This window comes from Thermobia domestica, chromosome 14 (genome assembly GCF_964235325.1).
Source record: "Thermobia domestica chromosome 14, izTheDome1.hap1.1, whole genome shotgun sequence".
In the NCBI taxonomy this organism is placed as follows: Eukaryota; Metazoa; Arthropoda; class Insecta; order Zygentoma; family Lepismatidae; genus Thermobia; species Thermobia domestica.
This window is the reverse complement of record NC_137467.1, coordinates 93,405,547-93,693,904: the sequence shown is the minus strand read 5'-3', so window position 1 is coordinate 93,693,904 and position 288,358 is coordinate 93,405,547. Positions and strand designations below refer to the sequence as shown.

Here is a 288,358-nt window from a genome sequence, read left to right as displayed (position 1 = left end):
AAAATTCAAGAACAACTGAACCGAAGTGTATGCGAATGAAATGTAGACGTAAAATGAGGATACGGGTTTCGTATTTTCCTAAAAAAAAAGGTTGGGTGGGGCACGAGCCCCTCCAAAACTTTGATCACGAAATATCAAACGTGCTAGTAACACTATGTTAAATGTGTGTAAAGGACATGAAGAATTGCAACGAAACTTTGTGTATGGACAATACGCCAAAAATAAACGAAAACGGGTTTTTATGTTCTGTGGAAAAACGATTTTAGGGGGCAAAAGTCCCCACGCAAAATGTTTAAAGCTGACGCCCGAAAGGCAAGGAGAAGTGAACCGAAGTGAATTAAATTGTGAAACGAGATTGCAAACGTAAAATGAGGATACGGGTATCGAATTTTCTTGAAAAAAATGTTGGGTGGGGCACGGACCCCTGCAAACCTTTGATCACGGAATATGAAAAGTGCTAGTAATACTATGTCAAATGTGTGTAAAGGACATGAAGAATTGCCAGGAAACTTTACGTATAGACAACACGCAAAAAACAAAGGAATACGGTTTTATATTTTCTGCGGAAAAACGGTTTCAGGGAGCAAAAAACCCACCCCAAAATTTTGAAAATTAACCCCCGAAAGATTAAAGAAATGAACCGAAGGGAATGAAATTTTGCACACATATTATAGACATAAAATGTGGGTATACGGGTTTCGTATTTACCTGGAAAAGACGGTTAGGTGGGACACGGGCCCCTCCAAACCTCTGATCACGAAATATCAAAAGCGATAGTAACAGTATATCAAATGTGTGTAAAGGGCATGAAGAATTGCAACGAAACTTTGTGTATCGACAATACGCCAAAAATAAACGAATACGGGTTTTTATGTTCTGTGGAAAAACGATTTTAGGGGCAAAAGTCCCCACGCAAAATTTTTAAAGCTGACGCCCGAAAGGCAAGAAGAAGTGAACCGAAGTGAATTAAATTGCGAACAAAGATTCAGACGTAAAATGAGCATACGGGTTTCGTATTTTCTAAAAAAAAATGTTGGGTGAGACACGGACCCCTGCAAACCTTTGATCACGGAATATGAAAAGTGCTAGTAATACTATGTCAAATACGTGTAAAGGACATGAAGAATTGCCAGGAAACTTTACGTATAGACAACACGCAAAAAACAAAGGAATACGGTTTTATATTTTCTGCGGAAAAACGGTTTCAGGGAGCAAAAAACCCACCCCAAAATTTTGAAAATTAACGCCCGAAAGATTAAAGAAGTGAACCGAAGGGAATGAAATTTTACACACATATTATAGACATAAAATATGGGTATACGGGTTTCGTATTTACCTGGAAAAGACGGTTAGGTGGGACACGGGCACCTTTAAACCTCTGATCACGAAATATCGAAAGCGATAGTAACAGTATATCAAATGTGTGTAAAGGGCATGAAGAATTGCAACGAAACTTTGTGTATCGACAATACGCCAAAAATAAACGAATACGGGTTTTTATGTTCTGTGGAAAAACGATTTTAGGGGCAAAAGTCCCCACGCAAAATTTTTAAAGCTGACGCCCGAAAGACAAGAAGAAGTGAACCGAAGTGAATTAAATTGCGAACAGAGATTCAGACGTAAAATGAGCATACGGGTTTCGTATTTTCTTAAAAAAAATGTTGGGTGAGCCACGGACCCCTCCAAACCTTTGATCACGAAATATGAAATGTGCTAATAATACTATGTGAAATGTGTGTAAAGGACATGAAGAAAGGAAACGAAACTTTATGTAAAGACAATACGTAAAAAGCAAAGGAATACGGTTTTTAATTTTCTGCGGAAAAACGGTTTCAGGGGGCAAAAGAACCCACCCCAAAATTTTGAAAGTTGACGTCCGAAAGATAAAAAGAATTGAACCGAAGTGAATGAAATTTTGCACACATATTGTAGACATAAAATGTTGGTATACGAGTTTTGTATTTACTGGAAAAGACGGTTCGGTGGGGCACGGCCCCCTCCAATCATTTGATCACGAAATATCAAAAGTTCTGGTAAAAATATGTGAGATGTGTGTAACGAGAAGAAGAATTGCAAATAGCTTTCTTTATGGACAATATGCAAAAAATAAACGAATACGGGATTTTATGTTCCGTGGAAAATCGATTTTAGGGGGAAAAAGTACCAACGCAAAATTTTTAAAGCTGACGCACGGAAAGCAAGAAGAATTGAACCGAAGTTAATTAAATTGCGAACAGAGAATCAGACGTAAAATGAGGATACGGGTTTTGTATTTTCCTGATAAAAATGTTGGGTGAAGCACGGACCCTTCCAAACCTTTGATCACGAAATTTGAGAAGTGCAAGTAACACTATGTCAAATGTGTATAAAGAACATGAAAAATCGCAACGAAACTTTGCGTATAGACAATACGCGAATAAAAGGATTACGGCTTTTTTATTTTCTGCGTAAAAACGGTTTCAGGGGGCAAACGAACCCACCCAAACTTTTGAAAATTTACGCCGAAAGATAAGAAGTTAACCAAAGTGAATGAAATTTTTCACACATATTGTAGGCATAAAATGTGCGTATACGGGTACGTATTTACCTGGAAAAAACTGTTAGGTGGTGTATAGACCCCTCCAAACCTTGATCAATTCTGTTTTTATATTCTGTGGAAAAACGATTTTCGGGAGCAAAAGCTCCCACCCAAAATGTTGAAATTTTATGCCTGAAAGGCAAGTTGAAGTGGACCGAAGTGAATGAAATTGTGAAAAGATATTGCAGACATCTAATTAAAGAATACGGGTTTCGTATTTTCCTGGAACAAACGGTTGGGTGGGGCACGGAACCATCCAAACATTTGATCAAGAAATATAAAATGTGCTAGTATCAGTATGTCAGATGTGCGTAAAGGACATGACGAATTGCAACGAAAGTTTGTGTGTGGACAATACGCGAAAAATAGACGAATATGAGTTGTTTTATTTACTGCCAAAATACGGTTTTAGGGGGCAAAAGCTCGCATCGAAAATTTTAAAAGTTGACGCCCGTAAGGCAAATAGAAGTTAACCGAACTGAATGGAATTGTGAACAGACATTGCAGACTTAAAATGAGGGTACGGGTTTCGTATTTTCATAAAAAAAATCGGTTGGGTGGTGCACGGACCCCTCCAAACCTTTGACCACGAAATGTGAAAAATGTTAGTAACACTAGGTCAAATGTGTAAAGGACATGAAGAATTGCAGGGAAATTTTACGTGTTGACAATACGCAAGAAATAAATGAATACGGGTTTTTATTTTCTGCGGAAAAACGGTTTTAGGGGGCAAAACTATCACCCAAAATTTTGAAAGTTTACGCCCGAAAGGCAAGAAGAACCGAAGTGAGTGAAATTATGCACAGATATTTTACACACAAAATAAGTGAATACGAATTTTGTATTTTCCTGAAAAAAATGGTTGGGTGGGGCACGGAGCCCTCCAAACATTTGATCACGAAAACATTGTAAGCGTTAAAGGTGCCTCCCGAAATATTATAAAATACTATATATACTGTTTGTGCTTACAGTTGATCTTCCAAATTTGAAAAATCGGATGGATACACTTGTGAAACACGAAAGGTCTTATTTTACATATCCAATATCTACACAAAATTTCTTTCGCTTCTGTCCACTCCTTCCGCCACCAGACGCCTCGGTCCACCCAAAAGTTTTTTCTTTCCATGAAAATACGAAACACGTATTCCTTCACCTTACCTCTACAATATTTGAGCACAGTTTCATTCACTTCGGTCCACTTGTTTTTGCCCTTTGGGCGTCAATTTTCCAAATTTTGTGTGGAGGCCTTTTCCCCTTTACCATTTTTCCACAGATAATAAAAAACCCATTAGTTTTTTTCGCATATTGTCACTACACAAAATTTCGTTGCAATTCTTCATGTTCTGTAGGCACTTTGGCAAACTGCTGTTAGCACTTTTGATATTTCGTGATCAAAGATTTGGAGGGGTCTGTGCCCCACCTAACCGTTTTTTCAGGAAAATACGAAACCCGTATTCCCTCATTTTATGTCTACAATATCTGTGCACAATTTCATTCACTTGGGTCCACTTGTTATTACCTTTCGGGCGTCAATTCTCAAAATTTTGGGTCTGGTTTATCACCCCCTGAAACAACTTTACCGCAGAAAATAAAAATACACGTATTAGTTTATTTTATGTGTAGTATCTACCTACCAAAATTTTAACAAAATCCGAGTGTTACACTTGGAAAGTGTTACTTGTCAGTCATTGTAGAACGATTTTCCTTGTTTTTCCATCAATAAGAAATTGCATGACAAATAAAGGGTCCAAATGGATGAATCGAGTTACGGGATGAGACTTAGTGCGATATGGAAATACGGAAAATGTTAAGGATATGGAAATATGTATATGTGCAAAGTTATAAGGGCTGAACGCCATAAGAAACGGAGGGGGGTCAAAATTTATGGGAGGAGGGCTATGCTATGTTATTGAAATACATCAAATAAACTATTAAATCATGAAAATAGTGAAAGATAGACAATGCAAACGGTGATAGTTTCTCATATTGACAGAAGAAGAATGGGCAGAGTAGATCGCGAACCTCTAGCGGCACCTTCAAACCCGCCATTTTGAAATATGTGATAATTTTGGAAATGGAAAGGTAGTGATGTGATATATCTTTTAGTGCCAGCATGTTCTCAACAGTCAATTGTGAACTTTAGTGATCGGTATCTGTACTTAGTTGTTAGATTTAGGATAATCTTCATAGTTATTTACGAAAATCTAGGAGACTGATACTCGTATGTTGAAAGTATGGACTATCACGAAAACACATATAAGTTGAACATGTCCAAAGCCAAGAAAACTAACCTCGAAATTGACATCCAAGTTGTATATTATTATATTTCACTGTCGAATAACAAATTTCACTGTTAGTTTTCTTGGTTTGTAGATATGAGTTATTTTTTGTCCATAATACGACTAATAATGCTAAAAGACTCACAAATCAAATTTAGTTCGTACCTTTAGCATTTCTTACAATCAAAGTTCAATTGTAGTTCTTAGCCTTTCAAAATTATGAGCCTCACAGACTCCTTCTTTCTTACAAATATTAGTATCAATAATATAACCTATTGAAAAATTATATTAACGGTAAACCACCGACAAACTGTAAGCAACCCCTGTAAAATGAAATGAAGTATTTCATTTTAACGAACCACGATTATGCTCTTTAAGCTAAGGGAGACAATGATTAAGGCAAGTGAATGTTGATGGAAGATATGATGGAATGAGAATGTGGAAGGAAATTGAAGTATCCCGAGAAAACCCACACAAGATACGATGGTTTCCACCACAAAGTTTCTTGGCTGAGGATCGAACCAGAGGCCCCACGTACCAGAAACAAGTGATTACCACTGAGTCACCGTGTCCTCCCCCAATCCCTAAAAGACGCGGACATCCAGTTAAGAATATTTGACATAAAAAATCGTACTTACCATTTTCTCACAAAGGAAACTCCACGAATCCCACATTCTGACCGTTTGTACTTCTTGTATGTTGGTTTATCACAAACATGACTTAGTATATCGATACATCTGTCAGAATAATAGTGTTTGCTCCAAAGTAGGGGCAGGTGACTTAGTGATAGAGCGCTTACTTCTGGTGAAGGATGGACCTCGTTCGATCCCAGACTTAAAGTTTGTAGTGGATACCATCGTATCCGTGAGATTTCTCGGAATTATCCTGTTTACTCCTACATTCTCATTTCACGAATTATTTCCCAAAAATTAGCTTCCATCTATTACCTCTCTTTATTATTGGATCGGATTTCAGTTTAGCACCCTTTGGGTAGCAAAATTACATGACATATGGAGCTACGGATTAACATGAGATCCGAAATGCTTGCGCTCCCGCCGCGAATCGGAGCCGGGTCTCCTATGCGAAAGTCGCAGACGCTACCCAATATCCATGCGTGATCTCTCTGTCTTCATTAGCCTAGAAGGCATAACATTTAAACTTTATGGACTTCATAAAATTTCAGTTCTTCCTCGATAGCCAATTCTATACTGAGACCAAGTAGATCAATCAAATGTGTCCATCTTCCCTTTTTTATAATTTTAATGATGTTCTTGTAACTTTGACCGTGCTCTAAGATTCCTGTTAGTTGAAATATCGTAGTTAACTTGCCTCGGTCAACGTTTCATAAAATATCCCCACAATTCTTCAATTTCTTTGAGGTGATCTTTGTGCTCCTCCTGTACCATATCGAGTTGTGCATTAATGGAAGCCATGGCTAAAAATAATATACATTTCCTTTCCCCCGACTTCGATCCGACATTTTGTTCTCGAGTTATCGCTGTTTTGGGCATTTTTCCGACTGGTTTTTGGCTGGTCATAGCGCCAAAAGGAAGCATTTGTGCACCCAGGCTGTCTTATCATGGTGTCAGGAATCAGCTCCCAACGCTGTCAGTGTTGTTTTGAAACACGCTCTATATTTCTATCCTGTTTCTGATTAGCTTCTCTTTGCCAATCAATTTCCAGTATTCCGAAAACAAACCAAATTGAACTAAATTCACTAAATCGCCATCCCTTATGCTTTCTTCTTGTATACTACTTGTTATATATTTAGATTGTAGTTGACAGAGATTGCCAATATTGATTGAAATATCTGGTTAAAATGCTAGTATAGGAATTCCCTGTTCAGCACAGAAATTCCCTCCTTGCATCCTACCGCAATTTTAGGCGAGATGGAATTAAGTAAGATGGGAATTCCCATCTCGCCTAAAATGATAGGCATTCTTATCTTGGAGATGTAAGTGGCTGATAAATCGTTAGGGTAAGTGGGATTAGGCTAGATGGGATGGAATCATCTGAAAAGGTAAGAAGACGGTAGGTAGCGGCATGACGTTACGCCGTACCCCATGCCTATCTTTGTCCATTGTAAATGCTTAGGAAGTGGGGTGTAGCCGTACCCAGTTTTTTGGAGGTGGGGATAGGGTCCACCGCGTTCCCACGCAATTTTATCCCTGCTGCTAAGTATTAATTGCTGTGAGGACTAACGAAAAATATTACGTAATAATAATAATAATAATAATAATAATAATAATAATAATAATAATAATAATAATAATAATAATAATAATAATAATAATAACGGATCTGAATGATAAATATATTTTTTCAACTTTTATTACAATTGCTGTCTGTTCCCGTGAATCTGGTTATATTGTTTTTGTAAGGAATAAAGAGGCTTCAAACAACATGATTTGTATAAAAGAAAAATAAGCCTTATCAGTTGTATTACGAACTGACAAATTGACCCTGCGTCTGTTTTTTTTCACACAATGTTACGAGGCACAGAAGCCACCACGCCTGCGGTTTGCTTGCTTTTTTGCCTTAGGCAGCTTCAGTACTAAAGTTAAGACTTTCATTCTGTCAATTTATGTCAGTCAGTCACACAGGTTCTTTGCAACGCTGAATTTTACAAGAAAGGTTTTGTTCATCGGATAGGAAGCAAAGTCCATCGTACGTTGTAATCCCTTCCCCTCTTTTCCACAGTGTGTGAAATTTAACTTGTATACTGTAGTAAATTACAGAAAAGAGAATGCTATTTTTTTAAATGACATTATCGAGTAAGATTGACCAGTATTACAATATATTCAAGATGAAAAATATTCATTTAACAGTCGTCGTACTTAGTTGTCTGCACTGAAATTCCCATAATGTGCTTTCTTCTTTTCTAATATGAGCTCCGAGCTTCTTCGTGGCTAAGTGGTTAGTGTACGCGCCTTTGGCGTGAGAGACCCGGGTTCGATTCCGGTGAGAGCTCATGTAGTTCGGATTTCACGATTAATCAGTAGGTCCCGCCTCATATAGCCTCGCTGCTGAAAGGGACGACAAAATCAACTCAACTCATATTCAGCACCATAGGAGACAGAGTTGGCGTGGGTCAATGAAAACTTGACCCACGACCCACTGACCCACCACCCACTGTGACCCACGACCCACTGACACACCACCCACATGACTCACTCTGACCCACGACCCACCATGGCCCACTACCCACCGTGACCCACTGTGACCCACGACCCACCATGACACACCACCCGCCGTAACCCACTGTGACTCTCCATGACCCACCATCCACGATGACCCACTCTGACCCACCACCCACGGTGACCCACTCTGACCCACCGTGACCCACCACCCACAATGAACCATTGACCTGCTCTGACTCACCAAAATCCATCGTCATCAAGTCTGAACACGATCCACGGCCTCTTCTGAACTGACTAAAGAGTTTACACTTGTAATTAAACAAGACTGTGATATTGTCACTAGAGTTTGAATTTCTAGTCAGTCGCTCAAGCAACACTCTGTTACAATAACAGTCGAACTGACCTTTACGACATAAAATGGTAAAGTGTTTATCAGTGAGGAAATTGAAACAGTTCGAGGTGGGGGGAAATTAGTGTGTGCCTAAAATATACTTGTACTGAGAGAGTATTCTTGCAAGTGTTAATTTCTGAACGCATTCCACAAGAAACTTCTATTCGCAGGAAAATATCCCTGTACAATATGGAAAAGGTTATGGTTTCTCAGTTCGCAGTATTTTTCTCACAAAAGACTTGAAAAATCAGTTGTTCATAGGGTATAAAGGTGCTCGGGTACCCTATGTGAGAGCATTTCCATAAAGTATGCTCATAATTGTAATTTGTGTAATCACTAAAACCCCACGTTAAATTTAAGTTACAAATATGCATAATAGCAATTATTATGAATGTTTATTCACAGTAGTTTACCTAAAGCAAAGAAGAGACTTACTAAAAATTAGGTACAAAGTTGAATAACACAAATAGGCCATTAGTAATACAAGTATACATTTTCCGTAACTCGTAATATTCCACCTTAAAACAAATCTGAAATCTTACTTATTTCCTGTTGGTAACTTTTTGGCGGTAAATCATCCGCAGTGGAATGATGTCCATCCTTGAGCCAAGAAATAACTAGCTCGTCTACATTGAGCATGTCTAGCGGTAGGCCATTAACATCGATCAGCAACAAGTTAGACAATGTTTGACCACTTAGTCTATTTCTAATATCAGTCATCTGTAAATTCATAAGGGAAAATCCCCATTCCCACTCTGTTATGGAAATTGATAACACTTCTACCCGATTTCTGCAACTTCTCATCGACAATCTACTTGTTAGACTTAAGTCTGATAATGATTTTTCTTGATCAGGTTTGAAATACTCAGCAAGAAGTATCATCTTTCTATCACCATACAACATCTTTTCCATATCGACCATGTAAGTTGGCAATGTCGATCCATGTAGAACAGAAACTTCATCTACCACGCCTTTGATAGGGAATCTTGTGAATAAATTATCAATTAAAGCCTGATAAACTGATTATTTCTTATCTGTTTATAAATTTAATTTTTGCAATTACACATGAAGGTTTGATGCCATTACCAAGTTCCCTCCCCCGTCTAGAAAGCGAAAGGGAACGAGGTTCCTGGAAAGTGTTCAGAGGTGAATGGGAATTTCCCTCCTTCTTCCCCTTCAATTACCACACTGCTGTTTGCCATGTGCCAAATTACGAGGAAGTTCAATTAAATTATCATAGTATAATTATTTCCTTTTTGAATTATCAATACTTTTCAGTGGAAAAAAAGATGAAATTTCAAAGTTAAAAATCAAAGTAAGTAGACCAGCGTAAAGGGAAAAAAGTATAAAATTTTCCATACAATTATGCGTACAATCCAAACTCAAAATTTTCGTGTAATTAAGCTTAGAGTACAAATTTTATGCCTATTTTTCAAACAACTTTATGGGTTGATTGTCCTGTACTGTAAGCGCTCTATATAATAAACATAAACCTCAGCAATTATTACAGCAGAAAGCAATGGATATACGAAACCAAGCAATGTGTTTTTTGTTTCTGATTTTTTTTCTTAAATAACATCGATCGTTTTCGATCATTTTTACAAACCAACTCACTACCAATTTTCCATATATAGAAAGTGCCCCCCCCCCCACATAAACGAGAATTTTTAAAAATTATAGGACACATTCTGTTTATTTTCAATAAAGAGTTAATACACTGAATTTCAGCTCCATAAGTTTAACGGCTTGCGAGATACCAATTTTTTTCGCAAAAATTCGGATACTCACTACCTCCTTAGGATATTATTATTGCATTATAATAAAAGCAATATAACATCCCAGTTTGCATTAAGGCCTAACTATATACCAAAAGTAATTTCATTTGACTTTGCAATTTGACCGTGATGATCAGGCACACATAGTTACATTCAATTTTTTTATATAATAATTTATATATTACAGTGATTCAAAAATGTATTTTTCCAGTAGTTAGCTCTAAAAACTCAAAGGTCTCGAAAAGGGACGTACGCAGGGGATGGGTCCTGGGGGTCCTGACCCCCCAAATTTCGACGTTTATGTAAATTTAGCCTAATTTTAGGGTCAATTTTAGGAATTTTGATATAAAATACCCTCATATTGAGTTTGGACACCCCCCGAAATAAATTCCTACGTACGCTACTGGCCTCGAAAGCCAAGTTGTAGTGTAAGTCCTATTGCTATTATTACTATTAAAAATATCAATATCCAAAAGTACCTGAAGTTCTTTTTTCACTTGGTTAGATATACTCACCTCAGGTAAATAGACAGAAAAAAGAGGAAAAGCAAGGGAAATGAAGGTCTTGAAAGTAAAACGGAGACAAATTTACCAGTCTTCAGAAGATACTGTCTACAATGCAGTGAGCAGAGAGGATCGGTAGATCATACTGAGTCGGTGGGTCGCAGTGGGTGGTGGGTCGCAGTGAGTCACGGTGGGTGGTGGGTCGCAGTGGGTCATGGTGTGTGGTGGGTCACAGTGGGTCACGGTGGGTGGTGGGTCACAGTGGATCATGGTGGGTGATGGGTCACAGTGGGTCACATGCTGTTGACCCACGACCCACTGACCCACTCAGAAAACTTGACCCACTTGACTCACCGACCCACTGACCCATTCCATCTCTGAAAGGAGATATAACTCCGAGGGTAATTTTGTCCCTGGAAAACCTCCCAAAATCATCAACGGTACGAAATATGTCTGCAATGCAAGATGTCAATCATTTCCAACTCTATGCTCTGTAACCTAGTTTGCTTTTCATGTTTTCAGTACACTAGACAGACAAAAGGAAGAATAGAGGCTTTCTTCCAGAAAATTGTGTTCGAGGGTGGGGGGTCACACAGGCCCGTATCCATGGGGAGTCTAGGGGTAAGGGCTCACCCTAAATTTTTACTTGAGAATGATTTATGAGCATTAAAGTAGTCAGCCATTAGGATTTTTTTGTTTTAGGATGATACTAGATCCGACTCCTGGTGTAAGCTCAACTTTCAGTCCTGTGTCATTTGCAGGTCTCGTTTCATACAGATTCGTTGAAAAACCTCTAAACATGTGCTATGACTAGTATGCGAACTAAAGTTTTTTTTAGCAAAAAAGAGAAATTTCTTGCTTTAGACTCTGCCCTGTAATCCAGTTTTCCTGGAGGCGAGATAGTATGGTTGGGAACGGCCAATCAGATTCAAGTTCCGAACCCACATTAAAAAGACCTTCCTTTATAACCTTACTGTTGTATAAGGACGAAAAACAAAAATATACTGATAGCTCCAGTAATAGATATTATGGGAAAGAGATTTAAAAAATAGGTGGTTTTGAAATAGAGAAAGGCCAATACCTGAGCTTTATAAGTATTACTAGCATATATTACCCGCTTTACAAAGTTGAAATGAAAATTTCAAAGCACAACTCCGTATTTCATGTGTTTAGTACCCGTGAAATATGCTGTTTTCGTTTTTAATGGCATCGATTTAAACAGCATCGGAAAGACCATTGATCATGTCGGCGACCCCAAAAATCATGGATTCGACACCAATAATGGTCATTTTCGGTCATTTATATGTATATTTCCTCCTCTCCCATTTTTGTACATTTTCCAGGGACAAAATTACCCTCGGAATTATATCTCCTATGGTGCTGAATATGAGTTGAGTTGATTTTGTCGTCCCTTTCAGCAGCGGGGCTATATGAGGCGGGACCTACTGATTAATCGTGAAATCCGAACTACATGAGCTCTCACCGGAATCGAACCCGGGTCTCTCACGCCAAAGGCGCGTACACTAACCACTTAGCCACGAAGAAGCTCGGAGCTCATATTAGAAAAGAAGAAAGCACATTATGGGAATTTCAGTGCAGACAACTAAGTACGACGACTGTTAAATGAATATTTTTCATCTTGAATATATTGTAATACTGGTCAATCTTATTCGATAATGTTATTTAAAAAAAATAGCATTCTCTTTTTTCTAACTTACTACAGTATACAAGTTAAATTTCACACACTGTGGAAAAGAGGGGAAGGGATTACAACGTACGAAGGACTTTGCTTCCTATCCGATGAATAAAATCTTTCTTGTAAAATTCAGCGTTGCAAAGAACCTGTGTGACTGACTGACATAAATTGACAGAATGAAAGTCTTAACTTTAGTACTGAAGCTGCCTGAGGCAAAAAAGCAAGCACACCGCAGGCGTGGTGGCTTCTGTGCCTCGTAACATTGTGTTTAAAAAAACAGACGCAAGGTCAGTTTCTAAGTTCGTAATACAACTGATAAGGCTTATTTATCTTTTATACAAATCATATTGTTGTTTGAAGCCTCTTTATTCCTTACAAAAACAATATAACCAGATTCACGGGAACAGACAGCAATTGTAATAAAAGTTGAAAAAATATATTTATCATTCAGATCCGTTATTATTATTATTATTATTATTATTATTATTATTATTATTATTATTATTATTATTATTATTATTATTATTATTATTATTACGTAATATTTTTCGTTAGTCCTCACAGCAATTAATACTTAGCAGCAGGGGTAAAATTGCGTGGGAACGCGGTGGACCCTATCCCCACCTCCAAAAAACTGGGTACGGCTACACCCCACTTCCTAAGCATTTACAATGGACAAAGATAGGCATGGGGTACGGCGTGACGTCATGCCGCTACCTACCGTCTTCTTACCTTTTCAGATGATTCCATCCCATCTAGCCTAATCCCACTTACCCTAACGATTTATCAGCCACTTACATCTCCAAGATAAGAATGCCTATCATTTTAGGCGAGATGGGAATTCCCATCTTACTTAATTCCATCTCGCCTAAAATTGCGGTAGGATGCAAGGAGGGAATTTCTGTACTGAACAGGGAATTCCTATACTAGCATTTTAACCAGATATTTCAATCAATATTGGCAATCTCTGTCAACTACAATCTAAATATATAACAAGTAGTACACAAGAAGAAAGCATAGGGGGTAGGCGATTTAGTGAATTTAGTTCACTTTTGCTTTGTTTTGGGAATACTGGAAATTGATTGTAATTTTGCTACCCAAGGGATGCTAAACTGAAATCCGATCCAATGATAAAGAGAGATAGTAGATGGAAGCTAATTTTTGGGAAATAATTCGTGAAATGAGAATGTAGGAGAAAACAGGATAATTCCGAGAAATCTCACGGATACGATGGTATCCACTACAAACTTTAAGTCTGGGATCAAACGAGGTCCATCCTGCACCAGAAGTAAGCGCTCTATCACTAAGTCACCTGCCCCTACTTTGGAGCAAACACTATTATTCTGACAGATGTATCGATATACTAAGTCATGTTTGTGACAAACCAACATACAAGAAGTACAAACGGTCAGAATGTGGGATTCGTGGAGTTTCCTTTGTGAGAAAATGATAAGTACGATTTTTTTATGTCAAATATTCTTAACTGGATGTCCGCGTCTTTTAGGGATTGGGGGAGGACACGGTGACTCAGTGGTAAACACTTGTTTCTGGTACGTGGGGCCTCTGGTTCGATCCTCAGCCAAGGAACTTTGTGGTGGAAACCATCGTATCTTGTGTGGGTTTTCTCCGGATACTTCAATTTCCTTCCACATTCTCATTCCATCATATCTTCCATCAACATTCACTTGCCTTAATCATTGTCTCCCTTAGCCTAAAGAGCATAATCGTGGTTCGTTAAATGAAATACTTTATTTCATTTTACAGGGGTTGCTTACAGTTTATCGGTGGTTTACCGTTAATATAATTTTTCAATAGGTTATATTATTGATACTAATATTTGTAAGAAAGAAGGAGTCTGTGAGGCTCATAATTTTGAACGCTAAGAACTACAATTGATCGTTGATTGTGAGAAATGCTAAAGGTACGAACTAAATTTGATTTGTGAGTCTTTTAGCATTATAAGTCGTATTATGGACAAAAAAATAACTCATATCTACAAACCAGGAAAACTAACAGTGAAATTTGTTATTCTACAGTGAAATATAATAATATATAACTTGGATATCAATTTCGAGGTTAGTTTTCTTGGCTTTGGACATGTTCAACTTAAATGTGTTTTCGTGGTAGTCCAAACTTTCAACATACGAGTATCAGTCTCCTAGATTTTCGTATATAACTATGAAGATTATCCTAAATCTAACAACTAAGTACAGATACCGATCAATAAAGTTCACAATTGACTGTTGAGAACATGCTGGACCTAACTGATATATCACATCACTACCTTTCCATTTCCAAAATTATCACATATTTCAAAATGGCGGACTAATACGTGTATTTTTATTTTCTGCGGTAAAGTTGTTTCAGGCGGTGATAAACCTGACCCAAAATTTTGAGAATTGACGCCCGAAAGGTAATAACAAGTGGACCCAAGTGAATGAAATTGTGCACAGATATTGTAGACATAAAATGAGGGAATACGGGTTTCGTATTTTCCTAAAAAAAACGGTTAGGTGGGAGCACAGACCCCTCCAAATCTTTGATCACGAAATATCAAAAGTGCTAATAGCAGTTTGACAAAGTGCCTACAGAACATGAAGAATTGTAACGACATTTTGTGTAGTGACAATATGCGAAAAAAACTAATGCATTTTTTTGCTTTCTGTCAAAAAACGGTAAAGTGGAAAAGGCCTTCACACAAAATTTGAAAAATTGACGCCCAAAAGGCAAAAACAAGTGGACCGAAAGGAATGAAACTGTGCTCAAATATTGTAGAGGTAAGAGGAAGGAATACGTGTTTCATATTTTACTGCAAAGAAAAAACTTTTGGGTGGACCGAGGCGTCTGGTGGCGGAAGGAGTGGACAGAAGCGAAAGAAATTTTGTGTAGATATTGGATATGTAAAATAAGACCTTTCGTGTTTCACAAGTGTATCCATCCGATTTTTCAAATTTGGAAGATCAACAGTAAGCACAAACAGTATATATAGTATTTTATAATATTTCGGGAGGCACCTTTGACTCTTACAATGTTTTCGTGATCAAATGTTTGGAGAGCTCCGTGACCTACCCAACCATCTTTTTTCCAGGAAAATACAAAATTCGTATTCACTTATTTTGTGTTTAAAATATCTGTGCATAATTTCATTCACTTCGGTTCTTCTTGCCTTTCGGGCGTAAACTTTCAAAATTTTGGGTGATAGTTTTGCCCTCTAAAACCATTTTTCCGCAGAAAATAAAAACCCGTATTCATTTATTTCTTGCGTATTGTCAACACGTAAAATTTCCCTGCAATTCTTCATGTCCTTTACACATTTGACCTAGTGTTACTAACATTTTTCATATTTCGTGGTCAAAGGTTTGGAGGGGTCCGTGCACCACACAACCGATTTTTTTTATGAAAATACGAAACCCGTACTCTCATTTTGCATCTGCAATGTCTGTTCACAATTCCATTCAGTTCGATTAACTTCTATTTGCCTTTCGGTCTTCAACTTTTAAAATTTTCGGTGCAAGCTTTTGCCCCCCAAAACCGTATTTCCGCAGTAGTAGTTAGGGGTGGTTACTTCTAGGCCAAAACTCCTAGCTAACACATTTCGTATATATTTTTAGTCAACACAGAATGACCCAAGAAACTGTACTAAGTTGCATACCCCAAAGTGAGATTGAATATGCTTTTATGACATTAAACATCATAAAAACTTACATCTAAAACTACAACTAAATTATTCTACGCATTTACAAATATAATCATATCCATAATTTTCACATCTACTACATCTTCCAAAGCTACAGAAGTCACTTGTACATTCTTTTTTAGTTCGCGTTGCAATTGATTTACATGTTGTGCAATAATATCGAAAATAGTCTAATTTTATTGTTTTGTTTAGGCATTTATTATATAAATGAATTGTTTATATATATTTCATTTTTCTTCTAACTTATAATGTCCCCATGGTAGGGTATTGATCCTATCCTTTAAAACACATCTCTTATCATCCACACAACTTAAAGCTAACTTATTTACTTCTATACTGTACAAATCGTGCTTATAACTTCTAATCAAATTCATCTTCTTATAATATTCTCTTTGGCTAATCAAACAGTCTTTATATTCGTTAAATGTGAGTTCTTTATACACGACACTCTTCTTAACACCTTTAGCTTTCTTACAACACTTTTCTTTATCGAACTTACCTTTAAAGTCTTTATCTGTTAAATCTATTTGAGGTGCTTTTATACTGTACATCTTACTTCTTAAGCCCACAAACTCTTCTATGATTGTACCTTTAATTTCATCCTTCATCTTACCAAGTATTTTCTTATTGATTTGTGGTATCCTATATTTGTTATCTTTAGGGTAATCACTCGTATCGAATTAATCAATGTAATTTTTCATGTCCTTGTACACATCTTCTGTTTGGATATGGTATATATAACTATCGGTATCTGTATAACATACTTCCATTTTGTCTTGATATTTTGGTTTCATCACATTATAATGGAAATCGTACATTAAATATTTTGATAAATCTAGAATTGACATACCAACATAAATCGGTTTGTTAAATTGCACTTTAACCTTGTTCATGTGAACTGCTACTAAATTTTCCGTAAAAACTGTAGTACTCTTATAATTCGGTTTTGCTACAAGTTTCTCGTATTTTTTCTCATCACTTACAAGTTTAATATTAACTCTCTTTCTAATATTCTCCATAGTCTTCCCAAACACGGAATTATTCATGAGCTTATAGAAGTCTTTTTCAAAATCATTTGCTGCTTTCGTTCTCATCTGTGTGTTTAAATCAATATATTTCTTTAACCAATCTGATTGTTCGAACTCTATTACTCGATGTATCTTGTTAAGTTTTAATCCAAGTGAAAGACATTGTTTTAGGTTTCGATAATGAATTACATATTTTTCTTTGTCATATAGGGTTGTTAATAGCTTTGATTGTTTTGAACCAGGCGGACGTATGTTTTGAGGAGCTAATGGGTAGTCTTTGTGATAGTCATGCAATTCTTTAGGATATTCAAGATCAACTTCTAATATGTAACCAGTATCAGAATCATCAGGTATATTTGTGAAATCTATTTCTTCAATCTCATCTTCACTTAACCATCTAAATCCCTTATACGGTAAATATTGACTCATTGCCCATCCATACAAGTTATTGGCATCTAGATACATTAAGTAAGAATCTTCTTTGTTCTTATCATAATCTTCCATATACTTATTGTTTGCTTTTACATACCTTTTTGAGCATTGACTAATTCCACCTCTTATACCTTTCTCTACCATAATACCATATCATAATCCCACAACAATTCTAATTTTATATTTGTCAACTTTAACATTGCATCCCAAGCTAAACCTGGTGCTGTCATATACCAAGCAGGATCAAGATCATAAGCTTTAACACATGTTTCTCTAAAGTTCTCAAACACATCTGCTAACAATAATAAATATGTTTTCAAATATAAATCATGGTATTGTCCGAGATTCTTAATGTTAAATGTTTTCCATACTTTCTTTGCATGTTCATAATCCTCATCACTTATATGTGTGTTCATAAGCTTGTTGAAGAATGCTTCCTTTAGCGGTAATTTTCTTTCTCTAAACCTATCCCAATTGTTAACATAATCATATGGGTAAACACCTTTTCTTATTACAAGTCGAAACTGTTCTTGATTAGAATAAAAGTGTTGGGTATGTATCATTTGTTTGCGTTTCAAGTTCGATGACAATTTGTCTAAACTAGAAGCCATAAATCTAAATGAATCTACAAATTTCAATTTAATAGTTCCAACCGTTTTACTGAATGATATGTATCTTTCTTCATTATTGGGTATTAGATCTATTTCTTCTTTATTACATCCAAGCTCTTTTATAAACAAGTGTGAGTCTTATCCTGTCAAGTTATGTATGATCACTGGTACAAACTTTGATACTTTGACTTTTAAATTGCAGTTATTACATGGAGCTACAAATTTTCCTGTTATATGATCGTGGTGCTTAACTTTATGATTTTCTTTAGTATACTCCTGCTTACAGTAATAACAACATTTAGATTCATTGAACTCTTTTCTCTGACTTTTTGTTAATGGTAATTCGTTATTTTGTTTGTATATGTTCGATATGTGTTTAGCTTCATTTGTTAACAGTCTTATAAATTTCTTAGTAGCGTTCTTACCTCTATACAAAACAGGATTAGTTTTACTTTCATCGCTCTTTACTACATAATAACAAAATCCAGATGGCTTATGTTGTTGATATTTTTTCGTATATGGCTCGTCATCCGGATAACATTCTTTACAACCCATAACTTTATGTAACAAGCATTCAAAATCGGCATAAATCACAAATGGCATTTTCATTATGTATTGGTAGTTTTTAAATTCAACACATTTACCTTCTTCAGGCATTATTATTTTTACTGGCTCATTTAACGAACAATGTTGCTCATGTTTATTTAAAGCGTTTTGAGAGTAAAAGTATAACAAACATCTATCACATAAATATTTTCGAGCTCTCTTTTTAGTTAACTGTGTACATACTAGTCTGCTTAAATCCTTAATCCAACAATAGTGTGTTTTAACTTGGTCTTCATTTTGTTCTTTTACATATAATAAATTGACATGATTTTCTTGCTTGTTTTGTGTGTGATGTAGTATATAGATTGAATAGTCTTTATCATATGCATAAACATTTATAGAAATATCAAGTAATTTTTCAGCTTTTGGAATATCGCTTAGTTTTACAGGAAAATGAATATTTTTTAATTTAGATTCTAAGTTTAACAAAAGCTCATTATTTTTTGGTACTCGCTCAGGATGTGAATTTGTAGGATATAGGGCTCTGTATAATGAATATAAGAAACATTTCTCATCTTCATTCTTTACATTAATTACTGCCTTTTTGTTTTGAATTTGTTTAGGTAATTCTATATATGTTGATCCTCTATATGGTGTATATTTGGCGATTGCTAGTTGTAAAAAGTTAGTGTTTATAAGAGCCCAGCCGGAACCTCTAGCTTGTAACTCATCCATTCTTGTTCTTAATCTTTGTTTCATCTTAGCTATTTCTTCCTTTAGATTACTTGATCGGTATATTTCCTGGTTTTTAGTGTTAAAATAGAAGTTTTGAGTTTCTTCACCTTTCTTATATGTACAACTTATATAAAGATTAGCTTTCAATGAACTATGTTTACTTAAGCCAATTTGTAATCTGTTTAATATAGCTTTAGATGTTGCAGTAATATATTGTTCAAGTGGATCTTGTGGTTTGTAATCTGTTGTAAATCTCCATGTTTCTAATCTTGATTTTAATGCAATGTTCTGACGTTTTACATCGATTGGTTGTGATTCAACTTTGATTCTTGGTTCTTCAAATACTTCTTGTTTAAATGGGAATACATTTTTAATCTGCCTTCTGCTTTGTTCATCATCATATTGTTTAAGAAGGTCTATCAGTTCTGCTTTTCTTAATCGGGAATATGTTCTGATTCCCCTCTCTTTACATTGTCGCCTTAACTCTACTACAGTAAATTTACTATAATTACTCATCTTATTTATTATATAGAAAATCTTCAATTTTTATCTTGACCGGATTATTTCAGTTCATTTTCATTTGTCCTAATACAACGCTTAACATTGTACACCCCTGCCATTGTCTACATATTACGCGTTGTATTAGAACACGGCTTTTATGGGATTAACCCATCAAAGTCACATATACACATATTAAAATTAAATCATTTTTGTAAACTTACTCATCATCATCATCATCATCATCATAATTATCACTACCATATTTATATTCATCATCACTACTCAAATCAGATGTTTTTTGTCGCATTATTAATAATTCTTTTTCCTTCAACAGTATTTGCTTCTCTAGTAGTGTTGCTAAGAGTTTAAGATCATGATGAATTAGTTCAAGTCTATCATGTAATAAATCAAATTCTTTCTCCATATTTGTTATATAGAAAACCAACAAAAATTCGGCCCTGGAAATATATGTTTGAAAGGGGTCCAGTGTTGGTGGCCCCCTTGTTGTAACCTTAATTATCAGATAATAACCTATCATACAAGCGATCAATACTGTTAATCAATTCTTCTTCTGATACTGATGTCCAAAACTCATTGCCTTTACCTTTACGAATATTTAGTTCTTGCTGCATTAGGTTGAATAGCTTAATGCTGTTAGGATCTCTAAACTTTTCGTATATTATTACGTGATTCGGATATTTTTCTTCTACTTCATTAAGAGGCTTATATAGGCTTCTCTTTTGGCATCTGATAGCATAATAAGGGAAAGGATCATTAGGTTTGTTCTTCTTGTATATGATTAGACAATTATCTTTTTAATTATTGTTTGTATATGGTGCTGCAATTTCTTTTAAGCCCTTGTTTTGAATCTTTAATCTCTCCATTGTTTGTTCTATCTCTTCCACTCTTGATTGTAACTCTTCTTGGTCTTCTTGAATCTGTTTAAAATTAGAAACGAAATAATCTTCGATGATTACAGAACATTTTTCGTAAAAGTCATGTGATGTCCAAAAAGCAATAGCTAGGAAAATTCTTTTGTATACATATGTACCAGAAATTAATAAATCTTTCTCGTTTGTACCTTTTGGTTCTACCTTTGGTTTGGAAGCTAATTTTTCATTGTAGTATTCCAATAATTCTTTAGAATCTTTATTATTCAGCCAGTTGTCAAACCTCTTACCACCACTTTGACACATCTTAGTAGCATTGAAGTATCCTGTACTCTTATCTATAATCAACTTGAAATCACCAAAGATACTATACCAATAGTTATCTTTGATCTGTTCATAGCAAATATCATTTAAACTAAGAGAATTATCCATAGTACTCATATTTATTATATAGAAAATCTTTATTTTTTGCCGGAGCATATCTGCTCCAGCTAATTTTTATGTAGAGCAACAGAGCAAAAGTGTTCCATTGCTTTTTTCCATTATGTTGTTAATTTCTAATACTTTCTACAGCCGGAATTCTGGCCCTGGAAATATAGGGTTTTGCAGCTCCCCGGAAAACTGGGAAGCTGGTTTTCTTTGATAATTTCATCGGCCTGAATTCGGTCCCTGGAAATATATGCTATGAATTCTTATGAATTTTCAAAGTAGCCCGAATTCGGTCCACTTATTTTGTTATTGTAAATCTTTGATCACTGTTATTGTTTTGATAATTTCATCTCCTATTATGAGAGTAGATGAAATATACTCTATTAGTTCTTTAGAATCTTTATTATCCCCAGTTACTTCGTAGCCGGCGCCAGATATCCCGCACCGGCTTTGATTTATGTAAGAGACCAACTCTATGCTATGTTTGCTACATTTCCAATCTCTGAACCTTTTACCAGCACTCTGACACAACTTGGTAGCGTTAAAGTATCCAGTGTTCTTATCTATAATCAATTTAAAATCTCCAAACAGACCATACCAATAACTGTCTTTAATCTGTTTGTAGCAAATATCGTTTAAACTAAGAGAATTATTCATAGTACCCATATTTATTTGGTCTAGGAATTAATTCGTGCGGGTGGACAAGAGATGGCGCAACGAACGGAGCGTCCCACAGTTCCGTGTATCCACACATGTGTTGCAAACCCCCGTCATCGCGTATCGTTCGTAGTATAGGGCAGTGGATTAAAGCGTCAACAACACCAGTTTGTAGTTAAGTGAACATGGAGCAATTTGTGCCTGATAAAGTGTTTTTGCGGGGTGTCCTGCTGCATTACTTTAACATGCAGAAAAGTGCGACTGAAAGTCATCGTATTTTGGTGGAAGTGTATGGTGACCATGCTCTAGCTGAGCGAACGTGTCAGAAGTGGTTTGCACGGTTTAGAAGTGGTGATTTCGGCTTGGCAGACCAAGAGCGAGCTGGACAGCAAAAAAAATTCAAGACGAAGAATTGACAGCATTGCTCGAGCAGGATTCGTGTCAAACGCAGGAACAACTTGCAGCAGCATTAGGCGTTGATCAAACAACAGTCTCCAAACGCTTGAAAGCCATGGGAATGATTCAAAAGATGTAACATTGGGTTCCACATGAATTGAAAGACAGAGACGTTGAAAGACAAAAAACCATTTGCGAATTGCTGCTTCAACGACAGAGCAGAAAGGGGTTTCTGCATCGAATTATTACGGGTGATGAGAAGTGGATCCATTACGAGAACCCTAAACGAAAAAAGGCCTGGGTGAAACCAGCTGAACCAGGTCCATCACAACCAAAACGAGATATTCACTGTGCAAAGGTTATGCTGTGCATATGGTGGGATATGAAAGGTGTGGTGTACTATGAGCTGCTGCAACCGGGTGAAACTATGAATGGAGAACGTTATCGACGACAATTAATGCGTTTGAAGCAAGCTCTGGCCAGAACACGACCAGAATGGGAGAACAGACATGATAAACTTATTGTTCAACATGATAACGCTCGCCCACATGTCGCAAAACCGGTCAAAACCTATTTAGAAAATGTCGGATGGGAAGTTTTACCCCACCCGCCGTATTCACCAGACGTTGCTCCTTCGGACTACTACTTGTTCGATTGCATGAACAACGATTTGATTGGACAGCGGTTTACTTCTTCAGAAGATATCGAAACATGGGTCTCTGACTGAATCGTTTCCAAGGATGAGGACTTCTTTCACCACGGAATCCGTACATTGCCTGACAGATGGGCGAAAGTGGTGGTAGCGATGGACAATATTTTTCTTAAGGTATTTATGTATTTTGTGTTTGTACTACAGCTTCAATGTGTGCGTACCAACCGCACGAATTAATTCCTAGACCAAATATTATATTAAAAATGTTGATTTTTAACTTCATTTTCGTTACCAGCTAGTTTTACTGTGTAAGACGAGTTTCTAAAATTGCTAGCATGAGGTTGTATGTTTGAAAGAGGTCCAGTGCTGGTGGCCCCCTTGTTGAAGCATATTTAGTTTCTCGTATTTTTTATACTTAAATGTCTCTTAACTGAATAAACCTGTCAACAAGATCTATATATCACTTAAATCTGTGTTCATATGCGAACCGTGCCAAGTTATTCTATCATCATATCTTTCTTTAGCTCTGTTGTATAAGTTGACAGAGTTTGGATCGTCGACGTTAAGCAGAATACTCATACTTGGATACTCAAGTTTGAGTTGTTTAATCCTACTTTCGTAATTGCATGTTTGTACTCTTCCAACCCAATACTTATATCGTTCTATTCTTTCTTTTTGATCTCGTTCTTCTTCGTCATAGTAAACGAGTATATTCTCAAGTTGTTCTTTAGTAAGGTTTTTCTTGATAATGAATAGCCTATGTATCTTTCCTGGATCTTCTGTATATGGTGCTGCAGCTGTTTTAAGATAATCAACTTTGCTTTCTAGTTTTTGATTGTACAATCGTAATTGCACCATTTGTTGTTCTATCTCTTCTACTCTTGATTGTAACTCTTCTTGATCTTCTCGAATTTGTTTGAAGTCTTGTGTGAAGTAATCTTCGATTATATCATAACACTTATCATAGAAATCATCAGTTAACCAAGTTGCAATATCTAAAAGAATCTTTTTGTAAACATATGTACCTGATATTTCATTATTGGCTTCTGTACCGCCAAGTCTAATCTCATATAATGGCTGATGATGGTTCCCGGTTTTCCGGGAGCCATGCTTTTTCTCATAATATTCAACTCGTCTCTTAGATCGTTTATTTTCTAACCAATGATCAAACCTCTTACCACCACTCTGACACATCTTAGTAGCATTAAAGTATCCTGTATTCTTATCTATAATCAATTTGAAATCACCAAAAATACCATACCAATAATTGTCTTTAATCTGTTCGTAGCAAATATCATTTAGACTAAGTGAACTATCCATAATACTCATATTTATTATATAGAAAACTTTTATTTTTAACTTCATTTTCGTTACCAGCTAGTTTTACTATGTAAGACGAGTTTCTGAAGTGGCCGGAATCCTGGGAACTTCGAAAAAGTAGTCTTCGATAATGTCATAGCACTTGTCATAGAAGTCTTGTGATATCCAAATGGCAATAGCGAGAAATATTTTCTTATGTACATATGTTCCTGAGATAACTGAGATGGATTCTCTGTCACCTCCTTTTACTAGATATGTGGAAAAGCAACTCCCAGGAAGCCGGGAGTTGAATTTTTCCTCATAATACCTCATTAGATCTTTTGATTGTTTATTTTCTAACCAGTGATCAAGCCTCTTACCACCACTCTAACACAACTTAGTAGCATTGAAATAAACGTATGTTCCTGAGACGATTGATGTTGTTTCTTTATCTCCACCTTTTACTAGATACTTAGAGCGACTCCTATGATTAGAGGAGTCGGTCATTTTTTGATCTTCAGAGTAGATTTGAAGACCTGGAAACTACGAGTGTCCAAAATACTGACACATTATTATCGACTGTCATTCCATATTTCTCCTTTACCACCTGCTACTTTTTTGATAATTTCTACAGCTGGAATTCCAGCGCTGGAAATGTATGTTATGAGGGTATCGTTTCGTTACCCCCTTATCTCATTTAAACCAACCTTTTATGGCTATTATTCCATAAAAGACAAACATTTATATTTACACTACAACATTACTCTTATCTATCCAACTATTATGCGAATCATCAAAACCTAACCATTTAACATATACTCTATCACCTTTCTTTCTCAACACCTTTTCTACCAAGTATTCATCTTTGTGTTTCGTCTTTAATAGTTCTGGTTCGTAAAATCTACCTTGCACATTCTCTTCTTCTAAATCTTTAATTCTATATGTAGGCGGATTGGATGGAATAACTTCACTAATAACAAATACTTCTGTTGACCAATTAGGTGTATATCCTTTCTCAAATAACCCTTTCGACTTACTTATATGAACATGATCACCTAACTTGTATTTGGGCTTAACACGCTTATATTCTTTTTGATACACTTTCTCCAATATTGTTTGCTCATTCTTCTTATTAACTTCTACAGGCTTTAAACCAATTGTTCTATGAATTTGATGATTATACTCTCTAACTAGTGTTGGTAATGTATCTATCCATTTATAATTCCCTTGTGTTGTGAACCTTTTCCACATGTTCTGTTTAAGTGTTCGATTAAATCTCTCAACAACAGAAGCTTTCTTACCACTATAGGTTGAGTAATGATTAATCTTATTTTCCTCCATTAACTTCTTAAACTCTTTATTCTAAAACTCTTTACCTTGATCTGTTTGTAAGTTACTAGGTTTTCTCGTTCTTAATATGGATTCGAATGCTTCTGTAACATTCTTTCCACTCTTATCTTTAACAGGAACAGCAAACGCATATTTCGAGAACACATCTATAATCGTTAGCAAATACTTATAACCTTTATTGATTTTGGAAACACCTTTTAATACTCCGTTATCCATTTCTACAAGATCAGCTTGCCAAAGATCATCGATACCTTTTATAACTACACTTAATCTGTCAAAGTTTTTTCTAGATGGTTTGTGAATTTCTTCTATAATGTCTTCTCTAACACCTTTACCTTCTTCTAGTCAATCAGGCTTTTTAACGAATTGAGTTTTAGTAACACCACATACAGAACAAATACCTTTCTTTAGATATCTTCCATTCTTCGTTTGTTCAATTCTAATGGTATCTTTCTCCGTATCTGTCGATTTCTTACACTTAACACAATACATCCTGTTTATTATATAGAAAATCAATAACTATCACTGTTTAATATTATGCTATCAACATTCTCACAATCATCGTCACTATCTTCGTCTTCTCTTTCTACATGCATAAGAAGCAATAGTAATTTACCATGTTTCAGATGAGAATCTTTTGATGGTCTAACTGTCAATTTATCATTTGTATTAAAGTGCAATGGAAAAGTTTCAACTAAAGAATCATTTAAATATATATCTATATAATACGTATTATAAGATGATTCTATATGCATTAACCTACCTTTATAAAGAAATTTGTATGCAATAGATAGATTATGTATTAAAAAGAACGGAGTTTCAACATTTTCTGATATCAATCGACTATGAAGCTCTATAACGTAACTCCGTTTGATGAAGTTAAGCTCTTCTTTCAACATAGCAATATCTTTTCTCACAACTGTATTATCTAACTCTGATGTCATTTTAACCTTACCAAAGATATCCATATTTATTATATAGCAAACGTCTTTAGGAAATCTCTCTTTCTATGTACATTACAACAAACAATATTTGTCCTTCTTCCATAGCAGAATTTTTATTTGGATTAATCGTAATTATATCGTTCTTCTTAAAGTCAAAAGGTATCTCTTTAATCAAAGTATCACCCAAATATATATCTAGAAAGTATTTATCCAAACTTAAGTCCATGTGCATTATTTTCCCATTATAGAGAAATTTGTAACTGTTAGAGAGATTAAATATTCTAAAGATTGGCTCCTTAACGCTTTTAGCTCTTAATCGATATAGTAGAGACATGGTTTCTTTCTGCATAATCAATTTAGTAGTATCCATCCTAATCTTTTGAAAATCTTCTTTCTTTATGTATGTGTGTTGTAACGTTTCTAATGCATCTTCAAATCGTTTTCTATCGTTCTCTAATTGAGCTTCTATTGACCTAAGTTGACTTACGCTAACAACATCATTTAAATTCTCCAACAATTTTAATTTTTCTTCACTAACATCAACATCACCTTTTCTATCTTTAACATTACCAAATATATCCATACTCATTTATTATACAGAAAATGCCCATCCTAATTTTTCAAAACATTTCTTTAACATCTCTATTTGTCTAGGTGAGTGTTTAAAATCAATATCAACATGAACATCATGCTTTTTCAACAGATAGTGCAATACACATTTTAGGTTAATAAACAATGCTATTTCAGGTTACAGCACCCTAAAGACCTCGTGTAAGTTTTCGAAGTCGTTTATTAGTGTTTCTTCCATATGTCGTAAGTTTAATGGTTTTTGATCGGTAAGGTGATAGTGTATTAAATAGACATCATCATAATATTTTGTGTATTTGTTTCTCTTTAGTACTTCTAGAACATCTTTTATTGATATTAAATGTTTTGGCATATCTCCAAATTCATCATTTAACACCTTGAACACCTCTTCGGGAATAATTCTATCCTGTAAACCTTGCAAACGAGATAACTCTATCTTAAATCTTTTTGTAGTATCGTACCATGGTTTTCTCGCACAAGCAGCTCTCATTCCTTCATTAGTATCGTAAACCCAACCACTCTCTACAGAACAATCGTCACAAATGTATCTACTCATACCTTTTGTTAATGACTTACTACCACAATAACTGCATTGTAATGGTCTAGAACTATAATTTGTCAACAACTCCTTTAAGGTAATTATTGGACGTAACTTTTCCAACTCTTCTTCCGTGTACAAAAATTTTGGTATTAGCATTTTCCATAAATCAATAACATTATATACGTTGTTTTTATCTTTTAAGTCTATCTCGCTAACATCCTGAAAATACTGATAAAAATTATATCTATCTAGTGCATCGAGTTCATCCTCATGCTTCTAAGATAATCTAAAAATCTATTGTGAATAGCTTCCATATTTATCTTAAACAAAACTTTTATGGATACAAACCATAAAAGCACTTAATCATTTTTAATCATATACATAACGTCACTAAAAGAATACCCTTGATTTAGAAGATTTAAAACCTTAACACAAAGATGACCACATATAACTGAATTAAAGTCTTGTATTCGTTCGTCATTGTAAAGTAAGTTTTCGATACCAAGATATTGTACCAGTTGTTTAGGAGGAACACCACCATAAGAATCGAACACGTACTTTATGTTGTTATCTTTCCAATAGCATATCCAATGAGTACCAATGTTTTTTGAATTATCAAGGTTAACTACGCCACACTCATGTACATAGGGTTTTTGTGGAAGTTCATCACTCATAAATACACCTCTAAATCGTTTTATCTTTAATCCTTTAGCCAACCTCTCTATATCGAAGTTGGTCAATGGTTTTAGTTTTTTGACTTCTTAGGTTTACCTGCTCCCTGCTTTTCTTCCATAGCCATATTGTGTCTTTTTTGTTCTTCAAGTTCTTGTTTATTCTTCTTAGCATCAAGTACAGTTTTAGTAATCGCTGCTGCACCACCTGCTAATGAGCCAACTGCTCCTAAGGCTGCTAAAAAGGCTGGAATTAAAAAATAAAACCACCCATATGCTCTTTCTTAATCTTTTTCATTTGTGCAGTAGTTAAAGTTAAATTCATTCCTTTACCTTCTTTAATTTTCTTAGATTTATCACTAAAATGTTTCTTTGTTAATACATGATCAATATTTAGATCCTTTAGTTCGTTATAAGGAACACTAAACATACAACCTTTAATAGAACACATCTTCCTATTTATTTAAGAGAAAATCTTAGTTTGTAAAAATATAGTCGTTGTTGCTCCACCAAAATCAATTAAGAAATCATTCTCATCTGTTATCCTTATCTCAAAATTATCAACCTTGTCTTTGGATATAGGGAAAAATAATGGATAAGTAGGCTCGTAAATAATACTATGTTTGAACTCAGCATCTGTTTTAAATGATGCTATGATCCCTGTTTCTCTATGTGTGTATTCTGTATCTTTAACAAACATGCCATCTGCTATATTACAGTGAACATTTATAGTATCAAACGGATGAAACTTTGGCAACTTACTTCCAATATGTGTTTTGTTCTTTTCTAAAACTTCAAAAACATTAAACCCGAGAACAGTGCCTATACTCCCAATTGTAACATCATTACTATCAGTTTCAATTTTAACTCTGTTTCTTAAATGATCTTCTGATAATGTTATGATGATGGATTGAGATTTTAAATATTCATTAAGACTGTTTAAGCTGTATTGTCCTTCTGGTATAAAAACTTGTCTATCACCATATGAGAAACTGTTTTTTTCTGTTGTTATGTTTGGAGTTAGATATGTACTGTAAAACCCAACTAGTCCTATACTTAAATAGTTGCTCCTGTTGTCTAATTCGTAATGGAGTTTCTTCTTTAAAACAGAAGTATCACTCGTTAGCTTAAATACCTTAGCCATTTATTATATAATAAATGAATGAGTTTGATTTACCTAGAGATATTCCAAGAGAGAAAGTAATCAAGTTAATAGAAGATGTCATTCAAAAGTTAGAATACAGTTTAGAGAAGAAAAAGAGAAAACTAGGAATTGTTAGATATGCATACTACACTTTGATCACGTTGTCGGTTATACTTTCTGCAACAACTAAGTTTATTAATATTTACATACCTGTAACAATTTACTCGATATTAACAACGTCTCTTGCAACTGGAAGTGCTATAATAACAGGTTTGTCTTCGAAGTTAAACATAAGCAAAAGAAAAGACGGATATAAAACCATTGTCACTTGTATTAACTCATTTAAAGAACAGTTAGAGATGATAATAACATTGAATGGTGAAATGGATAGCGAATATATAAAAGATACGTTGTTTAAGATCAGAGAACAACTTAAAGATATAAGATAGGCTATGTAAATACAAGTCAAGTCCTTAAGGACAACGTAAGACCTGGAGACTACAAATGGTGTCCGCATTACGGACACTCTTCCAAATGAACAACCTCACACAACTTTCATCAACAGGCATATAGAGATCATGTAAGAACAAAATATCAACGGGTATATAGAGATTTTAAGGGTGAGCAAAACGCTCACCCTACAGTTCATCCTCAAATTGTTTGAAAGGGGTCCAGTGCTGGTGGACCCCAACGTGGGGCGGTGAATTGCCGCTCTTAACTTCTGAAAAATTTTTCTTATCTTCTTCATCTACATGATCTTGGATGGTGTTTCTAGGTTGTGAATACTCTAAGACAAATAAGATCATAAAAGGTGACGATTTTCTCTATAATAAATGAGTAAGAAAACTATTAATTGGGATGTAAAAGAGATAATAAAAGAAACAACAGCTAAGAAAAGAAATGGAGAACTTATACCTGATGATATTCGTTGTCTTATCGTAGGATCGTCGGGGTGTGGTAAAACGTTTTTGCTATTTAACTTCTTATTACAGCCAGGTTGGTTAAACAATAATAACTTCTACATATATTCTAAAAGCATGAATCAGCCAAAGTATGAGCAGTTAAAAGTTCGATTTGAGAAAACAGAACTAAAGTTCAATAAACAAATAGCAACGTTCTTAAGCGGTAATGATTCTATTGTACCTATTGATGAATGTGAAGAATACTCTGTTGTTGTGTTTGACGATTACATTTTAGAGAATCAAGATACTGTTAGAAATTACTTTACAAGAGGTAGGCATAGACATTTAGACTGTTTCTATCTTGCACAAACATATTCAAAAGTACCTAAACAGCTTATAAGAGATAACGTTAACTTCCTATGTATATTCAGACAAGATGATACTAATCTTAAACATGTGTATAATGAGTTTGTTGGAGGAGATATGTCTTATGATAAATTTAAAGAGATATGTTCAAAATTTTGGCAAGAAGATTATGGTTTCATAGTAATTGATATGACAAGGAAGGTAAACAATGGTAAGTATAGGAACAAGATAAAATACTTCTTAAACGTTTGACGTTTTTTTGATGTTTGACGTTCTTTGACGTTTTTTTACGTTTATTGACGTTCTTTGACGTTTATTGACGTTTTTTCACGTTTATTGACGTTCTTTGACGTTTATTGACGTTTTTTCGTTTTCTATACAATAAATGGATGAGAAAAAAATTGATCAGAATATTAAGTTGAAAGAGTTCTTGATAAAGGGCTTCAAATCTTGGAAGAAAGAAAGAGCAGGTATATACGATAAATTTAAGACACAAGAACAGCCTGTAATTGATGCTATTCAAAACTTAGGGAGTGAGATCAAAGAAGTAGCAGAACAAAATAAAAATCTAATAACTGAACTTGTTCCAGTTGCACATATGACGGCTTCAATAGATCCCAGTCTACTAGAAACACCTAAAAAGATAACTTATGATAGTTCTCCAAGTAGTAGTGATACGCCTATAACGGGAGAAATAAAACAAATGAGGAAACAAATTAAAGACAAAGTGGAAGGAGTAGAACCTTTAACAACAGCACAGTCATTTGGTAAGATTGCAACGAAATATTATAGTAAAAGAAATGATACTGTGTTCGGAATAAGAACTGTAGAAGAAGATGGAAAAATAATAAATAAGGTGGGAAATTCTGAAGTTAAAATGAGTGGTGATGATTTGATAATTAAAGGTAAAACTTATAAAGGAACAGAAGGTCTATGGGAATTATTAACAATGAATACTAATAAAACCATTGAAGATTATGATGATGACGATTTTGAACAGTACAAGGAAATAATAATAGAATCAGATGCTGCCTTCCAAAAATATAATCGAGATAAAAAGGTAGCATCTAGTAGAGGTTCAAAGTACATTAATATTATCAAGCCTATTTGGGATAATTATATTAAACCAACTTTACCCCCAACTCCTAAAAAGAACACGACACCTAAAAGGACTGGTGAAGGAATTAAACAATATACAGAGATACCTAAAGAATATGTATGGATGGATGATGTGAGAAAGTTAATTGACCGGCTAATAGTTATAGATGGAGAAGAATAGGCTGGAAATCATAACTTTTACAATGAGAAAGTAGGTATAGTGAGTATGATTAATAATAAGCTTTCACAATTCGTTCCTAATGATCCAAAAGGCATAGGTTATTTGATTAAGATCTTAAATACGTTACCACCACGATTCTGGAATGGTGAGAAGCTTGGAAAAGGACTAATGAATAAGATTTTAAACATGAAGGGAATGCCAGAGTTACATATACCAGGCTTCAGATTTTGTGGGCCTTTTACGAAGCTACAAGAAAGATTAGAAAGAGGTGATGAAGGTATTAACCCATTAGATGAGGCTTGTAAAGAACACGATATATACTACAGAGACAATAAAGATACAGAGTCGAGACATATTGCAGATAAGGAACTAGAAACTAAAGCATGGAAAAGAGCATTTAGTAGTGACGCATCAATTGGTGAACGATTAGCTGCTTTTGGGGTTGGTACTGCTATGAATGCTAAGGTTAAGTTGGGATGGGGATTATAAGTTTTTGATTGTTAATATGCCCTTCACATGTGAAGGACCAATGATTCTTTTATGGGCATATCCCATAAAAGCGTTGTTTAAAGATTTTCTTTATAATAAATGGATAGTGTTGAGAGTTACGAGTTACAGAGTTTTAAAGCTAACACAAGAACATTTAATAATTTGAATGAAGCTAACAAAGATATTGAGTTTGATTTCCATGTGGGTGATGGGTTCGTACATCTACACAAAGCAGATTGTCATACGACTTTTGAAGTTGTTGGTGCATCAGTTGGAGGAACATTTGGTGCAAATGATACTATAAAACTTGTAGATAACTTCTTCCCATTCTTCTTTTCTCAAAATGAGGTTAGAAAGCATGGAGTTGTTATAGATAAGATTGAACTACCAGGAATAACATCTACAGCTGTTGGAACATTAAAGATTTCCAAGCCAGAAGTGGAATATTTAAACCAAGCAGGATTTGAAACAGATGATAAACTTGGTCTGAGAAAGGACTTTAGTGTTTTGTATCCATTAAGATTAATTCCAGGCTTTTTAAGTGATAAAAAAGAGGTTATGTGGAAAGGCGGATTGAGAATAACATTTACAAAAGCTAACAACAATAACGATGTTTTGTACAAATGGACTGGATCAGGAGCAGCTCCGCATGATGGAAAAATAACAATCAAAAGTATGGAGATAAGAATACCTATTGTTGAATATGAAACTAATTATGAAAACAAGTTAAAGTTGAATATTCTTAAAGAACCCAAAATCATGTTTTCATTCCATAATTATCAATGTGTTCAGAAGACTGTTGTAGGTTCTTTCTTGGAGTTTGATGTTACTACTCAATTTAATTCTAGACAATTTGATATGCCTGATTTCGTAGTTGTAATGTTCCAAACTGATAGAAGTGGTAAACAAACAGCAGATGCAAGTAAGTTTGATCATTGTAAGGTAAAGAATATCTATCTTAAGAATGGGAGGAATGAGGTACTTCCAAAAGAATCAGGAAACTTAGATATTGCTAACAAGGATTATTTTAAGATGTATGAAGATTATACTGCGTTTAAGAGAATAACATGTGGCAACACCGAAATGTACTATGACCCTAAAGAGTTTATAGATAACAGACAAATGTATGTGATTAATTGTAGTAAGAGGAAGAAGGTATCGGTAAATGAGAGAACAAACATAAAGATTGTTGTAGACTTTGCAGAAGCTGTGGCCGCTAATACTATAGGTTATGCGATTTTAATTGGACAAAAGAACTTTACATATGGTCCCAAGAATGAGAAAGTAGTAGAAGAGTTTTAGATAGTTAACAAAATATCAACGGACATATAGAGATTTTAAGGGTGAGCGTTTTGCTCACCTTACGGTTCAAGAATCTAAGGGCCACCAGCGCTGGCCCTTTATCAGTTAGCCATAGGCGACCATGTAAGAGAAAAATATCAAAAACAGTATTCGACTTTAAAGGGTATCGAAAAGATACCCTTGCATCCTCAAACTGTTTTCATTAACGATTGTTTTATGGAAGTTTTTCCATAAAACGAAATTGATAAAAATGATTAAATATTTTTTGGTGAAAATAAAAATTGAAAAGTGTTCATTGATTTTCTATATAATAAATACGATGGCAAAACACGTTGATTTTTTAAACAAGCTTGGAAGTCTTGAACAAAAACAGGTTATTGGATTAAGAGAATTAGAATTAAATACAGAATATAAGATTGTGAAAATGGAAAAGATTAAAACTAAGTTTGGAAAGAGCATTTTGGTCGAGTGTGAGAAGTTCAAGGTTTTTCTTCCACCTAGATTTACAAAACACTTAACAGATAAAATGATTGATGAGATCGTTAAAGATAGAATAAAAATCAAATACACTGGTCTAAAAAATAACTATCCAACTGTTGAGTTCTGTATGTAAATCCAAAAAATGAACAAAAATGAACAAAAATATGTCGTCAGAAGTAAAAAATGGAGTGGTTAGAAATGGATCCGCAAAAGAAGTTCATTCTTACTAATAATTCCAATGTAATTGTGAAAAATGTACAAACCGAAGTTCAAGTAGTTTTTGATATTAACGGCTGTCTATTCAGCTTGAATTATGATCAGTGGACAGAGTTTAAGAAGTCAATGTTTCCTATAGAGAACGAGGTTAACAGAAGATTCCATTATCAATATCCGAACTTGTAATTTTAAGTATGTTTTAAGTGTATAAGTGTTTTTATAGTATCAACACTATAAAAGCTAAGGCCTTTGAATATACAGAACAAAATACCATTTGAATTTTAAAGATACATGTATAAATAAGGGATTTATTTGAGTTTTTTATAAATAAATCCTTAGAGTTATGCAATTTATAAGACATTCAATAGATAGGAAATTTATTTGTCTATTGATTGCCGTTTGAATTTTGAAAGTCGGTTAATATTTGACCAAGTTACATCAAGTTCAAAATTTCGGGAATTTTTACGGGTTTATTTTTGAGTTTTCGGGAAAATGTTATTCTTTTAAAAAGTCTTAGAATTTTATTCAACTTATGGTAATATTTTTTGTTTTTCGATTTGTTGAAATCTTGTAGAGATATTGAAAAAGGGAAACATATCCTGTATGTTATGCATCCATCTATGCATTATAAAAAATTGGTTATGTTATTAGTATTCATTTACCGTTTGAATTTTTGAAATCGGTTAATTAGGGACCGAGGTAATAAATAATAACGTTATTTGGGGGTAAAGCTGTCAGTGTTGCCAACTCATTTTTAACAATTATCATATTTATTAGTAATGGGGTGAATTCATCCCTATATGTTTTAAAGCGATATCTTGAAAAATTAAAATCCTGGAACGTTCCGAAAAAAAATATTGAGTTGGAGACACTGCATGGTAAAAAGATCTAGTGAGAACAGCATGTACAATTTGTGAGTTGTGAATTTCTTTCTTTTATTTGAGGAAATCATGTTGAGAAAATTATTTTGAGCTATATGTAAGTCATTCTCTCTCTTTCTTGTTGAAGGTGGAAGGATATAATGACGTGTATCAACTAACATCATAGTTATTACGTAGTCCCATCCCGTGGGATTATGTCATAGTTATTGCGTAGTCCCATCTCGTGGGATTATGTCATAGTTATTGCGTAGTCCCATGCGGTGGGATTACGCCATAACAGCGCCATCTAGTATCTACTGCAACTAGAAGTTCTGTTGGCGTGAGGAGGCTAATGTGTATATATGTATGTTGATGTGAGGAGAGGAAGGAAAGAGAGAGGTTGCATGCTCTTTGCTTCTCTGAACTGAAACTGGTTTGTAAGCTGTATGCGCGTCTGGTGTAGCCAGCGAATCAACATACTTAATTTTAACTTATCATCATTCAGCTATCTGTGAACCGATTTCGATCAAACAAAAACTATTTTGTCAATCAAAAACAGCGCTATAAGTTATAAGTTTTAGATGTAAGTTTTTATGATTTTAAATGTCATAAAAGCATATTCAATCGCACTTTGGGGTATGCAACTTAGTACAGTTTCTTGGGTCATTCTGTGTTGACTAAAAATATATACGAAATGTGTTAGCTAGGAGTTTTGGCCCAGACGTAACCACCCCTAACTACTCGCAGTACATAAAACAACTCATATTCGTCTATTTTTCGCGTATTGTCCATACACAAACTTTCGTTGCAATTCGTCACGTCCTTTACGCACATCTGACATACTGATACTAGCACTTTTGATATTACTTCATCAAAGGTTTGGATGGTTCCGTGTCCCACCCAACCGTTTGTTCCAGGAAAATACGAAACCCGTATTCCTTAATTAGATGTCTGCAATATCTTTTCGCAATTTCATTCACTTCGGTCCACTTCAACTTGCCTTTCAGGCATAAAATTTCAACATTTTGGGTGGGAGATTTTGCTCCCGAAAATCGTTTTTCCACAGAATAAAAACAGAATTGATCAAGGTTTGGAGGGGTCTGTGCACCACCTAACAGTTTTTTCCAGGTAAATACGAACCCGTTTACGCACATTTTATGTCTACAATATATGTGCAAAATTTCACTAACTTTGGTTCACTTCTTATCTTTCGGGCGTTAATTTTCAAAAGTTTGGGTGGGTTCTTTTGCCCCCTGAGACCGTTTTTCCGCAGAAAATAAAAAATCGTATTCCTTTATTTTTTGCGTGTTGTCTATACGTAAAGTTTCCTGGCAATTCTTCATGTCCTTTACACACATTTGACATAGTATTACTAGCACTTTTCATATTAGGTGACCAAAGGTTTGCAGGGGTCCGTGCCCCACCCAACATTTTCTTCAAGAAAATTCGATACCTGTATCCTCATTTTACGTCTGCAATCTCGTTTCACAATTTCATTCATTTTAGTTCACTTCTCCTTGCCTTTCGGGCGTCAGCTTTAAACATTTTGCGTGGGGACTTTTGCCCCCTGAAACCGTTTTTCCACAGAACATAAAAACCCGTATTCGTTTATTTTTGACGTATTGTCCATACACAAAGTTTCGTTGCAATTCTTCATGTCCTTTACACGCATTTAACATGCGTGTTACTAGCACGTTTCATATTTCGTGTTTAAAGGTTTTGAGGGGCTCGTGCCCCACCCAACCTTTTTTAAGGAAAATACGAAATCCGTATCCTCATTTACGTCTATAATTCATTCGCATGCACTTCGGTTCAGTTGTTCTTGAATTTTCCGTTGTCAACTTTCAAAATATTTAGTGAGGCTTTTATATTAAAACTTCACATTATGTAACTTTTTTTATGAGATTATTTTTGGTTGTGGGGGAGGAGAGAAATGCTTTTGTGTGATATGATTCTTGCCATTGATCTTGTTTGAACTGCTTAAGTAAGATCATGTTGTAACTTTTGATGTCATCGAACTCCGTCACGATATTAAAATTGTCATTTTCAATAATTCGTTTTATTCTGTTATTTGCAGTTTGCCACACTGATATATTTGTTACAAAATTGAGGTTTGGTCCAACGCCTTTTCGAATTCGCAACCAACCGAAGCGCCGAGCTTTTTGGGTTGCCTGCTATTGCAGGAAAAGGAGAATTGCAGGTGGTAATGCACTTTTGGAGTCGTGTATACATGATTGTGACCTACAGAAGAATAAATAAAACCGTTTATCTTTGATGTGTTTTCGCAAGGGCGTCTTTTGTAAAGATTGCACTGTACTTATCATGGATTATTTGCCAACAGCAACTGTAAAAATTTAGTATATAAAAATGTACCTTTATATATAAAATGTTGTTCCGAAGGGCGCACCGGGACATGTCCCGGTGTCCCGGTGGGCCAGCACGGGCCTGGTTCCAACTGAAATTCGATTTCCATGTGCATTGTGATATATAATCAAGGGAGAATGGGAACTTAATAGGAAATAATGGCATTATTGGTCTTTCGAATTCATCCCAGTTAATACAGGCAATATCTCAAGAAAAACAGCATTTATGCGTTGGTGCGCGGACAGGCTCTTTATCGACAACCATCATTTCTCTTATCATTCGAATGCTGAGTCTGTGATCTGAGGCGAGTTAGGAAGACGAAACTCGATAAAAAAATATTTATTAGAAATAAGTGGCCATGTAGAAAGAATTTTTCATGGTGACGTGATTTAAGTAAGTGCTCTCGGGCTATCAGCCAGGTGAAGGTATTGACATTCGACGTTTTGAATCCATACATCATATTGATCTTCATTACAATTCCTGAAGATGAATACGATGTCTGCATTCGAAACGTCAGATGTTCTTCGCTTTGCTGATAGCCGGAGAAGACTTACTAAAAACAAGTAGTCATGAGTCCCAACATTTTCAGAAATTTAGATCCAAAAAAGAGCAATTTGTATAATATTTTTACCAAGTTCGTGTGTATCTATTTTATAGGGGTTGTCCTGTTTTGTTCCATTTTTCCTATTACACCATTATCATCCACCACATTATGACGTTCCCTTAGCCTCAGACTATAACTGTACTAAGTTAATCTCAAAGGAAAAATAAAATAATTATAATATTTTTACAATATATAAACATTATATGTAAAGTTGTATGTCTCATTATTCCAGGAAAGCGACTGAACTGTTTTAAATGAACACTGTTAGCACTTGGGTAGAGAATAGCTTTATCATACTCTCAAAGTATGCTATGCATAAATTGGAAAGTTTATAGAACGTCCATATCCGTCTGTCCTTCTGTTGACAGCTGTCAGAGCAAAGAGCAAGAGTTGTCAAAAAGTATGTTTTCTTTTTAATCGATTAAACGTTTCAGGGATATGCTCTCTGTTTAGTCTCTATTCAAACTGAAAGTTGTAGAAATAAATCGTTTTTGGTCTTAATAGAAGGAGTTAATAGAAGCGAAAATATGTTTTTTTTTTTTTTTTTTAGAGCCTTTCAACCTGAGACATTTTTCACCTGCTTTACTCTACCAAAAAAGAAGTAGTTAAACCTTACTTGTATATTCGCTTTCAATATTAATTTCTATGAAGCAAAATATTATGAACCATCGAGAAGTGGTCTTTCGGAGTTTATTAAGCATCTCAAGGGAGAAAAGTACTTTGATTTTTATCCCTGAATGTCAAATGGAAATGTTGGAAAGCTACATTTTCCAGCTTCAGCACTAATGACAGTTGTGCAGAATGGTAATACATGGAGAGAAGCAGTTTTCTAATGCGGAGTTAATATCTTATGACTAGATGTAATCGAACTTCATTGCAACTAAAATGCTTAAAAACACTTCTACTTTCCGTCTTAATATAGATCACCACAGAGTAAAAATGGTAAAATATAATGAGCAATTGCTTTCCGATGCCCCAAGGATAAGTTTTATCTTCATCTCTATCCCTCTCTTCAAACCGGAAGTGATGGAAATCTATCATTTGTGATCATGGCAGTAATCAACGGTAATAAGTAAAAGCAGGTTTATCATTGTATTCAGTACAGCAAGAATCATTTCTATCTCTGACTTTACTTGTCTGGTGCAACTGGATATTGTTAAAATCAAATATTACTCCCAATTTTAATATTATTTTCTACGGAGCAAAAGTGAAAATATTTATAGGAATTCAATATCCTGAGAACAGATTCAATATTAGATTTAATCTTCTACTGAAACCGGAAGTAATGAAAAGTAGTAGAACTTCCGGTTACAATATTAATTTCTGTATAGTAATTGTTATAAGAAACTGTTTTTTATGTGGATTCAGCGTTAGATGAACAAGTTCTATCTGTCACAGGATACCTGTATTGCAGCAATTTGTTCCAACATTTAATTTGCATAATTTGAAAGTCTACCATAGTTCCATACCTATTTGCTTTCATGTTTCTTCCTTTAAAATGCATATCTTAAAAAGGCAATCAAGAAAGCTCTGTTGCCTTTTGTGAAGGTCTCAGTTCAATTGGCCCTCACACCGTAAGTTGAATGCTAATGCAGATAAGGCGAACGTCAGTTGCTGGTATGGGTATATTCAACATACTAGCTGGTTGTGGCAGTTTAGTTACACCGTGAACGTGTGTAAGGATAGAATGAATAATGAATCTCCACAGAGAATCATAAGAACGTGTATATTGTACAGGTTCAAACTGGGGTCAAATGTCGATGCAGCGGGGCAGAAGATACGCCAAACCTTTGGCGAAGGTGTCGCGATTACGCGGATAGTGCAGTGGTGGCTTAACAAGTTTAAGGACGGTGAGGAAACACTGGAAGACACACTACCAACTCATGTACAAAATGATGATTTTCAGACAGTAAGTAAGGCGGACAATGGCCAGACGTGTGAGGAACTGGGACTACAATTCAATGTGAGTGGAGAAATCGTTCGGCAGCACCTCCATCAACTTGGAAAGCACTACAAGATGGGCCAGAAAGCAACGCTAGCAGTCACCTATGTTTCTTTGCTGTCTCTTCCAAAAAAAGCCGAAACCAATACTGCACTAGAAGAAGGTCCTCTGTGTGTTTGGTGGACTGCTCGCGGCATCGTGCATCGAGAACTGCTACCAGCTCTTCAGCGCATAAATGCAACTGTGTACTGTCAGCAGTTGAGACATGTTCAAGAAAACCTCAAAACTCTGGAGCCAGCATTTCTGAATCGCAAAGGGATCCTCCTGTTACAGAACAACGCTAAACCTCACCTGGCTAGGATGACCTGGGACTCCATTCGACGCGATGATTGGGAAACACTATTGAATCCGCCATACTCCACGGACATTACACCATCCGATTATCACATATTCCATTCCTTGGACAATCACCTTAGAAAACGCCAGTTCAAATCCCTAGTAGAGATGTCAAATAAACCTGGTACCTTCTTCGCTTCACGACCCACCAAGTTTTACCTCGATGGAATCCATAGCCTTTCAGAACGTAGGCAGAGGGTCGCCGATGCTGATGGGGTCTAATTTTGATATTCCAGGTACGTCTTAGGTGACATATCGATGTTCGAAGGTAGCGAGTGAAAAAGCGTCAGCACTTTCTTGGTTACCTTTGTAAAAAGGGATAGGTGAACAAAATATAAATATGTCAAAAATATACTGTGTATGTCAAAAGCCACTCAAGTTAAGCAGATGAAATTCGGTATATAAATTACTTATTGAGTATACGTTGACACGAGTCCCAGTGCTTCCGAAAATGTTCATCATTTTCTTTAATTTTGAATTTTGTAATCATAGAAGAGCTCCACGAAACTAAGTGATTAGAGTACATGCCTTTGGCGTGGGAAACCCGGGTTCGATTCCTGGAGGGAGCTTATGTAGTTCAGAGCTCACACAATGTAAACACAAGCTCTAGGTTCACGTCTCCTTTGACCTAGCTGCTGAAAGGAACTCTAAACTGAAAACCTATCAATCAATTCATAAAACATCATAACTTAGAAAATTATCAAATCATTAATAATGAATTTCTGACTTGGGTCGATCTGAGATTTTATGATTTCACTGTGATTTATATGCTTGACACAAGGATGACTAAATGCTCAAATTCATCATTTAAGTATTTTCGAGAAACATAATCTTTATTCCAAGAACAGACATATTAAATCGATCATCATGTGTATTCAACTACATATTAAAAATTAAATCGATCTTGTCTACATCATTATAAAGGATAATACGGCTAAGCTGTGTTAAATCATTTTTTGATTAATGTCCCTCAATATGTTTCCTTTTATTTCCAATGGAGTACACTACGAGGAGAAAGAGGCTTCTAATTCATGACAGAACTAGACTACCTTAGAGCTACACAAGTCAGAAACATGCAACTTGGAATAAATATTTCTCATTAAAATAATTGGGTGTATTCTAGCGTTTTGGAAAATTCCACTCTTAAGGAAAGAAAGGGACAATTTCTACAACTGTTTTATTCACATTTAAATCAACATTGTCTGTCTCATCAGCATGGAAAATCTGTAAACCATTTTAAATTATTTTTTGAACGTAATAAGCACTATCCTCTAGCTGAGGTCTTACCATGTAACTTTTGTTAATATGTGGGATTTAAATTTATCCAAATAAAAATCTTACCAGACCAAAAATGTAAATAATAATAATAATAATAATAATAATAATAATAATAATAATAATAATAATAATAATAATAATAATAATGTGAATTATTATCGCTAGACTCTTTTACCATCAATTCTATGGTATTATCAAAAATAGAAGTGTGTGTATGAGGTAGTCTGCCAACATCTTCGTCTTTGTATGGAAGTATCCACTTTAAACCTGTCCATCAATTAATTGTAGTTCCTCTTTTTTTTTAATCAATTTTAGTTTTTATCTTATGTTCTATCTTCCTTCGCATCCCTCTCAATAGAATTTCTTTTCCAAAGTGTTTCAATACATAAGTTCGCATAAGGGAAGCACAGCCATTCCTGACGTAACGTGCATCATTAAAATTGTAGTGGAAAAGTCCAGATAGAAACAGTTGAAATATTTAAATCTAGAGCTACTAAAAGTTGTATACAATCGTGTAATTCTACCCAAGGAAACCATATTCTAATCAATGTGGTACTTTCTGGATCTTGGAGGTCAGAAGCAACTAGTATGTATGAGAGTGGATTCCTTTTTTAGGAAAACATGTCCATAGGACAATTGTGACCTGAGTCGTCAACGATAAGAAGACTGGCACCTCTGTTTTAAAGACTTTCCATAAGTACTTTCAATATTGTTTTCTCTTTCTTTCGTTTTAGTTCAATCTTTGCTAGTCCAGGCGCTAGCACGTTATTACATTTTTACAGATTACAATGGATTACATTGTTTCAGATTTGACTCTCGGTGGGTCGCATGTGGTCGTTGATATTTCGCTGCAGGACTATTGTGTTTTTCAGATGTAAAGCATCACGGGCAGTAGCCAATGCTGTGCGATATTCCGCGCGGTGTTGCCGGATTTCGGACTCCCCTTTCCCTTCTCGCTCTTCCCCTAGTTGAGATTATTACACATACATTGGCAACATTAATCACAATGTAAATATACTATTCCAGCAAACTCAAAGATTTTGGCTGTGTATCCTAGAAGTATATATAGCAACTGAATAACCTACCTATTAACTTATTCCAGTGGAACTGCTAAACGTTCGTCTTCAACACTACTTTCACTGTCGTCTATGTCAATTAATATTTTGTCATTGTCTGAATCTGACTCTTGTAAATTTATTATTATTAGTTCCAAAAAATGTAAACACAAAAAATAATTCTTCGAGCTTCACTTCGTAGCACCTTAAAAAAAATCCGCACTTGTACTCTGTTTCCTTAAAGACATTGTTAACTATAATTTTGGAGAACAAATGAACTACTACGAAAGAAAGCAACCTACACACTGATGAATTCTGTTTATGCTAGAAGAGAAGTTGCGTTCCTACACACACAACTAGCTCCCTTGCTTCCATGTCTGTTCCTATAATAACATTTGGTTGAGAATTTATACTTGATGTAGGTCTCACAACAACAATCCATCTGATTCGTAAGCAACACGATATGGTCGAGTTTGTTTTGGGTTACAATAATTTATGACACCACTCAGACGCCTGGTGCTTTTGCATCCCTGCTAGAGGAGTAAAGAAGGAGTACGTAATTGGCCACACATACGTAAGGTATTGAAACGAAGAAAAAAAAATCATACTGCGTTTCTTCTGTCGAATAAGGAAGAATCTTGCATGAAGGCAATTTCAAAACAATAGGGCCTTGACTTTCCAAACTATTTCCAGCCCCTAAATGAGGTTCGTCTGGTATATGTATCGTAAACTAATTTAATAGTTAATGCAAATTAGGAACGTTTATAATAAAATACGATTTAAAAAAAAAAGAAAACATCATCAATACAATTTCTGTACCTAATTACAAGGACGCTGATTTCTCTGTAATTTTTTTTTGGGGGGGGGGAATTCAGATGCAGAAAGCATATATGATAATTTTAAGACAAATTGCATTCAAATTATGCCTAATATTGCAAATTTACAAATAAAATGAGGGGGCCCTGGCTCCCTCAGTCCCCCCAGGATCGGCGCCCTTGCCTAATTAAAACAACTAACATTAATTATATGCTTTATATTCTCATTTCTCTAACTGGACGCTCACCGTGTGATCTCACTACTATATTATTGCATAATAATATCTGAGTTGATATTTTTTCGAGTTTTTTTCCCTTTAGTATTTTAACCTACATAAACACAAAGTCGGAAAAACAGACTGCTAGAAACAGCATTTGTTTTCTTATGAATAGCTTATTGATTTATCTCTTACAATCCGGTTTTCAACTTCAGTACTGTCAAGATCCGTCTTTTGTTAAGGTAGCATCGAGAAAACAAAATATGTGTATAGTATACATGGTGAGTTAAAATGCTTTCATATTCTGAAAGAGGTCATTTGTTCTGTTTTTAATGTGAGAAAAGCTTTCCTCCCCCTGAAAGCAATGTTCCCCTAGAACAACCTGTTGGTTACACCCCTGAATATCCTTTAATAAAAGGTGAGTTTTATTTCCAAATCGAAGAAAAATCCACTGGAAATTAGACGGGACTCAACGCTCGTTTTACTAATTGTTTTATATGGAAACCTTTCAAAGCGTGTATCATGACAACCAGTTGTCATAAAAAGATGTAGTTTTCACGTATGTGTTTCTAATTCTTTTCTCTACTTCGTAAAGTGAGCAGTTAATGTGCTAATACAATATTTCTAATAAGCGCCTCTGCTATTGTCAAGATTCGCAGTAGCGCGAGAAGTCAGCGTGCAGAACTGCTTGTCGCAAATTGTCAACACCGGTCAAAGCCAATTGGACGCCGCGTGAAGCCAACTCAAGGCCATGCCGCTTATCATTTGAAATCTGCTATAGATCTCATGCAACCTTAATGCTAGATAGGGACGCTAAACTTCAACAAAAAGTAAAGTCCCTTTTCCTTTCTTTAACCTCTCTATTACTTTCGCATTTTATCCAAGTGGTTTTATCTACCTTTCATGTACAACACACACTTCACAATCTTTCTTTATGGTTTATTATTATTATTATTTCAAGATGGCGCCGTCTGAAGATGCACGTGGATTGTGGGACAAGCCATTTTTTGGCAAACAATTAGTACTAGCGCGTAGTTTATGTGCAAAAAGTTTTTACATGAAAAAATGCCTAAAAGTGAGGGCAGGAGGGGGCAATTGTCCCCCCAACAGTTTGAGGAATATATATACTTTAATCGATTGTCTACTAATATAGGTCTACTACGTAGTACAAAATGTAAAAGTCTTATGTCGCTGGTGCTCTTGTTCCGCTCAAGCGAAATCTGAAATGACGCCCCTGGTTGTTATTTGGGAAGGCCAGACGGATACGGATCAGGATATCTGGTTCCTGGATCCAGATCCGATATTTCGAAGTTCGGATTCGGACTCCTGTTTTGAATGTTTTAGGCCTTAGATTCAGACCCAGAACTAAAATATTCGTATGAATAAAATAAACCGTTGCAGATCGATCTATTAGCTTAAAGAATATGATTATTAGATCGCGTTGTCCTGTGTTCGTTATTCATGGTAATTATCCGTTGTTTCTGTTGTATGTCTGCTCTTAACTGACAATAAACTTAATGAAATATGAGAAGCGCCTTAAGCCTATACAAGTAACGAACTAACGTAAATGACAATGTTTAAAGGAACATCCTACGATCCGTTCAAGAAAGTACTAATTAAAATCATTATAGGAAAATGTATTCTTGAACGTGGGTCGGTGAGAAAATAATATCACGTTTATATTTTTAAATACTGAATAGGTTTTAAATTAAAATTTGAAAGCTGTATTTAATTCCATCATTTCGTGGATGTCTCGTCTCGTTTCGGGTGTAACTATTCATTGACAATTTTCTCATTTTTTTATGTGTATTAAATTACATAAGAGTTTTCATGAACCGTGAGTAATAATTAAATATTAGTTTGTCGGCGTTGTGCACTCCTTGGGTTGGCCACTCTTGTTTGCTGACGTATTGCTTTATGTTATGCGACTTACGTCATGTCAAGAAAATGTTTACTAACCTTAGAAGAAATACACAGTAGGTACTTTTCCGTTTCAATCAAACTACGTGGGTCGTACGTAATCGTAACTTTGTATTGGTAGCAATGGTAATGCAAAGCTGATCTGTACTTAATCGTCATTTGCTTATCTTGTGCTGCAGTGTGGTTTTTCATTTGACTGTCTAGATTAACAACAGGAACGCTAAATTGAACTGTATTCGACGGCATTTTATTTTACGTTGTGGTGATGTGTAGTTGTGTTCTACGATAGAGGTAATCCAGGAGGGACGAGAGTGCTAGTTGGAAATACTTTCAAAGTGAAAAATCAAATGGAACTGCCACCTGCAAATATTGCAGAATTGAAATACGAAATAAAGGAAGTAACAGCACATTGTGGAAACACATAAAAGGACGACATCCAACAATAATAAAGGAACCTGAAGAGTTCCTCTCCGTAGATGAGAACGAGGTACAGATTGAAGAAGAAACGACATATGATAAAAGAACAAGGTAAGTTAGGTGTTTTTAGTTAATCTAATCTAGATTTTGTAGTTAATCTAAACTAATCTAATCTAATAAAAATAAGGTAAAGAGTTTGTTTGTGTGTCTATGTACTGCCTAGGGACTAGATGAGTGGACTGAGATTTACCAAATTTTGGTCACAGGTACCTTGGCCCAAGCCCCAGACAAAGATGAAGCGCTTTTTTAAAAATTCGAACTAGGAGGGTCTCAGTGGGGTGTTTACCGGGACATGTAAAAGTAGTAGAAAATGACCAATGTTAGTGTCAAATTCATTGCTTTTGCGATCGCTGAGATCAATGGTGAAACTCCGATCGCGTTAACTTCCAAATTCACCCCCTTCAGCTGTGGGCCAGGGGTCGCCGAGGGGGATACTGAACTATGCAAAAATAATCCAAAATTACCTATATTTGTGTTAAGTCCACAGTTTTCGCTGTCGCTGAGATCAATGGTGGCACCTCCATTAGCGATGACTTTCAAATTCAACCGCCATTGTACGCGGGCCGGGGGTCACTGGCGGGGAGAAGAGTTACCGAGACATGTCAAAATAATCGAAAATGACCGATATTAGTGTCAAATCCATAGTTTTCGGGGTTGCTGAAATCAATGGTGAAACTTCCGATCGCACTTACTTTCAAATTCAGTCTCAATTGGGTGGGGACACTGGCCATTAGGAGTTGGTTATCGGGGCATGTAAAATTTATCGAAAATGACCGATATTAGTGTCAAATCCTTTGTTTCCGGAGTCGTTGAACTGAATGTTGAAACTCAAGATCGTGTTTAATTTCAAATTTAGCTCAAATCAGCTAAGGGCCGGGAGCCAAAATAGGGGGGCCACCGAGGCATATAAAAATTATCGAAAATTATCAATATTAGTGTCAAATCCGTTGTTTTCGGGGTCGCTGAGATGAACTATGACACTCTTAATGCTGTTTGCGTACAAATTCATCCAATGAGGGTTCAGGGGTGAAAAACAAGTAGGCCCTATATAGGGAAGAGTTTCCGATATCGAACCGAGTTCTAAATCGCACCACCCCTAGTTTAAAAAGAACCGTAGTACTAACAAACTATCTGGTAGTTAAATTAAGTACTTAAGCATATTTCCATAATTACAGAGTAAAGTGACGACGTTCAGTAAGTTATGTATGTCTGCAGTTGCAGTACAATATAATTGGAGTATTCCTTACTAATTTTCGGGGTATTTTACAGTAGACTCGGGATTAAGGTAAGAGAAAAAGCTTAGTTTTCAATAAGTAGTAACAAACAAAATACCATTAATATTATAGTAACAAACAAGTTATTCTTTGTTAATTTGTGCGGTATGTAACGAATATTTTTTTAATGGTGTAGTTTCCCAAATCGCAGTACTACCGTGTGTCCAAAATCCCAGCAGTGCGATTTTGACTCTCGTGATGAATTGCTTTTCCTGGTTTCTTTCTCATTACAATCCACACAGGGTGGGCACATGGCAATATGGAAAATAGTCTCCGGAGTCTATGAATCGTGCTTTGAAAACATATATATAGAAAATAAAGTGACGCTGCCCAGCCCAATAGCAGAAGGAAATAGAACTACCAACATGCAACCACAAGGAACAGAAGTACTCTCATCAAGTCCCTACAAAAAACATATTGAAGAATAATGGCAAATGCAAAAAAGAGTAGCCAAACGTGTGGAGAAACCTAATCTTTCTTAACCGTCAGCTAAGTCTGTATGTGCTTCAGGAAACCTTAACACCAAAATCGAACAGGTTTCCGGTCTGGTACGACAACGAACTTCGTAAACTTCTTAAAAACAAAAAGCTTGCCTGGACTCTATGGAAATCACATCCGAGTGACTACACATACAAAAACTTTGCTAGAATTAGAAGTCTTGCCAAGAAGGTACAGCGGCGTAAGTATTTTGAATACATGGACTCAATTGGTGATTTTACTGTTAGCAACCCTAAAGTCTTTTGGTCTGTAATTAAATCTAGAACAAAATCTCTGGGCATACCGGCAACAGTTCAAGATGAAAATACTGAAGCGAGTGATGATCAAAGACCCGACCTCTTCAATAACTACTTCCGCAAAACATTTACTTCCCTTCCCTCTACAACCCCTCTCCACCCCATCTGTTCGGACACCTTATCCATTCTCTCTACCACCCCGGGCGAAGTTCTGGCTCTCTTGCTATCGTTATCTCCACATAGATCACTTGGACCTGATAAAATTAGTCCTCTCTTTCTCAACAAAACTGCTTCAGTTATTGCGGTTCCTTTATCTATCTTATTCAATAGATGCTTCAAGGAAGGGTATTATCCCACCAGTTGGAAACTAGCTCACGTGACCCCAATATATAAATCAGGACTTAAAGATCATGTATCCTCCTATAGGCCAATATCTCTTCTTTCTGTAATATCAATTATCTGCGAAAAAATAATCAAAGACAGGCTACTTAAATTCACCTCACCTTACATCCATAGTTCTCAGCACGGCTTTCTACCGAAAAGCTCAAGTCTCTCAAACTTAAGTACTCTTCTTTCCTGTGCAATCAAATGTATGAATAACAATACTCAATTAGATGTTATCTACTTTGATCTCTCGAAGACCTTTGATTCTGTCAGTCACATTCATCTTCTTCATAAACTCTCCAGTAGATTTAATGTACATGGCAAATTTCCCTCTCTAATCACAAGCTACTTGAAGGACCGTAAACAGAGAGTTGTTCTTTCAGGGGCGACTTCTAACCCCCAACCCGTGATCTCAGGGGTGCCTCAGGGGAGTGTGCTTGGGCCTCTGCTGTTTGTCCTGTATATGGATGATCTCTACACGCACTTATCTGCTCAACCTAGTGGCCTTCTGCTTTTTGCTGACGATTGTAAGTTATACAGAGAAATATCGTGTCTCCATGACACAATTGCTCTACAGGAAGACATAAATTACCTTACAGGTTGGTGTGAAATGTGGCACTTGAAACTCAACAGTAAGAAATGTGACAGTATTACTATTACTTTGAAAAAGTCTCCAGTTCCCTCCACATACCATATCAACGATTCCCCTATCACACATTCTGCTAGCCATAACGATCTTGGTGTCATCTTTGATTCAAAACTCACCTTCTCTGACCACATCTCCTCAATACTAAAGAATTCAATGCGCATGTTGGGACTTCTTTATCGATTCACCGAACTACGCACTGTTTCTTCATTAGCAACTTTTTATAAGACTTTAATAGCGCCCAAGATCGAATACTGCTCTCCCATATGGGCCATGGCAGCACCTACACATCTCTCCAGACTTGATTCTGTTCTCAATTTCTTCATCGCTATAGTCCGTTTTCGTGTTCCTGCACTTCGAATATTATCTAAGAAGGAGCTCTTGCGACATCTTAATATTCAGACTCCTGAAATACGCAGAATTATCTCTGACCTGAAATATCTACATAAAATAGTTAATGGAAGCTTAAGATCGGAAATATTACTTCAGGAACTATCCTTACGTGTCCCTTCCCGCATCACCCGGAATACCCACTTATTCCATCTTGCCCGTCCTAGGTTGGCTGTTATACAGAGGTCTCTTTTTTATAGAATACCAAACTGTTATAATCAAGTAACAACTGATGTAGACATTTTTTCGAGCTACCCAGTGTTTGAAAGAGCAATTAAACGAGCTTTGACGGAATAGTTTTACTCTTACACTCTTTTTTTCTATGTTGTTGTTATTGTTTTTTTCTTTTGTTAGCATGTCCCTGTGTAGAATGGCAAAGTTATGCTGTATCTGGGAATTTGTTCAATAAATAAAATAAATAAATAAAATAAATTGTATTCGAAAAGTAGATACATAAAAATCATGATGCTCCGAGCTACATATTTGCAGTGTTTCAAATGTAGCTTCTGAAGTCAATGAACAAGGCTCGTTTTGTGTCCTTAGTCAACAAAATTTAGTCGAAGATATGGTACAGAGTATTTTGTGTAAAGTCTGGATACATGAGACTTGTGCGGGTGTTTCAGGAGATGAACATGCATTCCAATGTGATTTTTGTGCACATAAGGTGTAGCTGTCTGTTTTCCATAAATATAGATACTTTACGTTTAATAGGATTATGAACAACATTGCTCATTGGATCAACAATATGGGTATTTTCCTGTAATGATATGTTCTTCCTCGTATTAAAAACACTGAGATAAAAGAATGTGATATATCATAAAAATACTAATTTGTTTTACTTGTAGGGTGCATTTCCACTTAGCTTATTTCTAATGTATTTCTGTGCTCGGTTATTTATATTGCAGTTTTTTTCTCTTTAAAGATGTATTATACCTCATCTTAATATAACATAAATAAAATAATGCGATAATCCATGGAGATGATAATTTGTTTTACCAATATGCATTACTGTAAAATTTGCATATATTCAAAAGGCGGTGCGAGTTTGGCTCCACATAGTGCGATTTGGGAAACCTGTTCCGTAAATCGTACCAATCGCAGGCTTCTAAAATATCATAGTGATAATGATAAGATATCGTTACGAAATCACTGTAAAAGAATGTGAAAACTATAAAGTTCAATATGATGAAAAAATCATTTTAAATTTCTTTAAGTTTCGAATTAAAACCATTTATGTAAAAAAAAAAAAAATGGTGCGATTTTGGCTACTCTCCCCTATAAAAATAAACGTAGATATGTTCCAGCATAACTCTGGAACATCTGAAGCAAATTCAACCAAACTTGGTATACATATTTGCTGTCGCTGGTATATATAAAGAGGAAAAAATACTGTGGGGTAAGATTTTTGTGTCATTCCTAGGGGGTCACAGAGGGGGATGATATGTAAAAATAATCGAAAATGACCAATATTAGTGTCAAATACATAGTTTTCGGGGTCGCTGAAATGGATGGAGAGCCTCCGAATACTGTTCTCTTACAAACTCGGCTCTCATCAACATGGGTCAGAGGGTAAGCTGGAAAATAAAATATCCAAAATGATCAATATTAGTGTCGAATCCATAGTTTTCGGGGTCGCTGAGATGAATAGAGACCCTCTTATATTGTTGTTTACCTACAAATTCACATCATATCAGCAAGAGGATTCTGAGGAATGAAAAATAATTATGTATAAAAGTTAATATATAGCCCGGCATAAACCTTGTGAATTTTAAGCCGTGTCCTCCATTTCACAAACCACAATGCAAGCTGTGTGATGTTGTGTAGTAACTTTGTTCCTGGATTAGGATAAAGCAATTTCTTCAAAGATACATTCTTATAATATAGTTTTATAAATTGGTAAAAACGAAATTGTTTTTCAGTATGTTAATTTCTCGTTAATATTTCAGGTTAAGATTGTGCATAAAAGGAAGGGAAATCCAACAATGTTGCACTTACACGCCATTGGCTTTCGCATTCATTTTATCTGCTGTTCTGGCATAAACTTGTGACATGTCGGAGGTATGCACTATGAGGTCTTTCAAAGATCACAACCCCGAGGAACGGAATGAGAAAAGAAGCGGACAAAGGCCTATAACTTATAGCTCGTCCAGAGTTAAGTCTGTACTGTGGTTGCTTATGGGCTTTTACTTCTGCGTACTTACCCCCTTAAACAGAACATATTTCACTACAGTAGTTTATCTTAAGGAATGTTAAATATTTACCGACGATACAAAAATAATTTTCGTAGCTTCTCTTTTCCTTATAAAGTATTTAATTAGTTTTAATGGCTAGTTTAAAAAAAACACTCGAAGGGGGAAGACACGATAAGCGTAACGGCTGTTAGAGCATTACCGGTACATTTTCAAGTGACTAAAGCTGTCTGCTCAAAGATACCGTTGCCAAATGATGAGAAACTTCACCATAGTGTCAACCTACATTCGTGCGCTCATTAATATTGTCACTTTCACTGATTTCAAGTTCAAAAAAAGGTAGCCAGAAAGGAATAAAATTACGACCAGAAGAATTGAATGTAATCTTTCTTATTTTAAGAAAAAGTAAAATTTTAATTCCATCTCCTTTTCTTTTTATTTTTTTCTATCCCAACCAAAGAAAAATATTTTAATCAAAAAAGGAAAGAGAGCGGAAAAGTTGTTGCAGCTTAACGCGAGATTCAAGCAACTTTTTTCCTCACCGGGAATCGAACCCAGGACCAGCGATTACCAGGCAGCGAGCGTAATTACTCATCCACGGGGGCACTCTGAATAAAAAGACAGTAATAATTTCAGGGGATGGTATGCGGGATGTTTTCTCAAGTACTTCAGTTTTATTATTATTATTATTATTATTATTATTATTATTATTATTATTATTATTATTATTATTATTATTATTATTATTATTATTATTTAACCAAGCTACAGCCATAATCCATATCTTTCCAAAACTATTAACTTATTTGTATTAAATATAAACGTTAAGTGTAAAACTTCTCAGACCAAACACTGATTCATGACGTATTTCTCGGAACATCTGAGTTCGATTATTAATTATATAGACCTATGTATTCCTCGTCGGGAAGGAAATTTCAGTGAGAATTTCTGCAGGACGCATTTCATATTTCTTTTATCTTTCGTGCATTGAAATTTCTTTGGGAGTTCATAACTGACTGTGACTTCTGTTGGGTTTCATAATAGCATTGGTTTCAGAATCTATACCAGGAAATAGGGAGACAGTTTGGTGCGGTGGGTGGGGCCAACAGCTTACCTACTGTATCATCTATTGTCGCGCTAGATGACTCATGTCAGATTCCAGACGAAATTCTTCTCTGTGGTGTTTTTGCTATTGTGCAGTGTGTGGCGGAGTGTGGTCTCTGAACATTCGGCATTTTCTTGATTGTGTTCATTTACTTACTGTGCTGCTCTGAGAACAAAATCGCGCGTGTCTGTGTGTGCATAGGTGCGTGGGTGTGTGTTAATATATCAAAGTGGATGAAATTACAGTCAGCACCTCTTTTAAGCGTAAAAGTGGTCAAGTGTTGAAGAGCAAAGAAAGGGCTATTGTTATGAACGTGTTTAATCATTTAAAGCAGAAAAAAACCGGGTATAATTATAGGTTGGGTCGCGAGTGAAACAGCTGAAGCCACGAAAACTTCCAAGACAACTGTTTTCAAAATTCGAAGCGAGTTATCACGTGGACCTTTAGTAACACCGAACAAGAAGCGATTAAGAAAGAAAATTGCAAAGAACAGTCGATTTGTAAAATATAATGAATTTGTTAGGAGTGCGATCAGACAAAAGGTCCATGAGTTCTTCTTTAGAAATTTGCCACCAACGCTCAATTCCGTTCTCAAACAGGTAAATTCAGATCCCGATTTGCCGAACTTTAAAAGATCCATGTTCCACGTACTTCTAAAAAAGCTTGAATTTGTTTATGAGAAAAAACAGAGTGAGGCCATGCTTATATAGGGAGAGGATATTGTGCCGTTGCGCCACAAATATCTACGGCAAATAAGAAAATTTTGAAATCAAAATAGAAACATAGTATACATGGACGAATCGTGGGTAAATATTGGGATAGGCGTGGATAAAGAGTGGAAAGACAAAACAATTAAAACAGCAAGACGAGATTTTCTGTATGGACTTTTTTGCGGACTTAAACATCCAACAGGTCGTGGGCCGCAATATGACTTGGGTTTCATAGCTGGGGCAAAATTGGTTTTCTTGCGTAAGAAAAATACGGCTGACGCTCTTGATGAAATGGATGGAGATTTGTTTGAGGAATACTTCCGGAATCAGTTACTCACAAATCTTCCTCCAGGGTTAGTTATCGTAATGGACAATGCATCCTATCTTAGTAGCCGTAAGGAGCCACTGCCAACCAAATGTTGGAAGAAAGACGACATGCGGCAGTGGTTAACCTTATATAATATTGAGTATGATGAGGATATGTTAAAGAAAGATTTGATGGATCTAATAAGCATTCATCGTCCTAAATACGAAAAATTTAAGACTGACGAATGGGCTAAAGAATTAGGACACACTGTTCTCCGATTACCCCCTTATCACTGTGGAACTCGTGTGGTCTCAAGTAAAACACTACGCTGGAACAAATAATACAACATTCAAAGTTAAAGACGTTGAAAATTTAATTCATAAAGCATTGCAGCGTGTAGCAACAGAAAATTGGCAGAACTAGGGGAGGGCGGGGCTAGTAGTGACAGGAGCAAGTAGTGACAAAGCAGATATATTCTCTTCTGTGGGGTGGCAACGATGAGTTTGGTTTGGTGCGCAATAATCGAGGTGAAGTTGGAAGCAAGACACCGTTCCACGTTGATACTACAGTAAATTTAATGTTTTTAGTGCACAAAAGTAAAATTTAGGGAATGCTTTGGAACAGTGTCAGTTGAAGCTTATGGTGAGGTAAGTAAAAATAGTTATTATATCTTTAGGCAATAGTGTTTCCTACATTAGTTCATATGATGTGTTGGAAGCAACACGTTGTTGTTTTAGTCCATCACACTGTGAAACAAAGAAAGGGTGGAATGGGGCTAGTTGTGATAAGTGACATGGGGCATGTGTGACATTGTCACAACTTACCCCACCTGTGAACTTATGATCGATTTTTGTTTCATTTTCAGACCTGGTTCGTAATTATAAACGGAAAACAAAGAGAGCTAAATCAACTGTAGATGACTATGAAAAAGCTGCGAAGGAAGTGGTATCAGGTGCATGCAGATTATGTAAAGCACAAGAAGTCTTCCGTGTAAATAGAATGTCCCTTCTTAGATATATAAAGAAGAATAACACCGAAATAATGCTGTCACTATGTGATACTTATATTTTTCTCAGAATCTGAAAACAAGGTTGTACGATTATGCACTGTCAGCTTCCAAGATATTTAAGGATTGGTCCTCGTGAACTAAGAAGTTTAGACAAGAGAAAATCATTAGAATTAAAGTAAGGGTTTAAAAGACTGTTTGAAACTATGAGCAGTGGAGAAGAACAAGGCAGAAGAAATCTTGTATTAGATAACTCCGAGTCTTCTGAAGATGATGACTGTTTTTGCTTAGAGTATTTTAAACCTTTCAGCAAATCAGTACATGGAGGTGAATGGGTTCAATGCTTGAATTGTAAAAAGTGGGATCATGTGAACTGCACAAATAACGATCTCTATTATGTTTGCCTTAATTGCCAGTCTGATGCTTCAATTAAGATTAAGTTTTCATTGGCCTAGCTCAGTTCACCTAAAATCAGCCTTACATTCGGAGTTTTTGAAAGATAAGTTTTCATAATAATATGTCCTTGAGTTATTATTTTTAAAGCTTATGTTATCCACACAATCATTATAAATTCTGCATTTTAACTTGTATACTAAATTGTAGTTGGATTTAGTTTTTCTTTTAAAAGTCAATATTCAATCTTTGAAGAATAGTCAGTTTACACTGTTACATCCACTTTTTTTAGGTGTTCTTTGGAAAGTATTCATTGGGTTTACATTGTTATTTGGAACAAACAGATTTTCTTTCAATAAATAGTATATTACAGTGGTAGGTACTAATGTCAATGTTTTATAAATGTAGTCACTACTTGCCCCATGTGTGTCACTATCTGCCCCATAGAGGGGGCATATTGTGTCAAATGATATGGTTGTGTATGAAAATAATTTATTGTAAAACGATTATGTTAATCCCGAGAGTTTTATGTTTAGCGGATGCCGGAAGATCTAAGATTTAGTAAGCAAGTGTAACTATTTTAGAAATAAATTTTGTTAAGAAGTTAGAAGGTTGTAAGTAAAAATTGTCACAACTACGTCAGGCATGTGATAAACATCGAAAGTGACATGTGGAAAGCAGATGAGCTGCAAGATGATGTTGAGCCGTTGATTATTCATTTGGGTGGAAATTCCTCTGAAGAAGATTCGTCACAAATCTTCGATGATGATGATGATGATATGGAAGGAATTGATTCTCTGGAGTGCGATTGATTCAATGTGGTAAGTTGTTTATTATTATTATTATTATTATTATTATTATTATTATTATTATTATTATTATTATTATTCCCTGGTTCGATCCCAGCTCGCGCCGTGCGGACTTTGTGGAGGACAAACATCCTGCTAGTGGGTTTTCTCGGGGTTCTCCCGTTTCCTCCCACTTTCTTCATTCCACCATTTCACTCATTTCTCATGATCACCGTCTCCTTTAGCCTAACCGGCATAAACGTGGGACGTTAAACTTAAAGATTTCATTTATTATTATTATTATTATTATTATTATTATTATTATTATTATTATTATTATTATTATTATTATTATTATTATTATTATTATTTATTAATCGTTGTGGTGTGGATTTCCTTTTTTACTACGTGAGTTGGCAACATCAGTCGGCAGTATAATAGAAGCGCGATCTGTTCTGCATTTGTTTTTAATGCTCAACTTGGTATCGCTGTTCCCATAAGACCAATAGTCCAGTCTTAAGTCTGGATAAGCTATAGATACCAGCCCGGCACTGCCTAGCGTGAATATGGAGAGTAAGGGAACACTTTAGTTCGGATGACTAGTCTAGACCTTCTCAACCGAGCTTTCCTAGCGCGAATCGAACCCGGCAACGCAAAAAGCCAAAAGCGAGACCGTTGGGGGACTTCATTAAGCGGGATCACAGTCTTCTCTTGTTACTACAGTTTTTCCTACTATCGTATCAAACGACACAATAAAAAGGTGAAATAACACTATTTGGCGGATTCCCCTATTCGTGCATCGGAATCACTTTTATTATGGTGGAAACAGAATCTTCATCGTTTCTCTAGCCTTTCAAAACTTGCGAGAAAATATGTTATTGTTCCTGCAACATCAGCCCCCGCCGAAATAGTATTTTCAACTGCTGGTATGATTGTAACCGCTACGAGAAGTTGATTTACATCTGGCGATGTTGATAAATTAATCTTCTTAAACAAAAATGTAAAAAAGTGATTTTATGCCGTTTTCAAGTAGTGTAGGCTATTTTCTGTTGAGTGAATTGTACCGATTACAATTCGTCACAATAACTATTGTACATTTTTTTAGGCATTTTGTCGTGCTATATGAAATTCTTTTCTGTTTAGGTAAAGAAACTCTTTGAAATAACAAAATGAAAATGAAATAGAAGTCAAATCTGCAGGTGCCTCGTTTATTTCGTTATCATTTGCTTTTATTAAAAAAAAATGTGTCTGTGTGTGTTTTCCAGTATGGGATATACAGTAAATTTCTGTTTCATTAGCAGTCGTTTTGTTACCTTGTTGTACGAGGGCTATCCAGAAAGTAGATTACGTTTTCGTGTGTGTCCGCTAGGGGCGGGACTAGCGCGGCCATCTTGGGGTCAGAGCGTTGCGCAGCTCAGTCGGCATCTAGCCGTGCTAGTGAGAGGTTCGTGCTGTGCTCCGTTAAGATACTGTGACGGTTTGAAATGTCTGCGTTAATTGAAAATCCCGCGAGCTGCGAGGTGCGTGCAGTAATAAGGTTTCTGACAGCAAAAAACTGTAAACCGATAGAAATCTATCGGCAGCTGTGTGAAGTGTATGGGGACAACATTATCACTGAAGGTGGAGTGCGACAGTGGGTCATAAGATTTAAAAATGACCGAACCAATGTTCACGACGAAGATCGAAGTGGGAGACCCAGCAAAGTGACTGCCGAACTTGTCGAAAAAGTCGATGTTAAAGTCCGTGAAAATCGAAAGTTCACAATAACGGAACTTTCTTTGAGTTTTCCACAAATTTCGCGAAGTTTGTTGCACGAAATCATCAGCGAAAAGCTTGGTTACCACAAGTTTTGTGCAAGATGGATTCCAAAAATCTTGACAGAGGACCACAAAAATCAGCGAATGGCTGCAGCGTTGCACTTTTTGGACGCCTACAATAAGGATGGTGACTCTTTACTCGATCGCATCGTTACTGGTGACGAAACATGGGTGAAACACGTGAACTGTGAAACGAAATTGCAATCAATGCAGTGGGGGCACACAGGTTCTCCCCAAAAACCCAAGAAATGCATGCAAACAATGTCGGCAAGGAAGATGATGGCGACTGTTTTTTGGGACAGAAAAGGTGTGATTTTGGTGGACTTCCTGGAAAGAGGCACTACAATAAACGCTCAAAGGTATTGCCAAACTCTGCAAAACCTCAGAAGAGCAATTCAAAACAAGCGCAGAGGAATGTTGAGCTCTAAGATCTTGTTGATTCACGACAACGCCCGGCCCCACACGGCAAATGTCACGCGTGAAGTTCTTGAATCTTTTCAGTGGGAGTTGTTTCCTCATCCGCCGTACAGTCCCGACCTGGCACCGAGCGACTTCCACCTATTCCCAGCAATGAAGAAGTGGCTGGCTATGCAGCGTTTTGATGACGACGAACAGCTGCAAGAAGAGGTAACGAAGTGGTTGGAGTCGCAGGCGGCCGAATTTTTCGACGAAGGAATTTCCAAGCTCGTACATCGCTACGATAAATGCCTTAATTTGAATGGTGACTATGTCGAAAAGTAGTATTTGTGTGTGGCTTTCATCTGTATATAATAAAATTTGTTTCCTATACTTTGTTGATTTTTTATTCCAAAACGTAATCTACTTTCTGGATAGCCCTCGTATATACAAATGGTGGGGCAGATTTGATTTGATTATACTTTGTATGCTAACATTTCTTTGTCATCGCGATGTTTTTATAACGACATCAACTGTATGGAAATAATTCTCATTATTCTTTTGGGGTAAATTTTTATTATATGTAAGTGTTAAATTTGTTGTAGATCAAGTACACTATGTAATTTACAAAATATTTTATTTGGAAGAAGTACATTCCATAGTAACTGTGTTTCACTACACTTTCGATTTCACGGAGTTTCTTCTTTTCCACAGTTGTGTGTTAATAATTTCTTTTGATTTGTTTTTGTACCTTTCGCTGTAAAACCTGAAGTCTAATCTTCACCACCTATATTTACTTTACTTCGTCTGTCTAAATTTTTAGAATGTATTATTTAGTGCATTATCTTACTTTTTTATGTGTAGAAAGAATGGTTCATTAATATCATCATCAAATTACTATAAAAAAAAATCTTGTCTTTAGTTAATACATTTGAGGGGGTCAAAGTGGTGGTGTAAGCTGTTAAAAAGAACCGAAAAAACAGAACACAGAGAACACACTTGCTGTTTCTTACGGCAAGAAAAAACAAGTTTGGTGGGAGCAGTGTATCCCATGATCGTTGGTCAACTTTACTTGAAAGCTGTTTTAGAACTGACAGATGTTAGCATTTTAATGAGATCCTGTAATACACATTTGTTTGTTAGACCATTGTTGCACTGACGTGTCTTTGTATATGAGAAAGAGAGAAAAATTTATTTAACAAAATGCGGATTTTTGCACTTAATGACAAACTGTTTAGTAGTAAATGGGTCTCTATTAGCTAGTTTCATTGTATAATCAACATGATTACACTTTTTATACGTAGTCTGAAACAAGGACGTCATTTCAGGTTTCACTTCGGGGAGGGGGAAGACCCTTTACTGACATAAGTATTTTCACTTTTTAATTACTAGCTATATTTCTATACTATTAGTTAAAATAATGTATTTATGCCCGGCACTCGAAGATGGCAATTGCCTCCTTCAATCCCCCTAAATGACGCCCGTAGTGTGGAATGTAAATAAAATCAACCTTCCCTTTTGCTTTAGTCGCTTGGTTTTGTAAACTTTGCTTAAGTCTAATTTAATTTTGTAGCTAAAATAGGCTATGTTTTTCTTTTCATTTCTGTTCTTTAGCTCTATACATATTGGCTTTGTTCTGTCTCAATAACAAAACTTTACGCTATATTTCCATGAATGCTCATGATAAACACAATTAGCTATAACGCAACTGAAAGCAACCGGTTTTTATCTTCAGTGCATTTGCGATTGGTAACCTTTGCAGTTAAAGACATTGCCCTTGCAAAATCAACCTGCAGCATTTCAGTTACTTTAATTCTTTTCTTACCTGTTTCAGCAGGAATATACACATTGTGGTCACTTTTTATTTCCTTTTAGCCCGAGATCTCTATCACATTGAGAACTCTAATGTTGAGAATACTTGGGTTCAAACTAAGAATAGGATTAAAATTTCAGGAAGAGAAAAATTGGACCACGCGGAAATACGTAGGAACTAATCATGGTTCTACCAGGAATACACCAAACTAACAGAGAAGGGAAAATGAGCAAAATTGCGTTAGGGACAAAATCCGAAGGATATAACTACACTAAATGTCGTTGACATCAGACGGTAAACTTCCAAAATGTTTAGAAGAGAGAAACGCGATTTTTTGAAAGCTTAAATTAATGAACTTTGTGATAATAGTAAAAGAAAAATTAGAGACATGTTCAAGGGTATCAACGGATTTAAGAAATGGTATCAACCTCGCGCGCATATATTAAAGAGAGGCGACGGAACAATTCTTACTGATACAGATAGCACCTTGAATAGATGAAAAGATTTCTTTGACGATTTGCTTAACACGCAGCCAAAAACTAATGTTCATGGGAAAAGGGAAATGCACAGCAGAACCATAAATTTCAGAGCCTAGCCGAACTGAAATTAAAATTGCTATAAAGAAATTAAAGATACACAAATCTCCGGGTGTAGACGAAATTCTGGATGAGTTAATTTTAGCCAGAGAGGAAGTTGTGGAACAAAATAAAGAAACTCGTTCTCCTTATCTGGAGCAATGAGGAAGAGTGGAAAAAATGAATCATTGTTCCAATTTACAAGAAAGATGACAAAGCGGATTCTAATAATTTTCTAGGCATTTGTTTTGTGTAAACATCCTATAAAATCCTCACAAACGTTTTATTAGCAAGATTAATTCCATATGCGGACGAAATTATTGGAGATTATCAGTGTGGATTTAGATGAAATCAATCAACTATGGATCAGATATTTACCATATAGCAAATACTCGAACAGTAATGGGAATACATAAATTATTATTTATTTTAGAAAGGCATACGATTATATTAGGATGTTATAAACGACATTCTTGCAGAATTTGAAATAACGAAAAAAAGCTAGTTAGATTAATTAAGATGTGTATAAATAAATCCCAAAATAAAGTTTGAGTAGGAAAATCCTTGTCCACGAGCTTCCTCGCGGAGAATGGCCTGAAACAAGGAGATGCGTTGTCGACATTATTATCCAACATTATTCTGGAGTACGCTATAAGGAATATCAAAGATAGCAACCAGGGACTAGAGCTGAATAGTATTCACCAAGTTATAGCATATGCTGATGTAAATCTAATAAGAGATGATATGAGAAAAGTAGAAAGAGATGCAAACATTATTACATGCTTGAAGGTTTAGAAGTAAATGCAGAAAAAAAAACTAAATATATTGAAGTTTACTGGGATCGTAATACTGCAAATTATGAGTATGTCAAAGCATTAACTAAAATTTGCGATAAAGTGGATACTTTCAAGCTTCTAGGATCAATATTAACAGACCAAAATCATATCAACGAATAAATCAAATGTCGACTGAAAGCAGGGAATTTGTGTTATTATTCAGTTCAAAATCTTTTGTCGTCGCGAATTCAGTCGAGGAAGTTGGAACTCAAAATATATAGAACGATAATCATGCCTGTTGTTCTGTATTGTTGCGAAACAGTCGTTTACTTTAATGGATGAACACAAACTGAAAGTATTTGAGAATGAAGTCCTGAGACGAATATTCGGACTCAAGGGGAAATTGGGATGGTCTGAACTTCATAACGAGGAACTACATAATTTATACCCTTTACCAAACATTCTTAGAATCATCAAGTCTAGGAGGCTCAAGTGGGCAGGTCATGTAGCGAGAATGAAAGAAAGCAGGAACGCTTTCAAAGTTTTAACTGGAAATTAAATCGAAAAACGTCCATTAGGAAGACCTAGACGCAGATGAAAGAACAATATTAAGATGAATCTCGCAAAAATAGGAATAAGAAGTAGAAACTGGATTCAGTTCAGTAAGAAGTCATTGGAGGGATTTTATAAACGTGGCATTCAACCTCCGGGTTCTATATGTCATAGTTAATTAGTTATTTTACGGTAAAGAGAATATTTTGTGAAATATAATGGAAATTCAGAAGATTCATGTTTTGTCTGTATTTAGGTAGATAAAATAGAGCACAACTGATACGTATGCACAGAAAACATAGCCTAACGATACAAGTAGTTGATGTAGAAGTTATCCCAAAAATTCCTTCAAATTATATGCATTTCATATGTCAACGGAATAAAAAAAATCACTGGTAGTGATTACTCTTTGGAAAAGTCGAAATTCGCTGAGTTAAATTCTAACTCTTTTAGCCCCTGCTCTTCGATTTCGAATATGTTGGTATTCCCCTTGTTTACCTTCCTTTTAATATTCCCGCGCAAACAGCAGCTTACGTGTGTCTTCACTTCTCTCATTTTCATACCTTCATTCTCACCATCGTGATTAATCCAATTGGGTAGAAAAGCGTGTTTAACTAACCAAACACATCACCATCAGAACGTTGAACATGTATTTCAGATTTTGACCATTTCCGATTTTGAAAACGCTCCTATTTACACTATAATTCATTACTCGACACTTTGTATATCACGTCGTCATTAACAAATCGTATATAATATCTTTCATTAAGTAATAAATTAAAACTTGTTGTGACTCTTATTGAAAATTTTGGATTGCGAAAAGAGCGGGCAAGAACGTTTTTAACAAATGTATTTTTTTTGAAAACCGACAACAATATTGAATTAATAGGGCGCCAATTCTTTTAGAGGGCGCCGCATCGTTTACTCTTTTCGGACACCTCTTCTTCTTGCCCGTTCGGTGTCCCTTGCTATCTGCGCCCGGCGCGACTGCCCCGCTCACCGCTCCCCTAATTATCTTTCTGTAAGTAGCCACAAAAAATTAGAACCCTTTAAAATAAAAATTTTTAAAAAGTCAACAAAGTGTACATTTGAATAAGATGTATACTACGTTTGCGCATGGACGGTTCCAGGACAGACCCCTAGAGGGGGCAGATGGAGTCTTAGTTGACGGCTGCGGATGCTAGTAGTAAAAAAGTACTTCTAAATATGTGTTCTAAATATGTCACGAATTACTACTAAAGTACACTGTAATTGGTGCCGCTAGGGTACGGATGAACGAATCTTCGTTCTTCCCCTGGATGTCCCTATGTTTTTGCTTGAATGATAAAGTTCCTTATAAACCTATTCAGACTTAATAGTGGTGGATTACAAATTATAAAGATACGTGTTAATGCCCAAGTCTGCATATCGTATTTTGTATACACATACAGCTACATTAATACATTAATTTTGATACATTTATTGACATTTAGAACTCTATTACTACTGCAATTCTTAATACTAGCTGGGGTGGTACGGTCACAGGGGAACGTATTTTTAAAGAAAGAAAAAAATGGTAATCGAGAGCAAGAAAAGGAGTTGCTCTTTAAGTTGATTTGATCTATATTTTATGGGCTGTTCTATTAGCTATGGCCTAGCCCATCACGACTAGGAAATGGCGTTATTCAGTTGAAGACGATTGCCGTAAGTGGGGAATCTTCAATTTGATAATTTAGCCAAATGTGAAATAAAAAATAAATGAATTTTGGAATTTTTGCTTCATATGTATGTTTTAGGATTAACTAACTCATATCGGACTTCCGAAGAGAAACATCAAAACAATTTAATGACTGTGTCTATAGCGACAACTCCCAGTCACGAGCCCTCTTCACTTTTATTAGAAAGAGGAAAAGAAAGAGTGAGAAAGAAGAGAAGAAGGTAGGAGAAAGGAGGAAAAGAAGAAGAAGAAAAGGAGAAAGGAAGAAGGAACTAGAGATAAAGGATTACTGTATAATTTTGGAAATATGGTAAAGGAACTTGAAAAGTTATTAAAAAGGTGATTCATATTCGAATGTTATTACTTGAAGATCATTTCTGAAATGATCCGGAAGAGACACATGTTTCCTCATACTACCCCGACCTGGATTCAGGCAACTGCGCAAGTGGAAGTTCCCTAACCCAGCCCAGGTGACGAGAAGTTTTAATTTAATGCTTGCCTCTTATTTCCAAAAGTTAAATAGTCTTTATCCAGAATCTGGTATTTCCATGGTAGAGATCAAACACACATTTGAATTAGCCAAGGGAAAGAAAAAAGCAACAGTGATGCACTTATTTTTCACAAATAGATGTTTTGAGATTCCTGAAAAGGCTATCGTTATTCAGGCTTATCCTGTTATTTTGGCTTTCCTCCCAGAGCCGATTTAGACTAATTTAGAATTAGTTATCTTTCATGACCTCCGTCACTCCGTCATACAGCAATATATATAACATGCTATTACACACTTATAAACACTATCGTCATAAATCGAGATTAAATGCTACTACTTAAGACTAAATCATCACTCATTCACGCATACACACATACACACAGGACAATGTATAGGTGAACTAGTTTGAAAGAAACCATCATCTAACTACAATTTGTGGACATTTATTACATCTGTTGAAAAGTTAAACACATAATGTTATGAACATGCAACTAAGTATACATATAAATATATCATTCCACGTATAATATTGAATTACCGCTATGTAGATACGTATATTTGTTAATAACAGATAGACAAAATATAATTACTTAAATGTTGATAAAATAAGATGTAAATCCTTCTACACTATTACATTTAAAAAAAAACTTAAAATGGTGGTTACAATGAGTCTGTATCTCATATAAAACAAGAACTAAAAGAAAACAAATCCAACGAGTCCTCGCTCGTACTTTCAGATGGTATGTGAAGTTACACGTGTTATCAAAGCACCTTTTAATGTCCGTGCCTTTAACTTAATTTTATTTAAATGTTCACACATGAGATCATGTTTATGAATTATAATTGACACATATTCGGTCTGTAGAAATATTTATCTATACTTTTTCCCATTTTCAGGATTAAGAGAACAAAGTTTTGAATCTAATATCACGGTGACTACGTCACTTATCTGGTCATTACAATTTATTTTTCCATTCACTGACTATCTTTAAACCACTATCACCTTGTTTCACAAGGTGTACACATTTGTCGTTATATTTGCACAATGTATAGAGAAATGAGAATTTTCCAGGTTCAAAGAGATTTTTCTTTTGTATCGAGAGCACGATTAATGAGGTTGAAATATGTTCATACTTGAGGATTCATATATGAGGGATGGAATTGAAAGGTAATTTCACAGAAGGATTTCAGGTTTACGAACTCGAGGGTAGATTTAATAATACATTAGAGTTACGATGAACTGCCTTAATTCCATGCTACATGCAGTTAGGATAATGACAGAAGATGTTAACAGTTACATATATTACTTAATACTATCACAATACTTGAAGGAAATTATCTAACTTGCAGCGGTATTTTAAAACTTACATTTTACTTCGTCGGATATTTTGAAACTATGGCAAAGAACAACCGTTCGGGTAAGGTACCAAGACCCTTTACACATATTTATCTACTCAATTAAACATGATGCATTTCACTTTAATATTATATGTATACTCAATTCGCATTCATATCTCAACATACATATACTAAATCATCATTTGATCTTCAAATCAATAACCCACACTACTAAACTTTTCCAGGTTGCAACACTTCATACAAGAAAATCCGACTATATCACAAATCTAACTAATTGATCGCACATAATGATACAATTTATATTCTCAAACATTCTGTTTAAAATAGTGGACATTTAGTGTGCGACGAAAGCACGTAAACACAGAATATGTATAAATATATGACTCTACTACTTTTGGGCCCAAACAACTACGAAAAAAATCACATTAATGGTTACCAATGGAAACGAAAGTAGAAATGACTGATAGTCTAACGGACAACACCGAACGGATAATGATAAAAGAAACAAAAGCAAATTTCATCATATACTGAACTATCGCTCGCCATCGCAGTGGGTCGAAATGTGATGGAAAACGATCCGGTCCCTTAATATTCAGTATGAACGAATACCTCCACAAATCGTGTCTCGCGACATCTCAGTTGGTAATTCAGGTTCAAAAGATATATGTTAATCTGTTTATATTTGTCAAGTTTAAAACGGGAGAAGGAAAGTCGAAAAACTAAAAAAAATATTCGTGAAGAAGAGAATAGAGGGATAGATAGAGAAGGGAAAGAAAAAAGCGGCGCGCCAAAGGAATAAGCTAGGACCATAAAACTACAAAGATAACTGGTCGAATTTAGGCATATGACAATCCACTGCCAAATCTACTTTCATATGTGCCGAAACAGGTGGCTTTCTAAACATGTAGCCTAAGATAAATATCTCCAAGACCACGAGCTAGTCTGTATCCTTAGCGAGATTTCCACAGACTGTGGCTTTATGGAAATCTCACTTTGCGCCGGGTACGGCCGAGTCCTAGAAGACTCCGGCCCTACCGGATGTTCAGTGTGGTCTCTAATTTAGAATTTCTATATAAAAAGATTATCCGACCACTCAAAAACTGAGATTTCCTAGTAAAGTATGGAAACTAGAATAAAGTCTATAAAGTAGCAGAAATCCTAACAGGGATTTGCCAAAATTTAAAAAAAAATAAATAAAATGAATTTTGTACTAGTAAGTTGTTTGCCAAATTTTTAGTAGTCGCTACCAGTCCGCAAGGACGCTAACTTTGAGCCATGAACTAATTTTGAAACGCTATATCTACTAGAAGTAGGAGAAATGAAACTTCATGAACATTGGGGATTTTGGACGCTCTGGTACGGTATGACGCGAATCTACTGTAATAAATTTTCTATATTGTTAGATCCTATCCACTTGGTCACCTCTGCGAACAGGATTGAACTTGGCTTAATCATGTGACGTCGAAAAAAATCAAAGTTGCAGAGTAGTATCACAAATGTAAACTGAACAGATATATTTAAACTGTACCAATTCTGCAAACAGCTGTTATGTTCTGTGATTAATTGGAACTATCCGGAATTATTTGCTATATGACCACTATTCGCATCGTCAGACTGGATGATCAGTTAGTATGTCCGATTACTATTAAATCTTGAGCCACGAAGTCAAAATACAATCCACCATTTTCAGATGACACATTCTCCTCACACAATATTCTGACGTAATGATTAATGTACTAATATCTTACCTTGTGGAAAAAAATACAACTGGGCACATATACGCACGGGTGTCCTATTATATATTCACACTCACTACAATGTACACATATTATCACTACCTTTATTCATTTATATAGTTATTAATTCTTCTATAACGTCGATTTATTTTCAGACACCCTATACTCTACAATTGCGCCCAAGACTGTTCGAAGCAGTCTCATTATATATATTAAAATCAACAAACTACTATAGTCCACTAATCAATACGTGCGAATTAGTATGAACAGATACTAGATTCTTTCAGTATAGACTACAATATATTTCACTTTACCGCTTCATTTTAGTTTTATTTACAATGAGAATTCATCACTGACTATCCACTTAACTCAAGGCAGTTATATTTTGAAAGTGACAACAATGCGATCGTTCACAGAATGCAACGAGGAGAGAGAATTTGAAACCGCAGCCTGACAACAGAATAATGCCATATAGACGAACTTCAATTTAAGGGAAAACGCAAAGTTTAGTATTATTAATAATTCGCGTACTGGACTATATAAATGATTGTGCTTTTCAAGAAAGTTAATATATAATGTAATTCATCTAAATACCTTTTCATATGGACGAGAACTAATATTTAGGCATCAATAATTACAACAGAAGGGTAATTTTCGTGTTGACCAGATCGTTAAGTCTCAGAGTAACAAAAACCTAGCGGTGAATAGTTCTCATCCTGACACAAGATGGCATTAGTATTACGAAAACAAACTTTGCACTATTAAATACTCTTTGTACTCTGTTATCGTTAGCCATAAGCAATATAATATATAGTGAGAGTACGGTATTAGCTATAAATTTTTATTATGAATCAATGTACTTATTACGACGGATCAGAAGAGACGGGGTAAGTTTACATGCACAAGCACATCACGACTACTAAACACATACTAAATTACATATATCAAACATCAACTAAGAAAGTTACACGTGCTAACAAATGTCACTAAACATATTAATCCATATTATCACACAAATTCACTATATGCAAACTGAACAAATCACTGATTTCACCATTCTAAACCGACTGTATAAACTGGGAAAAGGAAGCTGAATAACCATGGCCCAATGGCCCTTCTATCAACTGCATCACAGTTTCCAGTTACTATTAATGAAAAAGAAAGATAGGTCCCTTTCCTGATGGGAAACGAACCCTCAAGAAAAATCATTCAACCCATTTCCGTTGGAGCTTTGGTCAATTTAGGAGTAAATGAGAGTTCCTGTGCTAACTTACACTGACTTTATAGTAATAAATTCAACCACACAGAAGCCTACGCCTACCGGCATGTTAATAAAAAACACATATGCTACATACATCAATATATACACTACCCAGATATATAGATGGACAGGTCACCGCAACCCTAATATGACATGTGAGCCTTTGTACGGTGAAGGAAAATTTCAAAAGGGAGGGACTAATCTTCAAACTTAGTTCGGAAAGATCGATGAGTCCTGCCCATAACTAGCTATGCTGATCAACATGGTGTCTGCTAAGCTGTAGTTAGTATTTCACAGATTTTCTAACTGTTTTAGCTGAAAATTCCACTGAATTTATGCTCTCACTAACGTCCCCACTATTTATGCATTAATTGGAATTAATTTTACCTGTTTTTTCCTGGTTTATTCTGCTAAAAATTTAAATTTTACAGACTAGGTACCAAAGCAGTTCGTCCCACGCCGTTCACATCACAAAGGATGAGGAAGGGGCACGCTGGAATACTACGGTGGAATTCAGAGAAAAGAATTTTGGCGGCGGAAAATAAAACGATTAGAAAATAGCAAAAACTAGATGAAGCCGGATTTTGGGTGAATATGGGCATCTCAGAGGGACGAAGGGAGTCTAAATTATTCTGACAAACATCAGATTGGTGGATAATTTTAAGAATTTCTGCCCAATTGCTGACCTATATTTTTGTATCTCATTAGGATGTATAATTTCAATAATCATCTATCTATTCAATAATCATCATATGTATAATTTCATTATAATATTTCGAGTTTATAATGATATATATGTATATATTACTAGCCAAAAGTATTGCATCACCCATGGAAATGCTGTAAATGGACAACAATGTGTACCTATTTTCATGCATATATGGTGTAATGTTATACATAAATCATCAATAAATCATGATCAATACTAAGTTAAAAATGAGGCAAGACCTTATACGCACTGCAAAAACAAAAGTTCTTGATAACCAGGCGGATAATATTTTTTAGCTGGTGTAAATATTTACATGAATATTTGTTTGCATGCAGCATAAAATGTCATTGTAAGTAACAAACCATTAGGAATTGTGCTTAATTTTCTTTTCCTTTCCCTTTTAGGGATCAGTGGTCATCAAGAAAAGTGGCCAGCTAAAATATACTAAATGAGTGACTGTTTGTTCGACACACATGAACAGTGTGGCTAAAGTTCGTGAACTTAGTAAAGAACAACGTGCTGTGATTGTGGAATTGCATACGTTAAAGTATTCTACGCTACAGATCGTTGAAAGAATGAAAATAGATCAATCTACAGTTGTTCGCACTATTCAACGTTTCAACGAAACTCAGTCAAATGCTAATCGTCGACAATCTGGAACACCACGAGTAACTTCAAAGAATGAAGATCAGTTTATTGTGGTCACAAGCCAACGTCAGCGAACACTTACTGCCCCAGAAATTCGAGAACAAGTGAATGGCACCCGAGAAACAGCCATATCTGTTACAACAGTGAAACGCCGACTTCGAGAACACGGTTTAAGGAGATGCATTGCAACACAAAAATCACTTCTGAGTAAACAAAACAAACGTAAACGATTGCAATGGGTTCAAAACTATAAGAATTGGTCATTACAGCAGTGGTATAAAGTGCTATTTAGTGACGAAAGTAAATTCGAAATGTTTGGAACGAAACGCAGAAAGTTTGTTCGTCGACTTCCTGGAGAACGCATGCTTGAACAATGCATTAATCCAACTGTAAAATATGGTGGTAGGTCTGTCATGGCATGGGGTTGTTTTGGGGGTGAAAAGGTTAGTGATTTAGTGAAAATTGAGAGTACAATGAAAAAAGAAGATTATCACCGCATCCTGCAGAAACACGCTCTACCTAGTGGGAAAAAGCTTGTCGGTCAGAGATTTATTTTCCAAAAAGACAATGACCCCAAACACACATCGCAACTGTGTAAGTCGTATTTAGAAAAGAAAGGAAGGCAAAACGAATTGGTCAACATGCGATGGCCACCGCAAAGCCCGGACTTAAATCCGATAGAGTTATTGTGGGATGAGTTAGACAGAAACGTTCGAAAACGTCGACCAGTTAATAAAACACAGTTGTGAGTACATTTACAAACATGTTGGAATGAACTTAAATCCGAAAAACTACATAACTTACTGGCGAGGATGCCTAGGTTGTGCGCTGCTGTATTGAAAGCTAAGGGAGGATATTTTGATGAATCCAAAATTTGAATTATATATATATATATATATATTACATTCTGACTCTTTTGTTTAGATTTTGTGTTATCCTCTGTCGTTTTGGTTCGCTAATACAAATTTGTTCTATTTGTGTTCATAATTATGTGCATTCATTTCATTTTCTACTGATATCGGTGATGATGCAATACTTTTGGCCGGTAGTATATATATATATATGTATATATATATATATATATATATATATATACAGGGTGGGCCATTTTAATCAATCCACGGAAATATCTGAAAAATGAGAAAACATAAAAGAAATGTTTGAAGTACACGTTATATATTGCAAAGGGGGAAAAACAATTCCGCTAAAAGTACCCGTCCCCGCCCCCCGTAAATGGGGGTAACGGGGAGTAACTTTGAAATGTCAAATGAGAACATTGGTCGAGTAATACCTCGTTCGAAAGGTCTTGGAAAACTAAGTAAAGCTGTAGCAGAAAATGTTTCATAAGTAGCACCAGTTTTAAAATGGCCGCCATGATATGGTTCGGAAACTCCAGTACCCGTAGTATAAAAACCATGGAAGATAAATGAATGGAACAAAATTGAAATACGTAAATATCATAGTGCATATCAAATGATGTGATCCCTGTGATCCCAGTGGCCTTCCTGAAGGGTCTTAGGGCCTAACTTCAAAATTTCAAATCGTAACGTGAGTAGAGTGGTACCTCGTTCGATAAATCTTGCAAAATCAAACATTTTGCAGGAGAAAACGATTGAGGTGAAATGGCAGTGTTCTCAAAACGCCGCCGAAACATAGTACCCGTGTCAGAGAAAAGGTTTATTACCGGAACTTACAAACGTGTGAATTTGCTGATCTCCGTCGCCACAGAAACTTTTATGCAATGCGTGCTGGTTATTCGGAAAGCATTTCGGGGATATACGTACACACCGTTTCGTCCCTCAAGCTCACAATATGACATGAGTGCTAATAGTTAATCAAAATGTAAATGTGGCCATCCGCATTAACTCAGTGCACCAATTCTCTATCCATGAAGTCTGCCTTCCAAACAGCATTTGTAGGTCAAGCGTACGCCCGAACCGTTGTCCGGTCGGACATTGAAATTTTGAAGTTAGCCCACAATACCCCTTCAGGGAGGCCACTGGGATCACAGGGATCACATCATTTGATATGCACTATGATATTTACGTATTTCAATTTTGTTCCATTCATTTACCTTCCATGGTTTTTATACTACGGGTACTGGAGTTTCCGAACTATATCATGGCGGCCATTTTGAAACTGGTGCTCCATGTGAAGCATATTTTGGCACAGCTTTACTTAGTTTTCCAAGACCTTTCGAACGAGGTATTACTCGACCCATGTTCCCATTTGACATTTCAAAGTTACCCCCCGTTACCCCCATTTACGGGGGGCGGAGAGGGGTACTTTTGGCGGAATTGTTTTTCCCTTTTAGCAATATATAACGTGTACTTCAAACATTTCTTGTATGCTTTTTCATTTTTCAGATATTTCCGTGGATTGATTAAAATGGCCCACCCTGTATATATATATATATATATATATATATATATATATATATATATTATTCCCCTATATATAATTGTTCCGAAGCTCTCACATTAATTTTGGTTTGAGTAAAGAACAGATAAATTTTCTACATGCACCGAAAATGATATATTGAAAAATCTACAGTACATTCCAAAAATACTGGGTCTCTGCGAACAAAAATTTCATTATTTTAATTATAATGGCACATTACACAGTGACCATAGTAACTCACACAGGATTAGGAAAGGAAGCAGCCTGAGCCGAATGAAGAAGCCTGGGCTTGCAACTGAGGTTTCATCTCAGCATTTGACTAGTGTTATAGAAAACAAAGGAAAACAAGGGGCTTTAAGAAACATTTATTACCTTCTCGATCGAGTATTTCCACCAGAATCGAATGTGACTGTGAGATTACTCTCACCAAAGTCAACACTATTTGTGAATCAAATTTGGAGTAATTGTGACATATTAAGACACAAGACCAAATATCGATAAAATGAAGAGAACGTAAGGCTGTTACATGATCACATGCCACAAGTGTCTAAAAATCTTATTTTAAGCATAGGATTGAAAATCACTTTGTCAATGATTTCGGAAACTTTTCTGATTCGGAACATCCGAATTTTCTGACACGGATTTTCGGATCCGGATCCAATATCTCGATTTTTCGCATTCGGATTCAATGTCCGGATTTTTGGATCTGGATTCAAAATACAAAATTTCGGATCCGGATCCAGTGTCCGGATATCGGGACCCAAGTGGATCCGTATCCAGAAAGATCCGAATCTGGCCACCTTAGTTGTTACCAAAAACCCGGAGCGTAATATCCAAACAAGATAGACGGAAAGAAACCGCATGCGTAAGTCAGGTCTCCCTAACAGAAATCGTTCCTATTTCATAAGAGGAAAAATGAACACTGATAAGCTGATGGTCAATAAGAAATCCTCTCGTGTGGCTGCTTTGTTCGTAACACGGCTTGACCCAACTGTTTCTTGTAATTGACGTTGGAAAATGCTTAAAACTAAAAACCAAACATAACAGTTACTCTCCATTTTATGAAAGTTTACAAGAAAATGAGTTTGATATTGTATATAATGCAAATGTGTGGCCAAATGGTGTATTATTTACTAGGTTTATGGGTCGTCTAAAACCTGAAATAGTTGTAGAAGAAAGTGAAAATGAATTGAAAGAAAAGGAAAAAAATCAAGTAAATAAGTTTGTCTTTATTAATAGCTTAATGTAAAATATGAATAACTTGCATTTATTCTAACAAAACGTGAATGTTATGAATAATACGAACAGTCTTTCACGGACGAAGTGAGTTGTGAAGATTACGATATTTATTGTATTACAGAAATGTGTTTAAAGGAAACAAATGTACATTTCATACAATTATATAATAATGATAATATTATTAGGAAAGATAGGGACCTGGCACTAGAAAAGAAATTTAATAAAGGTGGGTGATGACGTTAATAAACAATAAATACTCGTATATAATGATACAAGTTCCTGACGATAGGCTTGATGTAATAGTATTTACCCAGAGCCTGATATTAGAGTATCCTGTACTAGTATTTGTGAATACTATTGTAACCTATTTCGAGGATTTGTAAATAAACCGGTAGTTGAAGTCGATTCCGGACTCTCCATTATTCAACCTAGCTCTACCTACAATAAATAAGAGACATAATTTTACAATATAAATGCGTATCGTACGGGTAAGGGGCGTTCAAATATCTTTCATAAACCTATTCTCTTCATGTGAAGAACGAACATTTCAGATTGTCACGATGTAGGGGATGTTTTTGCCACTTATGTACGGCGCGACACTACCAAAAACTGTTACAAATTTGTACCAGGTTTCATAAAATAAGTATCGCTGCTCAGAAAACTCTGGAGACGTAACCACTTGACAGAATGCAACCAAATTTAGTAGGAGCATATTTGGGAACATGCAGAAGCGATTGGTGTAGAAAACAAAATTAGTTCCAATTTTCGCCACCAGAGGTAATTGTGGCGCTGAATAACGCCATGTAAGTGCAGCGTGGAAGAAAAACGACACTTGTGATGCAAAATGATAAGAAAGACTGTAATTACCTCTCAAGGCGCTTACTCACGCCTGCATGTATTTCAGTGACACGGGTTTGAGAGCCACTGTGTGCAAGAAGTGAATTGATGGTGATCCGACGCTTGCTTCTTTTTTCTTCCCACACTCTTTGCGTTGTGTTCAAAGGATCCCGGGTTCGAGTTCCGGTGAAGACACACATAAGTCAGATCTCACGTTTCCCTCTAGGTCCCATCATTAGACTCCATCATCATTTCATACGGTACTAGTCTTCATGCATTTTCCTTGCTCAATGACCTGCACATCATCATCATCACTCATAAGACATCGCTACACCACGGGGTTATTAATTGGAGCACAAATCAACGCCACGCATTGCACGGGGGCATAATTTCGGCCTTTCTTTCATTGAATATCATTTGTCTTCCATTCCTTACTCACAGTACTTAACACTGAACAGAAACACAATAGCCTCTGGAAGCGAGATTTGACACTAATCTTCTACTGGAATTTTGGAGGGAGTTTGCATTTTAGGGACCACAGAAAAGACTAACATTTAACTTCGTTTTTGTAAGATGTCGAAGAATTTTAAAGAGACGCTTCAGTTCAAGAGGCCTCTTCCCCATAAATCCGTCACTGACCACGGGGTATTAATAACATTGGTAATCAATGCCACGACACCCACAAAAAGGGTAATTACAGCCTTTCTTATCATTTAGCATCACTAGTGTCATTTTTCTTCCACGCTGCACTTACTTGGTGTTGTACAGTGCCACAATTACCTCTGGTAGCAAAAATTGGAATGAATTTTGTTTTCTACACCAATCGCTTCTGCATGTTTCCAAATGTATTCCTACCAGGTTTGGTTGCATTTTCCCAAGTGGTTACGTACCCAGAGATCTCTGAACAGCGATACTTATTTTATGATAACCTGGTATGTTATTGTTTTGTTATGTGTATAGTGTAATGAAGATGTTTAGAACATGTGATTTTATCAGAGTTGGAGTTATAGACCCTCCCCATCCTCTTAGAAATGGTTCGGATGGGGAAATGTTTCCTATACATGCTAATACCTTTTTGGCTACTCCTTATTTGTCTCTTCCTTCCAGCTGACAAGCTTTGAATAAAAAATTGTATTTAGCCTCAAGCGATGAACGCCCTCATTAGCTCGCTGATGTCAAATTGACAGAGTTAGCATCCCACTAAATAGGAATTTCTGGGGAAAATAAGTCTCGGAAGTAAACTTACCAGAATGCGTTACCAATATCTACTTCTTTTATCACATAGCTCGCTGAAACTCTTAGAGTCTGGAGTTATGAATATTGAAGTAAAAAGTTGTTTCATAAAAAGTAGGTTTATTACAAAAAGAAACTTAGGGAAATTTAAAAAGATATAGAAAAGACTTATATAGTGTATATTATAAGTCGTTGGTTACAAAAAAGTCTTAAAATGAAAGAAACAACGCATAAACTAACACTAAAAATATATGTGCCATGTTCTGCTAGAGTAATGATTCCCAAATTGCAGAATGAAGAGTGTAAGTTAATAAATGTAAGTAAATAAAAAGAGAGAAGTTAAAAAGAAGCCCAGACGGAAGTAAATTATTGGGCAGATATAATTTGCCCAACTCTCTTCAAACCAAAGAAGTCTATGTACCGTCTGTCAGAAAACTAAATAAAGATTTGTTTTGTTTTTTAGTCTGGCATTCCTACGCTTTATCCATGAAGAATATGAGAATTAAATCAATCAAATATGTAGTAAGGGTAAGGAGAAAAGTCTAATCTGAATAAGACATGTGAATACGAATAGTGCATAGTGCAAATAAAGGACGACATCGAATAGAAAGCCCGAAAAAGCTGCTAAAGGGAGAAGAAAGAATACAAATTGTCGAAGTGGGAACATAAAATATAAACATATATGCCGATAACTAAACGTTTACTAACCAGTGATCTTGATGGAGTGGTTAACGTGTTGAATTACAAATGCAAAGGACGCCAGTTTGAATCTACTCCAAAAAGATCCTTTTTTTCTTTTTTTTTTTTTTTGTTAATATTGCGTACAGCTCATAAAAGATGGTAAAAGAGATCGTCTTACCCGTTTAATATGTTAGGAGAAAACGAGATAAAAATTTCTGTGTCATTTATTAGAGAAGTGAAACCATGAAAACAAGGAAGTAGGTATATCTAATCAGGGGTATGTATCAGCGGGCGGTGATCGTAAAAACGAAATTTTCCCGAATTTCGAACATGTGAATCTCTACAATAGGCAAATTTCTTCGGAAATTTCTTTCTCTCTCTCTCTCTCTGTCTATTTATCTATCTATCTATACCTTTTTTGTGAATGCCATAACCGCTGTAACTTTCAGCGGATTGAGACCAAACTCGGCACAAACATTAATAGTTGAAATATCTAGAACGAGTTCCTTAGCCATAATAATCAGATGAAAATGCTCAAAATGGCTGCCCTTCAAAGTCTTAAAAAGTTTTTTAAAAAAACAAACTTTCGCGCATAAATAGGTATTCACAATGTTTGAGTGACTTTTCCTCTTTTACTGAAATATTTGTGTGCAGGGACTTATCCTCTTTCACTGCAATATTGGATCCGATTAATCACCTAAAGAAGATTCACGCCCTTTCGCTACGGTCAGGCTTTATTTGGGATGAACTGGATATTTTCTTATCGGAACAAGATAATTGTTAGTGATGATATGAAATTACATATTAAAAGTGAAGTAACTTGTGAAACGTTTTATTTGAAAAAAAAAATAGTATAATAAATATGCTTTTCCCTAACACAGAGAACTGTAAATCATGTATTTTGAGCTAGAGAGCGTAAATGGCGAGGAGTGTTATTTGATTTGCTTTTAAGTAACACACTGCATTGCAAAGAGGTAGGCAACATTAGTGGGTGGTAAGTAAAATAATAATAATACTAGTAATTATATATATATATATATATATATATATATATATATATATATATATATATATATATATATATATGAAAAGTTGTTGTTTGTGGCAACGTAATATCTTCCTCAATTCTTCATCGAACGTAATGATTGTAACGCCATATCTCCCTTACAGGTAAAATATCAATAATTTATATAGAGAAAACGGGAAATGGTAGAGGGATGGAAGCAACGTTGGACAGTATGCACTCATAGAACTCATAGAGATGTGTAGTAATACAACAACTTAGGTTAAATTGATAATTCGTTCTGTATCCTGTAATAGATTGTATGTTATGCATCACAACTTTACGGGAGAGCAGAGAAATACTTACTAACCCTATCCTATAGAAAGCTTTACTAACCCGATCATATAGACACAAATGGATGTAACTGTGAGTACTACAACTTGGATTTAACGAAAACTGTTTAGACATTCAGTGGTTTGCAGGGTTGTATATTCACTAAAAGATAAGACACAATACAATTTTTCATACCTCAGCTTCCAGTAGCTAGATACATGCAATTTCCGGTTAGATAAGGAAACTGCTGTCGGATTTTAATACATGGCGTATTGCAGGATACAAAATGCATTGCATTACTTGTTTGTTTATAGACAGCTACTAGTTTAGTGTTCTGAAAGGTTGTGTGTATATTAGGGATGGCCAATTGCGGAATTTTTACTTTCCGGACTCCTGAAAGTAAAACCGGACAAATTCTGGAATTCGGAAAAATTCGATTTTGTAAAAATTCCGGAATTCGGAAAATCCGGAATTTAGAAATTTCTGATTTCGTAGACATTCCGGAATTCGAAGAAATCCGGAATTTTTCCGAAATCGGGAAAGTGAAATTTCCGCTTCCGGAGAATGAATTTCTACGTGTATGATTTTTGTATCTCTTCTCTAGATGAAGAACTTTGAGCAAAGAAAATTGATCATTCACCTTCCGCGCAACCATTATTTTATGCAAAAATGATTTTACCTGGTGTAGAATCGAGCCGAGGTTTTCTAGTTGGAAGCCCAGTATAATACCCAGTAGTGGTTTTAGAAGGTAGGCACGGGCGTACCCAAAAATTTAGAAAAAAAATTAAACGCTAAAAGAGACGATAAAGAGTAAATATGGTTTCCACTATTTATATTAATGGTAGATATTTATTTAACAAATAACATCAACCACTCCTGTAAAATTAATTTCCTCCTGTCATTAATGAATCAAATGTGTATATATGTATCCATAAGTGAGGGAGCGGGCCTACCCAAAATTAAAATCCGCTCCTGATGATACCGATACCCCACAGATTACTCTCTCGTAAATTTGTTTTCAACAAATGGTGTAGTGATTCTTTCTAAGACTAATAATTCGAACGGCACTGATAATCCCCGTATATGTTGTTTGTCCTTTCCCAATCAACATTCGTAAATAATCTCCTTGATACATTTGTGTGATTCCACCCTCTTAAGGATTTCTAGTTTGGTAAGAGAAGTAACTCTTCAATTATTCACGACCGCTTTGTAAATAATCTTTGAGTTGAAAAGGACTTGAACCTATGTTGATTAGCTGTATTACTCAGAAGTCCAGCATGTTACTCTTACACTATCTTCCCACAGGAAATCATAAACCAAATATTACTAAGTTCAGCCCTGATGTTTGGAGCGAACCGGTAATATTCTTCCTGTAATGGTATTTGCACCAAAGTGCATGCCGAAACACATTTATTCGATGACCTGGAGACAAATCGGTGCCCACTATTAAACTAAATAACATGTAATGCAGGAAAATTACAGAAATATTAACATATTATTCAGTAATTTTGCCGTGCATGTTCAAAAGTATGATAATAATAATAATAATAATAATAATAATAATAATAATAATAATAATAATAATAAATGTTAAACTTCACTGTAAAATTTTAACTTTAACGAACTACTTACGTCTTCGTAAGAGGGGACATTGGCTCGAGTCCGTTAGGGACTATTGAACACAGTGGTTCTTAACATAGTTTGGCCACAACTGTAAGTCCTGTCGTTAGTTCAGCTGTTTGTTTTAGTGTTTCGTAGCAATTATTATTGTTAATCTTTAGTACTGATAATACGTTTTGTTTTTGCGTATTGCTTTCATTCTTGTCTTCCAGAAGAATATCCGAACAAATACCATCATAATTAATCTTATTTTGAATGTAAACGCCATTCGCAATTAGTAAAGAACAAAAACGTAAAAAAATGGAAGTGGTGGAGTTCGAACTCATACTCATGGTCATTAAGAATACAATAACCACATGCCTTAAATCTCTTGACTACGATTTCTACGCTGAGTAAAATATAACATTTTTAATTTCTATACTGCTCCCATTTTATCAAGTTTATATGGATGTTTTTCTTTCCTTATTACAAAGAAGTTGAAGATCTAGAAATAATTTTGATACTTTTCGATCATTCGCAAAAATTCAAGTAAACACTGTGTGCATTCTTTACCATAATGTGAATATAGGTGCATGTCTTCCTTCGTCGTTGTTTCTTTATGTCTTTCTTAACATTTATTTATCATGTCTTTGTTTCTGTTTCTTCTCTCTCTATTCATCTTTATCTCTTACTGATTACTTCTCTCTTTCACTCATCTTCTCCCTTTTTGAACCTGTGATGCGTCAGATCTAAACCGGGCCTCTTTGCAAAACGTATTGACCAGCCTAACTTAAACACAACCCTCCCAGTACTCAACGTAGAAATCGTAGTCGAGAGGTTTAAGGTATGTAGTGATTATATTTTCAATGACCATGAATATGGGTTCGAATCCCTCCACTTCCATTTATTTTTATTTTTTGCAGCTACGTCGGAAGGTTCAATTTTTATTCTTTACTAATTGAAAATGGCGTTTACATTCAATATAAGAGGAAATATGATGGCATTTGTCGAAATGAAGACAAGAATAAAAGCAATACGCAAAGACAAAAAGTATTACCAATACTAAACATTACCAATAAAAATTGCTACGAAAGACTAAATACGATCTCTATTACAATCCCTCATGAGCTGCATGCATTATTAACAAACATTTTAAAAATCCTCTTGCAGGGGATTCGAACTGACGTCCTTTGCAATTGTAATATAGCACCCTAACCACTACACCAAGATCATTGTTTGATAAAGGTTTAGTTGTTGGCGTATTTGTTCGTATTTGTATTTTATGTACCCACTTTGACAATTTTTACTATTTTTTCTCCGTTTAGGAGCTGTTTCTGGCTTTCTCTTTTGGTGTCGTCCTTTATTTACACTATGCACTATTCGTATTCACAGCTTCGTACCTACAATGTACATTTACTTTCCTGACAGACAGTACCTAAAGGATAACTGATAAAAATTCTAATCCAAGAAATGGTTTGCTTGGTTGCTACTGCGGCTACGCACTTGTTTCGTACGTCCTAGTCGCTGAAGAATCCACCACATTTTGAGATAATATGTAGGATTTACATAATTTTGTTCGTCGTACGCATTAATCTTGGAGGAGCCATAAGAAGAGAAGGGGAGATAAGAACTGGATTGCACTATATGCTGTCAGCACCGCTGTGTGGAACAGTGACTTAGCTAGCATCACGGTAAGAAAAATATTTCAATATACATTTTATTCAGGTTTCTTTTATTTTTTGTTATATTTTTTTTTATTTTTCTTGCTCTCTACTACTACGCAAGCAAATTTCACGGTTCAGTCAATGATGCCTGTTGGCATGGTAGTATCAAAAGTGACTAAATGTCTGTTTAATTAGCCCCTTTCAATTTCAATCCCTCTCTTCCTCTACGTTCAGCCAGAGCGTAGGTATGAGGCAATTTATGGTATTTATATATAGATATATATTCATAAATTAATAAAACTTGAGTAAATATTATCCCGTCTTTACTCAATATGCTGCTTATGTTTATAGAGCCTTTCACACAGTATGAAATGAATACTCAAATTACCCTCCCTCGACTCTATGATTTAAACATTAAAATATCATAGATTTCATAACTTTTCTTTTACTTTCATGATACTTCAAGCATATTTCTTTGGTGCACAGTCAGACGGCTTAAATCACATTTTGACCGTTTGCTTGACCAGAGAACTATCTTTCGTTTGGAACTATGGTCGTGTGTCTGGATACAATGACCAACGCGCCTTAAGCCACATTTCATAATTTTTATGTATGTTTCAATGTCTAATGTCGACGAATTTTCAAGTTTGTCTTGACCCTGAGAAAGCTTTCTTTTTTATTTTATTTTTTACTTAAACCCTTTTGACTCTGCACCAAATATATCAAAAGCATCAAATATCTGCCGCATTCAAAGTCAAATAAACCTCTGGCCAATGATGGAACGGGTCACTAACTCCGCAAACTATAGTACGACCCAGAAACAGTTAGACCAATAACTTACCAGACTTGGTAACTCGAACAGATCCGACACTCGATCTAACCTTGAGCGACACGTGACCTGGCATGACCCGAGAATACCTGCGATCCGGACAGACCCAGTACGACCTGAAGACTACGATCGTCATATACTGAGAAAAATCCATAATCCGGACAGTGGTATATTGTACAAATGTACGGGATCCACATATTTACTACGTAAATTTGTATGGAACCTATGATATTCATGTGCTACATACCTGACCCCTTTTCTCGCTTAGATATTACATCCTGCCGCTGCAAGATGTCGGGCATCTAACAGTCTTCCGTATATTACATATGTATACGTATGTTACATATGTCAGCAATATATTAAATATGTCCATCTGTATATGAGATCCTATACAATTCTTTCTTTCATACGGAAAGTCCGTATAGATGGAACACTTATACAGAAAATATAAAACATCCCTTTTTTAGTTATAGATTGGTTGCAGGATGTTATATACAGGGTGTTTCAAAATAACACCGACAAAGTTTGGGAGGTAATTCCTGACACCAAGATGAGACAAAAAGTATAGACCAACTTCGGTGCACAAATGTTTCTTTCTTTCTTTTTCTTATTCTTTTTCTTTTTTTTTTAGTTATAGGCTTTCGAAATCATGAAAATTGAACTTTAAAGATCCATAGCTCCAATACTATGAGACCTACCGTAGTCGGGTGAAGACTTCACTTAGGAACTAGTATGTACCCTATCCAAATATCCATGTTTAAGATCCGGTACCCTGCAGTACTTCCGCAAATATTTTTTATAGAGATAGTTGGTGAATACTTCAAATTATATGCCCGTGGCCAAACTCCCTCTATAAAAACTGTTGCGGAAGTATCGTAGGATTTTGAAACATGGATTTTTCGATAGAGTACGTATTAGTTCTTGAGTGAAGTCTTGACCCGACTTCGGCAAGTCCCATAGTATTGGAGCTATGGACCTTTAAAGTTCAATTTTTTATGATTTCAGCAGCCTATAACTCCGAAAGGGGGCATTTGTGCACCCAAGTTGGTCTATACTTTTTGTCTTATCTTGGTGTCAGGAATCACCTCCCAAATGTTGTCGGTGTTGTTTTGAAACACCCTGTATAGTGGTACTTTAAATTAAAAACATCAGGATTTACTTATGTAACATACGTTTTTGCGTACTTTTTTTTCTGTTTACACATAAAAAGACGCTTGTAGTGTAGCTGTAACAAACACAATTCTCTCCTCTCTCTCACTCTGTCTACTCACTAAATCTATAATTTCCTCTCTTATATTGTGTGCATCTATATACGTCAAAGCATTGAATTGAAGGACAACTGCAAGGTTTAACTGAGTATAAAAATGTGAAAATTACAAAAAGAAAGGCTACGTGTTTTTCTTATAAGAGTTCATCAAAATTTAATCGAGCAATCCCGAGAAACTTGTGTTGAATATAAGAGATACCGTTGTGTTTCAGCATGGGGCAACAAATAAACATGAAATTGTTTCTGAAATACTCAAGATATAGCACCTTAAGTAAGAAATGTCACCGAGAATCAAGCAAATGAAAATTCGAGCTCGAATAGTTTATATTATTAATCCACCGCAAATTCTGTAGAATTGACATTTCAGGTGACTCTGTCAACGGATCTGTATGAGAACCGAAACCCAGACTCAGGTGACCCAGACAAAAGTCTTGATCCGAGTGACACAAGTGGCCGGTGTCTTATATGATCCATTCCATCACTGTTACATACGAGTACATTAAAAATAAAATTTTATACTTGAGATATTCTATCCTACCAATTCCCTTGTTCTGGGATTTTGACTCAAAGACTGTCATTTTTAAGAGTTGTTTGTATCATAGCTCCTAACGATATGATGACATCCAAGCAATCTTCTAAATAGTAAATTGACGAGCAAACTTTTTCTTTTCAACTTGAAACTGGATGTTCAACACTCAAATTTCATAGGCTATGTATGATATTATTATGTCACTTGGATAAAACGAAATGAAATGAAATTTTTCTTTTTAACCTCCTACGATTAGGGTAAGGAGGACTATGATAAAGCAAGTGAATTATGATGAAAGAATTGGTCGAATGAGAATGTGGGAGGAAACGTAAGTTCTGCGATAATATCCTCGGACGGGATTATCCTTGTCACAACGATAATAAAGGAATGAAGTTATTAAGTTGATCAAGATCCAAATACTTCAGTAAACATTACGCTTGCTTTCGCCTTAGAAACAGCTTTATTATTAGTCACTGGAAAACGAGTATTGAAACTCTAGTAAGTTTAATAAATATGTTTATTAATAAATTGTACCCTTTTATATATAAAACGATTAAAAATTTTATATTAATTTTAAGTAGCCTTCGCTTTATTGTTAAAGGCTTTATTTGGAAAATAATATAGCAACAATTTAATTATTTTGCAGCTTTATAAAATTAAATATAGATATACCGTGTACTTTATATCCTATTGTTGTTAGCTGTATAGCAGTCATTGCTGGGCTTCAATGCTAAGTAACGTCTTAACTTTAACTTCACATTAATTGAGAAATAAGGTAGCATTTTTAAAAACGTATCTGGTTTATTATGGATGTCTAAATTTCCCTTAATTCGAATCATAAGAAAATTTAATACGTCAAAACATGTGCTGTAAAGCTAAGGATCTCCAGCCAGAACAGAGATAATTTTTGTTTTGCGAAATCTTTAAAGTTAAGGATCTGACAGCTGGCTCGATTAATTTACAAGTACCAGAAGCAATAAAATCTGAAGCTTAAGAGCCGTTTGAAGCTATAATCTTTATGTTTGATCTCTATAATAGGTGTAAACTCCAGAACAGATTCAACACATCTTTTAGTGAAGGATGTTCACGCAACGGACAATAATGTCGCAGATGGAAGGGATTTCTGCTTCAGTTCAAGTTATCTGTGCCCTATAGGCTCTATTTTGATTTGGAATGCAGTTTCACGGTTTATGTTGAAATATGGACGTATTTCTCAGCACCTTTGCTGAGGAGGAAAGACAACAGAGAGAAGTTTTTTTTTTTAATCATAATTACCCTACACATGATTTGGCCTTAGTCTCCTTAGCTCCCCTAGGAGATGAAATTGTTAAAGCATTTTCCATTGGCAATATTTTGGCTTCCGTCTCCTCGGTTTATCCAGGAAGATGAAAATCTTAGTGCAAATGGTGGTCATTGCGGCAGTCACGGAGGTCGGAGGTGGTGGGGGCTGTTGCCGCATTTCATTTTAATTTTCGAAATCATTCTTCACTCGATCAGTTCCAAGAAAATGCCATCGAAGAGAACAAGTGCCCCATGAACGCTCAATATTTCACATATTGTATATTATTTCTATCCACATCTCCACGTTACATCCACATTGGATAAATCTCCAGTTCCTATTGTGGACATTGAAGAGGCCAGAGTGGTGAAAGGAGCTGATATCCTAACTTTGGATATTTCACATGAAATAGCAGTTGAGAGAATTACTTTCAATTATGATCCAGCCATAGATTGTCGTGGAAAAAAGCTGCAACTGTCTCGTCGATTGACGATGGATGAATTTATCATTTGGTTTATTTGTACTTTTCTACTAATTGTTTTCTGTTAGTCTTTATATTATTTGTTTCAATATTACCTGTATTGATTTATATTTATTTCGATATCCGTTATAATAAACGCAACTCTATCTTATTTATTTTCTTCTTTGCAAAAATAAATACAACTTGTCTTTATAAGAGAAGATCCAGCTAAGAATCAGAAATTAAATAAATATGAAAAAGAGAGGTTACTGGAGTAAATTGCGTTAAGTGAAGCAAGAATTTGTGGGAAAATTTCTGTAAATATAATTTTCAAAAGTTAAGATAATTAATGTTAAGAGTATATCTTAGGGAATTCCCCTCAGATGTAGATTTCCAACCGAAAGAGTATATATAGGTTGTAAGTTGTATATGTTTTCTGGTTTTATTTCTTAATATTCTCAACTGTCGTGGCTAAACTGGATCACCCATTTCTAAAATCTTAAAACTCTCTTGAAACTTAACATGATTTATAGTATAACAACTATAAATTGATAAGGTGATTGTATGTATATACATAACGAACAATATATATCAACTGTTAAAGATACACAAGTATTACATAGTATATTTTAATAATAAATATGGTTTCAATGTTGTTATACTACACCCTTTGTGGACTTCTCACGAAGTGTAAGGATTCTGATAATTTTCAGATACTTTAAAAAAATTGAGGCATAAATTTTCAACATAAATGTACCAAACGAGACGGGACTAGAGAAGATTTGTTATAATCGAAACGAGACGGAACGAATTCTTCCCGAATCTATACGAGATGAGAGTTCTACAAAAATTTAAGAGCCGAACCGATGCAACCTTAATTCTCGTCTCCTTCGCATCATAGGCAACATTAATTATCACCTATTTCAATATCATATTACTGTCATCCTTAGCCTCGATAAACAATCATGGGTTGTTAAATTAATTTGAATTTGATTAAGGTTTAGCGATCCTTTTAGCAGCGAATCTATGAGATGCGCAACTACAATTTAACATGAACTAGATGAGCTCCAACATGGATCTCTCGCCTGCACTTTCTACATAACCAAGAGGTAGCTGACTAAGCTAATATATGCTGCCATCTTGGATTCCAAATTTTTATTATGAATGATAGGTGGATAGTGTGATATTTGACATTGGGCTAGAATTTTCTCAGGATATCTTATATGCAATCCGATTGTATGTAATTTAAGTTTGTAAAAAGTTATTGGTAATTGAGAATTACGTTTACCTATTAGACAATGTTCTACGTATATATGTTGTCCATGCTTAACAATGCACGTTTGTTGACGCTTCTCCCAATTGCCGTGGACACGAAGCAGGGTACCTGTCGAAATTTGCGTACAGGCAGCAGCGATACGTTGTTAGGCGGCTAGATGACGAAGATTACGAATTTTCACAACATAAACTATACCCTTCACATATCCCTAAAGGTAGAAATCAAGGGACGTTAGCTCTGGTGACCGATAAGACCATTCAACTGGCCATCTTGAGGGAATTGTTCATCTAAGTAGTGACGCACCACGATGCAGTAATGGGAGGAAGCGTCATCGTGTTGAAAAAACTGGGGAAATGTACCATTTTCAAATATCGCAGCTGGCAGTATGAGTTCCTGTAACAGCGTGAGGTATCGTTTCGCAGTTGCAGTTCCTGGAACGAGAAACGCTTATTCGTGTTCACCTGTCCACGTCATAATCTGACCTTGAGTAGCTTAAAGAAGTAATTTGATGTTTTTGTCGATTTATCCCTTCGCAAGAAGTTTCATCTCCCATTTACTTCATTTTTTTCTTCATTTGTTCCCAGCGGATACTCTCTGAAATATGCTGTAATTCTTTTTGTGCAGATAAAAATGCAAGAATGTTAGATAATATGTTAGTATATGTCAAGTGATGTTATGAACAAAATTAAAGAGTTATATTAAAGAGATATTCCCAATCAACTTTTTCCAAAGTTTTCTTCTTTAATAGCTAAGGCTGTCAAAAAATTATTTCATACGACTTTTATTTTTAAGTACTGCTGAACAGATCGATGAGGGATAGTAATAGATGAGATTTTGTCTACATACAACTGAGTGGAGTTTCCCAATTTCCGCTAGAAAATTACCTCATTAGAGGCATCGACTATGATTCCTGTTCTATTGTGTCCTATTATTCAGATTTTCTGTCTCCGCAGTTGAACCAAAAAGCAGGAAATAATTATGCCTCTCAAAATTCTTTAAGAAATAGAGATTATACGGCTTAAACAATACTTCAATGGTGTCATGTTGATTGAGTTTTTCTTACTTTTCTGTACTACCACGTGGCGTTCATCGTGTTTGTACTTTTGTACGTGTATATTGCGTCTTGTACATCAGTCAATTAGCGTACATCAGTCAGTCTGTGGAGTGACATGAACAAACAATATCAGCCCATCTTTTTAAATTTCAGTAGGTTGTTGTATTTATCAGCATACTTCTAAATGTCATTATACTTTTAATGACTCTGCTGGAATTAGTGTTATGCATGAGGGTATATATTAGATTTTCTCGTGTTGCCTCGATTCTCGAAATGTATTTTTTTTTTTTTTTTTTTTGTAAACTTACGTCTTGACTTTTGGAAGCAGTGCTGGTAAAATTTTGGACTTAACGTTAGCAATAGGAAACTAAAACGCTGTGTTGAATAATTAGCATTGATTAAAAAAGATGCATATTTCACAAGTCCTTCAATCAGTGTTAACAACCATCAAACATAATAGCATTACCACATCAGAAGTACTAGTAACTGGTTTAACACGGAAAAATTTCGATACACATATGAAATTTTAAGATACAGGTATAAATAATGTAATAGAAATAAAGTAGAAACAATTATCAACTATTACACAGAATCATTCCGTTAAAAATTAATTCATGTAATTTCCCTTACTTTCTAACTCCGAAATAATGTCCTTAAAAAATAATGCAATACCACACAAATAGTTTAAGCAGTTTAATGGTTAAATAGTTCAAATTAAACCATTAAATCGTGTTTCGACATACAAGACAAGACTTGATTAACTTCTGGCTTTTATTGTTTGTTATCTATTGAATATTGAGAATATGGTATGTTTTCAGATGGTATTGAATTATGTAGGAAATTAGGGTACAGTGGAAGTAATATGCTTTCTTTATGCTGAGAATACTCTACTTATCCAGCGTACATTTACCAAAGAATGTGGGCTGTATACGTTAACATACTGTATGTGTATCGGCCAAAACAGTGAAGAAATAGGGCCGACATTTACGTGCTAGACGAAACAGAAATTGAAAGACGACTAAGACAGACAAGGGAGTTGACTAATCGCATTCCTGGTGTAACAATGATTAATTTACAATCTAATTCACGAGGACGTGAAGAATGTCCTTTACAGTATACTGTGGTTCCATTGTTCAGTCACACAACACCACGCTGTACATGGAATAAGAGTCAGTAGGAAAACAATGTTCATGGCCGAATGTCCCGCCACTACTATGTCTCATACATACTGGGGTCTATAGTCTGTTTACTCAAAAGGAGTGCAGTTCAGCAAATATCTTTGAAGTTCCCATGCTAAGTTTTACAACAGTATTCCTTCCTCCCTCCAACCCTCTTTTGATCGCATTTGCGGGGTTGCAATGTCTTAACACTCACGGTGCCTGTTCTCTCTTCCCAATACTATGACTTAATATGAATCAGATGTTATCCAATGTAAGAACAAGGAAGCTAATCTTGGAAACCATGGTACGAGAAACTGGTTTGAAACTGTGGCAACTAAGATTTCAGATGGAGTTAATAAGCAACTGTTCGAAATGAGGGTTCTGGTTAGCCATTTAGTTATCGAAGGTGGTTTCCACAAGATTCTGCGGACAATGACTTATTTATGACACGAGCCACCATACGTAGAAGGCAGCATCCTTTATATAGGAACTGCACTTCAGTTAAAGAAACAAACTATACACAGCACATGAAATAACTATCTGACGTAACACTTGTGTTAGGACATTTTAAATTATTTTTTTGGTTTCATCTTATATTACTGAATATAGTATAGGCCTACATAAATCTCGAGAATAATTGCCTCCTCCTTATCAATTTATATTAATTAATATGCACAGATACATATAATGAAGCAATTGTTACCTATTTATCCTGCAAATATTATAGTGATATTTCTTATTTTGCCCGAAACAACTTCAATCTGTCCTTCATTACACATAGCTAATGAAAAGAAAAGGAACCACCTCATTCATGCTTTTCTGATATAGTGTTTCACAAAACTATGTTAGGAAATTAACTAACTGATTTTACCTAAGATCCACTCACTACATCATCTCTAATTTCTTAGGACGGGTGAGCAAGTAGAAAGCCAGAGAAGTTTTTTAAAGGCAGCTATTTTTTGCATAGTGTGAAAATACATAATAGCTTTATATTACTTGATCTACAACTATTTCTCTGAGATAGGAGGCGTAGCCAACATGGACACTTGCTCCTCTTTAGTGTAGACATTGCTATGATCATAACACTAACAAGAGAAATCGAAGGTAGTACTGGTAGCATGGTCGTGAAATCCACCTCTCTTGTATAGATGAAATGACGAAGAACGGCATGTACTGTGAGAATTGATTTTACATGGTGATCTTTGCTAATGTCATCTATATCGATTTCAAGCACCGGTCATTGTTTGGGAGAAACGTTAATAGTAAGTCATTGCCTTCATAACCTCGGTGCCGCATGACATAAAACACAAAATTTTAGCTCAAGCCCAGGACACTAGATTGTGCGGCGTAGGGCGCGAACTGACCTCCCATTTATGCTTCCAGACATTTGAGGGAACCCACTTCAATATACATCTTTCCTATTTAATATGATCTGATATTAACAAGAATGAACAAATAAAGGATGGAATACGTTTATTACTTAAAAAAATCTTAAATGAAAATATGATCTGAGACCACTTCAGTAAAATGTCTACCATTAGGACCTTCAAAAATAAATACACTTTTTAAGATTTTTAATTGTGTCAAATATTGTCCCCTCGATTTAAGTTGTAAAATTCATAATGGAGTTGGTACAGCATACCATTTCCAAAATAATTGAAAATAATTTAAAGTGCTTCTGCTACCCATTATCTGAACAAACATCTCCTTAAGATGAAGCATAGATGTAATTTAGGGACTCATTCCATAGCAGTTTGCATCAACGCAACCCAAAATTTGCATTTATTTAATTATTTAGAGAGACTAATACTACAGGCGAAGATACTCATACAGTATTCAAAAAAAACACATAAAGATACAACAGTAGAATAAACAGAGAAGCGATAAGTTTAATGACTGGTTAATCATCAATTTCGTCACTTAAAGAAGTTACTACCTTCTTAAATTTGATGAAGAATATAGTGAATATATCAATATTTAGATCAACCACACAAAGTTTGTTGTTAAAGGCACACATGCTCCAAATTGCATAGTTAACTTTTCATTATATATAATGTTCTACAGTGAAATAAGCTTTTGGAAGTCTTCTGACGTTGGGAAGTTTAAATTTGAAAAGTTCAAGTAATAGCGACACTTCGATTAGGTTGTTTAAAAATTTATATAAAGGGCAGAGTGACCAAGCTTTTATTCTGTTGTCGAAGGATACATTGTTCAGTTGGTTAATTAAAAATTGATACGTTTCAAATTTACGATATATGCCTGTTTCCTTGAAACCTAAGTACCTTGCAAATTTTGACTGTATCATTTCTATTTTGCGGTTATAATTTTTGCTTGCAGGGTTTCAGATTTCGGCAACGTATTCTAGTTTCGGTGTAACGATTGCGTTATATATCGTATTTAACGTGTCTTGTTTCTTGAAATCCCTTCCAATTCTTATTGTATACCCCAGGTTCCGCTAAGCTTTGCTCACAATTTTTTAATGTGGTTGAAAAATATTAGTTATTGTCAAAAGTAACCCGAGGTCTTTAGACTTTTCAATCCTTTTAATATTGATGTTACCAATGCAATAGTTGCATATTAGGTGTGCATATTAGGCGAGTATAACATTATAAATACTTCATTTACATTAAAGCACAATAGATCATTGAGTTAACACCATATGATTATATCATTTTGTAGAGATAAAAATCATTGACATTACTAATGGATCTTCCGAATTTTAGGTCATCTGATTAAAGTAGACTGATCTTTGCAGGCAATTGGGAATATCAATTAAAATTAAAAATAAATCAAAATCAAATTCATTAATCAAAATTAAAAATGGGCCATGGTTTGAACCCTGAGGTTACGACAGTCCGCATTGCAGTTCTAACTAGCGTTTGTTTTATTTACGGTGCGTTGTGATACGCAAATTTTGAAGAATACTGTTACGGAATGTGATCTTGATCCATACACTAGTAAAACGTCAAACTGGGCTCATTGAAGTAACAAAATATGTATTAAGGTTTAAAATTCCTTTAGGGCAGAATTTTTATATTTCGTACTTTCCTAGGGGACTAACTTCATATTTGTGTACTGGGGCCTATAAAGTATAGAACATACATCACGGAATTTTTGTTATCTGTTACAATTATTCAATATATTTCGGTATATGCTACTCAATTATTTGTAAGAAAGTCTTTTTTTTTTTTTTTTTTTTTTTTTTTACTAAAGGGTCCGCGATCGATGATTTGAGATCTTTGCTCTCTAGATTTTATCTAATACAAATTATTACTGCCACATATGGCTTTTTCGGGTAAAAATTTCTTCATTGTATCCGGAAGTGTACTGCGGGAAGGACTTCCCACGGTGGTATTGTTTCTTTTTATACTGTTTAATGGAAATTAAAACCGACGTTGATATTGATAGAAATCTAAAGTGAATTTGTCTACTAGCAAGTCACCAGTTATATATTATAGTTATATATTTTGTCCGTCGTATAACTGGAAGTGACATATAAGTTAATATATAATATATAGAAAATCGTGGTATCTTGCTGTAACTAGTACATGTGAGCTGCATTAACCAGAGGAGTTCTTGGGGGGAACAGGTAACAAAGCAGCATTAGCGTAAGTATAGATTTATTCTTGATTTTTCAATTGTCACTTTTCCGTATCTGTATTTAATATCTTCCTGAACGCATTCTTGAAAAGTAATTTTTAATACCCTTTCTTGGCTTTAGATTTTTGCAACTTCAAAGTGTAATATATCTAGCTCAGGTTAGTGGGGGGTCAAAAGTAAACGTCTCAAGTCAAGAGTTTTGACTGTATGTGATAGTATAAGTTTGATAATATTCTAATTTTTTTCTCGGTCTACTTTGGATACTTTGTATACATATCCATAATCGTGTTCTATAAATAATTAAAAACTAACTAAAACTAACTCTATGACTTATGGAACCCCGAGGTTCAATGCCGCGTTCAAAAAAGCTCTCCACTGACTTCTATCCTTAACTAACTGCATCCAGTTTCTACTTTGTACTCCTATCTCTGTGAGTGGTGTATATGTAGGTTCTGCAGACAACTTTCCCCCTACCAATATTTTTTGACCAGCACACAGGAAAGCACAAAGCATTTACAGAAGGGTCCAGCTATCTATACATAGCGCAAAGTATTTAGAGAAGGAATTACACCTGGTTACAAAAAAAATCACTAAATCTAGTTACAAAATTACAAAAATCACTAAATCTAGTTAGAAAATTACAAAAATCACTAAATCTAGTTACAAAATTACAAATAATCACTAAATCTAGTTAAAAAATTACAAAAATCACTAAATCTAGTTACAAAATTACAAAAAATCACTAAATCTAGTTACAAAATTAGAAAAAAACCACTAAATCTAGTTACAAAAGCATTTACAGAAGGAATCAAATTAATTAGAACTTTATAGCATTTAACTATAAAGAACTTACATCTAAAAACTTACATCTAAAACTACACTACACTACACTATACATAATTACATTTTTACTTTATCTTACAATGCCCCCAAGCTAGTGTATTTACCCCATCCCGTAATATGTATCTTTTATCGTCGGAAGAATCTAATGCTAGCTTATTAACTGTTATAGTATATAGGTCATGCTTATCACTTCTAATGAGGTTTATGTTTTTATATGTTTTTGCATTTTTAAATAAACTTTCTTTATAATCATTAAACTGCAACTCCTTTGATATTACAGCTTTAGTTACTCCTTTAGCCTTTTTCTTTTCTTTATTTTCTACTTTAAGAGCATACATCTTAGCTCTTAACCCAATAAACTCCGTCATTATTTTACCCTTATTCTCATCTTTCATCTTACCTATTACTTTTTTGTTTATTAGTGGTAGTCCATATATGTTATTTTTCTCGTATTCACTCGTATCAAATTGATCAATTATTTTTGCTATGTCTTTGTAAAAGTCTTCAGTCTCAATCTCATATTTAAAGCTATCAGTATCCATGTAACATAAATCTATATTGTTTCCATATTTCGGCTTCATAGTGTTAAAGTGAAAATCATACATTAATAGTTTCGATAGTTCTAATACGCTCATACCAACATATATTGGTTTATTAAATGTCAATCGCTCTTTTTTCATATGTATAGCACACAAATTCTCTGTAAATATTATTCTGTAATCAAAATTAGGTTTTGCAATTAATTTTTCTACTCTTTCAGGATCACATTCTAATTGTATGGGCTGTCTCTTTCGAATATTTTCCATTGTTTTTCCGAATACCGAGTTATTCATGAGCTTATAAAAATCTTTTTCAAACTCATTTTTAGCTTGCGTTCTCATATTTGTATTTAAATCAATGTATTTCTTTAACCAGTCTGATTGCATGAATTCTAGTACTCTACGCACTTTCTTTAATTTCATTCCAAGTGACATATATAGTTTTAAGTTTCTATAGTGAATAACATATCTTTCTTTGTTATAAAGTGTCGTTAATAATTTTGATTGTTTAGATTCTGGTGGACACATATTTTCTGGAGCTAATGGTAAATCAGAATGTTTGTTGTGTAAATACTTTGGATATTCTAAATCTACTTCTAATATGTAGCCAGTTTCTGAGTCATCTGGAATATTCATTATATCTATGTAAGATTTAACCCACTTAAAATCTTTATAAGGCATGTATTGACTCATCGCCCATCCATATAAGTTATTTGCGTCTAGATATGTTAGGTATATTGAACACTCATCTTTATTATAATCTTGCATATATTTGTTGTTAGATTTTACATATCTTTTACTACATTGTGAGATTCCTCTTCGTATATCCTTTTCTAGCATTAGTATTTTATCATAATCAGTTAACATTTCTAAGTTAATTTTAGTCATCTTTAACATTGCATCCCACGATAAGCCAGGTGCTGTATAATACCATGCAGGATCTAATCCACATGCCTTTGAACACACATCTCTAAAGTTTTCAAATATATCTGTTAATTGAAGAACATTTGTTTTGTCATAATGTTCAGTATAGTCCCACATTAACTTCAGATCGAATTCTTTACAAACTCGTACATGATGCTTATGGCGTTCAGGACTCATTTTTTCTCCTGTTAATCTGTTTGTAAATTTGTCTATAGATAATGGAACAGGTTCTTGTAATTTTTCAAATAAATCAACATCATCATATGGATAATCACCTTTAGTAATAACTAGATCAAGTTTATCCATCGGGAAAAACTTTAATGTTTCTCGAAATTGTTCTGGTTTTAAATTACTAGCTAACTCTGCTAAACTCTTTGACATAAATCTAAATATATCAAAAAATCTTAAATTTATTCCATTTTTTGGTCCTGCTCTGATATATTTTTCATATGTTATGTACCTTTCTTCATTATTTGCGATTAGTTTGATTTTCTGTGTATCATAAGCTAACTCTCTAATGAACAAATGCGTATCATAGCCAGTTAAGTTGTGAAGAAATACTGGAACAAAGTTATGATTTTTATAGTTTAAATTGCAATAACTGTGAGCTGCACCTCTAAACTTTTCAGTTAAATGATCATGATCTCTTACTTTTGCTTTATTTTTATTTATCTTATACAAACACTTTTTTAAGTCATACTTCCATTCTTTTATTTTTTCACTCATATCATCTTTATCCTTGTAGAACTGTATTTTCTTCTCTAATATATCTATTTTTTCTCAACGGCTGGTGGTAAGTCATTCAAGTTTTTCTCACATATATGACAAGTATCCAAACTGTTATAAGCTTCTATTTCTTCCTCGGTAAGCGGGTTCATATTAACTATTCTTTTATATATTTTCATAATTTCTATTGCTTCTTTTTGTAAAATTTCAATGAATACTTTTGCAGCATCTGGACCTATATAACTAACAGGGGCTTTATAATCTCCATTTGAATATTTGACATAGTAACAAAGACTCATTGGCTCATGCTTTTGATATTTTACTGTTTTACTACAATTATGCTCTATTTTTAACTTACATAACATACATTCAAAGTCAGCAATTATCACAAATGGAACTCTTAATGATCGATTATAGTTTTTAAATTCTATTTGATTGTCGTATGGTATTGGAAGTTCTATTCTAACAGGCTCATGCTCTTTGCAATATAGCTCATGGTTTTGTAACTGTTTCTTATTTCGAAAGTGTCTCGTTAAACATCTGTCGCAGAAGTATAGTTTTTCCTCATGTTTTGTTACCTGATTTCTTATTAATCGTGATAGGTTTTTTATCCAGCAAAAATGATTATTATTTTGATCATCTTTCACATATAATAAATTAACATGTTTTTCTTGCTTTGTTTTTGTTATTTGAAGTGGGTATACAGTACAGTTCTTGTCATAGCTGTAAACATTGATGGAAATATTACTGCTTCTTTCAAATTTTCGAATATCTTTTAATTGTACAGGAAATTCAATGTTATCACAATACTTCTTTTGCAACTTATTAACAAGCTGTTTATAATGCGAAGGTCTTTGATACTGAGAACATCTATCTATAGGTTTTAAGTAACTTGCAGTACCGTATAAGAAACATTTATTGTCTTTATTTTTAATATTAATCACTGCTTTCTTATCTTTAATTGGTTTAGGAAGTTCAATATAGGAAGAAGCTCTTAATGGTACATACTTGTTTAATCTGATTTGTAAATATTTAATTTGGTGTAATGTTCATCCTGAGCCTTTAACTTCAAATTCTTCCATTTCTCTACGAAGCTTTGGCGTGGGAGACCCGGGTTCGATTCCCGGCGGGAGCTCATGTGGTTCGGATTCCACGTTAATCAGTAGGTCCACGTCTCATATAGCCTCGCTGCTGAAAGGGACGCTAAACTAAAATCAATCAATCAATCAATCTCTACGAAGCTTTTGTTTGGCATGAGATATATATTCATTTAATTCAGTTGATTATAATATTCTCTCATTTGATGTTTTGAAATTGTGTTCTAGTATTTCTTTATCTTTAATATAGTCACAAATGAAAACAAGGTTTACTTTAACTGGGTGAAATTTTAATTCTTCTTTAATTTTGTTAAAAGCAACTCTCCTACTTGTATCTAAAAATTATTGTATTTATAACCACCTATGTTTTCAACTTTAATAGTTTGTAAACGCTTCTTTAATGCTGTTTCTTCTAATTCTACTTTAGAGATATACGTGTTGGTTTTGATTCTTCAATCACAGCATCTTCAAATGAAAATATCCTTTTTAATTGTTTACTTTTTACTTTCGATTCTTGTTCTAGCTTTGTATTTTGAAAAATGTCTTTATTGTTTTCCTTGTTTAGTCTTCTTATAAGTTGATCTTTTCTTAACATTCTATAATTTTGTATATTTAATTTCTTTGTTTCTTGTTTAAGCTGTGCTACATTCAAGTCACTATAGTTATCTACATTGTAGAATGGTAATTGTATAAGATTGTGATGTTCAATAAGTTTGTCAATAAGTTCTGCTTTACTTAATTGAGAATATCTTTTGATTCCCTCATCTTTACATTGTCGTCTAAACTATATGACAGTAAATCTATTATAATTACTCATTTTATTTATTATATAGAAAATCTTACTATTACTCTTCAATTTTTTATCTTCACCAGATTATTTCTAATCATTTTCATACTATTTTTACTTTCATATGTCCTAATACAGCACTTAACATTGTACACTCCTGCCATTGTCTACATATATTACGCGTTGTATTACAACATGGATTTCATGGGAATAACCCATCAAAGTTGCATATACACATTTTAAAACTGAATCATTTTTGTAAACTTACTCATCATCATAATCACCACTATAATATTCGTATTCATCACTACTCAAATCAGGTGTTATTGTTGTGTTATTAATAATTCTTTTTTCCTTTAACAGTATTTGCTTCTCTATTAACAGTGCTTGCCTCTCTAGTAGTGCTGCTAGGAGTTTAAGATCTTCGTGAATCAGTTTATGTCTATCATGTAATAAATCAAAATGTTTCTCCATATTTATTATATAGAAAATCAAAAATGAAATAAATTTTAAAAAATCTAAGAATAAAAACGAACAGGTGAATATGACTAGTGCTAAGGAAATATTATCTTACAAACCTATATTTGATTGTATATGTAAACATTTAGATATTAGTGGGTATAATGATGAAGACAAAATAAATTTTAGCTTGTCCATAGGTATGTTAGATCATTTGTTCAAGAAAGCTATTAAAGAAAAGAACTCGTTTCTTATACAAAACATTCACTATGCAAACGTTATGAACTTGTCCGATGAGATGTTAAATTCACTGACTGATGAACAATGGCTATCTATAGGTTATGATGATTATGAGGAGGAATATAACTATGATCACATTACAGAAGACTTCATACGTAAATATCATGAGAAAGTTAATTTGAGTGAAATATGTTCATGGAAAAAGTTATCAGAAGAGTTTATAAGAGAATTGGCTGATAAAGTTGATTGGGAGATTATTTCAGAAAGCCAAGACTTATCAGAAGACTTTATAAGAAAATTTGCAGATAGAGTTCATTGGAGAGAAGTATCGTTTAATCAAAACCTATCTGAAGAATTTATTAATGAGTTTATAGACAAAGTTGATTTTGATGCTATATCTTATGGAAGCAAACTCTCTGAAGCCTTTATACGAAAACATGCAGGTAAACTTTCTTGGTGGCGATTATGTGGGACCCAGCAATTATCAGAAAACCTTATAAGAGATTACGCTAACAAAGTAGATTGGACAATGATTTCAATGTTTCAAAATTTAACAGAAGGATTTATTGCAGAGTTCAAAGATAGTGTTCATTGGCATAACATTTTAATTTATCAAGACCTCTCTGTAGAGTTTATATATTTATTTAGACAGTTCGTAGATTGGAGAGTTTTAATAAGAAGATACCATAATAATTCCGATTTATGTGGTATTTTGAATTTAGCATTCGATGTTACAACAGATGGTTTGTTTAATGCTTAACTAATTACCTTTTATGGCTATTATACCATAAAAGTTGTAGCGCTAATTATCAGAAATAGCCAAATTCTTTAACCAAATCTTCTTCTGATAGGGATGTCCAAAACTCATTACCCTTACCTTTACGAATATTTAAACACAAACTTATTGTTAATTGTCTCTTATACTTAAAAACAAATGAATAACAAACTCATCATCTTCTTCTCATTTTTCTTATAATTTCTTATAACTTCTTATAATTTCTTTAGGTCTACATGACAACCATGCGAAATAACACAATCATACTTTTCTTTTACTTTATTTAGAAGGTTAATCGAGTTTGGGTCTTTGGTTTTAGACAATATAGTCATGTCTGGATATTTTTCTTGGAGGCATTGTAATCTTGTCTTTATATTACACTCTTGAATTCTTCCAACCCAATACCTGTAACTCTCATAGCTTTGCACTTGTTCTCTTTTGTCTTTTTCGTACTTTTCTAATATCTTTTGTAGTTGAATAGGGGAAAGATTCTTTTTAATAATAACTAGTTTGGTACTTTTCCTGGATCTTTTGTATGTTCTGTAGCTATTGATTTTAATTTAGTTATTTCTTGTTCTTCATTTTGAATTATCAATCTCTCCATTGTTTGTTCTCTCTCTTCTACTCTTCTTTGCAACTCTTCTTGGTCTTCTTGAATTTGTTTAAAACTAGAAACGAAATAGTCTTCGATAAAATCATAGCATTTGTCATAGAAGTATTGTGATATCCATAAAGCAATAGCGAGAAATATCTTTTTATACATATATGTTCCTGAGATTAGATTGTTTATTTCGTTACCAGCAAGTTTTACTGTGTAAGATGAGTTTCTGAAGTGCCCGGAATCCTGGGAACTTCCAAGTTTGTTGTAGTAATCTAATAACTTTTTTGAGTGTTTATTTTCTAACCAGTGATCAATCCTTTTACCACCTCTTTAACACAACTTAGTAGCATTGAAGTAGCCTGTACTATTATCTATAATCAGTTTAAAATCACCAAAAATACCATACCAATAATTACACTGTTCAACAAATTTTGATCGAAAGTATGTAAAATCTTTGAAATTGCGATTTTTACATTCATTTAAGCATAATATGAAAGGAAATGATAATAGAAGAATTTTCTTAGCTCAGGTTGTGAAAAACCGTCCTTGTACAACAGTAGCTGTATATATACAAATGTATTAATATTTATAGAACATTTAAGCAAAATCCTTGTAAAAACCTACATTTCACTTTTTTTTTATCTATTTCACTGTGATGTGATAAGCTGGGAGTTAAGAAGTACCCTAACCTATAGCTTTCTATACCCTTGTACTTCCTTTTTCAAAATTGCGCAGATACCAGTTTCACAGCGATACAGAAAATTAAGTAACCGTAGTCAAGTTAAACATTAACAATTCCGTAATAAAAATCAGTATTAACATCAAAACATGAAAAATATGTACAAATACCTTTTTGTGCAAGAACTACACTGCAATGTAGACAAAAGTTTCAAGTGATCCCTTGACAGGATTATGTTTATTTTATTTTGAGCGTCTTCGCTTGTCTTGCCTTTTGTAGATTACATCTGGAGCATTCCTTGCAATAGTCCAACAGTAGTCGGCCAATATGTTAGAACTCCACTTTCCCTCATATCTCTTTTCCATGGCTGCAATATCTAGATGGAAACACTCACCATGTTCGTCACTTACTGCTCCACAATCTTCGGGAAAGAAGTCTAGATGTGAATGAAGAAAGTGGAGTTTCAGAGACATATTGCAACCAAGATTTTCGTAGCACAATAACAACTTTGCTACCAGTTGTTTGTAATTTGTTGCTCGGTGTCTTCCCAAGAACTGTGAACAAACACTCTTCAAGCTTTCCCACGCAGCTTTCTCCTCACCTTGGAGAATTTCGTCGAACTTGTGATCTTTGAATAGTTGCCTAATCTGTGGCCCTATGAAAACACCCTCTTTAACTTTGGCATCACTTAATCAGGGAATTGTCCTCTTAGGTACTTATAGGTCTCAACCTCTTGGTTCATGCTCTTAACAAAACTTTTCATAAGACTTAATTTAATATGTAGAGTGAGAAGCAAAATTCGGTTACGATCTACCAGTGGTTCATGCTGCACATTTTTCACTCCCGGCTGAAGAGTTTCTCTGGTACTCCAATCACTTTTGCGGTAATGAGATCCACGATCTCTACTGTCCCATTCACATATAAAGCAACAATACTTTGTATACCCTAACTGCATACCTAGCAACAGTGCTATCACTTTAAGGTCACCACAAATGAGCCACTGAAAATTGTAATATTTAATGGCTTGAAGTAAACGTTTCAAGTTTTCATAAGATTCCTTCATATGAACTGCGTAACCTACAGAAATTGAAGGAAGTTCATTTCCAATATGTAAAAGCACTCCCTTTAAACTCACCTTGGACGAATCTATAAAGAGCCTCCACTCCGTAGGTTCGTAATTAATTTTAAGTGCCCTCGTGAGACCATTTACATCTGTACATGCCACAAGTGTGTCTTCCATAGTAAAAAATGAAGTGAACATCTCCCTTTTCCGATACACTGAAATATTTCTTTTTCCTGCAATAAATTCCATTGCTTTAAGCGTGACGCTAAAATTTCGGCTTTGCTTTTCGAGAGGTCCAAGTCTCTGATTAGATCACTTAGTTCCTCTTGAGTAAGTCTATGTGGTTCACATGGAGGTTCTTCTACAACAAACGTAGGGTCCTTCGAAGTACTTGATTCAGGACCTTCAACTTCTTGATCATCATCAGAAAAAAGATCGTATTCTTTAGATGGGTAAGGAACAGGTAATCCTTCTCCATGTGGAACAGAGCGCATTGCAGAAGGAATGTTAGGATAGATCAAGGCCCGCTTCTTCTTCGTGGAAATTCCCTTCTTGACGGAAGGAACCATACAAAAATAAAAATCTCTGATGTGGTCGCTTGGCTCCCTCCAAATCATGGGCACTGCAAAAGGCATTGAGCGCCCCTTCCCATTAATCCAATTTCTTAGATTGCTGGCACAAGTGTTACTGTTTTATCTCTTAAAAAAATTCTCTTATATGTATATATTGTGTATTTCTCTTATTTATGAAGGGTTGAATGTTATTATAATATTATTTCAATATTACTTGAGTATGAATATTAATTTTGTATATGTACTTGAATGAAAGGTGATGAAGGATCTGTTAACAGATTTTATTGTGATAAACAATTAACAAAGTTACAATCTGCATTTAGCTATTTCAGAGCAGTTATAGAAATGTAAATTAGTGCTTTTAGCATAGGCAGATATATTTAACAAAGTACACAATGATTAATGGGAGCCAAAGAACTAAACAAACATGTAATTGAGGCAAGTACATAAATGTGAACTGAAATAAGTTGATCATTGCCTCGATAGCTAGGTCCTGTCAAAAGGAGACCTACCCACAATCTGAATAGCATTGTCATCGTAACTTAACCAGGTAGGAAAGGAAAAGACAACTTACAAGCCTGGAGAGTGTGCTGCCATGATGAATCGAAGCCTCTTCAAAACTTAAAGTAGAATCTTCTGGTGTTCCAAAGACGAAAGGAAGGGAAGAGAATAATTTGTTAACTGAAGTGAGGCTTTTTATATCATTCTGGCAGGACACTTTCACTTTTACTTGCAAGTTGTTTACAGTGTTTGTTCAAGGTTGTTTTAATCCTTGTTTAAGCTAATATCTTCATGGAATATTGCTATTACTCTAATATCTATATTTTTTAATCATACTCAATTCTATTTTGTATTAAACAATACACAGCCCTTCTTACTTGAAGCTTGTTCTTAGTCATAGTCGTAAGAACATGACTCAAAAAAGAACAGCTTTATATTTTAATCATACTTAATTTTTTTTAAAATTAAAACAAGCAAGAAGTTAAATTGAAATGGCTGTGAAAATGCAAAACTAAAACTGTTGCTAATTTGCAAATTTGCCTATAGGACTTACAAAGTGAAATGGTTGCAAAGTAAATTATAATATATATATATATATATATATATATATATATATATATATATATATAAGCAATGGCAACCAATATTTGAGTATGTATGTAAGAAATACGTATAAGTAAAAGAAATATAAAATAATAACATAAATTGAGTAATGAATAACATAAAATATTTGAGAAGCAATTAGTTCGTAATATGTGAAAAATACCAGTACAATGTTGTTGTTTGTATTTAAGGAAGAAGCTAAGAATGCGTTATTTAAATACGAAAGATGAATACTGTAATGCAGCTGTGAATGTCGGATTTGTAGTATATTAATTTTCTGAAACATCTAAAGCTGTGAATGCTGTACAAACTTCTGGATGATGTGAAGAGAGTCTTATCCGTGTGGCTGATGCTCTCTGGATGGACGTCGATGAGCGATGACGTGAAGTGAGACAAAACCATGGGCAGGAGCGTACTGATTCTCATGGTCGCGACTCCATAGAATCACGCTGACTGCGTATCAGGCAGGGGCGACGTAAAGTGGAGCATCCTTGATGAGAGGCCAGCTCTTCGTGGGATGACTGCACTGAACATCATGTCAGACGACGGAAACCCTGGCTGCGAACCGATGTCATAAGATGTTAACACTACCGCTGGTCATCTGCAAGTCTGTTATGGGCACTAGTAACCAAAACAGTGATGCTGGAGAGCGAGGATGAGGATGTAACGAAAGATGAATATCGGAAGTTTGCAGGATAATCCGGAAGATATCATCTGGATGTTGCTGCTGATGAGAAGTGCTGGAGTGTTGAAGACTGGACGCTGGGTGTTATCATTGGATGCTGGATGGAACAGCAGTTGATCATTGATGTGCAGAAGCAGGCTAGGCAAGACCATGAATCGACTGGGTGTAGCATTCCCAAAGGAAAAAAGCGGTGGAGGGGAATGGTCAAACCACCGCGGCGAATATGCAGAATTGCTACGGCAGCTGCTCTGGACGACAGATGGTGAAGCTGGAGCCAAATCCAAGCTATACGACGGCTGCTCGTATAGAAAACCTCTGGGGTGGCACCTCTTGTACTGCTGGGTGGACGTCTCCAGGGATGCGGAACTTGTCAGGCTGCTGCAAACTGCATCCGGTGATATCAGCTACTCTGTAAGAATGGAGCCTGATGCTGGAAATGGGTGTCTGTTCTGGAAGGGAACAGATACTGTTGTAAACATTTGCTTCAGGACAGCAAGGTCAATCCTGAGATCGGATTGAAAGAACGCCTGGGATGGTCATCTGGGTCGGGCTGGCTGCATTAAAATCATCTTCTTTGTTCTTGGACTACGGCAGGATGGGTAGCATGTTTTTGTAAAAGACATCTTCTTCTAAAAGGCCTCTTCTTCTAAGAAAGCTTCTTCTTCTTTGGAAGGCATCTTCTTACCGGCTTCTCTTCTTAATGGTAAGTGATGAACTGGTACTGGACAGATGCTGGACTGGCTGGCATCTCTTGGAAGCTGGATGGCATCTTGGGAAACTGGATGGCATCTTCTTACTGGCTTCTTCTTCTGAACAAGGCATCTGTGGTTGTTGTCTCTCTCTGGCCAATGGTTGATGGCTTAGGACAGGGTGGGGTAATGGGTGATAAAACAAAATATTAGTCTTAGGTAACGGGTAATTTTAGGTTCAACATAAAATTAATTATGTTGGGTGGGAATGACTATTTAATTTCACACCAAATTACTTTTTTTTAATTTTGAATTTTAGAATTTTGCAATTATGCTTATTACTCATATTTTGGAAACTAATTAAATGTTATTTCTAAAATAAGTGCTGAGATTAGTGTTATTGAGAAAGCACTAATATGAACTAACATATTTTACTAAAAAACATCATTATCCTGAGTAATCGTGGGTGTAGAAGGAACCTCAGGTGAGGAGAAAGAATGTATAGGATATGTCATTATTTTGTATAATTTGAATACTGTATTTGTTGGTAGAACAGGAACTTTAATGGTGACATAAATAGCGATTGGTGTAACTTTACATGTTACCGGAGCTAACTTATAAGCTAAGTCAGGAGTAAAAGATGGATTAACTTGCATATTTTTAGAAGATAATTTTGAATTTAGAGATCTGAGATCCGCAGTTAAAGTATTGTAATGTACTAAAGTAGATTGCAAATAATTTTGACTACCTGCTGTATAAATATCCCTATATAAATCAGATTCAAGTAAGAGATGTAATTTTGAGAGTAATAATTGGTCTAAGTGAAAGAAAATTTGAATGAACGAATGTATGATTTGGTTATTATTCAAAACCTGTGTTGTAAGATTATGTTCATGTTGTAGTAGGATATTAAATGCCAATTGAACATCCTGAAATGATTGTTTAGTTTGAGATGCCAAACGAGAAAGCATATTGCTTACATTAGTTAATTGAGAATGAACTAAATAATTATTCGATTCTAAGTTAGCTATATGTTGCCATATCTGATGTTCATTTGTTTTAACGCTATCTATGTCATCCTGAAGAGCTACACCACCTAGCCGTTGTAAAAATGAGCCTACGAATGGTAATAAGTTTCGCGGATTACGATAGCTAATAGGCACAAATCCAAAACGAGAGGTGTAAGTTGCCATTTGCAGATCTATTGTGAAGTTATTGGCTGCCTGAATAATTGATGTAATTAAGTCACAATATTGAACGGTCCCGGTATTGGCACAAGAAACATTAAAGTATTCGAAATCCAAAGGGTTCAGTTGTATTGAATATATCAACGGTGCGAAGGATGAATAAAGTATGGCATTAGGAACACGCGTAAATTCCGCCCCTATTTGCAATTGGACACCCTGTGGATCAATAGCAAAAGAAAGGAGAAAGGAATTGCAAGCCATCAATATAAAACTAAAATATAAAAATTAATTTTATAAGTGAGATTAAAGATGAATGGTGTGCGTTTTAATGATTTACTACTATATTCATGCCTGAATGGCTCCTAAATAATAAGTATTTTATAAGAAGGAACGCGCTTCTGTTATATCATAGCCAATAAATATGAAAGAGAAAAACAAAACTGTCCTTAGTTGCGGCCATATGAGATTAATGATAAATGAGACTGATTTCATAATTTGCGAAACGATAGTTTAAAAAACGCTAGTTAAAGCAAATGTTCAAAATACTGAAAGTATGATCATAATATAAACCAAGTTTGTAATTTTTCAAAGTAAGTTCTAAAGTGATAAAGAGCAAGTGAACTTGAAGGATTTTAAAGCCTTACCAACGAAATAGAGACATGTTGAGGACCTATGGATGTCAGTGAAAGACTTGATACAAAGGCTGGGTTATTTAAGATTTTATACAAAGTGAAAGGAAATGTTTTGCATTAAAGTTTCCTTGAATTTTGTTATTTAAAATAGAAAATAAGCAACTTGTAACAAATATGAAATGTTATTGAAAATAAATTTCCTTATTTTGAAGTTATTTGCAAGCCGGAAAGAAAGTTTGAATTTTGACACTTGTAAGAAAATATTTTGAAGTCAGAAATTAAATAACATGTTTTGTAAGAAGGAAAATGTCCAAAATATGTTGTGACTACAAGGATTTTTTTTTTTTGAAAGTGAAAGTTACGAAAATAGTCTTGTTGGTAATGTAAATAGAGTATGAAAAGTGAGAGTGAAGTCAACATGCCGGTACGAAAGTGTTGTAGACTTCATTGTTTTGCAGAGAGGAGTTATAAATATTTATCTGGTAACAATTTTGAAAGTGAAAGTACTGTAACCATGTTTACGGAAAGAGAATGAAAATATCAACAAATGACTATTATTGAAGGGCAAGAATTTAGAAAATAGATTGTTATGAAAACTTTTAGATAATATGTATACGGAAAGTGCTGTAATAGCAAGAGTGAAGGTCTTATTTACTTGCTCATGCCTTATTTAAATTTGAAAGTAGTACTTGAAATTTTGAAAATAGTCAGTCAAAACAGAATGAGAAATGAGATCATGAAACAAGTGAGAATGAAATGCATTTTTTTATTAGTATTGTTATGGAAATGAGTAATGACATAAACAATAATCTAAACTTACTAAACATATTGAAGTGGAGACATGCATGTGTACGCTAAATACAATTGCTAGCATGAAGGCTGCTGTTATGCAGTAATTGAGTATGGAATTCAGAAGCATTGATGATGCTTAATTGAATAGATTATATGAAAGAGCTAAATCGCTTATGTTTAGTTTATGTATTGGGTGTAAGATCGCTGTGTTTTAGTATCTAGAGAGCGATTAATGACCCTAAATTTAATTAGTGAATTAGTAGTGCATTATTTCGCCTAGTAAACACATAGGACTTGATTGGAAATAGTTTAGTCTTAATCTCAATGAGCGCTCTATAAAGGGATAAGACTAAGTTGCATAATACACTATGTAATATAGAATGAATAAGAAGAGGTTATATTCAGGACCTCTTTAGTTTATTTTTGGAGAAGTTGTATCTACCCAGATTGTTCCAATACAACCTATAGGAGTTACGAATCTAAAATGGTACAAAAGTCTATTATTGTGATTTGCAGAGTAAGGGAGATTTGAACCAGAAACCTCTAAGTTTCTATGCTAATATTTTTTTTAAATCTGAAACCTAGTGTTCTTATAAACTGTCTCGGTCTAAAAAAGAGAGGATCGGTCTCTTGGAAATTATTGGCCGATTTATGTTACCCCATTACTATGTTAGACGTTAAATTTCTAAGAAGACTAGAGCAATATACTATGTATATATAAGCTGAAAACTGTAATAAAGGTAGGTTTGCCTGTTAGTAAAGTGGAATGCAACGGTGCTATGAACTGAAATATATGTGAAAGCCTAAAAGAAGCACCAAGCACATAGCTAAGTTAGCATATGTAGGACATAACGGAAAGGATAGCAACTATCTGTGCTGAGAGCTATTTTCTACAAAATGCTTAAGTTAAAATTGTAAAACTGATGCCTGCTAACGCTAAGTGTATTATGAGTAAAGCATAACAAATAGACTTAACACTTATTGGCATGAAATTAATTTAGGAGTTTGTTAGGATGACAAGGCTATACATATGATTGTCTTCGCCTAGAAGGAACAATGTTTTATCTCTTAAAAATATAAGGTATATGTATATAGTGTATTTCTCTTATTTATGAAAGGTTGAATGTTATTATAATATTATTTCAATATTACTTGAATATGAATATTAATTTTGTATATGTACCTGAATGAAAGGTGATGAAGGATCTGTTAACAGATTTTATTATGATAAACAATTAACAAAGTTACAATCTGCATTTAGCTATTTCAGAGCAGTTATAGAAATGTAAATTAGTGCTATTAGCATAGGCAGATATATTTAACAAAGTACACAATGATTAATGGGAGCCAAAGAACTAAACAAACATGTAATTGAGGCAAGTACATAAATGTGAACTGAAATAAGTTGATCATTGCCTCGATAGCTAGGTCCTGTCAAAAGGAGACCTACCCACAATCTGAATAGCATTGTCATCGTAACTTAATCAGGTAGGAAAGGAAAAGACAACTTACAAGCCTGGAGAGTGTGCTGCCATGATGAATCGAAGCCTCTTCGAAACTTAAAGTAGAATCTTCTGGTGTTCCAAAGACGAAAGGAATGGAAGAGAATAATTTGTTAACTGAAGTGAGGCTTTTTATATCATTCTGGCAGGATACTTTCACTTTTACTTGCAAGTTGTTTACAGTGTTTGTTCAAGGTTGTTTTAATCCTTGTTTAAGCTAATATCTTCATGGAATATTGCTATTACTCTAATATCTATATTTTTTTAATCATACTCAATTCTATTTTGTATTAAACAATACATTATACACAATGTGGGGTGCCCAATATTTATCTTGGTCTCCAATTTTACAACCAAAGTAATATTGATAGGCTTTTCTTATTAGTGGTGTTATAGTCTGCTTTTGTGAGGAAAATGTCACTTCCTCACACACGTAGCAGAAGCTATCCGCACTGTTTATACAATTTCGCGGTATTTTTGTTTATTGAAATCCTCAAAATGTCACTTGAAATAGTTCCGACAACTATTTAAAAATATACATTCAAAATACCAGTATTTTTGCGTACTTGTAGTTGTATTTTTATGTCCTGCACTACACAAACGTCACACCCAAAACGCTGATAACTGCACTAAACCTGTCTTTTCTAACAATAGCAGAACACTACTGAGATAAGGAACACAATGAAACCAAGCGTTCATATAGTTTCTCCAATGTTGCCGGATCAGTGTAACATTTTACCCCAAACGAAGCGAATATATTTATTTTTAAAGCGTTATTATTAGACATGCCTGTAAAACGAAAAGTAGAGCTAATATTCGAAAATAACTTTCAAATTCGTGATCAGCACCACAAAATCAATAAGAATTAGCTGATTTTGTTCAATTTACGTTTTCGTTGTTGAACAGTGTTATCTTTAATCTCTTCGTAGCAAATATCGTTTAAACTAAGAGAACTATCCATAGTACTCATATTTATTATATAGAAAATCATGATTTTTTAAATTTTATTTCGTTACCACCTAGTTTTACTGTAAACAATGAGTTTCTGAAGCGGTCGGAATCCTGACCATTATGCTTTTTTATAATAATTGATTCGTCTTTTAGATCTTATATTGTCTAACTAATGTTTAAATTCTTTTAGAGCGACTCCTAGAATTCCGGGAGTCGGTTTTCTCATCATAGTACCTTATTAGTTCTTTTGTTGCTTTATTTTCTAACCAGTGATCAAACCTTTTTCCACCACTTGCACATAACTTTGACGATTCAGCCCCGCCATTTTGTCGAGTTTAAATTGTTCTTGTGATTTCAAACCATCCGTTTTGGACGGTTGGGATCGTTTTTGTACTTTCAACCCTTCTACTTTGCAGAAATTTTAGAATAAAAAAACACTGATCAAGCTATAAGAGAACACGTCGACCTCAAAATAAGAGAAAGTTTAAAGAGATTTCATCCGTGGTTTTAACGGGTAAAAATTTAAACATCCATTGGGAGTAACGTTTCGTTACCCCTTTGTTGTTTGGGGAGTAACGTTTCGTTACCCCTTTGTTGTTGAAGAGTAACGGTTCGCTTTCCTTATCTCATTAAAACTACCCTTTATGGTTATTATTCCATAAAAGACAACATTTATATTTATATCCAATCTACTTTGTTAGCGTAATCTCTTATAAGGTTTTCTGATAATTGCTGGGTCCCACATAATCGCCACCAAGAAAGTTTACCTGCATGTTTTCGTATAAAGGCTTCAGAGAGTTTGCTTCCATAAGATATAGCATCAAAATCAACTTTGTCTATAAACTCATTAATAAATTCTTCAGATAGGTTTTGATTAAACGATACTTCTCTCCAATGAACTCTATCTGCAAATTCTCTTATAAAGTCTTCTGATAAGTCTTGGCTTTCTGAAATAATCTCCCAATCAACTTTATCAGCCAATTCTCTTATAAACTCTTCTGATAACTTTTTCCATGAACATATTTCACTCAAATTAACTTTCTCATGATATTTACGTATGAAGTCTTCTGTAATGTGATCATAGTTATATTCCTCCTCATAATCATCATAACCTATGGATAGCCATTGTTCATCAGTCAGTGAATTTAACATCTCATCGGACAAGTTCATAACGTTTGCATAGTGAATGTTTTGTATAAGAAACGAGTTCTTTTCTTTAATAGCTTTCTTGAACAAATGATCTAACATACCTATGGACAAGCTAAAATTTATTTTGTCTTCATCATTATACCCACTAATATCTAAATGTTTACATATACAATCAAATATAGGTTTGTAAGATAATATTTCCTTAGCACTAGTCATATTCACCTGTTCGTTTTTATTCTTAGATTTTTTAAAATTTATTTCATTTTTGATTTTCTATATAATAAATATGGAGAAACATTTTGATTTATTACATGATAGACTTAAACTGATTCACGAAGATCCTAAACTTTTAGCAGCACTACTAGAGAGGCAAGCACTGTTAATAGAGAAGCAAATACTGTTAAAGGAAAAAGAATTATTAATAACACAACAAAAACACCTGATTTGAGTAGTGATGAATACCAACATTATAGTGATGATTATAGTGATGAGTAAGTTTACAAAAATGATTCAGTTTTAAAATGTGTATATGCAACTTTGATGGGTTATTCCCATGAAAACCATGTTGTAATACAACGCGTAATATATGTAGACAATGGCAGGAGTGTACAATGTTAAGTGCTGTATTAGGACATATGAAAGAAAAAATAGTATGAAAATGATTAGAAATAATCTGGGAAGATAAAAAATTGAAGAGTAATAGTAAGATTTTTTATATAATAAATAAGATGAGTAATTATAATAGATTTACTGTAATAGAGTTAAGACGACAATGTAAAGAGAAGGGAATCAAAAGATATTCCCAATTAAGAAAAGCAGAACTTATTGACAAACTTATTGAACATGGCAATCTTATACAATTACCATTCTACAATGTAGATAACTATAGTGACTTGAATGTAGCACAGCTTAAATAAGAAACAAAGAAATTAAATATACAAAATTATAGAACGTTAAGAAAAGATTAACTTATAAGATGACTAAACAAGAAAAACAATAAAGACATTTTTCAAAATACAAAGCTAGAACAACAAGAATCGAAAGTAAAAAGTAAACAATTAAAAAGGATATTTTCATTTGAAGATGCTGTGATTTAGAATCAAAACCAACACGTATACCTATAAAAGTAGAATTAGAAGAAACAGCATTAAAGAAGCCTTTACAAACTATTAAAGTTGAAAACATAGGTGGTTATAAACATCCAGTAAAATTTTTAGATACAAGTGGGAGAGTTGCTATTAACAAAATCAAAGAAGAATTAAAATTTCACCCAGTTAAAGTAAACCTTGTCTTCATTTGTGACTATATTAAAGATAAAGAAATACAAGAACACAATTTCAAAATATCAAATGAGAGAATATTATAATCAACTGAATTAAATGAATATATATCTCATGCCAAACAAAACCTTCGTAGAGAAATGGAAGAATTTGAAGGTAAAGGATCAGGATAGACATTACACCAATTTAAATATTTACAAATGAGATTAACCACTTAACGGTTTTACCCGAATTATTACGTTCAACGGTAATATGTACATCTGGATTATCCCGAGTTATTACGCTGAAACTATATTTTCCGTTCGAATCTGTATTTAAGCGAAATGTTTCGCTGTGAGAAGAAAAGGTGCAGGCAGCAAATCTTAACAAGCAAATTAACCGTCTTTTGTTTTGGTTTATTGACTTTTAAAATAGATCGTATTAGCACGCTTTTATGATATATATAAAATATGAAATAAAAAAATATGACCTTTTCGGGACGTTTCTCTAAAATAAATTCGACCGCTAAGCGGTTAAACAAGTATGTACCATTAAGAGCTTCTTCCTATATTGAACTTCCTAAACCAATTAAAGATAGGAAGGCAGTGATTAATATTAAAAATAAAGACAATAAATGTTTCTTATACGCTATTGCAAGTTACTTAAAACCTATAGATATATGTTCTCAGTATCAAAGACCTTCGCATTATAAACAGCTTGTTAATAAGTTGCAAAAGAAGTATTGTGATAACATTGAATTTCCTGTATAATTAAAAGATATTCGAAAATTTGCAAGAAGTAATATTTCCATCAATGTTTACAGCTATGACAAGAACTATAATGTATACCCACTTCAAATAACAAAAACAAAGCAAGAAAAACATGTTAATTTATTATATGTGAAAGATGATCAAAATAATAATCATTTTTGCTGGATAAAAAATCTATCACGATTAATAAGAAATCAGGTAACAAAACATGAGGAAAAACTATACTTCTGCGACAGATGTTTAACGAGATACTTTCGAAATGAGAAACAGTTACAAAACCATGAGCTATATTGCAAATAGCATGAGCCTGTTAGAATAGAACTTCCAATACCATACGACAATCAAATAGAATTTAAAAACTATAATCGATCATTAAGAGTTCCATTTGTGATAATTGCTGACTTTGAATGTATGTTATGTAAGTTAAAAATAGAGCATAATTGCAGTAAAACAGTGAAATATCAAAAGCATGAGCCAATGAGTCTTTCTTACTATGTCAAATATTCAAATTGAGATTATAACGCTCCTGTTAGTTATATAGGTCCAGATGCTGCAAAAGTATTCATTGAAATTTTACAAAAAGAAGCAATAGAAATTATGAAAATATATAAAGGGATAGTTAATATGAACCCGCTTACCGAGGAAGAAATAGAAGCTTATAACATTTCGGATACTTGTCATATATGAGAAAAACTTGAATGACTTACCACCAGCCGTTGAGAAAAAATAGATATATTAGAGAAGAAAATACAGTTCTACAAGGATAAGATGATATGAGTGAAAAAATAAAAGAATGGAAGTATGACTTAAAAAAGTGTTTGTATAAGATAAATAAAAATAAAGCAAAAGTAAGAGATCATGATCATTTAAGTGGAAAGTTTAGAGGTGCAGCTCACAGTTATTGCAATTTAAACTATAAAAATCCTAACTTTGTTCCAGTATTTCTTCACAACTTAACTGGCTATGATACGCATTTGTTCATTAGAGAGTTAGCTTATGATACACAGAAAATTAAACTGATCGCATATAATGAAGAAAGATACATAACATTTGAAAAATATATAAAAGAAAGACCAAAAAAGATGGAATAAATTTAAGATTTGTTGATTCATTTAGATTTATATCAAAGAGTTTAGCAGAGTTAGCTAGTAATTTAAACCCAGAACAATTTCGAGAAACATTAAAGTTTTTCCCGATGGATAAACTTGATCTAGTTATTACTAAAGGTGATTATCCATATGATGATGTTGATTTATTTGAAAAATTACAAGAACCTGTTCCATTATCTATATACACATTTACAAACAGAGAACAAATGAGAAAACAGGAGAAAAAATGAGTCCTGAACGCCATAAGCATCATGTACGAGTTTGTAAAGAATTCGATCTGAAGTTAATGTGGGACTATACTGAACATTATGACAAAACAAATGTTCTTCAATTAACAGATATATTTGAAAACTTTAGAAATGTGTGTTTAAAGGCATATGGATTAGATCCTGCATGGTATTATACAGCACCTGGCTTATCGTGGGATGCAATGTTAAAGATGACTAAAATTAACTTAGAAATGTTAACTGATTATGATAAAATACTAATGCTAGAAAAGGGTATACGAGGAGGAATCTCACAATGTAGTAAAAGATATGTAAAATCTAACAACAAATATATGCAAGATTATAATAAAGATGAGTGTTCAATATACCTAACATATCTAGACGCAAATAACTTATATGGATGGGCGATGAGTTAATACATGACTTATAAAGATTTTAAGTGGGTTAAACCTTACATAGATATAATGAATATTCCAGATGACTCAGAAACTGGCTACATATTAGAAGTAGATTTAGAATATCCAAAGTATTTACACAACAAACATTCTGATTTACCATTAGCTCCAGAAAATATGTGTCCACCAGAATCTAAACAATCAAAATTATTAACGACACTTTATAACAAAGAAAGATATGTTATTCACTATAGAAACTTAAAACTATATATGTCACTTGGAATGAAATTAAAGAAAGTGCATAGAGTACTAGAATTCAAGCAATCAGACTGGTTAAAGAAATACATTGATTTAAATACAAATATGAGAACGCAAGCTAAAAATGAGTTTGAAAAAGATTTTTATAAGCTCATGAATAACTCGGTATTCGGAAAAACAATGGAAAATATTCGAAAGAGACAGCCCATACAATTAGAATGTGATCCTGAAAGAGTAGAAAAATTAATTGCAAAACCTAATTTTGATTACAGAATAATATTTACAGAGAATTTGTGTGCTATACATATGAAAAAAGAGCGATTGACATTTAATAAACCAATATATGTTGGTATGAGCGTATTAAAACTATCGAAACTATTAATGTATGATTTTCACTTTAACACTATGAAGCCGAAATATGGAAACAATATAGATTTATGTTACATGGATACTGATAGCTTTAAATATGAGATTGAGACTGAAGACTTTTACAAAGACATAGCAAAAATAATTGATCAATTTGATACGAGTGAATACGAGAAAAATAACATATGGACTACCACTAATAAACAAAAAAGTAATAGGTAAGATGAAAGATGAGAATAAGGGTAAAATAATGACGGAGTTTATTGGGTTAAGAGCTAAGATGTATGCTCTTAAAGTAGAAAATAAAGAAAAGAAAAAGGCTAAAGGAGTAACTAAAGCTGTAATATCAAAGGAGTTGCAGTTTAATGATTATAAAGAAAGTTTATTTAAAAATGCAAAAACATATAAAAACATAAACCTCATTAGAAGTTATAAGCATGACCTATATACTATAACAGTTAATAAGCTAGCATTAGATTCTTCCAACGATAAAAGATATATATTACGGGATGGGGTAAATACACTAGCTTGGGGGCATTGTAAGATAAAGTAAAAATGTAATTATGTATAGTGTAGTGTAGTGTAGTTTTAGATGTAAGTTTTTAGATGTAAGTTCTTTATAGTTAAATGCTATAAAGTTCTAATTAATTTGATTCCTTCTGTAAATGCTTTTGTAACTAGATTTAGTGATTTTTTAATTTTGTAACTAGATTTAGTGATTTTTTGTAATTTTGTAACTAGATTTAGTGATTTTTTGTAATTTTGTAACTAGATTTAGTGATTTTTGTAATTTTGTAACTAGATTTAGTGATTTTTGTAATTTTGTAACTAGATTTAGTGATTTTTTTGTAACCAGGTTTAATTTTTTCTCTAAATACTTTGCGCTATGTGTAGTTAGCTGGAACCTTCTGTAAATGCTTTGTGCTTTTCTGTGTGCTGGTCAAAAAATATTGGTAGGGGGAAAGTTGTCTGCAGAACCTACATATGTATACTACTTCTGCGAGATCCATCTGCATATTGTCTTCCCGTCTGCGCGTAGGTCTTCCTAATGGTCGTTTCCTGATTGGTCTTCCAGTCAAGGCTTTGAAAGGGTTTCTATTTTCTTCCATCCTTGCTACATGACCTGCCTCCTAAGCCTCCTAGACTTGATTACCCTAACAATGTTTGGTAAACGTATAGATTATGTAGTTCTTCGTTATGAATTTTCCCCCATTCCCCATTCCTGTTCCCCTTGTGTCCGAATATTCGTCTCAGGATCTTGTTCTCAAAATAAACCACCATGTTTCGCAACCATATAGAACAACATGCTTGATTATCGTTTTATATATTTTAAGCTTCAAATTCCTCGACAGAGTTCGCGACGACAAGAGATTTTGTACTGAATAATAACATGAATTCCCTGCTTTAAGTAGACATTTAATTTCTTCGTGAATATGATTTTCGTCTGTTAATATTGATCTTAGATATTTGAAAGTATCCACTTTATCAAAAGAATTATTTAATATTTTAACGCATCTATAATTTGCTGTATTACGGTCCCGACGCACTTCCATGTATTTAGTTTTCTCTGCATTTACTTCTAAACCCATGTTCCTGCAAGCATTTAATAAGATCTCTGCATTTCTTTCTATTGTTCTCCTGTCATCTCCTATTAAATTTACATCATCAGCATATGCCATAACCTATAAATAATTATTCATATTAATTACCAACCGTTGTTTATATTGATTTTTTTTCCTCCTAAATTGTTAACTTTATAATTATTTTGTTAGATAGATTATATTTATTGGCTATTTGACAACTGAAAATCACATTTTACAGTTATTTAATTATAATGGTAATAAGCAATTCCCTATTAAACAGATACTGTTTTCTTTCTTTTTTATTTTCATGGCGTTTCTTTCTTTATATAGCAAACATTATTAAAGATAGAAAACCTCTGTCAGTTTGCTATCAGGGGAACTTCTTTATTAAGATTTTTCCACCTCCAATGTATTTAATGACCTGGATACGATCATGGAACCCTAAAGTTACATTACAGGCCCAAATACTAATGTTCTAAGTTACGGTCTGTGTGAACCTAATTTAAGGAAGAATCCGAACCACTATGATGAGTTTTAATTTCATAGCTCTCTCAGTAGAAATTGAATTCGGCACCTCGCGCACGAGCGGCACATGTAGTAACTACTGTATCAATGGGAAGAGCACAACTATTTGTAGAAGTATTACTTAAATGTTTCTATCGTATGTTAAACTGTAAGATGACGTTTAAAACTTGAACTTATATAACACATCGTTCACCCGGAAATAAACCACGGATGTCGTTAGTAATATCATCTCGACTTCGTTTTTCGAAAGAACTAACCTTCAAATGACACGTGTCTGATTTTCACGTCAATCGGACCATAAACAGCAAAGCTGCTGTGGTAAAAGTGACGCTACTTATGCATTTGTGGAACAAATGGACAAAAACGAATTTCGTGTGTTGATAAAACATTGCTATTTAATGGGAAGAAAATACCATGCAAACTCAGCAATGGATTGAAAAATGTTATCCAAACTCTGCTTCGTTAAAAACAAGCATTTGCCGGTGGTATGCTAATTTTAAGCGTGGTCGCACGGATACAAATGATGCGGAACACTCGGATAGGCCAAATGAAGCAGTCACTCCGGAAAATGTGAAAGAAGTTTGTAAAATCGTGCTGGATGACCGCAAAGTGAAAGTTTGTGAGATTGCTGAGATGGTAAACATATCAACTGTAAGTGCGGGTACGATTTTACACGAAAAGTTGGGCATAAAAAAAAATCTTTTCCAAGTGTGTGAACCGTTTGCTCACAATGGAACAAAAGCAACAACGAGTCGGCGATTCAAAGAGCTTTTTGTCAGTGTTTACTCGCAATAAACATTATTTCTTCCGTTGGTATGTGATAATCGACGAAACATGGATCCACCATTTCACTCCGAAGTTGAAGCGGCAGTTAGCTGAGTGGTGTGCAGCCGGTGAAAGCCGTCCGAAGCTTCCAGAAAGGTAATAGTCAGCTGGCAGTCATGATGTCAGTTTTTTGGGATACGCAAGGTATAATTTACATCAACTACCTTGAAATGGGAAAATTTATCAATAGATATTATTCCATTGAGTTATTGATACTTTTGAAGGACGAAATCGCAAAAAAAAACACACACAAAAAAAACGACCGCACATGAAGAAGAAAAAAGTCTTTCATCAAGACAATGCACAGTGCCACAAGTCAATGAAAACAATGGTTAAATTGAACGCTTCAATCTGCTTCCCCACCCACCACACTTTCCAGATCTAGCCCCCAGCGAGTACTGGCTGTTTGCTGATCTCAAAAAGATGCTTCAGGGGAAAAGATTTGGCTAGAATGAGGAAGTCATTGCTGCAACTGAAGCTTATTTTGAGGACAAGGTCAAATCGTTTTACAAGCATGGCATCGAAAAGTTAGAAAAGCGTTGGAATGATTGTATAGCTCTTGAAGGTGATTATGTTGATGAATAAAAGTGAATTTTGCGAAACAAATGTTGTTTTCTTAGTTAGTCCCGGGACTTGTTTGAACGATGTGTTAAGTATTCGGTATCTAATTTTATATAATGAGGCGGTTTTGAGTGTGTTTGGGAATACTCAGGTATGTGCTTAAAAACTTTCAAAATGGTTTATTCACGTTCTTTTTTCTACAATGAAGAAATACAAGGGCCGTCCAGAAAATAAAGAACGACTTTCCACCACTCCAATCGCGTGCAGGGCATCTAGCTCCTTCCTTAACCTCAGTATGAGAACAGTCTCAATGCTGATGTCACACACTTGTTTTCTGCAGCTATTCAAAATGGTGGCACTAATAGAAAATTCCGCCATATGTGAAGTACGGAATGTCATTCATTTTCTGAACTCACAGAAAATTTAGCCTATTGCAATGTATAGACAAATAAAAAATGTTTATGGTAATAGTGCAATGAACGAGTCATCAACGAAGAAATGGTGCATTATATTTAATCAAGAAAGAACCAGTGTTCATGGTGAAGTTCGTAGTGTGGGCCATCACTTGTTAAGGCTTCCCACTACAGTCCTGAATTGGCACCAAGTGATTTTCACTTATTTCAGAAACTTAAGGATTTTTCTTTGTGTGTGTGTGGAAAAAGTTCCCGAACGATGAGGAACTCAAGCAAGCAGTGACAGCTTTGCTCAAATCTTTGGCAGCAGATGAGCTTAACATCGGTATTGAAAAACTGGCCCCACGTTATAACAAGTGCTTTTGTGTGTGTGTGTGTGACAACTATGGCGATTACATAGAAAAGTACAGTAAGGTCATGTGACTTTGTAAATAAAGTTTTGTTCTGATATTTTTGTTTCTATTTAACCATGGCAAAACGTTCTTTATTTTCTGGACGACTGTCGTATGTAAATAAAAATAAATAGAACTATAACTCACTATAGATTAGTCATTGATATTTTTTCTTTCTTAAATTACAAAGCAAGTTTACACATTTTAATGCTGGAGAAAATAAAGAAAACAAAACTTTTGCACCGTTCCTTCCTAATAAAAAGGTACCATAAACCATACTTTGAAAGAAAAGTATGAAGAAGTTTGTCATAGAAATATGTCTCCAAAGAATACGTCACATTCTACTAGTCGACAGTAAAGAACTTGTAAAACTACTCACTATTTTAGGTTATAATGTTTTAGATGACTAAAATATTTCGTTGTTATGATTTTCTTTTTTAGAAATAGTTTATGTGACACTACTAGAACTCTGTGTGTCACTAACACTAATAGACAGAAATTGCTATAGTAGCCTCACTCTAAAGACAGCCACTTGCACAAAGGGAAGCCGTCCTTGTGTGCGGTTTCTTTTCATACTGTCCTGTTTTTTTTTTTCGTTGAAAACTGACTGATGGGCAATAAACTGAACCCAAACTATTGCCAAATTTTTGTCAATGATCCTTTTTCTTTGGCACAACCTCACCCATACACACTGTTAGACATATGGATGCAAAAGAGAGGGAGAGAGGAAAGAGGGAGAGGGAAAAGAGGGCAATACGTACGGTAACGTTTAGCTTTTTCTTTTTCCAAAAGGACCACCAACTTTATGACGGCTTCTTTGTGCTAAATTCAAAGTCTCCTACTGGCTATCGTCTGGGCGCGCATTTTATACTTACAATGTAACGTTTTACATGCATAGTGAATAAGTAAATAAACAATCTGTTTCAACAGACAATATCAATTGTTGTATTATTGGTAAGAAATGGCATACTCTTCAACGCCATAAGAATCGATTTCCTCGATTTTCTCAGAAACTGCACATGAGAATTTGCCTTCAATTATTTCATGACTTTCAGTTCGATGGGATCTATTTGTTGATATACGAGCGTGATTCTGAAAGTAATGCCTCCAAGACGACAACTTTATTTTTGTTTAACGGATAGTACCGATACAGGTATCAGTGGAAAGCTTGCGATGTCAGCTACAAATGGTGGCATCACTTTTCAACATCATCCGCATTACAGGCAACACGCTTGTGCCAACGTGAAACAAGGTTTTTCATGCCATCGGCTAAGAATTGTGGTGGTTGTTCACCATTGCCCAACTACTGCTTCAACCTCCACGTCACATCTGTAACGTTGGCCCTTAAGGTAATCCTTAAGTTTGGGGAAGAACGCTGGGGACAAGATCCGCAGGGCGCGAGATCTGCAGGCAGGATGAGGCAGAATGTCAGCAACACATTGCCAGCAGATGGGACAACTTTGACATTTTTGACGGAGGAGAGAACGTGTGGCGGTATTACATCGACTGACGCTTGGATTCTGGGCCGTAATGGTGTATACACGACTCGTCGCCGGCAATAAATGTTGCTGGTCGCACAACCTTCCGCAGTCAGAAATTCAATGACAGCCCTCTGTTTCAATCGGACATCACCACTGGATATCATGAATTGCTCCATTACTCTGCAACGAGAAGGGATAGGAAGCTGAAACAAGTGGTATTCTATAGCTTAAGCACCAGTGCATTAATGGTAAATAGCTGAGAATGTTTGCAGTACTATTGGCCAAGTACCGGTAGTGGGATTGGAGGTGTTACTTTCTGGATAACCCTCGTATATGTCTTATCTTTAGATAATATTATGCTTAAACAGAAATTAATGTTTAAAAATTAATAAATTATCAGCTAAGTTTCATTAATAATCATATTATGTATCGCCATGTTTCTAATATTACAATCAAAAATTTCCGAAATAAGTTGATAATCATCGTTCAACTTGGACTTTTAGGTTTGAAAATACAAAAATCGGCTTTGTCAGAAACTTGGTGATTATTTACACCGTCTCTATTATTTTATTCAAGTCAATGAAAGTGATTCATTGATACAATCTCTTCTCCTAGGACTTTTTTTTTTTTTAGCTAATGCTGATAACATTACATCAAAAGAAAATTATAAGTAATTTTTTCCTTCTTTCAAAATGAGAGGGACTTCCACGGTGGGTCCACCGGATCCAGAGTCTCTCCCAAAACTTGCAAACTCAATTTACGTTCGTGCACTTTCTCAATATAACTATACTTGCTTAACAGGAAAATGATGTAGCATGAAAATTTGATCTTACATCATCTGTATTCTTTTCTTATAAGAGCAATCTAGTTTAATTATTTTTCCCTGAAAATATAGCTGGAAGTATTTCACAATTACATATCGTATTTCCAGTTGCAAAACAATATAAAGGTAAAAGCAAGTTTTGTCGCTTTTTACCCACCACCTTCGAACGTCGATATGTCACCTAAGATGTACCTGGAAGATCAAAGTCCACTACAAAGTTCACTTGGTACAAGATGAGATCGAAACAAGGATCCCATATACCAGAGGTGAACGCTCTACCACTGAGCCATCGCTGCATCGTGAAGACTGAGACCTTCTGATTTTTAGATAACGTCTATTTAGAAAAAAAAATGATTGTACAAATTTACTTCCAATATTGATTATTGATTTTAAACGGGTACATTGTGATTATGGAACCAATCATGGCTAATGCTTTTAATTTCTGAGTATGGAAAAGAATGGATTTGTTTGTTTATTGAACTTCAGCTACTCGTTTCAGTACAGGGGTTATATGGGACGTAGACTTAAAGTTTAAGATGAAATCAGACCCACGAAAATGCGTTCAATGATCTCTCACCAGAAATCGAACCCAGTATACTCGCTTCAAAGATGCGATTGACAGCCATCTATTTTAAACAGAATTATTCCAGGCATGACGTTTGTCACTGCCTCTCTTAGAAATCTTGTGAACTCTTTGCTACTTAAACTATAACTACAGGAACATGAACACAGAAACTTTGATGACAGAAATACGTCCATGTTCTACAAAGGACTCTTCATATCATGATCGTCACACTAATACAGAGCATAAAATTTAAGGACTGAGTCCAACGGCTAAATCAATGAATTTTTCCACTACTTCAGACTGCCAAACAAAGTAAACGCTTATAGTGAAACAAAACTGTATGGTCGCCAATTGTAACCAGAAATTTCGCGCCTTGGCCTAATAATTCAGATTACTCGAGTACCACGTGTTCTAATACTAGATTAGATGATGGGCTGAAAAGAAAAAGGTGTTGGGTCAAAAAACAAAAATGTTGAGAATGTAACAGAAAGAGTAGGAGTGTAATTTATAATACGGAAAGTAAACATGAAATGAAAATCAAACATATTTGGATATTATTTAAGAAAAAATGTATTCTAATTATAACGATACAAAGTATGTTGAAAGGAAGAAGAAAGAGAGAGAGACAGAGAGAGAGAGAGATAGAGAGAGAGAGAGGAAGGTAAATAATATAACTAATGAAAGAAACTGTAACCGATAAATACTAAGTCAAGGCAAAGAATACAAAGAAAATTGGTAGATTAAGGACATTAAAGCACAGAGGCATCTCAATTTGTAAGAAGTAATCTCCAGTTATAATAAAAATACTTACGTGAATAGTAATGGTAATGGTAATGATTATATACTTTAGCTGAAATGCTTAGAGCAAATACTTCAAAATCCTCCACGAGGTGGCAGCAGTCTCCAAGTCGGTATCAGAGAATATCTCTTGCTACTACTAGATGTCAGGCATTACCATTGATTCCACAAACTTCAGTAACTGCTCTCTGTCTTCTTATTCAATCTCATCCTACCTCTTGGGATAGCATGACTATGTTTAAAATAGATTCAATTATATGTACTATTAAATTAAAGAGTGGAAATAACTCACTCAACAACACCGAAGTCATACTTCTTAAATTTGAAACGAGAAATATGGACAGAAAATTCATTTAGTCATGATGAAAACAAGTGCCCTGGAAATACTTTAAATTTTGTATTCTTTATTATTATTATTATTATTATTATTATTATTATTATTATTATTATTATTATTATTATTATTATTATTATTATTATTATTATTTTGATTTTATTATTTATTTTCTCTATTATATTTTCTTTTATTTCTGCCAATAATAGAGTAACTTATACATGCTTATACCTAAGAAAATTAAACCCGGCATAAAAAATTTCTATTAAACATAACATAACTGAATACTTGTATGGCGTTTTTAAAAATTTCACACCTAACCAGAAAAAGGAGAGAGGAAATTTATATACTACTCAAACTTTCTACTATTTATTCAGAAAATGTGTAAAAATTCGATTAAATTGGAGATGTGGAATGCAATATTTAAATTCTTACTTAAAAATAAGAAAAAAAAAAGTCTTTCAATATTTACGAAAATTCCACTCCTAGTGGGTAAAAATTGGTAAATTTCTATAATATTAAGCTTTCTCACTATTTATTCAAGAATATACACAAAGTAAAAAATCACTTAAATTGTAAATCTGAAATTCAGTATGTATACTCTAAAATGCAAATAAAATAATACGTATTTCAGCAGTTTCGAAATTTCCGCTCCTAAAGGAGAAATGTGGACAATCCTTAGTTTTATATGTATGATATACGTATGAAAGAGTAAAATGACTCACCAATCAACACTGAAGCTATGATACTATGTACAGAAACGTGCAGGGTGTAACTTGTGGGGGGGGGAAGAGGCACTGCCCCCAAGGAAAGGTCCCCAACTTTCGAGGAGGCCCACTTTAAGACAAAATTTTCTTACTCCATATACGATACGAACACGAAATTATAAATGAAGCATCAAACAGGTTCACTACATTACATAAACAAAGCAGAACACAAAAGGTAAATAAAACAAAAATGGGTCGTATTCCCATTTCAGTAAAAAAAAAATATATATATATATTGTTCCCTTAATTAATTTATCATGTATGGAACGGGCCCAGGAATGTAACTAACTGCCCCGCAGACCTTGCCATGTGCGAGAGCTCACAGGCCCTGGGGGCCCATAAAGAGTAAGGGAAAGATGGAAAGAGGGGGCCCAAGAATTAGGAAAGCAACTTTCTCAGGGAGCCCAAATACGCGTATTAATGCTTCTCCCTCAGAAAAATCTAAGTTACGGCGCTGGAAACGTGAGATTTGTACTAAAAACTCCTATTGTATGGGAAGAAGGATTTAGAAAGAACTTTTTTGACTTCGTACCTTAAGAGGGTGATCTAAGGGATTGTAAATATTTTGCGAAGAGTAGAGTATCTCAGAAATATATAAAGCTAGGAAAATGAAAATCAGCGTATAATATCCTGGTGATTGGAGTAAATATCTGGATGTGAGTTTCAGTACTTTCGAAAATTTCGCTGTTAAAGGAGGAAAGAGAGTCAACTTATATATTATTCATAGTTTTGTTTCTTCATTTAAAAACAAAACCTGAATATTAGCTTAAGTTGAATTGGCACTTAAGCTTCTAATTAAAACTATGAGCATATGTTGCAACGTTGCCGAAAATGACACTCCCAAAGAGGTTAAGGAGCGATTTCTATAAATAGTAAAATTTACATGAAACAACTCAAGAGAGTATACTGTTTGAAACAAGGAAAGAATTATTAAAATTGGTGAACATACACACAACACACGGTTTAATTAAAAATTTCCTCCTTTATTGAAGTTGGTTATAGTTAATCAAAATTTTTGAAATCTTGTTCATGGGTAATTCTGAAATAGCTCATTATGTTAGTAAAAACCCCATCAAACTACGACCAACAGGTTTCGAAATGAGGTGCATTTATCATACGTCTCTCATCAAACGTTGTAGGAATTATTTGAATATATTTACACAATTAATGATTGATCAAAATCTTTGATATAATTAATACGTAAGAACCTTTCTTGGGAAATGCTTATTAGATAAGTGAAAACCGTATCGAAATATGTTCAACGGTTCTCAATATACAACAATTATAAACATCCTTCATATACATATGCAGGTAAAACTAAGAATCTCTTTTCTATAACATAAGTTTAACATCAGAATGCGTCTTTTGTTATGTTGAAATGCGTTATGTTATGTTGATGTTACGATTTTATCTGATTACAAGAGAGAATTTCGCTTATTTCTCACGTCAGTACCTCCAGTGCTGAAAAACTCTACTAAGTTATTCTAGGTTTTTTTTTTGGTATTTTAGTTGTTTTTAACCAACAAAAGATGAATTCTGATGTCAAACTTATGTTATAGAAAAGAGATTCTTAGTTTTAGTTGCATATGTATATGAAGAATGTTTGTAAGTGTTGTATATTGAGAACCGTTGGACATATTTCGATACGGTATCACTTATCTAATAAGCATTTCCCAAGAAATGTTCTTACGTATTAATTATAATTCAGTTTTAATTTCCACGAAATTTAAAAATCCTCGTGATTTTGCGATATCCGTATCTGCTTCTTTCAAAGTTGAAGTAGAATCAGTGATATCCTAAGCAGATAGCCATAGTGTATATGAGAAGTCGATAACCTACGGCAGTGATACCTGATACACATAACAATTTTCCATGACATATGGAGCAATCTACAAAAATAGGAGTTTCGAAATACTATCGTTCAATCTTTTAAAAAGAAATGGGTATTAATACTGGGTAATATTCAATGAATTCTATACTAATATACTTCTAAACAAAACGAGAAACTCTTACATTGGTGGACAATCTTGTTTCTAGCCTCCTGGCAAAATCTGAAATGACGCTGCAGGTTATGTTCATTAGACATATATAAGGAGTGTTCAGAAATTAACGACCACGGATTTAGATATCTTGTAGGATACCTCAAGAGGGGCGAAAAGCTTCGAATTAAAACCTTTCTGAAGGCAAAATGCTAAAGACAAAAAGACTTCGTCTTTAAGTCATAAACACTCAGAAAGACGGAAAATAAATTATTAAAGGCACATAACATTATAGGAATGAAATATTCATCTTGAAAAATAATGTGCCACTTTTGCCATAAAAAGCATGAAATCAATTGTCCTACGGTGCGGAAACCGTTTCAGAGAAAGTTGGTGAATATAGGTGATTATATCGGTCCTGGTCCCATGAGCACAGTAGTGATGTCGGAAATCTGGTCCGGTCCCTGAGGCCTTATGAGATCCCGAAATTTGGACATGAGTCCATTCCATTCGCTACCAAATATAGAATTTTTAGACACAGGTGGTGGTGTTGGGAAGACCTGGGTCTTCGGAGCGCGGCGATAATATCAGAAATCAGACCCCGGCCGGAGACCCCAGAAATGGAGTCCTGAAATTTTGGGCTTGGATTCCACCAACTATTGCGCTTGGATTCATCAATTAAACATGAAACTCTTGGACGCGGATTGCTGTGTTGGTTAGGTCCGAATTCGCAGAGCACAGGGTAATGTCAAAAATCGAGCCTAGGAACGTTGCTCCAGAAATGGGATTCCGAAGTTTTTTGACACGGTGCCGTTCTAATTGCCTATTGAGCATGGAGTTGTTGGGCGCAGGTGGTGAAGTTGGGAAGATCTTGGTCCCTTAAGCACAGCAGTGATATTAGGAAACGGGTCCGGGCCCGGACCACCAAATATGTGGTCCCGAAGTTTCGGACTCTGATTCCTTTCATTTGCCTATTGAATTGGAATTGTTGAGCGCTGATAGTAGCGTTGAAATGATATGATTCCCCTGAGCATAGCGATGACATCACAATTCATGCTTATATATGTATGCGAGTGTGTGTGTTTATATATATATATATATATATATATATATATATATATATATATATATATATATATATATATATATATATATATATATATATATCCAGACAGCAATTCGAAAGATATGAATTCTATCAAATGTTTGTTACTACGGCTGTTAATGTGCAAAATCAGGCTATTTCGTTTTCCTGTGCAAGTTGGGAATAGTAGGTGATTTGCTGATTTGTGGGAACAATTGCGCATGACTGATACAAAACTTTGTTTTTGTCTGAACCCAATCAACAGTTCTCTCTCATTTATCCCTGACCCTTCACTTTGTCGGTGTAGGTATCAAGGAAACATCTTTCGAAACAATTTATTTTAGAGTTTGTTTCAACATTGTCCAAAACAACTGTTGCTATCTGATTTAGCGAGTTCTTCATTTTTCATGGAACAAGTCCTTTTCTATGTGTTCATTGTGTTACTGTTCCAGAGTCAACAAAAAAGGTTCACGCTAAATATCTCGGATGCCGTACAAAGAAGAAAGGAAGAGTGCGATACGATCCGTACCAGCCGAGTCTTCGCACACCAACCTTCAGGAATCAGGACCTGACGATAGTCTTTGGAATAAAATATGAAATACCTCAACGAATGTCGTGTTAATATCGCGGTTACCCATCTTTATTATGTATATGCCCAGGTATAACTCCAACGCCTTTTTTAATGATTCTTCTTTCGGTTGAAACAGTACACTTCTATGGTGGTAGTAGGTAAATTTCATTAGGATCTAATAAAAGCATTTGGAGATAGAGCAAAAAACTCATCAACGGTTGACAATGTTATAATATAATGTTCTAACATAATTGTTTACATGTGCATTATAATTTTCAATGGATAGATGAATTTTTTAATTAAAAAATATTTGTTCCTACATATTTCGTAGATCTATCAAGTTTATATGACGTTAGTGTCCTATCCTAACCCAAAGATTCTCCACTCCAAACATTCTTTATCCTACCTTTACTTTAGTTACCTATCTTAACTACTGGTATAGCAAAAAAAGTACAAAAATTAAACAAGTAAAATAAAAAATAACTGACTTCATAAAAAGTACTTGAATGCAAAACATAAAAATCTTAAAAAGAATATGAACCGATTTTATAGACCTCTGAAAAATCACAAAGTTATTTATTATTATTATTAGCATTTATAAAGAATTTTCAAGTCTTCCCTAACCCAAACAAATTTATGCTTCATAAAAATATCATTGAAATTGCTTCATATTGGCCATTAATCCATTGGCATAGTACATCAATTTGTTATAAATAATAATAATAAATTATTTTCTAATTTTTAGATTTCTTAAAGTCGGTTAAGATATATATATATATATATCAGGGGCGGATCCAGGACCGACTTCTGAGGGGCGGTGGGTTGTCATACTGCTACTTTTAAGGGCTCGAAACTTTGGGATGGGTTTTATTTATGTATATAAAATAAGAAAGTTTCCTCTTCTGGGGGGTCGATCGCCCCGATCGCCCACTCTGGATCCGCCCCTTATATATATATCGAGATCGTTTATCTTTTATATTGTGTGAGTTTGACTAGAAATGAAATGTGATCTGAAATGGCGAACATAGTGTTAGTTAAATCGTAAATTTGAGATTCTTGAATTTCGTTAATTTCATGTTGAAAGAATTGCCCAAACGGAATAAAAACTTAATAGTTGTATTTACAACCATCATTTTACCCACTTATACAAACTTCGGTGTGGAAATTCGTGCCCTTTTAACTTGATCACTTTCTACAATTCGTTTGTCACTGAAGTATTGAAGTAAAAGATTTTTTTTAAATAATCAAACCATAACAAATGTTCATGTACATGTTTATGGTTAGTATAGTTTACCGGTGACTGTCATTTTTAGTTAACTTAAGTTGTGACTGGTCAGTATTTAGCGTAAAAACACCTGCGGTTTTTTAGCCGATGGTCAATTCAAACTTTCAATTTTAACTTTTGTTGCTTATTTAGTTATGATACGGACTTCGGCTAGATTAAAGGATCACTGATCGAAAGATATTTTGAAAAACAGTAAGTTAGTATCTAATAATATTCATGTGTGCTGATCATTCATCGTCACTTGTGATGTTTTTGACAAAATCTTACGATTTCTAAGTTTCATGCCATTACGACCTTTCGTGCTCAAGGAAGACTATTAATGGGGTCATTTTTCATGTTAACGACCAAATTGGGACCTAAGCAGAGCTGGCCCATCAGATGGCCTCAGTTTTTGTGAATTGTACAAGGGACTCTAAAGTGAATAAGAAGTGCCATCCATTGCAAACTTTTGAACTTACGTTAAGGACACAGAGCGAATGCGCTTGTTAAAAACTTCAGCTATTTTGTTTGCTTCCCTTATTTGTATAGAAAAAAATATTTAAAAATTATTTTTACCAAAGAGATTAATTTCTTTATACCGAAAGTGACGACTTTTTATCTTCCATGTGTTCAATTGAATGGTAAGGGGAAAAATAAGGAATGTCACAAAACTACATTTTCCAAAAAATGACTTTTTAATATTGAAAACCACGTACAAAATAAATGCGAATGAATTACATGAATGATCACTTAATAAACTTAAAGGTTATTGTTCATTCGTTATTGTACGCAGTGAGATAGAACCAAGAGCCACCAACAGATAAGCCAAAACACTGGCTAAAGCACACACATGGACATTCTTTGTTTTTTCTCCTTACCCTTGAATTTAAGTCGATCGTCACTTGAAAATGATAAATTGCATGCACCTTTGGCTATAAAATAATTACTTTCGATGCTAAACTAAATTTAATTTTTTTCTGAAAATGAAACAAAATATGCATTTTGCATATAGGACAATAAGAACATACGATCTAATTGAGAGATTATATTTTAGCCTTATCAGTATAAAAAATAAGTTGAAATAAATACAAATTTCACTGTTTGTATTATCTATTCCCTACCAGGTTTTATTTGTATAGAAAATAGGTACAGAGTAACTTGATTCATTTAATTTGTTTTATTTATAATCTTTAGATAAGTTATAGTATTCAAGAAGAGTATGTTTATACTTTGGCAAACTCGATATATAATAATATGTGCTTCACATATAGAAATAATACTTGCGTTCAATATATTCTGATAAAATTAGAATTTTAAAATATGATGCGGTTAATTCAGTTGGGACTGTATACTTCTTGAGATTGCCGGAGATGCTGATAATACTTGTAAATCAACGTTAAAGAATAGTGCAGTTAGAGCGTTGCTGCTGATGGTGCTGAACCTCCGGAAGGGTTCTCCGATGACATGATCTATTTTGATCTTCAGCCATTCTACTGTCAACAGACTTTGCAGACTTTGTTTTGACGACAGGAACACGTTCTGTACTCTCTTTTTCAGTAGGAAATGTATGGCCGCTGGCTGGATTTACAAGATGAACGCTAGGAGTAGCGTAAGCTGTTACTGTAATTGGGGCAACAGGCACAAATGCAGCTTCGTTTGCTGGTATTAAACTTAGCTCCGGAGATGACTGTAAGATGTGAAAGGCTCTCGGAGATGCCTCAATCAGAATGGGGCTTCCACTTACCATAATCTCCGTAGATTTTGACGATGTTTTACTTACTTTCTTACTGGCTTTGGAAGATGGAGGAATGAAATCTGCCCTTCGCCAGATAGCTTGGGAGAGGTTCGGACATGCTTTCTGGAATAAAGACGGAAGTTCTATTAATAACTTTGATACACATGAATCTCTACCAATTGTCATGTGTTACAGAATACTAACAAAATTGAGTTTAGTTTTATAAAATAAATTAATAGTTTACTCAAGACATTTTATGATAAATTATATGGGTTTCAGAAGATAACTTTCATTACGCTCGCATTAAATATAAAATACGCGGTTCTAAGATAAAATCATTACTTCAGTAGTTTAACAGACACAGGCAGGCTCTACAGGCTAAGCAAAATATGATAACATAACCACATTATCCGGTTCGCACCGGTTACCCGAACCGGTTGCTAAAATTTCTCAGGTTCGCAGAACCGTCTCTTCACATCTTGATTCAGTTCCTGCAAATAATAATAATAATTCTGTACTAGTAATTTTTGTCTGAAAATCAGTATACAAAACATCAATTTACAGATGTTACATGAAGGTACACTTTAAAAAATGAGGTGTTGAAAGAACACAAAACGACTACCACTTTAGCATGTTATTTGTGTGTTAATTCAGCGGCAAGCATTTATTTTTTATTTTTTTTTTTACGTTTACCCGCTTAAAGGGTTGCGCCCTTTCTTCGGGGAGAGGTCGGATGGTATAGGAGCATCAATTTTAATATGAGAGGGTCTAGGTGTTGTTTAGTCATCTTTATTTAACATTTTATTCAGTTTACTCATAGGGATGGGCATCAATTAAGCGAGGGCAATTTTCATGTGCCATGGATGCTAAGGAAGATCGTCTGGCTGACATATAGTCGTAGTCGTTCCTTAACTTCGGTGCCTGAAATGAAGAGAAAATACCAAAACACAGTTGCGGTGATTCAGGTTCATCAGGAGCTATAAAACATACGGTGCAATCACAGAACTAGACGGTAGGCAAGACAGGAGGAGTGGTAGATGTCATGAGGGTGAAGTGCTATGACGCCACAACACATGGGTATTGTTAGTAAGACGAATGCTGTTAGCTTCTGTTCCTGGGGCGACTCAGGAACTAATGAAGACAAAGGCAGCCCTGTTAGTGGTTGATTTACTGTGCATGAGATGGATAGATGAGCGTTGAAACTGTGCCAGGATGATAAATGTCGAAAACTTCCGGATCGACGTTCTCGCGGCCGATGTTCAAATGATACAGGGTCATCAGATGTTGTAAAGGTGTCGGATAATAAACAGCAGGGGTATCAAAGTCTCTATCATAGCGGAGAATGTTCAGGAATACTGGATGAGCAGTTTCAATGCGTTTCGTAATGTATTTTAAGCGGAGAATCTCAAGATGGGATAAGAGCGGTGGAAAATGAATACGGTCGTAGAGTAGACGGGTTGGGTGAGGGAGCTGGATACAAAAGACTAAACGAAATGCATGGCGTTCGAGTATTGCTAGCTTTCGATAGTACTTCGTAGGAGCTGGCAACCAAGCTGTGTGACCATAGGTTAAGACCGGACACATGAGAACTTTGTAAGTGTTTAGGAGGAGATTTGAATGTAGACCCCACGTGGTACCAACTAGTCGTTTCAGTAAGTTAAGTCTGTTTTTGGCTTTCTCGATGACGGTGAGAAGGTGCGGTGTCCAAGTAAGCTTGGAATCGAACACAATGCCTAGATACTTAAGAGTGTTATGGATGGTGACTGGTGAGTTATCAACATGAAGTGGTAATAAATGAGGATTTCGGTGTACTCGAGATCGACGACCAGATGGTAAGAAAACGATAGCTTGCGTTTTAGTAGCATTGATTGGCAAACGCCAAACGTTGCACCAGTCAACAAATGTGTCAATTGCCTGTTGAAGGTGTTGTTGGATACCAGCAATTGTCCGTCCGACAGCGAGAAATGCAGTATCGTCAGCGAATTGGAAAAGTTGTATACCAGGAGTGGTTGGTAAGTCGGAGACATATAGTAAATACAACAGAGAAGAGAGAGAAGATCCCTGAGGAACGCCAGAATTAAGGAATATTGGAAATGACAGAGCATCATTGATCGATATGAAAGCAAATCGGGCTGTGAGAAAGGAGTGTATAGTTCGTATGTAAGAGAGAGGAAGTTGGAAAGAGTATAACTTGTATATAAGACCCTGGTGCCAAACTTTATCGAATGCCTTGTCAAGATCAAATGTAACCAGACATGATGGATGACCCTGGTTGAATTGATTGTATATAGAGGTGCTGAGACGTAGCAGGGTGTCCAGAATGCTGAAATTGGGGCGAAATCCAGCTTGATGTAATGGTAGAAGAGAGTTAGTCTGTAAGTGATCGACGCACTAAGATACGTTCAAATATTTTGCTGAACGTGGACGTCAGTTGTATAGGTCGATAAGAGGTAACGTCAGAGGGTGATTTATTAGGTTTGGGAAAGAGTAATATTTTGAGTACTTCCAAGTGATGAGGAAAAAACCAGTACGGAGTATAAATGTATAAATAAAGCTTAGGATGGTGAAGACAACAGGAGGAGCGTTTTTAATCAGAGTATAGGTAAGCCCATCGAAGCCTGGTGCTGTATTTCGTTTCTTAAGGAGAGTAGACTGGATGTCTGGCGGTTGGATGGGACTGTGAGTGCATTATTTAGTTCCAGATCGTGACTATGATGTGGTTGCAAATGTGTTAAGTTAGGATCAGATAACCGATCGATTTCTGTAAGTAAACGTTGTGGAGTATGCCAGCCAGGTAAGGGAGTAAAGATATTTTGGAAGTGTGCGGCATAGGTATTGGCCTTGTCTTGATCAGAAGAGAGTGCGGGGCCGCGGTGGCTCAGTGGTAGAGCGTTCACTTCTGGTGTTTGGGGTCTCGGGTTCGATCCCAGCCCCCGCCAAGTGAACTTTGTGGTGGACAAAGACCGTGTGCGTGGGTTTTATCGGGGTTATCCCGTTTCCTCCCACTTTATTCATTCCACCATTTCATTCATTACTCATCATCACCTTCTCCTTTAGCCTAACCGGCATAACCGTGGGACGTAAAACTCAAAGATTTCATTTCATTATTTCAGAAGAGAGTGCTTGCTGGTTTACAACTAGTGGGTATGATGTCCTTTGGAATTTGCCAACGAGTTGATTGAACTGTCGCCAATATTACGTAGGATGGGATGTTTCGTTGAGTTTATTACAAGTTCTGGTCCAGTGAAGGCGTTTGTATGCGATTATGTAGTTATGAGTGATGCGAAGATATTGTCTATGAAGGTGAAGTGCTTCTAAATTACGGCTGCAGATGTATTCTCTGTAGGCACGTCGAACTGCAGTTATGAGAGAAAGGTATCGTGGAGGAAGTTTCGGTTTGTGCGGGGAAATGTATGCGGTTGGAATGTGTTGATCAGCGGCCGTATGTAAGGTCTGAGTGAGATGCTGCACGGCAGTGTCTAGGTCATGTTGTGATGTTAGCTCTAAAGTATCAGAAAGTACTGATGTGATGGTCGCTTGGTACGCTGGCCAGTTGGCCTGATGATACATATAAACTTTTCTCTTCGGTATGGTATGCTGTGAAGAAGTGTTGGTAGCAAGAGACAGCTTGATAGGAACGTGATCGCTCCCCAAGGAATCCAAAACGTCAATATTGATGTGAGAGTTGAGTGTTGTAGAGGATATAACGATATCAGGTGTGGTATTGCTAGATGGGCGAGTTTGCCGAGGAAGTACATGGAAGTGGCCGGTCGTATTAAGCGTGAGGAAATTCAAAAATCGTTGTTGTTCGTGTTGAGGCCGGCTGTAAAAATTGATGTCTCCCATGATAATGAATTTACGATAGGTGTCAGAGAGGTATTGAAAAAACTGATATGGTATATCCTGTCTCGGCCTGACATAGATGGTTGCAAAAGCTATAGTATGATTCCTGAGATATAAGAGAACAGCATTGTATTCGGGCAACTGGAAAGCAGGAGGTACGATAATAGACCGACGGGAAATGCGAGATTGCAAGCTAATAGCGGTACCTCCATGGAGCTGAGCGCCGTTCGGTCCATCATGTCTGTGGAGAACGTATTTAGGAATATAGCAGGGTATATAGGGAGCCAGGAACTTTTCGTTGAGAGCAAAAGCGGTGATGTTTTCCTCCAGAAGAAGTTGTTGAAACAGTACTTGATGCGTAAGAAGAGATCTTATGTTCAAAAATAAGAAATTGTAAGCCATAATGATGTGAAGCAGAAGTATGGAAATAGCACTGATACTACGGAACATGTTCAAACAGCCGTTTCAATGGGTTGAATTTGAAAATGAACGTTGGATCTGCTATATGTGGCGTGTAATGTGAGATTGTGTAGAAATTTAGCGGACTGAATGATTTGGTTGAGGACGTGCTGGCGCTGAAATGGCAGGATGTTCTGTAAAGTAAGAGTTAGGAATCGTAAAAGGTCTTCTATTGTGACAGAATGTGTCAGCGAGTTTGCAGGTGGGGTGCTGTCATCAGAAGTTGTGAAAGGTGCTACTAATTCTGGCTTATCAGGTGCAGGTGTGAGCTTTGCACGACATCGGTGACTGTATGTAGGGTGCTTTTCAGGGCAAGTGGTGCATTGAGGAGGTGCGCTTGAATTGGGACAATTTCGGGTCAGATGATTGCCACTACAGTACCCACATTTGACGGTGTTTGTACAATTTTGGGTGTAATGATCGTTGTAAGTTTGGAATTTCTCGCATCGTATTGGAAGAGGTGGAGGCGTGCGAGAAGGCTCTACCTTGTAGCGGCGGCGATATATATAAGCATCGTTAGCCAAAAGATGATCAATTATTTGCTGCTGGTCGGTCAAAACACGCACAAGGTAGGTAGGGCCATTGTTGTTACGAATTCTAATACATTTTTTGATTTCCAGGCCCTCGAATCGCAGCTCATCAAAGATCTCATCGTCAGTGAGTTCAGGTTCAATGCCTCGGATAACTACTGATAGAAGTGGTGGACGACGAGGTGGCGGAGGTGTTTTCCGTTGGCTCGGATTGAGAGGTGACAACACAGCCTGCGGCCCAAAAATTTCGTAGGTAGCTTTGTTTCTAACATGAATATGAAAGTTAGGGTTAGGAGTTTTCAATATGATTCCATCCCTAGTAGGAATGATTTGGTGGACATCAGCGCGCGGAACATATTTATTGATTTGCATGAAGACGGCGCGTGCAGTCCAGTACTTGGTATCGAAGTTCTTTAGGATGAAATTATACATGGTTTCTCTGGTAGCTGGCAAAGTAGGAGAGGATGGCGCATTAGTCCAGTCCATCTCGGTGTTTCTCGCAGTCACTGAGGCATTGGAACATTCTCCATCAGAGCTATATTGTCTTGGTTTCTTAGCGTCTGATTCCTTGGAGTGCCTAATTGGAGATCGTGAGCGAGATCGAGGCTCTGTGGCTCTCACTTGAGGAAACAATACGTCCTCGCGGAGATGTCGGTCAGTGCAAGCACTGGCCCTCCACAACAATAGATGAAGAAACGATTAGATGAGGATGATGATGGCCACGGGCTCCCACTTGAGTCAGCAATACGGACTGCAAGGGGATTTCGATTGTCTGGAGCAGAACAATCCTCCCTGAATGAACAAAAACACAATTAGATGCTTGCAGAGCGTTAAGAATCGTTCTCAGACCTATAAATCGATGATTCGATTCTGAATTCTGAGTTGAGTTCGAGCGGCAAGCACATCGCCTTCCGGGCGTATCACAAATAACTCTTTACTACCTGGGAGAATTTTCATTGGTATTTATCGTTTAATATAAGCAAGGCTTTGCGGAGTATATTTGACACTTATTCCAAGTAACGAATAATGTTCTATGTTTTCTGTAATCGGTCACAATAATATTGTTGTAAACCTGTGAATCGTCTGACAAGAGCTACATAGGCAACAGTTCTGTCATCTTCTGTTCATACGTGCTAAGACACAAGAAAAAAAGATAAAGAAAACAGATGGAAGTACTGCTCTGTGTAACTGTTGTCAGATGATTCAAAGGTTAACAACAATATTATTGTGGCTGATTACAGAAAACATAGAATGTGTTTAGTTACTTGCCACAAATGTGAAATATATTTCGTAAAGCTTTGCTCGTACCAGCCAATAAAAAGCAATACAAATACTCACAGCCAGTAACAAGGTATTTTTGATATGCTCTAAGGCGATGTGCTTGGTGTTGACAGACTCTCGATCGATATCTCATTCGACCCTATCAGCTGTGACGTACCAGACGTCAGTACATGTGTTTTTTATTTCTTCCTGTTCCTCATCTCGGATTCTTTCTCTTGCATTACATCTGAGCGCTGACCGTCAGACTGAGCAAGCCAAGGGCGTCATGTGCTACGAGTTTGGCAAGTGAATTTATCTAACCTTGACGGCTATCCGAACGGGTCGTCTCACCTTTGCATCATCTCATCTCATCTCATCTCATCATTTGATCAGGGATTTCCCACACACCATTACGGCTTCGTGCCGCAGGTCTCGTGTTGCTCATGACGGAATCTGGCAAAGCTTTTGGGCCACCTCTAGAATGCAGACACGGAGGTTTACCACCTGTTTTCGCAACTCCTGCTAGCTCCACGAAAGTGGAGGCAGAGAGAGCACTGCGAAAGACTCCGCCGAGCCTCAGAGCGCTCAACTACCTCAACAGTGTCTAATGCCTCAAGCAGACAACGATCTAGATCTCCACTTAGCCCAGCTATGCCAGTAAAGCACAATCTCCTCCTGCTAAGAAACAACATACGACCAATGAATCCGATGCATCCGACATGGACGCTGAATATTCCACATCATCACGCCGAGCATCAACTACCAATATCTCACCAAATCCACAGTCCTCTGTTCATTGCTTCCTATTACAGAAATATGATTCTAAGTACTCTAATGAAAAGTTCATTATTCTCCAACTTAGGAAATATTTACCCGCCTTCCACTCCAGGAAGTTGTAAAAACGCGAAACGGTTACATATTGAAGTCCACTGAGACAGATTTCCTCACGACATTACGCAATAAGGACACCACCTCCACCTAGGCGACTTCCAATGCTCTCTATCGTGATTCGAGGCGTTGATCCTACGTACTTCGACGAGGAAATCCAAGAGGAACTGCAGTATGAACATTAACAAAGCAACCCGTATTCGCAATAACACTGGCCCAACCTACATGGTTAGAGTTCTCACTTCAAGTCAGGACTCTTCTCACTCAAGGCGCCCTCATATACAAGCGACGACAAAGGGTCGAACCTTCTCGTTCACCTGCACCATTACCACTTCGTTGTGAGCGGTGCTAAACCTATAACAGCCACGCAACTGCTAACTGTAAAAATGCCTCTGTCTGTGGTTACTGTTCTGGCCCACATCATATGCGCCTTTGTCCTAACATGGAACTCCTGCCTAAATGTCCCACCTGTCAAGATAGACACCCCGCCTACAGCTATAAATGCAAAAGCAAACCTAAGCCTGATGAAACACATTCAGAATTAGTTGCCCCTCTCCGTACACAGTTTGCATCCACCAACACTGAGAAACATGTTAATAATCCAGTCACGGTAGGCAAACTCTTAGAATTTCTTACCCTTGCACTCCAGAATATACATCCTTTCAATCGTCAACACGTTCTTCACCAGCTTACACTTGCAGCCAAATTTACCTTCAACGTCTCTCTATATGCTACCTATTCAAATAACTATGTTCATTTTCATACTGTACGACATGAAACAACTGTTTAACCTGTGTGTCATCATGGATCTGTCATTCTTATTCCTAAATATCCGATCTCTTCCTAAAAACAAAGTTCTTTTCCAGACGCTTTTACTTGAATAACATATTACAGCCTTCCTTCTCAACGAAACTTTCCTGACTAAGTCTGTCTCCTGCCGCATTCCTAACTATACTTTACTCCGTCATGATAATCCACTATCGGCATTGCGAGCTAAGGGCGGAGCTGCTATATGCTTCCGACACACCATCCCATCAGACACCAACAATGTCCCGTTTTACATTTACCAGAGCATGTCATTACCATTCTATACTTTAAAAACATCACACTCACTCTGGCTACGCTCTACATCAGACCAGGCAATGAAATTCCTCTTGATTTCTTCTCACATATCTCCACTACCTATTGCCTCTGTATAATACTTGCAGACATCAACTTACATAGTCGCTCCGCTCAAGACCGCACTCGTTTTAGAGATTACATCACGACTCATACTACAGGAGTTCTTCTTGATCTTCCAGCTGTCACTCGACCAATATCGAACACCACATAGGACATTGCAATTACTTCTAATACGCTCAGCACACCTTGCACTATCACCGTCCTTGATTTACTTGGTACCGATCATGCCCCAATTAAACTGACATATCATACAGGTCTTGCTCATCAATAGCACCAACTGCCAGCCCGTCTCTCACCCCGCTACGATAAAGCCGACTGGCCCAGTTCTTATCACTCCACCGCTATTGCATCTTACGAAGCGCCCACTACTTAAGACGAACTCACTGTTCAAGTTGACCATATTGCCTCTGCTATTCAACAAGCCTATGCTCTTTACATACCACAAACAGAATCCATACCATACCGTCCAAAATTACCACCACAGTATCTTCCTCTGATTCGTCATTAACGACAAGCTTATCGTGATTACCTCTGTACACGAAACCCAGATGCGCTTCATCACCATCATCAGCTACAGAGACCTGTTCAAAATTATCTCATAGCATATCGCCAAAGGCAGTGGGTAAAAATCTGCAACCACCTTGCTGGTACCACTCATCCCACAGTGTATTGGAAGAGATTTAACGTTATGTGTGATAAGTTTTCGAAAACCACGTATCCTCTTCTTGTCGATGGCAAACCGTTACACTCTGATTTGGACAAAGCAAACGCTTTTGCTGAACACCTTCAAGGTATATTTACACCTCCTGTATAAGTTCATATTTCCAGTTCTCATCCTGTTATTAGCATAAATACAGACTTACACCACTTTCAGCCAGACGCCAATCATATTCTTCCACCGCACGTTCTAAATGTCCCCATTCAGTCAGAAGAAATCACAGCTGTGGTCCAGCGTAAGAGAAACACTGCCCCAGGCTTCGATATCATAACTTACCGGCATAGCAAAGAAAGCCCTCTTGCATTACTTCATCTTCTAGCACTTATCTTTACGTTCATTTTTCTCAGTGGTTTCTACCCTACTGACTGGAAAGTTTCAAAATGCCTGATGTTTCCGAAGCCTAACAATCCAATCCAACTAACGTCCACATTCAGCAAAATCTTTGAAAGGATCATCGTTAAACGATTACATCCATATTTAAACGATATACATCTCATTCCTACCCATCAAGCTGGTTTTCGCCCTGGTTACTCTATTAATGACCAGTTGCTCCTTCTCACGACGCTCATCACCAAGCATTATAATCTGATTCAACCATCTTGTTTTCTTCTGTTTGATCCGGAAAAAGCATTTCATAAAGTGTGGCATTTAGCGCTCATTTACAAACTAGTCAGACTACCGCTTCCTATAACTTATTTACGATTTATCATTTTCTTGTTTGCCATCTTACTTACGTTGCCATAAATTCTGAGCTTTCACATCCCATTTTTTTTGCTCTCTGGCGTCCCACAGGGATCTGCTTTATCGCCTCTGTTATATCTACTTTTTGTTGCTGACTTTCCAGATCTACCACAAACCGTCCATCTGTTTCAATACGCCGACGATACGGCATTTCTTGCTCTTTGCCGCACCATTTTGCAAATCAATATCGCACTTCAGGAAGCTATCAATCGTTTTACACACTGGTGCCAAACATGGAACTTAACAATTAATGCCGGTACAACGCAAGCCATAGTTTTCATCCCGCCTCGCAAACGCACAAAAGTACATCGCAATCCATCACTTCTTGCATTACAAGTCAATAATGTACCACTGCATCCTAGCAAAACTGTCCCTTATCTTGGCCTCATTTTCGACCATCATCTCACTTGCACACCTCACCTCAACTCTGTTAAAACTAAGGCTTATAATAGACTAAATCTACTGAAGAGACTAACCGGAACTACTTGGGATCTCTTTTCCCGGCTTGTTCTCAATACGTATAAAGTTTTCCTTCGTCCAGTACTTACTTACGGTTTTCCAGCCTGGATGTCCGCACCACCATCCTATTATACCAACCTTGCAGTTCTTGAGCGCCATGCTTTTCGTATTGCTCATCGTATTTCATTACCTAGTCCCACCCGTGATCTATACTCTCTCATTACATTTCCTAGTCTTAAATTTCACTTAGGAACTTAACGCAGTAACTTTCTCACTGATCGCTATTCCTGTCACCATCCCCTCCTTCTCGACACTATGCACTATCTTTCATTTCACCCGTGCCGACCTCATTATTACTATACACCTTTGCACCTTCTTTTCAAGCTCTACTGTTACACATTACCCCCTAATCATCTTGACCTGGAACTCCTGGATGACTATCGTATTCATGCTCATCTATCTCACATATTTCCTTCATATAATGTGCAGTGATCTTCCTTTGTGACCAAGAGGGCTCCTCCAGTATTCACCAACCTAACGTCGCCCTTAGGCAGAAGATAACAGCAATTGTTCATTTAACTTTTCCCTCGTGTTGTGACGTGCTTGCACCTCATTTCATCCTTGCCCATCTCATCTATCAATACTTATAACTACCATACTCCACCGTCTTTGTTATGTATCTAGTATTATAAGTTTTTTTTCATTTCTTTTGATAATTTCCTTATTGTATCTTCAATGGTTTCTTTTCTTACTGTTATATGTTTATATTATTACCTTTTCATCCACCTGTCTGTATGGTTATGATCGCAAAGATCATTATGTCCGTACATAATCATTTGTATATTATGCGTTCAATAAATGATGCAATAAAATAACATATCTGTAGAAACTGTAACCTATACATCCCTTAGATCCTCTTCCAATATCCTTCTTCCACTCTTTGTCTTAATATCCCATTCCTAAAAGAGGGCGTACCCCTCTAAGAGGTTGCTAGCTGCCGAGCTAGCATTGAAAAAAACTTGGTGTTGAAGATCATCACCATGCAAGATTTTTCCGACGATAGCTCACCCATGTTGACATTCCTTATCTCTTACCATTATAGCACTATCTCCCACAACACTAAAAGGGCTTCCCCATGTTTCACATCAATCTTGAGTCGCCCCAAGACAGAAGACTAACCAGCATTCTGCTCACTAACTTACTTTGTTGTGTTGTGTTGTGATGTATATGCACTGCATTCATTACCATGAGCATGAAAATCTTCCCTTACAATGCGCTTATATTCATTAGCACTTTTGTATCCTCATATTTTGACTATTCATTTATTTTGTTGCTTTCTCTGCACCTTTTATTTATTTTACGCACTTTATCTCTTATACTATTTATGTATTAGTTTAGATATTATTACTGTTCATAAATGTTATTTTTTGTTTCAAATATTTTCGATTATATTAATGTACGTATATGTGTTTGAAACATTTTGCTTTTTGTATATTGTTACTCATAAAAATTTTCCTTTAACAGCTCACTACCCAACTAAAATGCTATCAAAAATAATTGATGCTCCCACATCCCAGGCCAAGAGAGAACGAAACCCTCTAGTGGCAGTTTTTCTTATTCCCACATGTTGAATGACAATAAAGATTTCAAACAAACCTGTCTCTCTACCCAAAAAAAAGTGTTGAATTGACACACAAATAACACGCTAAAGTGGTAGTCATTTTGTCTTGTTTCAACACCTCATTTTTTGCTGTGTAGTCACTATTGTTAGTATCATTTTAATAAATAATAATAATAATAATAATAATAATAATAATAATAATAATAATAATAATAATAATAATAATAGGGTCAATCAATACAGAGTAATCGAAATAAAAGAAAAATTGCCGCTCGACTTTTTTTTAAAAAAAGCTAATTTTTTCATGAATGTTTATCCTATATTAGGGTACTTCAAAACCACAATTTTTTTTTACATTACATGCCATTTTGCGTTTTTCTGATTTTAGGCGTTTACGTTGTTTCGGATATCGCAGCATGTATTTGTCCTAACAAATTGAAAATTGCCGGACGTCTCCAACTCGTGCAGAGCTAAAACTTTGATCTCTTAACATTTTTGCGTAAAACCATTTGAAGGGGGTGAAATCAGGGCCTACAATAGCAATATTTTTGGACATTGAAAACATGTTTGGGAAGAGGAAACAACTGATGTAAAGGTCTAAATTTGTGTGTGCATGCAGTTCGGGGACATAAGTTAATACACAAAAATTTACAGATCTGTAGCTGCTCCCAAAGGTCTGGAAAAAAAATCGTAAAATTGGGGAATTATGCCAATTTAGCATATTTCCAATGGGCCTGGATAGAAAAATCTGAAATTTTGCGAATAGTTAGTTCTTTAGTACACCATAACACACAACAAAGCGCGTTTTGTGTTTTTGAGCAGAAGAGAATCAAAGTATTGAGTAATGACGTCATACTCTAATAGGTGTTTTGTTCATAAAATCTTTTTTGCACATTCAAAACATGTTTGGGAAGAGGAAATAACTTACGTAGAGGCCTGAATTTGCGAGCACAAGTAGTCCGGGGTCATAAGTTAATACACAAAACCTTACAGGCTTGTAGTTGCTCCCAAAAACCTGAAAAAATCGTAAATTTGGGGAATTATGTCAATTTAGCATATTTCACTGTCCAATACCTCCAATGTGCCTGGATAGAAAAATCTTATATTTTGGGAGTAACTAGTCCTTTAGTATACCATAATACACAATAAACCACGTTTTGTGTTTTTGAGCAGAAGGGAGTCAAAATATTAAGTAATGACGTCATACTGTAGGATGTGTTTTGTTCATAAAATCTACTGGAAATTTGTTGTTCTGAAGTAAAATAAGTAGGATGAATGGTTAGTCCAGTCATGGCTCTCAAGCTCGTTTCTTTCCTCTAGTTGTAACACTGTTTTATTAGACCCACAGCAGCATTGGTGAAGAATGCCCCTATTAGCAGAAAGCGAGGAAAGTCAAAATGCACTCTTGACAAAAAAGAAAAAAAAGTCCGTAAGTATTCCTTGCTCTTGCTGCGTCAATGATACACAATCACGTTTATTCTTGTTTTCAGTGTCACCTCATGCAGGAGACTGTTGTTCTTTCTTTTGATCTACATTCTTAAGTCAGTGACTACTTACTCGCTGTAAACAATGGCAAATTTCCAGTAGATTTAATGAACAAAACATCTCCTAGAGTATGACGTCATTACTTAATACTTTGACCCCCTTCTGCTCAAAAACACAAAACGTGGTTTGTTATGTGTTATGGTATACTAAAGGACTAATTACTCCCAAAATATCAGACTTTTCTATCCAAACACATTGGAGATATTGGACAATGAAATAGGCTAAATTGTCATAATTCCGCAAGTTTACGACTTTTTCCCAGACATTTGGGAGCAGTTACAAGTCTATAAATTTTTGTATTAACTTATGACCCCGAACTATGTGCACTCACAAATTCAGACCTCTACGTAAGTTATTTCCTCTTCCTAAACATGTTTTGAATGTCCAGAAAAGATTTTATGAACAAAACACCTACTAGAGTATGACGTCATTACTCAATACTTTGTATCCCTTCTGCTTAAAAACACAAAACGCGCTTTGTTGTGTGTTATGGCATACTAAAGAACTAACTATTCCCAAAATTTCAGATTTTTCTATCCAGGCCCATTGGAGATATTGGACAATGAAATATGCTAAATTGGCATAATTCCCCAACTTTACGATTTTTTCCAGGTCTTTGGGAGCAACTACAGATCTGTAAATTTTTGTGTATTAACTTATGTCCCCGGACTACATGCACACACAAATTCAGACCTCTACGTAAGTCGTTTCCTCTTCCCAAACATGTTTTCAATGTCCAAAAATGTTGCTACTGCAGACCCTGATTTCACCCGCTTCATGTGGTTTTAGGCAAAAATGTTAAATGATCAAAGTTTTAGCGAGATATTCAAAACAACATAAAGGCCTAAAATCGAAAAAAAGCAAAATGGCGCCAGCCCCTGTGTCGCCATGGGATGTTGTAAATAATAATTAATTGTGGTTTTGAAGTACCTTGATATTGGATAGACATTCATGAAAAATTAGATGTTTTGGAGATGGTCGAGTGACACATACTTGATCACTTAGAATGGATTGACTCAATAATAACAATACGATACTTATATGCTAATAATATTAATAATAAATTAATTAATCACAGAGCCAGTTGTTAAATGAGTTGAATGACACTACTCTAAATTACTAAACCATAATCAAACAGAATTTGTAAAATGTACTGAAAGGTAGAATCCTAAGAAAGTACATGGACGTGTCATTATTTTTCAAAGTTACACAGAATCTAACAATTATGAGAAAGTCATTCCCATTTGTGGACAATCGGGACTCAGGTAAAGTACACAGAAAGTTAACGTTTAATTTACACTTGACAGAGAGGTTTAACTTGATTTGTTATATCTTTGCAATTTATTACGTACAGATTTGGAGATCAACACAAGATGATTATACAGTGCCTCACATTAAGCATGTAAAGGAGTAACTTTGGCTTTACAGAGCTTATAGATGAACATCTTTGCATCAATTATCTAATTGTTGGTCTAAGAAAGTCTAAATTTGGATGTTCGAAAATTGGACGGATTAAAATTGACTTGCAGTGGTGTAAATATTTTTTCCACAAATTATCACAAAATCATATCTAGATTATTAGTAATTCAATTAACTGAAAACCTAAGACAGAGCTTCATTTAACTCCTAACAAATGGCATTGGATATTTTACTGAAAATCAACTAGCTGAGATTTGTTCCCGAATTTATTAAAGTATATTTTCTGTTAGTTTCTGGAAAAAGAATACTTTCTCCAGTGTAACTTTAACCCGTCTTACATATTTCATTTCATCAAATATTATTTAAAATTATCTATCATTACAATGCTACAGTACAGTTAATATACGTCTAGGACCTCATTTCTTATACTATAAATAATCAGGGTTCCTCATAACGGATAAGTGTCAATTTACACGCAGAAGTGAATATATGTGTAATGACGCCATAGTTGTAGAGATATTCCTTGAGGGAGGTTATGTATTTCGAATCTCAAGTTGACCTTTAAGTCAAAGTTTCATACAGCCTACGTACTGATAGGTGCGTTAAGCTGGAAACTTAGAAATTAATCAGGAAAAAATCATATATTTTCTTTTTTATCTTACTTCTACTCTAAAACGTACTGAATGAAGTTACACTTTGGTGAAAGACCAAGATTTCACTCGAACAAATGAAAATTAGTTTCATTGTAAAGTTATATGTCTTCCAATATAATATACATACTTCTGATTCAGAGAATATGAGCAATAGTAGGAAATAGTAAATATGAAAGATTGTCAACGTACTCATTGCTGAATATTGAAAAATTTAATTATCACATATATACAATATTGCGCTCTGTAATAATATTCTATTTTGACAGGTTCTACTTACACTGTAACTCTTACGGAAATTATTGGATTAATTAACTTGCATTCCTCTTACGGGTTCAGATAATAATAACTCAAAATCTGTGTACGCGTGTATTATTTGTGAGTATTGTATATCGTATGTAATATGTGTATGGTGCAGAGTTTTAAAAAATGTCTTTATGTGCTTTGAGATGATGAAGATTGAAAACTGTTAATGTAAGAGGTATAGTGGTGTGATTTTAGTGATCTGTTCAGCAGCGAGGCAATGGGAAACGTGTACCTACAGTTTAACGTGGGATAAAAACCACATGAGCTCCCGCCGGTGATCTCCCACGCCAAAGTCGCGTTCGCTAACTGCTTAGCAACGAGGATGCTCTAGGAGGTATAGTTTGGTTCAATCTGTCTACTGGAAGATATTTTAAATAAAAATCAATATCTGATTATTACTTTTAACGTCGAAAAGGTTATTACATATTATAAAATGTTATTAGGTTGATTACATTGAGTCCATGAGGTATTTTCAAGTTGTGCATCAAATGTTCCGTCTTAGAGTACACATGAATGTTTCTAACTCCCAGGTGGACAACATCGTGTCCGCGGGTTTTCTCGGGGTGCTCTTGTTTCCTCCCACGCTCTCATTCCACCAATTATTCCATCATCATTCAATTGCCTTAATTATTCGCAGTGGCGTATTTACGATTTTATTTTGGGGGGCTTTGCTAACTTTCGGTGGGGCTTTGCCTGAAAATGTGAAAATTCTGCAAGATATTTCATTTACTATAATAAGAAATATTTCGGGGGGGCTTAAGCCGGGAAGCCCCCCTAAATACGCCACTGATCATTCGTCTCCTTGATCGTGGGATGCTAAACCGAAAGTTTTTCTATTAACTTTTCGAATCTAGAAATTTCCCTTAGTATAAGTATTATATTATATGAGCACGGGATTTCGAGAATATCATTGCGACGACAGTGTAGTGTAAACATTGACAATTTTCACTTCTGTTTACTATATTTACTGAAAAAGGGTATAGGATTAAATAACTTAAAGTAGTATATTTTAATTAGTGCTAAAATTCATATATTGTTATATCTGAATTTTGTGTATTCGCATAATGTTATGCACATTTACTATTTTCATAGTTGTCATCCTCACGCTTGTACGCTTCTATTTCAATGAATATATTTTCGAATACACTAGCTTCTGTAATAATAAAACAATACGAATACAACAGAACCGTTACATTAAAGTCAAATTGATTTAAATCTCTTTTTTATAAATTAACATTATGCGTATTTAAAACAACGAATTCTATATAAGAAGTTGAGCTCCTTTGTGGCTAAGCGGTTAGCGTACGCGCCTTTGGCGCGAGAGACCCGGTGGGAGCTCATGTGGTTCGGATTCCACGTTAATCAGTAGGTCCACGTCTCATATAGCCTCGCTGCTGAACGGGACGTAAAACTCAAAATCAACTCAAGTCAACTCTATATAAGAAGTTCAGTATTTAGTTAAAGCTCAATAATTTACCATAATTTTAATAAGAGTTAACACAGTTTTCACTTTAGTATTGTAAATTAACTATATTAACATACCTCTGGCCCAAGCATTTTATTCTTGGTAACTGTGTATTCCTTTATAATAAAAGCCAACGGCAGAGGGGAATTTGATACAACAGACTTCTTCTCTCCTTGGATTTTCAGAGTTAGGCGAACGTTGTCAGCCAGAATCACATCGCAAATAACGAACAAATGTTTCACTTCTGCAATTCCTGTCATAAAATATTTTGTAGAGCATTATAATGCTTCACTTACAAATAAGAAAATGTTAGTCATTTTTATTTCAGTAACTTAAAGAAAAATTTTAAGTACTATAGAGGCCTATAAAAGCTCATAAAAGTTAAAAAGTTTGAAATAAAGTTTCCTAATTTTTACGAAAGCAAGACATACTAATCAACAAGTGTGTAAATACCATAATAGTGTTTTAAAAATGAAAATAAATCTTTTCGAAATTTTAAATGTATTTACAGCTATCAGAATATTCTTGGTATCGTTCTTGGAGAAATATGTCCTGAAAATAGAATTTATCTTATAAGTTTTATTTCAGATTACTCAACATAATTACAAGAACTAGTTGTTGATACTACATTCTCTCTCTCTCTCTCTTAAGTAATCAGAAACATCAGTTCTCTTTATTAAAATATTAGTTACACATATACAGGGTGACTGGTAATTCGATGCATTTCTTGCAAAGGGATATTCTACAAGTACTTTGGAACAGATTCACCTGTATGAACCGAGGATCGCAAATCAATAGTTTCTAAGTAATTTGCGCATATGCGATTTGTTTAAAATTGGCCGGCTAACGAGAGATACGTTAGAAAGTTTCACCCTGACACACTTCCACATATCGCAGAGCGCTGAAATTGTATATGTGTAGTCCTACGTACCAATATATGTTATGTGATAAGATACAGCTTGTAGCTCTGCACCATTGCTGTGTTATAGGTCCTAACGTAATGTAAAATGTAGTGGTCCAAAATCCATTACTTTCCTCCAGAAAGCACCGTGGCAACATCGCAGAAGTACTTGTCCCTAAGAAATGAATGCATGATTGGGAAGAGGTGGAATAAAGATGGTGTGCGGCCACGAGAAAATGCGAACAACGACGAATTTCATACCCATGGTCGTGCATCTGTCTTGCCAACATTCGCGGGTGCGTTGTTTTCTAGGAGGCGGACACCTTTTGTCAGCATGCAACACTCTGGGATTTCACAGAATCCCGCAACGCATGCAGCATTGAGGCATAGTATATGCTGATAATTGCGGTACCCTTTACCTGAAAAACAAGTATTAATATCCCATGGTGATCACAAATAAACGTGATCATCACTTTGGTCGTTCAGAGTTGAACACAAACTTCCTTCGGTGGTGTTGGTACGCTGTCATTGGTTTGACAGGTTTCCCCTGGTTTTTTCCACTCCCACCAGGCGAAGGCCCGTATGGTACCTTCTAGAAGGCCAAGGTCATTCCTTCCCAAATCCTAGACCCACCGAAAAGACCGATGTGACCCTGAAATTGGGAGGTCCGAAGCCTTCCTTGAGATATTCCCTTGCATAAATAAATAAATAAATAAATAAAAGAAATAGCGATCGGATACAACGACGTACTACCACCAAAAGAAGACCAAGTTCAACTCTGAGCCACCAAAGTGACGATCACGTTTATTTGGGATCAACATGGGTTGTTACTTCTTCCTTTCCAGGCAAAGCATACCACAATTACCAGGATAAACTTTGCCTCACTACTGCGTGCGTTGCGAGATTCTGTCAAATCCCAGAGTGTAGCATGCTGACAAAAAATGTCCGCCTCCTGGGAAGCAACGCACCCGTTCACTGCTCGAGTGTTGGCCAGAAGGATGCACGACCATGGGTATGAAATTCGTCATAGTTCGCGTTTTCTCTTGGCGGGTCACCATCTTCTTTCCACCTCTTCCCAATCATGCATTCGTTTCCTAGGGGCAAGTAATTCTGCGATGTTATCACGCTGCTTTGTGAGGTGAAGTAATGGATTTTGGACTATTACACCTTACTTCACGTTCGAACTTATAACACAACAACGGTGCAGAGTTTCGATCTGTACATTACCACATGACCTGCATACGTATATAGGATTACGCATGTAAAATCTCAGCGCTTTACAATATGTGGAAGTTAGTCAAGGTAAAACTTTCTCGCGCACCTGTCATTAGCTGACAAATTTAAAAGAAATTTTACATGTGCAAATTACTCATACTCTACTGATTTGCGACCCCTAGTTCTTATATGTGAAAATGTTCCAAAGTACTTGTAGAATATCCCCTTGCAAGGAATGTATTGAATTACTAGTAACTCTGTATATTATAGTTTTGACTTACAACGAAATACTCTGTCATGAGAAGAAATTTTTGGCGTTCTTATGTTTCTAAATTCAAACCGCAGAACGAAAACATAAGTATGTATTTATAGACCATCTTGGCATATGGTTCGCCTTAGAAAGACGCACGATTTCCCATATCATCTGTTTCTTTTTTAATTCCTTTTGTCTTTGATCTCTTTTTAACATTGATTGGTGAGTTCAATTAACAGATTGTTTCAAAGTCAAAGATTCATTAACATTTACATTTAAAAAATCGTAATTAGGCAGTAAGGAAGAAGCAATTCTAAGTATTTATGGGCTTCGTTTTGCATATACTTTCTAATTTTGTTTAAGTTCTCAACTCAACAGTCATCAGATCTAGTAACACAATCACCAAACTAAAAAGAAATGCTACTCAATAGTGTACAAATTGATGGGAAGATGTCAGGAATTCCCCGTCTTGACAATAAGTTATCTTTTCGAATGACCATCAGGATAAGAAAGAGAGGAGTATCTTCTATTTCGTGTAGCCAAACAAAAGAAGCACTTTCATTTGAGTAAAATCAAACATTTCACTACTGAATCTTTTCCTGGTTGTTAGAATCATACACTTCTGTTTCCTGAAATACATACTATTCATGTGGAAAAAACATTCTTTTTGCCAGAAGCAACCTACCAAGACTACGTTACACTTTGGTAAAGTTGAAATGGACAAATTATTGCGTGACGGAGAGAATACTGAATTGTTGTCTTCTAAACTGCTTTGTGAATAAATAACACGGAAATGTTATTGGTTGTTACGTTTTTTAATTTTTGTATTTTATACTTACTCTCAAATGCACGGTAGGCCCAAATATAAGAGAACGGAAAGCTTAAGTCGAAGAGGGCAAAATATCCATAAGGTAAAGAGTTTAAAGGCATCGATAATCGTTCTCTAACTGTAAGACTAACATACGGTTCAGTATTAACGATTTAAAGAATGACGTATGGGAGGTGAAGCCCTTATAACCGTCACCAGGTTATAGAATTATTTTTTGTGGACGCTCTGTACATTTCGTAAAGACAGTGATTATTTTTTCGATTTATACCTTATTCTGGGACGCATATAAGTTCTTTCTTCAGTGGGAATTGCTTCTTTCCCACGCAATCGAACAAAGAAGTCTTTCATCGCTTTTTCATATATATATATATTTAAAACATTGCTTTGTGGTGAGAACATTTCAGTAAGCGACGAACCTTTTCAGTGTTTCTCCCTGACTTATTAATATGCACAGTATATATTTTACAGTTATTTGGAACTGAATTAAATGCTTTCTTTAATCGTTTATGGAAATATTGCAGTAGATTGGAGCAGATCAGAGTGGACCAGGTGGCTGAGCGTCAGATCGTCGCCAGCCACATCGCTTTACCAGTTCGTTATCTAAACGTTCCCACAGTCTAGTTATCGCAATATCTCCTGCGTCGTGGCCAGTTGACTAACATTAACGTCAACTCTTTTTTATATTCTATTTGCATGTACAAACAGGTGATTTAACCAGAGTGCTTTTAACAGTGAACTGCCAACATTGATTAGTGCACCAATGCAGCTCGTATCTCGAACCTCTAAGTTCGGGGAGTGTTACTCCACGTTTCGAAGCAGTAACCACACACGTTGTGTCGAGCATCAAGTATAATATTGCGCTAAGGGGCACAAGCTATCAGTCGGTGAAGGACGTTTCCTTACGGCTAGTTCCAATCAACAAGTCCCAGGTTCATATACCTTGTGCGTAAAGTTATAAACGCGCCCTCCAACATTAGCATTCCTCTTTGGAGACAGTAATTTTGTTGAAGACTTGTGTCGACTCTTCAGGACTGTTTGGAGCAGCAACCATATTACTACGTGGGATTATCCCGGCAACTTTTTCCCCCAAGTGGATCAATGGTGTGAGAAAAGCATTTTTAGTGAAAAACCCGATTATAATCTTCCGTATATATAGGGCTACACTATAGTGAAAAAGTAAAGTGTGATTTTATTAATGGAAATAATTGTACATATTCAGTGTTAAGTGTTGTAATCGTTTCTCTTGTTTATTTTTCTTTTTAATAGTATTCTAATAAATAAGTATAGTGTCATATAACCCAGTATGTTTTCGTTATGTGTATGAGTGATGTTCGTGTGCGTTATGGTCTGGATGACCGTCTAATCGTCCGTGGGGTTTTCGAGACGAGACATCCGAACCTTTCGGCACCCAATGCTCATCTCATCATTGAGACCGATTAGCAATTTGGGAACAATTTTGTAATCCCTTCTTGGAGAGGTCCTTCAACGTCCTACCCAGGTAAGTCCAGGTCTCAAAGGAATAATCATTGGCAGGACCACGGAGGACAACGGCGAACAGCGACACGACTCTCGGCGATTACACCCTCAAGAGGACTTCACAAGGATATAAACTGCGCTAGCTTCATTACTGAAACCCAAAGATTGAGTATTCGGGGGCTTAGCCCCCAATAATACTATGGAACTAGTCAATAACAGAATCTGGTTTAATTTAAATCTACTTCCTGGATTAGTTAAGTTCGGAGCAAGCAATTTAATCTTATATTAAATTTATCTTACCCATGTTTTGGTAAGTGAAGTTTCATTTATCGTTGTTGATTAGATATTGGTCAGTTTTCTTAACCATAGCTTAGATTCCGTAAACGTAGTTTTGGTATCTTCTATGAAGTTTAGCTTAGGTTCGTTTAGAAGAGATCACCAAAGTGCAGTTTAGGTTAATTTAGCTTTGACAATTGTAGTTTAAGTTGGTTTCAATTACTTTTTAAGACCACAGCTACATATAATCAGAAATACTGTATATAGTGGTTCTATTTCTGCATTCATAAAACAAATCTCAACCATAATTGGTTTATATATAGTTTGTTTCTCTATGGTTACACGTACCTACTCCCTAAAGAATCGGGGCTGCGCTGGTTCAATGGTAGGGCGTTTACCTCTGGTACATAGGGTCCTAGGTTCGATTCTATCTTGCGCCAAGGAACTTTGTGGTGGACAAATACCATGTGCGTGGATTTATCGGGATTCTCCCATTTCTTCCCACTTTCTTTATTCCATCATTTCATTTATACCTCATCATCACCGTCTCCTTTAGCCTAGCCGACATAACCGAGGGACGTAAAACTTTAAAAAAAATTCATTTCATTTCTCCGAGGTAATGATAAGTAACTTCCCAACAGTGACCATCGTGATGTGTTGCTAATTATTCTACTCTGCTTTGTTACGAACCTTGATATAGCTGAACACTAAACATTATTTTTCATCCTTATTACTCACTACACTTTAGTATCCATGTACTGTTTGTTTTGTAGTGAGTCTTACACTTTCATTTGGTGTAATTTTGCTAATTTCTCCTTAAATGTTATATTTATTTCCTGCCATTTGCAGAATTCAATCAGATATTACTAATGAATAAGACATTTCTTCAAAATTTGGGAAACTTTAATTCAATAGTATTTCGAACAACGATTTAGGTTACATGTTATAATAATTCTAATTCTACAACGTACCCGGTAAAACTTGAAAAAGCTGAAATTTTGCCTCATCTGGATAAATTTCCCTGATGAACCTCTGGAAACCGCTAGCGGTGAATCTGATCAATTTGTCAGCATTTCGAGCACAGAACTGAAAAACAATAAATAAATACATATTTATGTTTTGACAAGAATTCGTCTATTTACATTATAATAGTTTATTCTATAAAAATTATCAGTATGTCACAAAAATCTCATAGAAACTGTACAAAAGTATGCCAAAAGGAAATAAACTTCGAAAATTTAAACAATCGTGGTTAAAACAAAGACAACTATGTGAATTATAAAATTTGAAGGGCACAAAGTAGAAAGAATGTTTAGTAGTAGGTAGTAGTAGTGTAACGATAAATATGTACTTACGCTTCGCTGCAAAAATATGTTTCGAGCTATCTAAAAAATACAGTAAAAGTTAGCAGCAACTAAGTTTTCTTATCATATTGTGCAGATGCATTGAGAAAAATCCGTTATCCGGACAGCGGTGTATTGTACAAATATACGGAATCTTTGTATTGATACTTAGATACTGCTCTTTTCCCACTTAGATATTACATCATGCCACTGCAGGGTGTCTGATATCTAAAAATCTTCCGAATACTACATACTTATACGTATGTTCCATACTCACATGTTATATACATCCGCCTCTATGTGAAATTCTGACTGCCTAGAGTAATTCGGGGGGAGGGGGGGAGTGAACATAGTAAGGATGAATGTGAAAAAATCTTCTACAGAAATGGTAGCACAGCTGATTGACATTTGTGTACGAATAGGACAGACTTTTTGCATTCTGGAAATAAAGTATGGTTCATATCGTGTCTGAAGTAACGTGCGCAGGAACAAATGAATCATACAAGGTAAATTATTCACTTCACCCCACACGTGGGGGTGAAGTGAATATACATATGGGGTGAAGTGGTTAGAAGAAGTGTCCTTGACATAATATAAATAACAAAATATAAGCTGCTAAATAATGAGTATACAGCTAACGAGGAACTCCTATATGATGTATAGGTACATAAGATATTGTTGTAGGAATGCTTAAGAAGCAAATAAACATACCAACCTGAGATCCTGTCCAAAGTACCATCTCGGGAGCATTGAGTTGTTTAACCTTACAAGATAGGGCACAATATTTGAGTATGCAATATGTCTTGAACCCAGGTTTCTTCTATACGGGACTGTGATTCGGAAGACAGGTAAGAAATAGTTAGATGTAAATATGTTCTTTGATCCATATTTTATGCATGGAATGATTAAAGCAGGACTATTCACATCATCCTAAAATATGTTAGTCACTTCACCCCACCTCATTGTCTTTTTTCCAAAACATGTTTTGTATCTTTATGTTCGCAACATATTGAGGCATATCTATATAAATGCGTACCTAATATTCACCTCATTCTACTGTGGAAGTGTTGCGTACAACACAATTACTTCAGGAAAGAATTGCCCTAGGTTCTTACTTTTTTAATATTACAATAGCAACAAAAAAGGCTACAAATCTACTCACCTTCCCTGCTGTCCATTCTCGCTGCATTCAATAGTTCGCTTCTTTCCTTTGAATACTACATTCTTCATCAGCCCCAGTCTCAATACTGAACATACAGGGACTTTGGAAGGTCAGAGCCGACCATGCTTTGTTGCCACATATCATTAACCTTAACTGTATTCACTTCACCCCTATGGTCACTTCTCCCCGAATTACTCTATATACAGTTCTTTCTTTCGGACAGAAAATTCGTTTATTCGAAACACTTATACAGAGACTACGTATAAAACACATTTTCAGTTAAGCTTACACGTTTCTTGCAGCTGGATTGTATGTTCAGTCCGAAAACTAGTTTATTTAAGCATGTAACCTATATTTTATTTTCATCGCATACGTTTCTTTCCTCAGTGTAAAAATATGCAAGTTAATGCACGTTTGTCATTACAAGGTTACACTATCTATGAGATTTATTCAATTACTTAGCAGGTAAGTAATTATTTTTTAAAAAGTTTAAAACAAAGGACAGGAATTCAAGTGTTTTTTGTAATGTGTGTATGTGAAATATTTATAAAACTACAGTTACATCAACTTTTGATGAAACTAGATAATATAGTTTGATTTTCAGGACGCGAATATACTGATATTTTCACAAGTATCAACGGATCTAGTTCTTTCACATTCATATTGGTAAGGTTGAGTACTCAGTCTATTTTATCTTGGAAAATTATACTAATTTTATGCATAAATTATAGGAAAGCCTCTTTTATGCATGATAGAAGTAATATGTTCAACAGTTCCAAGTATTAGTTACTAGCATCAATTACCCGCTTCGCTGGGTTAAATTAAGAAAAAAAAATTGTAATATGTTTCCTTAGTCAGTCACTTTTTACTGTGGGGGCGCGGTGGCTCAGTGGTAGAGCGTTCACCTCTGGTGCTTGGGGTCCCGGGTTCGATCCCATCCCCCGCCAAGTGAACTTTGTGGTGGACAAACACCGTGCTCGTGGGTTTTCTCGGGGTTCTCCCGTTTCCTCCCACATTCTTCATTCCACCATTTCACTCATCTCTCATAATCACCGTCCCCTTTAGCCTAACCGGCATAACCGTGGGACGTAAAACTTAAATATTTCATTTCATTTCATTTTCACTTTTTACTGTTACTAAAGAGCTCCTTGATATTGGTCATTTTGATTATATATATATATATATATATCTATCTCTCTCTCTCTCTCTCTCTCTCTCTATATATATATATATATATATATATATATATATATATATATATATATGCCTTTCACATTTTTTGCGGAGCTGAATTTGGATTTAAATGGCATCAGAAGTGTCACTATTCATCTCAGCGACCTCAAAAATTATAGTTTCGACACTAATATCGATCAATTTCGAACATTTGTAAATCCCTTTCCCCCTCTTCCTCATCTAAGTTACATCGTCAAAGTGATATGACAAAAATCATGTCATGTTCGAACTTCATTTAGGTTGAAAATTTGATCGAGATCGGTCCGGTGGTTCAAGAGCTATTAAGTTTTATTTATTTTTATACATCTCTCCCTCCATCCTAAGTTATATAGTCAAAGTGAATAGATAAATACGAACGTAGGCCAGAACTCGTCTATGTTGAAAATTTGATCGAGATCGGTCAGATGGTTCAAGACTGAAGTCACATAGAAAGTCACATCATTTTTATTTTTTCAGATATATATCTCCGCCTCCCCTCCTTCTCCCCTTCGTTGTACCGTCAAAGTTAAATGATAAAAATTATCCCAAGTCCGGACGTCATCTATGTTGATCGAGATCGGTTTATGTGGTTCAAGACTTATTTTTATTTATTTTTATATATCTGTCCCCTCCCCTAAGTTCTCTCGTCAAAGTGATATGATAAAAACCACCCCAGATCCAAACTTTATCTATAATGAAAATTTGATTAAAGTCGGTCCTGTGGTTAAAGCGTGATGAAGTCACAAAGACAGTCACTTTTATTTTAATTCTTTTTACATATATATCTCTCTTGTCCTCCTCCCCTAGGTTGCACCGTAAAAGTGAAATAAGGAAAACATCCCAGCCCCGAACTTTATCTATGTGAAAAGTTTGATTAAGATCGGTCTCGTGGTTCAAGACTTATTAAGTTTTATTTATTTTTATAGATTTCTCCCCTCTCCTACCCCTCCTCTACGTTTTACCGTTAAAGTGATATGATAAAATCCACTTCATATGTGAACCTCAACTATGTTGATTTTTTTTAAAAGATCAATCGGGTGGTTTAAATGTGATGAAGTCACAAAAAAGTTACTTTTATTTTTACTTTTTTTTAAAACATATATCTCCCCGTCCCCACCGTTGCACCATAAAAGTGAAATAACATCCCAGGCGCGAACCTTATCTATGTTGAAAGTTTGATCAAGATCGGTCTGGTAATTCAAGAGTTAATTAGATTTATTTATTTTTATAGATTTATCCCCTCCCCTCCCCTTCTCCTAAGTTCTACAATTAAAGTGATATGATAAAAATCACCTCATGTCTGAATACGTACGGCAAGATACCCCCCCCCCCCAACTTTAGAAAATTGAAACAATGACTGGGTCATTCGTTTGTACTACGTTTGTACCGTCTGTACCGAAAATATTTTCGTTTGTACCACTTTCCTTATAGGGTTACTTGAGAGGTCAACTGGGGAGGCTATCTTGGCGCCAAGATAGCCCCTCCCCCCCCCCCCGTATCACAGCACAAAAAATTGAAATACACCATTCGAAAGCAAATCGTTTGTACCGAAAAAGAGCTTTGTTTGTACGCTGATAGTTTTCGAGAAACAGGGGATGACATTTGTGATGGGGTGTTATCTTGGCGCCAAGATAGCCCCCCGTATCACAGCACAAAAATTTGAAATACACCATTCAAAAGCAAATCCTTTGTACCGTTTGTATCGAAAAAAGTTTTGTTTGTACCTTGATAGTTTTCGAGAAACAGAGAATGACATTTGGGATGGGGGGCTTTCTTGGCGCCAAGATAACCCCCACGTATCACATCACAAAAAATTGAAATACACCATTCGAAAGCAAATCGTTTGTACCGTTTGTACCGAAAAATGTTTTGTTTGTACACTGATAGTTTTCGAGAAACAGAAGACGACATTTGGGGGCCGGGTATCTTGTACGCAAGATAGGCCCCGTAATGTGTACTTTTTCCATGCCCAATAATAAGTATTATGTGTTTATTCATGTGAATTTGTGTGTATTTAGAACTCTGGTTGTATATACATATCCAAATAAATAAAAAGAAATTGTTGGGAATAACTCAACGTTAAAATTGAATCGGCGAGTGGGAAAACAGTGTGAGCTCAAAATAAGCCATTTTGAGGTAAAGGCAAAAATAACACTAAAGATGTAGAACTACAAGTTGTAATGAAGAGCAGTACAATTTGCAAGACCTCGCACGTTATAGCAGAATGCTATAATGTCGACTGTACATTTGTGGCATTAACAAACGAATGTACTTTCTTCAAATATCACAAAATGCGTTTTGTGGACTAGTGGTGTTTTTCCACTCACATATTCCATTAAATTTTCCTTATTTCTACCCTTATCTGTAAATAATTAAAGTAAAAAGAATAACAAAGTGTGTACAAATTCAGAAAGAAACTTTATTTACAGAAATAATGTTAAACAATCAAAAATAGAAAATCAAATGTTTACTCACCCAAACTGCGTCCTTCCACGTTTCAGCTTTACACCAACTGAAGAAATTAACTGTTTGTATTTGTCACATTAATGCCTCGAGAAGCTTGCCGCTTTCATACACAATAGCGGAAAGCAAGTAGGCCGTTGCTGAATAATAGGTATTTACTTAAGGAAAAGGGCACAAATAGAGAAAATTTAATTGAATCAGTGAATTGAAAAACACTACTAGTCCACAAACGCATTTTGAGATATTTGAAGAAAGAACTTTCGTTTGTTAATGCAACAAATGTACAGTCGACATTATAGCATTCTGCTATAACATGCGAGGTGTTCTAAATTGTACTGCTCTTCATTACAACTTGTATGATCTGTCAGGAAAGTAAATGTACACCTATTTTTCGAGTCTGGCATTCCTGCGCTCCATCCGTGGAGAGTATGAGAATTAAATCAATCAAATGTTTACTGAGGGGCAAAAAGAAAAGCTTAATCTGAATAAGACATTGCAGAGGGGCACAAGCTGTGAATACGAATAGTGCATTGTGTAAATAAAGGACGACACCGAAAGAGAAAGCCAGAAACAGCTGTTAAACTTACAAAAAAAGAGTAAAAATTGTCGAAGTGGGAACATAAAACACAAATACAACAAATACGCCGACAACTAGACGGTCACCGTGCCATGATCTTGGTGTAGTGGTTAAGGTGCTGGTTTACAAATGCAACGGACGCAAGTTCGAGTCCTCGGCAAGGACATTTTTAAAAATTTTTGTTAATAATACATACAACTCATGAGAGATGGTAAAAGAGGTCGTATTTAGTTTTTCGTAGCAATTATTATTGGTAATGTTTAGTACTGATAATACTTTTTGTCTTTGCGTATTGCTTTTGTTCTTGTCTTCATTTCGAAAGAGAAGAATATCCGAACAAATGCCACCAAAATTCCTCATATTTTGAATGTAAACGCCATTTGCAATTAGTAAAGAATAAAAATTGAACGTTCCGAAATAGCTGGAAAAAGTAAAAGGAAAAACATGGAAGTCGACCATACTCATGGTTACTAAAAATACAATTTCTACATGCCTTACACCTCCCGACCACGTTTCTACGTTAGCAATTAAGAGGCTTGTGTTTAGGTTAGGCTCGTCAATACGTTTTGCAAAGGGGCCCGGTTTAGCTCTGACGCACCACAGGTGCGAGAAGGGAGAAAAACACTTTTTCTCTCTCCCTCTGTGTGTCTATTTATCTATCTATTTGTATATATATAACGCTATTTGTGAATGCCATAACCACCCTAATTTTCAGCCGATTGAGACGAAACTTGGCACAAACATTAATTGTTGAAATATCTTGATGAGTTCGTTAACCAGAATTATCAGATGAAAATGTTCAAAATGGTGGTCCTTCAAACTCTTAAAAAGTTCCAAGGGAACCAAATTTCGCCCATAAATAGGTATTCAGAAAGTTTGAATAAATTTTCCTCTTTTACTGAAATATTTGTGTGCATAAACTTATTGAAATATTGGACCCGATTAATCGCCTAAAGAAGGTTCACGCCCTTCCGCTACGGTCAGTTTTTTTTTTTTTTAGGAGGGGGTTATCTTCTTATTGGAACAAGATGATTGTTACTGATGATATGAAATTACACATTGAAAGTGAAGAAACTTGTGTAACGTGTTATTTGAAAGAATAATATAATAAATGTGCATTCCTCTAACACAGAGAACTCATGTATTTCGAGTTCGGGAGCCTGAATGGCGAGGAGTGTTATTTGATTTGCTTTTTAGTAACACATTGCATTGCAAATAAAGGTAGGTAACATTAGTGGTAAGTAAAACAACAACGACAACAATAATAATAATAATAATAATAATAATAATAATAATAATAATAATAATAATAATAATAATAATAATAATAATAATAATAATAGGTGTTGTTTGTGGCAAGGCAATATCTTCCTCAGTTCTTCTTCAAACGTAATGATTGTAACGCCATATCTCCCTTACAAACAAAATATTAGCAATTTATATCGAGAGAACGGGAAACTGTAGAGCGATGGGACCAACGTTGGACAGTATGCACTCATAGTACTCAGAAAAGTAAGCGATTTCAATGCAAAATGAACGAAGAGTCATTGTCATGGGTACTCATGGGGCCACGGCAGAGCCCTCTTTAGGCAAAATGTCGATAGCTTATATCGAGAAAACAGAAGGTGATACTGGGATGGGACCAACGTTGGACACCGTAGACCCATAAGGCGCATCGAAAAAATTAGGGAGGCGGGCGCCAGCCAGCCTTACTTATTTCCACATAATAATATAAAATTATATTGTCGAAATACACACACGAGTTAGCTACTAATATTTCATATTATTATTATTATTATTATTATTATTATTATTATTATTATTATTATTATTATTATTATTATTATTATTATTATTATTATTATTATTATTATCATCTACAGCGTCTTTTCATTACGTGAGCATGTTTGACATGAAACCAAAGAGAAAATCCATCCTGTAGCGAAGAGAAACAATAATTTCTCTCAAATGGATAAAATATCAAGCCGAGATTGATTCGAACTCGCATGGACGGCGCGAAAAGCCAGTGCTTTGTCCACTATTTTTTTAACTGACTCACCGAACGCGTTTCAGTAACTTACTTATTGCTAATTTTACTTGCTTCACTCGTTTAACTTGCTTTTTCTAATAACTTATAACGACAGGGACACGAACACAGAAACATCGAGAACAGTTAAAAATGATAGATGCTCTCCCGCCGAGAATCGAATCCGAGACTCCATACACCCAAGGCTCACGTGCTAGCCTCTAGACCACCGGCGATAGCAACGCTCACTTCCTGTGTCGTTAGGGATTACGACCACTGTCTTGCCAGCTATCACTTCTGTGGGTTGTATACTATGATCACATGTTTCTTCTTTGCTGGAAAAGTAAAACCTACATTATATGTAATACATGAGGTATTTAGACCTACATGCTCTTCATATAATGTAATAAAAGGGTCATGGTGTCGGATTTTAATACATGACGTATTGCAGTATACAATATGCTTTGCATTACTTGTTTGTTTGTAGACAGCTACTAGCTTAGTGTTCTGAAAGGTTGTGTATAAACTAGGGATAGCCCGTTCCGGAATTATTAGTTTTCGGACTCCCGAAAGTAAAGCCGGACAAATTCCGGAATTCGGAAAATTCCAATTTTGTAATAATTTCGGAATTCGGAAAAATCCGGAATTTAGAAATTTCTGATTTCGTTAACATTCCGGAATTCGGAAAATCCGGATTTTTTCGAAAGTCGGAGTTTTTCTCAATTCCGGAATTTTCTAAATTCCGGATTCTTTCCGAGTTCCGAAATTCTTCTGAATTCCGGAGTATAACTGAATTCCATAATTTTGCGAAAGTTCCGCTTCCGAAAAATGAATTTATTTTGGTTAATATGAATCGTGGCGGAAATAAGTCTTTGACCAGGTAATGGCGACTGCTTTGAAAGAAATGGGGAGTATGAGAATTCAATCTGTCATATTTGTAGTTTCGTGTGGAGAAAGAACGAACTTGTGAACCAGTGGTTTAAGAAAAACTCAAGTTATTAATATAAACTTTGCCGACTTCATAAAAGAAATACGAAAGACATTTTGAATCGAAAAATATAACATACAAGTTTGCAAGCGGAGACAAAGAAACCTAACGTAACCAGACTAAAGACGGATCGTTTACCGCGTAGCGATCGCGGTTCAGTGGTCAAGGTGCTTCTGCGAATGCACGTTGCATTTTTTTTCTTACTTTAGAATTTTTGATGGCGATTGATCAGCGATAACATACGTTTTAATATATTCAGATATTTGAATACTCGGATGTTTCAATACTTGAACTATCAAATCTTCAGGAATAATAATAGTAATAATAATAATTATTATTATCTCGTAGAAGATTAAAAGCTAGAAGCTAAATTATCGCTCAGGTCATACCATTACAAGGAGAAACGTGACATTTGGAAAGAATATTTCGGTTTGGTTTAATGTTGCTCACGAGAGGAGGAGTTTCTCATCTCGTTTCTAAAACAAATAAAATAACATGAGAATTAACATTTTACATTCGAGACGGGTCAGGGCTAAATCAAAATTTTCGTCTGTCTTTCTCGATTCTCGAAATAGTGTATGTCCATTCTTTAAGTAACAATTGCTCTGTAGACTGAATCTCATAAGCTATTTCGTTACATTGTACTTCAGAGCTCATTGAATTATGCTCTGTGTAGGTATTTTTGTAGCAAAGCTTTTATATTTACCTCTGCATATTCTAAAAATTAGTTTATTATATGCCTTACTGTCGCGTGATATTCAGTTATATTTATTACAGTTATTTTCCTCAAAACATACTTTCTACATGAAACTTCAATAAAAGGTTCTAGTTTAAAATGTTGGTAGTTGCAGAGGTGTGTCTTGAAGGTACGGAACCCTTTCCCCGAAATCTCTACTTTTAAGTAAGTTTTGCCAAATTTCAGGGCAAGTTTAAAACTATTATTATTATTATTATTATTATTATTATTATTATTATTATTATTATTATTATTATTATTATTGTTGTTTTACTTACCACTAATGTTGCCTACCTTTATTTGCAATGCTATGTGTTACTAAAAAGCAAATCAAATAACACTCCTCGCCATTCAGGCTCCCGAACTCGAAATACATGAGTTCTCTGTGTTAGAGGAATGCACATTTATTATATTATTCTTTCAAATAACACGTTACACAAGTTTCTTCACTTTCAATGTGTAATTTCATATCATCACTAACAATCATCTTGTTCCGATAGGAAAATAACCCCCTCCTGCAAAAAAAAAAAAAAACTGACCGTAGCGAAAGGGCGTGAACCTTCTTTAGGCGATTAATCGGGTCCAATATTTCAATAAGTTTAGGCACACAAATATTTCAGTAAAAGAGGAAAATTTATTCAAACTTTCTGAATACCTATTTATGGGCGAAATTTGGTTCCCTTGGAACTTTTTAAGAGCTTGAAGGGCCACCATTTTGAACATTTTCATCTGATTATTCTGGTTAACGAACTCATCAAGATATTTCAACAATTAATGTTTGTGCCAAGTTTCGTCTCAATCGGCTGAAAATTAGGGTGGTTATGGCATTCACAAATAGCGTTATATATATACAAATAGATAGATAAGTAGACACACAGAGGGAGAGAGAAAAAGTGTTTTTCTCCCTTCTTGCACCTGTGGTGCGTCAGAGCTAAACCGGGCCCCTTTGCAAAACGTATTGACGAGCCTAACCTAAACACAAACCTCTTACTTGCTAACGTAGAAACGTGGTCGGGAGGTGTAAGGCATGTAGAAATTGTATTTTTAATAACCATGAGTATGGTCCACTTCCATGTTTTTCTTTTTACTTTTTGCAGCTACGTCGGAACGTTCAATTTTTATTCTTCACTAATTGCAAATGGCGTTTACATTCAAAATATGAGGAATTTTGGTGGCATTTGTTCGGATATTCTTCCCTTTGGAAATGAAGAAAAGAATAAAAGCAATACGCAAAGACAAAAAGTATTATCAGTACTAAACATTACCAATAATAATTGCTACGAAAAACTAAATACGACCTCTTTTACCATCTCTCATGAGTTGTATGTATTATTAACAAAAATTTTTAAAAATGTCCTTGCCGAGGATTCGAACTTGCATCCTTTGCATTTGTAAACCAGCACCTTAACCACTACACCAAGATCATGGCATGGTGACCGTCTAGTTGTCGGCGTATTTGTTGTATTTGTGTTTTATGTTCCCACTTCGACAATTTTTACTCTTTTTTTGTAAGTTTAACAGCTGTTTCTGGCTTTCTCTTTCGGTGTTGTCCTTTATTTACACAATGCACTATTCGTATTCACAGCTTGTGCCCCTCTGCAATGTCTTATTCAGATTAAGCTTTTCTTTTTGCCCCTCAGTAAACATTTGATTGATTTAATTCTCATACTCTCCACGGATGGAGCGCAGGAATGCCAGACTCGAAAAATAGGTGTACATTTACTTTCCTGACAGATCATACTTGTTCTCCATCTTTAGTGTTATTTTTGCCTCTACTTCAAACTGGCTTATTTTGGACTCACACTGTTTTCCCACTCGCCGATTCAATTCTAACATTGAGTTATTTTCAATTTTTTTTTATTTGGATATGCACAACCAGAATTCTAAATACACACAAATTCATATGAATAAACACATAATACTTATTAATGGGCATGTAAAAAGTACACATTACGGGGCCTATCTTGCTTACAAGATAGCCCCCAATTGTCATCCCCTCTTTCTGGAAAACTATCAGGGTACAAACAAAACCTTTTTCGGTACAAACGGTACAAACGATTTCCTTTCGAATAATGTATTTCAATTTTTGTGCTGTTATACGGGGAAGCTATCTTGGACCAAGATAGCCCCCCATCCCAAGATAGCCAAGATCCCCAAGATAGCCAAGATACCTTAAGAGTCTAATAATTTTCTAAACAAGGAATTTCTAAAGAATGAGCTACTTTCTTATTCTCATATCTGAATTCACAAATTACTAGTTTTAGATAATGCAGTTAAAGTACTGTTTGTTGAATAGTATATTCACAATGAACAATGGTTTAACTAAAGCTAACATGTTCGATGCTAGTTCATTTCTTGTTTTAGTTCTTTTTCATCTCCAGATCTGACAACATTAGTCCTCTGTTGAGTTTGCGTTTTTGCAGCATCACTGACTGTGTTGTGTTTAACTTAATGTCTAAGCCTGATAGTTGTACGGAGCTGTGTAAAGGTAAAAGTCGGAAATTTAATTGTGTTACTATGTTACCTATATTAATAATGAGTAATTGGATTACAATAAAAAAATTCCAAAATCCATGGCTTCCAGATAACGAATGTAGCAAAGAAGTGAGGAAGTGACAGTGAGAAAACATTGTGTAAACCTTGTAACGTGTATTTCAGAGGAAAGAGAACTGACTTCAGCAAGCATGTCTCCTTGGAAATCAAAAAGGTTGCTCATATTATACTATCACCGTCTGCCCAGTTCATTCCACACTGCAGTTCTACTGTTTTTGACGTAATATGGAGTTTGCTCTAACACACATATCACTGTCAACAGTATGAAACTGCAGTCTTCGACTGGCCATTGTCAACCTAGATATATTACGTATATCCAACTTCAAGTGTTTCTATTAAATCGATAAGAATGGTATAAATATTTAGCTGCAAAATACTTCATTCTTATGTAACTTCCTCCGTGTTGACTCTGCAATTATTATTAGGGTGACCAGATTCTGACAAGCGAAAAGTAGGGCACAAATATAATAGTAGAGTATATGATAGTTTACTGCGTCGGTAATACGCATCTCCTTATTTCATTTAATTTTAACCTTAAGTTAATCATTATTTTTTTGTTAAAAAGAAAAATACTGAACAAAAGTATTGAAGGAATTCAAAACAACTCCAAATGCTTTGATGAGTGACAAAATGGTTCATGTTTATGAATGTAAAGTAAAACTTCGTGTAGGACAAAGGACTTGTATTAAAAATCGACTTTCGGAGCATGGGATTATTTTAAGGAATGAGGGAAAGGATAGACGGGCACGACGGAACTTCTACTTAACTTAGCATCACTGTCGTAAGTTGAAAAACAAACCTTTCCTACCTAACCGATTTCTCAACAAGCCCTTCTTAGTAAACACAATGTATTGCAAAAAAAGGGTCGTTGATTGTTCTCCATCCCTAATCGTTTGAGGAGTGTTAAAAAAAACAGCATTTCAGCATTCAGGAAAAGATTGTCTGTGATTCAAAATGTTGTGAATAAACAAGAAAACATTAAAATATTGCAAATAAGTTAAATCAGGACAATTCGCAGGACATTTCTTTAAAAGGAAGAACATTTCTCGATTTCCTAGACGTCTTCGCAACACGCAGGACAGCTCTTTGAAAAACAGTGCTGTCCTGCGAAAATCAGTACCTCTGGCCACCCTAATTATTATTTAAATAATTATGTTTTGTGACCAGAGTATTCACCTCTTTATTAAAAATAAAGTAAAAAACAAAATACTTTATTTTTAATAAAGAAGTGCATACTCTGGTCAGACAAATATTAATTATTTCATTCTTATGTTTGGGATGCAAATAGTTCAAATCCGCTACTTTCGGAGCACAGCTTAGCTACGTTTTAATCTTTAGATCTGGCAACACTGCACAGTGTTTTCTAAAGTAGATTAAATTTATGTGTGCAGCAGCAAAAGTGTTGACGGGAGACTGATCCTAAATTTTTAAACTGTTAAGTAAAGGGTCCAAATGGATGAATCGAGGTGCAGGATGAGACATAGTGAGCCTGATAGAGGATGTGAAAATATGTGTATGTGGAAAGTTATAGAGGCTGAGCTTCATAAGAAACAGAGGGGGAGGAGCCAAGGTTGATGGGAAAAGGGCTATACTATGTTATAGCAATACATCCAATAAACTGTTCAATCGTGAAAATAGTGAAACATAGACAACTCAAATCTTGGTAGTTTCACATCTTTGCAAAAGGAGAATGGACAGAGTAGATCACGAATCTCGGCCGCCATCTTGAAATCCGCCATTTTAAGAACTGTGATATTTTTTGAAGTGGTAAAGTAGTCATGTGATATATCAATTAGGGCCAACAAGTTCTCAAAAAGTCAATTATGAACTTCAGTGATCGTTGTCTGTACTTATTTGGAAGATTTAGTAGCATCTGTATATTTATTTACCAAAATTTAGAAGACTGATGCTGAAAGTTGAAAGTTTGGATTATCACGAAAATACATTTAAAAGAAACATATCTACAAACCGAGAAAATTAACAGTGAAATTGGATATCCATATTATTTTTAATTATTATTTATGACATTACTTCCAGTTTGCTTCATATAGTGCTGAAGATAACTGTTCCGATCTGGAAGAACCGCTTCCGCTTTTGATCGAAAACAATGTGGAGTTCATGTGTTAAAATGACATATTTACTAATATAACTATCACCACTTGCTATACTTTTTCCAGTCAACTTTCCTTGTCAATCTTCCTACGCAATAGCAACTTGGGACGTGCATAGCATGGATGGAAAGTGGACTACTGCAGTATCAGTCTCCTAGATTTTCGTAAATAATTATAAAGATGATGCTAAATCTTCCAAATAAGTGCAAATAACGATTACTAAAGTTCATAATTGACTTTTTGAGAACTTGCTGGTCCTAATTAATATATCACATGACTACCTTTCCATTTTAATATATATATCGGGGCCATGGATAAACGTCTATTTTTCCTGGAAGAGGAAAGACTTTCCTCTACCCCCTGTGGCTTAGCAACCGCAAACTGTGCTAGAGGTCGCGAAGGAGCCAATGCTGCCAGATTACTAAACTGAATGAACTTGTTTTTCTCTGTTTGAAGGTTTCCATTCCAGATTGTCAAATGGAAAGAGCAGAAGTAAAAACTTCTTTTTTAGTTCAACCTAGACCCAACTTGCATTATGTCAGTACTCGAAAGTTTTCGATAAAGTGATATGTTTATTTATTGCCCATAAAAGATCTGTAGGGAAAATGAACTAACGAAGAATCTTATTTTTTAAAAATGGATTCTATTTTCTACAGGATGACATTAAAAAAGACAAAGTATGGAAAGGGAAAAAAAATATGCACTTAAAAGATATATATTTATTCTGAATTTCTGCAAGAGCCTAACCTTTGGCGCTATAGTTTACGACTTAAAGCAGGTGGTAGAGTGATTTTCCTTTTTTTTTCCTTTATAGTTTTCCGATTTTTGCAAACCATAATAAAATGAATCATATATTTGTAAATTTAAGCATGAATTTTTTGAAGTATATATATATATATATATATATATATATATATATATATATATATATATATATATATATATATATATATATATATGAAAGAAAAGAAAGACAGTATGTCTTATGTCTTCATGCACGATTGAGTAACAACCCAAAAAGAAGTAAAACTTTTTTTCTTTTGTATTGTTTTGAAAATTAAAGAAACGAAGAGAAGGAAGTGAAAATCTTAAAATGTTTTCTCAGAAATTTTAATTCCTTATAGAACGCTTCAATTTATTGTTAATGACCACCAATGTTTTTCAGCAGTTGTCAGTTCGTAAGTTTGACTTCTCTACTTTCCCTCGACATTTTGTTCGAAGAGATGGTAGTATGCTGGTGGTGTCTACGTATTTTCTCGCTGATTAGAAGTGTCTAATTTCTTTCGGCGGTCCCAGATGATAAGCAACCTGGTCCTTCTGGCCAGATAAGTCTAAGTAACAAATAGAAGAATCGTGTACTTGGAAGTAAAGCTAAACAGAGGAATCAAAGCATGAAAGTTTCAGGGGACTGAAGGTGGTCGAAGGGGGCTCAATCCCTATCTACTCCTAGCTAGGGTCTGGTTTCGATATGAACATTGATTAAGAAATCCGGGCGATATTATCTTTTTAATTAATGCTAATTATTCAACACTTATCCCCATAAAGCATTTAATTTTCTTAGTACTAACAAGGAAAGTACTTGGGCTCGAAATGGGGGAATACGCACAAAACGGATAGCATGTGTAATGTTAGCACCCCGGTAGCAAACACTGATGTTCGTTTTTCTGCAAGATGTTGTAAACGTCCACAAGAGCAGGGCAAAGTAGAGCACGTGCCATAATTACAGGGCGTCTATAGTGTCTGGGCCTGGGCTATTTTCTGCAGAAAAGGGTTGGGTGAATGGAAAAAAAGGCGAACACGTATCTCATTATTTTAGAGGCACACATTTTGAGTGAAAAAAATTGTGTCCCAGGTTCACTTGAAAGGTCTCAGACAGGGTCCAACCAAAATCTTCAAATGGTAAGGGGGGTCAAGTAGTTTATCATTGGAAAGGTATTGTGAAAAGAAAAAAAGATGAAGCAAGTCCCGAGTCTCTACCCTCACCCTGTACAAAATGATAGACAGTCATAATGTCAACACAGTTGCCATGAAAGAATCTGACAACCATTTTGCATAGGGTGCTCATACAGACTTGTGACTTGTTGCATATTGTTTCTTTTCGTAATACTTTTCAAATGATATACTACTTCACCCACCTTACCATTTTCAAATTGTGAGATGGACCCTCCCTGGGACCCTACGGGGGCCCCTGGGGCAATACGTTTTTATTCAACATGTGTGCTCCCAAAAATAAGGGATACGTGTGAGCCGATGTTTCCATCCACTCAAAGGTTTCGGCAAAAATGGCCCAGGGTCAGAATTTATAGACGTCCTGTTAACATAGCACGTGCTCTTGCGATTGTTTACACCAGTTTGCAAAAAGACAGACATTACTGTTTGCTTCAGAAGTGCTAACATTACACAAGCTTTCATATTTGTGCGTATTTGACCGTCAAGGAAAGTAGGTGAGCTCGACCGAAAAAATACACATAGAAATAAGGGTATGAATAGCGTTAGTACCCCTAAAGCGATAGGTGATGTCAGTTTGTCTGGAAGGTGGTGCAAATTTGTACCAATAGATGGCGCTACACAGTGGTAGAGAAAGCCCACCTCATGCCTACCACGACACTACTTTAAACAGTGAAGCTGGAAACACTAGTTCTTCGCATGAGGAAAGGTTGAATATGCGGTGAGACGTCAAATGGCGTGGAGAGTAGCGATCAATCCAATGAATGTACGATTGGTTGAGTCAAAGTTCAACGCAAGGTATACGTCATGAAGAAGGAATTGGTCTGGAAGGTGAAATATTTGCAAGATTTCTAGATTTCACTTTTTATTAAACAATTCACGAGTTGATACGTTTCTACTATGGTTAGAGGTCTGCGCGGATACAAAATATGGCATCCGCATCCGTACAGCATCCGCAGCATCTCTATCCGCATCCGCAACATTCTATCCGCACCCGCATCCGCATCCGCAGATAATGAGGTAGCAAATATATACAACTTACATATTCTATAATACTCGTAGTTTTCTGAATCAAACGAAACAATATATTATATCAGTTTCCTCGTGATCAAATACCAACTACGATAAATAAAATGCAATATAAACCGTGCAGATACAAATTAAAAATTAATGAACGATTTATAAACTTACCCAAGATCATCAAATGCAGATATCGGACCAAAATAGTGCCACGTAGGTAATATCCCATCAATCGACTAATTTTAGAGCACGTCACTAACTTTTTAAACTTCATTATTACTCATAAAAAAAGGGACATTTGTTCTAAACACAAAGGCGAAATAGAAATAATCGTTCTTAAGAAATAAAAATTAATCACACGACCGCAAACACATCCACATATCCCGAGCTGACACTAGCACCAGTAATTGCACTAAATTTAAAAAATAAGTGACGAAACTAACAACGCAATACAATGCATGCTCCTTCGTGGGTAAGCAGTTAACGTACGCACGTTTGGCGTCGGAGACCCGGGTTCAATTCCCGGCGGGAGCTCATGTGGTTCGGATTCCACGTTAATCAGTAGGTCCACGTCTCATATAGCCTCGCTGCTGAACGGGACGTTAAACTCAAAATCAACTCAAGCTTTCACGACAACGCTTTTACTGAAACTAGAAGTGAAAATAACTTCGAATATAAATAGGAAGTCTATACCGTTAATTTCGGGAAGAGGCAATAGAGGAAGTTTAGAATTTACTGCTTTTCTTTGCAGCCCCCACTCATTATTTGACACATTTAGGGTAGGTGAAACAACGCACTGGTTGTTCTTTCATTACCAGAGGCCCAGACCATGCATACATATACACATACACACAAGAAGAAAGAGAGGGAGAGAAACAATTGCTGTTATAAAACTCCAATCCCTTGGAATGTTCATTGAGGTTCGTGGCACCTCTCCGAAGAGAGAAATCTGTGAGGTCGCAAATGTGCATTGAGTATCTGCTGTACTTCAAAGAAAACAGTGAAGAAGATTTTTTCTTTTTTTTTAAGAGAGGGAGAGAGAAAGATGAGCGTATGATGTTATTTGTTTACTATTTCGGTGACCTATACGCTTCTCCAGTTTGTCACAAAGGCAAAGATAATTCTCCTGACCAGTTTTCAGTTTATGAAAGGAAATGCGGTGTTTTAAATTAGGCTTTTTGGTTCCTGATCTCTCAGGCTAGAAAAACTGTATTTGAAGACATTGCTTCCTCTTCAAGGCGAATGGTCTGAAAATTTTCAGCTTTATCAGAGGGGCTTAGCCTGCAATTATTTTTCTTTTTTACAGCAAATAGCGGTACTTGAGGAGTAGCGATGGGGCCTGTCGTTTCTTTCTGTTTAGGTCAGAGATGTCAATCACCTACAAAACGGCTGCTAAAAATATTGAAAACAGCAATAAAGGACAACTCTCTCGTGTCATTTTTTGTCCTTTTGCTGTCACTGAGTCACAAGCTTCAAACACACTTGTATTTTGATTTTAGTATTTTTCAACTGGTTTTAAAACTTTTAATTTAAAATGAACGTTTCTAGTGCTCTTTCCACCATTAGCAGAAAATTCACAGCATTTTTTTAGGCAGAAAAAATGTAGGAAACATTATCCGCAACTTTATCCGCTATCCGCACAGAAAAGAGATATATATCCGCATCCGCGCAGACCTCTGACTATGGTTTTCTCAATGGCTTTCTCCAAAAAGAAAAAACATATGGTGTTCAGACATTTTCAAGAAAACATGTGACAACCTTGTCCCTCAGCACGTGTAAGAAACACTTTTGTGGTCATGCTTGCTGAAGGGGCTGTTTCTTACGAAGGGTATGGGTAAGGGTCGCTTATCGGTGGTGCGACTTTATATATATATATATATATATATATATATATATATATTTGAAAATGACGGATTTCAAGAGGCGGAGATTCGTGATCTACTCTGTCCATCTATCTTTTGCCAATATGTGAAACTACCACGATTTGCGTTGTCTATCTTTCACTATTTTTACGATTGAACAGTTTATTTCATGTATTGTTATAACATAGTATAGCCTTTCTCCCACCAACTTTGACCCCCTCTCCCTCCGTTTCTTATGGTGCTCAGCCGCTATGACTTTGTACACACACATATTTTTACATCCTCTGTCAGGCACACTATGTCCCATCCTGCAACTCGATACATCCATTTGGACCCTTTACTTGTGAGTGGGATTGAAGGAATGTCATAAACGTTAAGTTTATTATAGTTTCGTCCACAGTTAACAGCATTTATACTTTAATTTTCCATAATAAACATATTTCCTGTTCTTTCATGTTGGAATATGCTCATTTCACGACTAGCATGGATGGGCACAATGGGAGAAAGGAAAACAGTATGTTAGCGAGAGACTATTGAAAAAATTGGTTGGTATCTGACATGGTAAGCATTCTTAAAAACTATGCTGACCTCATATAAAACAAAAATATGGAACTATTTAATATCTCGATAGCTCTTGTATTCTATGCATAATAAACACTTAAAACCACCTACTACATAATATGATCTTTGGTATTCATATTGTTTAAGAAGACGAAAGAGAGAGCTCTCTAATGCACGACAAGTCCACCCAGTGACGGTTTCAAAGGGGTTTCTTTAAGTGGAATTTTATTAAGTAAGAAGTGAAAGTACTACTGTGAAAATACTGGTATTCGAGGTTAGCCACGATAGAACAAGTGCCTCTGAGGGGTATTTCGTACCTCCAAGAGAGCTTTTGCCCCGAGCCACTCTTTAAAATCATCACTGGGCCCGCCTGTATTGATGATCTTGCAGGTCTTAACGTAACCCCACTGGCAAGTATTATTATTATCAGAACATTTTTCAATGGCAAATAAAGTAAAAAGATGAATGGATAAAGGGGGCTTTAAGAGGTAGAGACGTATATTGTGTGTCTCGTTCAATAAAAAAGTACTCATTCAGGTTCGTTCATTAGTTCAAAATATTGTGCACCACGGAAAAAAGCAAACAAAATAGCAGTGGTTAAAATTGAATGAAAGTTTTCGAAGTGTAGGCATTGAGAATATAGAGACTTCAACTGCACACTATTGAAACAATGAAGAATTACCCAATATTTGAATAGACTCTTTATAAAATCTGAAAATAATTTTAAAGAAAAGGTATTACATATCGTGTTGTTTGAGAAAATATTGCTTCACTGGTAATGTAATAAAACTAGGGATAGAAAGAAATGAGAGACAAAAATAGTGATAAGTACTGTGAAAGTGACCCATGCAGACAAAATAACGAGATAAACCGAAAATTTCCTAATGAAGATGAGACATAAATTTCAAAATTCGTTGCAAATGTCCTGCAGCACATTTTCACTATATCCACTTCATTTCGCATATATATTGTTGATTCTATCTAGCTGACATTTGTGAGTGCAATTATTGCAAAGAAAACTATTAATATAAAACAATGTTTAAGAATGAAATGTTTATTCATGTAAACTGTTTTTCTCTGGCAGTATGCAATAGGGTGGAGCGAAAAAAAAAACAGATTTTCGAGTATCGAATTCTAATAGGACTCAAAAGTTGTGTTTGCGTGCTAATTAATGAAAAAGTAACGAAAAATTCACACTTGGATCTTCAGTTCGCGCAAATGGTCTATAGTTTGAAAAAAAAAATGACAAAAACACCAACATTTATCTTTACGCAAGGAATATACAGATTACTTTTTCTCATTTCTATAGCGTCTAAGTACTTTATTTTAGTTGTGTGAGGTCATGTTTGTTAGTAATTCGTTAATATGAATGATTTTATACATATTATTTTAATAATGATTTTGCAGCTCTTCGCCAATTTCTCAACTTTTTTTTCTTGAAATGATCCAGAACTCACCACGAGGAGTTCGCCGCAATTTGAGTTCTACTCACACCCTATCCTACGATCAATTCTCCTATCAATTAGGAAGTGCTAAATTACGTTGATTCAGTCAAGGACGTTGTGTTAAATTCATTTTTTTCAAAATAAAATTTTGGCATTGTAAGTGTTGAGAGCAAAATTGCTCTAATGTAACCATCTCTGTTTTCTTGTCCGCACAGTTTTCCTGCAGTTGGGTTGGGTGAGAGTGGAACTCTAATTGCAGCCATTTCCTCGTGGTAAGTTTTGGGTTATTTCAGGAAAAAAACGTTTAAAAATTGCCGAAGAGCTGCAAAATCATTATGAAAATAAAATTATAAAATAAATTACATTAACGAATTAATAACAAACGTGATCTCAAACAACTAAAATAAAGTACTTAGACGCTATAGAATTTTTTAGAAAAAGTAATCTGTATATTTCTTGCATAAAGTTAAATTTTGGTATTTTTGTCAATTTTTCAAACTTTAGGCCGTTTGCGCGCACCGAAGATCCAAAGTGTGAATTTTGCGTTATTTTTCCGTTAATAATTCTTCATTCATTTTTCTTCCTTTATTTTCAGGATTACATCATCACTGAATTTCTCCACTAGAGATTATCTTTCATTTAGCAGCATCCAATTCGAGCTCAGCGTTGTAAATGAAACATTTTAAAAAATATAAACGGCAAAGGCGGGAATCGAACCCGGGTCAGCAGACGAGAAAACTCCACTCTAATCAATCATCTAAAGTGTTACTGCTTCTGGCTCGCCTAAATAGTCTTTTCTGTACGCTCAAAACAGTAGCTTGTTAATAGTCAGATTGATTGGCTAAACATAGAAATATGTAATTGACTCGGAGAGCATTATATCACTGTATTCACTAAATTATCAACATTACAGATTTTTTAAAAACAAAATAAAAACTCCTTTATTTTGAATCAAATACGGCGCGTGTATTATACTCGTAAACAAACTAAATACAAATCAGTTGCTGCGTAGTAATCGTGGTTAAGTGGGGAAGGTGCTCGACCACTAATCTGAAGGTAGTCGAATCGACGAACGACCAGTACTTTTTTTTTTTTTTTAGAATTTTTTAGAATTTTTTAGAATTTTTTAGAATTTTTGGTGACGATTGATCGGCAATGACACACGTTTTATTTTCTTCTGATATTTGAATACTCGGATGTTTCAATACCTGAACTATCAAATCTTCAGGAATAATAATAATTATTATTATTATTATCTCATAGAAGATTAAAAGTTAGGAGCTTATTATCGCTCGGGGCATAACATTACAACCAGAAATGTAACCTTTGACAAGAATATTTCGGTTTTGTTTAGTGTTGCTCACAAGAAGAGGAATTTCTCTTCTCGTTTCTGAAACAAAATAAACAAAATTGAGACGATAGTTAACAGTTTACATTGAAGACGAGACAAGACTAGCTCAAATTATCGTCGCGCTTTGAAGATGGAAATCGAGACGAGACGGAAAGTATCGTAAATATTCCTCTTTTTATCTCGATTCTCGAAATAGTGTATGTTCATCCTTTAAGTAAAAATTGCTTTGTAGACTGAATGTTATCCGCTATTTTGTTACTTTGTGTTCCGGAGCTCATTGATTTTCTTATGGCCTTTGTAAGTATTTTTGTAGCAAAGCCTTTATAATTATTTCTGCATATCATAAAAGTTAGTTTATTATATGTCTTACTGTTCAGTGATTCAGTAATTTTTATTACAGTTATTTTCCCCAAGACGTACAGTAGAATACTTTCTACATAAATAATAATAATAATAATAATAATAATAATAATAATAATAATAATAATAATAATATATTTTATTGTACTTAACACCGAAAGGCGATTACAAAGTACAAAATTTTATATACAATCATCAAAGGATGAGCAACATCAAACATACATATAACTAGTATTTAAACATGAAAATTACAATAAATATACCCTTTTTTCCTTCTTCAGGTTATAACATACAAAAACATATCTACAATTTATCAATTAACAAAACACTTTCGCTTGAAAGTCTTAAATTTATACTGAAATATATCTAAACCCATAATCCCAATTCTATTACCCGCATCGCATAATTTATACAGTGGAGAATTTTTGTTAGTACGGTACTTATTCTATTATGAGGCATGTAAAAAGTATTTCTTTCTCTTAGATTTTGTCGAGGAATATAAAAAGGTAATCTACCTAATAAAAACATATTATCTCCCTATTGTCAATCAATTTTTTAAGATATAACACTATTTGTATAAACCTCCTTTTTTCTAGTGACAACAATTTAATTTTTTTAAGAAGAACTTCGTAAGAAATATATTGTGTTTGTATACCAAATATTTTATAGGCCCGCTCATAATAATTTGTTTTGAACTTTCTCAATTTGTTGTTTTTGACACTGATAAAAAGGATCCCAAACTATAGATGCATATTCTAATTTTGATCATACAAATGAGTTATATAACGATAATATAGTTCTAGTATTTTTAAAATAATGACTTGATCTTTTTATAAAACCGAGCATTTTAAAAGCTTCATTAGTTATTATATTTATATGGTGTTTGAATTTCAATTCATGTCAAACCATACCCCTAGATCTCTTATAATTTCCATGAAACTTCAATGGAACGGTTTGATTTAAAATTTTGGTAGTTGTAGAGGTGTGTTCTGGAAGTCCAGGCACCCACCCGAAATCGCGACTTATCAGTAAGTTTTACCTAATTTTAAGGCAACTTTAAAAATTTTATTATTATTATTATTATTATTATTATTATTATTATTATTATTATTATTATTATTATTATTATTATTATTATTATTATTATTATTATAACTGAAAATTTAACACCTCAATATTACGTCTTATTGCAATGTAAATAAGCATACAGAAGTTGATAGGAAAAGAAAAATAAAGGATAACAGATGGTGATAGAGAAAGGATAAGAGCGATTAGTGTTTGAAAGGAAACGAGAGGGGAGAAAGAAAGTGTCAGCTCCTGGACAACATTAATATCGAAACATCGGATGCCTAAACAAAAATTAAGTAGGATTTGTTTTCACCACGTTACATAGTAACACGCTTTCTTGGGATAAAAGACTTCGGATTATGTATGGGTTATATTGATATTTTAATTGAGTTTGTTGAGTTGATTTCAGTTTAGCGTCCCTTTCAGCAGCGAGGCTATATGAGACGTGGACCTGCTGATTAACGTGGAATCCGAACCACATGAGCTCCCGCCTAGAATCGAACCCGGGTCTCCCAATTGATATTTTAACAAACTATACATACTAATATAAAAAAGAATAGTTCCTATTTACAAATTTTGGTTGAACGGATATATGGAACGTGTTGGAAACGGCGAACGAAATTATTATTATTTCTAGCTGTAGACGTAATAGTGAAAGACGTTCGGAAACAATATCGTTTCAGACACATTTATGACTCATACTAGGCCCTAAGCATGACCTAGTATGAGTCTCCTAAAGTCGTATTCATGAATTTCTTGCTAAACGCGTTACGTTTTCCACCACAGTACGAATCAAGTTTGTAGACAGACATGTGACGTCATTTTGCTAGTATTTTCCCCTGTGAAGAAAGCCGTCTCCACTCTAACTTGTAAGACCGAAAGAAATGAGTATTTTTCATTTTATTACACATCAGAAGCATGAATATTATAGTTCATAAAAACAACTTACCACAGTGAGAGTCGAACCCGGGACCACTGAATCACGAAGTGGATGATCGGGCCACTACGCTAAGACTGCTCCATTAATAAAAACTCTGAAAGCACTCATTTATGGAGGAAATTGCACACGTTTACAATAACAACGAAACACACTGATTTCTGTCATGATAAAATACGATATTCGAGAGACTTGAAATTTAAATTAAAACGCAAAAGTATACATATAGTGCCTCAAACCACTTTCTTTTCTGATTCACCGAAAGTATCTCCATCACTTGTTTTTATTATACTGTACTTAGTAATGCTCGTTTTAAGCTATTTCCAGTAATTTTGAACGACAGAAATACGAACACAGATACATCGAGGACATATACAATTTCAAAGGATCTCCCACCGGGAAATGAACACTGAACTATCTGAGGCAGTGATGGCGTGGGTCAATGAAAACTTTATTCACCACCCACAATGACCTTCCACCAACCGTGACCCACTCTGACCCACTACCCACTATGTCCCACTCGGACTCACCACCCACAATGACTCACTTGGACCTACTACCCAAAATGTCCCACTCTGACCCACTACCCACCGACCCGCTCCGACCCACCACCTACCAAAACACATCGTTATCAACTCTGAAATATGATACATAACCTTCCTCTACTGACTAAAGAGTTTATACTTGTAATAATAAAACCAGGTTGTGAAATTCTAACTAATCTGAATTTGAATTTTTAAGGTCACTCGCTCAAGCACCGGTCTGTTGCAATAACGGTGGATCTGGCCTTTACGATATAAAATGGTAAGGTGTTTGTCATGGGCCAAATTTCGATGAATTTCAATTACATTATCATGGTATAATTATTTCCTTGTTGAATTATCGATACTTTTCAGTGGAAAAACACATGAAATTTGAAAGTCCTAAATCAATGTAAGTAGAAAACGTACTGTCCAAACTTACAATTTCCGTGTAATTAAACGCAATTACAAATTTTGTCTATTTTTCTCACTATTTTATTGCTTGATTGCTTGATTTTCTCACTATTTTATTGCTAGCTTATGTTTATTATATGGAGCGCGTGTTCTAAGCGCTCCATATAATAAACATAAGCTTCAGCAATTATTGTAATAGAAAGCGCATGGTGATCATTTTCAATTAATTTTACAAACCAACCCACTATCAACTTTGCATATATAGGAAGTGCCCCCCCCCCTCATAAAGAAGAATTTTTAAAAAATGCTATTAGTCGTTGTGTTCAATTTCAATAGAGAGTTAATATACTGAATTTCAGCTCCGTAAGTTTAACGGCTTGTAAGACACTCATTCTTTTGCGCAAAAATTCGGATTCCCACTACCCTCTTCAGATATTATTATAATGAAAGTGATATGATAACACCTCGTTTTAATTGAGGCCTAACTATATACCAAAAGTTATTTCATTTGACTTTGCAATTTGGCCGTGATGATCAAGCACACATAGTTACCTCCATTTTTAATATAATATATATATTATAGTGATTCAAAAATGTATTGTTTCCAGTAGTTAGCTCCTCTAAAAGCTCACAGGCTGTGTGTCTTGAAAGCCGAGTAGTAGTATAAGTCCTATAGCTACTATTGCAATTACAAATGTCAATGTCCAAAAATGCCTGAAGTTCTTTCTTCACTTACATAGAGAAGGCACACTTTGATAAGTGAACTTCGGGGCCATTTTTTGCGAGTTGGTAGTGAACATTTCAAGAATTAATATTGCAAACTGGGGGAGCGCAATGGTAAAAGGTAACGGAGAAAAACCGTCTTAAAGTTTTCTACTCGATGCATATATTGTACGACGCACAAACAAACCAAGTGTCGGCGTGGCACAGTGAGGAAAATCTTTGACTCATGAGTAAAGAGTTCCGGCTTCTTGTTCGAGTCGAACTTCTTCTTTTTGCTTCAACCAATAAAGTAGTCATTTGTAACTATAAGTAAAATATTAATTCACTATATGTTTAAAATGAATAAAACAATAGAAAATTTCAAATCACTTATAAAATCTTTTAATGTTCCATGTTAACTACGGTAGGAACAAAATTTAATCTATTCCATAAATATTATTATTACTGCAGTCGTTGTGCAAAAATGTTCTTGACGCTTCGTGTCTACATCTATAGACAGGTGCGAATTACAAGGGAAATGAGGAGGACATCTCCTTTGGTTATAGCAACACCCAGTATTAGCAAAGGGGATTTCCCCCTCAACTCCTTTGTAATTCGCAAACTGTCAACAGATGTACACACGAAGCGTCAAGAACATTTATTACACAACGACTATCGTAACCAGTAGCGTACTTAATCTGGGCGCTTCTGGGCTTAAGCCCCCCCCCCGAAATGTTATTTACTATATTAAATTAAATGAAATATCTTGGAGAATTTTCACATTTCCAGGACTAAAGTTGGCAAAAACCCCTCCGAAATAAAATCGTAAATACGCCACTGGTCGTAACCATAATATAACTCGTAATATCAATATATTTACGGAATAGATTAAATTTTGTTTGCTAGTTAACATGTAACATTGAAAGATTTTACAAGTGATTTGAAAATTTCTATTGTTTCATTCATTATAAACATACGGTGAATTAATATTTTACTTATAGTTGCAAATGTCTATTTTATTGGTTGAAGCAGAAAAAAAGATGTATGACTCGAACAGGAATCGAACCCGGGATACTTTCCACAATACTAACAGATTTTACTCACTCTGCCACACCGTCACCTGGTAAATTCGCACATCGTACGATATATGTGGCGATAGAAAACTTTCAGACAGTTTTTCTCCGTTATTTTTGGCCATTGCGCTCTCCCAGTTGGTAATATTAACTCTTTAAATGTGCACTACCACCTCGCAAAAAATGGGCTCGAAGTTCACTTACCAAATTCTGCCATATTCATCTCAGATAAGTAAACAGAAACAAATTGAAAAGGAAGGGTAATGGAGGCCTTGAAAGAAAAACGTAAACAAATTCACCAGTGTTCAGAAGCATATTTTTAAGGACACTCGACCCTAGCAATAGGAGCTAAATACGCGGTTCTGATTAGTTGAAGTTATCCGTTTCTCGCCACCTACCATAAATATAGCAGAAATGAACTACCTACTGCTGTCGGTCTTCGAGGCTGACACTGCTAGCACAACTGGTTAGTAATTATAATTACTTTTGGTGTGGGTTCAAACCCGCCTCAGAGAAACTTTTTTAATTCTCATATTTTATTTTTTATTAGGTTTTCATAACACGATTTCCATTAAAATATGATAAACAATACTCAAAAAAAGTGATTTACTTACGTTGCGCCTGCAGTTTTAACTACACGAATCCATAGTATAGGTAGTAATAGTAGTAGTAGTAACAATGGGTCAAAAGCCCCGCAGGGCTTGTTTTGTTCCAGCTTGACTACCATGATATCAATTTAACCTCAGCTGCTTCTTCAATTTTCTTCTTTAATTCCAACAAAGTGACAATTTTCTTCTATTACTATAATACACAATACATACACTAGAAGGTTTGGACAATCGCAAACTGCAACCAATCAGAAACGTGTATTTAGTTCCTATGGCTAGGGTAGAGAGTGAAATAAAAATATACTGCTCAGAAGATACTGTCTACAATGCAGTAAGTGGAGTGGGTCGCTGGATCGCAGTGGGTCATGGTGGGTCGCACCGGGCCATGGTGGGTGATGTGTCGCAGTAGTTCACATGCTGTTGACCTTTGACCCACTGATCCACTCAGAAAACTCGACTCACTTGACCCACCGACCCACTCCAACTCTGATGAGGGCGAGGTACTTGGTTCGTTCCCAAGGCAAGTAAGCTTGAAGTGGACAACATCGTGCATTTGGGTTTTCTTGGGACACTCCAATTTACCCCCATTTTCTCCTTCCACTAATTTTCTCCCTTAACCTAACAGGCATAATCGTGGAACATTAAACGCAAAGATCACGAAATATCAAAAGTGCTAGTGTCAGAAGTGCCTAAAAGACATGATGAGATGCAACGAAACTTTGTATGGGGACAATATGCAAAAAATAAACGAAGTTATTTTGATTTTCTGTGGAAAAATGGTTTTAGTGGACAAAAGCTCCCACCCAAAATTTTGAAAATTAACGCCCGAAAATCAAAACGTGGACCGAAGCGAACGAAATTGTGCACAGGTATTTAGACCCAAAATGAGGAAATATGTGTTTCATATTTTCCTGGAAAAAAGGTTGGGTGGGCACGGATTCCGAAAGCCTTTGATCATGAAATATCAAAATTGCTAATAACAGTATGTCAGAAGTGCCTAAAGGTCATGAAAAGTTGCAACGAAACTTTGTGTAGGGACAATTCGCAAAAGGGAAGAATTTTTTTTTTTTCATTTTCTGCGGAAAAACTGTTTTAGAGTGCAAAAACCCCTACCCAAAATTGTGAAAGTTGACGCCCTAAAGGCAAGAAGTAGTGGACTGAAGTGAATGTAATTTTTGCACAGATATTATATACATTAAATGAGGCAATATGTGTTTCGTATTTTCCTTAAAAAAAGAAACTTCCAAACTTTTGATTACGAATTATCTAAAGTGCTAATAAGTATACGTCAGAAGTGCCTAAAGAAATGGAGAATTGGAACGAAACTTTTGTAGGGACAATACGCAAAAGATAAGCAAACATGTGTTTTTAGGTTGTGCGGAAAAACGGTGTTGGGGCCAAGGCCTCTTCCGCAAGAAGTAAATATTATCGTAGAAGTACGGGAAGGAGTGGATCGAAGCGATTGAAATTGTGTGTAGATATTGTGTATGTAAAATAAGACAATTCGTGTTTCCCAATTGTCTTCATGTAATCTATTTCGTAAATATATTGATATCACGAGTTATATTATAGTTACCACAGTCGTTGTGTAAAAATATTTTTGACGCTTCGTGCCTACATCTTGAAAGTGTGAAACTTACAAGGGGTATGAGAATGAAATCCTATTTGGTAATATTGGATGTTACTATAACCAAAGGAGATTACCCTTCATTCTCCTTCTATTAAGCGGCGAAAGTCTGTCTCCAATATTGGAGGGAGGACGGGTAAGACCGTTCCCATATTTTTTTAAAGCGATGTTCAAAATATTTGATTTTGGAAAACAATACTGTGGAGGATCAAGGGAGCAGAGTTGTCTTCAACATTGTGAGGCGGGAATATTGGGGCTTTATCCTGGGAAAGCATCAATTTCATCACATTTTCCTTTGTGGCTATCGGACACAATTCATCACATTTCTCCCCCAAAACACATTTCAAATCGGATTATTGGGGGCACAATCCCTGAGGTCCAAGATTGGAGAGGACATGTCCTCCTCAACCCCGTGCCATTTGTGCCAGTGGTTGTAATATATACACACTGTCAAGAGATGTAGACACCAAACATAAGTACATATTTTAGACAACGACTGTGGTAACCATAATATAACTCGTGATATCAATAAATTTACGAAATAGATTTCATTTTGTTGCCAGTTACCATAAAATATTGAAATATTTTACAACTGATTTGAATATTTCTATTGTTTTAATTCATTATAAACATATGAAGAATTAACATTTTACTTGTAGCTAGAAGTGGCTACTTTATTTGTGAGGCAAATAGCAAAAAAATGACACCAGCGAAAATCGAACCTATAACAATTGGAACGTGAAACACAAATGCTTCTCACTTCTCCACGCCGTCACTTAATAAATTTGCGCAACGTACGACATATGCGGCGAATCGAAATCTTTAAGACGCTTTTTCTATGCTGTATAGACCATTGTGCTCTCCCAGTTTGTAATACGAACACTTTAAATGTTCACAATCACCTTGCAAAATATGGCTCCAATATTAATTTACCAAAGTCTGCTTTCTCCTTCTAAGTGAAAAAGAACTTCAAGCATTTGTTGATATTGATATTTGTTAATGCAATAATAGCAAGATACGGAGATAATTTCGGTGAATCAGGAAACAAAGTAGTCTGAGACACTATCCGCCTTATGCAGAGTCGTTTTGACATATGATTAGCGTCATACTAAAGGTCTGACTACTGCAGGAAACATATGTTAGTTGAACGCTTTAGTATGGCACTAATCACGCTTCAGAACGACTCTGCATAAGGCCCAATATGTCTATTTTTGTGTTTTAATTTAAATTTGAAGTCTCTCGACTATAGCATTTTATCATGACAGAAATCAATCTATTTCGTCGTTATCGTAAACGTGTGCAATTTGCTTCACAAACAGTCTTTTGGACTCTTACTTAACACAGAAGTCGTAGCGTAGTGGTGTGAGCATTCCTTTCGTAATTCAGGGGTCCAGAGTTCGATTCTCGCTGCGGTAAGTTGCTTTTATGAACTACAATATTCACACATCTGATGTGTAATAAAATGAAAAATACCCAATTTCTTACGATCTTAAAAGGTAGAGTGGAGACGGCTTTCTTCACAGGGAAAATACTAGCAAAATGACGTCACATGTCTGTCTACAATTATGAAAGCTTTGCTACAAAAATACTTACAAAGACCATAATAAATTCAATGAGCTCCGAAATACAAAGTAACAAAATAGCGTATAAGATTCAGTCTACAAAGCAATCCTTACTTAAAGAATCAGCATACACTACTTCGAGAATCGAGATGAAACGAGAAATATTTACGATACTTTTCGTCTCGTCTCGATTTCCATCTTCAAAGCGAGACGATAATTTGAGTTAGTCTTGTCTCGTCTTCAATGTAAACTGTTAACTATCGTCTCAATTTCGTTTATTTTGTTTCAGAAACGAGAAGAGAAATTCCTCTTTTTGTGAGCAACACTAAACAAAACCGAAATATTTTTGTCAAAGGTTACATTTCTGGTTGTAATGTTATGCCCCAGGCGATAATAAGCTCCTAACTTTTAATCTTCTATGATATAATAATAATAATAATAATAATAATAATAATAATAATAATAATAATAATAATAATAATAATAATAATAATAAATTTATTATCATTATTATTACTATTATTATTATTTCTGAAGATTTGATAATTCAAGTATTGAAACATCCGACTATTCAAATATCAGAAGAAAATAAAACGTGTGTCATCGCCGATCAATCGTCACCAAAAATTCTAAAGTAAGAAAAATGTACTGGTCGTTCGTGGATCCGATCTGATTCGACTACCTTCAGATTAGTGGTCGAGCGCCTTGCCTACTTACCCACGATAACTACACAGCAATTGATTTGTCTTTAGTTTGTTACGAGTATAATACACGCGCCGTACTTGATTCAACATAAAGGAATTTTTATTTTTATTTTTAAAAATCTCTAATGTTGATAATTTAGTGAATACAGTGATATAATGTTCTCCGAGTCAATTACATATTCTTATGTTTTGCCAATCAATCTGACTATTAGAGTAAGGCCGCGCTAAGAAGAGCTCTGACAACTCTCACGTGCGATCAAGCGCGGTTGCCACGTTTATCTTCTGTAACAATACAATATAACAAGGGGCACATTTTGTGGGAAAAGAATCACCTATGTATTACAACAAAAATATTATTTAACATTATGCCTGACGAAAGTATTAGCCAAAAGAAACAAACAAATTAGTTTGCGTTAGGATAGTTTACAAAATCATAAAGAAAACAGCCGTTACTTCTAAACACATAGGGCCTTATGCAGAATCGTTTTGACGTATGATTAGCGTCATACAAAAGGCCTGACTACTGCATGAAAACATATGTTAGTCGAACTCTCTAGTATGACATCGAGCTTCTCCGTAGCTAAGCGGTTAGCGTACGCCTTTGGCATGGGAGAGCCCGGTTCGTTTCCCGGCGGGAGCTCATGTGGTTCGGTTTTCACGTTAATCAGTAGGTCCACGTCTCATATAGCATCGCTGCTGAAAGAGACGCTAAACTCAAAATTAACTCAACTCTTTAGTATGACACTAAACACGCGTCAGAACGACTCTGCGTAAGACCCATAATGTTATATCTTTAAAAAAAAATTGAAAACTACTTACGTTAGAGAATGGCTTTCAATTGCAGACAATTTAATTCCGATTTACTGTAGAAATCCTACGTTTTTTTCCTAGGGTGGATAAAGTTTCCGTCGGTTCAGCGAGTTCTTTCGGGCACTTCTCTTTTGTGATTGTTTTCACAGTTGTAGGGCTAATGTATAAAGCTGAATCTACTCTTTCAATCACTTAATTCAATGGCAATAAAGGAAATTTTTCGAAATATTTCCTAAGATTAAACACAAATTCCCGTGCCTGACTTGTCAAGGGCACTCCCCTTTCCGCACTTCTTACTCACTTCAGACATTGTGTTCATAAACACAAACACACCATATACATACACTAAATTTATATTTTAAGTCTATGTGAATAATACGAATACAAACTATGTTTCACTGATGAATGAAAATAACAACGATTACACCTCAATATTTACACCAATGCACTGAGATGATAGCACAAAAAAAAAAAAAAATCAAAACTACCTGACAACACAAAAACTTTTACAGTAATGAGTAGGTATAAATGCGACAACACTGTTCTGTTACCATGGAAACAACCTAGTGTTTCCAAATGTATTTTTGTGGGCCTAAACCTATCCTCCCCTTCACATATTGGTGAAAAATGTCTTCTACGAAAAGACAAACATAGCTGAATCTTGTTCGTTACTTTCCAACTACTCAATTTCTAAAGCAGTCCTTATAAAAAGCTCATTATAACAGTCTCTGTAATATATAGACTATGTACATGTTTTTCGATGTCAACAAATTTCCTACAAAGACCATTAGAAATTCTGCTAATTTCAGCCTGACATTCCAAATCACGGTTTATTGCCCTTGAACTTTCGAAGAGCCGTACAGACTCGCTACCCTCTTTGCTTTCAATTCCACGAAAACCTACTCCCTGCGGCGACAGAGAGGTGGACCGGTTGTTGTTCCATGTAACCCCACTTCTATTTACATAGCAAACTTGTCAAAAGGACAGAGTTGTGTCAAGTGGAAAAAGAAAAAGAATCATTATTGTGGCAATAACGTTAGGCCTAGTGGAACTACGTTGAGCTGGAATGTTGAGGAGTAAAGTGAAGTACAATTACTTTTTAAATACCGGTATCTAATTTGTAAATATTTCAACTTATAATCTGATTCAATCAGTAATAAAGTAATTCGATTCCTTCATCGTTCTATCAAGTGGTCGCTTTGATTCTTCTTGCTATGCCAGTTCGCAACACTGTCGTCAACTTACACAATGTTAGATCTGTCAGAGCTCAAGTTACGATGGCCTTAGAATAACAAGCTACTATTTTGAGCGTACAGAAAAGACTATTTAGGCGAGCCAGAAGCAGTAACGCTTTAGATAAGTGGTTAGAGTTGTAGTTTTTTAATCTGTCCACCCGGGTTCGATTCCCGCCTCCGCTGTTTACAGTTTTTTAAATGTTTCATTTTCAAGGCTGAGCTCGAGTTGGATGCTGCTAAATGAAAGATAATCTCCAGTGGAGAAATTCAGTGATGATATAATCCTGAAAATAAAGGAAGAATGAATGGAGAAAACGAGTTACAGAGTTAATTCTGTTTATGGTTCTATATTTGATATTAACCTTTAGTTTCGTGCATTTTAAGTTTTGTTTATTGACACTATATTCTCCCTCTTGCTCTTTGTGTCTCCATGTGTAAAATTTCACAAATATTGTGTAAATCATGAACCCTTAGTTATATTTGCAAGTTAACGAGAAATATGCCTACCTTAATACGGATAAGTTCTCCAACTCGTTTGAGTGTTCTTTCCCGCAAATGATCCATCCATACTTTTAATTGATTTGCAGGTAGGACTACTGTTAATAGTTTTAAAACTCAGCGCAAAAGTTTGAGTTAGTTAAACAAAAACCTACCATATGTGGCGCATAATATATCCTTATATTATTTAATACACGGATATGTATAGTTATTTGAACTAAGTGAACGTGTTTATATAATCCTCGTTTGAGTTATTTATAAGATTAACTAAGTACCCCGACTGTTATCTTCTCATCAGCGCCACTGATATCCGTATATTTTTTCAACTGGCTGTGTATAGTTTTACGTGTGTATCATACAAACAGGAAGTACTGTGAGTACAAGTATCCAAAGGATCCCTTTTATCATTTCGTCAGCCAACGTTTCGCTCCACTTCTGCACGGAAACACTCTTTAAGATTTGTGATTTTAATAGTTGGGTGCAACTTCACGCTACTGTGCTAGCTACTACCAGTCGCTATTAATCTTGTAGCGGGCGTCAGTTGGGTTACCTATCTCACGGATTTTGTACCTCAAAAATTTATATGGCCCGCTGTACCATTAAATTGCGTATTACATATATATATATATATATATATATATATATATATATATATATATATATATATATATATATATATATATATATATGTGTGTGTGTGTGTGTGTGTGTATGTTTGTAGATAGATAGATAGATATAGATATAGATATAGATATAGATATAGATATAGATATAGATATAGATATAGATATAGATATAGATATAGATATAGATATAGATATAGATATAGATATATATGCATGCAACAAATGCCTACACAAAGACACTAAGGAACAAAGAAGTTCGCTATCAATAAATCAGATTTCTCAGAAACAGAAATAAAGATAAGATAGTAAATAGAAAAGTGAAATCAAGACGCAAAAGTATTTGAAAATTTATATTCAAGTATCTATACAAGTCAACTACGAATCTTTTGTTTAGGCCATGGGTACAATTCGAACTATCCCCTCCTCCTACCAATTTTACAATTTACGATTGAACTTCTCATGGGAAATGTGCTCTAACAAAAGACGACATAGGAACTGTACCGTAACGAAAATGATAGTTACACTACTGTTCTATTGTTTCTTTGTATTCTAATGAGAAAAGTATTAAAACTTTGGCAGAAACTTTTTAAGATAGATATCGACGCCCGTTCTATTTTTTTTTTTTTTTTTACTTGCCGATATGTTGAGAAAAAAATTTTGTAAACTATGATTTGCGTCTAAAATCAGTTTTTTTTTTTTTTAGTGAGTGAAGCAACTTATCGCGTCACACTCTCGAGTTTGTGGTGAATCACAAGTAAAAAAAATGAATCTCCGACCACGGTGAATCAACAAATCGTGTAAATATGGACATTTTGCAAGTAGTTTCAGTTGTGGGGACACTAAAACGTCGTGGAACGGATTTTCAACAAATAAATAATCTTTGGTTCAATTGGTCATGCGATTTGTTGTGTGGTGAGTGTGGATAAGGAAGTTGTAAATATTTCAAATTATGAACATTTTATTGAAGTTTAAACTTATAATCATGTACTGTGTAGTATGTCTGTATAGGGTTTTCGAGTTTTTCTTATCCTGGTTTTCAAATACAAATTTCATCGTATAGTCTCTAATATTACTATTTTTGTATGTTTTAGATGTTTTCATATTATTATTATTATTATTATTATTATTATTATTATTATTATTATTATTATTATTATTATTATTACCCTGAAAGGTATGCAACGTTTTAAACTATTATGAACCTGAGGTACAGCGTACCAACAGCTTCATTGTTTGAAAAAATTGCTGATCTGAAGCTAACATCTGATATTCACATATTATCTAGAAGTTCGGTTATCCTTTAAATGTTCTGTGAAACTCTGAAAAATGAAATGAAATCTTTGAGTTTTACGTCCCGCGGTTACGGCAAAGGAGACGGTGATGATGAGTAATGAATGAAATGGCGGAATGAAGAAAGTGGGAGGAAACGGGAGAAAACCGAGAAAACCCACGCACACGATGTTTGTTCACCACAAAGTTCACTTGGTGGGGGCTGGGATCGAATCCGGGACCCCAAGCACCAGAGGTGAACGCTCTACCACTGAGCCACCGCGGCCTGTATGTGAAACTCTGAGGTTCACTAACAACAACATATAGTATTACAGTAAATCAGCATAGAATGATGATGTTACGACATTGTGTGGTGGAGAAAGTAAATTTCATAGTTATTTCTACTTTGTTATTCATTTCATATATGGTCTAATTAATCTATTGCCAGAGGGATTTGCGGTGTTGGTAAATGTTAGCGGATGCAGTTAGATACCCTCAAAAAGACGATGTACATAATTACAATCTCCAAATCAGTTACCAGGCTCTAGTGTTGAGCATACAACGTGGATATGCTGTAGTCTAATACTGCCAGCGGACTAGATGTCTGTTGTCCTGTTGTGAGTTCACATTGCGCCTGCAGTGCCCTTAGTTGCTGCATACGGTTTTATTTTATCCATTACTTGGTAGAGAAATTCCATTTCCATAGGACCTGTTAGAACACAATCGTTTTCGAAGGCTGAACGTAATAAACGACTTCTAGTGCTTGTCATTTATGTTTGTCTGTGATACGAAATACGGAGTGATGGAAGTGCATGTCCACTGCTGATTGTCGTATTATTATGTGAATGGTATTCTATGATTATCTGTATTATTGGACATAAGCATTTCTGACATTTACAATAGTTGCTAACTTTGACTTTGTTGTAGCCTTTAAATGTATTGTTTCTATTGTTACCAATGCAACAAGAGTTGACTACGAGTAGATAGCAACTATATTGTGAATGATATACAGTTCATATAGAATTTACTCTGATGGACATATGTAAAACATCAAAAACATAGCGGCTTGTCCCGCTTATTCTACATTGCGTCCTTTGATGAATATGCAGAATATGGAACTTATCCACATGTTTTCACATACTTTGTTTATGTTCCACTACCTGAGTGATGGATAAACGCCCATTTATAATACTATTCGAGCTCTGAAATAATTGAATCACACTTTCAGAAAAGGTCACAACAACAATTTTACTATTTTTTGTTACGACCTTTTTGCAAGGTATGGTTCGATTGCACTGGTGAACACACTCATCTATCAACCCGCTTAAGTTGTAATCATTAACACGTCATATCATGTACATCAAATTCTATGACTTAGGATTCAATCTCTTTTTTCCTTCTTAGTGTTATAATGTTCACAGAGAGTAATGTATATAGAAGATGACACTGGTTAGTCGACAAAAGTTAATATCACATTTTCACAAACTGAAATTAATGCATAATAGTCTTGAAAATGAATGAACCCCATCAGGATCCTGCCGCCTACAGTCGACAATTTGTCCATACCGACCAGATGCCGCGGTCGGATTGCCGGCGCCGGACACCGGCGTCTTTCCGCGCGATTTTTGACCACGACGAGCAAAAACAGAGTCGTTCACCAAAAGAAAACAAAGACAGTTAGAAGGTAATTTGTTGCTTTAAAATACGAATTGGGGCTTATACTTTCCTCGTATAAAGCTTCCTCGAAACAGTCGGCAGACAGTCGGACGACGACTGTCAAAAGACAGTGCTGTAATTTCTTGAAAAATGACGTCGGTAAGACGTCGGCGAAAGTTTCAATATCGCGTACCAGCGGCAACGAGTCGAATTTCGGAAAATGAATAGAGCTTTCATCTTCTTTAATGATGAATTAAACATTGAAACGGTCCGAAGGTTTTTCTTGTGGCTGGACACTAATTCCATTAAATATGTCTTGTGAAAATGGAGTCGGCAGAAAGTCGGCTACAGCGGACGGACCGACCGCTACAAAGATGCTGGGACAGGCGCCGAGCCACCTTTACCGATGAAAAGCCTGTTTGGAGAAATCGTTGTCTGGTCGCGCTGTCTGTATGTTCGGCTTGCGCTCTTCATTTGTCACATGGTGATGCAGTGTGGATGGACTGCTTCAAATAAAGTTTGTTGATTCTTATAGTCAAGTGAAGGTGAGTTTACAAGTGGAAAAAATATGTTTGTGTGATAAAAATGTTTATTCATTGGCAAATGTACCAAGTTGCTGGTCAAGCAAATATGAAGAAAACATGGTGTGTAAATGCCCCTGGTGAGGAAGACGACGAATAAACTAAATATTAACCACCTAATAGTATTCCACGTGAAACCTGCGGATTCGTGGCCTGGAAGAGCTATAAACATGTGGTGAGTTAATTTAATATTATGCATATACATTTCAAATTGTCATAAATTTTTATGTTGTGTTGCATATGCTAATTGTTGCTGCGCATGAAAAAGATTTGGTTATAGTATGTTCCCGCGCACTGACGTCTCTGGCATGTAAAATTTGGGTGGGAGATCGAAGAAAGTGATTTAAATGGTACTACCTAGCCCAACCTGTTTATTAACTTCGATTCTATTTGTTACCTTTCTGCTTACCTTCACGGGCCCCCCAAGGTTATCAAGAATTCCGTTACAATCGTAGGGGCCGCGTTAGCTCAGTGGTAGATCGTTCACCTCTGGAGCTTGGGGTCCCAGGTTCGATTCCAGTTCCTGCCAAATGAACTTTTTTGTGGAAAAACACCGTGTGGGGGGTTCCTCGTGGTTCTTCCGTTTCCTCCCACTTTCTTCATTCCACCACTTCATTCATTACTCATCATCACCGTTTCATTTAGTATCACCGGTATAATCGTGGGATGTAAAAGTCAGTGGCGTAGCAGCTGCCCCCGCAACCCCCGCAGTGCGGGGGGGCCCCGAGGTATAGGGGCCCCCGAAGTCTTGCGATGAATAAAGATTTAAAGAAGTAGAACCTCAACATTACTTCTATCGGCTTTACAACTAGGGCCCCTTCTCTATACTTTGCAGGGGGGCCCGCAAAAGTGTGCTACGCCACTGGTAAAAGTCAAAGGTTTCATTTCATTTCATTTTTCGATAGCAATCGTTTCACAGCTTGAATATTATATTCCAAATAAATATGTTATTATTTATATGATACTCTGTCGTTAGTAAATAAAATAAATTTAAAAAATACTGAATATTTTGTACTTCAAAATAGTGGGGAACACGGGTATCCCTCGTCCCCCCGCCAGAGACGCCCGTGTTCTCGCACAATAGAACGTTGGTTTACTATCAAATAAACGCTCTCAGCTACGCCCGAACAAGACACGCAATAAGAATAAGTGGGTAAGACTACGACCCAAGGTACTAGATTTGGGTTAATTGCTGTGTCGCCGGACCAATTTAGGAAATTTACCGGGTCAATTGGAGAATTTGTTTAAGTTTGTGATTAAGAATGAGTGAAAGTAAGGTAATGGGAATAGTAAAAGTTAAGAAAGTGGTTGTTTTCGATGTAAGCTTCACTGTATGTGGAGGCGGATAACTATTTTGCGGACTATACACCTATTACGATATAGTGTCGCGAAAGTCAGAGTGGAAATGGTGCGCGTATGTCAACGGAATGACATATCATGTGTGAGTTGTATAGAACTATTAAAAAATAGGGGCGAGGTGGCTCAATGGTAGAGCTCTCACCTCCGGTGTTTGGGGTCCCTGGTTCGATCCCCTCTTGCGCCGTGTGGACTTTGTGGTGGACAAACACCGTGCTCGTGGGTTTTCTCGGGGTTCTCCCGTTTCTTCCCACTTTCTTCATTTCACTATTTCGTTCATTTCTCATCATCACCGTCTCCTTTAGCCTAACGGGCATATTCGTGGGACGTAAAACTTAAAGAATTCATTTCATTTTTTATTTTAAAAAAACGAGCGACAGATAAGAAACTGTAGTGCACAATTTTCTTCTTGAAATTGCAAAAGTTTACAAGCCTTAGTTTTGAAGGTAAGTGGTTTCTAACTCGACGGCAATGTATTTCTGAACAGTGCACGAAAGCTGTATTTTGTTTACAACTGAAGCGTTACTAATTTGAAACCATAACAAGTGGTATTGAAATATGTACGATTACCAAAGCTCACAGGTTTTGACTACCCTCGCTTACGCGTATACCCACCGTCACTGATGCACTTGCTCCCTTCGAATATCCCCCCTCGCGCTACCACGCGGGCCAACCAGCACCAGGGGCGGATCCAGGTGGCGATCGGGGCGATCAGTCCCGAAAAAGAGGAAACTTTCTTATTTTATTTATAAATAAAACCTATTCCAGAGTTTAGAGTTCTTAAAAGTATCTCTAAGTGGTAGTATTAGAACCCACCGCGCCCAGAAGTCCGTCCTGGATCCGCCCCTGACCAGCACAGGTTGGTTTGTGTTTTTTGCACTGTAGCTTTTATGCCCCTAACTTAATGTAACGTAACGTAATCTAATCCAACCAAATATAACCGATTGGAGTACGTTTGGGTACATTTTTTATCGATTTTCAAATTGGTCAGACTGCGATACATCAGTAATTCCCTAAATTTAGGTTAGGTTAGTTTGGATAATTTTTAGATTAAGAGCTCTGGCTTACTGCTAGAGGTGATAACTAATTTTGTCTTTTTGTGAATAGTTGCATAATAGAGTTAAAAGTGACCCGCAACGTTTTATTATGGAAAAAAAAACTTACTAAAGCGAGGCGGTATACAGGCTGCACCCCTATAATACAATCAAAAGAACGCTGTTTCCAAGCAGAAATCCGTACTGCAGGGGAAAAACGTCAGTGCGGTAATTGGTAGGCCCGGCTTGAATCTCTCCGCCACCACATACCTTTTATTACAATATTTTTATTTATAATTTTTACTTCATTCATTTTTATTTAAATTTCATTTTCCAGTCTGAGTGTGACCCTTGTACTTTAAAAAAATTAAAAAATCATTGACGTTTAAAATCCTTTTTCAAATAGTTGATGGGAAAACGACAGCCTGAAAAGTCCGTATTCCGACGGATTGCTGCGGCTTTTTTTCACTCGAAGAAAGCGTTTGCAACGAGCAAATTTTGAATGCATAGAACAGTGTTGTTCCTAGTAGTCTTGATAGTGAAAAATGTACTTTCAGGGGGAAAATGTACTGACTGTTAAAAGTTTTTCACGTTAGGGCCACAGACGTGATAATTTAAATGTTCTTAACGAGAATTATTAGCTGCTTATTTGTTATTTTTAGGTCGCTTTCAAGCATTTGTAAGTCATTCCCAGATACTTTCTATATGGCACTTAAATCGTACTGAGAATTGTAGAAATGTATTGCGTATCTACCGAGTGCAACATTACTGGTGGGAATCCGCCTTGATTTTCATTGCATTGCTATGCACCTTATGTGCTGTTTGCCGACTGCTCGGAAAGGCTACTTTCCAGCGGCAGCGGCGGCGCATTTTATGCACCTCTCCAGCTGTTTGCCGACTGCTCGAAAGGACCTCTTTTCGATGTCAGCTTCCCGATTCTCCCACAGGCGGCATTCGACCTCTTGCCGCGGTCAAAAAGTAGCTCTTTGCCGACTGGAAATCAACCCTTCAGGAAGGCAAAAGTTTCACCATCTTTTACAGTAGCTTTGCATAAGTCTGCCCCGTGCTATGATTTCTCGGCAAAAGCACAATTGCTAGTTCAGAAAGTATATAATACTTGCATGTCCCATTCAATTTCTTCTTTTGTAGCTTAGAGTGCTGCAAACAAGCAAAAAGGAAGCAATTTTATCCTGGGGCACACAAAAATTGCCAGTATTACACTTCAAGAACTTGCAAGGATGCTCCTTGTCGAGAAATCATAGCATGGGGAAAGACTTAGGCAAGACTAATGTAAAAGGTGATGAAAATTTTGCCTTCCTGTAGGGTTGATTTCCAGTCGGCGAAGGGCCACTTTTTGATGGCGGCAAGATGTCGGATTCCGCCTGTGGGAGAATCGGGAAGCCAACATCGAAAATAGGTTCTTTTGAGCACTCGGCAAACTGCCAGAAAGTAGCCTTTCAGAGCAGTCGGCAAACAGCCGGAAATGAGCTTTAAATGCGCCGGCGCCGCTGTCGAAAAGAGGCCTTGCCGAGTAGTCGGCAAACAGCCGTATAGGCCCAGAAAAGACGCCGTCAAATGGGGTTGGCAGAGGGTCGGAAAGAGGCCTTTTCGACTGTTTTGCCGACTCTGGCGGTCAGCAACAGTCGGCAAAGAGTATTTTTTTTTTTTTTTACGATTTTTGACCTCTTTTCGCCTCGGCAAAAGGTCGGCAACTTTAAACAAGTAGATCGTCGTGCCACCGCGGACGGGTGCCGGGTGCCTGCCACAGTCGACAGCGGCAATCTCTCTTGCCTACCGCGACTTCCTGATGAGGAACGATATTTATTGTTGTAGCAAGTATGGTGAACTATTTTTCTCGTTCTTGGATGACATCGTATGATCAAATTAATATCTGACGTCCTTCTGTTAAGGCTGGAAAGTAAAAGCTGGTCCAAATGTTTACTATTAAAAAATGTAAACATTAATTTAGTATAAAGTAGATTATGCATATATCTCTACTGTACAGAGTTATAATATGTAAAATGTTACCATTTTGCAATGACTCAAATAATTCTTTTAGTTTAAAACATCTCATTTTCTTGAAGAAATTTTGGAAATTGCACCAACTACATTGGAATTTGGAGAAAAAGTATTAATTTCTATCAGTGACATACACGGAATTTTGTCAAAAAAAAAAAAAAAAAAATGGAGTTCAAGATTTGAATCCATATCATTTCAGGACTAGGCACGGTTTCGTTTAATTTTATGGAGGTTAATGTTTATTTTATTTGGAAATACTTGTATATTGTTTAAGTAGGTGATTACAATACGGAAACTCTGCTTTGTGTGTGCAACTGATTTTAATAGTCGATAATATTATTTTAAATCATTGTGCATATATTTGAATATGAATATGAAATGAAATCTTTAAGTTTTACGTCCCACGGTTATGCCGGTTAGGCTAAAGGAGACGGTGATGATGAGAGATGAGTGAAATGGTGGAATGAAGAAAGTGGGAGGAAACGGGAGAACCCCGAGAAAATCTACGAGCACGGTGTTTGTCCACCACAAAGTCCACACAGTGCGAGCTGGGAGTATTTGCATATGTGTTTGTAATTATCTTTACAACTGTTTATTAAAGTAGTTCAAAGTTTGATGACATATTTATAAACGCGAGGTGTAATATGAGGCAAATACGAAAAATAATACTTTCAGGACTATTGTTCAGGTTTCTCGTGTTTGCATCCAAGACAAGGATATACATACTTAACTTAGTGATTTCGGAATCAAATCTACTTGAGAGCAGTTGTGAATTTACTTTATTTCGCTTTGCGCTGAATATGTAAAACTATTTAACATGGAAAAACCATGTAGATAGTTGTTACAAGGTGACGATTAATTAACTATATGAAATAAAACCGTCATAATTTCTGAACGGTTCTCGTGATGACGTCCAAACTGCGTGACTGAGCACAGGACATGATGGGAAATTCGTATGCGCATGCGCACGCAACGTGTTGATGTTGATGATCATTTGCAAGCGAAAATGTCACGGTACAGCGTGCAGGAGCGTATAGCACTTTTGATGGCTTATTATGCGAGCAATATAAGGTCCGATTGCGGCGCAAAGGAAGTTTTTCGCAATTTTCAGAGAACAGGTAATGTTTGTGAGGACAATGTTGGCAATGTCGGTCGACAAAGAAGTGTGAAAACGGTTGAAAACATCGTCAAGACACGCACTGTGTTTGAAACCAGCCCTCGGACATCGATCAGATGAGCTGCACAACAGGTGGGAATCAACCGGGAGACACTGCGACAAATTGTTGTTGAAGACCTGCATCTCTTCCCATACAAAATTCAAACCCATCTGCCATTAAGCCCAGTCATGATGGAACAACGGTTAGTTTTCGCCAACACTATTTTCCAGAGAATTGATGACCAGGAATTTTATGTAAATATGGTTTGGTTTAGCGATGAAGCCCACTTTCATTTGGATGGGTTCGTCAATAATCAAAATTGGCGCATTTGGGGACTGAGAATCCACATTTCGCAATGAAAAAGTCTATCCACACTGAACGTGTGACGGTGTGGTGTGCATTGTCCAGCCATGGAATAATCAGTACGATATTCCTTGACGGCACGGTGACTACTGCACGATATGTGACGGTTTTGTGAAATGATTTCATGTCCATTATCCTAAGTGACCCTCATTTCGACAAAATGTGGTTAATGCAAGACGGAGCTCGACCTCATCAGACCATGATAGTGTTTGATGTCCTGGAGAAGTATTTTGGGGACCGCATTGTGACTCTGGGGTACTGAGAGGCCACTGAAAGGGGATGGGCTTGGCTACCATATTCCCCGGATCCTGACCCATGTGACTCAATTTTGTGGGGCTGTGTTAAGGACAGCTGTACAGCAATAACCTCAATACCATTGGCGAGCTGGAAACTGCCATTCATCGACAGCATCAATGTTCCTATACTTCAGTGGGTCATGCAGAATTTTGGTATTCGTCTGCGTCACATCATCGCCAGAGATGGCAGACATATCGAACATGCCATAACCTAAATCTGAATGTTTGTAGTGCCGTTTACATGTGTAATAGTTTGTGTTCTAAGTAGTTTGTCACTATTTTCGGGCTTATTTCATATTGTTCTTGTCATCCTGTAATATATCATTGCGTCCGAATTAGGAGTAACAAATTTGTTTTGCATATAAAATCATTAACCATTGTACAACAACAAAAGCAAACATCAGATTTTTCTTTAGAAAATATTATGTGTAACGCGAATCCAATAAACCTTCAGTGTGAAAAATGTGTTTGGACTGAAAATCGAACTCATTTCTCTGGCTTATCTTACTAGTACACTGATTGAATTCAGCTACCATTTCAGTCGCAATTTTTTGCGTCAAATGTTCACCAATAATACATTTTATTGTAAATAAAACTACTATAAAGAAATTGTAATATTGTATATTTTGTTAATAAAACTACCTAGAATACTTTGGTCGCTTTAGTGCACCACACTTTGTTAGTTGCAACTTAACAATCAGACATTAATATTCCTTAATATTCTGAACATTATCCTCAGAATTTAAATTAAATGGGAGTAACTACATCTCTGAAAATGTTTTAGTACTAATAATCAAATTACAGGTAAATTAGTAAATTTGGCTTTGCTACGTAAAGTTAAAAATAGAATGTATTCTTTCAATGGTAAGAAAAACTTGTGATAAGAATTCTGTAATAATTCATACAAATAATATTTTTCGCTCTGTTGCATGTTTTAGGTAGCTGCTCAGATGATATATACCACATTACCACATGCTCTATATAGTACAGTAACCCGCTAATTTTTTTCATCTTGACGTAGAAATATCCGCTGTAAAAGCATCCAATACCCACAGTCCTATTATAATTGCTTTTGTAAATTGGTTTAAAATGACACTTCCCTTATTAGTTTCAAATATCTAAACGATGCCACCTGTTCCTAAGAGTTTCTTATTAGTTTTAAACATACCTAAGCAATTTAAAAGAAAGATAACTGCACAGTTGTAAGATAGAACAACTTACTGTGTACTTAGATGGTAAAGAGCAATGCCCGCCTTTTAGTTCGCTAAATCCATCGTCGTTAAACGGAGACACAGACGACGCCGTCAGGTCTTCTGATTTTCCAAGCTCAGACAAATTGCCAATAAGGTACATTTTGTACTTCTTGTCAAACACAGGCTGAAAAAAAAAGTTAGTAAAGAAAACTGGTTAATTTAAATTAGACTGCTTTACGAATTAAATTGAATACAAATCCTTTCATGATTACATGCACGTATTAAATCATAACTCCCCTATACTAATTACGTGTTGGTAATTTTGGCATAATGCACAAATATAGACGCACTCCACTTAAGTCAAACTCATTATCTCAAGTGGGACAACTAGTTATTTGTATACAATAGTGCGGGAGGTAAAACAAGAAAGTCATCTTCACAATTATCTATTTGAAAGTAAGTAAATACATAAAATCTTACATTATACTGTAATTATTTAAATAACAACAAAGGGAGTTCCGATAGTACATTAATACATATTGTTCTTTTCCCGAGCCCAACACCTGGCATCTTTCTCCTGCAAACAAATTTTAAATCTCTGGAGGCAGCAATTTGGGGACAGAGATCAAATGAATGTATGTTAACCTGGATTTAGCTGATGATTTGTTGCTTATTGTAAGTGATAAAAGTTCTTCACAAGCTAAAATAAATTTACTTTCGTTATTTTCTCCGTTTAAACCGCGAGTCACAGGGAAATCAATCAGAGCTGCGAGTTTGATATATCTATCGTACGTACAAAAATCCCTGTAATTGTCACTAATTAATGAAAAAGATAATAGAAGTATTCAAGACACAGATAAGAAGCTGCAGGCAGTAATTCGTTCTCAGTATTCTTGTAACATTAAAGAAAAAGATCTTCGTTCATTTATCTATTTATTTATTTAATCTTATTTTACATAGCAAAGTTAAGGCTAATCACGCCTTGACTCCCACTTGACCATGCAAACATCAGGATTATTATGATAATATCAAGTATTTGTAGAATAATAATTCAAAAGACATACATTAAATTGACAACAAAAATTATACTCGCAATCACCTACAATCATTTTAGTGCTGTTGCGAATTAAAATAAAAAAGTAAGCAACGTAATCTATTCCAGTCAGCTTAACCGAATATCGTAAGACAATTGGTGAGCAACCTGAATTACGACGTATTAATTCCAGTCCAGAAAGCCAGGAATAATGAGACATGGGTGACAATAAATTGACCATACATCATCCGATTGAACAAGCCCCATCTGGTAGTAATAGTTATTAATGAGTAGTGAGTAGGACTAGTTATTAATGAGTAGTGGGTAGGACTAGTTATTGATGAGTAGTGAGTAGGACTAGTTATTAATGAGTAGGGAGTAATATTTATTAATAGTTATTAATGAGTAGTGAGTAATAGTTATTACTAATACTAGTCAACAGGGAAAATGTAACTGGAATGAAATAAATTTTTGTTAACTATATTGACCACGCTGATAAGGAAAACGACAACCAAAAACTGGAATTAGCTCTCGTTTCCAAGTTAAAGGGGGTGGTGCATTGAATTATAATTAGTATATTTTATCAGGATTCATTGTCAATTCCTTCCTATATAGACTTCGAAATTCCGCTGATGGCAGACAAAGTTTTCTGTAAGCAATAATAGCTGTGTGTATTTTGTCGCTACTTTTAACCCGGTCTCGTAGCAACGAGGGGGTAAGGGGAAGAAGAAGGGAGGAGTGGTGCATGTTTCATTTAAGCGTGGTTTCATTCTGTTACAAGCTGATCCTTGGTTCGATCCCAGCTCGCTCCCAGTGAGTTTTGTGAGGGACAAACACCATGTGCGTAGGTTTTCTCAGGGTTCTTCCCTTTCCTGACACTTTCTTCATTCCACCATTTTCACTCATATCCCATCATCACCGTCCCTTTAAGCCTAGCCGGCATAATCGTGGGATGTAAAACTTAGATTTCATTTCATCTTCTTATACAAGTGTTTTTATCTGTTCGTGTGCTGGAAGAATGTTACTGAAGTGTAGTTAGTGTATGTGATCGTTGTAATTCCCTTCATTCAACATGCCTTGCAAATGCGTAAACAGTACTGACAATTTTTGTTATATTTGCGGACAGGCTACATTGAAATCGCGAAGGAGGACAATAATGCCATGTATTAGGAAGGCGGACATACTGTACTTGTAACACGATTGGATCGTGTTGAGTTCGGTTCCAGTTCGGGGCAGCCGTTCTAATGGCCTGCAGGGTCTAATTCTTGTTCGAGCTAACCGCTTTTGTGACTGGCAGAGTCTGATCCTTACCTGATCCCATTCGGGATAACCAAGTCTTATAACTCTGCTGGAAACAACTCCCGTTCAATACAGCTTACCTGTGGTGGATATTAGTAATTGGCATGAAGAAGGCATTCGCAATAAAAATGATAATACTACAATAGAGAGTGCGCAAACCTCCAAGTTGGATCGCGAACCAAAATACTATTTCATTGAGGTTGCGACTACGAGCACCCACCGTCATTACCACGCCCGCTGGTGATAGCGGAATGAGTACAAGTTACTAAACATAACATCCACCATTTTGGGTAGTGATTGTGCAGAGATGCTGTAAAGATAATTGCACATAAAGAAATAGATTGTATGTAAATTTTATTCAATTAACACAAGTTATGTATAATACTTACTTTTATGACATTACAACTTTTTGTTAGTGATTTTCATTTAACATGTACCAAAATACCATGAGCCCAAAATTTTATTAATGTAGAATTTATGCGATGAAATTATTATATATTTTTATTTTTTTTTTCTTTAAGAAAATGACGCACTACGAATGCCGGCTGAAATTTACATTACACGATGCACTAGCATTAAACACACGCTATTTTCGTATCACACTTGACTACACTATAAGTTGATGGATTTGGGGGGGGGGGGAATCATGTAGCTATTCTTCAAAAAAAAAGAAGGATTCCTTGGTGCTTCTTGTTGATCGTCGAACAGTTATTATTTAGGTTCCATGATAGTTATTACTCTTTAGTTGTGAGTGCAATTCGTCCTTTTACCTGTGTTGGTTCCTTACTCATCCCTCGTGGATTTCATACATTCACATATTATACGCTATTTTAGCACGCAAACGTTGATTTTTATGTTAATTTTATGTTTATCATTTGCGTAGGTTTATCTTGTTTTTTCCATAGTCGAATTTACAAAATCGTGATCGATTGCGAAGAAAAACTTAGATATTATTCACAGCCGCCACAAAATAGAGCAATCTAGACCACCATAACTGCTTAGCACACCTTCGCGGCTTTTTTACCTCAGCGTCAGTATGTTTGCGCCGAGCACACCAGAAAAGATTTTACAAATGTTCATAGTAAATATTCTTTATCAGAAATACGCATATTAAAGGGCGTAAAATAAGTTCACCATTAAAACAAAATAATTGAAATGTTGAAAACAATAAAAATAAGTCTAGATGATGTTTGAATTCGACGAACTATGTTTTGCATCATTTTAACCAGATTACACCTCCTTTGTTCAGTGAACAGGAAGCACGAGTCATCACTCACAGGATTGCCAACTTACAAAAAGATAAAACTAGAGCACAATTTGCGTCGACGAACAGAACATGGAGCCTCATTCCAATTCAGCCAAGAGAAACTGGGAAATTTAAAATGGAATGGGAGTGAGGGGGGCCACACGCTCACAAATGGCGTGCGCCACGGACGATGATCTTCTTTGAAGATTATCAGAACCCTGGGACCTTGGGTTTCCTCTTCTTAGAGTTATTTTTCCGGTTATTATTCCTCTTCTTTCTTCCATTATTAACATTTGATCCATTATGGTTCATTAACACTTTACACAAACGTAGATGGGCTTTTTATTTTATGGGCTATATACTTTAAATGGGCTCTCCTTTTGTATGTGTAACTATAAGATTACATTTGTTTTCATAATACAATATTTCAATATAAGTTGAATAATATTGATTATCTATTATATTTTCATTTTATATTATATCCTATTCATATTCTATTTATTAACATCAAACCAATATATTTCTTACATTTTTTTTCTCATTTTTTTTTTTTTTTTTTTTTTGTAAGTATCTGACTCGTGTTTTTACATCTTACACTAAATATTCTTATCGTACTAAACACATGAAATTTTCAATATTTTGAGAAAAATGACACATGAAATGCAAAAATAACCTTTTTCATCAATATATGCTTCCTTATAACTAATTCTCAAAATAACTCCTAATAATGTAATATTTCCATTCTTCAAACCTTTAAAATACAACATTTAAACAGCACTATTAATTAGTTAGTTAACTTCAAACACAATGCAATAATACAGTAACACGAATATATGAAATGAAATCTTTCATTCGTAAACAAATTTTTAAAACATATTACATATTAAGAACTTTATTTCACACAATATTGAGTAATATACGTTTTGTCGAGATTTAATAAAATTTATCGGCGCCTTAAAGATTCACAGCTAAATTTTTACAACGTAATAATTCAGTTATGACTCTCTCTGATCACTCGACGGGATCTGCCTGGCTAAATTTCGAAGGAACCTACCCACAATGAATAATCTGTTCTGCCACCCCGAGAAGAGGCCGAATTAAAGAATACAAGGTTAAAAACTTAAAATAATAAAGAATGGGATTTACCAAAATAGCTTACTCCGAGCATTAAAAACATGTTACATTACCCAATACACATAAAGGGGGGGGGACCTCATCTCCATGACTTGGCATATTTCTTTGCTGGTTTTTCCATTGCTTTGGAAAAGAAATATCAACGGCCATCTGGAAGTCGCATAGCGGGTCACAGATGCCTGCATATATCATATGAAACGACTTTTTTTTTTTTTTTTTTACATTCCTTGTACTTGTTCATTTAGTGTCACATAAGGATTCTGTAGATTTACTAACGCAAATTCCAATACATCAGATGAACACAAATTTTTACAGTACAGAAAATTCAAATACTTATCAATACCCAACAATTTCTCCAAGATTTTATGTATTCGTTGGTTATTACTTCTGGATTGAACACTTTGAGATAAACATACTGGTGTTGTAGTTAATGCATTGCAAAGAACAGTTTCAACACTGCTTTCTAGATCTGAATTCTTAAATTCGCTTGAAATTACATCATGGTATTTCTCAGAACTATGTTTTACTGCGAGATTTAACCAAATTTTACGAGTTTGTTTCGTAGGTTTCCACACCTTAAGTCTATCCACTGAATGTGAACCAATTGATTTACCAGTTAAAGGATCTAACAATTTACCAATCTTCTCAATTTCTAATTTTCATACGGTTCAAAAGGAAATATTTAATTTTGTATTCATCTTTTTTTTTTTTTTTTTTTTTTGTAATATTCAAGAATCTTAAACATTGCTACGGTCAAATTTTCAAAATGTACACCATCCCGTTTTTCTCGCAAGCATGTTTTTATCCAATTCCTACTCTTGGTTTTTCAAGTACAACAAGAATTTTGAATTTTATTCCAAAACGTTTAATAAACACATTTTCGTAATTGCCTGTGTGTTTTTTGCAACAAATATTTACTTTAATAATCACTGGCTTTCCATACGCGTGTGATTTTTCACTGTCAGTAGCAACAACAAATCGTATATTGACAGAAATTTTGACTTTCGACTTACCACATTGCTTCACTAACATGCAATTTTCACATATTTCGTAATTATGTTTACTGCACTTATTTTCTTTCAAAATTTTGTTACGGGAAATTCTCTGCCCAATTTTGTATGAAATATTGAATTTGCTTTTATGATCAACCCAGTTGTTCATTTTCCCTGTGTGCTTACGCGTAGGTGCTGTTACTGAATGCTCGTGCCACCTAGCACAAGTTCGTTGGACTAACCTAACTTTTGCCTTTTTCTCGCGTTTGTTTTGAATTTTCGACGCCTGGCTACGACACGGTTTTTTCACCTGATTTCTACATGTTTCTCGGACACCATCATGATTTTTAACAACTAACTTCTGCATATTTTTTCCTTTCGCATTGACTTTTGGCTTTTTGAACAACTTACAAGATTTACTAGATTTCAACTTTTCATTTCGCTTTTCACTTACATTTTCTGATTGTGCTTTCTCTGAAGTGACTACATTGCTTTTTTCACTAAAATTAGCTACCATGGAGTTACCTTTGCGCTGACATTGGGTTTTCTTAAAATTCCTACGGACAAATTTTGACATTCTTTCAAAAGATCGCAATATTCTGTGCATGCCTTTTATTTTTAGTTTCAATTTACACAACTTTCGTTTCTTATCGGACGTGTGCTTACTACGCTGTGACCAATATTTGTACTTTCTAACGGTTTTGCTCAAAATGTACTGCAACTTACTAAAATTATTTCGACAACTTTCAACTTGTTTGTGCCATGATATTCCACTAACATTATTCTCATTGATGTTACTAGTGCCTGAACTGATTTCATCATTCATTACACATATTTGGGTGCATAGAAAACAATAAAACCTTATGCGCTTGAAATTTACAACATACATATTTATCACCACCAAGTGAGAACTGTTACCACTGTTTTCCTTCTTGTCAATCTGAACCCTAACTATGTTCACGAAGTACGAACATATGTCATTACTTGGAATACATGCAAACTTATCTGTTTGTGACGTGCTTTGGACGCATCCTAGCTCCATTAAATTCAACATATGACTAATGAGTAAAGAGCGCATTCTCTTGCCTCCATTCATTAATATTACTACATTAGTACAATTACACGCACAAAACCTATCAGTGCATTTTCCTCCGTAACATGTCAAATATTTTATGTTCAACGCATCTACTTTCTGTTTAAACTTCGAACGAACACTAGGCCTACATGACGTAACAGTTTGGCTAACTAAACCTTTACATTTGTATGATACTGGCTGACTACTTTTTTCTATACCATTGCAAGCGCTAACAAAAACTAACTCATTTACTGCCTTTTGGCACCCTTGTTCTACATCTGCACAACTAGCCTTTTCAATTGGAGCTTCAACTGATTCAATTTTTTCAAGTGCTTGGACCCCCTTTTCTTCACTTTTACCCCAGATTTCTTTCTTTACAACTTCTATTTGTGCCTGGAGTTTATCGTTAACGTGCTTTACAGTTGTTTCATTAACTTCCACATATTTACTTCCCAAAGATTTACCAAAATTATCTATTGTGCTTTCTAAAGATTTCCATACGTTACCTTGTTTACCGACTTTTCCTATTTTGTTTTCTAAAGATTCATTTATTTCAACTATTTTTCCTTCCAAAGATTTATTAACTTTTTCAACTTTATTTTCTAAAGATTCACGTAAATTTTGTATTTCGCCTTTAATGGCGTCCAACAACTTGGCATTGCTTTCATCCATTTTGTACCATACATAAAATTTCTAAATACGAGTCAGATACTTTATACCTTTACGTTTCTACACATAAATCACTACTTTTTACATGTACGGTGAAGGAGTTCTGTTCCTGTTTCGGAGCGCCATTTTTGTAACACGAATGGATCGTGTTGAGTTCGGTTCCAGTTCGGGGCAGCCGTTCTAATGGCCTGCAGGGTCTAATTCTTGTTCGAGCTAACCGCTTTTGTGACTGGCAGAGTCTGATCCTTACCTGATCCCATTCGGGATAACCAAGTCTTATAACTCTGCTGGAAACAACTCCCGTTCAATACAGCTTACCTGTGGTGGATATTAGTAATTGGCATGAAGAAGGCATTCGCAATAAAAATGATAATACTACAATAGAGAGTGCGCAAACCTCCAAGTTGGATCGCGAACCAAAATACTATTTCATTGAGGTTGCGACTACGAGCACCCACCGTCATTACCACGCCCGCTGGTGATAGCGGAATGAGTACAAGTTACTAAACATAACATCCACCATTTTGGGTAGTGATTGTGCAGAGATGCTGTAAAGATAATTGCACATAAAGAAATAGATTGTATGTAAATTTTATTCAATTAACACAAGTTATGTATAATACTTACTTTTATGACATTACAACTTTTTGTTAGTGATTTTCATTTAACATGTACCAAAATACCATGAGCCCAAAATTTTATTAATGTAGAATTTATGCGATGAAATTATTATATATTTTTATTTTTTTTTTCTTTAAGAAAATGACGCACTACGAATGCCGGCTGAAATTTACATTACACGATGCACTAGCATTAAACACACGCTATTTTCGTATCACACTTGACTACACTATAAGTTGATGGATTTGGGGGGGGGGGAAATGATGTAGCTATTCTTCAAAAAAAAGAACGATTCCTTGGTGCTTCTTGTTGATCGTCGAACAGTTATTATTTAGGTTCCATGATAGTTATTACTCTTTAGTTGTGAGTGCAATTCGTCCTTTTACCTGTGTTGGTTCCTTACTCATCCCTCGTCGATTTCATACATTCACATATTATACGCTATTTTAGCACGCAAACGTTGATTTTTATGTTAATTTTATGTTTATCATTTGCGTAGGTTTATCTTGTTTTTTCCATAGTCGAATTTACAAAATCGTGATCGATTGCGAAGAAAAACTTAGATATTATTCACAGCCGCCACAAAATAGAGCAATCTAGACCACCATAACTGCTTAGCACACCTTCGCGGCTTTTTTACCTCAGCGTCAGTATGTTTGCGCCGAGCACACCAGAAAAGATTTTACAAATGTTCATAGTAAATATTCTTTATCAGAAATACGCATATTAAAGGGCGTAAAATAAGTTCACCATTAAAACAAAATAATTGAAATGTTGAAAACAATAAAAATAAGTCTAGATGATGTTTGAATTCGACGAACTATGTTTTGCATCATTTTAACCAGATTACGCCTCCTTTGTTCAGTGAACAGGAAGCACGAGTCATCACTCACAGGATTGCCAACTTACAAAAAGATAAAACTAGAGCACAATTTGCGTCGACGAACAGAACATGGAGCCTCATTCCAATTCAGCCAAGAGAAACTGGGAAATTTAAAATGGAATGGGAGTGAGGGGGGCCACACGCTCACATACTTTGGCTGTGAAATCGAGGACCAGGACAAGCCCTGAGCTCCTCAGGTATGTTGCATATCTTGTGTCTCGAATCTTCATTCGTCGTTGAATCGTAGAAGATTTTTCATGGGCTTGGCTATACCCACGATCTGGGGAGAACCATCAAACAATGTGAATGATTACTCCTTTTGTATAACTTTATTAACACATGGTATTTTCAAGAAGAAAAGATCTTCCCTGACATATCTTGACAACTGTGGTGCTGTAAACGTCAAGCACGGGGAACGCTTCCAGCAGCAAATTTCGGACATGGAAATTAGATACCAGGGAAAGTGGAGTCATCAATGTTAGCCGATTACTGCTGGACACTACTTAGGGAATCACCAGCAGAAAACTACAAACGCCATTCAAAGTGGTTGCGGCTTCAGTGGCCTTCCTCCGAGAGAGAACAACAAGGTAAATACATACATAAGCCTATATACAGCAATAACCTAAAGTTATCGTAACTTCAAAACGAGAGCTAATCTTGCATTTTCATCAACATTTGCATTATCAGCACACCCGAAAACATAAAGATTGGCTGTTTTCATGCCAGTTACAGAAAAAAAAGTAAAATTTGTTGGCTAGTGTAAGTAGTGAGTAATAGTCATTAATAGCAATTAGTGAGTAATGAGTAATAGTAATTAATGAGTAGGACAAGCAAGTGTAATCTAATAGGCCTACCTATCTTGTAACTGTAAGTAATTGCATAAGTATTTCAATGATGTCAACTAAAGACAACTGAAAATAATGGATGCGTGGTCAGTTCTAAGGCAATATTTTTGTTCTGCACAGACCTGTAGGATATATTTTATGGATGGTATAAAATGCCACATAATGCATCATACATATAGGGGCTGGACAAAAGAATCTAAAAACACTTCATACAGGACACGTAAGTTTGGTTGGCCTTCCACTGTACAACACGTGTTGAGGTTGCCGATCTTTTTTTTTTTTTTTGCTTTCAATGTGTCATGTGGACCTTCCTCTTCCGTCAGCAGTAACCAGTTCACCTGTGAGTGACGTGGTGTGAAAGTGGTGCGGTAAAATGGGCGACCTGACAGGCTTCCAAAGAGGCATGATCGTTGGTGCCTGTCTGAATGGAGCTTCAGTGGCAACAGTGGCGAGCATTGTGGGGGTATCGAAAGACACTATGTCCAATGTCACGAGGGCATACACAATTCATGGGCAAACGACGTCTGCAAATCACAACAGTGGTCGAAAGACAATCCTGTCAGACCGGAGGGCATTAAAACGGATTGTAGCAGCTAATAAGAAGACCACTGCAATGAAAATTACGTCTGAACTCAATTCCGGCCTACAGAACCCGGTTTCATCGAAAACAGTGCGACGGGAACTTCATAAAATGAAAATTAATGGCAGGACCGCTATCGTCAAACCCCTGGTCACAACAGTAAATGCGAAGAGGCGTGTCCAGTAGTGCAAGGACCACAAGGTGTGGACTCATGAACAGTGGAAACACGTAATGTGGTCAGATGAATTGACCTTCACCTTGTTTCCAACAACCGGTAGTTTTTACGTATGGAGAACACCGTCCCAGGCCTATGATACAGACTGTCTGCTCCCAACTGTAAAGCATGGGGGTGGTTCTGTTACAGTGTGGGCAGTGATATAATGGTTTTCTGCAGGTCTCATCATAGCCCTGCATGGAATGATGAATGCTAAGGCTTATGAGGCCATTTTGGGGACCGGGTTCTACCCATGGCTCAAATATTGTTCCCTGATGCTGATGGCATCTACCAAGATGATTTGGCACCCTGTCACGCTGCAAAAACGGTGAAATCATGGTTTGAGGAGCATGACCAGGGGCTATCACATCTCCCCTGGGTCCCACAATCACCAGATCTGAACATTATTGAGCCACTGTGGTCTGAGTTAGAAAGGCGTGTTCGGTCTCATTACCCTCCACCAGTATCCCTTACGGACCTGGAGCATGTTTTGGAGGTTCATTGGTACAAAATTTCACACACCACACCACGATTCAGGAGCTGTATACGTCCATTCTACGTCGGAGCCAAGCTCTTTGGACGCAAAAGGAGGCCCCATACCATACTAGGTATGATTTTCAAGCTTTTGCAAACGTTTTAGATTTTTTTGTGCACCCCCGTATATGCATATGCTGCTCGAAAAAATCCTCTGACCTGGCCACCACTTGTGAAAACCACACGCCATAATAATGCAATCGCAATTAAGTATATATTTTACATATATGTCTTCATTCCGATTTGTCGTCGGATTTTTCGAGTCATCCCTTATATATATATATGAGTATAGTGTCCCCTTTAATGAGTTTCTATCTACGCTACTGATTCAATGTAATGGTATGGTTTACAGTTTCACCCATTATGACATTTTAGTTGTAGGAGATGTCAATCATTTTCAATTGAATTCATGTCTAGGGATTGTTTAAGATATAGCAGTTTAAAATAATTTTGTCTATTCCAGCAAGCAGTTAGTTTTCCCTCATGACATGTTGCCATATCAACCATCTGCATTCCTTACCGAGAGAGTTCGTCTGTTCCAAAGGGCTTAGCAATTTGTCTTGCAATATTCCCATGTATTTTGCTGCATTGATATGTCTTTACGAAAAAAACTTAGATAACTACGACCATCTTTCCTAATTGCACGCTTCATTATTATTCCTTTTATTAATTTGGAAAATCATTTTAGTCGAACTATAACTATTTTTTAAATGGATACTAAAGTAGTTAGAGTTGTAAATATTGAAGTATTCATTCCATATTCTAAACCATTTTTCTCTTTCTTTAAAGTTTAGTAAGTGTCACTGTATTGCGAGCAGTGATTATAATTAGAAATAATGTAAGTAAAAGCCTAATAGTCACCGCAAGAAAGAAATCACATCACTAGGAAGTACTTTCGGAGAACATCGTTTCCACCGTTTTCATCGTCAACCTAGGCACACTTCGAAAAGGATTTATACAGGAAAGAAATTATGGATAGGTAAAAATGCTGAACAAGAATTTTAAAAATATGCGAAGTAAAAAATCTTCTTGTCTCTAGAAATAGACATATATCAATAGTAATCCATTTGTCACTGTTCACTGTTGTTTACTGTTTTTCTTTTTTCATTACTTCCCAGACGGTGGTAATGAGTAGCAAAAGTACTGCTCCAGACGGCACCCACATCGGTCAACAACAATGCCGAAAAAGAGAAATGAATTGGTGTCCCTCTAGTCCCACGTATTTCGGCAAAAATTAAGAAGGCATTGCATAAATATAACATTAAGGTCTCCGAAGTTCCTCGCAAATCTATAGAATTTTTTTTTTTACAAATTTTAAATAATCTTTTTACTGATCCCCAATATATATTTTTTTACTGATCTATCGGGTTAAATGTCAATGTGATCAAACATATATAGATCAAACAAAAAGAAATATTTGTACCAGAATCGCTGAGCACATTCACATGTTCCAAATCTCGTAACTTACAACAGTTATCTGGATTGGCATCACATCTCAAAGAAAATAAGCACAACATTACTAATTCATGTTTGATCGAAGAAACAAAAACAACAACTGAACCGAAAATTAAAGAAGCTTATTACATTCATAAGGAGAAACCGGCACTAAATTCAGATAAAGGTGACATAAATGCCATTTGGAGCAGTGTTTTCGCTACTCACTTTTGCCGTCTAGAAGGTAATGGAGAAAGGAAAACAGTAAGCAACAGTAAACAGTGACAAGTGAATTACTATAAGTGTACAAGTTTGTAAACAGAACGCTGCAGCGTAGCTGTTGCGCACCTAATCCTACATTTCCCCACTCCCTTCTCCGCGACAATGATGTTTTGCAGTGTTGCAATCTGCAGGGAGCGGAATGGTCTGAGGATTTTCTACGACATTTGAGTGTAAATGCTGTATATTGACTGTTTTAAATTGTTAATGCATTTTAATATTTTCTCTTTGAATATTAAAAGAATTAAGTACGATTAGGGGAAATAATTAAGTATTTCTTACCAACGTAATATATGAATTAAAACCGTTGGAAAAGTTCGAAATTAATTTTAATGAAAAATAAATAAACGATAGAACAGAACTCACCTTCTAAATGTTTTCCATTTCTCCTTCAGTTTCACTCTCCCACTCATCTGAGTCTGTATCGGCCGATGAATCTGAGTCTGAATCGGTTTCACCAAATCTAATTATCAGTTCATCTACACGCTCATCCATAAGTCCGTCTCTTTCAAAGTAAGAATCTTCAATTTTTTTCACATGTTCACAACATTTTACCCATTTCTGTGGTGAATATTCATTAAATAACTTTCCCAGTAATTCTTTCTTTGCATCCAGTGAATCGGAAATGCATTGTCTCGCTTTGGTCTTGATTTCCCCCCACACAAGTTCAATAGGATTTAAGTCTGCGTGGTAAGGTGGAAGTCTTATTATAGTGTGCCCCGCGTTTATAAATTTCTTGTCAATCGCGTATTGTTTCACATAAGGTACACTTTGAATTCTTAAGAACAGTTGTCTTTTGTTCATTCTCCACAATGTTTTTACTCTATTCTCCGCTTCAATTTCGGTTTCGTTTATAGGTTTGTCTGTCGTTGATAGCCACTGTATCATGTCGCTTTTAAGTGAAGACATAGTTGGTCCAGGAGCGTCATTTCAGACTTCGCTTGAGGGGGGCAAGAGCACCACCGACATGAGACTTTCACGTTTTATACTAGTATATTAGTAGACAATCTATTAAAGTATATGTATTCCTCAAACTCTTGGGGGGGGGCAATTGCCCCCTCCTGCCCTCCCCAAATGACGCCCCTGAGTTGGTCTTTTATTGATTTGAACATTGTGATAACTGGCATTATCAACGACAACAACGCTGTTTTCGGAAAGATTAGGAAGTAGTTTTTCATCGATCCATTTTGAAAAATTTCTACTGTTCATGTCATCATGATAATCTCCACTTTTTTGCTTAGATTTGAACATTAATAAAGCATTATCAACAAACCCAAATTCCCCTCCTGCATGGACAATAATAAGACGTGGCCCTTTTCCAACAGTTTCTGTTACACCTATTTCACTCTCACTTTGCCAACACGCCGGTACTGAATGTGATGCGTGAATGTAGGTTTCATCAACATATACAATTGGCCTACCTTGTTTTCTGTATTCACGCAGGTCCCTTAAATATCGTGCACGCCACTCAGCAATGTTCGGATTTTCAATCAAAATCTTTCTCCTTGACTGACATTTTCTCCACCTAAACCCTATAGACCTTAAAAGACACCTTAAATACTCACTGCTACAATCTAATATGCCGTCCTCTCTTATAGCTTTAGTTAGTTTTCGTAATGTTGGAACTACTTTCTTTACTGTGTAAAATTCATGAATTTTTCGCCTAATTGCACCTTTAGCAAAATCATCTGTTTGTATTCGCTTTTTCCTTGGATTCTTTTTACCTGTCGGTGTAGAGAAATTCAGCTCACCTTTCGCCAGCGACTGTTTTCCTTCTTTTAAAACTTGAGAAACCATCCATTTAGATACTCCCGTGGCGGCGCTTGTGGATTCGACAACATTATACTTAAGTTTATATAACTCTTTTTGATTTTGCAAATACGTTGCAACATTGAAAACAATTTCTCTGGCTTGCCCTCTAAGAGGTTTTCCAGAGCACATTGTGGATTTGGACGGACCCGACATGATTTGATTTTCACAGTCAATAATCACGTAATGCGCCTCACACACTCACTACTGCTCAAAAACGCAAACACATGAAAGAAAGACACTACTTCAAAAACAGAGAAACACCTCCGAGAACAACAACTTCTTCGACACGAATCAATCGGGTAGATGGGTGCCACACAAATGTCAGCAGTTTTAACAGATCACTGATTCCTCGCCTGAACTTCGATAATGTGCTTTTCTTTACGCTGACCTTTCTCAACCCTTAAGTGTGGTCATTGAACCGAAGCACACATTTTGTCTTTGACAGGGCGGAGCACCCTTGATCTATTTAGGAGCTGGATTTTTTTTTCTGTCACAATGCCGCCCAATGTATTACCAACTGGTCCATTTCTGTTTCAAAGATATAGACTATTCGGCAATGACATCCTGAAGGCAGGTCGCGGAAGGATTGTTGGGGGAGAAATGAAGAGTTCGTTACTTTTGTATTTTGTGTATATGGTGAGATTATGGAAAGAATGCCGCCGTCTTTAGTCGCATTGCCGCACCGTATTGTCGCAAATTATTGGTTTAATAAATTGGAAAAATTCTCTTGCCGGTTGTACCAATGAAAAAATAATAACAAAAAGAGAAATTTTCCCTTCAGAAGGCGTGAAGGGATCGCCTCGTTGGAAAGCGTCACTGCTTACAGTGTATCCATGAGGTAGTCTGCACGGGCCCGGCCCGTGAATTAATAATATGAGGCTCGACCAGTGTTCGGCCGCATTTCATTATTCTTTTGTTTTGTATTTTGCAACACTGGATAATTTATAGTGCTTTATAAGTGTCAACGTGGCGTGTGTGACTGCATAGTGTGTAGTTGCTTATGTATAGCAATTAGTGTATTTAGTTGTTTGTTTACAATATAATAAATAGTATATTGTGCAACGAACTTTGTGTTCAAAATAATACAGTCCACGAACATTAAAGTGGTCCTCCGGGCCGGATTTTGTTCCAGTTGTGCATGTGCGTGGTTTGCGAACTTGTGGCGCAGTATCTTCATTTTGTAGTGCATTGTCAAAGTGGTGCAGAATTATAACAATGGAAGAACTCATAGGTAAGAAAACTGTCTTGAAACGTGAAGTGACAAGGTTAATACATAAAGTGAACGAGAATAAAGACAAGCCTAACTTCAGTATCAAGCTGTACACTGAACGTGCTACGCAATTACATGGCGATTGCACAGAGCTCATTACAAAGTTCATTTCTGTGGGTGGTGAAAGTGGGTTTGCAACATATGACGGAGAATTTAATGAAGTGCAAAATAAGTTGGACTCTGTCTTAGAAATTTTGTACAATATGCAGTCACCTAATACTGAACAGGTAAATACATCTAATAAACAGTGCACAGATGTAAAGTTGCCAGACTTAGAACTTCCTACATTTTGTGGTAGAGTGCAAGATTGGCTATCGTTTCGTGACTTATTTGTTGCTGCTGTTCATAATAACAATCGGTTAGGAAATGCTCAAAGGTTGCAGTATTTGAAGACAGCTGTATCAGGAGAACCTGCTGTATTGTTGCAATCTATTTCCATATCTGATGATAACTATAAAGTAGCATGGGAGTTACTTAAATCAAGATATGAAGACGTGAGGGAGCTAGCAAATCATATTTTGAGCAAGTTGATTACTCAACCAGCTGTGAAGAATGAGTCATCAGGTGAGTTACGAAGATTGGTTGACAATAGTGTTCAGTGTGTGTGTGAACTTAAATCCTTGGGCCTTCCAGTGGAACATTGGGATGTGATTTTAATTTACCATGTGGGTGAGAAGCTAGATAAGAACACCAGAAAACAATGGGAGCTTTCATTGAAGAAAAACGAACAACCAACTTTCGACCAGCTGAAAGAGTTCATATTACAACGTGCCAAAGCGTTAGCTGCAGTGAGTGCAAGGTCACCAGCAGACACGTCTGCTTTAAAAACAAACAAAAAAGGCAACACGTTAGTGCATCATTCAAGTCCAATTGTGTCGTGTATCATGTGTAAAAATAACCACAAGCTATATAAGTGTCAAAAGTTCATAAATATGTCAGTGAATGATAGGCATAGTTTTGTGAAAAAGAATTCGCTTTGTTTCAATTGTTTGACCTTAAATGGTTCCGTAAATAAGTGTAATGTGAAGCAGGGTTGCCACACTTGCAACAAAAAACATCATACTTTATTGCATTTTGAAAAGAAGGATAAAGTAGATCAAGTAAATTGTTCTCATTCTATAAATCAAAAACTAATTCCTCAGGTGTTGTTGTCCACCGCTGTCATAAATATCAAAGATAATGCAAATAAGTTGATACAATTTCGTGCACTTATCGACTGTGGTAGTGAATTATCGTTTGTAACTGAACGTTGCGTCCAGAAATTACGCATAAACAAAGAGAAAATAAACATGAGCATATCAGGTGTTACTGGTTCTAACGTTGGAAATTCTCATGCAATAGTTGATTTGTGTTTTCAGTCATTGTACAGTAATAATAATATTCATACTAAAGCAATAGTAGTCCCAAGAATCACAAGTAACTTACCCAGAGTAACTATTACAAATATAGGTAATTGGGAAATTGTGAAACAAGTAAACTTAGCTGATCCACAGTTTAATAAAAGCGGCCCTATTGATGTGTTATTAGGTGCTGATGTTTTCCCATTATTGTTGCTCAGTGGGAGACACGTAGGTACGAATGGAGCTCCGTCTGCCATTGAAACGGTGTTAGGTTGGGTATTGTGTGGTCAGATTAACTTAACGAATAATACATCAAGTGTTCAGTCATATTTTGTTTCTGTTGATCTCAATAAAACATTGCAAAGATTCTGGGAAGTAGAGGAGTTGCCAACTGTACAACATTTATCCGTTGAAGAGCAAAAATGTGAGCAGTATTTTGCTGAAACTTACAAACGTGATGTTGATGGTAAATACATTGTAAAATTGCCTTTTAAAGAAAATGTTGAGCCTCTAGGGGTATCACGGGACACAGCAGTAAAGCGATTATGCCAGATGGAACGTAAGTCACAGAAAGATCCTGATTTATGTAAACAATATTGTGATTTCATGAAGGAGTACTTAGACTTAGGTCACATGGAAAAAATTCCTGATGTAGAACTTGATAAGCTTGTATCTGAATCTTATTATCTGCCGCATCATTGTGTCTTAAATGAAAGTAGTTCTACCACTAAATTGCGGGTTGTATTTGATGGTAGTGCTAAAACTAGCAGTGGAGTATCTCTCAATGACAACTTAATGGTAGGTCCAAAATTACAAGATGATATTATCCCATTAATATTAAGGTTCAGAACTCATCCAATTGCATTGTGTGCTGATATAGCAAAAATGTACAGACAAGTTAAGGTAGATCAAACTGATTCTGATTACCAGAGAATAGTGTGGAGAGAAACAGTTGACCAACCTATTACTGATTTTAGATTGTTAACTGTTACTTATGGAACCAGTTCGGCTACATATCTGGCTGTAAAGTGTTTGCAACAGTTAGCTGTAGATGAAGGTCATTGTTATCCCAGAGCTGCAGAATTAGTCATGAATGATTTCTTTGTTGACAATTTAGTTTCAGGTGCAGCTGATAGTAGTGAGGCAATGGTATTGTACTCAGAATTAACAGCATTATTACAAAAAGGTGGATTCGAATTAAGAAAATGGTCTACTAACGACATGAATGTGCTAAATAGTATACCTTCTCACTTAAGAGAAACTCAGTCGTTAATTTGTTTTAATGAAGATGAGAATGTAAAAGCTTTAGGTATACAGTGGAATCCATCAAGTGATTCATTTTCATTTTCTATTGTTGTTCCCACTTCTAAGTCAGTAATGACAAAACGAATGTTACTAGCTGATATTGCAAAATTGTATGATCCGCTTGGTTGGTTATCTCCAGTATCCATTGTTGCAAAATTGTTGCTACAATCATTATGGAAATTAAAAATTGAATGGGATGACGTACTTCCGAATGATATTGCTCGCTCGTGGGAAGCATATTGTCAAGAATTGCCATTGTTGAGACAGATTAAGATCAAAAGGTGTATTTCTTCTGAAAATATTGTGAAATATGATCTAATTGGGTTCTCAGATGCTAGTGAAAAGGCGTATGCTGCAGTAGCATATGTACGTTGTATAGATACATCTGGAAATGTGCAAGTATACCTAATTGCTGCAAAGACCAAAGTTGCCCCTATAAAGCAAATATCAATACCTAGGTTAGAATTGTGTGCTGCAGTATTGTTATGTAGATTAGTCAATACGGTCATTAAGGCAATGTTAATCAAGTTTGAACAGGTTGTCTGTTACACAGATTCTACAATTGTGTTAGCATGGCTTTCTTCATGTCCGAGTAAATGGAAAACATTTGTGGCTAACCGGGTATCTGAGATCCAACAATCAATTTTTATTAAATGGGCGCACACATCGAGCAAAGACAACCCAGCTGATTGTAGTTCTCGAGGTTTGAATCCGTCACAATTAGAGTCTTATTCACTATGGTGGAATGGGCCAAAGTGGTTGATGGAATCAGAGTTACCTATTGTAAATATTAATTGCAGAAATCTAGATTCTGTTCAATGTGAGCGAAAGTCTTCAACTGTTAACATGCACATTAAGGTTGACTGTACAATAGCAGATAAATTTTCATCATTATCTAGGTTAGTTCGTGTTACTGCTTGGTGTAAAAGATTTATTAGGAATAGCAAAAGTAAACAGGAGTTAAGATGTAGTGGACCATTAACTACAAAGGAGTTGTCAAATGCATTAATGCATTGGATAAAACAAGCTCAAGAATCAGAATATCCACTTGAGATAAAATACTTACGTATGAAAAAACCTTTGCCTTATAATAGCAAACTATTGTGTTTAAATCCATTTCTTGATGAAAATGATGTCATGAGAGTTGGAGGTCGCTTGCAAAATGCTAGTGTAACATATGATTTCAAATATCCTATCTTACTTCCAAAACATGCTAGAATTACAGAACTTCTTGTAAAATCTGAACATATAAAGCATCTTCATGCAGGTTCACAGTTACTTTTATCTGTTTTGCAACAAAGGTTTTGGATTATTGGTGGTCGTGACTTTGTAAGGAAAATTGTAAAATGTTGTGTAACATGTCACAAACAGTCAGGTGTAACAGCCTCTCAATTAATGGGTCAACTTCCTGTTGGTAGAGTAACACCAACTCGTCCATTTTTGCATTGCGGTTTAGATTATGCTGGTCCACTAATGTTAAAAAATATGAAAAGTCGAAATTCAAAATTGTTCAAAGGTTATGTAGCACTCTTCATTTGTTTCAGTGTCAAAGCAATCCATTTAGAATTGGTAAGTGATGCTTCAACAGAGTCATTTATTGCAGCTTTAAAACGTTTTATAGCTAGAAGAGGAAAACCTACTGATATTTACAGTGATTGTGGTTCAAATTTCATAGGTGCAAACAGAGAATTAAAATCCTTACTGAAACTTGTAACGAATGGTGATTCAAAAGAGTCTGTATGTAATTACCTCTGTATGCAATCTATAAATTGGCATTTTAATCCACCATCCTCACCTCACTTTGGAGGCATATGGGAAGCTGGTGTAAAGTCTGTCAAGTACCACTTGAGACGTGTAGTTGGTAACACTGTACTCACATTTGAAGAAATGTATACAGTTTTGTGTCAGATTGAAGCATGTTTAAATTCTAGACCATTAACTGCTCTATCTTCTGATCCTAATGACTATCAGGTATTAACTCCTGGTCATTTTTTAATTCACGATGCATTAGTAGCAATACCTGAACCAAATTTGTGTGAATTAAAAATCAATCATTTGTCACGCTGGCAATTAACTCAAAGATTGGTCCAACATTTTTGGAACCGTTGGCAAACAGAATATTTGTCTCGGCTGCAACAAAGGCAAAAGTGGTGGTGTAAACGTGCTAATATCAAGATCAATGATTTAGTATTAGTGAAGGAACATAAGACATCTCCTCAACATTGGAATTTAGCAAGAGTAGTTGCTGTTCATCCTGGTGTAGATAATATTGTTAGAACTGTTACTATTAAAACTAGCAAAGGTATTTTCAAACGACCAATTGTAAAACTTTCTCCTCTTCCATTTAATGAAGAATAATATGTAGAATGTGTAGTGTAGAGTAATGTGTAGAATTATATGTAGTGTTGAAATGATATTTCAAGGTGGGCGGTATGTTCGGCCGCATTTCATTATTCTTTTGTTTTGTATTTGGCAACACTGGATAATTTATAGTGCTTTATAAGTGTCAACGTGGCGTGTGTGACTGCATAGTGTGTAGTTGCTTATGTATAGCAATTAGTGTATTTAGTTGTTTGTTTACAATATAATAAATAGTGCAACGAACTTTGTGTTCAAAATAATACAGTCCACGAACAACCAGAGAGAGATATGTTTTAGCATTTGGGCCCGATCCCATGTGATAATCAAATGAGCCCGAAATAAGCCCGAATTACAAAAACTTAACAATTAGGGCAAAATTGTATTTTTTATTTGCAACAATTACATGTTTAATTTTGCAGTTTAAAAGCTTTCATGATTCAGAGACAACAAGGAAATAAAGGTTATCCTTGACATTTATATGAATTCTATTTTTAAAAAAGTCATTATATAAATTCTCATATAATAGGCCCTATAAACTGACATTGTCTTGAAGAAAAAACCAAGACAGGTTGTTCCCAACGCTCTGGTTCCTTTACAGGTAATTCAGTGTAAGAAGCAGTATTTTCCCTCAGACCAGGTAAGCATACTTATTTCTGTTACTTTTAGTTTCTTTTTTTTCTCTCTCTCTATTACACAACTTTTCTCACAATTGCACAGTGATTTTTAAGTGTGGGCGTCTCAAGTTATAAATTTAGGTGTGCGTTAAAAGTTCTCCAGAAAATATCGTTGTATTATGCCCGAAAAGGTCCCGAGAAATATGATTGTTTATTTACAAATTTACGGGCCAAGCCCGGCCCTAGGCCTGAGCTCGTGCAGACCTCTACCATGAGGTTGCTTACCTACTAAAAAAAAGTAAGATTCGGACTTTAAACATTCCCAATTATGACAGAGCTACAAGGGGCGTAGTGACTCAGTGGTAGAGCGTTCACCTTTGGTGCGTGGGGTCCCTGGTTCGATCCCAGTTCGCGCCAAGTGGGCTTTGTGGTAGACAAACACCGTGTGCGTGGGTTTTTCGGGGTTCTCCTGTTTACTCTCACTTTCTTCATTCCACCATTTCACTCATTCCTCATCACACCGTCCCCCTTAGCCTCGATGCATAATCGTGGGATGTTAAACTGAATATTTCACTCCATTTTATTATTACAGAGCTATGGTTAGAAGGAAACATCTTTATATAGGCCTATACAGAATGATGATTATGATGACGTGTTCTGCCTGAAGGCAGGTCTTTGACCTGCAGCAGCTCCCTGTGAAAAGTTAACCCATGGTGGTTTGCTATTGCCTTCCATGAGATGAAAATGACGTCCTAAAGACGAGGTCTACAGTTTAAAGTGAGATCCGAACCACTCGTATCCCCATCGAACCTGGGATGCCTTGATTACAAGACGACGAGCTTACACATTTATCCACCGTGAACACCCTGCTTTATAGAATAATAAACTTAAATTTATATTTTTACTGAATTGATTAGTGATGCGCACGACACAAATTTTGAAGTTGTCTCGACTCGAAACTATTTTGTAAAAGTGATATCTCGTCTCGAAAAATGTATGTTTCTATTGCAAGAATTTTGTATCGTCTCGAATCTTTTCGTAAAAATTATGTCTCGTCTCGTCTCGATCGTATACCTAGGGTGATGATTAAATCAAATATTTTAATTGTAACTGTGCCAAATATTTTGATAAGCACTTCTGGAAGAGGAACTAGCTGAAATAAAAGAAATCGTTGAACAAAGTTTTCTCTACTAGTTATCATTGTTATAGTTTTTTTTTTTTTTTTTTGCACAAGTATCTTCAGCCTTGGAAGGAGAATAATTATTCATTCTTACTGAGAAGGATGGGGGCGCAAAATGTTAAATATTATAACACTTGAGACATAGTTTGTACTAACAATAGACTGAAAGCAGCTTATTTGTTGTCTTATATTGACAAAAATACTTTTGTCAACTCGTCTCATTGAAGTAAGACAGAAATATTTCCCTTCCAGAAAGATGCGCCCCCGTTCTGTATTCGCCCCTGGTTCAGTATCGTAATGTTCTAGTAGGCTCGGCTGTCAGGTCAGTCTTTAATGTGGCATCTAGAAAATTAAGTCATTCGCCTTTTGGTTTCTCTTCGTTATAAAGCTTAATAACGAAACATACGTGAATATACTACCGTAGAATACGAAGAGCTACCACCGCAACGCATTTTCGAAAGCGGGATTAAATGAAATGGACCACTGATATGAGAATTACGAGTCGGTACTCTAACGCTGCATGGTAATATTTATTTTAGCAGGTGATATTTGTTGTAACATAAGTTTACTGAGTTAGTATCACTGGAACTTTCAAAGCCAGACCAGTGGATGGAAGAGTAGTGGGGAGGATGGCGGAATACGAAGTGCTCCGTAGCGATCTGCGCATCTTGGTTTGAAACTTGTCGAGTTATATTAACGTATGTTTATTTCTAGTGACAAGAAGATCTTTACTTCGCATATTTTTAAAATTCTTTTTAAACATTTTTACCTATCCATAATTTCTTTCCAATTGTTTAAATCCTTTTCGAAGTGTGCCTAGGCTGAAGATGAAGACGATGTTCTTCGAAAGTACTTCCTAGTCATGAGGTTTGTTTCTTATGGTGACTATTAGCCTTTTACTTACATTAAGTAAGAATCAAAATAAGAGTAGAAATGGGAGAGAAAATTGTAACTAGAAATAGAGTTTCGAAAAGCTTAACTAAAGTTTAAATCGTTATGAATATTGAAAGTGTAATATTGGTTTCAGGTTAAACGATTGAGGATAATCAATATGAAGATAAAATAGTTCATGCTACTTAAGTAAAAATTAAAACAAAAAGACAATGTATAACACAGGATGAAATTTGACGTTTAAACAATGAGGGCAAATTTTATTGAAAAGGAGGGGAAGTAGTTGAATTATTGATAGTAGAATAAGTCTCCTAAATTAAGAAATAGATATAGTGTTATAAATAGAGATTTGAAATGCATAAAGGAAACAGAAACAGAAATAGGATTTGCAACAGCAGTGTTCAGAAAAAAGTACTTTTAACCCTGTCGAGAGAGGGTCATTTTTGGCGCTTTCGTAGATTTTCAGTTAATGAATTATAACTCAAAGACTAATTGGTATGGTTGAGACCTCGTTTTTTAGATGAAGGATGTGGCAATTTTATGCTGTAAATTTGATTGCAGTGTTGTCTACTGGAGGGAAATTATGAAGGGAAACCAGATTTTTAGGAATTTTTGGAGCTGGCAACACTGTACAACATGGGTTGAAGTCACTTCAAAATAATTTCTGGTGTGTCAACAACGTACAACGCAAACGTGAAGTCTTTGGCTGCCATACAAAAACAGAAAGAAAAATTCTCTTATCGTACACACGAAATTTGTACACTTTTTCAGCCTCAGAAGCAAAAATCAACAGTCATGCAGATGCTGCAGCTTTCCTAGTTGTCCTATTGAGAAACTTTCTATGATGCGTTGTGTTAGCCAAACGCAAAGCTTTCATATACTGGTACGTTTGTTCCAATGTAACCAACAAGAGGGAAATTATAGAGGCAAAAGTTTGATATTTTCCAAATTTTTCACCTAAAATAAGGAATTAATATTTTCTGTGGCTGGAAACAATGTTACCAGGTAAGCTCAAACTATCTTAAAAACAAACTCTGGAACACCACTATTTATCCTAGAAGTATCATGACTATATTTAATAAACCATGTATGTCATTTAAAAAATCTCATTCTACCTAACAAAAAACTCACAATTGTCTTTTTCCACTTAGAGAACACGGTCTAGTATAAACCTCAACTGTACTTCCCTTAATTATCCTCTTGAAACTTTTCACGGTGCACATTTGTAGGGCAAAGACGGGGCTTTCAGCTACTGCTACGTTTGTCCCGATGTAGCCAACAAGACGCAAATGTAGCCAATAAAAGGGAAAAAAGGTTTTTCCTAATTTTTTCTCCAAAATAGAGAACTAAAATTTTATACGGCTGGAAAGACTGCTACTAGAAAGACTCAAACTATCTTATAGTAAACTTTTGTACACCACTAATATATCCTAGAAGTATCATGTCGATATCTAAGAAACGAAGCTTGTAATTTAAAGAAAAAATAGTTTATGGTAAAGAGATAAGTAAACAAAAATCATGGTTTAGAAACTAATTTCTAATTTTTCGTGCGCCCCTAATTACATACTTGTAACGATCTGTGCTTCCTTTTTTTTAGTAAAAACTGATGTTCGACTCGCATAAGTTGACTTGTGTTCGTACGTATAGGAACGGATTTATAAACATCAATTTTGAAAAAACGAAAATTTTGATTTTCCTAGTTGGCAACACTGATTGTGAGCTCTTCAAATTGGTCTAGAAATTAGTTATTCATATGGGATATATACCTGACAAGTCCTAAGTACATCTCTCTAAAATGAAGAAAGTAATACTAAAAAACTAAAGAAAGAGAATTAGAATTTCGAAAATTCTCGAAGTTTTGACTTTGGGATCAAATTTGAGATTGAAATTCGACACTCAGGGAAAAATACAATCAAGTTAAACTATGGTCTAACTGTATTTGACACAGAAAAATCATCCCGCTATCTTAATTAATGTTCCCATAGGAGAGGATTAAGAAAGTGGCCTTACCGTTGGAGCCATTTGGCCACCCGGTCTCGAAATGGTTAAACTGGCTTAATCGAGTAAAGAGTACGAAAAAAGTGTATGATATTTAAAAAGACTCAGATATCCTACTGTGAAGTAACTGTGTATTAGATGTGACGTGACCATGAGATAATTGTGTAAACTCCAACTTACTTTGCTAAGTTCAATTATTTTATTAAATTACATTATTAACGAAAGAATCATGGACTTTGGAAAATTCATCGGAAAAAAACTTTGATCAAGATTGTACATTCTTAGGCAACTTTTGTAAACATATATTTGTTAATTGTTACTTTTGAAATTCTCAATAAACGCGTCTAGTTCCTTCTTTCCTTTCCGCATTCCTTTCCACTAACTGACATATCCTGGTTCACTCAACATCAGGCTCATCGTTTTTTGATTAAACAAAACCGTGGAGGACACATCAACAAAGGGTATTCACCACGAAGTTGAGGAAGGTACAGGATCATCGGAGACAAGCAGATCCCACCATTGGAGGACGACCGACTCCATGTCTAAAGAATACCATTCTGCCGGTTCATTGCCGCAGACATGTTTTGAGTTTGTCAGTTGAGACTAGTGGAATGAAGGTGTAAGAGGACATCCTAAAGACGCATTATCGCAGAGAGAGTTCGACGCCCCTAGCAGTCCAGCAGGATTGAGTTCCAGGTGTTGGCTGTTACCGGAACATCCAGGTTCCTCCAGGACAAACCCTTCATTGTTACAGATGACCAGGACGACGCCAGCCTCGTTGTAATTATCAGGCTAGTGCTCTTCCTTTATTTCTTAACTATATCCTTTCTCTCTCTCACCTCTTTCCCACAACTAGTCATTTTTCAAATTAGAAACATTTTAATTTTATTTAAATTCAACCACAATTTTACAGTTAAGTACCGTGTTGTGCATCAGTTTCATCCCCATTTGGTTGCATTCATTTAATAAGTATTTTGAGCTACAACTGATGTCACAGCACCGGCACATTACCTTAATATTCCTATGTAAATTATGATACACATACGATTTCGAATACCGTTTCACAGTTTCAAGTAGAATGGGATAAAAATTATTGAAATGTTCCTTTTGAAAATTCGTCGCCGGGAATGAGGTGCAACCTAAAAGTAAGTTATCTAAGTGCCTCGAGGTTTCATGAGTTGTCTGAGTGGGTCACAGTCATACATTAGTGAAGGAAGAACATCTAGCCATAAGGTAGTGCGAACGAACTTATGTAAAGTCAGAAGTGAGAGAACTGTCGTACAGAAAATACCCGTGAGCGCATAGTTTCCCTCCGGATATGAGGTACGCATGGTAATCAGGTTTATCCATTCTAAGAACCTCGGTGTGAGAGATCCAAAATTAAGTTGTGTGAAGTACAAGAGCCGGATGTCATGACTAGAAGTATGGTCAAAAGATGGAACAGACAATTTAATTCTGTTAATTTAACAATTTCAGGCTGAAGTAATGTGCACAACAAGCACCATAGTGACCAACAATGCTAGTTGAGGGCAACCTGTCGGTCACAGAAGACCGCGCACAACGCTTTTCGGGAAGACAATGTTTGTTTGTATTTGGTATTCACGGGTGTTCCTCGCATTTGCGAACTTTGACTCCCGCGCGATTCTTGCACTACGCTGTTACTTCATTCGTACAGCCATGTCTACGATACCACAGTTTTCTCACCCATGGCTCCACACAACTGCGGTTAAGCGCGTCCCGCTCTCACCACTCGTACCATCTTGTGGGAGTTAGGAATCTTATTTTCTGGATTTGGTTGATGGATAGGAATTTGGTGTCTCTTTCAACATCGATGCTATGTGAGACGTGAACCTTCTGTACAGGGTGTAACACGAATCCAGTAATATGTTCCAATTAAAGGACCTGAATTGCATAACATCCCAAGTCCACTCTCTTTCTTCGTATTTTTCGTTTTTGGTTTTTCATGTTAGCATCAAGGTTTAAAGGCTATTCACTTGAATAATACGTAAATCCAAATCAAAATATTTTTATAAACAAAATACAAAAAAAAAAAAATCAGCTAAACAGAATAGCTTATTAAGTATAATCTTTTTGTCTTCCTTCTAGAATCACAAAAGTACTCCGGCGGACTTGGGATGTTCTGCAATTCAGGTCTTCAATTTTTAAGGCTCTCCTACCGAGAATAAAACGAAAATCACATGTATCAAATATGTGCACGCTAGACTCAAGATCAGCGGGAAACGCTGATTAGAAATGTGTTTCACTATAAATAGGCATCAATTATACAGGTAGATAGTAAATATCAAAATATAAATAGTTGAATCTACTGTTCTGAACGGGTCGGGTCGGGTCGGGTTGAAGTCCGACCCGACCCGTGACCCGAATTGACTGACCCGACCCGAGTGACCCGACCCGTGATCCGATCCGATTGACCTGACCCGACAACAAAACCCGAGCTGACCCGATTGACCCGACCCGACAACCCGACCCGAGTAGCCTGACCCGACAACCCGACCCGAGCTGATCCGAGTGATCCGACCCGACAACCCGACTTGTTTGAGAGCACTGTGGTCACGACACTGGGTGAACGCCAAAATGCACTCCCATAGGGAATTAAACCCGGACCACGTGTACCGAAGTCTTACACGTTAACCACTAGCTAGATCAAGCGGGGGACTTGTATATGCATCTTAATGAATATTTGGCATTTTTGAGGTTTGTTTATTTTTTTTATAACTGATACCAATGTCCGACGTGGGAGATATTTATTTATTTATTTGGTCTAGGAATTAATTCGTGCGGTTGGTACGCACACATTGAAGCTGTAGTACAAACACAAAATACATAAATACCTTAAGAAAAATATTGTCCATCGCTAGCTACCACTTTCGCCCATCTGTCAGGCAATGTACGGATTCCGTGGCGAAAGAAGTCCTCATCCTTGGAAGCGATCCAGTCAGAGACCCATGTTTCGATATCTTCTGAAGAAGTAAACCGCTGTCCAATCAAATCGTTGTTCATGCAATCGAACAAGTAGTAGTCCGAAGGAGCAACGTCTGGTAAATACGGCGGGTGGGGTAAAACTTCCCATCCGACATTTTCTAAATAGGTTTTGACCGGTTTTGCGACATGTGGGCGAGCGTTATCATGTTGAACAATAAGTTTATCATGTCTGTTCTCCCATTCTGGTCGTGTTCTGGCCAGAGCTTGCTTCAAACGCATTAATTGTCGTCGATAACGTTCTCCATTCATAGTTTCACCCGGTTGCAGCAGCTCATAGTACACCACACCTTTCATATCCCACCATATGCACAGCATAACCTTTGCACAGTGAATATCTCGTTTTGGTTGTGATGGACCTGGTTCACCTGGTTTCACCCAGGCCTTTTTTCGTTTAGGGTTCTCGTAATGGATCCACTTCTCATCACCCGTAATAATTCGATGCAGAAACCCCTTTCTGCTCTAGTCGTTGAAGCAGCAATTCGCAAATGGTTTTTCGTCTTTCAACGTCTCTGTCTTTCAATTCATGTGGAACCCAATGTGACATCTTTTGAATCATTCCCATGGCTTTCAAGCGTTTGGAGACTGTTGTTTGATCAACGCCTAATGCTGCTGCAAGTTGTTCCTGCGTTTGACACGAATCCTGCTCGAGCAATGCTGTCAATTCTTCGTCTTGAAATTTTTTTGGCTGTCCAGCTCGCTCTTGGTCTGCCAAGCCGAAATCACCACTTCTAAACCGTGCAAACCACTTCTGGCACGTTCGCTCAGCTAGAGCATGGTCACCATACACTTCCACCAAAATACGATGACTTTCAGTCGCACTTTTCTGCATGTTAAAGTAGTGCAGCAGGACACCCCGCAAAAACACTTTATCAGGCACAAATTGCGCCATGTTCACTTAACTACAAACTGGTGTTGTTGACGCTTTAATCCACTGCCCTATACTACGAACGATACGCGATGACAGGGGTTTGCAACACATGTGTGGATACACGGAACTGTGGGACGCTCCGTTCGTTGCGCCATCTCTTGTCCACCCGCACGAATTAATTCCTAGACCAAATATTTATTTATTGCTTTAGTTCTGTGTGACGAAATTTTTATTCAAGGTCAGTGTTCTCACCTACTCGGACGGCAGGGGGTCTTCTCGGAAGGCAGTAGCAAGAGTCTCTTGGCGGAGACAAAAGGAAATCGTTTAACTACAATGATAAGGTTTGAGGAAACGGGAGAACACCTGCGATTTTTTCCAACCCTTCAACTTTCATTCCAAAATAGGTTCTTATGATTCCGAGATCCGCGCCACTTTGATTTTTATTTCTCGGTAATTAAAACGTATTTTACAGTATATATAGTTGCAAGTAAGAAGATACATAATGTGGATTTTGTAATTTAAAATTTAAAAATACAGTATGATAATTAATTATAAAGTACTAATTTTATTTCATCACTTTCAGCCCAACAAATGAAATTCAAACAATTCGGGAAATCGTTTAACTACAATGATAAGGGTTGAGGAAACGGGAGAACACCTGTGATTTTTCCAACCGTTCAACTTTCATTCCTAAACAGATTCTTATGAGTTCGTTGTGAGACGCGGTGTAGTGCACCTCGTGTGTGAGCTCCGCTGTAACTAGGTTATACGTTCGCCTTGACGGCCTTTGTGTTTGATACAATTTCAGTAGTGTGTCTGTCAGTGTACCTAACCCGGATTTCTGCATAGTTTTGTTTAGTGAATCTTAGTTGTTGTGTCCCTCTACGATAGTTTTGTACCACTTACAATGAATGCTTTACGTAAAAATACAGTTCGAATTGCATTTGACAAGATGACGCGTACTATCAGGCCCAGTGTAGCCAGGATACAGGCTTGGTTAACTAACGAATTGCAATTACATATTCAGGACATTGCAGCGATTCAACTTCATAATGAGGATTATAGTTTGTACATCAAGTTTAAATGTCAATATCACGTGGTCACCTTTTTTCGTTAGCACCCGGAAACCATGAATTTTGAGCATGAAAATGGCACAATAAGTCAAGTACAGTTGTCCAGTGCAAGTATACAATATACCCGTGTACGCATATTGGATCTCCTCATGGAAATCACTAATGATGAACTTAGTGCAGTGCTTCGCCCCTATGGACAAGTGATACATGTCACGGAGGAAATGTGGTCCAGTACGTTACCATTTCCAGTTTATAATGGTAATAGACTCGTTCAAATGATTTTAGGGAAACATATTCCCTCTAAAATTGTGGTTCGTGGGTGTCGTGCTAGTATCATGTATCAAGGTCAACCTGCTTTATTTGTCTGGCCCCGAACCACGTCACAAGTGCGTGTCCACGGAAAGTTAAACTCCAGGTGATATCTACTTCAGCTCCCACTGCAATTAAGATGACTGAACTTTTCAGTGGTAAGATGCCGACAACTCCTAGTTATTGCCCTTCTTCACCCGATTTACAGTTGCCAACGGTTTCTACTGCCCAACCAATGGTCCTAGAGAGCACCCCCTCCCCTTCGGCTCCTAATTTACAGGATGAGAGGAATTTTCCCCAGTTGCCCCTCAAAACTGAATCTCTTCAGTCAACTGTATCCGAGAAGCAGAGTAAAGAGGGCAGTGCCCCTCATGCTACCTCCAAGATGATTCCCACTACTGCAACGACCCTGTCATCTGACCCTCGCCCGACTGTAAACAGCCTGAAATGTCTATTAACCAAGAAGCACATGTGACTCCCCCTGTTGTAGTAGAGCCTCGGTTACAGCCAGTGCAAAGCGCAAACGTGTCAAAAAAAGGAAAACAAAAGTATCTACTGAACGGAATGACGTAACAAGTGCTTTATCCGTGTGGCCTTCTAGTGCAGTGTCTTCCCTCACTCCAGCAAATGGTGAAAACAATGTTAGCCAGTGAATTCGTAAACAAACCATGTTCCAAGTGTTTATATCGTTCTGCGATCTTACACGTTTCAGACACGAGACCAAGAACACACCGCACAGCTCTTCTCTCTCTCCCCCCCTTTGTTTTCAAGGTTGATCGTTTCACGGTCTGGTCGTAATTTTGACTCTAAAGTAAGATTTACGTAATAGTGCCTGCGATACGAAAGCTTTATTTACATTGTCTTCTATTATATGCTGTTATATAGGTTGTTTACAAATGTACCGTCTGTTAAGAAACGTACCAGAGAGGTTATTTCCTTTCTTTTTGTTTCTGCTGTTCCTGTGCGCTATATCCGGGTCAATGCAAGAAGTTCGTAAGCCAAATGTTCGATCATATATTACCTTAAATTTGAATGGAATTCAAAGTGATGCTAATCGCAATCTTTTACGAAGCTTTATCAACCAAACATCGACTGACTTTATTTTATTACAAGAAGTGGCGTTTGCAGAATTTGATTTTTTACCCCAATATATTGCATATGTCAATATAGGACCAGCGCACCGGGGTAGAGCAATATTATGAAAACGAGGTATAGAGGTCTCAAATGTTATTCATTTGCCGTCTGGTAGGGGTATTAGCATTACTTGTGACAATATTACAATCATTAATATTTATTCGTATTCTGGCACTAATAATCGAATAGCACGGGAACAGTTTTACTCTACTGAAATCTTACCATTATTTCCGAATGTTCCGAATAACATAATACTTGCAGGCGATTTTAATGCTGTCTCTAGAGCAATTGATACCACGGGAAGGTTTATTCCATCACCTGCCCTACAGCAGCTAGTTTCATCAATACCTTTCAAGGACGTCTGGGTCCACCACCGGCGAGATATCCAATTCACTTTTAAAAATTCTACTATGAGCAGTCGATTGGACCGGGTTTTGGCAACCACTAATCTAGTATCCTCCATCACTGATATTCATTTGAAAATAGTTCCGTTCAGTGATCATGCCGCTGTAATCTGGACATGTAAATTTGCGCTAGGTGTTTCTACAACCTATGGAAAAACAGCTTGGAAATTGAATACTCAATTACTTACTGACGCCGACACGAAATGTTTGTTTAGAACTAAATAGACGTACTGGCTCCGCCAACGTCACTACTACCCAACACTAAATGACTGGTGGGTCAAATATGTGAAGCCTAAAATAAGAAGTTTTTTTTTCAAATGGCAAGGAGCTGAAAAGAAACGAGACCAGCGTGACACTCTAGCGTATCTTTACAGAGCGCTGCATGAACTTTGGATCCTGCCCAGTTCTCCGCAAAATATGATTGCAATTCACAAAACGAAGGCATGGATAAAACAACTCATGCTAATGATGTACGCAAATATGTTCATACCCTGCCAGACGGAGACTGTCTGCCCGATGAACACATTACATTTTATCACTATATGGCGAAACATAAACGTCGTGTTGGGAAGGTGATTGACACCCTGAATCATAATAATACCAAACTTACGGCCCTCCCTGACATTCAAAAAGTTTTCTTTGACCATTATACAACGTTATATGCTACCACTACGGACCCTTCCCAAGGGTATCACGATTATTTAAATTTGTTGCTCCCACAATTATCAGCGGCTGATAATCAGACATTAACTGCACCACTAACAGAAGCGGAAATACTTCACACGCTTAAGCAATGTAATCCTACCTCATGTCCCGGGAGTGACGGTTTGCCGTATGCACTCTATCAACAGTATTGGGATATCATAGGCGTGGATATGGTAACATTATATAATGAACTCTATGCTACTTCGCACTTCCTTCAAAATGATGGTCATGTGATCTTTATTCCTAAGTCTTCTGATGCCAACACTGTCACACAATATAGGCCAATCACCTTGCTCAACACCGATCTCAAATTGTTTAGTAAAGTTCTAGTGCGACGCCTCAAATCAATATTTCAAGACAAAATTAGTCCATTTCAGGCTGCTCTCAATCCACATAAGAATGTTTATTATGCGCTGACCGAGATTCGGGATGTTGTAGGTTATTTTACGTTTAATAGAAAACCGGCTTGCCTGATATCCCTTGATTTTCAAAATGCATTTGATCGATTATCTCATGCCTTTCTGTTTGCAGTGCTACGAGCGTATAATTTTCCGGAAGTTTTCCTTAACTTTCTCACTCACATTTATAGCACAGCCACGGCTAAGCTTCAAATAAATGGTTTTTCTACTGCTCCCATTCCATTACAGAAAGGAGTTCGTCAGGGTTGCCCGATTTCCATGTTTTTGTTTGGCCTAGCACTAGAACCTTTATTATATAAGTTAGCTGCATATATACAACCTGATCTGAATGACCTGCAAAATATATCGGTTACTGCCTTCGCAGACGATGTTAGCCTTAGCTGTACCACTCTACAACAATTTCACTATATTATTGACCAATTACAACAATTTAGTGCTCTTAGTGGCGAACTGCTTAATTTACAAAAAACGAAAGTGTTGCCCTTTCATTCTTGGACTATGGAAGGCATACCCCTACCATTTGCCAACATTGAACTGGTTACGAAAGTGAAAATCCTGGGCATAACGTTTTCTAATTCAGACAGTTTACAGTATGAACATATTTGGGATCCTCTCATTCAAAAATTACGAATGCTCAGTCTAAATCACAAATTGCGCAACTTAAACCTAATCCAACGTATTTGGTACATCAATAGTTATTTATGTGCTAAATTGTGGTACTCCGCTCATATATAGCTATCCCATTAGTGATTTGTATGTTCGTAAGATAAATTCCCTGATTGGTTGGTTCTGTGGGCAGGGCATTATTTTCGTGTCAAGGGTGACACTGTTACCCTACCCCTTGACTGTGGAAGCTTGAACATAATATCAGTCAGAGCTAAATGTACTGCATTCTTTCTAGCTAATAATTATAAACAATTTCAAGTTACTGACCAAATCACCCACCAATGGATTTCTTGTTGGATCTCTTCCCTCCCTGCACCTAATCCTCCTAATATGATGTCGCTCAAACAGGCCCCGGTGTATATTCAGCACTGCGTGCAAGGTTGGTCCTATGTTCCTATCTCTGATCCTACCAACTACTCCCATATCCGCTTTCTATCCACACACTTCCACGCACCTCTTTGCAATAATATCGTTCCGCGTATCCAAATGAAATTTCCAACAAAAAATTGGTCCAGAATTTGGTTCAATATTCATAACACCACGTTGACATCAGCGGTCGTGAGTGTCTGGTATACGATAGTAAATGAGCTCGTACCTACTCATGTTAAGTTAAAACGTATTAGTGTACTCCCTACGGATATGTGTCAACACTGTAATCAGGAAGACACGCTAGAACACAGATTGACGTTGTGTCTTCACTCTTCTTCTATCTGGGCTAAATTACAACGCCTGTTAAGTGTGATTTGCCGAGAACCTGCACATAAGTTTGATCATAATTATGCCTTGTTCCCAGACTATAAGTTTTTTCCAATCACGAAAAACAATAGCGTCACATGGTTAATTGGTCAAACGATTTTTTATCTTATGGACACATATCCGTATGGAAATGAATATGCATATGTGATGTTTCTTAAAACTGCTTGTAAACAATTTTCTGTGAATGTAGCTCACAAATATTTTTCAAATTATTTACGTATACTATGTACTGAATATCTGTCCTAAGCTGTTTTAGCTTCATGTAACTCTTCTGCAAATGGCAAATAAAAAAAAATACAATGATAACGCCTGCGGGGTTTGAGGAAACGGGAGAACACCTGCGATTTTTTCCAACCCTTCAACTTTAATTCCAAAATAGGTTCTTATGATTCCAAGACCCGCGCCACTCTCGGTAATTAAAACGTATTTTACAGTATATATAGTTGCAAGTAAGAAGATACATAACATGAATTTTGTGATTTAAAATTTAAAAATACAGTATGATAATTAATTATAAAGTACTAATTTTATTTCATCACTTTCAGCCCAACAAATGAAATTCAAACAATTCGCTCCCTGGGTCTTGGTCATCAATACTGCGTCTTATTCTTTGTCTTGCACAGGCAAATATTGGTCCTGCATTTCGTAGTCTTGGTAGTCTTACATGCTATACAAGATCCAAGAATGCTCGCCTCATCGGTACAAATGAAGACCAAGTGTGATTTTGATAATGGTCTTTCGTACTATACGGAAAGCAAGAAAATATGCTGATCACTACTTTGTGATCACCAAAACAAGGGCAAGACCAAGATTACTATGCACTTCGTATTGCATATCCAATCTTTATCTTATTCTTGTATCAATGTTCTTGGGCTTGGTGAAATAACATGAAATATTCAATTTAAGATCCCTCGATTCTGCACCGAGGCTAAGGGATATGGTGACCTTGAGAAATGAATGAAATGGTGGAATGAAGAAAGTGGGAGGAAACAGGAGAACCTCTAGAAAACCCACTACACTGGTTTCTCCACCACAAAGCACACTTAGCACAAGCTGGGATCGAACCATGGACACCATGCACCAGAGATGAATTCTCTACCACTGAGCCACCGCGGCCCTGCTTGGGCTTGGTCGTCCATATCCAATCTTTTTTTTTTTTTTTTTGGCCTTGCTTAAACAACTTCTAGTCTTGTTCTAAATCCAGACTTCATATTGGCGTAGATATTAATATTACAGTCGTTTGGTAAAATCAATCTTCCACATTTAAAAATTAAAGTACACACAAGTACAAAAATAATCATTTACCATAAAAACATTAGCTGCAAGTGTTCAAAATTGATTTATGGTTTCTATAAAATCAATTGAAAATTGCTATTTTTAATTAGGCAGCTAGTGAAAAACAGCAGCTTTCGACTCCAGCCGAGTTTAAGCTCAACCTAAACTCAGTTGACCAAAGTGAACTGACCCGACTGACCCGACCCGACAACCCGACTCGAGGTGACCCGATTGACCCGACCCGAGCTGACCCGATTGACCCGACCCGACAACCCACCCCGAGCTGACCCGACCCGACCCGAGTAGCCTGACCCGACCCGACCCGTAACCCGACTCGAGCTGACCCGACCCGTTTGAGAGCACTACTTGAATCTCATATTATATTGATCATTTTACGAATATTGATGATAAAATCAAAGTGCGAAAACGTAATAATTTTTAAACGGCAATTGAGGAGGTAACCTCTATATGAAGGTGATGGGATTATCGAGTTTGTCCAGAAGCTTCTAATTTTGACGCTAGTGAAGTGCTAGTCAGTCTGGAATAATTATGATGTAGATGATTTTGTTTTAATAATTTGAATAAAAAGTTTCAAAGGCATAAAATTGTAAGAAATGAGCTGGAAAATTACAAGATACAGGCCAAACAACCGCATCTAATTTTATACTGTCTCGTTTATAATATAAATAAAGTAAATATAAATAAAGTTTATAATAAAAGGATGAATTTTGCCACCCTGCTCTAAATTTAAGTTTATATAATTCTTTTGTATTCGATTTGAAGCCATGTAATATACAGTAATGTTCTACAGCATAGCAATTGGTGCTTTTTACATTATTTTAAAAATTACCTTTATATTATATTGTACTATATATAAACAATATATTGGATTATACAAAATATGTAATATTTACCGTTGACTTTTGAGTAAACACATTGAACATTCTAAACATATTGGCATCGATCAGAGATGGAACAATAATTAATGGCTCCGCAAACAGTTCAGTATATACTTTATCTTTAATTGCATCCCAGGCTTGATCTGGCTCCGAAGCGGTCAGCTGATCAAGAAGTTTATCAGATGACTTATCAGAGGATTTTTCCTGTGCCCAACTTGTCTTAGCCATGGTAATGTTTAGTAATTTTGTAACCTGTAAATAGAAGATGATTATATTATTATTATTATTATTATTATTATTATTATTATTATTATTATTATTATTATTATTATTATTATTATTATTATTATTATTATTATTATCATTTTCAATAAAAACTATTTGTGAAATAATTATTGAAAAATCTGGAAATCACAAGAGGATCCGATATAGTAGTAGCTTGAATGTTTTTATCTGTTGGCAAAAATTTAAATTAGTGAAACATATATACAACGTCTACGAGAGAAACCTTTCTGACTCGAACGGACAGAAGCTGAGAAAATTCTACCTCCAAACTGCTCCTAATGTGTCATTGTACCAGTTAACGAAACGAATACTTCTAAATGTTTTGAATAAAAACGAGAGATTACAGTTAGAAAAATAAATGCTTTGTTAGCTTATTTGTTAACGGATATTTTTAAAGTATATTTTGGCCACTGCAAAATCGGGGTGCAAAAGATATGTAGACTTTTAACAGAGATCTTAGTCTGGATTTTATTCTATAATCTGTTTCACATAACCTGATAGGAAAACAAGTTTTTACCCCCACCACGCTCAGTACAGGTGAATGTTGGTGTTTAGGGATGCGCACGAGACAAGATTTGTGTCTGTCTCGTCTCGAAAATATGCTGTAAAAGTGGTGTCTCGACTCGAAAAATGTATATTTTACTATTGGAAGAGCCGTGTCTCGACTCGAATTTTGTCAGGAAAATCCTGTCTCGACTCGTCTCGTGCGTATCCCTATTGGTGTTACGTCTTCCACGATCAGTTCCTGCACACAGAAGTATAGAATGTATCTAGATACGTCTAAATAATAAATTACAACTTTCATAATAACACTACGTATGTTAAAACACATAATTACATTTAGCTGTATTAGTGATGTAAGGAACACATGTGTTATTATAATAGAAATTTTATTAAACAGTTGTGTTGTTTATTTTCTTTCTTTTTTGCATGTCGGGGTTGTGACATAATATTGGAATGGCAAGGGATGACAGGGTTGGTAATTGAATGGTATTTAGTTATTTATACAATAATTTCATAATAATATAAAATCGAAAACCAAGTACAATATAGGCCTATATGAGTAAATTATCAAAGCGTTAAGATGGTAACAATAGAAACATAATAATAAAAAAAACACTTCTCGTTTGTCGTTTCCTCTCTTATAAACAGATGTCTTTACATTAAAAAGAACAAGAAGAAATAGAACTATATATATACACACTGATAATAGTGACCAATAATAATGTTTGTTTGCTTAGTCTTTCTTAAAGAAAAGAGAAAAAATGACTTTTTATTGTCTTAGAAAGATTATCGGACTCTATTAATAGGAATAATCATTTGCAGTAATTAACTTGCAAGAGAGAGACGGTTATGGCGTGCAGGATAATCTAATGTTGTAACAAGAAAAATGAAATGAAATCTTTAAGTTTTACGTTCCACGGTTATGCCAAGTAGGCTAAAGGAAACGGTGACGATGGGACATGGAAAAATGATGGAATTAAGAAAGTAGAAGGAAACGGCAGAACCCCGAGAAAACCCATGCATGCGGTGTTGGCAGACCAAAGTTCACTTGGCGCGAGCTGGAATTTAACCAAGGACCCCATGCCCCAAAGGTGAACGCTCTACCACTGAGTCACCGTGGGCCGCTGTTGTAACAAAAGTTCATTATTGTATAAGAAAGAAAGAGTAATGATAAACACGAGTTCGTTAGTTATGCAAAAATAACGAACTTTGACTGAAAGAGCTTAAAGGCTCATCGTACCAGAAGCAAACTTTTCCATTAGATTTTAACCTGCGTAAAGTCAATGTACCATGTTTGTTATCAAACATCCTTCAAAGATGCTGCTTTACATTGTCCGGAAGACTTCTCTTTCGCTCATCTAATAGTCTCTTTATCCTAAGCTTTTTGATTGGACTTGATAACTTAGTGCGTATTTCTCATATGAGCAACGTGTCATGCTTATCTTATACGTATTAAATTTACTATTTCTATAATACTCGGTGACCTGTAGTCGTTGTGAAATAAAAGCTTGTATACAGTTATAATTCACCTGAATGTTTGCCTCTTTCGGTCCAAATATTTTTATTAACATTTTGTTTTCGAAACTCCGCAGTTCTATTCTTGTATTCGTGTTAGGGAACAGCTTCCACATTGGGGCCGCGGTGGCTCAGTGGTAGAGCGTTCATCTCTGGTGCATGGGGTCCCTCGTTCGATCCCAGTTCGCGCCATGTGAAGTTCTTGGTGGAAAAACTTCGTGTGTGTCGGTTTCCTCGGAGTTCTCCCGTTTCTTTCCACTTTCTTCATTCCACCATTTCATTCATTTCTCATCATCACCATCTCCTTTAGCCTAGCCGGCATAACCGCGAGACGTAAAACAAATATTTCATTTCATTTCAACTTCCACATTCATACAAAATTGGGGAATTGAGTTCTTATCGATTTTAATGTTTTCGATATTTGTTAAGACAATGAAATGTTTTATAGTAGGATAAACTTTGGTACAGAAATAATATGCAATACTTTTCTTCAAGACAAAAATTAAAAACTGTAATTGTTTGTTACTCGGAGTTGATGGCTAAAAGGAACAGTAGTGCTTTCTCAACATCAGGTGCGAGCGAATGGACGTACGAATTTAGAGTTTACACGATTATGTTTATTACAAAAGCTTCCCTTTCTGTGAAGGCCAACGACTTGCTTTCCCCTTCTGTAGTATAAAGTGATGTGAGGTAGGGGAGTTTCCTATCAGGTTGCCTGAAACGGACTTTAGTTGGCTGGGCCTGCAGTGGCTCAGCGGTAGAGCGTCCACCTCGTATGTGGAGTCTCTTGTTCAATCCCAGATCACGCTAAACGGACTTTGTGGTGAGTAAACATCATGTACACGGGTTTCCTCGGGGTTATCCCGTTTTCTTCCGTTTTCTACATTCCCCATTTCATTCATTTCTCATCATCACTGTCCCCTTTAGCATGCTCGGTAAAATTGTGGTACGTAGAACTGAAAGATTTAAGTTAATTTAATTTCAAGGTTTCTAGTAGACATTAGCTAAGATTATAGTACTTTTGAATGGTCCCGCGTAGCATAGTCGCTAACGCCCTCGCCTTCGATGCAAGCAGTCCCGGGTTCGATTTCCGTGGGAGCACTCGGTCGAAAAAGTGTGAAACGCTTTCTCAGGACAACCACCCTGAATGAGGTTTTCCTCCATTCACACCAGGCAAATACCTGTGTGCTACCTAACTTGCAGGTTCCAGGCCGCTTCCTTCTTTCCCCAATCCTTTCTTGCGTCCCTTTCCCCTGATAGTGTGCTCGTTGAGGGACGTCATCCCTTAAACGTGACGGGGAAAATGGACATAAATGCCGAAAGCCAAGAAATCTACCTAGGCCCACCTACCTACAATGTCCTACTTTTGACAGTAATTTGCTGTAAAGTAGTTTTGTAACAATGATAAATGCTGGTGGTACATCAGCACGCTGTCGTTGGTTTGACTATGTTTTCCCTGGTTTTCTTCACACTCACCAGGCGAAGAGTGGGATAGTACTTTCTAGAAGTCAGGGCCAGTTTTTCCTAAATCCTAGACCTACCTAAAAGAAAGATATGATCCCGGAGTTGCATTTTTATTTTGTAGAAAGCTTATAACATTACGTTATCATTGTAGCAGTTGGTGCGGCAATGGTCGCAATTTTGATTTGAGTTATTAAAGCGATGTATTCAATTGCTATCTATTTATTTATTTTTGCAGGGGAATGACTCAAGGGAAGGGTTATGATCTTCAACTCCGTCTTTTAGATAGGTATAAGATTTGGGAAGGAACTGTCCCTGGCTTCTAGAAGTTACCATCCCGGTCTTCGCCTGGTGGAAGTGAAGAAAGCTAGGGGGAAATCTAGTCAAACCAACGACAGCGTGCTGACGTACCACCACCAAAGGAAGTCCTTGTTCAACTCAGAGCGACCAAAGTGACCATCACCTTTTTTTGGGATCAGCATGGTGTAGTACTACTTGCTTTCGAGACAAACGGTACCACAATTACCAGGATATACAGTGCTTCACTGCTGCGTGCGTTGCGGGATTCTGTGAAATCCCAGAGCGTGACATGCTGGCAAAAGGTGTCCGCCTCCTGGAAAACAACACTCGTTCACTGCTCGAATGAGATGGCCAGATAGATGCACGACCCTAGATATAAAATTCGTTATAGTTCGTGTTTTCTCTTCACAGCACAAAATCTTCATTCCACCTCTTTCCAATCTAGCAGTCATTTCCTAGAGACATGTGTTTCTGCGATGTTGCCACGCTTTTTTCTGAGGTGCAGTAATGTATTTTGGAGCACTACACTTTACTTCATGTTCGGACCTATAACACAGTAACGGTGCTGAGTTACGAGCCGTGCGTTACCATATGATCTACATAGGTATGTAGGATTACACATGGAAAATATCATTGCTCTAGGGTATGCGGAAGTGAGTCAGGGTAAAACTTTCTCTCGCACCTTTCGTTAAAAGGTTAATTTCAAAGAAATCACATATGTGCAAATTATTCAGTAACTATTGATTTACAACCCCCAGTTCACGTAGGTGAAAATGTTCCAAAGTACTTGTAGAATATTCCCTTCCAAGGAATGCATCGAATTACCAGTCATCTTTTATATGACAGAGAAGATAGTAGATGGATAGATATAATTCACTTAGGAAACAAACCATACACGGTAAATAGAAGAGTTTTTAGGTTTAGGACGCAACGCCGATTTTCCATCTTGGGTTCGAACTAAGAACTGTTTCTAGTATATTCTATAGCGCCACGTTCAAACAAAACGGACTTGAAGGAGGGGAAAACATATGACAGAATATACAGTAGTGTATTTTTGTTAGTGATATTTGGTGCATGTAGCTTCCTTCTTTCGCTCTTGGTTAGGTCACACGTATGTATGTATGCTAGTGTTTATATTTGGGAATAACAAACGGTATATTTTAAGAAACGGTTCTAGAGAACCGGTGCGAACCGACTGAATAGCACCACTGGATGCAATCGTCAAGTATCTGTCGAGTAAGAAATGTGGTTGCATTATGAGCAAAGCTAGTACAAAATAATACTGCACTATAATGGTATGCAATAGTTTCTCTCTAAGTAAATATAAATTGTTGAGAATTACTATTAATATTACTGAAGATTTGCAAATTCAATGCTGCATCTGAAATCGCTAAAGGGTTCTGACCAAGGAGCAGCAAAGAAGGCGACGTGAAGTATGCAGGGTTCATGAAGGAGGCGCCAGGTAATCAAGTTTGGGAACTACTGTCATAGATGAATCACCAAATTCGTCAATATCTCTTAGCCCGGTACGAGAGTGAGAATGAGGCTTTTCTCCAGCGCGTTTTTACAGGGGATTTATTATGAGTGCATCATTTTGACCCTAAGAACAAGAGACAATCGTTGAAGTACCTTTATAATATATCACCTCGCCCCAATAAATTCAATGTGGTCTAATCTGCGACGGAGAAAATCATTGTGACAATTGTTTTATTATTATTATTATTATTTTGAAGGTGTTGGGCTCACTTCTGACTTCGTGGAATAGGGAACTCTCAACGCTATGTAGAAACGTTGGAAAAACTCCGCGCATGATTGCTGTGTATCCAATTCTGCAGAGTTTGGACCCAATTTTGCAGCACGATAACGCTCGACCGATACGAGTCGCGAAACAAAAGTGGGATTGCATAGTCTAAAGCTTAAGGAGATTCTACTGCACCCACCGTACAGCCACGATCTTGCAACTTCCGACTTTTACATCTCAAAGATGAAGAAGCACTTAAGGGATATTACTTTTGTTTCGAAGACAAGGTAAAAGCTGCTATTCAATTTTGGTATCGAGAACAACCCCTGCTTTGTTCTCCGCGGGTTTGCTCGAATAGTAATGAGTTGAGTAGATGCATGGAATGAAATGCACACTATATTAAAAAGTGTATAGCACATTACATAGAGGACAAATGTACCTATTAGGTACAAAAAGAAGTTTAAATATCGGTATGTAAATGAAAAGGATTCAACTAGACTAGACGAGTTACCTGTTTCCAACACTTTGCTTCTCGTTCATTAGAAATCCAAGACTTCCAATCTTCCTACAATCAATTTCCCCGTACAGTAATAGGATAGGTAATTATATTTCAGTTCGACTAGTTCGTCTTTTTTAATTCTTACTTTGCTGATTCCAATAGTGCCCCAGTTTATCTTCCATGGCACTCTTCCAACTCCTAAAATATTGTTTCTTATAAAAGAGATCTCTCGTTATGAGTAGCAATGATCAGTTTTAAACAGCAACTTGTCCGAATAATTGTGGGTATTCTGAACATCCTCTGCGTGCACGTGATTCTCAATGTTGCCTTGCCTAGTTAGAGTTCGACTTCCTGAGAATGAAGGCCTTAGAAAATTTACGTTTGTATCTCAAAATTACGTTCATTGTCCGGGTAAACACTCCTCTCCCAAAGATTCTTGTAGATCCACCAGGAGCGTCATTTCAGATTTTCCTTGGGGGGGGGGGAGCAAGACCGCTTGATTTAAGTAAAATTTCTCGTTTTTCACTGATTTTCCATTATTCTTTTGATAAAGTCTATATAAATCTCAAACTCAGGGGGCGGGGGCAATTGCCCCTCCCTGACCCCCTAAATGACGCCTCTGGTAGCGATTAGGCAGCTCATATCTATCCTAAGATTGTAGTGAAAAGATACTGAGGATTACATTGAAAGCGATTCAGAAACTAAATTATGCATAACAAATACAAATATAGGCATTCATACTCCAAAGTTTAAAGCTTTAAATGTTGATAATATATCTTCAGTATTTCAGAATTTGGGATATGCACTCAATTTCGTATTCTTTCAGGACACGCTTCAATTTAATATTTGTTTCTTATTTTAACGTTCAACAATTATGCATCGATACTGAAGGAGAGGGTGATGATGAGATCAATTACAATGGGAGAACGACGAAAGTAAGAGGAAATGGGAGAACACCGAGAAAACCTGCAAATATGGTGTTTGTTCACCACTGTTCTACCATTAAATATGCCGGGTTCGATTTTTTATATGTATCATATTATAGTAATGTTTATTTTCCAAAAATATGCTGTTCAAAGGGGATTAAAATCCCGATACTACTTCTTGCCTACGCTACTTGGTACGGTGATTCTTTTATACGGTTGAGGCTATAATTAAAGATATTAAAAGTATCGAAAGCAAAAACTATTATTATATACTAGTTTGTTTATTAATTGTTTAAGTTTAGCGTCCATTATCAGCACAAAGGCTATACATTATGTATAAGACTTGGATCTACAGTTTATGGTGGAATTCAAAGCACCATAGTTGAAGATCCGGGTTCGATTCTTGGTGGGAGCTCATGTGGTTCGGATTCCACGTTAATCAATAGGTCCACGTCTCATATAGCCTCGCTGCTGAACGGGACGTTAAATTCAAAATCAACTCAACTGAACTCAAATCACCATAATGTGTTTAAAAACTCTTCCAACTGCAATCGATCTCGGAAGACCGTGCTCCAAAGGCGAACGCTAACAGCGGCTAAGACTCGACAAGCGGGGAAAGCCGTTAAATATTTATAATAGTACAGAAGTAAGGTTTATAATGCTGTTTTCCTTTTCAGATTTTTAATGCCCTGGGATCCATTGACTGTACTCTACTGTAGTTACTGAAAGGGGAACACGGTGGCCTAGTGGTATAGCTCTTACCTATGGTGTGTGGAGTCCCTGGTTCAGATCCCGGTGATGTAAGTTGGTGACGGATAATATCGTGTTCATGGGCTGTCCTGGTGTACCCCCGTTTACTTCCACAGTATCACTCAACCAGTTCTTCCCTCATCATTCACTTGCTTTATTCATCGTTTCTCTTGCCTGCAGGGCATAGGCCTAATAGTGCTTAAGTTAAATTGAAAGATTTCGAGTTACTGAAATGTGTCAAATAACTTGATGAATCAAATATCCATACTGCAGAAGTTTGAAACCAAATATGTCGATAGCTTGTAGTTTTCATTATAGTTCCTGATTGTCTTTATCTTTTTGTTTTTAATGTTTCCTACTTCATCCGTTTGTGTTTCGTTAAAAATTTGAAACAATATCTAGTGGATAGCACGTACTCGTTTGGTTCACGTAGTCCCAGGTTAGAATCCCGGCGGGAGAGCGCAAGAAATTGATTTTACCATTATTCACTTTCATTTATAATCCGTGTCCTTTAGCCTAAAGGCATATCCATGTCACGTTGAAGTGAAAAGGAAAACGATTTGTCTAAACATAAACATTTACTTTTTTGAAGTAACACCTTTTTTTCCGAAGTGTGTCTATAGATCTAAACTTAAATTGAAATTTACATCGATTATTAAGAAACTGAATATAGAAGGAGTACACCAGCAAGTTTAGGATGTGACTAGAACTAAAGGTTCTATTTGAAATATTAAATCAACATATTTCCGTTTCCTCAAACAGGGTTTTCACGAAAACCGAAATTAAGATTTCTTGAATGCTCTTAATGATTCATTGCATTATTAATGTTATCTTGTTTCTTTTTTATGAATAAACAATGATGATAATTTAGAAAACATCTTTAAGTAATCATTGATGCAGATGTTCGTCTTTCCCATTTCCCTGTACATTTGCATGAATAATCATTTGGGTTCAGGTGTTAGATGTCATAATTTATATGGACTACTAAGACATGTTAGAGATTAGTAATGAAGGCTTCCTTTTGGTCAGTGAGCTATCATTACTAATACCAGGCATATTACAGTACTCAATCACTTAAATTGAGGGTATTACAGACTGTGATTTCATGTTCAACCTAGAAGAGAAATTTCACTTAAGCTTAGAAGCCGAATATGCAGTATATATATATATATATATATATATATATATATATATATATATATATATATATATATATATATATATATATATATATATATATCGCAAAATATTGCATCTTTCGAATAACATGTACGTGATACTAAACTATAATTTGGCTCCATTACTTAAACAAATCATATCGTAGATACAACTGTTTCCTATAAAATGTTTTAAGTTTTACAAGCTAATTTACTCTGTCATACTTGTGAAGCTATTAAGAGTCTTCATCCCGGCGAAATTAAAATACCCCTAATTTTACAGTAATTATGTGATATCTTCAAACAGATAAAAGATAATTGAAATATGGAACAAGAGCGGCCTAGACAATATTATTTTGTGTGAGGTACCGTTATCCCAAGTCATCTACTGGCTTTCCGTTTTCAGCTGTTTAGAAACGCGAAAATAAATGCCGATTTTCAAAATGGCTCGAAATCGAAAGCAGATAAGTGAGTCGTGTAAACGGTTTCTCATGTAAAATAATATTGTCTAGGACGCTCTTGTTTCACATTTCGATTATCTTTTATCTATTTGAAGAGATCACATAATTACTGTAAAATTAGCGGTATTTTAATTTCGCCGGGATGAAGACTCTTAACCAATTTTCCTGTTTGCTGTAAAAAGCCATATCAGAAAGAAAGTAAAAGTAAACTTTAAACAAAAAAAAAAAAAAAAGAATAATTGTGTAAATAGTTTAAGGTTACCAAATTTCTAGATTTTACACAGTACAACAAACACCACCATTTCATACCTAATTTGCGGGTTGAGGGGACTGGGAAGATATTCTGATATTAATAGGTTGCCACGTTTTTCATTTGTGTATTATTATATTATTGATTAAAATATAAATAAACATCAAACTTAGTGATGGAAATTAAGTAGTACATTCATAACAACTGGTCTTCATTGAACAATAAGATCCAAGATAATACCTGTACCTTGGACGTTGGATACATATCAAAAACTATCTTCCTCAACCTCGAATAATAATCGTGGGACGTTAAGCTTAATTAAAGTAAGTTTTCTCGGAAACAAAATGTAAGATTTTCTTTTTCTTTTTAAGGTTTGAAAAAGTTAATTTTACAAAGCTCACTGTAGTTGGTATCCTTGCTCCGACATAAGCAGTGATAGTACTACTTTCAGTCTGGGAAGCGAACTGTCGTATTAGCAAATGTTGAAACAAGGTAATTTTTTTTCCTACACATACCCATCTTCGCAGAAATCTCTGTTCTCCAGTAAAGAACCACGGCGTTTCGAAGCTGTCCCTCCCAAATTCCGCAACTCTCACTCGGAGAAAGTACTACATTGTATGAACCACCTAGCCACTGAAGTATCAATGGTGAGGACAGAGGAAGCAATGGCCCTCTCCAAACTAAAGCCCTTTTTTTAACTCAACATTAATTCATTTATATATCTGAAATGTATTACATGTTGAAAATTTATGTATTTATTCTTTTTTTCTAATAATGCGTGCGCCACTTTACTTTGCTTTTATGTGAAACTTGTATTTCATATATTGAGCCTACTTTCATCGTCCAGGAGGCGAGCCAACCCTCCCAAATGACTCTTCTACATACGCCAGTGCACCTAGCAAAAATTAGTAGATGCTTTTCGGATAATTGTAGTGGGTACACTTTACTTCCAAAGAAACAGCAAAGCAACATGTTTGCAAAACACTTTTAAATCAGTCCAACCCTTAGTGTTTCCGTAAACATACCAACTATAGGGTGTAATGTTCTCAAAAATACAGGGTGTCCGGAATGGGACTGACGGCTTTTAAAAGTGTTGAGGATCCAGCCTTGGGTTCGACTCCCGTTGGACCTGCATCGAAGGAAAACTTTATTTTTTTTAATTACATCTATGTAGTCTCAAGGCTCTTAGAGCATATTGTATAATTTTCTTTTCTCTATCATTAAACTTGGCACATGAAGCAAACGTCCTATGAGTCCTCACCTTTCCTTTTAATTTTCCGCTTATGCTTTATTTTGCCCTTCATTGACGAACATGTTGAAAACTGAGTTCTGTCTGCCGTCTTTTTGCTTCCATGATCAGCAACGAGGAAGACAACATCTTACTTATGTATGTATCTTCCGTGTTTTCTTCAAGAGTAAGAGGTTTTCTGTTTTCTGCCAAAACATCGAGTTTTTGCCGGGTTCGATTTTAACTACTGAGGATCTTGAGGACATCGCTACGGAAGAGGGCATCTGCACCGTTGACATCAAATGTGACGTCAGGTCGATGTTTAAGACTGGGAGGCGTCTAGGTGGACGTCTTTGACCATATTTGGAATATCATGCAACGAGAAGGTGGAACCCGGAAAAACGCAACTTGAACAAAACTGGGGAGCCAAGGCTTCTCGTGGAGGAAGGAGCCCAGACCGTCGTGGAGGTGACAACTACGAGATTTGTCTCTCTGGACATTTGAGTGGAACATGGATTATTTTCAACAGCTAAGGTAATGTACCTTTCCGGCAAAGCAGAACTTCTACACCAAACAGCATAAGCGCATCCCTTACCATTGTTACCTTTTGCTCTACCATCCCCTTTCTAAAGTTTGCTATTTTAAAATTAACTGTTAGAGTTTTATTTCAAAATTGAAATATAACTAGTTAAGGTAAAATTGAGTTATTGACTAACGTAATAGTATTACAGATTAGCATGGAGATTCTCTATTATGAAAAGTATTTATTACTGCTTGACACTAATTGCTAGAATTTCATGCACCATTCCAACATTCACCCCGTGGTAATATTAGTATAATTGCCACAAAATCCAGCGAGACATGCCAGAAATTCAGTCACGTTTCAAAAGTGTATAGATTTAATATGATCAGAGATACAGAAGAAAAAAGACATGCATTTTAAAAGAGAACTCAAAAAGTTTATTTGGTTTTACTTACAAGTCATTCTAACTCAGTGTAACTTCACGTGAGCTCAATTTGTAACTTTTACAATAGCTAGCCTGAACTCAATCTCTCTCCACGTATTCTGTAACATCTGCGGTGTTACTGAGGCAATCGTATTCCTAATACGGTTCTTCAGTTAATCATGGTTACTCATCTTTTTACCAGAATACACAAAGTCTTTGACGTACCCCCATACGAAGAAGCCCAGGAGGGTAACTTTTTGTCTCTGCAAGCCACCACACTCATTGCGCTTTTTCGACTGCCGACGTCATTTTTGTTTATCGACAATACTAGCGCCGTCACTGGTGCTTGTTCAAGTATGAAAATTTGCTGAACAAAACTTTTTGTGTTTTCCTTCAATATGAATGTTTTTTCTTCTGTATCTCTGACCATATTAAAACTAAACACTTTTAAAAACCGTCAGTCCCATTCTGGACAACCTGTATATTTGAGCGTAACTTCAAAAGTATTGAATTAATTTTTCTGCAAAATCAAAAAATAAAATACAACAGAGAAAGTTATTTAATTTTCTAAAATATTAAAATATTACTAATTGTTCTGCATAGAACAGTGAATGATTCAAAGGCATTACTGCTTAGGGTGAAACTTTTTTACAGGGTTTAGAATAGTTTTGACCAGTGTTTATTTTCTTGTAGCATGTGACGATTTGTAGTACCGGGACCTTTCTTTAAATTGTTTTTTAAAAAATGGGGTCGCGGTGGCTCAGTTGTAGAGCGTTCACCTCTGGTGCTTGGGGTCCCGGGTTCGATCCAGCCCCGCCAAGTGAACTTTGTGGTGGACAAACACCGTGCTCGTGGGTTTTCTCGGGGTTCTCCCGTTTCCTCCCACTTTCTTCATTCCACCATTTCACTCATCTCTCATAATCACCGTCTATTTTAGCCTAACCGGCATAACCGTGGAACGTAAAACTCAAAGATTTCATTTCATTTTTAAATTTAAAAATTTATGTTTCCCTTCTTTTTCTGTTTTTATTCATGATTTTATTTAAAAACAAATCTATTTGAAATCTGAAACAACAATATGTATTTAAAAGCAGTATGTATTATATGTACTTAAAAGTGATAGATTACTAGTTTGCATCACCTGCGAATCTCTTTTACTTGTATAGATTTTGATGCTTGTCTTTGCAGCCGCTAAAATTCCGCTGAAATGAAAAAAGAAGCAGTTCATAATTTTCGTGAATAACTTCACGAAAATTAAGTCTGGAACATAAAATTTCATCTAAAACACATTTTCCCACAATTTCCAGTTAATACGAAAGGGGGACCTCTGCTTCTACACACAAGTTTTGGATTGGTGTTCATCTGGATAATAAGAGTAGTAGTGGTCCCGTTATGGCGAACTGAGTCAGCAAAAATTTTTGTGACGTCATAGGTCAAAGGTCAATGACCTTGGCCCGGGGTCAATGACCTAGGGGTACCTAGGACCACCCCCTCTAAATTTTGGCAGGGGTACCTTGGCCCACCCCCTAAATTTTGGCAGGGGTACATAGGACCACCCCCCTTAAATTTTGGAAATTGCCAAATCTAAAAATTTGGTATGGTAGCCTAGGACCATAGTATGTACCTCTATCAGTATTGGGTGTCTATGTCGTTCCCTTTCATGGGTAAAAAATTGCCAAAATTCAAATTTCGGAGGTTTTTGACCTAATTTATCCCCTTGGATGAGGTGTTATTACCTTATATAGTTATATGGGCGTATACAGGGGTCCATTCCCTTTCATAAGACATGGGTATATTAATGCACCCCTTGAAAAATTTGGGAGGGGTACCTTGGCCCACCCCTTCATTTTTAGAAATTGCCCAATTTAAACATTGGGTATTATAGTACAGGACCCTAATATGGATCACTATAAATTTGGGTGGTCCACCTCGTTCCCTTTTAGGGGTACAAAATTGCCAAAATATAAACGTAAGCAATACGTTGTACCACGTGTTTGGTTTTCGACCTAATTTATCTCCTTGGATGAGGTCCTATTACCTTATATGATTATATGGTCATGTATAGGGGTCCATTCCTTTCATAAGACATAGGTACATTAATGCACCCCTTGAAAATTTTGGCAGGGGTACATAGGACCACCCCCCTTAAATTTTGGAAATTGCCAAATCTAAAAATTTGGTATGGTAGCCTAGGACCTTAGTATGTACCTCTATCAGTATTGGGTGTCTATGTCGTTCCCTTTCATGGGTAAAAAATTGCCAAAAATTCAAATTTCGGGGTTTTTTGACCTAATTTATCCCCTTGGATGAGGTGTTATTACCTTATATAGTTATATGGGCGTATACAGGGGTCCATTACCTTTCATAAGATATGGGTATATTTGTGCACCCCGGGAGGGGTACCTTGGCCCACCCCTTCAATTTTGGAAATTGACCAATTTAAACATTGGGTATTACAGTACAGGACCCTAACATGTATTATGATAAATTTGGGTGGTCCACCTCGTTTCCTTTTAGGGGTACAAAATTGCCAAAATATAAACGTAAGCAATACGTTGTACCACGTGTTTGGTTTTTGGCTCAATTTATCCCCTTTGATGAGGTGTTATTACCTTATATGGTTATATGGTCATGTATAGGGGTCCATTACCTTTCATAAGACATGGGTATAATAATGCACCCCTTGAAAAATTTGGGAGGGGTACTTTGGCCCACCCCTTAAATTTTGGAAATTGCCCAATTTAAACATTTGGTATTATAGTACCGGATCCTAACATGTATTATGATAAATTTGGATGGTCCACCTCGTTCCCTTTTAGAGGTACAAAATTGTCAAAATATAAACGTAAGCAATACGTTGTACCACGTGTTTGGTCTTTTGGCCCAATTTATCCTCTTGGATGAGGTTCTATTACCTTATATTATTATGTATAGGGGTCTATTCCCTATCATAAGACATAGGTACATTTGTGCACCCCGGGAGGGGTACTTTGGCCCACCCCTTAAATTTTAGAAATTGCTCATTTTATATATTTGGTATTATAGTACTGGACCCTAACATGTATTATGATAAATTTGGGTGGTCCACCTCGTTCCCTTTTAGGGGTACAAATTGCCAAAATATAAACGTAAGCAATACGTTGTACCACGTGTTTGGTTTTACCTAAGTTATCCCCTTGGATGAGGTTCTATTACCTTATATGGTTATATGGTTATGTATAGGGGTCTATTCCCTATCATAAGACATAGGTACATTTGCGCACCCGGGAGGGGTACTTTGGCCCACCCCTTTAATTTTGGAAATTGCCCCTTTTTACATGTTTGGTATTATAGTATAGAACCCTAATATATATTACTATAAATTTGGGTGGTTTACCACGTTTCCTTTGATGGGTACGAAATTGCCAAATTTTAGTACAACCACGTGTTTGGTTTTGGCTCAATTTATCCCCTTGGATGAGGTCCTATTACCTTATATGGTTATATGATCATGTATAGGGGTCCATTCCATATCATAAGACATAGGTACATTTGTTTGAAATTTGTTTCAAAATTTTTTGTTTGAAAATTTTTTCGTTTGAAATTTTTTGTTGCAAAATTTTGTTTGAAATTTTTTTGTTTAAAATTTTTTGTTCGAAATTTTTGTTTTGAAATTTTTCGTTTCAGAATTTTGTTTGAAAATTTTTTTTTGTAAATTTTTTGTTTAAAATTTTTTTGTTTGAAATTTTTTTCGTTTGAAAATTGTTTGAAATTTTTCGTTTCCAAATTTTGTTTGAAATTTTTTTTCAAAATTTTGTTTGAAATTTTTTTTGTTTCAAAATTTTGTTTGAATTTCTTTCGTTTGAAATTTTTTTCGTTTCAAAATTTTGTTTCAAAGATTTTTGTTTGAAATTTTTTGTTTCAAAGTTTGGTTTGACATTTTTAAAGTTTGTGCACTTATTAGTAAAGAACCGGAACTGTTTAGAACTAAAACCTCTGGCAACATTGTGGTGCAATAGTACACGTTAGAACATGGTGCAATAGTACACGTCAGAACATGATAATGAAACGTCATCAGTTTTGCATCATCGTTCGCGTTAGTATTCATGATAACATTATCATGGCTACTTGTCTGCAGTTTCTAAACACGCGTGATGTGATGAAATCATTTACCAAGATTACTGATTTACAACAGAATGTACCTTATAGAATCTTAGCTAGCCAAATGATCCCTACAAAGTTTGGATTAAGAATCGTAGTGAAGCTTGAAAATGATAAGTATATAATTTTACCAGCAAGATATTTACCCATGGAAGCATCAAAACAAGAAGAACTGTTACGTTTCTTAAATACTGGATCTGTATCTTTATGTTACAAAGGATTCTTGGGTCGAAGTCATCAACTTGAATTTAGTACACAGCCAGATTCGTCAGCAAAATTATGAATTCAAACATCAACACATCAGACATAGTTGTATGAATTTGGTTGGTCGGCATGACGTCAGCAACTGTGATGAAATCATGAATTCAAACGTCAGCACATGACGTCAGCAATAACTATAAATCAACCAATACCGTGAAATCATTTGAGCAAGTGCTTTTCAGGAGGAAAGATGTGTACTTCTAACGATAAAGAATTCATTTTCGCAAGCTATTATCCAATAAACAAAACATGTGATGATTGGTATCAGTGCTAGAACATTTGAACCAGTGATTCGATTGGGCAAAGCAGAGCAATTTGGTGTACAACTGACCTGTGAAGAATGTCACGAATCGACCAAATGAATGATGAGCTAAATGTGACCATAGTCAAATCATTAGGCTCAAATCATGAAGTTGTGATGCGTACAGTCCTCGAAGAGAAGATGGTGCTGTTACGTAAAAAGAGTACATTCCATGTCCCACGCAACATGGTGTATCTAACACAAACAGAATGGAACAAATTCATCAGCGTATTTCAGTGTGTGAAACATGCAGTGGAAGTGTGCAACAAAACAAGTATATTCCTTCAAAAATGTGTTATGCATATTGTACAACATGTATCTAGATATTGTCAACATCGTTCGTGGGTGCATACCTGTATTGATAAACAGTTTATTTGTGATCAAATGAACATTGAGTTTCCACCAATTGATATTGCAATAGACCTTAAAAGACTTCAATTGGAATTAAAATTATATGCTAAAGACAAACTAGTGCAAGAAGTTCAAAATACATTGTATCGACAATATCCAGAACCACTATCTGGTATGGATGTATATGGAGTGTAATAAAATGATCCACTTCAATGAATTGTGTTTTTTTCATTTCAAGTACAACCCCATATTCTGACGTGTACTATTGCACCATGTTCTAACGTGTACTATTGCACCACAATGTTGCCAGAGGTTTTAGTTCTAAACAGTTCCGGTTCTTTACTAATAAGTGCACAAACTTTAAAAATGTCAAACCAAACTTTGAAACAAAAAATTTCAAACAAAAATCTTTGAAACAAAATTTTGAAACGAAAAAAATTTCAAACGAAAGAAATTCAAACAAAATTTTGAAACAAAAAAATTTCAAACAAAATTTTGAAAAAAAATTTCAAACAAAATTTGGAAACGAAAAATTTCAAACAAAATTTTCAAACGAAAAAAAAATTCAAACAAAAAAATTTTAAACAAAAAATTTACAAAAAAAAATTTTCAAACAAAATTCTGAAACGAAAAATTTCAAAACAAAAATTTCGAACAAAAAATTTTAAACAAAAAAATTTCAAACAAAATTTTGCAACAAAAAATTTCAAGCAAAAAAATTTTCAAACAAAAAATTTTGAAACAAATTTCAAACAAAATTCTGAAACAAAAAAATTAAAACAAAAAATTTCAAACTAAAAAAAATTTTACGTTTCACGGTTAACCGTCAAACTTTATCCGGTTTTTAACTATTCGATTAACAAATAAACGGTTTTGATTATATTTATCAGTGAGTCCAAAATGTTGAACGAAACCAAGATTTTTAAATGTTAAACAAAACTTAAAAACTGAATGCAGCAAAGATTTGAAAATCAGCAACCAATCAGATTGCACGAAAGATAGTGATCAGCCAATCAGATTGCACGAAAGATAGTGATCAACCAATCAAATTGCATCTACAATAACTTTGCCAGTGTTGTAGCATGTATTCCCTTAAGACTATGAGTCATAAGATTCAATAAGGTTAGCTATGTATCCCTGTACACTACCTCATCAAGGTCAATCACGTGGTACATCGTATTGCTTACGTTTATATTTGGCTGTAATAATCAATACCAATGACGCATTCTCAAATTATCCTACAAAGTTTCAATGTACCAATGTCCTGGACTCCTAATCCCATCATAGGTCAATAACTGATCACGTGATCATAATGATTTACCCAAAGAACAATTACCAATTATTGATATGACAATAAGAAATGTACCCCTCCCAAAATTAAAGATTGGTACACAAATACACCTGTGTCTTATGAAAAAGTAATAAATCCTGTACTTATTCAATAATAAAGCCGGTCAATAACATTTAAATTTTGAATATTTGGCCATAAGAGGAACACCAATGGGTCCTAGAAAACGTTTACCGAATTTTGTTATTTGATAATTCCCAAATTTAAAAGGGAACATAAACATATAAAGGTAATAAACCATATAACGTGCTAAATAGGTGTCAATAACCTCCGAAATTCAATTTTTGGTAGTTCTTTACCCATGAAAGGGAACGATGTGGACCATCCAAATTTATAGTGGTACATATTGAAGTCCTGTACTATGATACCAAATGCTTATATTAAAACAATTTCTAAAACCGAGTGGATGAGCCAAGATACCCCTCCCAAATTTTTCAAGGGGTGCGTCAATGTACCCATGTCTTATGATAGGAAATAAACCCATATACATGACCATATAACCATATAAGGTAATAGAACCCCATCAAAGGGAAGAAATTGGGCCAAAAACCAAACGCATGGTACAACATATTGCTTATGTTTATATTTTAGTAATTTTTACCCATGAAAGGGAACAAGATGGACCACCCAAATTTATCATGATACATGTTGAGGTCATGTACTATGATACCGAATGCTTAAATTGGAAAATTTCCAAAATTTAAGGGGATATGGAATGGACCCCTATACATGATCATATAACCATATAAGGTAATAGGACCTCATCCAAGGGGATAAATTGAGCCAAAACCAAACACGTGGTTGTACTAAAATTTGGCAATTTCGTACCCATCAAAGGAAACGTGGTAAACCACCCAAATTTATAGTAATATATATTAGGGTTCTATACTATAATACCAAACATGTAAAAAGGGGCAATTTCCAAAATTAAAGGGGTGGGCCAAAGTACCCCTCCCGGGTGCGCAAATGTACCTATGTCTTATGATAGGGAATAGACCCCTATACATAACCATATAACCATATAAGGTAATAGAACCTCCTCCAAGGGGATAACTTAGGTAAAACCAAACACGTGGTACAACGTATTGCTTACGTTTATATTTTGGCAATTTGTACCCCTAAAAGGGAACGAGGTGGACCACCCAAATTTATCATAATACATGTTAGGGTCCAGTACTATAATACCAAATATATAAAATGAGCAATTTCTAAAATTTAAGGGGTGGGCCAAAGTACCCCTCCCGGGGTGCACAAATGTACCTATGTCTTATGATAGGGAATAGACCCCTATACATAACAATATAAGGTAATAGAACCTCATCCAAGAGGATAAATTGGGCCAAAAGACCAAACACGTGGTACAACGTATTGCTTACGTTTATATTTTGACAATTTTGTACCTCTAAAAGGGAACGAGGTGGACCATCCAAATTTATCATAATACATGTTAGGATCCGGTACTATAATACCAAATGTTTAAATTGGGCAATTTCCAAAATTTAAGGGGTGGGCCAAAGTACCCCTCCCAAATTTTTAAAGGAGTGCACGAATATACCCATATCTTATGAAAGGTAATGGACCCCTATACATAACCATATAAGGTAATAGAACCTCATCCAAGAGAATAAATTGGGCCAAAAGACCAAACACGTGGTACAACGTATTGCTTACGTTTATATTTTGACAATTTTGTACCTCTAAAAGGGAACGAGGTGGACCATCCAAATTTATCATAATACATGTTAGGATCCGGTACTATAATACCAAATGTTTAAATTGGGCAATTTCCAAAATTTAAGGGGTGGGCCAAAGTACCCCTCCCAAATTTTTCAAGGGGTGCATTATTATACCCATGTCTTATGAAAGGTAATGGACCCCTATACATGACCATATAACCATATAAGGTAATAACACCTCATCAAAGGGGATAAATTGAGCCAAAAACCAAACACGTGGTACAACGTATTGCTTACGTTTATATTTTGGCAATTTTGTACCCCTAAAAGGAAACGAGGTGGACCACCCAAATTTATCATAATACATGTTAGGGTCCTGTACTATAATACCCAATGTTTAAATTGGTCAATTTCCAAAATTGAAGGGGTGGGCCAAGGTACCCCTCCCGGGGTGCACAAATATACCCATATCTTATGAAAGGTAATGGACCCCTGTATACGCCCATATAACTATATAAGGTAATAACACCTCATCCAAGGGGATAAATTAGGTCAAAAAACCCCGAAATTTGAATTTTTGGCAATTTTTTACCCATGAAAGGGAACGACATAGACACCCAATACTGATAGAGGTACATACTAAGGTCCTAGGCTACCATACCAAATTTTTAGATTTGGCAATTTCCAAAATTTAAGGGGGGTGGTCCTATGTACCCCTGCCAAAATTTTCAAGGGGTGCATTAATGTACCTATGTCTTATGAAAGGAATGGACCCCTATACATGACCATATAATCATATAAGGTAATAGGACCTCATCCAAGGAGATAAATTAGGTCGAAAACCAAACACGTGGTACAACGTATTGCTTACGTTTATATTTTGGCAATTTTGTACCCCTAAAAGGGAACGAGGTGGACCACCCAAATTTATAGTGATCCATATTAGGGTCCTGTACTATAATACCCAATGTTTAAATTGGGCAATTTCTAAAAATGAAGGGGTGGGCCAAGGTACCCCTCCCAAATTTTTCAAGGGGTGCATTAATATACCCATGTCTTATGAAAGGGAATGGACCCCTGTATACGCCCATATAACTATATAAGGTAATAACACCTCATCCAAGGGGATAAATTAGGTCAAAAACCTCCGAAATTTGAATTTTGGCAATTTTTTACCCATGAAAGGGAACGACATAGACACCCAATACTGATAGAGGTACATACTATGGTCCTAGGCTACCATACCAAATTTTTAGATTTGGCAATTTCCAAAATTTAAGGGGGGTGGTCCTATGTACCCCTGCCAAAATTTAGGGGGTGGGCCAAGGTACCCCTGCCAAAATTTAGAGGGGGTGGTCCTAGGTACCCCTAGGTCATTGACCCCGGGCCAAGGTCATTGACCTTTGACCTATGACGTCACAAAAATTTTTGCTGACTCAGTTCGCCATAACGGGACCACTACTACTATAGGACCGCGTCTCATTCCGCCTAAGCCTAGCAAATATGGACTCCTGCCTCGTTCGAGATCACCATTCTTCAGTAGATACCAAAAGAAAGGACAGGTTTAGCTACAACGGAAAATTTCGAGTCTTTGTTAAGAGTGTGGAAATTTTGTTTGTTTACTTATTGAAATTTAGCGTCCCTGTGGACCTCCAAGGTTATCTATAACATAGAACTATAGAATAAGGTGAAACTCGGGCCTTAATGTATTTCAATTTTTCAAGGCTTTTCCACCAGAAACCGACCCTGGGACTATTCGATTCAGACGCGCGCGCTAGCCATTAGACCACAAACAAGGGCAGTGTAAGTTGCTGTAATAATATATTTGAGAGATCGCGGGTGTCTCAGTGGTATAGAGCTCACTTCTAGTGTAAAAGATCCCTGATTCGATCCCATGCCATGTAAGTTTGTGGTGGCCAATATCGTGTAATTGGATTTTCTCAGGGCTCTCCGATTGCCATTTCAGCAATTATTGTATAATCGTTCACTTTCCTCCTTTAATTTACAGAGCATAACAGTAGAATGTAAAACTAGAAATTTCTTAAACACCGTGTGAATCTGATCTCTGTGGGTTCTCCCGTTCCCTCCCATTACCTTTATTACATCAATTCGTTTACTATCATTATCAACGTTTTCCGTAGCTTCGGAATATAGCCAACCGTAGGACGTTGTACTAAAAAGGTCATATTCATACATTTTATTGACATTTTTGTTCTAAAAAGGAATCAATGGTTAAGTTTATAAGATTTTTGCCAAAATTGTCAAATTAACGTTAGAAAAGCATTATTCACAATCAGAAGAAAACGAACTTGAACAATTATATGAGTGCGATTGTCAACCTAAATGCTGAAAATGTAAGTAAAATGTACTTCATGGGTCCAAATACATTAGCAGCAATGATGGGAAATTAGGCTACCAGCTATGTGCAATAAATTAAAACGATACGAGACATCAGAACGTACTCATAACTGAAATTTGTATTTGTAAAACGAGTGTATACAGCATAATTTAAAAATAAATGTTAAAAAAAAATTCAAAGTCATTAGCACCACAAGAGATACACATGCAAAATCGAAGGAAGCATTGGACTGAGTAATTTCTCGGGTTAAATTCTGTATATTGTTTTTTATGTCGTGGAACTTAAATATAATATGACTTAATGGACCAAACCTACTCTAGTGTACTATATCAAGATAACACAAACGTACGTAAAATAAAATTATTACCAAACACTGGATAAACGAATCTTAAAATCTCGTAATTATTTACTTAATGCTTAGTTATCGGCTAGATTTATACCAAGTGAAAAGAATATAGCTAGCCTAGTGTCACCTATTAAAAAAAATAAAAATAAACTGATATGGGTTGACAATAATAAAATGGTGATATGGGTCCATGGGTAGAGTTAGGAATTGTCTCCTGGGAAGTAGAAGTTTTGTCTTTGGGGGGCACTAAATACAAATGAGAATTGATGGATCTTATAGGCGGCATTTTTATTTTTTGTCAAAAAGTTGGGGGGCAATACCCCCCTATACCCCCTATAGCTCCGCATATGTATGGGTCACAAAAATGGTAACTGTGCGGTTAAAATGAGTGAATGCAAATGAAAAAAAGTTTTCGTGGAATTACACGCTTATGTTTACAATTTTTATGTTTACAGATGTAATGTTGCTAGTGTGAACCATTGCAAGGCTTATATCTGCCTAAGTGATTTTATGGGAATACAAGCGTGTTTGTATTATCCTTGTATATGAGTATACCTTCTATAGCTGATTAGCCTTCCCCCTATGGACGCACTTCCGCAGGTCTCCCAGCTGCGCTCTTGCTCTGACTCAGTTAGTGGCCAACTAGAACAAATTAGTTTGTGTTTTTCTGCAACTTGTTTATGTGGCATAGTCACACGGGAAGTGCCCATAAGGTAAATCTGTACCCATTAACGCAAACCGTACTCGAAGAAACAATTTATAAGGCATGTGAATAAATTCGTAATGAGGTAATTGCATATATTAGGATAGCACGTAATAATTTCAATACGTAATAACTTTATTAGTTATTATTTTCAGTCGGCGGGTACTTCTAAAAGTGAACAAGGGCTATATTTTGTGTTTACAAGTCTAGCGTTACTAGTGTGAAATTATTACAAATACTATAGGGATTTGTATCACTGCGGAAACCCACCTCTTTCATTACCACTGCTTACGCATATACTCACCGTCGCACACGCGCCTCCTCCCTTCGGACGCACTCTTGCGCTACCGTGCGCGACTTCTAGCTTCACCCTGTTCTGACTCAGTTAGATAACATTTGTACTTCGTAGTGGCCATCTGGCAAACTTGACATTTGTTTCTTGCACTGTAATTACTATGATACATGTCTGATACGCTAGTTGTATTTGTACGCAAGTTGTCAAAGAATTGTAATTTTTTAAAAATTACTTTTAATGGCACCCTTGAACTTCATTTAGGCAACGTCTGGTACTGCCATGACACCCAGCACAAATCTTTTGGAGGACAATAAGGAGGGAAAAAAGGGTTAAGTTTAGAGTTACCCCTCCGCTTTTTATAAAAATCAGGAAAATTTACAGGAGAAATGAGGTAAGAAATTATAATTTCAAGTGTTTATTTGATGTTTAGGAATGTAAGTTCGGCAGGAGAGTTATGTTTAATGCGAGAAAAGATATGTGGAAGTTAGTACTATTTGCCGGATGCGGAAGTATTCGCGGAAGGTTACAGCAGCATGGTAGTTGTAAAATATGGCGAATATGGCGAACAGGTGTAACGGATGCGCAAAAATAATGAAGAAAACCTTTTAAATTTTTGTGAAACCCACGGAGTACTGAAGTTACGTGAAATGTAACAATTTTTAATACTTTAAGCATTGTTTTTTATATGTTTTAAAGTCCAAGGGCACCTTCAGACTGGAGGGGCAACTCTAAACTTAAGCCGAAAAAAATTACAAGTTCTGAATAATTATCGTAATTTAAATGGTGTGCCTAAACTTGCCTTTACTTCCTAAAATTGTGTGTATCCGAAGCTCTGAATGTTGGTACGTTTTTTTTTTTTTTTCTATCATTTTGTTCCTCTTATCCAAATCTATATTAATTGAGAAACATATGTGATGCTAGAACACGACCAATTATTCATTGTCTATGTGTGCCCCTAACACAATTCTATAACTGTGCGAAATAATCGTATATATAATCAATTACTAATTATCACACGTATAAGTTAATTTACGATCAAATGGGTAACATATCATTTGTACAAGAAACTTTCTGTAAATATTATCATATTTAGGGTATACTATATTATCTTCATTCTCGTAACAAAGCGAAGATGGTGTAATGATTTTCTAAAATTATAAAAAGGCTATTTATATTCAAAAGAGTAGACTAATATATTAAGTACCATATTCACAGTATTTTACTATTAATTAATCATATTCATACCTGAAATGAGAAGAATTAGTTGTATAAATAAACAACAATTTTGCCGATAACATTGTTAAAAAAACATTTCCGCCATAGGCATAAAGATAACGTTACATTCGTATTACGTGTGGGCATGTTCAATTTTTATAATAATCTCAGCCCATTTTTCAATTATACGGAAGTCTATGGTACTTAGCTATACGTAGTTTTATTAGTAACGTCACTTCAAGGGAGTTATAGAAATTATCTTCAATTATTGAGTAATAAAATAGTATCTAAAATTTAGCTCAATTTGACAAAAAATTCTCTGAGTTTCTGACTTCAAGCATTCAACTTATGTAGGGCCTAAATGATTACATTAAATATAAATATTGCTACTTGAAATAATGATATTTATAGGAGATTATGGTACAAATTAGAAATACGGAATCGAACTTATATATGGGAAACATTCATTCGGAAAATTCTTATCAGAAAATGACTAAATTGGTCGGGTATGGATTTTCTGTTTTCGCATACAAATATCATAATTGGGGTATTCGGACAAAATCCCCCCTAAGGTTTTTCGTTCACATAGGACAAAATCCCCCTACAAAAAAAAATGTAGGACATAATCCCCCATACCAGAAAATTGTACAAGGACATTATCCCCCCCTGACAGTGAAAACTACGGGGGCGGATTTTTTATTTTATTTTAAATACATAATTTTGTTGTCTGGATATATTGAACGAGGAAAAGTGAAAAATGTTTGGGAACAATTAAAAGTTAATATCTGTTGTTCAGCTCCTGATTGCTCTTTAGAACCAATGGGAGACGTTGGGGGCGTTGCCTTTCACTTTTCAAGAATTTAAATATCTGTAGTCAAAGTTCATCGGCGCATTAACGTGGAAGTCAGTACATATTTTAGATCATCCCCTTAATTGTTGTGCAATGAAACGTTACATATTATAAATATTGTACTATAAAATAGAGTTATGTTTCAACCATTGAGATAATATATAGGTCTATATATTATCTCAATGGTTTCAACTACAACACAAGACACTGATTCATTTGAATATGTCTTCTGATATCGAAAAAGGTAACAAATAAAAAATATTTCATTCGTTTTACAATAAGCACACAAGATGGCACTTACGGTTGCATCTTACTAGAAGTGCTCAATTTTTTGAAATGTTTATTTGAATGTGTAAAGTACATTAAGGTAACGATCTTATCACAAAAGAGATATATTGTTTGACAATTTATCGAGTTATGTTTCACGTATTAATTTACATTTAAGGGAAGAGGTTTTGAGAAGAAATTTGCATAGAACGCCACAATGCGTTGTTGCCAAATTTGTACGTTTAATTTCTGGATTCTAGCGTTGCAGTTTGAGAAGCGGAACTTAGCTGTGAATTGCGGTTAGGGTTGAAAACTAATTTCTCCAGTAAGTATCCAAGCAGAATTCCATGATTACTTCCTGTACTATCTGGCACCAGTAAACACTCGACACTACCTGGCAACGCCGCACTATTCAAGTAGCACTTAGCATAGCACCAAGAACACCTAGTGATCCACCTTAAACCTGTCTCAGACGGGACTGAAGTAAGGTTGCGATTCACGATCGAAAATTCACGACCTTACTTAACGATCGTGTGAGAAGTAACTTCCCCCTAGTTCAGGTTGAAATTTTCTGCTGTCCTTATTTGGATCCTGACTTGGAAGAAATAGGAGCAGTTTCTATTTTCATCTGGACTTGCATACAACTACCAATCAGAAAAGAGTAGCGCCTGACGACATTCAACTTTATTTCTCGCTGTAATTTCAAAACAATGCTGCCTGGACAAGAGAAGCACGAATAGTATTAATAGTCATACGAAAAATATGATTTTTTGTAGCATGATTTATATTATTTAAAAAATGCCAGAATAAAGACCTTAGAGGAGGTATGCAGTGAAGGTATCCGTCCGAACACTACAGCTGTCAACAAATGTAATTACATCTTTTAAAAGAATAAAAATAGGTGATTATTGTGCAATTTGTATATAAAAAATATGTAACATATTTTAAAAAAGCGTGCAGGTTTGCTTTTGGCGCACCACTCGAAATAAATGTTCAAAAATTAGAATTCTTTCACTAATTACTTTCTTATTGTTTTCTAAAAGATTTATGGTGGGCGACATGAAAATATCCACATGGTATAATTAAAATTCAAGGGGGTATCATAAGCAATTGTTGAAAAATTATAATTCTTTTACGATTTGCGTATAAATACAGCGTCCGGATGCATGAATAAAAACTACAGCTCAAAAAGCACAAAACGACCTGCGCTAGGTCGCCACTAAAAAGCACGAATGCTATCTAACCGAGTCATTGCAGAGTGAAGCTGTAGGGCCAGAGAGTTAGCGAGGTGGTGCGTCTGAAGGGAACAGAAGCGTCAGCGAAGGTGGATATCCGCATAAGCGAGGGTAGTGAAAACTAGTGGGTTTTGACAATGATACGAGTTTCAATAGCATTCGTCATGGTTTCATACTAGTAGCGTTCCACTTGTAAAAAAATTCAACTTCTGTAAACTGTGCAGAAATTCATCGCCGGTGGAAAATAGTTTCTATATAGGCATCTTTCGTATCAACTCATTTATTTTATAAGTCGTAAAGCACTTGTAATAATTTTAGACTAGTAATCCTACACTTCTAAACATAAAATTCAGATGTGATGCGCAAAAAACAGAAACAATGAGAGTTAATTGTCATCAGTGTTACGTGGCTTTTGTGAAATTTTAGGGAACAGTTCTACAATGCTGGCACAATACAAAAATTCCAGGTATAGTGCATGAGATGGGTTCCCGGTGGGTATAAGTTTACTTTATGGGCTATGTGGGCATTTTTTGTGGGTACTGAGCTGAGAGGATGTACTCAGTACCTATACTAGAAAATTGCTTTCTTCTTTATTTTTAGCTTTCCGCGCCTGATAACTGCCCTCATTTACATATTTGGACAAGCCATTTGATTTTCAGTTTTACAATCTGGTAGACCCAAGGATCTACAGACCATTTTTCAGCTGATACAGATTCCCTCATGTTCGTATCTTGCTGCTTAATTTTCGGAGTTACTAATTTCAATATGGAACTCCATAATCCATTCTGTAGTTTTTTTTTTTTTTTTTTTTTTTTGTAGGAACGAGGATTTGTAAGTAGATCATTATTCACCATTGAAAATACGGTGCTTTCCTGTGCATCATTGCGGCGAAGAATTCACTCCCTGGTCCACCAGTTCTCTTTACTCTCTCTCGTTTTTTTTTTTTTTTTTTTTTTTTTTTTTTTTTTTTTTTTTTTTTTTTTTTTAGGGGGAGCGCAGAGCGGATTTTGTGTCAGCAACAGAGCAGATATCGCTGCTATGGCTATTTTATCCTCTTCAGATGAGCTCATATCGTGAAATAGAAAAACAATAATATTTACAATTTGCGAAACACGTTTTTCGTTTGTTTTAATACAGAGACAACGAGAGGCTCTGCTGGTAAAACCTGCTTAGTTTTAAGGATCGTCTGAGACCCCTACATCACCTCGGGATAAAATATATTGTATGGAAGTTTGAGTTAAGCAACACTGTTAAGTTGTAGCCTGGGTTGAGGCCTTAGTTCAGATCCGTGTGAGACGGGCTTTACGGTTTAAAAAAAACAGAGTGTTTTGCTGTTTTTTGTGGTTTCTGATATGTGAATACAAACTAATAGTTTATTATTAAAAGGGAGTGTTGTGTGTTGAATGCCATAAGTTAATAGTGTGCTAGTCATCATAAGTTATAAGTGGAAGGAACATGGAAGTGATAAAAGCAAATAAAGGTGGACATAAGCTTATACATGAAGGGTTTTTATTCATCAAGAAAAAAGAAGCAAATAATGGAGACATGCGTTGGACATGCGTTCGAAAATAAAAAGAACACTGGAGAGGATCTCTAACAACGAATCATTAAATAACGCGTGTGTTGAAGACAGTCCTGCATAACCGTAGATCAGAGGATGCAAAAATTGAGGTGGGTGATACTTTTGTATGTATTTCCAAATTTTTTTCCATTAGTTTTATGCTGAATGTGATTAACTTATTGTGTAGTTTAGCACTAAATGATAATTGTCTTTGAAACTTTTTGTTTTTGTAACTTTTTAACTGGCTTATACTTAATTAAGTAATTTGAATGAAAGGATTGATATTTTTTTAAATGTATATCCAATGTAACTTTACTAGATTAACGCTAAATCATAATTACCCTTGAACGTGTTTCTTTTTACTTTCTAAGTAGCTTGTACTTAATTAAAGTAACTTAAAGTACTTTTATATTAGTACTTAATTATGGATTTTCTTATTTTTAAAAATATATTTTTAGGTCTGCAAAACCCTGCAAGTTATGAAGAACCGTGTTAATATTTCTCGAGATGCTCCATATGTCGTATATTTCGAAAGCATGCGAGGATTGTCTAGCTCTGCGAAATCTTCCTTGCCTGCTGAGGAGACTATAAAGCGCACCTTAGGACGTAGGCGATGTAAGAAATATCCACAAGAACCAGCATCTTTGAAGGACCTCCATATCGAAGGACGGTGGAAAGCAACTGAAACAGTAGAAGAGGAGCCTTTTCTTATTTATGATAATGGGACTGAAAGTGAGAATAGGGCGATAATGTTTGCACAACAAGGTATACTGATAGAATTAAGTAAGCTAAGTACTTGGTATGTGGATTGAATTTTTCAAGTGGCACCAAAACGATTCCGACAGTTATATACCATCCATTTTAAAGTTCAATCCACATAAAAGCCTATTCCAGTAGTATACGCTCTTTTGCAGAAAAAGAATCAGGAGACATATCGCGAATTATTAAGTAAACTTTTGAATCACTCTTCTCGGCAAGGTCTCGAGTTATCTCCTTCGTTAGTTGTTATGGACTTTGAAATTGCTGCAATGAACGTTGTTGTTGAAGTGTTTGGCGAAAACGCAAGAATTCATGTTTTTTTTTTCCATTTATGACAATCTACTTGGCGCAAAGTGCAAGAATTAGGATTGGTGAATCATTATACGAATGATCTGGAGTTTAGATCGTTCGTTGGGAAAGTCGATGCCCTTGCGTTTTCTCCAGAGGATAATGTTGGGATTGGAATGCGACACTAATTCGAAACTATTCGAGAAGAGGGCAAGAGCTACTACAATATTTTGATGTAACGTACGTAATTGGATCATTCTGCCACATCCCAACAGATGATACTATCCAATTGCAGAGGATATCTCCAAAGTTCCCACCATGTGTATGGAATGTGCATGATTCTACAATCAATGGGGAAAGCAGAACAAACAACATCAGCGAGGACTGGATTAATAAAATAAAGAAGACAATTGGATATTCTCAGCCCAGTATATGGAGATTAATCGATGCGCTCTAATGCGACGCAGAGACTGCGTACGTAGTTTGCTATCAAAACAAATGTGCAAGGAATGCTGCTGTAAAGAAGGAACTTCCTTATCAACGGCAGTTAATCGAAGTTTGCAACAGGTATAGGCGTAAAGAGATTGGTATAAACGAGTTTCTCAAAGCTGTAGGCCATATTGTCGGGAACTTTTTAGATAGTGTGTCAGCTTACGTTGTATCGTGATAATGATTGAATGTTTTGCTTCTTATGTTATCAAAACTGTGTTATGCTAGTCTGTTCATATGTATATGTATTCGTATTGTAAACCAGGCCCGTAGCCAGCCCAAAAATTTAGGGGGGCCCGGTGGAAGTTAGGGAGGGCCCGACCCAATCATATTAGGCCTATACTTCATCGCCATATTATAATTCAATTGCAAGCCTACCGTGAAACTTTTAGGGATCAGCCAAAGTTTAGGGGGGCCGGCCCTCCCTACACCCCGTGGATACGGGCCTGTTGTAAACTATATGTATTGTGCTCATTATATGATATATTTTTAAATGTAAAATTCTAAACATCGTTTTAGTGTAATCAAAGCTTAGGCTATTGTTACAGTCTGTAGCATTCGCCTGAAAGAAAATGTGTTAAGTATGAACGTTCAGATTGTGATCTCTGTTTAGAGGATTAATGATGGGTTATTGTAACAAAAATAATATATATAAAATTTTTGTTACAATAACCCATCATGTATATATATTTGATGTGATTAATGACGAGTAAATTTGGATGGCGAGTAGAGTGGACTAACGCTGAAATAAAAGTAATACCTGAGCATTTATTTGACAGGCTCTGAAAATTTAGTCTGTTTCAAAAATGGTGAGGTATTTTTAAAAGCTCTAAGATTTCTGGTATATCAGGATGTCCTGACATTCCTCATCTAAAAGAAAGTTAGTTCTATCTTCGACTTTTAAGGTAAGCGAAATAACGTAATTGAATTTTATATTTTTGATTGTGATTTGCTTATATAAAAAAATTATGTAAAACCATTTCTTTCAATTAATGTATTGGCGCTATGCTCAGGTTTTGTCAAAGTAAGATTTATTTTTTATCTAGTAAAAGTAAGGGAAATTATGTTCAGTCAAGGGGGATTTTGTTCGCTGAAGGGGGATTATGACCGTGGGGAGACCTTGTCCAGGGGGATTTTGTCCTAAATTCCCTTCTTGGAACAAATAAAGTTGAGAGGGGTCATCAGAAATAAATATTCGAAACTTCTAAATGTCATCTAATCATTTTGAGTGCTGATTAACACTAGTTCATCATAGAAATGTTAATTTTACACTTAAAATGAGTGAGTATATATGAAAGAGGATTGAAATGAAATGAAATGAAATTTTGAGTTTTACGTCCCACGGTTATGCCGGTTAGGCTAAAGGAGACGGTGATAATGAGTAATGAATGAAATGGTGGAATGAAGAAAGTGGGAGGAAACGGGAGAACCCCGAGAAAACCCACGCACACGGTGTTTGTCTACCACAAAGTTCACTTGGCAGGAGCAGGGTTTGATGAAAGAGGATTGAGAAGTGCATTAAATTCCAATGTCGGAGAAATTTTTCATAATGCAGGTAAGTAGTATTTCAAGTTTATAAGAGTAAAACAACTTCAACGGCTTTACTAAGTCTAAAATGAATGATTGCGCACTGAAGACAACTGTATAATATACTAATTTTCACCCGCAGAATATTTTTGCGGGGGATAGGAAATCTAAATAAAGTCTAGAGTTACAAGCTGGAAACACTTACAATTTCTGTAGCGTATGTGAGCTTAGGTGATATAACTGTTTCTGCACTATCCTCCTTTATGCACATACCTAACTTCACTGACAAGGTGTTGATGCAAATGGCGGATAGTATTCTAGTTCGTGTATAGTAGTGAAAGTGCATTGCGATTACAGTTTGGTTACGTGTGTTATATTTACTGTAGTGTTTTTTCTGTGTTATAGTTCATTATTATTGTTGTCTTTTTTTGCATATATTGTGTTATTTTATTCATGATTTACATCTTGCTACAGCATATAATCACGATGTGTTTTGCCCCCGTATAATTTACTTGCAATCCATATATTTTTTGGTCTGGTCTTTGCTCCTTATTCAAGGTGGAGGAGGATGGCAAATGCCAAATAATACTGAAGATGTTACCAACTATATTGCTATCGAAATGCAAGTACCTTTGGATTCACCTACCTCTACTCCTACCAATTCTTCCACCACTTTAATGGTTTCGACTAATATTCAATCAACTTCTACACCTTCTTCCAATCAGAAATGTACTATCGTGCTTCCAGCTGATAATCAGAATTTGCATTTTCTCTATCCTGATAAGAATTTATACAAACCTACTCACCTTGCATCGTATGTTGTCTATGTGAAATGTACTACAGAAGATTTACATAACAAACATCCCAAGTCCATCAGCCGCAAATTTTACTTAGCTGAATACCTGGTATTCCTAATAATAATATCATCGGTAGAAATTTAATTAAACTTACTTTTCAATCAGGTCAGGACGCAAATAATTTTCTGGATCTTTGACATAACAAATGGAAAGCATATATGCCTAATCATGTTTTGTACACTGCAGGCATTATCAAAGACGTTGATACAGATATCACAATGGATAACTTATTAAAAGATAGTAAATGTGACTTCCAAATTACCTCTCCACGTAGAATCTTTCGTTATGATCCCATAAAAGTTCGACAGCCTACTCGCTCGATTGTCCTAACCTTTGATTCCCAAACTTTACCTAAAGATATTAAAATTTATTATCAATCAGTTCCAGTAACACAAAACCGAGCAGATGGATATGGTGGCATTGCCTTCTGTATCAAAAACAATCTCTCTTACACCAGCAATCAGCTTTCCACTACGTGTCCGGATCCTTACATCCAACTTTTCTCTTTAAATATTCAAAATCTCAACTTCTTGAATATCTACATATCTCCACATGTTGTTCCTCTTGCAGTTTTGGGAAGCTATTTTTTGATACTCATCAGTTTGATTACATAAATGGAAACACTAATACCCAATGCCAGTTATTTGGAAGTTCTAGAAATAATACTGCAAGAAAAAATCGAACCATTACCTGTTTCTCACTACATTCCAATGAATGATGGCACTCCCACACGCATTACTCAGCATGGGACTACTGTTCCAGACATAACTCTTGTGCAAAATTTGTATTACATTCATACTACCTGGTTTGTATACTTTGATCCGGGAGGAAGTGATCATTATCTTATCTTATTTTCCACTCATCCGGTAGCCATTACATCTCGTTTTCATAATCCTATTGCAAAAGGTTCAGATTGAAATTACAATCCATTACCCTTCATCTCGATTGGGATACATATCAACATGCTATCGAAGATTCTTGTCACCTTATCAATAAAAAGTCTCTTTGTGTCAATACCATACATACTTTTGTCAAACATGCTGTATCAGTCTCGAAGACAACTTCCACTATTTCTCCATCTAGTAAACTGTCAAACTGTACCTCTACATCTCATCATCCACATTGGTGGTGGAGTGTCGAATGTCAACAAGCACTCAATAGTTGTTAAAAATCTCTAAAATTATTTCTAAGACCAGAACAAAAGACGATTTTCTTCATTAACCGCAAATGTAAAGCCATTGTTAAAAGTACCGCCTTACATTACAAAAGGAAAAACTGGGAACATTTTTGTAATTATCTCTCCTATCTCACTCCCAAATATAAGATTTGGAATTTCTTCAAGCACCAAAGTCATCGTTATCATAATTCATGACCTCAGTCTATGTATCGCTTGGATGACCAGCAATGGATTGGCTCCTGCACTGTCAATAATTCTCGGCGTCATCTTTTACCTTTTATTCTGCCACAGGGATCTTCTGTTTTGGAAACTAGTTTTTCAGAAGTGGAACTCGATGCTCTTTTTTCAGCATCTTCATGTCAACACCTCTCCTGGCATTGATGGTATTTATTATAAACATTTTACCACTCTTTCTGTTCGTGTGAAGGCTCTGTTATTACAAATATATAATAAAATTTTGGACACTGCAAATATTCCATCTCAATAGAAACAAGTTCTTATTGTTCCTATTAAAAAAAAAAAACAAATATATTGGCAAAGTGGATAACTATAGACCAATCGCATTACTTCTTTGCTCCCTCAAGATATTGTAAGACTTACTTTTATCCAGATTACAGTGGTTTTTGGGACATAATCAAAGTTTTCCTTCTACTATCACCGGCTTTCAAAAAGCCACCTCTACATACGGCGCAATTGGGCCACTTATCTTTGACATCTATCAGGCTTATCTTGGAAAACAATTTGTTATTGCAGTTAGCGTTGACTTGAGAAAAGAATACGACTCCATTATCTTAGATCTTCTCATTCGAAAGCTATGCCTGTTACAGATACCGTCCAAATTTATTAGATTCATTCATAACTTGCTTATCAACAGAAAGGTTTTTATCAAACTTAACAAACATTATATTAAACCTAGAACTACATCGGTTGGCTTACTCCAGGAAATTAGTTAAGTCCTACTCTTCAATCTCTATATATTGTACCTCATAACAACTTAATCATGAAGTATAACTGTATTCGTATGATGATATTATTTTATACTGACTACTGATGATCTTCACCAAGGGGCAATTCTTATTGAACAAACCTTACAGAAACTCTTACGTTGGTCTATGAACAATGGTATCGACATCAACTGGGAGAAAACTGTATACTCCGTCTTCACGCGAAGACGTTGTTATACACTCCGTACCATTCATATCGACAATCGAACGCTACAATATGTTCGCCACCTCAAATACCTTGGGCTTTATTTGGACACAAAAATGACTTGGAAACCTCACTTAGCTCTGTTTCCAACCGCATTGGATTCATACTGCAACATTTTCAAAAGCTTAACTGCAAAACATTCGGACTCAATCCAACTAGTCTATACAAAATTATTACACATTGTATGATGGCAAAAATTCTTTATGGAAGCATATTTTATGAGGAGAAGATGAACTAATTTTACCAGAGAGTAACCAAACTTTTGTATGATCCACTTAAAATCATCCTTTCCCAACCTACCTTCTGCCCGAAAAATGCTCTCTTTTAGGAAACTGGTATGATTCCCATTGATTTCTAAATTAGCAGAAACTTTTTTTTTTTTTTTTTTTTTTTGTCACGAATGGCGAAAAGGAAGAATCCTCTTATAGCACAGCTTCATCAGATTAAAAGTATATTCGAAAACAGACATCAGAAGGTGCCGTATAGAAATAACTCACTATGGCTAGTCAAAGCGTTTTTCAAAGTTGGAAATCCGAAAATAGGCTGGGACCAGGGCGACACTATTGGCAAATCATGTCTCTCTCAAACCAAACCATGGCTTACTGTACATAATTGGTCTAGATACAGAGTAATTCTATTATACCGCCTTAACGCCTTATAAATTAAATCAAACACATAAATCGACTACACATTCATGTTGGTGTCAGCGTGATATTGGATTTCTAAAGGCGGATTTTTATGTAAGCGTCCGTTGCATTCATTGCTTGCCATTTCTATATGTAGCCAACAGAAAGTTGTGTTACACGTAGAACCGTATTTAAACAACTTTCTCAATTGGCTATTCAAGCAAATCGCAAGTAAAGAACGCAACGAACACTTGTATGAAAATCCGCCTTAACTTTTTTTTTTTTTTTTTTTAAACAATTTACTAAAGCCAGATCTTATATGATCAATAAACTCTACGGAGCACTTGGTTATGGGCCTTTTTTCTGTTGGACAAATTTTAGCTATGACCTCTTGGACTCTCGTCTAATTATTGTTTGAGTTTTTACAGATAAATGGTATACCTCTCTAAAACTACCAAACCCGAAGCACATATACTCTTCATTTCTATGTGGATACCAATTTTAATAATAATAATAATAATAATAATAATAACTGCAAGGCATTTGATGATATATCTAGCGAAAGTGCTTCTGGATATTGATATATCGATATCACCTGTGATTTTTTTCTTGTCAAATGTGACTTCTTATGCTTATCAAAATCAAAACACAAAAGGCAAAATAACCAATGAATTAAAAAAATACTTCAATCCTTAGTGAAAACACTCATGATATTGCCCGTGTCCTGTTATGCATCACTCACATCACCAGAGAACTGTCCAGAATCCATTTGACATTTTCCATCTTCCCACCAGGATAATTTTCAAGAGCATTACTAACATAGTTATCTAAGCTCAACTCCTCTCGAGGACTCATCTTCAGCGCATGCAACATCTATATCCTTCAAGGTTTTGTACTGGACGCAACGAGTTACAAATGTTTATTAAGCAATGCCTTAGTAGAGATTTACCTATTTTGTATTTTTAGCAATTCCAGGGCTATAGCGGACTTAGTTACTACGGCGCCGCATCTCTTTCTATGTACAACCTCTGTGTGAGGTTACAAGAGCAAGAACAAGAACTTCACTGACACGCTTGCTACCTGTAGACGCAATCCCACGCTGACGCGTTGGCCCTCCTGCTGTATCCCTGCTCTGATTTGGTTATATAACATTCTTGCTTTTAGCAACCAGTTAGCACACGTTGATTTAAGCTTTTTCCACAGTCTTGTTCTTTCATATTTGCGGAGGCTTATTTATAAACATAAGGTAGAGTATTCGTGAAGTGATCTGCACACATAAATGAAATTCTTAGCACAAGAAATAACTTCTAAGGATCTACAAGGTAATTTTGTGATGAAACAATTGTATATAATAGGAAAACAAATAATAGGATAGCTCGTAATCATTTCAACCTGGCATCAGTTTATAAGCATATTATCTATCTTTACACAATTATTTGAGTATATGTCAGGGTAATAACAGTACAGAGGGTATTAGAGAATTATTTAAAGTAAAAAATGTGAATGAAAATGATTTTAGTTTAATGAACTATTTGTAATTTGCACATTTTCCTTAGCTACTAATCAAGTACAAATTTATAATATATTTGTATATTTATATATCATAAAAAATAACTCATAAACGTATATGCATTAATATGACAAGTCAATCGTGTGAGGAAAATACACTAAAATGTGCCAGGTGGTTACTACAAGCTAGCATTACATATATATATACCAGTTTCAAGCAGAGCAATTCAAAGTAGTATACATTATCGCAGTGCGTCCGTAGGGAGTAGGTACGTAACCGGCGGTAGGTATTTGTATGAATGAAGACAACGAAAAACATTCACCAACCTGTGCTAAATGCTAACTAAATGGTAGCAAGAAATTACATGAGTTCCGCGGTGATTGTGATAGTGTCAACATCTCCTAGAGTGAGCTGACGAAGAGGAAGTGGAAAAAGTGGTTTATTCTCACCGACACTTTTCACACACATATACAAACACTCTTCAAATCTCCTACATTCATCTACAATTACTTTACACGTCTCCGCTTCATTTAATTACTAACTTTTTCCAAATTTCACACCCTGACCAACTGGGTAACTGACCCTCTACTTCCCGTTGGAACTCCATCACAACTTTGAATTTTACTCTACCCGATTATGACTTTACATTTATTTACCTAACTATGACAAATTAGTATTTCTATCCCTATACTGACACAATTAACATTCATTAATTTTCTATTAATTTCATACTATATATAACAGGTAATACGACTTGAAAGTCGACCATCCGCCATTTGTAAAAATCTCTACAATTTCAGTTCAAGTATTTCAATTTATACACATTTTTAGCATACTAGGGTTATATAGCGGATGCTCTCTTAAATAACACCGTTAATGGTGAAGAAGATACAGATACAGAAGAAATTATATTTGAATAAATAATAAACATCAATTTTTACGCTGTTTCTAGGTTTAAAAATCGCATACTCCCATAATACATGAACATATTTGAACAGATTTACAATACTCCGTTAAAATAAAAAATAAATATTATATTTTACTTTTCTTGCTTTTAATGATTTTCAAAAACAGTATATACTCTTATTTGCCTGGGACATATTTTTACTGATCCCAAACGTTCTAGTACTCGCGTGCTACCCTAGCCATCTGCTTTAAGTTGGTCATGTAAAGTGTACAGAAAAATTTGGACAACTCTTTAATTTGCCTATTTGATGTCGAGAACAGACTAGACATCAAACCCCTGCGGTCACAGACTAGAAAACATACAAACAGGAAACTTCCTATATAAGCTATTGAAATCAGATTAGATCGTCTACACAGCAAAAGAACCAATCAACGCTCTCTGTGGATATTATCAGTGTCGTCGTGTGTGGATGGCGCTGCTATAGATCTTTGAACGTGACGTCAAGGGTTGTCATAGTAACTGGCGGATTGTTTTCGTATGCTTCGCATCTCAGTGTTGGATGTAGTGCAGTAACATCAGATAAGCTAATATTCACTTTTTCTTGTACTGTCTCCGGACTAGATGTTTCGTTTCAGCTTTTGTTATATCAACAGATTTTTCTTTTTTTTAAAGAGTTCAGTTTAAAAATATTTAAATTCCGCGAAGTACGTCAACATAAAAAGATGTTCCCCAAATGCAACTAAAGAAGCGAAAATCTAGTCTGTGGTTACTTTAGAAATTTCCACGTAAGTGACGTCAGGTCGATTGGTTAGTTCCGTCGTCGCGTGTTAGATACGCTACTGTCGCCAAATGTCCAGTTTTTCGCTGAGTTTCCGGTCTGTATATTCTAGTCTGTGCTCTACAATTAGTGGCTACCATGGGCCTCATATCGAACGTACTACAATGATAAAGGACCTCTCTCAATTCCCATTTTAGTTTACTTTGTACATATTTAATTGAAGATAATTTTGGTCAGATATTATTTCCTTTATTCTACTGAGGATCATGAGTAAGTATGAGTTTTTTTTTTTTTTCGTAACAATTTCGTAATTCGCATTTGATATTCTGAATGGTAATACCTTGCAGCCAAGCTAGTAAATTAGTAGTCTCATTGTTTTCATGGGACAGCCTTGACTAGAATGTGGACTCTGAAGACAATTCTCCACTCCCTAGATTTTAGCACTGAGAATGCATGGATGCAGTATAGGGAAGATGCTCGCTCCAATCAAGTACAGATTTAGTGAAATTTTGAATGTTACTTTCGGAAACGCTCCTGTCCACACCGAACAAGAAAGGCAAACAATGCCTGAAGACGACGAAGATAGTTGAAAAGACGATGAAGACCTGCGTAAAAGAAAATGCTACATGTTATCCAACACACCTGCAGCAGATAAGCGTTACGACGGATATGATTATTTGCCAACAGTAGATGACATCAAATAACAAGGAATGCGTAGATTGGAAGGACGTAACAGCAGAACAAAGACTCGACGTGAAAAATGTGGTTGTTACTAGTGTTTTTCGAAAAAAAAAAAAAGAAAAGAAAAAGAAGTGCTTCATAGCTTTTCACGTCAAATGTTCAAATTACTAACATGAGACCACATAAAAATGTTTTATTGTGGTATTTGAGGTACGTACAGTAGTTCTAATATATTAACCCAAAAGCAAAAATGTAGTTTTTAAAATATTTTAATAAATAATTTATTTTGTGTAATTCATATTAATTTACTAACATCTAACCAGCACAAAATGTGGGGCTACTATTTTGACTGCTACCACAAATGCAACCTAACCCGCACACTCGTACGGATCTACTGTTTTGATCTTTGTCGCAATTAAAACCTAACCTGCACAATTGTACGGGTCTACTTTCTCAGAACCTACGATGCACCCATTCATTTTTTTAAAAAATAAAAATGTTGTATGCATGTTTCATGTAGTATGGAAAATCCAGTTTTATGAAAATAATCTAAGAATTTCTACTCCCTTGCGGAAAGGGATATGGGAAACGAGATAAAGGATTTCAGTTGTAGCAGAGTGCGAATGTACATGAGTACGCAGTACGGTGATGCGGCTGAGGTAGGGTATGGGTACACACCATGTAACAGCGATGAAGAGATGAAGTTAGAAGTGGACTTTTACTTTAAAGTCTGGAAAACCCAGTTTAGCGTTGATGAATAGAGATAATGGACTTTATAGAAAAAATATTAACAAATATGGATCTACAAGCATATCAGCTTTCGAACGTAAGTATAAATTATGCTAAGAACAAGCACAGCTCATTAGTTTACTTGGCTAGTTCTAGTATGAATGTGCTTGGGTGAATTGTAAAGATACTACAATAGATTTAAGGACACTGTAGACCCCCTCATATAGGTTAGTAGTCAGATTGGCTCCTTTATGTATCAAAGCTCAATACACAATTCACATAGTAACGAGTGCAGCAATAACAAGTGAAGGCAGGTTAGAGTCCAGTAGGGCACGTTGTTTTATATATTACAATAGAATGGGGAGGCATGTCAATGTTTTACATCCTTTCCCATTCGTTATAAGGTACAAAACAGCTTAGAAAATACGAGTATGTACGGAAGAAAAGAACACATAAGTCATATGGGTAGTTAGAAACGGCGTTAAAAGTATGAATTGTAATGCGGCGATACTTTGTGCTAATCACCTTGCATAGATTGGCACCTGCTTTCTTCCTCACCAGTAACCGTTTTAAAGACATACGTTTGCAGGGTACCGGTATTTGTGGCATATAGTCATTGTGCGAATTGAATATTTTTCCCAGGAGGTGGGATGAATTTCACAAATATACGCACCCAGTCATTACACTGTACACTATATAGAGAGAATTTGAAAAGTTATCCCTGCTATTATGAAAATTTTCTTCTCCAGGAGGGGATAACATTTTTCTCAGAGGGAGAAATCCCTAGCATTCCCCGTCAATTCGGACACTGCATATAGTACTGTACGAATTTGTTCTTAATTTAACGTAAAGGCTGCAGTAGCTTAGTGGTGAGTGATGTCCTTGGTTCGATTCCAGCTCGAGGCAAGTTGCCTTTGTGATGCATAAACACAGTATGCGTGGGTTTCCTCGGGGTTATCACGTTTCTTCCCACTTTCTTCATTTCACTATTTCATTCATTCTCGTCATCATCGTCTCCTTCAGCCTACCCGACACAACTGTGCGACGTAAAACTCAAAGATTTCATTTCTTTTAATTTAACGTCCCAAGATTGTGCTCCAAGGTTAAGGGAGACAGTGATGGAGATGGATAATAATAGTATAATGAAAATATGGACTTACTTTTTTCTTCTTCTCTTTTTTTTTTTTTTTTTTTTTTTTTTTTTTTTTTTGCATGAATATGGGTTTGTGCTCTTCTTTTCTATCTGAATTGTGTCCTTAGCAGTGGAATTTCAGCATATTCATGAACGACAGAAACTGCCGCATGCCTCTGTCGTAATGAAGAAGGTGGAATGTACGGGGGTGAGTTCTGGGTCTCCGGACTCTCCCGAAATCGCTACTTTTAAGTAAATTTTATCTAATTTTAAGGGCAGTTTTACAAATTGTAATACCATTTGTCCTCGAATTGAACTTGGATCCCCTCCGAAATCAATTCCTGGGCTCGTTCCTTGTAAAAGAAAACTGGAGAATCCTGGAAAAGCCCACACACATGGTGTTTTCTCGTGTAGTCAACTTGTTTATGACAGATAGGTAGGCATATTGTACCGAGATAACTCAGTGGTAGAACTCACCCCCGACGCATAGAGTTTCTGGTTTGATTTCAGCTCCGACAAGTGGGCTGTGTGAGTAAACATCGTATGTGTGTTTTCTCGGCATTCTCTCATTTTCTTCATTACACCAGTTTTGCTCATTATCATCATAGCATCTCCCTAAGCTTCGTAGAATAATAGTGGGACGTTACACTCCAGCAGAAATTATTGCCGTTAGGCTGAAGTAGACGGGTAATTCTTGAATCTGAATTATAAAGAAGTTGGTATATTGTTGTAGGAAACCGGAGAATCTTGAGTAAACTCACGTCGATAAAAAAAAAGTTAAGAAAATGGACAGTGATAAAAAGGAAAATATTTAACTGTCTGATGCATTAGGAATAAGTAACGCACTTAAATTACAAATCTTCGTGGAATTTTCTTGCGTTGAAATGAAATAAATGTTATACTTGTATTTTAAACAATATAACTGTAGATGTTTATTTAATACAAATTCTATATGTACTAATAGTTTGATTTATATATATATATATATATATATATATATATATATATATATATATATATATATATTTGCACCTTGATATTTTGTTTATACTATTTCCTCTCTCCTCCTCGTATTTGAGAACCCCGTTTCTCGCTTTTGAGAAAGACATTTCCCAGTGCTTTTAAAGAAATGTTTTTCTTAAAATTGGGGTTATATGTCTCACTTCCTCAAATGTCACTCGCTCAACTTTAAGAAAAAATACAGCTTTTCTCAAATTCGAGAAAGCATTTGCATCCTCAGAAATGAGACATAATTCCTCGCATTTGAGTCATTGTTTCTCAAAATAATTCCAGAAAATCGAAATCTCACTTTTAAGAATTTGTTACTCGGTGCGCAAGTAAGAAACGAATGATCTCAAATACGAGGAAATCTTTGTCGAATTTAAGAAACCATTTTTAACAATGTACCTTCCAGATGGCCAGCACAAGCAAGATGTAAGTTCTTATAACTAAACCTAAATCAAGATAGTTGGAAAACATAAATCGTGATGTAATTCACTACTTAAAACTGCGTTTGCAATAACAAAAAATGTAATAAATTGTGAAAATATAGCCTCCATTTTAGCAGCTGTTCGAAGTTATGTTCATATAAATACTAAAATCAAAATCGTTCTTAAGAATTAATATTTATTATTATTTTGCAACTGTAAATTTGTTTTATTATAAACCTATCATATGATAATTCAGATGTTCCACATTCATCTTTGTACACATGAGAACTCAATCACTGCCACTAGTTAAAAATCTAATTTCTCACAATTGAAAATACCTTGAAGAATTCTTACGAAACAATTTTTAAAAAAAGCTAGAACATTTAAATACGGAAATAAAATTGCGTAGTAACTAAGTTAATTTTTTATTCACAGTGAATTATCTGTGGGTATTCTAAAAGAAAGAGAAAGTTTTCAAGGAACTTGTTGTGATAACTGATACGAAATAATTTACAACTTTTGCTATGATCGATTTTCAATATTTCAACCCTGGTGGAAAGACTACAAGGTGGGTGCAATGCAGTGCTACATTCTTGTCGCTCTGGCGCATGATGTCATCTTGGTCGCAAACGTGGCCAGCGAGAGTCAGATGAACTTTTAACAAGCGCTTGCTCGCTGGTATCTTACACGCAAACTTCTCTTCTATTTATAGTGATCTTCAACGAAGTAAAAATTTTAGTACAACAATAATTATATAAACGTAATGTAATCAATGCTTAAGCTAAGTGAATTCAAAGGAAGATATTTACAATAGCAAAAGAAACAGCAATATCAGTTCATATTAAACAACTTTGAAACTTGAACAAGCCGATATTATTCACTACATTTTCTGCTTTTTCTTTCTTTCTTTTCTTTTCTTTGTTTCTTTATTTTCTTTTTTAAACATCTGAAGTAATACACTCGAGTATGTATAGGCCTGAATAATCTATAACACAGTGTGTCGTTAATGCATTTCATTATTATACTGTATATTTATGTATTCTCAAGTATATTTTCGTAACACATTGATCGGTTTTGATTTCCTATTATTATTATTTTGCTTGAAAGAGAATTCTTTACTGATGATGACATATAAATTTTGAGAATATCTCAAGGGAGAATTCATGATTTTCGTAAACAGAAATGCACCTACGTATATTTTCGTTATGCTTGGACAGTTTTTTTTTTTTTTTTTTTTTTTTTAAGAGGTTGCTTTCACGTAAGTTTCGTCAGAATCTCAGGGGAGGTTAAAAACTTTATTGAGCAGGGACGCACGTATTTAATATTTTAAAAATCGTTTTTATTTTTATTTTATAAAAAGTCATCTTATTTGAAATCGCTGATCGCTTATTTATAGAATTTGTATTTAAACAAAAGGTTTGGTGAAACTGACAGTTCTCTGAATATTAGTGTCAAAATTTACGCTATAACAAACTGTATTATTAAAAATTTGTACGAAATAAAACGTTACATATACTATTGTGTTCTAAAAATATATAGAAATAAATATCTATATACAAAGCAGCTCAAACAAAGAAATTGCAACTTGACTATTTCAAGCAAGAAACAAAGTACTAGGCGTAGGTGAAGACGATGTAGGGGTGTTACAGCTAGACTTGAAAACATATAAACCATAAAATTACATTATTTTCTTAATTTTCTTGATAGGTTTTCTCTTTTCTGTCCCGTGGACTAAAGAAGACAAAAGATAAATGCAAGTGAATAATTATGTGGAATGAGAATGAGGGAGTACCCCGAGAAACTCACGGACACGATGTTGTCCACCACAAACTCACTTGACTGAGAAGCGGACCAGTATCCCTTGCACCAGAGATGAGCCTTCTGCCACTGAGCCACCGTGCTTCCTTGATTGGTTGAGAATCTACCATATTTTTAAATTTACTGCAGTCATTCTTAATTTTGTAATTCTGGAGGGGGGCCCCTTAATATGTATATGTAATTATCCAAAGTTATGATTAAAATGAACTAAAATTTCAAAATCTGAGTGTAAAAATGTCCCGACAATGTCGCCCTGACATGGTAGGTAGATACTTTATTCTCTTGATCTGGTACATTGTTATATATATCTTTCTAAGTGTTAATCGTTATTACGAACCTTCCATTGTTAGTTAATTTGAAGTGCAACGTCCCGTTTTAGCACCGAGGCTACAGGGATTGCAGACCTCCAGAATGAAATGGGACCTGAACTACTTTAACGCGTTCAATGCGCTCCATTTGCATAACTCGAGGGAGGCAAGCCTCCTAGATTATCGTGCCTCCCTTCTCGAGTTACATGCCTGCCTCTGTGGGGAAAATTTTGTCTCAATATCTTATGTAGAAGGAAATGATGATAGAAATGATCACTTCTGTCGCTTCCCCTCCCTTATGATTTCGAATCCGGGTCTTGCCTCAAAGTTCGTCTTTTTAAATCGTACTATTGAATTTTTGTATGCAGAATCAACACAAGCTACTGTAGCCCTATATTCTATTATTACATACTATTAATACTAAAAGGAAACTACATAATGAAATCGCTTTTTTATAATTTCATTTAACATTGCATTTATTTATTACTTTTATGTAAAACTTACCATATTTTAGGTTTATTTTGTCCTGTCGGTTGCAAGGTAAAATCCATTTCTGGAGACATTTCTCCTCTTTTTGAGGAAATCTAATGTATTTTATATTAGTTCCCTTAGTTTTTCTGTAATAATTACTATAGCCGTACACTGCACAGTTAGGTGTTCTCGATATCATTTAAAAGAACAAAGTAACTTCCCGTTGTCTCTTGCAAACCAGATGACATCACAGTCACGACAGCGCTCCAGGCGACATGCGCATGCAACCACCTTGTAGTCTTTCCACCATGATTTCAACTTTTAAAACAACAAATTTCATCTGACCATAAGAGATTTGCTTAGGAATTTACTCGCATAGTTTATGAAGTATTACGCCTAATTCGTTATATTTTATACATGCAATGTTAATGTACTTATTAACCCTCCTATGGACCTTCAAATCTACACACACGCCCGTCCTTGGGGTCTATTTGAGCCCAATTATTTATTGTCCGGTAAGGGCATTCAAACATGAGATAGATTAAATAATAATTAATCTAATGTCTTGAGGTGGATTAAAAATCATAATGGTAATAATAATGAATAACGAATAATAGAACAAATATATCATAAGACATTCGGTTCAATATGACCCCAAGGTCTGACGTGTTACCTTTTTATTTAACAACGTTATTTAAAATAATTAACTTTTAATAAGTAGATTAGATAAAGAACTAGACTACGTCGTGGAATACTAAAATAATCAGTACCCGAAGACATCGTACAAAGAAATTATTTAAAAAAAAAAAAAGAAACAGGCGGCCAAAGGAGGGTTAAATCTAAAATAGGGTAATACCCCTACATACATTACTACAGCCACAAGATAATGAAAAACCAGTCAGAGAAGTGCACGTTGGAATAACATGGGCAATACAAAGCATCACATAAGACGCCGTACACAACGACAGCCACAATATCATGAAGCCTTCATACTCACAATGACAAAGGTGTACATCAAACAAGCAATACAAAGCCATACAAAAGCGTCAAAGCAAATTCTCGAAGAAAATATGTCACCTCTACGCATGGTGACATATACATAACACACACACACACACACAAAGTGAGAAGAGCCAACACCACGCAAGAAGAACAAGAAAACCTCTCAAACTAATCCAAATATCAATGACGCTAGTACACATGTACACTCACAAAAAACTATTAAAAAACTAAATCCCGAAAAAGAACACTCCTCATAACCATGCATTAGCATAACTTGTCCACGAGTTTCTCCACCACATCACCAAAAAATCACTAAAATACTCCATCATACTTTGTAACACACTATGCAGAAATCCATACACTAACCACCAAAGTTTCGACTACTTTCATTCTTCATTCACTATATTCTCACTACACGCCCTACACAAAATAGGAAATGCTAAACTTCCATCCCTGACCAAGCACCGAGTAAAGTTTTGTTTTTAGTTAGTTAGTTCAAATATTGGCCCATACATAAATAAACATCGCATGTCACATTTTAATACTTATAATTAAACACAGAAATTATAAAACCACAGTCTAACCATCTTCTCTGGGCCACTAAGGATGCACATACATGAGAAATTGAAATAAAAAAGTAATCAAGTTCAAATAAATTTTCTGGGAATCATTTTTGTAAACACCAGAAAAGAGCAATCCTCAGTAACATAAAAGTATTCATGAAACTGTGCTTGTTCAATTGATATGTATCTGCTGTGACTATATGTGTAATTATAAGTATTATTCTACGTAACAAAACTGGCTTGACGATTTTTGTCAATAAATTTGAAGTCATTAAAGAAAATAAAATTACATTTTTATTCACCAAAACTCTTTTTTTTTTTTTTTTTTTTTTTTTTTGTCAAATTATTAGCAATTTAGATATATAATAAAATATTGTGCAAAGCTCGGAAATACAGCGATTTCACTGTGTAGAAAGGGAGACTAAAATAAAACTAGCAACAAAGCATGTTGGTTGCCTTTTCCATCCTGTCACAACTCAACATCTGTCTACTGAAATGTAATTTGAACTGCAATAACATTATTTTTATTTTTTCCTTAACTTTGAAGAATCTTTCAATCAAAATAATATTTCAGCCTACAGCACTGTTCAAGATTTCCTAATCAGCAAGCAGAGGAAACATGTTACGTTTCCGTTATATTATGTTATGTTTACAAAATATTGTAAAGCAAATTGCATTAGAAGTGAATATTACAGTCTTGTCACCAAATTAATATTTCAGGTATCTGAAATATCTAGGTATAGGCATTGATGTTTTGTGACCATACTCTGCACATATGTTGAACTAAATACAGATAGCCAGTACACTGTAAAAAATCGTTCTGTTGTAAAAAAAAAAAAAAAAAAAAAACCAGATAATTATAATAATATGAATATGTGAGGTGTGAAGTCGAGTCTGGGATCTTGAAAATGTTTAATTCCCACGGCAACCGTCTCGTGACGTGTCGCCAATCTAACTTGAAGAGAGTAACAATTTCAACGGCTCTCTCAACTTAACCGAAATTATTTGATATCGGACTCCCGAAGGTACGGAGAAAACGAATGAAACGAAAAAGAATTTTAAAAATTTAGATTATTTTCGTTGACCGTGTCTGCACAGACAATTCCCAGTCACGACCTCGACAACTTCTCTTTCTCTTTACAAGACGAAATAAAGGTGAAAGGAAATTTAGAAGAGGAAGGGAAAGGGAGAAGAAGAAGACGGGAAAAGAGTAAAGAAGGAAGAAAAGGAAGAAATACTGGATGAATATTGAATAGCAGTTCGAAAACGCAAAATAAATTCTAATTAGCGGAGATAATTTTGTTCCGAATCCTTCTGTATAATGTACAATACTCGTATCACTCTGACCTGTATCCAGGTAACTATGCACATTGAAATTACCTAAACCCAGCTCAGATTACGAGAGATGGTGTTTATTTATGTCAAAATAATAATTAATTTTATCCGACATTGATGAAATCGAACATATCTGTGAGTTTAAGAAAATCCTCATGGTGTTTTGAGACCGAAGAAAAATTGAAGTAAAAAAACGTTTTCCTAGATTTGATTGATTCATTGCTGTTGCCTCACCTCTTAGTACCATAGTCATCTACAATATCCCATCGAGCGTGAACTATGTTGCATTTAATATCTGTCGAACATCTAATATATATATATATATATATATATATATATATATATATGTATATTAGATATTAATAGGTCAGTTACGGTGCTTAACGCCCCAAATATACTAATACTTAAAACTAAGAGTTCATTCATCCGTATATATGTACACTTTCATACTGGACAATATTTCACATCAACATTTAGGTAAAATTTACTTCAAGGAAACTAATTTACTGAAAATTGATTTGGATTTATTGTGCAAAAGCAAAGACACATTTGAGGAGTGACATACAATATATATATATATATATATATATATATATATATATAAATATATATATATATATATGTTGACCATTATACAGGTAAAAATTATATGGTATACTTACGTATTCCAAGGGAAGATTCATAGATAGATATTTAGCTTATATACTTCGTTAGGATGAAACTCCGTAAATCACAATAGAAATTAATATATCGTTAAAATTAGGGATAAACATAGTTAATTCTAATGGACACGACAGAATAAGAAGAAAATTTTTAAAAATCTATATAAATTTTAAAAAAATATTTTAGATTAATGAAGAATAAAGAGTAATGGCATCAAGTATTTAATATAAGTTCGTCTCCCATAGTTATCTAAAGTCGAAAATGAAAATGAGTCCGTTTCTCATTTTTGGGTAACATAAAATAAAATAGAAAAGAGAAAGCGAAATGAAAATGAGTCTATTTCTCATCATTTGATACAAAAAATGAAAGAGTTCAATTCTCTTCGTTTATTACTATCAATTGAAAATTTTCCCGTTTCACTGCTCCGTGTTAAGTGTCTCTACGCAGAATTTTTAATTGTCAGCTAGTGACTTTAGTATTCCCCTTTAACGGAATCATAGTTGCACTTCACAAATCGAAAATATCGTCATTAAACCTAGGATATGATAACATGACACAATATACCGTTTATTCAGTATTTAAGTTCAATTGCTAAACATAATCACATTCATAATCAAAATCGGTATTTGTGTTGAACAGTCAAAATCAAAATATAATGTGAAATAGTGATATCCGTGGAATTTTAAACCGTTCAAATGAAAACAAACGTCTTGGAACATTATAGGGAACTTATACGAGTTATTTTAGAATTCAACGAAGATTAAACAAAAAGAAAAAGAAAGAAAGAAAAAAATCACTGGGATAAAGGTTTTAAATCTTTCCAATCATTCGGTCACTATCGCACCTTCTGAATATAACTTTCATAGCACTGTTCACTGAGGTACTCATTAAGGACCAGGGAGAATTGGTAATTCGGACAGACAAGATTCTGTAGTACGGGTTGTCAGTAAGACTAGTGAAGGCCCAATAACCTGCCCTTTCATGCCATTAGTTTCACAGAGAGGTTAATACATAAAGTATACTGTATTTCCAGGAGTTACAAGTGATGTTACAAAATGCAATTATAATTAAAGTGATTGCTCAACTACGCGCAAAATTTATATTCTATGAAATATATGACGAACACGGAGTTGGAGGTAAACCTTCAAAGCATTAGTTTACATCTTTTATATTCACAGATACTTCTTATTACATTATCTCAGACAAAGTTTACCCCGTGAAACAAAATACTTAATTCACATACATTCAACTAATCACGAACCTACGTAGTTATGCATCACAACACCAAAAATACCAAGGCAAATCAATATATCGCTAAATCCCAGATATATGATAAACGATTTTCTCAAAATTTCTCGGCAGATAAATGACACTTGGTCGAGTACAAAATAAAATAATTTTTGAATTTACAAAGAATCCTAATTTAACCTTACACATAGTACTAAGAACCTAAACTTAAAATTTCTCATCCCATGGTACTTCATAGAGATAGAATTAAAAATTTGAACTATAAAATGTACGAAAAGTCAATTAGTCGTCATTAGAATAATGTCGGAATAAAGTAACTGCTGTGCGATCGATCGCGAACTCAATCGGCCAAATGTAGTGGTGTCGAATTTTGTTACTACTTAGCAAGAGCAAATAGTCTTACGAATCCCGATCATTAACCTCTAAATAGAATGTTCCAATTCAACTACGTATATCGAGCGGTATAAAAAATTAATTAAAATAAATTATAAAAGGAAATTGGGAGGGGGAGGTTAGTACTAAAAAAATCTTGGACAAGAAGGAAGGTAGAGAGAAGATAATAGCGGCTCCAAAGAATATAGATATACTAACTACAAAGAACAAGTGGTCGAATTTATTCATATAGCAAACCGTCACTTCTGCCAAATATTCTTTCATACGACGAAACAGGTGGCCTATTAAATACGTAGCCTAAGATAAATATTTCCAAACCCACAGCGATTCCAACTGGCTGAGACTTTGGAGACCCCGGCACTACCGGAAGTGTCAGTGTGGTCTCTAATTTAGAAATTTCTAAATTAAGAAAAAAATATCGGATCCCTCAGAAGCTGAGAAGATTCTGGATCAAAGTATAGAAAATTGGAATAAGAGTTAGTACAGTATTAAAAAAAAGCCCTAACTAATATTAGCCAAAATAAAAAATGTATTAAATAAAATAATTTAATACTTGCAAGTATTAATTAGTCCAAAGACACAGGTCGCATACCAATCGCAGGGACGCGAACCCCTGGGCAGCAATTAATTT

The 288,358-nt window shown here is 35.7% G+C and overlaps 2 protein-coding genes across 2 annotated transcripts; one reads left to right on the top strand and one right to left on the bottom strand.

Moving 5' to 3' along the window:
- Positions 1–53,949: 53,949 nt before the first annotated feature.
- On the top strand, positions 53,950–54,516 carry LOC145669927 (uncharacterized). Its single transcript, XM_081738268.1, has one exon. The coding sequence runs from the start codon at positions 53,950–53,952 to the stop codon at positions 54,514–54,516; it is 567 nt and encodes a 188-aa protein (XP_081594394.1).
- Positions 54,517–130,078: 75,562 nt separating this feature from the next.
- LOC145670267 (uncharacterized) lies at positions 130,079–262,089 on the bottom strand. Its single transcript, XM_081738693.1, has 6 exons — positions 261,945–262,089; positions 236,911–237,147; positions 199,804–199,959; positions 153,721–153,835; positions 147,877–148,052; positions 130,079–130,836 (listed from the first exon to the last, which is right to left on the bottom strand). The coding sequence occupies exons 2-6, from the start codon at positions 237,121–237,123 to the stop codon at positions 130,375–130,377; spliced, it is 1,122 nt and encodes a 373-aa protein (XP_081594819.1). The 5' UTR covers positions 237,124–237,147; positions 261,945–262,089; the 3' UTR covers positions 130,079–130,374.
- Between the last annotated feature and the right edge of the window lie 26,269 nt (positions 262,090–288,358).

What these genes read in the sequence shown, in the direction of transcription:
- LOC145669927 (XM_081738268.1), top strand. Translation starts at nt 53,950, where the DNA reads ATGGACGAATCGTGGGTAAATATTGGGATAGGCGTGGATAAAGAGTGG.
- LOC145670267 (XM_081738693.1), bottom strand. Translation starts at nt 237,123, where the DNA reads ATGGCTAAGACAAGTTGGGCACAGGAAAAATCCTCTGATAAGTCATCT. An exon ending in CTTTACCATCTAAGTACACA is followed by an intron (nt 153,836 to 199,803) that starts GTAAGTTGTTCT and finishes ATTGTTTTTCAG; the next exon opens with TTCTGTGCTCGAAATGCTGA. An exon ending in ATAAAATGCTTGGGCCAGAG is followed by an intron (nt 130,837 to 147,876) that starts GTATGTTAATAT and finishes TCTTTATTCCAG; the next exon opens with AAAGCATGTCCGAACCTCTC.